Source organism: Poecilia mexicana, unplaced genomic scaffold (assembly GCF_051168715.1).
Source record: "Poecilia mexicana isolate PSO_F unplaced genomic scaffold, ASM5116871v1 scaffold_15, whole genome shotgun sequence".
Taxonomy (NCBI): Eukaryota; Metazoa; Chordata; class Actinopteri; order Cyprinodontiformes; family Poeciliidae; genus Poecilia; species Poecilia mexicana.
The window spans coordinates 25,169,776-25,458,133 of NW_028263384.1; the positions used below are offsets into that span (position 1 = coordinate 25,169,776).

The 288,358-nt window shown below is 39.1% G+C and overlaps 7 protein-coding genes across 12 annotated transcripts; 4 read left to right on the forward strand and 3 right to left on the reverse strand.

The window, feature by feature from the left end:
• Positions 1 to 2,658: 2,658 nt before the first annotated feature.
• On the reverse strand, positions 2,659 to 123,615 carry sipa1l2a (signal-induced proliferation-associated 1like 2, genome duplicate a). 2 transcript variants are annotated; one of them, XM_088013033.1, is made up of 22 exons: positions 123,442 to 123,615; positions 95,612 to 95,759; positions 79,368 to 81,104; positions 73,079 to 73,212; positions 71,155 to 71,343; positions 66,171 to 66,345; positions 65,284 to 65,387; positions 63,730 to 63,887; positions 62,136 to 62,712; positions 51,964 to 52,238; positions 45,319 to 45,573; positions 40,819 to 40,965; positions 39,638 to 39,741; positions 39,422 to 39,510; positions 37,210 to 37,583; positions 32,932 to 33,183; positions 22,415 to 22,553; positions 15,569 to 15,788; positions 12,387 to 12,518; positions 7,303 to 7,420; positions 5,884 to 5,962; positions 2,659 to 5,483 (listed from the first exon to the last, which is right to left on the reverse strand). In XM_088013033.1, the coding sequence occupies exons 3-22, from the start codon at positions 80,872 to 80,874 to the stop codon at positions 5,337 to 5,339; spliced, it is 5,175 nt and encodes a 1,724-aa protein (XP_087869159.1). In that variant the 5' UTR covers positions 80,875 to 81,104; positions 95,612 to 95,759; positions 123,442 to 123,615; the 3' UTR covers positions 2,659 to 5,336. The 2 variants fall into 2 exon arrangements, with proteins under 2 accessions (XP_087869159.1, XP_087869160.1); XM_088013034.1 differs by lacking the exon at positions 12,387 to 12,518.
• Positions 123,616 to 124,969: 1,354 nt separating this feature from the next.
• On the forward strand, positions 124,970 to 127,689 carry LOC106927024 (microtubule-associated protein 10). Its single transcript, XM_015002309.2, has one exon. The coding sequence runs from the start codon at positions 125,216 to 125,218 to the stop codon at positions 127,574 to 127,576; it is 2,361 nt and encodes a 786-aa protein (XP_014857795.2). The 5' UTR covers positions 124,970 to 125,215; the 3' UTR covers positions 127,577 to 127,689.
• Positions 127,690 to 128,458: 769 nt separating this feature from the next.
• Positions 128,459 to 133,876, forward strand: ntpcr (nucleoside-triphosphatase, cancer-related). The gene is made up of 5 exons (XM_015002312.2): positions 128,459 to 128,535; positions 130,032 to 130,194; positions 130,285 to 130,387; positions 131,706 to 131,915; positions 132,869 to 133,876. The coding sequence occupies exons 1-5, from the start codon at positions 128,502 to 128,504 to the stop codon at positions 132,953 to 132,955; spliced, it is 597 nt and encodes a 198-aa protein (XP_014857798.2). The 5' UTR covers positions 128,459 to 128,501; the 3' UTR covers positions 132,956 to 133,876.
• A 7,596-nt stretch (positions 133,877 to 141,472) lies between these two features.
• mymx (myomixer) lies at positions 141,473 to 182,987 on the reverse strand. Of its 5 annotated transcripts, XM_015002305.2 has the most exons (34): positions 182,472 to 182,987; positions 181,641 to 181,727; positions 179,720 to 179,857; positions 175,806 to 175,952; positions 174,746 to 174,937; positions 172,748 to 172,834; positions 172,446 to 172,564; positions 172,246 to 172,360; positions 170,975 to 171,052; positions 170,782 to 170,897; positions 169,193 to 169,355; positions 163,956 to 164,086; positions 163,761 to 163,857; positions 162,186 to 162,335; positions 161,887 to 162,036; positions 159,771 to 160,027; positions 158,110 to 158,245; positions 157,834 to 158,028; positions 156,923 to 157,075; positions 155,938 to 156,155; positions 155,495 to 155,678; positions 155,260 to 155,415; positions 152,941 to 153,264; positions 152,623 to 152,742; positions 147,248 to 149,104; positions 145,914 to 146,033; positions 145,758 to 145,832; positions 145,591 to 145,677; positions 145,427 to 145,518; positions 145,228 to 145,313; positions 144,438 to 144,501; positions 144,165 to 144,355; positions 143,761 to 143,919; positions 141,473 to 143,691 (listed from the first exon to the last, which is right to left on the reverse strand). In XM_015002305.2, exons 1-34 carry the CDS (start codon positions 182,985 to 182,987, stop codon positions 143,426 to 143,428), a joined length of 7,026 nt encoding a protein of 2,341 aa, XP_014857791.2. In that variant the 3' UTR covers positions 141,473 to 143,425. The 5 variants fall into 5 exon arrangements, with proteins under 5 accessions (XP_014857791.2, XP_087869164.1, XP_087869165.1 ...); XM_088013038.1 differs by lacking the exon at positions 152,623 to 152,742 and having other exon boundaries at positions 163,761 to 163,854; XM_088013039.1 differs by lacking the exon at positions 152,623 to 152,742 and having other exon boundaries at positions 144,168 to 144,355.
• Positions 182,988 to 183,079: 92 nt separating this feature from the next.
• On the reverse strand, positions 183,080 to 185,273 carry LOC148155372 (protein myomixer). The gene has a single exon (XM_088013041.1). The coding sequence runs from the start codon at positions 183,302 to 183,304 to the stop codon at positions 183,080 to 183,082; it is 225 nt and encodes a 74-aa protein (XP_087869167.1). The 5' UTR covers positions 183,305 to 185,273.
• Positions 185,274 to 200,041: 14,768 nt separating this feature from the next.
• On the forward strand, positions 200,042 to 232,331 carry klhdc3 (kelch domain containing 3). Its single transcript, XM_015002304.2, has 11 exons — positions 200,042 to 200,150; positions 201,766 to 202,008; positions 204,129 to 204,305; positions 204,504 to 204,619; positions 204,703 to 204,774; positions 206,128 to 206,341; positions 207,044 to 207,130; positions 209,237 to 209,345; positions 224,973 to 225,046; positions 226,694 to 226,772; positions 229,036 to 232,331. Exons 2-11 carry the CDS (start codon positions 201,855 to 201,857, stop codon positions 229,100 to 229,102), a joined length of 1,149 nt encoding a protein of 382 aa, XP_014857790.2. The 5' UTR covers positions 200,042 to 200,150; positions 201,766 to 201,854; the 3' UTR covers positions 229,103 to 232,331.
• A 4,598-nt stretch (positions 232,332 to 236,929) lies between these two features.
• npas4l (neuronal PAS domain protein 4 like) lies at positions 236,930 to 243,822 on the forward strand. The gene is made up of 8 exons (XM_015002313.2): positions 236,930 to 237,444; positions 239,106 to 239,269; positions 239,953 to 240,098; positions 240,182 to 240,281; positions 241,253 to 241,508; positions 241,882 to 241,991; positions 242,093 to 242,228; positions 242,312 to 243,822. The coding sequence occupies exons 1-8, from the start codon at positions 237,344 to 237,346 to the stop codon at positions 243,528 to 243,530; spliced, it is 2,232 nt and encodes a 743-aa protein (XP_014857799.2). The 5' UTR covers positions 236,930 to 237,343; the 3' UTR covers positions 243,531 to 243,822.
• Positions 243,823 to 288,358: the final 44,536 nt, after the last annotated feature.

The window sequence follows — 288,358 nt, forward strand, 5'->3', positions numbered from 1 at the left end:
CCTCCTTCCCTCTGCACGGTGCCAGCTGTGCTTAAGGCATTCTGAACCCATTCTGGGTAACATGATCCGGACCAGCGTGGAACTCACAGCAGGGGAGCATCTGCCGTGGGACTGAGGAAGCAGGACAACTGTGCTGCAGTCACAAGCTATTATGAGTGATGAGCCACAAATCTGTGTGGCTGCGGATGACCGTCACTCCTGAACGGAGGAGAAATGTCAGCGTTTATGCTTTTAACCGCTGACACAGGAAGAAATTAGAGACCAAATATGGTTTGCACAACCGGGAGCCCGAACCATCTGGCTGGTTCAGACCGTCAACCTAATGGGTTGGGTCTCCGAGTTACAGCTTGTCAGCATATTTTCCGAGGATAATGAAATTCCAGCTTGTCACTGCGTTATTGGATTGGACCGGTGCTTCTGTTGCCACAGCCGCTTGGTTCTCCCTCCAAGCCTCAGTTCATTTTTTTTTTTTTATGTTTGTCCAGATTTTCCTCATGTAGAAGACACTTGGCATTTCCATTTAGCTGCTCCGCACCCTCGACCCCTCCCTCCTTCATCTGAAGCAGGCAACACTTTCACTTTGCGCCAGTTTGGGTTCCCATCTGCCGTCCTGGCGCTGAGCACATATACGTGTAGATTAACCACCTCCTGACTGCGTGCTGCTCCGGGCCCAACACAGAGCCGGTTGGTGATGTGGAGAGGCTCGACAGGGAGGTCAGGCTGAAACCAGCGACTCCCTGGAGAGTCTGATCCGCTTTCAGACTTTCAAACAGGCACACATCTCCGCCAAACTCACAGGTAAAGCCATTAGCAGCGCAACACGTTGTCTATATCCCGCTAATGTCGAACAAAACCCTACAATTTTGCGACGTTGTTTTTATGAAATAAGAATAAGTTCGTTCACATGATAAGTCATTTAAAAAACGTCCTGCGCCATCAACCATCATTCTCCAACTACTTCCTGCCGTTTTCTTCTTCATGGTTTGCGCCACTGGAAACAGCCGCTTATTAATCACGACACCTGTGATGTGAAAAAAAATAAATGTTTTTCCAGGACAGATTTGCAAAATAAACCAATTTCGGTACAAAAAAACCCACCTCACCCTAACGCCAAAACCTTTTTTTTTTTTTTTTTTTACAATCAAAAAAATTTATTTTTTCGAAATTGGCGGTTTTCATTTAGAGAATTTATTTATTTTTTTTTAAATCAAATTGCGCAATTATATGGTGAATAGAAACGCAGCATTTGACACAAGAACAGTTCGGCCCATGACAAAGGTGTTCAAAGTGAGGCCTGGGGGCCATTTGTGGCCTTTGTCCTGATTCTCTATGGCCCCCAATTCAATTCAATAATGAGACAAAGATCATCCCCCAACAAAGGTGGTTAGCAGAGATGGTAATTAATGGATGTTTATTAAAATATAAGAAAAAAAAGAGGCACAACATGAAATATTTAGCCTTTAATAACCAGACTTTTTGTATTTTCTTTAATTTTATAGAAAAATCTGACCTCATGTATCCAGTGACTTTTACTCTAATGCAGACTTTAATACATCCAAATATTCATTTAAGTAATTTATCAGGCTGGACTGAATACAACAAATGTTTCCTGAGAAAGAGTGAACCAAACCCTGTTCTTGTGCTGAAAATAGACTCATTTGTTCTGTAATTTCTTTCCAAATGAGTCCCAAAGAATGTGCAAACCGGATGCCTTTATTTTAATGAGGCGAGGATGCAAAACTCCTTCTCAGGTTTTGAACTACACTTCACTTTTCTTCAAACAAAATTAAAATACTTCGTACTTAGTTTATTTTTTGTGGTGTTAGCTCTTTAAAAGAGTTAAAGGTTTTGGCCCAGTTCTTCTGACGTGATAAAAGGTTTGGACAACCCTGACCTATGACATAATGCAGCTGCAAACCTGAGAAACTTTTAATAGATTGAGTCGCACTTCAGCAGCTGAGCAGGAGGTTTAATGCAGGAAGTTGCAAACAAATTTAATTGTTTTTCTCTCCACATCTAGAAAGGCTTATGATTAATTATTTAGCAAGCCGCTGCAAACAGTGAAAGCAACATCTGTCATTTATTTAAAGCCCATCAACTCGGAGGGAATCAAGTCCCAAACACATTATGGTTTCATGTTTCAACTGGGAAGACTTAGCAGCACACCTGCTGTTTACTAAACAGGGGATGAAGAAAGTCTGACAGAAAACGATCTTTGTTCCACGCATCAAGAACAAGAAAAAGAAAAGTTCCCGTGCAAAAAAATAAAATTAGCTGTTTGTACATGCATCAGCGTCTTAAGCTTTCCTGCATGAATTTCCCTTCTGTGAGGCAAAAACATGAACTCAATAATTGCAGTCAGTGCCTCTAAATTCACCAAATATAACCACAGACCTATTGAAAACTCAAAGCTGTGCACTAAACTATCTGATCTATATGAACAGCTTCAGCTGATTAAACTTCATGCGATTCAATGAGCAGAGACGACCTTCTACAGATCGTTTTAAGCCTTAAAAACTTTTCACGTGAAAGTCTAAATAATAATCAACGTTTCCATCCATCGTCTAAACTCGCTTATCCTTGAGATCCTTAAGATATTTCTTACGCAACATTGCTTAATTTAGATTAGAAAAAAAGACACTGCAAACGGCAAAAATGTCTGATTTTTACAACTACATTTATTAAAAACAAAATAAAAAAAAAATAAAAATAAAAAAAAGAGGAAAACAAACAATCAAATGCGTCCGACATCCCACACCAGGGAGGAGACTGGTAATGAGGAGAGACATTTTTTTAAAAGCATACAAACCAGCGATCTGTTCATCTAGCAGCATCCAAATGTTGGAATTTCCAAAATTATTTATACAGTTAAATATATACTTATTAATTTGTTTTGTGGTTGTTGGTTTGATTTTTTTGTTGTATTTTTGCCCTGCAAAGCAACACACTTTACAACATACACAGCTTTATCTCTCCTTAGTGCAGAAAAAAAAAACAACAACAAATAAAGAAGCTTCATAAAATAAACAACTTTAGGTTAAATAAGCTTAAATAATAGTGTTAAATACAAGACACTTCTGTGGCAGTTATGTACAGAAATAAACACATTTGGCATTGTAAGTGTGGTTCACTGGCGTCCGCTCTAATACTCTAGAAACCACTGCATAAGAACTCATACTGCTACACTCACACACACTCTCACTCAAATGATTTTATCTCAGTGAGCCACAGACAAGGCATGTGTTTATAAAAGAGAGCTGACAGAGAAAAACAAAGAAAAAATCCATTTACAACCAGTTTTAGGCACAGTCTCTTCCAGCTTTATAAATACATGTCAAAAAAACATCTGCTTCTCGAAAGAAACTATCCACACTTGTGCTAACTTCCTTTAGAAAAGAAAATCCAAAACAACAAAATAAAACAAAAAAAAAAACAGTTTCGTAACTACCACTTTGTTATTGCTAGGACATCGTGACGGTGAATGGAAACTACTGACAAATATGTGCTGAGGGAGAAAGCACCTTCAAACATCAAAATTACTGCCATGTGAACCTACGTTACAACACAGAGGAGAAAGAAAGAAAGAAAACAAATAAAAAACAGGAAAGTTGATTGAAAACAAACACGTCAAACGTTCAGAACTTCTGTAGCTTTGGGAACGAGAGTTTCAGAGAAAATAAAAGGTCTCGGTTGAGCTACATTCATCCCCTCCCACCCGTCGACACACTGAACATTTCAAGCCCACCATATGTGGATTCCTCCTGGTGCAGGCAGACAGTATCACTTTATTTCGTCTGGTACATTCCTGTCCCCTCCGACTCTCGCCTCAAACCCTCTGCTCCCCCAACGTCCGTGAGGGCCGATGCAGCAGAAACAGCTGAGTGACAGTGTGCGCAGATTGATACAGGTGCCTCTCAGTACATTAGAAAAAAAAAAGAAAAGTAGTTCAGTAATTCAATTATGAAAAGTGAAACTCGTATTGTATAAATCTACCACACAGAGTGATCATTTCAAGCTCATATTTCTATTAATCTTGATCATTTTGACTTCACAGTTTCTGAGAAAATAATAGAAAACCATTTTTTTTAACATACTGACAGATACTGACTTCCCTTACAAGTTGTGTAAAGGCTTTTGCCAAAAAAGCTGGCAGTTCAAAGAGAGATGTAAACAAAAATACTAGCGGAAAGTTGAGTGGAAGGAAAAATGGTGGAAAAAGAGTTGCACCATCAGAGACAACTGAGGGAAGTATAAAACAAAGCCCATTGTAGGCTTCTGTGTCAAAGCATATTAATGGAAAGTTGAGTGAAAGGAAAAATTTTGTAATATCACAGAAACCAATCCACATGAAGTTTCCACAGTCTATACCTGTGTTTCCATTTAACTGCGCAAACTGGAGTTATGAAAATAAATGTACTTGATGGAAACATGCCATAAAAAGTTGAGGTGTTTTTTTGACTGTATTCAAATTAGTATATTTGGAAAAATATGTTTTCCACATGTGATCAACAACTGGGTGTTACCACTGGCAGAAAATACAAAGGAGACAACAGAAAGTGGTAGGAGGAGGATGGCGTTGCATGTTTTTTAATGACTTATGTTCACAAACTTATTCACATTTGATTTTAACTATATTTCTTACTTAACAGAAACACAGCAATTGCAAAATCATGTTTTTTTTTTACATTAGCACAATATTGACAGTTTTGTGCAAATTTGTTAGCTAGTAATTGTAGAAAGTACCGTAACTTTGTTTTTCATTTTCTGTAACCCATAAACATCAAAATTAAAAATTATGCTTGAAATACATCACCCTGTGTGTTTAAATTTATTCATATGAGTTGCGTGAATAAATTAGCTTTCACAACGTAGTAATGTATTGAGATTCACCCGTACAGTACAGCTGAGTATACAGTACAGTAGACTGACTTGATTTACGTAGGTAGGTTAAATGTTGACTACAGTAAATGAGCTTTACATTCCACTTCTGTAAGAAGATCCCAGGACTCAGCGGAGCTCCTTTCCCCTGGAATTACTTTTCTCAAGTCCTCTCCGGAGCAAAACACCACGAGGTTTCCCAAGAGAGACCGGTAACTTTAAAAAGAGGAGTAGAGAGGAGTTCCCCCAAACTATAGTCCAGATCTGGGTTTTCAGTCTCTCACACAGTGCAGCACAACATCCTAAGTGTGGGGCTTTTAATACTCCTCGTCGTTGTCGTTTTAACGTTTTCGTTGTGGATTTATCTGGGAATCTTACATGGGAGTTGAGTGGGTGCCCAGGAGGGATGAAGGCCTTCTTTTGCTCCGTCTTTCCTCTGTTTTTCCTCTCTGCGCCGCTCAGGGTTTCTTGTCGATGGTGTGAAAGAACCACTCTGTAAACTTCCTGAGCTGAGCCGCTGCCGTCTGGCTCTCCTCCTGCAGCCGCATGTTGTCCTGTCTCAGGTGCTGCACCTCCTCCTGCAGCATGGCCTTGTCCTCCTTCTCCTGAAAACACACACACACACCCAGAACAAGAGGCAAATTAGGCTAACACACACAAAGGAGCTGATAAAAGCCCTGCTATTAAAAGTACATCCGTCTTTCGTCGATGCGGCGTAAATGAGAAGCATTAAAGTAGCTAAGCAGCTTTTTCCTCCGCTCTGGTTGAAGTGTATTTCCTCAGCACTCTACTGGAAGTGGGGAAACACTGGGCTGGGACACAATAAGGAACGGAAACAGGATATCAAATTAAGTGGATGAGTATGTATTACGCAGACCTCAGGGCAGCCATTACTCCATGTCGGCCTGAGTGGCACAGACATGCACTAGCTGCTGGTGTTAAAAAAAATAAAAAATAAAGAAAAGCACAGAGGTGCCAGAGCTTAAGAACAGGAACATAACTCACCTTTCTGAGGTCCTGCTGCAGCTGCCTGAGGATGACCTCCAGCTGGTTGACTTTGCCAGTTAGCGTGGACGGGGAGCTGCTGTTGGTTTAAACAAACAAATTAACCCACACTGTTAAAAGACGCATTTTTCTTTAATTTTTAACAAGTTTAAAGTGCAAATATTGTATTTTAGTCAGAAAAACAAAAAATATTTTAAGAATATAATATACATAATCCCAATCTTGCTTTCTAATGATATAAAAGCTGATAAATCATTTTAAAACACTTCTTTCGTAGTGAAGAAGAACCTTCAGGAGCTCACCTCTAATAATCATAACCATCATTAGCATATATATGGACGTTGACAAAGGGTTTGTTACATAGAGTGTAAGCCCTCACTTTCCTCAAATATCCAGCTGAGCAGGAAAAGTGGGTGAACTTTGTGTCAGTTAAATAAGTTTCTCAGTTCGACTCACTTTTTGCCACAGTGTTATAAAAACACGAGCTTTGACACTACGAACTACCAGACTGTCAGTCAGTACATCTGCAAAAGCTGTTTGTAAGAGTAATGTTTTTACCAATGGAAAACTATTGCTCAAGCACGATTTTTACTTTTAATGAGCCCCGATAGTAAGTTTTTTTTTTTTTTTTTTACACTAAGTGTATTTTCTCAGCATCTGAGCCCTAAAAAGAAAAAATAATAATAATTCTTGAAACATATACCTCATGTGTAGCAGTTAATGGAAGTGACATTTTAAGACAAAACAACCCAAGAAAAAAAAAAATTTGTGGACAGACTTTCATTCACCACTCTGGTGAATTACATGCCGACTGGGCTTGCCATAGGGTGCCTTTAAATTCCTGAGTACGCTCCCTGATGTTTTAGGTCTTGAAGCTGCTGACTTTCTCCTCCAAACTGGACCAATCATCCATGTAAATCTTGGTGTTATGAGCTCACACTGGAGTTGGGAGAATCTGCAGTCACAACTTTCTACTTGGGTGGCCATTAAGTAATGCATTACTGCTGGAGTATAATTGTCGCTCTTCACCAACTTTTAGCTGCATGCTTGGGTGCCTTGCCCTCACTAGATTTCCTTTATTCTTTTCTAAGTACTTCTTGGGAAACTAACTATTGCAAATAAGCAGCTTAAAGACATCCGAAAAAGAAAATAAATAATGGAACGCTTTAATTAATCAAGATTGTATTTGGTTTGGAAATATGCTGAGCTGCGGATGATGCAACAGTAGATAAACGTGCTAAATGACAAAACTCCTTACAAAATGTTCTACGTTTTACTCTAGTTCTCTTTCTTTTCTCTGAAAGGCACACGGTGCTAACTCGGAGCTGTTAAGTGTTTTCAGCCAAAAATCCCTCTTTGCTTCTTCCAGGAGTTGTGTTTGCATGTTTGTGCGCTTGTTGTACTGAGAATGATGCCTACTCTGCTTCCAGCGCTGCTCCCTCCGCCTCCACCACCCGTCTGGTCAGCTCTCTGGAGATCTGCAGCGCCTCCACCCGCTGCATGTCTGTCATGGTGCAGAAAGACGCCACGCGCTGGTCTGGAAACAGAACAGGTGACCAGAACCGGTCAGATAATCCGGCTCTGACATCACAGCAGAAAACGTGAATCATTCGGCCAACATACAGCCAAAGCAGAACAACTTGAACTGAATGCATGCGTTTCTAACAGGATGAGTGAGTCATTCATGGTTTCAATGAATGGAGCTTATTTAAGCGTTGTTTCAAGCCACTTTACTAAAATCTACATCCAGATAATTCCAGCATTTCTAGTCACTCTCCTTGGGTTCTGCTTCAGTGGTTTCCACCCTGGAGTTTCCTCTGACAGCTGTTTGGCTCCCACTGTGAAACTGTAAGACACTAGTCATGCTTGTTTCACCATATCAGGCCTTTAAGCTTTGCCAAAGCCACATGGAAAACCCAAACTTGGCACGGCGTGCTCTGGGATTTCTCAGTTTTAACGCTTAATGCTGTTTTCTCTACAAACCAGTCCTTCTTCAGCCCTCGGTTTAAGACTAAAGATGGGGAAATCTGCATATTCATACCAGAAGTAAGCATTTTCATTAATTCATCCCCCAACTGAAAGATAATCCACTTTAAGACAGAAGTTGGATGAGGACAGAGTTGGTTTCTCTCACATGAAGCAGCAAAGACAGACCAGGCCCTAATTTCCATATGAATGATTTCCTTCCTCAGATTCCATGGCTGCATCAGAAAGATTAAAGTCTTCCCAGACAGCAGAGATACCGCCTGTCTTTTAGCGATGAGGCGATGTCCAGATTTAGTGAGCATCCTGATTAGATTGAAAAAGAAACCACACCACTGTGGACAGGAAAGATGCTGTAACTGTAAGCGATCCTGCTCATTTGTGGGGGATATCAAAATATTTGGAAATGATTGACCAAAGTTTATTTTATTAGGGTTTCAGGCCTGCAGCATCTCCACGTAAAAGCAAAAAACAGCAAAAAACTTGATTGTAACTGCTCCATTTTTGTCATTAATATTCAGTTTGAATAAAGCACAAAGCCTGAACCAGACACAAATCTAAGAGGGGTCCTTTGGAGATCAAGCTGAATACCTGCAATGCTCCTCAGATTAGACAAAATCTCTAAATCCACCAATGGGAGTTTTATTTCTTAAGGTTTAAGACATAAAATCGATTGATTGTCTGCAGCTGTGTTCAGCAGCATTATCTAGCTGAACACAGCAAAGGAAGCAGAGTTAAAGTATTTTTAAACATGACTAAAGGTGATTTATTATACCTCCTCGAACAGGGGAGTTTAGGTTTATATGCTAAAAAAACATGTTTATTAAATTTTTTGCATGAAATCATTCTTAGATAATGAAATTCTAGTCTGCTCAGTTCTAACTGTTTTGAGCTTCTTTCACAATGAGACGTTTTAGGGCGACTTGTCACTTTAAATCCAAATTAGCTGCTGCTGGCCACGCCCCATAACTCAATGTTTACACTCACACGTGAAAATGGCTGCAAACAGATGCCCATATACAGTCATACATCTTTGAAAAGCAGAAGTAGAGCCTCCTGCACAACCAACAAGAATGGAGCAAGTAGTTTCTGGATGGTGAATCAACAACAAAACACTTGTCTTTTCCAGCTGCCATTGTACAGCACATACAGCGGTAAAACCAGCTGACCAAATGTCCTGGAACTCAGATTCGGGGTTTGCTAGGTGACAGGTGTGGAAGTATAAAAATGTGCAAAATGTGAGTTTTGCATATTGCGTCCTCTTTAAGATACATGCAAAATAAAGCTTTACTGCTAGCTAGTTTATAATTTACAGCTCCATTAGAGTAAAATACTGTTGGATTAAATTTAAGTCCCTAATAAGAAAAATAATTCTGAGATTATAGAATCCCAGAATATTGTGGGAAGGTTGGCTAAAGCAATTTTCAAAGTATTTTGTACACATTCAGAGTCATGGCCTGACATTAATTTTGTAATGGACAAAGTCTGCTTAGCTTAGAGGCAAACATTTACATTGAAATAATATTTAAACATACTATGTATTTGCAGATTTTTGCAAATCTCACTGTAATTTGGCAACTTTTGGACAATTTCAGTATTTTAGTGGGTCAATATTGATAATACAGCTACACTGCATGTCCACGCTGTCCTCAGTGACAGTTTGAAATCGTATTTTTTTCTTTGCAGGAAAGCTATTTACAACCTTAATTAATATTATTACTAGAGCAGTCATTCATCAAGCGGCCGGTCATGTTTTTGAGTTAAAAAATGTTTAAAGTTGACAGGAAATTTGAAAATATCACTTGATAATTATGTGTCATTGAAAGATTGGAAGATGAAGACATGAAAAGGCTTAAAAAATCCAAACATTTAAAAAGACTTAAATAAATAAGCAATGCTTAGTCTGGTGGGGGCACATGTAAAGCCTGGTGGCCCACCAGGCTTATAATACCCTGTTATTAGATAATATTAATGTTAATGACAGATGACAGTGAAATAAAAATGCACCAGGAGGGAAGTGCACAGGGCATAGGAGGCTTGGAACCCGGTTATATCTGCTTGAAAATTTGGTATTTCATCAAATTTTTACAGGATGGTTTTTACTTCTCAGCTGTGAACAGTTTTCTTCACCTTGAAACAACAACATTTATTATGAGTGTCTTTCATCTTTATTGACCTCATTATCTCCTTGCTCTCATAGCGTAGCTGCTTAAATGTCCAAGAATGATGCTCCAGCTTGCATTGACTGGCGTGACAACAGCCTTACTGCTGTCAGTCAAGCTTTTCATCATCTCCGCCGAACCCTCCTCTCCCCCCTCTCTTCCCTCTCCCCCAGTAAGTGATGGACTTTATGCTTTGAAGCCGGAAACGAACCAAAGGCAAAACGCCGCACTGACAAATGAGTGAACACAAGCTATGCTGTCTGCTCACGGGTCGGGGTCAGGCAGAGTTCAAACAGAGAAAAAAAAAATCTTATGGTATGCTAGTGGAAGATGAAATGCACTGACATGACAGTAGAGCTTAAATTAAGCATAATAAAATATATAAACAGATGATGCTGCACATGATGTAGAAAAACTTATTAAAACTCATATGTGGATCAATCACACAGAGAAATATAATTCAAGCATTTATTACTGGTGGTTTTATGATTATAACAGCTAACTGAAACCAAAAAGAAATGTTTGGATTACTAAACATTACCTGCCTAAATATCTGGCTCAGGCTCCTTTTGCATGAATTACTGCGTTAGTGCAGAGTGGCATGGAGGCGATCAGCCTGTGGTTCTGTTTAAACTCTGGAAGCTTTCAGCTCATCTAAACTGCTAGATCTGGTGTTTCTCATCTTTTTGTTAATACTCCTAATACTCTGTATAGCTTTTTGGTCAGGCAAGTACTCTACCAATTCCTGCTGGTAAATTAGTGTCCTTGTAAAACTTGTCGGCAAATAAAAGGATGAGGCGCTCTAAAATGTTGCAGTAGACTTCTGTGCCGATTTTGGACTCGAGAAAACAAATTGGATCTGAAAAGAGAACTGGACAACTGAGCAGCATGCCAATTTTTCAAATTAGGCCAGGTAATTTATCACAGTTTTTTCTTCCACTTAACCTTCCATCAATATTTTTAAATAAAGAACTGAAAAACTATCTTATTTACCAATGACATTTTTTGCTCCTGACCCTATTTCTGAAGGATGTCAAGTAGTGGAGTTTCCATTACAAATGTGCGCAAAACTTTGTCGATACTCTGCTACTGCCGAAAAAACACAATTTGACAATCGCAGTGTTTCCTTTACATAAGAAACACAATTAAAAGCCTACATGATTAAGTTTATTGACTCGATAAGTCATTGAAAACATGCCACACCATCATCCTCCTCCTACCACTTCATCGTCTTTTCCACCAGCAGTGACAGCCATTGTTCATCCCATGACTTGTGAAATATACTAATTTTGTTAGAGTGAAACCCCCCCCACAAAAAACACAACTGGAGAAAAATGCTTCTTTTGAAATTGCAGTTTTTTCATTGTGAAAATTTGTTTTCTTAATTCCAATTTGAGGAATTTTATGGTCAATGTGAACTTATTAATGACCGTCTGTTAGCGTTCTTCTACATAACTGTGTAGGCCGTCACATGACCACAACATTACATTCATCACTTTTAATTGGTCTAATGTTGACTTATCTATGGTTTTTCATTAGATGTAAGCCATAATCATCAACAGAAGTGAAACACACGAAACATATTTCCTGCTATGTGCAAGTAATTGATATGCATGTTTCATTATTATTGAAAAAAGTTGACGTGTTATTTTAGGGGTGGACAATAAATCGGTACAATATACCGCGATAGACACATGATCAATATGAATAGATAATACAACTAACAGAGCATTCAGAACATGAATGGTCACACCACCAGGTTGACTGTATTTCAGATATTTGAAACAAAAAACTAGTCAATAATCATCAATGTCGACTGATATGATATACTCATATCGTGATATGGTTTTCAGCCATATCGTTCAATATTATATTCTAATTTGTGATCCAGCTAAGCAGATCTTAATTTATGTAAGGCATTTTTACCTACCTGTCGGTGTTATTGAACGAAAAGCTAAAGTAAAACCTTCATAGTAAAAAGAAATCAAAGTGTAAAAGTTTTTCCTGACTTCCTGGTTTTATGGTGCGGAAATTGGTTCCACCTCTGAGCGGTGACATGACGACTCATTTTTAGAGATAACTGTTCTTGATGGGAACCACAAAGAAGCGAAGAGCAAAGGTGCAAAAAGCAGAAGGATTCCCAAAAGTGACCTCCAGTAGCACTTAGGAGAAGGTAGTAGAGACAAAAAAAAAACACACAGCTCACAAATATCTAACGCATGCAAGCGAGCGAGCACTTGCAGCTTACAGACACACAAACACACACTGCGCAAAGCAGCCGGGGGGTCAGGGAGGTCGGGGCTGGAGGAAGAGGAAGGTTTTAGACAAGGTGCCAGCAGCTCTAGCCAAGCTGGTTACCTTCAAAGGCTCGTGCTGCATCGACCAGGTGAGACCAGTCCAGGCCCGAGGCAGTGTCTGGGAGGGGCATGAGGCCCGGGTCGCTGAACTTGGACCTATCCGCCAAGGAGCCGTCAGAGAACCAAAACTCACCTGCAGAGACAGGCAGGTATTGTGTTGAGTGTCTGAGCCCGGCCTGAGTTCAGGGCCAAGCATCGACAGGGGGGGGGGATGAGAGAGGGGCATCGGAGGGGAAAAGTTGGGAGCTTACGTTAACTATTTATCGCTGCTAAACAAAAAAAGAAAAAAAAAAGAAGGGATATTTATGTAACCCCTGGATACATCTGGAAAATCCTCAAAGGATGCAAACACTCACTCTTAAGAGGAACGTCTTGCATCAGCGTGAGAGGTTCAAGTCACATTAAACCAACTTCTCTGCAAATCACAAGAGAAGAGCCGTTTGAGGGGTGATAAATGACTTGTCTCAAAGAATATCTTCACGTTTCAGTCAACATCTCAGCTCCCTTCCATCTGCGTCTCAACCCTGAAAGACGCAAAATGCAACTAGCACACTCCCGCTCACCGGAGAGGCATTTAGAAAAGCTCGAGCAAGGAGTCAGCGAAGAGACAGAGAGCTTGAGGTGACATTCTCTTTTCAATTTACCAAGCTTCTCGGAGCTTGAGTGATTCACTGTTTACCAAATTGGGCCGTCTCTGCGAGGGGAAAAAAGAGAGAGCCTTCGTTCTCAACTATCCTTCAAAACAATCAGGAACCCATCAGGTTGACAGCCAGAACAGGCCGGAGAGAAAAACATCTTTCCAAAAGCCCATTTTCTACCTAATGGCGGCAGCAAGAGACAGGTGAGGAGCGGTATGGAAATGAGACCGGAGGGACAGAGAGGGAAGGCAGGGATGGGGATGATGAGCGAATGAAACATAATGTATGACAGAAACTGTGAAAACCCCGGGTGGAAAAACTGGCACATTCAAGTCAGAGATGTTAAAACTGGGACACATCATACCTGTCATTTACTTCCTTACATTCAGAGGATTCAGGGTTGAAAAGTCAGGAAAGTGTCTGCTTGAAGCAGAGGCAGAGCAGAGCGCGTGCGAGTGGCTTGCAGCCGCACCCATTTCCAATTAGTTTGCTATATGGAGGAGTGTTGCTGAAATGTGTTCAGTTGTGCTAATGATATCAGTCGGGCACAAGTGGCTCTTCAAGCAAGTAACTATATCCTGGCTCTTATCTGGTGCCAGAAGGAGGGAGAGATAATCATGGAGCAACATGATGAGAAAGTGTTATTAGCCTTCTGTCTCTCTGAGACGTTTCAGAGTTGTGTTTATATCAAAAACAGATTCTCTCTGGTGTTTGTTAATGCGCAGTTCATGTTACTCTAGGAGTTTAACCGTCATTCCCATGCAGAGCCTTGTAAAAGTATCCCTTACAGTTTATTCTGTTACAACCACAATTTTCAGTGTATGTGCATTTTTTAAAAATAAACTCAGAACATCAATTCTCAAGTCTTATCACAGATTTTCAATTAGATTTAGATATGGACTTTCACTGAACATAGAGTAATATAAACCCTGGCGTTGTAGATTTTGGATGTACGTTAAGAGCAATTTCAAGTGTAGGTTTTGTTCCAGAAATTCATTTACCTGGGTCTGTTTCCCCTTCAGCTTTTATCAGTTTCATTGTCCCCACAGCATGATACTACCATCACTATGTTTTGCAGTAGGGTTGCATTCAGGATGATGTGAAAATTGAACTTTGTGGCCATTAGGTCCACAACTGCATTTGGCAGATTACTTAATTAATTAGAAGAAAAGAAAAAAGTGTAATCTATTTATAATTTTTTTTTATGTCTTTAATGTCTATTTAAAGTGTCCTTTATTTTTATATTTCCAATTTAGGCTTCTATAAACAGCTTAGCTTTTATTCAGCAAAAATGTAATGTTTCTTGTGGTTTCTGGAATCTGACCAGAGCAAAATCTCATTATCTGAGAATGATTTTTTACAAAAACTTTGATGATCTCAAACCTTATTTTGTAAAAATTGTTATATTTTATCCTCTTGCAGTGCTTTGGAGTTATGTTTGTGTAAACTTCCTTTTAAATAAATCCTTAATTGATTGATTGCTAACTTTTAGCCACATAAGAGTTTTACATGCCAGGCATTTTGACGACAGGTTTGCATTGTTACCTACATGGCTTGTGGCAAACTTTAAAGACTTTCCTTCAACAATAGTTTTCTTCATGCCACTCTTCCATAAAGGAAAGAATGTCTAACAGCTTTAAGCGACCAGAGTTACCATGAAACCCTTAGCTGTTTTCAAACGCCTTTCAGTTTAGGCGGACGTTATGATGATGCAGTTCTTTTTTTATTTTTATTTTTACATGATGTATCGAACAGAGCTCTGTGAGATGTTCAAAGCTTGTTATATAAACTAAATTTGCTTTAAACTTCAAGGCAAATTTCTTCCTGTGATCCTACACTGTAAAAACACAAAATCTTACCAAGTATTTTGGGTCCAGTTTGTAGTGCAAGTATCTTACTACACTTGAATTAAGACAAAACTAACTCATGAGTAACTTTTTAGAAAGATATTAGAGCTTGTTTTACGCTAGTAATTCCTTAATGTTGATAAAAAAAATTCTATCTTGTTATTTTTATAACAAGAAATTGTTATAAGAAAGTGTTATAAGTGAAATAATATGCCAGTGGAACTAGTATTTTATCATCTATTAAGGTATTATTAACTTAAATAAAGCCCCTATATCTTACTAAAAAGCTACTTGTAAGTTAGTTTTGTTTTATTTCAAGTGTCGTCAGATGTTTTCATTAGAAACTCGACCAAAATACTTGGTAAGTCTTTGTGTTTTTGCAGTGCACGTCTTCATGATGGTGTTTGTTCACTAAAGCTTTCCAACAAAGCCTCTGCGGTCTTCACAGAACAGCTGGATTTATACAGAGATGAAATTACACACAGGTGGACTCCATTTACTAATTAAGACTTCAGAGGGTAGACAGTACAAATGAACGCCACATTCTGATTTTTTATCTGTTAAAACAGAGTAGAAAACCGTGCGTAGTGTTTCTGTACCGCATAAAACCCAGTAAATACTCTGAAGTTTGTGGTTGCAACGAGACAAAATGTGGAGATAGTGAAAAGGTGAACACTTTGCAGTGTGTTGGCACTCACTGCGCAGGTTGGCCGCTCCCTGGTTGTGGACCATGCGAGGAGGCAGCGTGCTGTGGTAAGGTGGTGTGGTGCTGAACAGGATGTCGTTGGGCATGGCTTGATCGAGCATGGAGCTGTGCGAGCTGGTGTAGGACGAAGCCTTCCTGTTGCTGCACACGCTCTCGTCCGACAGGGTCCGGTAGAGCGAGCGTCTCGGTGACAAACTGCCCGGTGCCAACACCTGCAGGAAAAGGAGAAGAAGTCATCTCTACGTAGTTGTAAAAAGAAAAAAAAACCTGCAAGTACTGGAAAATCCCCTCCTGTTGCATGCTCCGCTGACATCCTTTGACTTTCTTGGGCGCAACGGGTTTACAACAGAAGTCAGCTGGGCGGGTGAGGCAGTGACATCAGGGAGCTGTGTCAGGAATCAATTACAGCCTTTGCTCTCAGGAAAATGTGACTGATTGAGCACAGCTGGAGAGTGTCTGACAGAGTGGGAAACACAGGGGACAAGGCTGGTGGAGGTGGTGACAGAGGTCACTCCCCTGTGGCAACCACTGGTCACTGAGCTTAATGTGAGAAGCCACAGGCAGCAGAGAAGAAATCTCCAACAAGTCCAAAGAGTTTCGTTTTCATTTCGCAAAAGATCCAGCTCTTAAGCAAAGCCTAACTGCATCTAAATTCAAAGAGATGATCAGAAGAATGATGAAAAACTGAAACAAATAACTGTGATTAATCGATTATTGAAATAATCATCCACTATCTAATAATCAATTAATCATTAAGTGGAGAATACAGATTCAAACATGCAAATTACTGAAAGAACAACTCCTTCAGTGCAGTAATTAACCCAAAACATCACAAAGAATACATACATTTTCCTCTTAGGATGAAAAATCAAGTGACAGTTTTAGTTTCAATGGTTCAAATTGCTGTATTTAAGTAGAAAAAAAAATCTCTTGTTAAGCACCTTTTGCAGTTCAATTATTAATCGGTTATTCAAAAAATTGTCAACAGATTAGCTCACGCTGTCCTGTCGAGCAGAAACGTTTGAGCTTTTCACATGTTGAAGTTATTAGTATTTATTTAGCTGCAGATTTATCCTTTGGTACAAATGATCAGATGCACTAAACAAATGATGTCATTACATTTTAAGCAATAAGATATTGGTTTTATTAAATAAAACTTAATTATTTGTTTATTTGCATTTCCAATAATGTATAAAATAAGCGTAAGTAGTTAAATGAAAAATCTGCAGAAAGATCCAAAATTAGTTGTCTGAATAATCGACTAAAATAATCGTTAGTTGCAGCCCAAGGACGATACAAAAAAATATACCATATCTTAATACGTTTTAGGTAAATTTAGTTTTATTTTTGCTAACTGAACATATCTGAAAAGCTAAATCCATCACCAAGCAATTCATTCAAGAAACAAATGTTCAGCTGATGGACTTTAACATTTTAAGATATTTCAAATTGCAGCAGTGATATTTGTGCAACAGGTTGCAACTATTTATAATCAGAAGCAAAGCAAATTTTAAAGATAATTTCCTCAGTAATTCCCAAAAAACAAGGTTAATAAAATAATTTGAGGCCCATACTTGAGCTGAACTCAAGTTTTTTCCCTGTTGGTCTACTCTACTTCCTCCAAAATAGGTCAGTTTAAGAAGCCAGGAAACATGACATGCTCTGCACCCCTGAAGAGTAGGAGCTTCGAATGAAAAGCCTTTGCTCCTCGTTTTTTTGTTGTTTGTTTCAGTGATCACTTTTCCTGTTCTGGAATACCAGTTTAAAATTCTCACTGGTGTTTTCTTTTTCCAGTTCTATAACAGTTTATGCTGCATTTAGTCACGTGGGGTTCTCCAAATTTACTACAGTCTATTGATTCTTAAAGCGCATGTATACTTTTGACTCCATGTGTTGTATAATTGTGGACTTGTTCCTTCAGCTCTGCCCCTGTTTAACGCTTGATTCATGTCTGTCATGAATTAATATTTAATGCATCAGTCAAAAATGTGCCATGAAGAGGAAAAAAAACACATATACAAGTTACACCTGACTGAAAGTTGCAGAATCAGCCAAACTATATAAAAAAAGTATGAATTGTAGTTAGGAAAAATACTGTGGACATGCAGCATGTGAACCTACATGTAAGAAAGGGCTGTGTTTTTGTTTTTGACTAGTTTTTTGAAGAATGTCTTCAAATCTAGATAGGTGTACTAGTGAAGCAGGTACATAAAATTGATGATGAAGCATTAGACTTCCTGTGAGGTCTATGTTCTAGTGTGTTGAGCATCTGAGGTAATTTTAGAAACAGAAGTAACGAAAACAGTCACCACACAATCCACCTGTTAGCCAGTAAAGAAGCTTGATACCTGTTAGGTTGAACGCAGGCTGGTGGACAAACATTTCTGGCCAATCTCTCTTGCTTGATTCTGTCTTTTAGTGCTACACCTTACTAGATGTTTTGGTAACACTTTAGTTGATGGGGTGTGCATAAGACTGACATGACACTGTCATAAACATGGCATAAGATCTGCCATGAACATGAAAGAGTCTTTATGAATATTTATGACTGTTGTCACGAAATGTCATTTGATAAATGACACTTTTAATGCAAAGCTGCTTTAAAACTTGTATTAAAAGTCCATTAAAATTGTCAACTTTGCATTAAAAGTGTCATTATTTACTGAATGCCAGTGTTATGTACACCATATCAAATAAAGTGTTACCAATGTTTTTTGTGCCCTTCCACTGACTGATACCTTTGTAAAATTTGAAAGGTTGTTTGACAAAGTATTATCTTTGAGTGTTTTTCATTTCTTTTATATTTTTCCCTGAATCATATTGGTTGAACAAGATAAGAAAAGGTGGAAGAAAAATCTAAAATTCTTTTTCTAAAATCATTTTTGCTGTTATACAGAACCTTACCACACTCTAGATGAGAGAAACACTTTCTCTCATCTATCCTTAGTGTACATGATAGAAAATGCAAGTACTTCTATTATGCAGGTCATGCTCTCAAGGAGAATGAATTCAGATGAACTGAATTATGAAGTGGTAAAGCAGGCAAACAAATTGGCATAATGAACGTTCTGGATTGGCTAGTGTATCCTGAAGTTGTGTGGAGAAAAAGCCTCCGGGTTAGATGTGCATCATCCATCTCTAAATGTGTCAGAGTAAACACATAAGGAAGTGCTTTAGATCGGCCATTATAGCTTTCAGTATGGGGCTCTACATCATGGTCAATTAGACCACTGACCTTATTCTGCCATATTGATCTGTGCATCGTTGATTATTTGAGGGTGACTTTTGTTGCTGCTCAATGTACAGAATAAAATGAGTGCAATAAAAAGGTTAAAGGATGTGCTGTCAGGTCAACCAATGTATCCACAGGCAGCTAGGACCGAAACCCTTTGCAGTTAGTGGTTTGGTAATAAAACTGCCGGGTCATCCAGCATAAAAAATCTACAGCTACAGGCCAGAACATGCTGCTGCCAAGGTCAAAATGAAGATGTTAAAACTCTTCGTTGGTCGGGAAATTAGCACCATCGCAACTTACACAGGATACCACAGCAGGGAGAGTAGTGTCTCATTACTGCGGTCAGAGTTGTTACAGAGGATCTCCTGTTTAAACACACAAAACCACGACGACCAATCCCATCCATCACTGTCCCATTTGGTTTACATAAATACAGAAGGAGTGACATCAAAAGCAGCCACAAATGATACACGGAGCAGCTGCACAGATCGGTAAATATCTGCCTCTTTCTTCCCAGCTGTAACCCACAATGCGCTGCTATCTCCACAAGCCAACACCCAGCCATCTCCATTTCAAAGCGAGATCCCCCACAAGTCCCTCAGTGGGAATTTAACAAACATTCAGTCTGTCTTTAAAGCAGAGATATGCTTATGCCTCCTTCAGCCCAAACACGCTTTTCTCATATTCAAAGTTTACAAGATAAAACCCCGCAAGGTTATCACACATCGGAACAACTTTAAACTGGGTTCTTGCTTCTTTAAGAGGCAGAAAACAGCAGAATTAAGTCTTGAATAAATATGCAGATCAGATAATCATCAGTGAAATGCACTGCATGATTGCAACATGGAAAAGTCTTTAAAAGTGTACAGATACTCTTCTATTGAAAGATGGCAAAATCTGACAGATGATCAGTTATTAAAGGTGCATCTAAGTCCACTAAGATCGACTCGGGCAGCTTTGGGCTGTTAGATCTTCGCGTTTCTTTGTACAGCAGCACTCTTATCAGCGCTGCCAGCTCTGACACATCCACCGAGACTTTTTCCTGATTACCCTGACTTGCAGCTCACGGCAAACAAAGACAACAACCGGCGCTGGCCCCTTTTTGACGTGCCACTGGGGAGGATGTGTTTGGACAACCACCTATTCAGATGCTTTTCTTTTGTTTCCCTCCGAAGGTTCAAAAGAGGAATGTTATGGGAGACTAAGCCTGCGAATGGCCTTTCCTCTGCGTCAGCCACACAATGGGCTGTCTGTCTTACATGGCTGGCAAGGAAAGTCTCTGTGCACCTGCTTGTCCGTATGAAGACTGGCATGGGGCGACAGTCAGAGGGCAAGCTGAGCTTTGTTGCATCCGCTGCTTGGTCACCTAGAATATTAACTAGTATGCAGAGGTGAGTAGTAACTTGCTACATTTACTTAAAGAAAAATGCACTTCTTATTGAACTGTAGTTTATACTTTTTTGTGTTCTTTGGTCCACAAGTTCTTTTATATATATATATATATATATATATATATATATATATATACACATACATACATATATATTTACTGGTCTGATTGGTCCGTTTGATGACGTAATTTTTAAATATCAAATTTTTAGTTTACTCAGTACTTGTGTCGCCTTTTTCCCCCCAAATACTTTTTTTTTTTTATCTAGAGTAATTTCTCGGATGGATACTTTTTACTTTTATTTGAATAAAAATATGTTGAAGTAGTGCTACTTTTACTTGAGCACAATTTTTGGGTACCGTTCCCCCCTCTGGTAGCGTGACATGTTTAAACCTTGCTTTCAGCTTTGTCGTTTTCGTGATTTAACTCTTTCATGTACCCACCCTGCAGTGTGTCTTATTTGGGACCATATGCATGTCTGGCAGGAATGCTCGGCATCGGGCTCCCCATGATACTTCTCGCTCTTCAATTGTTTTTCCGTGCTCTGTGTTATCAGACTGGAGAGGGCGATTATAGTAACAAACCAGCTGGCTGAGTCCTCTGGGTCTCTGGCTGCTCTACTTCTTGGTTGTAAACAAAACATATTCAAATCAAGGTGTTTGTTTCTCTCGTTATTGAAACTGTGTTAAAACAGCTTGGTCCTTTTAGAAGTAAGCCAAAGGGATTCAAAACTGCAAACAAGTGCTGCGCACTGAACCGATTCATGTGAGGGACATGCCTGGCTGTGCCAGAGGACACTGCTGGCTGCCTTTGTATTAAAAATGACCGGCATCCAACAGAACCCATTTGGACGTCTCCAGGGTCTCATCCTGGTTGATAATGGACGAGTGTTGAGGCACTGGGGAACTGGGGATGCAATTAATTGTTCTGAGGAACATCAAACATCTCTCTGCAACTTCCTGTCCCTAATATCCCAACTGTGTAAACTCAGGCTCCTTTTGGAATTAGGTTAACATAACGCTGAGCGAGTCAGGGTTCACACAGGGGTCAGCAGGGCGGAGGTCCATCAGCTGTGGAGCAGATGTTTCTCCTACTGCGACGCCCTCATATCATCATCTACACTTATTATGATAAGACAATAGCTTTATAAAGAGGAGCAGAATATTAAATATCCTGTAATCAAAGTAAATCTGCAATAAACAGGTGATTCCCAATAAATTAGAAATCACTAAAAAGTTAATTTATTGCAGTTTTTCGTTCAAAACTTTTAGATAAATTCGCTACACAGTGATGGTGATACATTTCAAGTATGTTAAATTTGAAGGTCAGGAAAATCTAAAGTTGTGTTTCCCAGGAAAGTATGATATTACTTCACCCCATTAAAAATAGATTTTTTAAGAGAAATGGTGGCTTACTGAAAGTCATGTCCAGGCACTCTACAGTAGATTCACTCAATCGTTGGTCGGAGCTCCTTTTGCATCTTTTACTGCATCAATCCAAAGATAATTTCTGAAAGTTCTGAATTAAACGTAGTTTTTGGTGAAGTTATAATATCAAAATGTTCATAGAAACCAACTTTTAGACTTTTGAGATCAAAATTAAGACTTGAAAAGTACCACTCTGTGGATAATGAATCCATACAATATTTAAGGTTTTATTAACAGCTAAGGGAAACCAAAAAGTCAGTTTTTCTAATATATATGTATATATATTATATAAGAGCAAAAAAATGTGATGTTATGGCTTACACAATAATGGTGATGGCTAAAAGTACAAAAGAAACTGGCCGTTCACAGCAAGTTGTACCCAAGCATTTTGATGGAAAGTTAAGTGGAAGGAAAAACTGCAAGAAAAAAATTAGCAAGAGTAACAGAGACAATCCACCTTGAAAGAATTGTAAATGCAGAGATTCAAAGGAAAATACTGAACAATTCAACTGGGAGATTATTTCACTTATAATATGGAAAAAATGTCTCGTTATAAGTGAGCTTGACCTATTTTTTTAATCAATATCAAGCAATTATTTACTTAAAACAAGCTCCTGAAAAGGTAGTACACTTGAAATAAGACCAAACTAAGATATTTGCACTGGAAACTAGATCAAAAGTACTTGGTAAGATTTTGTGTTTTTGCAGTGCATTGATATTACAGTTTATTTAGTTGCACTTTTATGCATCAACAAGTCATTCTTTCATTCAGCTCAATGACCTCACCTTCCGGCTCCTGTCTTCTCCTGGAGGACTGTCTGGCAGCAACATCTTTCGAAATTCCTCTTTTGACAGCCTCTGCAGCGATTTTCCATCGTGCTCTGCAGGTTGGAGCCGGCACGCTGCCTCCTGCGCGTACAGTTGCCTGCAAATCATATCAAGAACAAAGAAGACCAGATTTCATAACCAGGGTTACCAGAACCACATCCTGCGAAGGAGGCCCCAGCTACTTTTGGAATACCGGCTGAACAAAGAAAAACGGGGTCCAAGTGAAGGATTAATCTTGGCATGCCAACATCAGGAGTCTCCATGCTAGTCAGTTACATATGGGGCAGCAGGGAGGGAGAGACGCCAGGGTGTGCGTGTGGGGGACGGGGGGTTATTTCCACTAACACCTCGTCCAACACCGGTGTGCCAAATCCATGAATAGAGAGACGAGTGCAGCCAAGCACTGTGAGGGGCAGGAACAGAAACAAGCATTTCGAACAGAGACCATCACAGACCAAAGGAGTGCTCAACACAACAACAACAACAACGACGACGACGAGGGAAGACATAAAAGCCGCTATGCAGGGATTGGAGACGGATTCTGAAGAGGTGACATGTTGTCCTGGAACTGGTTGTCAGCAGGTTTTTGTTTGAGGACGTCTAAATGATTCTGACTGCAGGGGTGTTGGGTGTTAAGAGAGGAGGGCACAGGGCACGGCGGATGTGACCAACCTGGCTGGTGAAGTGGTGTGGCGGTGTGAGCTCTGCTTTAAATGAGCAGCCTGTCCGCGACACTCTGAGTGCTGTTGGCAGGGTGTTACATGGCTGCGGGGATATCGGTTCAGACGGCTAGACGATAGGACAGGCCGGCGACGAAGAGACACTATTTCTGAGAGTTGCACTGCTTTATGCAGCTTGGTGTAGTGAATACTTCCATGTCACAAGGACTTTATGTGATAGTGAATTGTTAAATGATGTTGTTGCACAACACCCCCCCCCCTTCTCTCTCTCTACTTCCTCTTCTGAGAGGAGGGAGATGTTGCTCCCAGCTCTCCGTCTAACGGGTGAATTGAGTTTCCTAAATCTGCCGAGATTTACCCTACCCAGAACTGAAGTAAACTCTGTTTAAGCTGGGTGCGAGAAAGACTAGCCTGGTTTCTAACGACCTCCATCCAGATGTCCCACCCTTTTTCACTCTGTGAATTAGCCAGATTAAGTAGCCCGGAATCAGCTAGTTTCACAGAGCACACCTGTTAACGGTCGCTCTTTCTCTTATTACAACTTGCACTTGTTATTGAACCAGGTTGGTTTTAGTGACTCGGGCGAGTCCCAAGGGTGTTGTTTTAGTTTTGGCTAAAAGCAACCTATAAAACATTTTCCACCTTCTCCTCCCAGAATCAAACTTCATAGCTATTTTACAACCATCAAAGAACTTTAAGGTGACTCATTAACTGAATGTCCACAACATCTTTTAGATTTTCTTAATGCTAATTATTTTATTAGTAAGGCAATTTTGCAAGGGTCAGTACAGCTTAAATCAGTAGCAGAAATAATCAAATAAGTAAAATCAATAATCTAGCCTATCTTTCCCTAATGCTGACACTGTGAACTAAAAAAGAAAAACTTTGAGAGAGACGGACGGAGTTTGGCATTTTGAACCCCAGAACTGGCCTGATGATGAAAAAGGTGTTGCAGCAGCAGGAGGCTCCCAGTACAGGAAGAGTACTGAGTCAGAGCGGCAGATCTTGGGCCTCAGGGTGACTTCCTCATGCTCGTAGCGGCCCTCTCCTTCTTGTCTTGCAGCTCTGTAGCTCCTTTCTCCTCGTCTCACGATCTTTCTGGTCCTTCGAGATGTAGACGAGCTGGTCTCACGGAAGGAACACACCAGTTCTTCCTCTTTGCCTTTGTTCTTTATCTTTGTCTTTATCTTCATCTTTGCCTTGGTCTTTGTCTTTGGCTTTGTCTTTGGGGTCTCGAACCCAGCTGAGAAAAGTGCGATTTGAAGCCACATGTTGCGGGGCTAACGGGTTGGTCCCCATGTGCAGAACAGTCTTCGGTTCTGTGGCCCCGGCTCTTCTTCAGCTGCAGAGTTCTTTGTCCATCTCGATCTTGGCTCGAAGCTGCCTGAAGGATCCAACCAAAGACTCCTCTTTGCACTCACCTTATATAGGATATACCCACCCTTTTGGTGCATTTGCATTGGCTAGCTTTGTCTCATTGGCTGACTGCTTGGACCGATAATCTCATATTCATCACCATCTTTGGACATGACCTGATGTCTGTTCTAATGTCCCCGAGTTGCTCAACAGTCCTCTTGTGTCTAACCTTCTCTTAGGTAAGTTGAAGTTTAGCAATAAGGCGTTGGACACCTCCGCTCTCCCATCAGTTCCTCTTTCCACCTGACCCTTCACCTACCATCTACCTCTAACACAACATCAGTGACCTTTAGTTACAGTTACACATTTTACACCATTTCCAGTTCAATGTCAAAATCACATTCATACCCTTTTAGTTTCTCTGATTTAGCATTCACTTATAATATTATAATAACCATTACTTATTAGTTACTCTTATAATCATAATGTGAGTTCTTACAGACATTTCTGAAAAGAAACCAATAATAATTCATTATTCTAATCATTTGACACCATGTTACAGTTACTTGTTTCACCTTTAAGTACTTCCATAAGTGTAAGAGTAAGTGTTAAATATTCTTATAATCAAACCAACATCAACCAATATTAATTATTAGCTTAATTATAAGTTATCATTATTAATTCAAGTATTTTACTCTGGGTTTTATCCAATTACTCAAAATGTTTAGATTTTATTCTTTAAACCTTTAATGCCCAAAATGAGCAGTCTGAACTATTTTAATCATTGCAGGCTGGAAACTTCCTCTTTTTCCAGGAAACCTGCTTTTCCTGTTTCATAACTCTCCTTCTGTCAGACTATGATTTTTTTATGATTAAATAGAAAAAAGTAGAATTAAAGCAGGACACAATAACAACACACACAACCAGATTAATTTTATTACCGTCTGACTCTACTGTTGGGTCTTGATGTCACCTGTGTAATCAGTTTTAAAGATAACTTTATTTATTGTTATTATTAAACTAAAATCTCCAGCATGGGGAAGTGGGATGAGCTCGACTTTTCTCGACACCCCCTCCTCGAGGTCGGACCTTTCACATGCTGGGAACCCAACACCCTCCTTCAGGTCTGCGTCGTCATCCCCTGGAAAGAGAAGATGGTCCTCTGGGATGTGAAGATGCAGATCCTCAGTCGTCACAAAGGACTCAGCAGCTTGTGATGTGAAGATGCAGATCCTCAGTCGTCACAAAGGACTCAGCAGCTTGTGATGTGAAGATGCAGAGTCTCAAAACTCCACTGCTCTTTGACACCCCCTCCTTGGAGTTTTGATGCCTCCCAGGAAGTGATGAATGTCGAAGAGAACCCAGGTCGCTCTGATCCTCAGCTGGATGAACTGTCGATTCTTCAGGATGTGGCAATTCCTTATGGACAGGTTGATGAGTTGACGGACTGAGGCAGAAACTTCACAAAAAAAAAAAATCTGGAAGTTCAGCAGAACAACACAAAAAGCATAAGCAGCAGGATGCTTTATCCACAATCGTAATCCTTTTCCGTCGCTGGAGGTCATCAAGGGGTACTGGAGTTGTCGGAGGCATCAGAAGTTGTTCAGGTCCTGGGAGGAAACTGTTGACCCTTCCCCTTCCAGGTGTTCAATGCTTTGTTGCAGGATGATCTTTGTGGTTCTCTATGATGCCACTCCTTCCTCACGACTTCAGTCCCTTTTCCATTTTAATCCATCCGTTTGTGACAGGAGTTCTTCTTTAGCATAATCCAATTTCTTCAGGGCCCTCCCAGTCAAAGCCTTGAAGTTGTTCTTTGAATGGCAATCATCCTGTAATAGTGGAAAATCTAACACGTGATGGCATGTTGCTTGATTCTTGCAATGTTCTGGTTCGCTTTAGCTAAGAACTGGCTTGAGCACTGACCTTGTGGACCCCTTTCCTCATTAATAGTACTGTTTTGCAGTGCAGTACTTGCTTCACAAAATTCTTTCCATTGAATTTGAGCTTGATCACCATTGTTGCAGGCCGATCTTGAGCTTTAATCCAAACTTTCTGCCCTGTTTTCAATGACACTGCAAACCGCAACTTCCCCTTTCCCTCTCTGGGCCAAAAGGAGAAGCGCCTCCGCCCTCCTGCTTTCCGTGACGTGAACGGAGTTTCTCTGCAGGGGAAGACCTACTCTTCTACAGCTGTCACTGTTACATCATGTCCATCAGCACCAAGAGGTACTCCTGACCTCTCTTTTCTGTTATCCATGGGGTCTGCTACATCCATGCAGACTGAAGCCCTGGGTAATGTGCTCTTTGATGAACACCCTTCCAACCGTTGCCCTCGGCGACCTGCGTTGTATTTTCCACACACTTCACAGTCCCTCAGCACGCGTTGGACTTGTTTCAGTGGGATCCAAAGTTCATGCTCTTCCAGCTCCTTACGGGTGGGTCGTACGCCTGCATGTCCTAGGGCCCCATGCACGCTCCGCACGACCTCGTCCCCGTACTCTTCTGGGACCTCCCTTCCTCTGGGAGAACTGTCCCACTTCTCGATTCCAGCAAAGACAACCTTCCTTTGATTCACTCGAGTCCATGTCTCAAATCCCTCTCCATACAGAATCACTCTCACTGGGGCTGACTGGAACAGGGATCTAGACAGGGATCGATCTTCATCTTCTCTCCTGCTCTGCTTTTGACGTTTGCTGGAGTTTTGATCCTTCTTCTTCTTCTTTTCCTTCATCTATGATTGTCTTTGTCTTCGAGTCGCCTTTCCCCCAAAGCCTCTCTTTAGCCTTCAAGCAGGGATGGGTTTAGGCTATTGGCTACTGGCTTCTCGTCCGGATACTCGAGTCTATCCTCAGCAGAAGCTCTCCCTCACCTGCATGCCATACAGTTACTGCGAGGGTTGTGACTGACAGCCGGATCAGTCACCACTAACTCTATTCCTTAAGAGCTAGCCTCCAAGTGAGCTATTCAGATACTCGCCTCTCTGTTTTTACTGACTTGGTTAACGTAGGTCCTTCCTACTCAATTGAAATGGGCCCACCTCTTCTCAAGGGGCGGTGCCCCACGTTGGGCGCCACCTTGTTGTTGCACAACACCCCCCCCCCCTTCTCTCTCTCTACTTCCTCTTCTGAGAGGAGGGAGATGTTGCTCCCAGCTCTCCGTCTAACGGGTGAATTGAGTTTCCTAAATCTGCCGAGATTTACCCTACCCAGAACTGAAGTAAACTCTGTTTAAGCTGGGTGCGAGAAAGACTAGCCTGGTTTCTAACGACCTCCATCCAGATGTCCCACCCTTTTTCACTCTGTGAATTAGCCAGATTAAGTAGCCCGGAATCAGCTAGTTTCACAGAGCACACCTGTTAACGGTCGCTCTTTCTCTTATTACAACTTGCACTTGTTATTGAACCAGGTTGGTTTTAGTGACTCGGGCGAGTCCCAAGGGTGTTGTTTTAGTTTTGGCTAAAAGCAACCTATAAAACATTTTCCACCTTCTCCTCCCAGAATCAAACTTCATAGCTATTTTACAACCATCAAAGAACTTTAAGGTGACTCATTAACTGAATGTCCACAACATCTTTTAGATTTTCTTAATGCTAATTATTTTATTAGTAAGGCAATTTTGCAAGGGTCAGTACAGCTTAAATCAGTAGCAGAAATAATCAAATAAGTAAAATCAATAATCTAGCCTATCTTTCCCTAATGCTGACACTGTGAACTAAAAAAGAAAAACTTTGAGAGAGACGGACGGAGTTTGGCATTTTGAACCCCAGAACTGGCCTGATGATGAAAAAGGTGTTGCAGCAGCAGGAGGCTCCCAGTACAGGAAGAGTACTGAGTCAGAGCGGCAGATCTTGGGCCTCAGGGTGACTTCCTCATGCTCGTAGCGGCCCTCTCCTTCTTGTCTTGCAGCTCTGTAGCTCCTTTCTCCTCGTCTCACGATCTTTCTGGTCCTTCGAGATGTAGACGAGCTGGTCTCACGGAAGGAACACACCAGTTCTTCCTCTTTGCCTTTGTTCTTTATCTTTGTCTTTATCTTCATCTTTGCCTTGGTCTTTGTCTTTGGCTTTGTCTTTGGGGTCTCGAACCCAGCTGAGAAAAGTGCGATTTGAAGCCACATGTTGCGGGGCTAACGGGTTGGTCCCCATGTGCAGAACAGTCTTCGGTTCTGTGGCCCCGGCTCTTCTTCAGCTGCAGAGTTCTTTGTCCATCTCGATCTTGGCTCGAAGCTGCCTGAAGGATCCAACCAAAGACTCCTCTTTGCACTCACCTTATATAGGATATACCCACCCTTTTGGTGCATTTGCATTGGCTAGCTTTGTCTCATTGGCTGACTGCTTGGACCGATAATCTCATATTCATCACCATCTTTGGACATGACCTGATGTCTGTTCTAATGTCCCCGAGTTGCTCAACAGTCCTCTTGTGTCTAACCTTCTCTTAGGTAAGTTGAAGTTTAGCAATAAGGCGTTGGACACCTCCGCTCTCCCATCAGTTCCTCTTTCCACCTGACCCTTCACCTACCATCTACCTCTAACACAACATCAGTGACCTTTAGTTACAGTTACACATTTTACACCATTTCCAGTTCAATGTCAAAATCACATTCATACCCTTTTAGTTTCTCTGATTTAGCATTCACTTATAATATTATAATAACCATTACTTATTAGTTACTCTTATAATCATAATGTGAGTTCTTACAGACATTTCTGAAAAGAAACCAATAATAATTCATTATTCTAATCATTTGACACCATGTTACAGTTACTTGTTTCACCTTTAAGTACTTCCATAAGTGTAAGAGTAAGTGTTAAATATTCTTATAATCAAACCAACATCAACCAATATTAATTATTAGCTTAATTATAAGTTATCATTATTAATTCAAGTATTTTACTCTGGGTTTTATCCAATTACTCAAAATGTTTAGATTTTATTCTTTAAACCTTTAATGCCCAAAATGAGCAGTCTGAACTATTTTAATCATTGCAGGCTGGAAACTTCCTCTTTTTCCAGGAAACCTGCTTTTCCTGTTTCATAACTCTCCTTCTGTCAGACTATGATTTTTTTATGATTAAATAGAAAAAAGTAGAATTAAAGCAGGACACAATAACAACACACACAACCAGATTAATTTTATTACCGTCTGACTCTACTGTTGGGTCTTGATGTCACCTGTGTAATCAGTTTTAAAGATAACTTTATTTATTGTTATTATTAAACTAAAATCTCCAGCATGGGGAAGTGGGATGAGCTCGACTTTTCTCGACAATGAATACAAAAAGGCACAACTTTAAAGATTTTTTTTTTTTTATAAATGTGTTTGGTATGTATTCAGCCTCGCTATCATTTGTAGAACCAAATTATCATCCAATACCACACATCACTTTTGGGTGTGTTTTTATCAGCTCTACATGTCTAGAGTAAGGTTGGACAATAAGTCAATATCAACAAAGTAATACGTCTGACAGAATATTCAATACTTTCTCTGAACAGCTCTGCATTCTGGGGGATGTAGGCAGAGGAAAGGTTTTAGTTGCTCAACCTTTCACAGCCACCTAAACTAGGTTGGTGGCATTAACTCACTCACTTGCTCTCTGGTTACCTAGCAACTCACTCATTCTTTTGTTACCTAGCAACAACCTCTGGAGTAATGGCGCGTTCACACCAAAAGCACGCGTCCGACGCATCTAATACGATGCGCGTACACTTTGAATGCAGACGCTTGACATTTTGCTCTACACCTAGCGCTTGGCGCATCTGGTTTACAATCAAAATCTGTAGAGGCACGTCGAGGGTGCGTCAGATGTGTCTGCTGTAGCCATTGATTTACGTTGAACGCGTTGGATGCTCTTGCCGCTTCAAATGCTCAAAACGGTTCAAATCTCGCCGCGCTAGACACTCGAATCGCACCATCTTGCCTCATAACTGCTTAAAAATAAACAGTAACGCGTTGAGTGAAAACTGGGTAAAACAGGAAAGGTCACGCCATCTGTTTGGTAGTATTTCAAATATTTGAAACAAAAAAAAAAACAACTAATCAATAATTATCGATACTGACTGATATGAATCGCTTATATTGTATGTTTTTCAGCCATACAGTCCAGCTCTAGGTTGTAATGTGGAAAAAAATAAAAATGGAAAGCATTGCTATTAGCCTGATGCTAAAGCTCTCAGACATTCTGCCTACATTTTACTGAAATCTTATTCTATAGTCTGAAGTTCTAGGTAAACTGCAGTTACAGTAAGAGTGGGGTTGTGTGGAAGAAACTACAGAAATGTCACAGCTACAGATACACAGTTGGTTGCCCCTTGAATGTGTCACATGTTGACAGGACTGGCACTTGAGACCGGTCATGACATTCAAGTGGCGTGATGGTCTAGGACAAAGGGGGGTGAAGGGGGTTGTGATGGTGTGCAGGGGAGCAGGCTGGGTCAGATCAGGGCCACCGGGTTCGACTATAACCGTGTACCTGGAGCGCTCAGACAGCATTTTGAGAAGGAAGGCTAACAAGCTCTCCGCTCCTCTGAAACAAGAATCAGAAGCAGCCTGGGATTAGAAGCATTAAAACAGATCCTGCATTTCATACAGTGTTAGGTCAAATGGGAAAACTTCACAAAGAGGGGAAGAGAAACTTCATTACGTTAGAGCAATATCTGTGAGTAATATTAGGCCATTTATCATGAGACACTGTTATGTAAGAAGAAATAAAACGGCAGGAATATATAAACAAGCAGTGGGGAGGGTAAATGAATTACGGAGCTTTTTCATAAGTCGGCAGAAGACGGCTTCAGTGCACGCGATCAATCACACAGCAAATTTCACAGCCTCAATTGGATTACTCGGAAGCCGAAGCTGGGGGTTTCTTCGAGGGCAGATCTCACTTTCGCTCTTCCAAAACATGCCCAGAGCTGTCTCTAACACCCTCAAACGAGTACTTACATACATCTAACCCTCCCTGCAGCGGGCCATTTAATTATCAGGGAGATGCTGTCAGCCATCAATCCTTATACAACATCTAAAGAGAAAGGGGACTTTCTGAACTTTTCTAAGCGACTGCATACGTTTCTCTGGTTGCTGCTCTGTGGAGGGTGTGACAGATCGTCGCATGGCTCGCAGCAGAGTTGCTGATCTGTCAGAGACCCAGCAACGCAATCCACAGGGACCTGAGATCAGATGAGTGATCAATAACGACATGTGACATGTGTCAAGTGTATTATGTCAGCAGCTTCATTGAGCTTATTTATTTTGTGGCTGTCGGCTTCAATCAAGGCCAGTTTATAAGCTCTGAGTGGGAAAGACAATGCAGAGGGTCTGAAAGGAAACTGGTCCAACAGCAGGCTTCACACCTGGTGCTATCAGGCAGAAAAAATCACAGGCACTGAGCCTTAAATACCAAAGCTCACACCTTGTATTAAACATATCTTCATGGCACTTTAGCTCTGTCTTAAGGATCGTGCTGAAAAAAGTTCTTATTTTCAGCCAATGCACACATTTGTAAAAGAAATAGGCAAGGGCCAATATGAAAATGCCAATATTCTGTCATTAATAAGATTTTACACAAAAATATATACAATGAGCTGTTTGCTTTTATTTGTAACAGCTTTCCAAGCTGCTTTCCAGTTGCAGTTTTAAATCAGAATTACTTTTAATTCATGTAAGAGGGCTGAAATGATTTATCGTATTAATTGATCAGTGGAATAATTGTCAACTGATTTAGTAATCGACTAATTATTAACCGGAGTATAAAGACTCTAAGAAGACCAACTGCTGAAAGAACAACATTCTCAGAGCAGTAATTACGCCAGAACTGTACAAGAAATATATACATTTGTATTTAAGATGTAAAAAAACTTATTTATCTGTAAAACCCAGAACTCATCAAGAAGCCTCATTTTAGCTTCACCTGTTCAAATTCTGTTAAAAAAATCAAATAATAATCTCCTATAAAGCATCCTTCAATATCCAATTATTTATTGGTTATTGCAAAAAAAATGACTCAATTAATCTACAATGATCAAGTGTGTACACTTGATCATTGTAGATTAATTGTAGAACTGCTATGTTATTGCATTTTAGGTGATAAAACATTTAATGCATTGTTAATGTTATATAAAAACGCAGAAGTGATTAAAAGAAAAATTTGCAAAATGTGGCAATTTTTCTATCCGATTAATCATCCGAATAATCAATTACTAAAATAATCGATAGTTTGATTGGTTTCTGCATCTCTAATCAAACTGTGACTAAAGCTTTTAGGCTTTTAACTTGACAACGATGATATGAAACAGGGAAATTATTTAGCTCTGCATGATTAAAAAATGGTAAATTGTGAAAAATGGACTCAAACCACATAAGTAAGGTGCTTTTGTGACGTTGTCCTCATTTTTTGATGACCTCATTCGTGCACTCTCGAGACCTTTTCTGTCTCTCACACACTCACCCACACTCTGAAATGTTGGGAGGTCCCTCAGTGCAGTGGGCATCACCATCATCACCATCATCATCAGCTGTCTTCATGCTCTCTGGGAGCTTGCAGCTGGACTGTGTGCGTGCCTGTCCACAGGCCTCGGAGCTGGGCCCCGGCTCGGGCCCTGTGCTGCTCGTCTGGGGGATGGTGTACACCTTGGAGGAGTCAGCGGACATACAGTACCTGGCACCGCGGGCCAGTGGACTGCCAGAGTGGTGTGAGCCACTGATCAAACAGCAAAAATAAAGCATAACGTAACTCAAACATGACCAAAACAATGAATGAAATGAAATAACCAAATACAAAACAAAACATAAATAATGGTGATAATAATAACAAAAAAGAAGCATTAGCAATAAAAAAAAAACATGGATGCTTGCAACACAACCTGGCAGATGTATGGAAATTAGTCAAATGATTTATTGTCAGATAGAGCTGGACAATAAATCAATAACAATATATTAAATATATTTATTTACGTGCCTTTTAATGTCCTAAAAATGCTAGATAGGTTTGATGTATTATTAATATTATCAATGTAAATTCGTGATAGACGTGTATCAATAAGGTCGTTTGCAGTTCACGGGTGAGACAAATACATGTCATAAAAAAAAAAAAATCAGATTTCACAAAAAATAAGGGTGTTAAAGCCTGCAGTGTGAACGTAGCCTAACTCGCTCACTCTTTAGTTGCCTGACGCCGCAGCAAGTTAAGTTTTCTCCACCGTGCCTCATAACTGCTAAAAAATAAACAACGACGGTGTGGAGTGAAAACTTTGTAAAGATCAAGCCACAGGTTTGATAGTATTTCTGATATTTAAAACAAACAAACAAAAAAAAACTAACGAATAATTACTGATAGACTGATACGAAACGGTTAAATTGGAATAAGATTTTCCGCCATATTGTCCAGCCCTAACCTCACAATGGTTCATGAATGGTCAGCATTGCAGCCAGCTAGGATGACATAATCCCCTCCAAATAAAAGTACCTCCCCTTTAACCTACTTCATGAGACGACTCAGTTCCAGTCTGTCATGCTCGTATTCCTGCTGAACTTTGTCCTTTCAATATTTCATCAAATATCAAATGACAGACCGCATTTATGGTTCAGTGCATTCAACCACAAAGAGGCATTTCCTCCTCTTGCTCTCGGTGCTATGCAGAGGTTCCTCAGACATCTGCTGCTCTGACCCCTGCTGATTTATGGGTCTCCAAGCATAACGAGCAAAGCAACTCACACGCTTCCATGTATGTGGAAAACTGTTTCTAATCATGTTATTGGTGTGAATTCACCCTTGAAATTAAGATTGGTTGGTCAAAGTAATGACTTGTTTGCTGACAGAAATATTACCCCAGCGCCAGCTTTGTTCTGTTGTGACAAAATCTAATCATTGTAAGTAGGGTGGTCGAAACATTCCCCAACTCATAATGGCTTCATGTGCTTTGTGAATATGCTTTAAATCACAGCGATTTAAAAATAAGCATGCCGTCATTATCAGAGTCCCACATTCAGCTGGGGTTTTCCCTTTATTAATTTTCCATTTATGATGATGGCCGACAGTTAGGATTTCACGTCTCTTGGCTGCCAAGGACTTTCACTACGACTGCTCAAATAAAAGTCAGGCAATAATGAACTCCATAAAGATGTCAACCTCAAAGCTGTAAAGCTTTAAAATATGTCCAAGAAATGATGGTTTGCTTGCTTCTGTTTGCTGAGAATGCTGAACGCTCACCAAATGTGTGAAAACCAGAGATTTTCCAGCCTTTTTATGTCTGAGGGTCACTGAGGAATGCCTGCCCCTTTCGGCTGGATGTAATCATGGTCAAGCAACCACAAACGTTCATTTATTTTCTCTTAATTTAGCTTAAGTCTAAAACGTGCAGTGCTGTAAAACCAGTTTTGCTCCCTTTTTGATTTCCATTCTGTACACATTTTAATTTTAGATAAAGACATCCTGGGTAAGTAGAGAAAAAAATCAGATTTCCAGGTATAATTTTATTTACTTAAGGGAAAGAGCTATCTAACTAACGTATCTGTAGAAATATTCACACATCTTGTTAAATCATGAAACGATGTGATAACTCGTATTATTTCTGCACAGTTAAAAAAAATCTCCAAAAGTAATACACTAACATGATCCAAATGAAAGGAAGCCAATGACAAATTAATTCAATTCTATTTGAAAAAGGGTTAAAAAGCCATTTATAAAGTTTTGGGACTCCTGCAAAACCAGGTTGGGAGCCGTTATTAACAAATGGAGAAAACATTGAACAGTGGAGAATTTCACCAGGAGTCACCAAATTCACTTCAGGAGCCCGTCGACAGTTTATTAGGGACGTCACAAAAACATAAAGAACAACATCTATGGGTAAAGATGACTTCTATAGAAGAGCGCCAAGACCAAACCCACTGCCAGCAGATCAAAAAAGCTCATCTTCCATTTGAGGTAAAACTCCTTTCAATGATTCCAAAAACGTTTTTAGAATATTCTCTAAACTGACAGACAAATGTTGTTGTTTTTTTCAAAGGTGTGTCCTACTGTATCCGATATAAAGCTGAGAACATTTCATTAAAAAAAGATTCTTACCGACAGTAAAAAATGACAGTTAGGTTCTGCTTTTGGACTTGTAAAACTTGCCATAATTGTTAAAATCATAAATTTAGCTCTTTACTCAAAAATCCTAAAGAAGAACATCTGACGTTAAATTGAAGAGCAGATGGATTATACGGCAGGACAATAATTCAACCAAATTCATTGCAAGTTATCTTAAACACCAGTTGTCGCAGCCAAGGGTCGTAACTACTTTTTTGCAAAGGGCGAGGTTGGTTTGAAAACATTTTTTTCTGAATAAATTATATAAAACTGAATATTTTACAGTAGTTGTCAAGGCACAGTTTTTCCCTCTTTCCTTACTCCAACATTAAACCAACCCAGATGTGAAAACAGTCTGAGTTTAGATTGCTGGTTAAAACAATAGATCCTCTTTTATTCTTTGCAAAGCGTGAATGAAAACAACCCCTCCCCCATTTTCCTTCACAAGGACCGCAGTCTGTCGATGGGAACTGGGATCACACAAGACCCCCTGACCCCCCGCGCTGCTTCAGGCGGAGAGCAGCGACCACCGCCGGCTTCAGCACAGCTGGATAAGCCGGGTGGTAGCTCAGCAGACACTAAGCACCACCAGGTGAGGAGAAGGTCAATGAACAGACACAGACCATTAGTTGTGCATGTAATTTTGCGTGTGTCTGGCAGAACAGATCCAGTATCGGGCTCGATAGTTTGGCGGTCGTGGTGTTTGTCTGCGAGCGCCGATGTATTCCAGAACAGAGGATTTTGCTGTGAGCTATGTAGCATAACAAAGGGTGTGAATTTCCAGCACACGCAAATCAGTTCAGTGACCCGGCTCGGATTGAGCAAACACAGAGCAAAGTAATTACCAATAAAGATGAAAAAGTATCAAAGAGCAACCACTGACTCATGATCTGTCTGTTTTTATTATTATTTTTACAGAAGGTAGACATGGTGCTTCTGTGACTATTTAAGTAACTGTTTCAGTTTGCATCTCCTTCCAAAACAAAAAACACTCAGTGCTTCTGTACCTTGTTTCTGAACCTGGTGATGAAGGTACGTATATCTACTACAAAAACTGGGTGGGCTTCTTTACTAGGACAATACAGAGCCACATTTCTTTGCATTTCTTTACAAAGAAAGTAGAGTGTTTTCTACTATTAACTCAGAATATTCAGCTTTTCTTTTCTACAGAAAGTATTCTTGGTTTTTCTATTCTGTGATTACCTTTGACTCCGTCTTGGAAAGGGCCTTCAGCCGTTGCTGCTAAATAAACAGCACTAAGTAGAGTGGATTTTACTGTGATGCATTATTATTGGGCCAAACTGAACTGGATGCAGTTGGATATATATACTGTAGTAGTACTGTTCCTTGACATGAAGTGGACCTGTTCTGCAATATAAAAGTGAACTGAATCGAAATGATGCTGAAAATATTTGCCTTGATTATTCCAGTCGTATAGTGGAGGAAGTCCCCCTCTTCATTTGATGTTTTTCGAGGCTGGGCCAAGGCAAATAATCTTTTTTTTTTTTTTTAGTTTAGTTGACATTTTGTGAACTTCAAACGTTAAGGTGTTAAAAGCCATCAGTTTTTTGTTCCAATGCTTCCGCAAACCCAGAAAAACGTTGTTGTAAAGCCATCAGGAAGAAATTAAAGCGTTAACCTTCATCTGTATCGTACCTTGAATGAGACGAAATCTCGCTGAGGTCTCCAATGCTGCCCTCTGTCACGTGACTACCCATGATGGCTGAAGCGAAGCCTTGCTGCAAGTATAGTTTCCCATGATCCTCTTCTGTCATTTCGTCCTCGTGGTGCTCAGAGACCCAGGGGTGTCCCTGTTCCCCGACCCTGCCCTGCAGCAACACCCGGGCTCCGGGGGGCACGCAGGGATTCGTGTCTATGCCGCTGTCTGTGGAGGCGCCTTTGATGTAGGTGAGGCCCAGCATCTCCGGGTCCATCAGGTCTCCAGAACCAAAGTGCTTATCATCGCTGTTACTGGAGGCGTTGCTTGAAAGAGTGTTGCTACTAGAGTGGCTTGAGTTTTTATCGCCAGTCTGGTGGAGAGAGGGAAAGGGCGAGAGGGGTGAAGGGAAAAGAGAAATGAAACTGGGTCAGGTAATTGCAGATTGTTCTTATAGTTGCTTTAACGGACTCGCTGTGCCAGACGATGAGGGTTCGGAGTGATTCCACTCTGACTGATGTTATTACAAGAGACGAGCCTGTCAGACAGCAGGGTAGACTAGGTATATGCACAGGAAACATTTAAAAATAAGAGTGTTAATGTTTTTACAGCCCTCTTTCACACACACTGCGTCTCTATTTTATGTTCATGGTGTGATTTTAATCTAATTTGAAGGAAGTCTAACAGATAACCAAAGTAAAGACTGAGTAATATGTGATACTAGTAAATCTCAGACTGAGAAAATAAACTATAAAATTACATGAAATTGACCTGACACTCTTTATTTACTATGCTATGCTCAACATTGTTAAATCGTGGATGCAACTTAAATCACATTGAATCAAAAGCAGATGAGGGGGAAAAAAGAGCTCTGTGCCAAGAGGAAGGTTTGATTTTTTTCTTTTATGTAGAAAGCCTGGGTTAATGAAAACATAGCTTAAAGCACCAACTGACAGAAAGGAGCAATTAGTTGGATAAGGAAGAAGATGAGTTGATGTTGAGTCAAAAAACGGAGAAAGAAAAAAGAAAATATAGATAAAATAGACAGGAGAGACTAAGGCTAATAAAATATTAACAATTTTACTAAAATATGCCCTAGAAAAGTGTGAGATGGCCAGAAATGGTGATGGGATGAGGCACACGGTTGCTTGCTGATGAAGGATATGTGACAACTGGAAAGAGCGAGATAATAGCAGCACAGTTCAGCTCCTGGTGGCTGTAAAGTCCATTTCTAAATCAAACACACGAGGAGCAAAGCAGGTCTGAAACTGCTGCACAGCTTTTAAAAACATTGAGGTCGTCGTAATGCACAAAACACTCCGATCTGACCTGCGTCTTACATTTAACTGCTCTCTTTCAAAACATTTGAAAAGAAAAATACTCAACAGATCTTTTTAGTCATAGCAACCTCCTGAATCTTCAACATTTGCTCATCTTTATTGAAATGTAAACGTTAAGCTCTAAAGAATGTCTCTTCTTTGAAATATCTTGTTTTAAATTAATCCATTAGTCAACTTTAGGTGAGTTAAAGGTTTGAAACTCTAAAAATCTTAATCCGTATTCTCATTCAACAGATTTGTTTGCACTAAATGTCTACTTGCTTTGTGAAATTCTTGCCTCTCTGAGTAACTTTTTCTCAGAGATACTAATGCAAACTATTTTGCGTTAGTTTGGTTCCAGCAGGATCCAAAAGGTAAAATAAACGAAACATTGACGACCTAGATGGACGAACCAGCTGTTCCCTCTCGCCTCATGCTGTTTTAAACCGTTGTTTACAGTCAAAGTGGTTCAGAAACTTTGAATCCCTATTTTTCTTTCCCTTTAAATCTTTTTAAACAACCACTTGCAACATCAGGTTGCATGTTAAACTTCCAAATGCTGCAGGACAAATTTGTATAGTAGAATTAGAAATAAATTGTGTTCCAATTTCTTGCATTTTTTTTTGTTTTACTTAAATTGTTAAAAACATAACATCTCAATAAAAAACATAATCTTTAGTGACAGTCAACTAATGTTAATTGTGAAAAACATACATACGGTCCTTGCTTATTAGGGAGTTATTGAGACTGATGAAGAATGTAGATTGATATGTTTTTTTTGTTGTTGTTTTTTTTACCATTGAGTCCCAGAAACCTAACAATGTAGAGAATATGCTCAAATGTCATGCTGTCAGCTTGAGTCAACCTAAATGATTGCAGAGAAGAGATTCACCCTGGAAAGCTTGTTTGGCGAGTCCTTTCCTCCTTCCCTTTGCTTCAGAGGATTCAGGATCTTCGTGGAGGGTATGTGCCATTTGGCCTCTGTGGAGAACCATGAAAGACAATATTTAAAAGAAAATAACCCATAAATAATACAATCTCTACATTACTTTGCTTTTACTATACGGCATCTTTATATAGAATAAACTTGAATTTCGATTAGATTCACCTGCAGATCTGGTTCTTTCCAGGGTGGGCTCTCTCTCCCTGCGAATCTCTCCATCGGCTCCTTGGATGTCGCCCGCCCGCTCATGCAGTATAGGGGAGGGACACCTGAAAAAAGGCACAAAAAAAAAAAAGGCTCAAAATGATTTTCAATCTATTGTGTGAGCTTTGTTTCCTAGTCAAAGAAAGGCTTCAAAAGACCTACCGCGGATTTAAAGCAATTAGCTCAAGTTTCTTTAAGGTCAAATCACTTGAGCTTATAAAAGAATAAAGAAGCTGCCAGACAGCTCTGGCGAGAGGCCTGTTTTCATTCCGCTCAACATGCCAAGCTGTTCCTTGCTCTTGACAAAAGGGAAAGAAAAATCACATTTTTCAATGCAGGTCTTAATTATCGCTTCGAGGGCTAATCGGGGTTACAGGGGCCAGGGTGTCTCGTTATCTTCAACAAAGACGCTAACTGGAGATCAGTCGTCTGGTCTGGAGAAGCCTCAGCGGTCCTCAGCAGTTCAGAGAAAGTTTGAGGCTTTTAAAGGCAAAGAAGGGGGAGGGTGCAGCTCTAATGAAGGTCTAGAATCATTCATTCACAGATGTAGGTGTTGAATTTGAGTCAAGATGGACAAAAATATGCCGGCACTGTCTGCAGTCTCAGAGGCAATAATCCAGGCATCTATTCAAACTTATTAAATTGATAAGATTGGGCCAAGTAACGTTCTGCTTATAAATTTGTAATGAATAAGATAATTAATTTTAGAACATTTTGGTTTCAAAGGCTGTGTACGGAGAAGATTTTAAAGTAAGAATCATTAAAAATACTGAACTGAAATGCATATGAGACAGTGTTAATGTTTGAAATAAAAAAACAGAAGCTCCAAAAAGTTCCAAGAAATATGAAGAAATAAAAAAATCTCATGCATGATATTCATAAAACACCATCTGGTCTTCTGTGTTGCTAAGCCGTAGCAAGCACAGTATAACATTTCTGGTGGATTATTTCCTGTAAAAAACGTGTTACGACAAAAGCACACTGATGATTTGGTCATTTCATGCAGAAAAATTGCCAGGTCTTAGAAATAGTGCGAGCACTGATTGAAGCCGCATTCACAACAGCGAGAAAAAAGAAGATATAATCATAGAGAGACTATTTTATATCAAAAAGGAAAAGTAACTCATTTATGTTTCTTTTACCCATCATATCCGGGCTGCTGGGACCAGTTGCTGCTGCCGCATGGACCCGGATCGCTGGAGGAGGATTGGTTACTGGGTGAGCTGCGGTAGTGCTGGTCTCCCTTGTTGCATATAGTGACCTGGGGATTCTCCATGTCCTGCAAAGTCCTGTAAAAAACACTGGAGGTTAGTAAAAAAAACAACAACAAAAAATTTCTGTCTGACCGACATAAAAGATAAAAGCAAATCATTTCAGCACTAATCCACTCTCCTTGTACATTTATTTATTTTAAAAAACATGCAAAACCTGTCGGGACTGCACCTTGAAAAACATATTACCCAAACATTAGCATCACTATCACTTGGTGTCACAGCAGAAAATAGTTCCTTTGCATGTGAGCGCCTGGGATAATCTCCATAGAAAATGTTGGAGCTGTCAGTAAGAAAGAAGGCGTCTTGTTCTCCAAAGATAAACACAAAAGAGATTAGTTCTGCTCATAAGCCGCAGAAAGTAATCCAGATGGCGACTCTATGTATGCATGTAGCATGAGGAGATTCTGAATTTACACAAGCTGTAGATTCTTGCTAGAAACCTACACTTGAAGTTTGGTCATTTCTTTTATCGTCATTGTTTCTTCGAGTTATTTTTTTTTTCTATAACCATTTAAGTAGCTCGCTGCTAACTTTTGTTGAAGATTAAAAAATGCCCATCATTTCCCTTCAGCTTATAGTGCCATGCAAATGCATTCATAACCAATAAAGTTTATACTTTTTAACATGTTGGAGGATTTGATTCTCTATGCAGTGACACACACCGCTCTTCCTTCTCCCATCCTGCTGCATTCAAAATACCGTCACATCTCACATTCTCAGTGTCTCAAGAGAGCTAAACAGAAATTTTACTAAGAGGATTTTGTTATTAAGCGAATCCGCTTTATGGTCATCTTATGATTAAACATAAAACAAAAACAAACAACTGATTCTTTCTCTGCAGTGCAGTACTAAAAGACGTATGGACTGGTATTGGTTTGTGGCCCAGCGGTTGGGGATCTCTCAGGTACGGGCCATAAATTTACAGCTTACGTGTAAAAAAAACACTGTGTTGGAGAGCTAAAGCCATAAATACAAGGTCCCTATTGTGAAACTGCTGCAGGGATTATTTTCATCAACAGGGTGAATCCTGACAGAAAACACCAGGGTAGCGAGGTAAACATACTTCTAGAGGCACAACTTAATGGCTTATGGCCAACTATTTAGATATGTTAATTTTCAGTAGGTCATAAAATTCTTAGAATAATACTGATTCAATTTAGGACTGCAGAAAATCTCAAACATACAAGATTTTGGCTCTTGAAGACTGGATCCTTGGCTACCCTTATTTTAGGTCAAATGGAACGGCTTATTATGTAAAATCTCTCTGAGAATCTTTGCCAAAACTTGAAAATGAAAGTTCACAGAGGCTCCCTGATCAATCTGACTGGTCTTGAGCTATTTTTCATAAATGTGTCTGTGCAAAACTAGTAGAAACAAACCCCAAAGGACTTGCAGCTGTAATTGCATCGATAGGTATTTTTCTACACAAAGCATTGACTCCAATACAAAAGCAGGCCAAATTGATTTTTGCAGATTTGTAACTGCTAAAAGAAATATCACAAACAAAATATTCCTATAAAATGCATTGAGGTTTGTGGTTGTGAAGTCAAAAAACTTGACTGCAAGGCAAAGTACATATGTATAGTAAAAGTATGTTTTATTTAGACTTTAAGAATACTTTAGTTAGTACAAAGGATAACAAATTAGATCTTCGTTGTCATCTGCACGCTTTTCTTTAACATAAAAATAAGCCGTCACAAAAGAAATCCCTGCACACATCATCAAACGCATTAGTTTGATCGCAACATTTCCTCTCCTCCGCTGAGTCCTTGCACTTTAATTTGAAACAGCAGCATCTGCCTTCTTGTTCTCCTTTTCCTCCTCCCTAGAGATAAGATGTTCTGAGAAGGGGGATATCAAATGCAATATTCCTCTCTGTGGTGCAATATCGTCTGAAGGTGCTCTCTGGTTTTGTAACATAGACATATTTTATATAGCACAGACTCTTGAATCAAATTGATGTTAGGTTGGGATTATGCTGTATGGTGGCAGTTTTAAAGGTGATCTATTATGCTACCTTGAGCAAGTTAGTATCTCTATGGGCTGTAAAAAACATGTTCATTAAAATTTTTTTTTCACAAAATCATTCTTAGAAATTGAGATTTTAGTCTGGTCAACGTTTACGCTCACATGTGAAAATGGCTTCAAACAGATGCGCAATAATTCAGCTGTACATTTTTGAAAAGCAAAAGTCCTCTGGATGGTAACTCAACAACAAAATATTTGTCTTTTCCACCTGACCAAATATCTTGGAACTCAGCTTGGGTTACTAGGTGACGGGCGGAACTCTACTGGGGTTGCTAGGAAACAGGGTGGGCTTCACTGGGGTTGCTAGGCGAGAGTCAGTGCCTGTTGATTTGTGACGTTACATTCCAAAGGTTTTTGAAAAAGCTAATTTCCAGAAACCAAAACACATTAGATTATTTCCAAAAGCTGGGTGGATTTTTTTTTTTAAGCGGTTGGGCTTTTTTTCAGTAGCAGTAAAAACCGAAATGGAAGTACAAAAACATGCAAAACCAGAATTTGCAAAATACGTCCCCTTTATGCTGTAGATCCTTCCTTAAGAGAGACGGAGAGACTTCCTGCCAAGTTTCTGTCTTCAGTTATTGCTACCATTTAGAGAAATAAAAGTTACACATTTAAAGCCTTTTCTAATATGCTAGTACTTTCATTGCCATCTATTCCTAATGGTTTTAGTCATCTGCACAGCTTTGCCGCACTTAAAATGATTGAGAGTCATCTCTAACCATTACATCTTCTTCTTCTTCAATTAGTCAAACTATTAAAGGAAATGACAACATAATTTATGTTGATTTATGCCTATAGAATATGCTCCTGCATAATAACACCCTTTCGTTCTCTCCCTCGCCTCCTTTACAACCAACCACCCCCCTCTGGGGCGCTACACGTCTTGGTCCGGGGAAGAGCGCTGTCTTTGTTTCTGTAGTAATTGGATGAGATGAGCCGAGCCGTGTCAGTGTCCCTATCACCTCCTCCTCAGCAGGGTGCAAGGAAGAGGAAGGGAGAGCGGCGAAAAAGGGAGCGAGGGAGAATGGGAGTTCTCCCACTTCCAGAGAGCCTGATTAGACAGGGAAGGCGGCCATTATCCAAGTATAGTCAGAGCAGGCAACACCGGGGAGGAGAGGTGGGGGGGTCGGTGTGACACACTGGAAAGGTTATCATGACTGTAGGGGTTTCATTAGTCTGAACAAATCACTGCTTTACATGGCTCAATGGAGATGTCCAAAATAGGACAGGAACAAAGTCTGAGTGTGGCCTTATCATCTGAAGGGAGATGAAAGCAGGGCTGTGAATTCATTGGACTAAAATGCTCCGTTTGTATGTATGCAAATAAGTGAACACAATAACAGCTCCTCAAAGTGTCCCTGTGGCTCTTTTCTAAATGCGAAAAAAAAACAGAGTTCAAAGATTTGATCGCACAGAACCGCGGGTGGCGACGTTTGATCGTAGTTCTCATGAAAACCCCTGAGCAGAAATGTCTTAAAAGCTTTGTTTCCTCTCTTGATTTGTCTGACAAACTTGTAAGATAGTTTTCCAACCATCCTAACAGGATAATTAACCACATATCAGTTTCACTGCAGCTTAATAGTCATACTAACCGGGAAGAATGTTTTGGTACAGAAATGAACTATTTTGTTAAAAGGAGTACAACAGAAATAAAGGCACTGAGGAATTGTTTTTTTATGTTTTTAAGTGTTTTATGAGAGTGTAAGAGTGCTAAGGGACTAATAAAATCCCTCCATCCCTCCCTCCCTCCCTCCATCCAGTACTAAAGAGACAGTTGCAGTTCGACAAAATATACATTTTTGCAATAATTAAATATAAGTCTCCTTTAGCTTAAAGGCTGTTTGATGAGGCGGTCTTGCTGGGAACTGATTGTCAGCTGGCTGAAAGCAGAACTTTGCAGTTGTCCACTGCTGAGAATTAGTCAGTTGGACTAATTCAACTGATGGATTGAACTGAGACTAATTCTCCTGTCTCCTTAGAAACAGGAGAGTTCGCTAATGAAATAAAATAAAAGCAAACATCAGGAGTGGCCGAATCAAAAACCTGCGTTGGAAAATAACTGGTGGATCACAGGGGAGTCTCGCAGTAGGCAAAACAAAAACAGTTCAATACATTCAAGTGAAGATGTTTCAAAGGCAAACAGAGGATTTTACATGCAGTGCAGCTTTTCGCATTCTTCACTCACATAAAGCTGTGATCTGCTTTACGCTCAGACCTGAGGAATAGATGCGTTCACCATGTTTGGGTTGATCCTCATCTGGTTTGATATGAAAACCTCCTGAGTTATTTTTAGCTTGTCGTATTTAGAGCTCTGGTTGGGAGAACAACAGAAAGTTTTACCTGGAGCCATCTGGCAGCTTCCTATCGAAGGAAGTGCTTCGCGGGATGACGGCTTGGTGCTGCTGGAGGATCTGCTGACACTGCAGCCGGTCAGGACCCTGAGTGGGCGAGCCCCGGGACAGAGGCGCCCCAGCGGTGGCTGGCACCCGGTGCCAGGTGGTGTTTCTCCTGAAAGGCGTCTTGTACTCGCAGGGCTGGCCCTCGCTGTCCACCTTGTACTCCACCATTGGTATCCGGTAAAGTTCGGAACAGCCCCTGAAGGAAAGGAATCAAAAATATCACCAAGGTTAAAAGTCATCAACAAGTTGCACCAGAGGCTAAAGTAGGAAATAAAATCTTTAATCTTCTGAGTTTTTTTCCAAAATCACTGACTAGAGTAACATGAAACACACTTAATCTGGTAGACTCAGTTCGATTAGGGACCAAAATTGCAACATTTGTTACATTTTCATCTGGAGAAGTTCGCTTTCACACTGCACTGTGTCAAACGAACCAAATCCTTTGAAAAACCTGTTCACCTCCTCACCAGTGGGGGCGCTGTGCCAAGAACCACTGAAGGAAACAACACAAAAAAACTCTGAAAAAGACACAAGTGCAACTTCTTTCTTCACGACATGCAAACAAAAAGTCTCTTTTTGATCACATTTCTTCAAGAAAAGACACAAAAACGTTTAAATATTTAACATAAAGGCGATATTTAGATAGATTAATTCACACTTGCCAGTATAATCACAATACATGTCAAACAGAGGCAAACATGCACACAGGGTCCGTGTGGGCATATCCTAATCACAAAGAACTATAAAGAGGAATTTAATGGCAGCTTTCCTTGAGGCTTTGAGGAGGCGATTTGTCCCTCCATTTTTATTACCACTACTCTCACAATCCTGAGGATATCTCACAAGAGGAGGCCTGTGATGCCATTTCATGCAGCATTAATCTTCTGGCCTGGGCAGAGCCGTGGATGTGTGAAGTGAAGGTGGGTTTACTGGGTGGTGGGTTGAGGTTAAACAGCCTGGACGCTCTGCCAGCTCTCCATCAGTATCTCAAGTATGAGTCAGATGATTACACAGCCCTCGCCCCCTACTCACTCTATTTTCCAGGATGTACTGAAGGATGAAGAGCTCTGTATACTTTGCTGTGGTCATACATGTACAAACAGTGGTGCTTGAGGTGGACGCTCTGATTGAAAAGGCTGCAGCGGAGGGGGCGGGTAATCCCTCTCAGAGGGAACCTTTCATCAAGCTGCTAGACCGTGGGTGGCTGGGCTGTTTACAGCTGACCTCCCATTGGAGATACTGGACGCAAAAAAGGAAGATCAGCATCACTTTATGCTTGCTTTTGAATAAAAATTGAACAATTCATCTGTGTCCTACAGTTTTAGATATGTAGTAAATGCATACTACATTTTTGGCTGCAAAAACAGTCCCAACATATCAAGGCGGTGACTCTGTTAGATCGACCAAGGATATTAGCAGTATCCATGGACTATTTTGTGTATTTATTCCAAAAATAATTGAGTTTTCCCATTCCTTTCATTCTACAACCCGAGGTCCTCCGGTCAGTTTTAATTTCCGGATGCTAAATTGCCCAGACTGTTGGTCAATTGTTTTTAAACAGAGCTGCTAATCCCCTCATTACCTTGATTAACTGAGAGTGTGTGGTCATGCTTAGTAGCCACGCGCCATTACTCCCAGCTAAAGGCTAAGCCCTGGTAACAGCCTGCAAAAGTCTCAAACTCTGTCGCTTGCTGTGATTTCTGCACCAGAATATTTAAGCAGTAAAAGGATGAAATCCTCTGGAGAAATTTTTCATCAGCACCAGTGTGAGCTTAAAACCTTCAGTTGATCTGATGGTAGGAGAATGTGTTTGTTTTTAAATGTATAAGAGGAGTTTCTCTTTCTCTCTGTGTATAAATCAATTTGAAACTGCAGGAAATGAGTGTTTAGACAACTGCTAAAGAAAAGCTGAATGCTTGCAGAAGAGGAGGTGAAGAGGAAGTGGACAAAGTTGTGTTCAAATTAACAGCAGTGGGTTTAAGAAAGCCAATATAGACTCTATATACTCATAATAATCTATATTTCCATATAGATAGAAATATACTCAGGACATTTTCCAAAGCTAATTTATTATTAATCTATTAAAAGTGGGAGAAAAGTTGTTCAAAAACAGCCGCTGCTGTGTTTTTCTTTGCAGACTCAAACATGTACCGCAAAAACGGAAAAGTACTTGAAGATTGAGTTTTTCTGTGAATCGCGGAACTAATATCAAGTTGCATAAACACAGTTTCCAAGAACTGCTTCACATCTGTGCTACATTGAGTCCTCCCACTTCTGAAACCTGTGAATACATGTTGAAGCTATGGATGACAGGACTGCATCACACAATTCCTCCATATTTCATGTTGTTTTTTTGCCTCAGAAATAGCATGTTTGATGTCACTTCACAGGTTTATATTAGTTTAAACTGCAGGGTATTAAGCTGACTGCTGTTGATCGCCCTGGAACTTCGTCTTTTACAATTTCTTTACTCTTTGATCCATTTAAATGGCAGTTTTCCATTTTCTAAAATTCAATTTTCTAACCCTTTCCGTTTTTTATTTCCATGTTAAAGCATTTGAGATACAGCTTCATTATATGATTGGAAAACATATCACGATATAAGCAATTCACATCGGTCGATATCGATAATTGTTGATTAGGTTTTAGTTTTAAACATTGGAAATACTACCAAAATGGTGGCATCAACTTTCCTGTTTTATCCACAGTTTTCACTTCACACCATTGTTGTTTATTTTTAAGCACTTGTGAGGCAAAGTGGAGAAACATTAACTGCTCCAAGTTACTCAGCAAGTTGTTGCTAGGTAACCAAAGAGTGAGTGAGTTGCTAGGTAACCAAAGAGTGAGTGAGGTAGTTGATTTCACCAACGTAGCTCAGCTGGTCGTCAGAAATTGAGCAACTAAAATTTTTCCTTTGCCTACATACCCCAGAAGGCTGTGCAGTTCTGGATCATCAATTTATCATTGATACAGATCACCTTTCTATCACAATATGTATTATTATTGAGTTAGTGTTTAGTCCTAATTTGGTCATTTTAACCAACTAGCCTCATCACTTTATGCAAGATTTAATATGTTTTCCTATCTGAACTCAAATTTCTTCAACTTATTTATAACCTCTCACACAAAAAGTGATTTATCTTGTGATGTTTGAACACAGCTGCTTGAAGTTAAAGCTAAAGTCATGTTAAAAATTTAAAATATAACATCAGAAAGAAGCTGATGGGACAAATAGCTTCTTTAGCAGCTTCTGAATAGAATAGACCTGCAAAGTTCCTAAAAAAGCTTCTTTAAATAAAAAGTGTTAGCCCTGATTTTTATTTTTATCTTTGCGGTCAATCGATCTGTTTGGGGGGGGAAAAGCCGCTCTGGTGAAGGATATGAGAGGATTAAGCAGCAGCAATTAGTGACGCAGGTTTTTGGTTTAGCAGAGCTGCAGTCTTAAACTGGATGCTGGCATGGAAAGTGAGAAATCCAGCTTTACTTTGGTCCAGAGGGAAATCCGCTATGACAAGTCTGATGCCGCTTCAAAGTAAAGGTTGCAAATGAACATTTAAATGTCACAAATGAGACTCATTATCAGCAGGTTGAACACAGATGAAATTATGGTTCTGTGCCATTTTCCCAAAATAATCCTCAGAATCAAATTGCAAAATATTGAAACCCAGGTCAGGTTACTCAAAAAGCTTGCAGGCAAAGTCAAAATCCTGGTTATGCAACGACAGTCTGTCTGTTTCTATTTGTATGTCCTGTAATATCCCACTATATTGCATACTGAGCTGATTTTTTTGTTTATTGCATGGCCACATGCAATCACTGCCACGTTCTGTGCATCACATTCCTGTTTCTAAGACCTAATCTTCTCCATCTTTTTCCCATTAGTTTGATCCAAAGGATAACATGTTGAACTTGTTTAAAGCCTTTCAGAGTGACGATGGAAAAGCGTTTCATTTTGCTGAAAACCACATCCAGCTCTCAGTCTAAATCCATAGGATGCAAGGTACCGCTAATATCAGTGCCATATCTCCCGCATGTGAGGAGAAATGGAATAAAATACAGTTTAATAAAGAAGAAGACATCAAGAGCACATAATGCTAAACGAAAAAAAGAAGAAGAAATCCACTGTTAGCCGCTACATGTGCTAGTAAAAACATGATCCCCGTCATGGTGGCTCTGTGGAGCCAGGGGACTTTGTCTGGAGGTCCTGAGACTGGTCCATTGTTGCTCGACTGACCCCCCCATCTCTCTAGTCCCCGGGGACCGACTGAATTCCTTTCCTTTGAGATAAGAGGAGAAACTGGAGCACTTATTGTTGACGGCAACATTTTAGCAACTCAAAGACGCAGCAGCAGAAACAGCTGAGGACTCTCAAAGTTGTTTGCCTGACCTCTCACCTTCGTAGAGATTCTTAGGACTCTCCAGAATATTTGGATTCTCATGAAAAGACATTGGACATTTGGTTTATTACTGCCCAATTTGGTCGTGTTATATAAAGCAGATGTGTCTGCAATATGCACTTAAATATGTTAAAATAAACAACCTTTTATATATTTAGATTTCTTATTAAACAAAAGTTCAAATTCAAAAATACTTTAATGATCCAAAAGGGAAATTAAGTGTTGTAGAAAAAAAAACGACGTCTTGAACTCTGAACTCTGGCACGAATCTATATCGCGATATTTTGTGTTAACAATAAAAATCATGATAAAAAACTATTTATTAGTTATTTTTTAAGTAACGTCTTGAGTATGAATGCATAGCATAGTATTAATAGTGGCACAAACACAAATACTGTTCTTGAAAAACATTCCTATTTGAAATAGCCTTCAGGATGTGTGATTAAAATTTTTTTACATTTTCAACTTCACTGACACTTATTGAAGCCCTTGAGGAACACACAGTGAAATAATAATAAGCTTCTTAAACATCAATAGTTGAAATGTATTGAAAACGATAACTCGGCATTCATATCATGTTAAGAAATAATTTACAATAAATTATAGACGATACGATAAATGCCCCCGCTTAAAGGCACCAATATTGTGAAACGATATAGTGGACGTTTTACTGCATTAAATCTGTCACTATCGATTTCATGGAAAATCTTTACTTCAGATTTTTTATTCTTTAAATGTGAACAATATCAAGGCTTTTTATACATCACATCTGAACCAGATGTGTCAATCAATGTGACGGCTGCTGCAGCAATGCTGGAAGTTATACGTATATGCATTTCTAAAACAATTTCTTCTTCTTTTTTTTGACTCAAACCAAAACAAAACTGTTTTCCTGGCAGAGAAAAGATGTCAAGAGCACACTTCCCTCTGGAACCAGTGCTTCCAGTGAGCTGAACTGGCATTGTGGACACAGGGCCAGTTTTGGCTGATGTTTGTTTTGCCAGGTTTTCTCTTTCCCTGAACAGTGATTATGATTGTATCATCGTGTATCATTGCTGACTATAGTAAGAGGATTAGACGGCGGTTCTGCCAGAGAAGCTTTTTCGTCAGAGTCACAGACGAGACCACCATCTGGGGGAGCAAATATGTTACATCTTTGTTGCCAGGCGGGAACACAGAGTTGAAGACAAATAATAGGAAAGCCTTTGATGGCGCGCGCACACACGGATGTTTAACCTTATTCTGGATATTTTGCAGCATATATATGACCCAATCTAAGATTGCTCAGCCAGGATTCTTCCCTCGCATCACACAGTGTGAGACACAGTCAAATCATTCAGCTGCACTCTTCGTAGTGATGGGGGAACCAGCATTTTCTGCTGCACAAATCTGTCAGCCTGAAACAGACGCAAAACAAAGATGTCAAAAATGTGAGTGTGAAAGAGCGGCGGATGGCGGGTTTCACAGCTCGGTCTGTCCCTCACAGACAAAACACTCGGATGTGCTCTCAGAACAAGTGTTTTACACAGATTTACGTCTTCTCTCATCATAAATTTGATCGATTGTTTGAAATAGGCTTGTCTTTGTGAACGAGCAATAAAACCTCCCTAAGGGAGCGCGGAAAATCCTCACTTCCTAATTGCTCAAAAGAACATTATGCCAGGTTAAAGGGGGGAAAAAAAGCCATTTTCAAATGTGAGCTGTCAAACAATAGTGGTGAGATTTGAGCCATTAATCAAAAAGCTCATCTCATTATCATTAGTGAGAATCGCTGACTGGCCACGTTTGTGACTCTACAGCTGTGTCGGACGTTTCTCTCCAAAGAAAACAGGATAAAACGCCAAAAATGACGTTCTGTAAGCATTTCTTTATGCTAATTATCTTCTACATGAGAGCAAATGTCAAGTCGATTCTCCTCAGCAATATAAAAAGCAAGAGCATGACTCTTCTGTTACAGGGTTTTTACAAGGTTTTAAATGTCAAAGTTGTATTCTTTTTCAATTGTTAAAAGTCACAGCAGATATTTTAACATAAAACCTGTTTACAGTAGAAATTTAAATACCACTAACTATAAGGAGATGGAGTATGCAAAGGTATCCATACCCATTGTTTTATTTGTCTACACTGTACCAAGACAGAAAATAGCTTAACATCAATGCTTTGTACAATTAAGAAAAGCAAAAACGTACCTTCGAGGAGTACCGTCTTCATGCGGCTGGATTATAACCACTTTGACGGTGACGGATGTGCGCAGGAGGTCAATCATCTGCTCGTGAGTAAGAGTGGCGACGGCCACCTTGCAAATCTCCACCAGCCGGCTGCCCTGCCTCAACCCGGCCTTCCAGGCGAAGCCAAACGGCTCCACGTCGGCCACGATTCCCTCGAAATTGACGTGAAAGCCGAGCTGGCCGAGGCTATTCCTCCGCAACGTCATCTCTGTAGTCTCACAGCCTCTGGTGGCAATCTGGAATCAGAACCAAAGGCAAAACGTTTATCGTCTGCATAAAGGGAAAGTTGTTTTTATGACTGGGATAGGTTCGCTAAATCTTTATTCTGCATTTTCTCATATTACAAAAGTATTCTGTTGCCATTTTCCCTCCTGCTTCAGTATGAATCACATCCCTGCATCCTCTGTCTTTTATGAAATAGTCAGAGCAAGCGTCACTTTTCTGAAGAAAACCTCCTCTGTGACCAACGACTCTACAATTTCTATCCAGGAGTGATTAATCATGCTATAATAGTAGTTATTTAGTGAATAATTGTAAAAATATATAATTCTTTACCATGTCAAATAAACGAGTGCATTTACACATAAAACACGGCAACAAACTTCTGTCCAATCACACAACATTTTGCACAGAGCTCTGTCGAAACAGCTCCACCCGAGCCTGGTGTCAAGTTCAGCAGGCAGAACAAAATTACGCAAAATTTTTGCAGATTTCGACACTTACTCATTCTTCTTTGTAAAACTACTTAAACCAACTCCAAGCCTCCCAACAGATTCTCAACTGGATTTAGGTCTGGACTTTGACTAGGCTATTCTCACACATGACAATGCTTCAGTCTGAAAAGCTGGTTAGAGACGCCATGTTTCAGGTCTAATGGGTTTCATCTGACCAGAGCAACCTCTGGCACATTTTTAATGTGTTCCCTTGATAAGATTGCATCCCTAATTTGTCTTCTGTTTTCTTTGGTTTTGATGATTGTGTTTGTTTCTTCACAGCTACATCCACACTGAGGTTAAGTTATTCACAGACAGACTGTTTGCATTGATTTATGAAGACAATTGGCTGCAATGGATTTTAAACAGAGGTATCAGAGTAAATTAAATACAGGGAACTTTTTTCTCCCCGACTTTACAATTATGCACTTTTCGTCTCTCCACAAAATATGGTTACACTAATGGTTGCAACATGACAAAATGTGTAATAGTTCAAGGGATATAAATACTTTTGCAAGGTGGTTCATTTGACACATACAAAAGAGGAAACAACACTGAGCACCTGAAGCTGAGTAAAGAGTAAAACCCTTTTTAGCAGAACAAACAAGAATGCATGTTTGACAAATTCAAAACATCTTTAGATATAAAAGTAACTATTTCTGAGCTAACTAAAGAGCCTGAGAAGGAACAAAAACACACCTGATTCTGCCTGCAGAACCTACAATCGGTCTGTGGAATCTGCATGAATGAGAATCTAATTGGCCCCTAAGACACCGGCGTCTCCATAGAGTTGTGTTCGTGAGTCAGAGTTCGTGTCTATAAAGCGGCCTCTGGAGCACAACAGTCATACACAAACATGATCTGCATCAGCTGCCGGCTCATTTTGTTCATTTCCAGCATGAAGAAAACAAATTAAATACGCCACCTTCCCCCCCCCGTTGGCTTTTAGACTGCAGTCAGAGACATGACACTTTACCCATGAATTTTTGATGGACATTTTGAGCCTGTCCAATGCATGTCTTTAAGACATTAAAGCCTGGTCTTGTTTCCATCATACACTTTAATGTAAATTCAGCCTGTCTTTTTCCCCAGAGGTGGCTTGGCATCACTCTTTCATAAAACGCAGTCCAGGTTCAGGCAAAGTTCACGTGACCTACTTTCTGCTGCGTGACTATCCGTGTTAAAACTGAAACAAGAAAAGCAATTATGTATTGACTCATGATTGTGGCTATGCAGCTGTGCAGCTTTATGGTGGGACTGGACGTTATTGTTTTCTGACCGTTTCTTAGGGGTAAATAAAGAACCTGACTCTACAACCAAGAGCTGTAATCACCCATTAGATTAGTTTTGGTTCAGTTGTGGGTGACTGCCTCCATTTACTTTAGAGTGGCTGCTGTAACACATTAACACAGACTATGGATTGTTAACCCTCTACAGAGACTCCATACCATGTTGTATGAAAGAAGGCCCACGGCAAAAATGATGCACTATCATAGACTAATTGAGCACACAATCAGACTCAATCCTAAACTTTTTAGAAACATTAGGTTTACCTAGAAACAGGAATTAAACTCAGCAATTCTTTTATTGGTCTGATGTAACAAATGTCATGTTTTCATTAGTTGTAAGTGGAAAATCATCATATTTAGCAGAAAAATAAGCTTGAAAACACCAGTCTCTGTGTAATTAACCCATATATTTGTCGATTAGAGAATTAAACTACTGAAATAAATGTACTTTACAACAACATTCTCATATATTGAATGTGGCAGTAGCGATTCTGACAGCCGTCTTTCCATATCAAACCACATGCTGTCCTTTAATTAGAGACGACATGAAACTGTCAAAAAAAGGCAAACATTAAAAGTCTTAATTTGAGTGATGCTGGATCTAATCCACACCGAGAGAAATGACAAACACAGCTCTGACAGTGATGACACCATCTGTAAAAGTGAAGCAGAAGCGTATTTCATAGACACGACAAAACCTTGTTAATGGTGATCTTAAAAAAAAAAACTGAAACGCATCCATGAAGATGGGTCACGCGTTTCCCCGGGGAACATGTGAGCATTCATTTTAATCAGTAAGTGCGTATTAGAGCAGCAGCTTGTCGGGGCAGGTCTTAAGACGTCAGGGTTTGAACTGGCTGCTAAACCTACAAATGGTGCTGATTAATTCTGATTTGGTTCACAAATTGACAAAAGCCTCATCAAAAAAATGTGAGGATTTTTTTTTTTTTTTTTAATTCTGATCATGTTGCTTTTGTCTGTTATGCTGGAGCCTCCACGGTCATTGGGCCTTCTGGTAAAGATGTGCAAACAGACTTAAAATAAATGTAATTTGAGCAGATTTATGCAGTGGAGAAATAAATGATTTTAAAAAAGGTAGTTTACTTGACATTAAAACAACTCCTGTTTAGCAATAGAAAAGTATTTAGTCTTATCCTATGATATTTTGCAAGGAAAAGGATTTTCAATTATTCTTTTTTGCACAGACCATTTAGTTCGGACTAAGTTTTTGCTACGCGTTTTCCGCAGGATTTACATCTGTGTAAGAATAAGATCATCAAAGAAAGTTGATCATCACTCTGGTGAACTATTTTTGTAATGATTCGGCCATTTGTGTTTAAATGACATGTATTATACTCTGGATTTACTTATTACGATTTGTGTCACTGTTGTTCGTAGCCCCTCAAAATTAGACTGGGAATATCCTCGAAATAAATTTAAATATAAATAATTATGTTTAACATCATTATCCTGTTAAAACTCAGAATGGCTACCCATTCCCACTTCACTGGCCTCTAGATTTTTATTTAAGATGTTCTTTTTTCTTCTTTACTAAGAATTAAGTGTGACAAATCTGATCAGATCTGGGGTTGTATCTTGATATGGCTGCTGCAATAAAATCTGCACCACATGGATTTAGACAGCTGGCTCTCTTCAGCAGAGGATCATGGTGTCACATCCATCTTAGCAGTGACTGACACCGGCTGGATGTGCTTTAAACGTAACTGTGAAACTGTGCAGCAGCACATTTTATATGTATATGATTGTCAAAAGATCCTGCAGCTCCTGTGTTTCTTTAGAGATCTCTCTTCTGGGACAAGTGTTTTTTTTTCCATAAAAAATTATATTTTATAAATATAAATCATGTGAGTTGATATTTCTAAGATGTCATGCACTCTAACAAGGTTCTGAGAACCCTTGGAAGAAAAACAGGCCACAGCGTCATAAATCCTCCACCAATGAAGTGCTTTTCCACTTCTTCATGTCGTGTTTTTAGTCTCATCTGATCAAAGCACTCAGTTCCAGTTAAAGTCCCAGTAGACTTTAGCAAATTGCACATTTTTACCTTTGTAAAGGCAACAGTTTATTTAGTCTGTTGATTACAAGGGAGTACATTTAGTGGATTTAAAAGTTGGGTTACTGTGAGACTGACTTGTATCTCATCATATTTATTGTGCAAAGAAACAGGAAGTGTGTTTGATTCAGTTAAAATAGGATTAATAGTAAGGATAATATTTCATTATTTCACTTACACTTATTTTACAAACATTTTTGTTGGGCTACCAAAAAGTTGGCACAGGTTATTCTCTTTCAAATAAATAGAATATTTTTATACATACTTTTACAAGTGACTAAACCTAAAAAGGTTTAAAATGATCCATAATTGAAAATATATATATATATTTATTAATAATTAGGCCTGTCACAATAACAAATTTAGCTGAACAATAAATTTTCACAGTTATTATGGCAATAAATGATAACGTTGTTGTCCTGAGACAATTTTCAAGTAATATATTGATCAATGGATAATAATGTGAGCTTGTCCTCAGAAAGATCAATAAACTTTAATTTTGCAAAAACACATTGCACTGGAACTGGAAATATCCAAAATAAACATGACAACCAAAAACAACAAATAAAAACGTAAATAAAAATCTGTGCACAACCAAAACCAAAAATAAAAAAAAATAAACAAAATTACCCTTCAAATACTATTAATCATAAGAATGGAAATTATTGAGCTCATTTTAATTGATCATGGAATTAATTGATCATTTGCTTATTGAGAGGCTTAATAATTATTTCTAGTTAAATGTTTACAGGTTAATCATACAAAGTATAAAACAAATGGAGGGTGGTGTAGCGGTGGAAGGCATCCGGGTACGAATCCCAACCTTTGCTACATGTCTTTCCTCCTTCTCTTTCTGCCCATATCCTGTCTGCCAACAACGCCAAAAAAGGAAGAAAAACAACTTCTGCTATTTGTTATGCTACTATAATTAGCTCTCTATAAATGCATATAGCACAAAAAAAGAGACAAAACAAACAAACTGAGCAGCCCACGATGGAAAGGAAACAAGACAGAAGTAGAAATACATGCCTCCATGCCAAGAGGACTTGTCTAACAAAGGCCAAATAGGCGGCCACCCAGCTCAGGAGTCCCCTGGGGAGAAGGACTTCTCCACAAAGCTTTTAGTTGTGCTCCCACTCTGAGCTCCTCTGTAGGTTACAGTGGGCAATCTGTTCGCCCTGGTTCGCATTACATCACAAGTCCGGCAGCCTGTAAATCCTCAGAGTGAAACACAACTCGAGTCAACCGCTGGGACATTTACAGACACCTCTGGGACGACGTCTGCACGGTCAGCTCGGCTAGGCCTACTGCTCCAAATACTAATCCAGGGCTTCTCCTGCACAACTTTTTTTTTTCCACAGATACAGCAGGAAAGAGGAGAAGGGAGATTAACATAGTGGATGAGAAAGTGATCTCCTTTGGCTAATCATAAATGCTAATATATCCTGCTCTGTCCTTTCTTATGATGAGATGGGCTGACACTGAAAGGCATCTGTGTCCTTTCAAGATTAATTATGGAAAATACTTCTTCAGGTTCTGGAGGGATTTTCTCTCCTTTCTGACATGGTTAAGACATGCAAAATCTTATTCAACCAGATCTCATTTTTAAGCTCTGCTGAGCGTTTCAGCTTATCGCAGTATTTGTTCATAAAACACCTTTCTAACGTGCAGAAATCTCATGTAAAGTGCTGTGGAAAAAAAATATCGGATTTGCTTTTGCTATGGCTGTTTGTCACACATCTTAGCTCATCAAAAAGTTTTAATACAAGACAAAATTAACCAGAGAAAAATAAAAAATAATTTCTTTTTTTTTTCTACTGGAAAAAACAAAACAAAAAACAAACAAACATCCAAACCAACTTGGCGCTGTTTCTGCCTACCCTATTCACATTGTGAAAAAATGCGATATAATCAGAAAATCCCTGTTTCTCCAACTTTTTAAGGCTGAGGACTTCTTGCCCCGTTTAATAAACACTCGCGGATCATCTAATTTGAAATTTCCTCTGCAACAACACAACTTCTGCTTCATGCTATGTATCGTAATATTATTCAAAAACAAAAGTTTATCTTTAGCTCACCCTGAGAAACTTTCCACAGGTATCTTCAGTTTTTCTTTTTAGTGACCCATTAATCCATTATTATTTTTAAACACAATCCTTTGGTATGCTAGCTGTAGCGTCGCACTTTGAGTTGACGTCACGGCAAACAAACGGTTGTTTACATGCAGTATCTCGCGGACCACTAGGGGGCGCCCCAGAGACCAACAGTGGTCAAGGGACCACGGTTTGAGAAAGACTGGTTTAAATGGTACCGGTCAAACAACATGAAGCAGGCTACAACACATCATGAACTGATTTAAATACATTAAATAACAAATCGGACACAAACTAAACGGGTCAGAAGATGCTTCAAACGCTTTTGTACTCCAGAATGAGACATTTTCTACATCTTGCGGCAACCTCACCCATCTTTACAGAAGAGCATCATACCGACAGTCAAACTTGGTGGTATAGTGATGTCTTGGGACTTCTTCATTTCTGCTCTCCAACAGGAAAATCCTGAAGGAGAAGATCCAGCCAACAGTTCGTAACCTTGAGATTGTTTGGGTTTCACAACCAGACAGTAATCAAAAGCACTAGCAAGTCAACGTCTGAATAACTCTAAAGAAAAAACAACTAAATGAAGGTAAGTCTGATTTAATTGTTATAACAGTCCCTCCCAACCACGATCCTCAAGGCACTTGAATGATTTAGATATCTCCCTGCTTTAACACACCTTGCAGTTCAGCAAAGGCCTGTCAATAAGCCATTATTAAAATAGCTATTATTAAAATAAGGTTGGCCAGTGTTGGGAAACATTGCTCTATAACCCTAAATTCTGGTTGAATTAAAACAATTCTCCAAAGAGTGAACCAGAAATCCTCTGATGCGATGTAAAAAATTCATTCATAATAATAATCAAAAAGTCCAGCAATCAAGGAGCATTGGCAAATGTTTGCACGGCGTCATGTGCTTGCAGACTTGAAGTAACAGATGTCTGTACCAAAATCTCACAATGTCACACAGAGGAGGCCAGGGCTTTGCTTAAAAGAAGGGGAGAAGAGGACTTGGTGGGAAGTTCTTAAAGGGAGTGAAGCAGTATGAGGCCAAATGGCCTCTATTTTTAGTCTGTTAGAGCCAAAATTGAGTCTGTTTCCACTCCTCCCCCTGTAAAAACTGGGTTGGTGTCCTCTTTAAGCCGCCTCCTTCTGTACCTGCACCCACACGTCCTCCAGTTCAGCAGCGGCAGAAAACTGTTTCACTAGTAATCTTTCATTCAATTAAATGAGCCGCCAGTGACAGGAAGTGACAGCGGCAGCATTTTTATTTTTTTTGCTTGTAGATGAAAATGCAATGATATCTCCTAAAGGTTTACCTCTTATTAACTTGCGATGTAAACTATAAGCCTTTGTGGATTCAAAGTGACGAGCTAAAAAAAATAAAAATAAAGGTGTGAAATCTATAATCCTTTCTGGAGTTATGGAACCCCAAAGGTGACATGGGAAACTTTTTTCTTTTGCGTTTCCTCGCAATACCGATAAGCTGATCTATATTGAGTCTAGTCACAAATGTCAATTTAAAATTTCAAATATATACACATATAAAGAACCTCAGTGAAAAGGTGTTTATATTCTTAACTCTTTGGTGCAAAAAACTGAGATGGAGCTGGACATAAAAAAAACGGCCATTTATGAACCATTCAGACTCCCAACACAAAAAATACATAAAACTGTCAGATGACTTTATTACCCCATGAAAATAACTCAGAAATAGTCAAAATAGTTTAGATGTATGTTTTCTTTCTTTCCTTCTTGCAGAAAGTTTCTGTTTATATATTGGAAGTATGGATTTCTATCCCAATAGAAATCCAATCAGATATTTCACAAACGAGATATCAATACATGGAAAAACCTTATGAAAACCTAATATTATAGTAGAAAATATGGTGGACACCGAAAGAAAGACTTTCAGTATTCAGTTATGCCACATGAACTGATCAGTACATTATTGCGAGAGACCGCAAAAGAAAAAAAAAATCCCCCATGTCCCACAGGGGCCTCCGTACTGGAGTTCCTGTTTAAAAGCCACAAACACAAGCAGCAGCTTTCTCTCAGAGCGCTGACTGGAACCAAACCCTAAACAGGGGAAGCACGGTGTAATGTTGCAACACATATGGGACTTGACGGGAGAGATGTCAGGTTAAACATGCAGTAATACTGCTGACCTGATAAAGAAAACAAAGCAACAAGTCAGTCGGTCAGGCGAAAACGTTTTGTTTCACCACAAAGAGACCACAATTATTCCAGTGAAACCACTAAACGTTGAGTTAGTCATTTTTCCACGAGGAATGAGTGTAAAACTGAGATTTACAGGGTCTTTCTGATGACAGACTGCTCCCTTCATGCTGCGCAAGGAAACGGCTTCCCAGTCCTTTTATTTATTTGACATTTTGACTAAAACTACCACAGGAAACCTCCTTTCCATTGCTTAGAAAAATTGTTTTTTTAAACACTTAATCAAGCAGCACTTGCAGTCATCATCCTGTAACGGACCAACACCCTCCACAGATTTTACAGGCTGCTTGGAAATGAGAGAGTCTGAAACCTCACTCTCGGTGCCACCCAGCTGACGTCTGGCTGCTGGCCATCCAGCCAACCGCTGCAAGAACACCGAGAAGGAGAAGAGATTTCCATTTCTGAAAGCTAGCATGAATAAAAAATTCAAAAGCACTACAAATTAGTTGACCAGTTACTCAATTAGTTAATAAGTTCTTGCTGAGGTAAAGAGACTCAACGTTAGCTATTTTTGGTATGAATGAGATGGCAAGGAAACTATGTTTTCTCTAGAAGTGAGTCTGTTGTTTACCTAGAATGCTAAAACAGAGACCTAAGCTACACCAAGTGCTCATTCTTTTGGAGTTTTGGTAATTTCATTATTTCATATCTGAGTTTTTCCAGATATGAAAATGAAAACACCTACAATAAGTAAAAAATTATACCTTCTCTTCTATTCAAAAAGACAACAGAGCTAGCAGCAGAAGATAACAGGAAGGCTAAATGTATCTTTATATTCCTTTTGAGCTTTCTGTCTGTCTTTCATGGTACAGGCTGAATCTGGATCAGGCATCTGTTTTGCTTTAATCCCATAATGTTTCAGATCATCAAAGAAATGTAAATATCAAATAAAAACAACCTGATTAAATACAAAAGACAGTTTTTAAATTGATGACGTCATTATTTAAGGCAGGAAAGGCTAGCTAAAATGAAATGTAGACATGTTAAATCATAAGTTAACTGTAAATAATGCAATATTTTATTTATTTTCATGAGCCACAGCTAGAACTGATTATTACCTAACCTGCAGATTCAATAAATCACTTTTGCAGAACCTCTCTGACAACACGAAGTAGTCTAAAGCACATCTGAAGGAGAAACAGATTGTGATCTAAAGTGTAACATATCCCTTTGTTATTACAGTAATTTATTTAACTTTTAGAAAAGGGAACAGAAAGTAAGGAATAAAGTCCAGCTGTTTCCCATACTCAAATTTCTTTGCTATTCTTTACCTTCCTTAAGAAAAACCTAAAGGCAAATTGAATACTAACCCCTAAACGCTAGCATCGTTCCAATTATTTCCTTTTTAAGCGTTACTAAAATGTGGGCTGCACATTTGAACAATTAGTGCACAGTTTGGCACCCCCCTGCAAAGAACTGAATTGTTTTTACTGTAATTTGTTCATTATGTTGAAAGAAAAATGATGAAACCCACAATTATCCACAGTCAGAGACAATGCTAAGTAATTTACTCCTTTTATAAGAGGGTTGTGCAGTTCTAAAGCCGAATATTAATACTTGTGTTCACTGAAATGTTTGTATGGTGCGATTTCAGACTTACACAGAAGGCAGTGGATTAAAGTATGATGAAGAAGGTATTTTGCCACAAGATGATTCTAATCCCGCAGTGTTTACGACCTCTAAGATCACTCAGATTATTAGAGATGAGTTTTTAAGGGTATTACCTCGAGTCGCTGCACCATCTCTCTGATGTCCTCGCCGCAGTTGTCGTGGGCAGACAGCATGATGCACTCCCCGCGCTCATAGAAGATTTTAATACTCATAATCCCTGAGGTCCATCCAATGACATCGCGACATGAGCAGTTAAACACTACGTTTTTCGACTCCTCTTCAATGAGCACAATGAACTCGTTGGATATACCGAGCAAGCAGTCAATGTCCATCGACTGCCCAAAGTCCCGGGCGCAGACGCTCCAGGTGATGGCTCCCACACTGAACAGATGCGCCTCCTTTCTGGCTTTGACTTTTTCCTTCTTCTTTGCTCCGAGCGTAATGAAGCTGAATTTGACGGCTGAGTCTATAGTAGCTGTGCTGACAAAGTTCTCAGCTAAGTCCTTCAGGTACTCCTGTCGCGTACGAGTCGCCATGGCTCTGAACTTCTCCGACTTGTGAGCAGCGTTCTCGCCATTGATGACCTTGGCGAGCAGGAAGTCCCTGAAAACGGCCGACTTTGGGAAAGTTACGGACTTGGGAATGGGGGGTCCGAACGGAGGCACGTCTTTGGATCTGGATACGGCGACGCTGGAAAATAAGGCAGGAAAATGACTTATTATGCTTCCTTGAACAAATTGGAATAGTTCTAAGGTCTAAATAAAACATGTTCATTAAAGTTTTTGTACAAAATCATTCTGAGATAATGAGACGTTAGTCTGGTCAGTTCTGTCTATTTTGAGCTCATGTCACTTTAAATCCAAATAAGCTGAGCAAATGTGCTGGAACGCAACTTGGGTTGCTAGGTGACGGGCAGAACTCTGCTGGGGTTGCTAGGTAATGGGCTAGGCTTCGCTGGTGTTGCTAGGTAACGGGCTAGGCTTCGCTGGGGTTGCTAGTGAGGGACAGTGCCTGCAGTTTTGTGACATTACTGTACATTCCAAAACAACTCATCCAGACACTAAAAAAACATTAACTTATTGCCAAAAAAATATATTTTTATGTACTTTGGCTGTTTCTAGAAGCAGTAGAGACCTAAATAAAAGTACAAAAACATGCAAAAGGTTAATTTTGCCTAATAGGTTCCCTTTAAAAAGCAACACCCCTGAATGAACAGTAATTTGTGTTCTGAAATGATAAGTTCAAGATTTTACTTTTCCAATGAGCGAGAGAGAATAAATTTGCTCTGTTCTATGTTATTAGTGAAAGTCTTCTTTGCCTACAAACACGTTCGAAGCAGAGCTCCAAGTCGTAATTTAAAGGTGTCTCTGAAGATAACAACTGTATCATCACCGAACACATCAAAAGAGCCTTGTGATTTGTGGATATTACTACAAAGCCATGACAGAAACCACAGAAGGAGCACACTAAGCTATTATTATTACGCTTTCAAATTTAATGTCTTCATGCAATTTGGCAAGAATTCCTTTTCGCAAAGCCCTTTTTAAATAATAAAACCCATCTTCCTTAATTGTCAAGAGCATATGAGTTTGCTTCTTAATAGAGGGTTCAACTCTGCACAATTTCTCTCTTTCTTTTCCCTGCGTCCTTTCCTTGCCTAATAAAATAAAGTAGCTTGCAGGCAAAGTGCACGCTTGTTGCATTTACCTGTAGCAGACGTTATCAGTGCAGGGGCTGTGGACTCTGACGATGACAAACACATGTTGGAACTGGGAGCGGATGTTTTTGGGAGTGAAGGGAAGGGCCCCCGGTTCCTGGAATACTATGGTGACGATGTCGTTGCCAATGTGCCTCTTCCTTAATAACTGCGAAAAGTATTAAAAGAACACAATAAAAACAATTGTTATCATGATGAAAGAGGCCAACTTTATAGAAAAACATTCAAAGTTCAAGACAAAAATCAGAGTGAGGCGATGAAAAACGGTATTTCAAGATTGTGCAATTCAGTGATTAATTAGAAATAAAAATGTCATGACAGCATGTATTGATGGTCAACACAAACACTTAACCTCATTCTGTCTGGAATGTGATTGCCTGAGAGTGTCAGAAAGAGCCCGAAACAAGCAGGATTATAGGGTATAGAGGTGAAATGGGATAGAGTAGAGGATGCTGGACGATTACCCAAAGGGATTAAATTAAACTATCCAACTATGAATCCTTTGCACGTGACGTCATTCTCTTCGAAAGACGCCATGACGGACGTCAAAACAACTGATGCGCTCCTGTAAAGCCTGTCAAAATGCGCATGTGGAGGCCTAATATTGCTTTCATTTAGTTGGTTTCACTTTAAAAACATAGGATCATATGATGCTGCACAAACAGAAAAGGATACAAACCAAACTTGTCATTATATTTTACAACTTTTAAAGTTAGGAATGATACGGCGGCGATGGATAGCAGCCGTCAATCAGAATGACTGTCAGCCCTCAATGTAACCGCGGATTTGCAGCTGACACTTTTTACAAGGTAGGAAGATTAATGATCGTAATGATCGTATACTTTATAAGTAAGTATGATTAGAAACATATCAAATATTGCATCATGAAGAAGTCGCTCTGTTCAATACTACCATCTCTCACTTCCGACGTCCATCACGGTGCCTCATGATTAAATGACGTAGTTGCAAACAGTCAATACAATCCAAGGAAGGAAAACCTCTCTCTATCAATCACATGCCTAAGATGCACTTGACAGTCTGGTTTCCACCATATTACACTGCTTCTCTCCATCATTTTAACCTCCTTGAGTCCATTCAAAATGAATGCTTTTACATGGCTGTGTCTAGAGGCTTTATTAAGGGCTCAGAAGGCACTTCCATACATTAGCACAGACAACAACATACTGAAACACTGTCAATTATGCATTACTAGCCACCATTTGCCCATCAGCCACTACATTCACTTAATCCCACTTGTTCACAAAGAGAAAGAGGCTCGTCTACTACAGCGGCAGGTCCATCCCATGAGGAAGCTCTGATTAAAATCCAACTATGGGGCACCGTCTCCATGGCAATGTTCGTGTTTTCAGCTAATAGGTTATTACCATGGCAAAACGGCTCTCTAGGGACGGCTGGCAAAAGTCAGCACTGGAAGATCCTTGCAGAGAAGCTGCCCAGGGTCTTGTTAAAGCCATTATATGGCGATTCTCCACGCAAAAGAGCAAATGTTGTGATTAGTGGAGGTAATAAAGCACAAAGTTTACCTGCTGTCTATTGTTGGGTGTGTAGGGGAGCATGGTGGACACATGAAACATCAACTCGTAGTCCTTGTAGGTGGTGTACAGGGAATGCGTTCCCGTTGAGTCAGCTGCACACAAACAAATGAAGAACAAACAGGTTTTAAAAATGGAAATACCTTTTCTCTCTTTGGCTTTTTACCCAAAGTGAGCTAGCATCTGTCTCTCAATGTTGCACTCCTTCCTTGAATTTATGATGTTTTGTATAAGACTGACATGACACTGTCATAAATATGACATAAAATCTGTCATGACCATGAAGTAGTCTTCATGAATGGTTACGACTGTGTCATTCGTGTCAAGCAACTTTGCATTAAAAGTGTCATTGTTTACCGAATGACACTTCATGACAACAGTCATAAACATTCATGAAGACTCTTTCATCTTCATGACAGATGTAATGTCACATTTATGACAGTGTCATGTCAGTCTTATGCACACCCCATCAAATAAAGTTTTACCATATTTTCTTATTCTTCTTTGTTACTTTTGTACTGCACTTTGGTCAGCCGCTATGTTGAATATTAAGTGCTTTAGAAATAAAGTGATGTGGTATGGATTTATAATAGTTTTGGGGTTTTTCTTATAACAGTTTTATTTCATTGTGAGTTTCTTTTTCTTGACTTCAGTTAGTTTTTAGAGTGTGTTTCCTTTTTTCAGTTAGATTCAACGTAATTTTTATTAGTTATGTAGTTTGTTATAGTTTTTTAATTACTGTTTTTATTTATTTCAGTTAACAAAAATGCTTTTTCAATGTCAGTTAATAACCCTAGAATGGTTTCTGCTGCTACAAATCATTCATGCAGGTTTATACATTTGCACATTTTAAGTTTATGCAACAGGCTTTTTCCTACTCTTGTTGTCCAGCTGGGCTCTGTACTTCGTGAAGCCCTTGAGGCGAACCCGCTGGCCGAGCAGATCCAAGAACTCGTCCAGCGCCGGGCCAGCGCTCTCGTTGTTGTACATCTCCTCCTCCGTGCTCTGGCCCGCCTTGCAGTAAAGAACCCCCACCTTGTGCTGGAAGCTTAGCTGGAACACACACAAATACCTCAGAGTTACTATATCACTTCCTGTTGCTGAGATGTTGCACACTCAACAGAGGCGAGTCTCTCCTTTCCATCATGTTGCAGCTCAAGTTAAGGCCTTTACATCCCTTCGAGGGGAGAGATGAAATCCCCTCTCACGAAGCCGGGCTTTGAGCTCTCCGGAGCGTAAATTAAGCCGCGCTATTAGCTTCAACTTAAGTGCAGCTGTGGAGCGACGAGGGAATGAATTAGATACATTGGGCAGTGGACGTGGATTTATTACCGTAAACTTTGCCAACTTTAGCACATATCCTTATTTTTATTTAAGGATTGGTGCAAGCAGTCCAATATTTCCAGCCTGACCCCTCCAGCTAAATGCCAATCTGCAAGACCAAAAAGGTTTTCCTCACTGTGAAGGAAAATAAATGATCTATAGACTGAAACCAATTTGAAGCGTCCCTTTCCCCCCGTTACAGGTTATCAGTTCTTGGCGTGCTCCCCTCACGGTTGTCATGGTGACTCCTCTATCAGCAAGTCTGCTCCGTGCTGAAGCTCCCGCCGTGATGGGAAGCTATTATACCTTCAAGCTCAGTGGAAACTGCATGATGTGCAATGATGTGGTCTTCTATTTTTCATTTGGAATTATAAGGACTTACTTAACCTCCAGCACATCCTTACAGAATGGATGAAGGACTTTCACATCGGTGCCTGAAAAGTGGATTCAGGTCAGCTAAATTCAGCAACTCTCCAACAGATACAGCTGCCTCAAACTTTTTCATATTTTGTCTCATAAAAACAAATCAACTTTAAAGTGTTTTAGTTAAGTTTTAGGTGACATATCAACCAAAGTTGTGTGTACTTAGAAAACAAAAGAAAACTTCCTTTGCATTAATACAGCATAATGGAAGTTGGAAGAATGTTTTCAAGTGTGACATTTTTGCAATTAACTTTTTGTAAACTAAAAAGATCAATTTTGGCCTCATCTGACCACACCACTTTGTTGCACTTTTTTTTAACTAAATGTTTGCTGAAAGCAAATATTTGTCACCTTATAAGAAGAAAATGATCCAATCTACAAATTCTTAATTGAATTAAATGTTAAAAACATATTCTTTGCCATTAGAACAGGATTTTGTTTTTTTTCTTTCTATGAAAACACTTACTATATCTAACCAATTCTTTAAATCAGAAAAGGTGAGAGGATCGGGTTCTTTCTATTATAACATTTAAAGAGACATGCTTTGTTTTGTATCTAACAGTTTCTGTTGTTGACTTTAATTTTAATTGATAATTTTTTTGGTGAGCTAAATTTTTTAATTCATGAAATGCAGTCTGACTTAAGAGTATTCAAGTAAAAGTGGTTGAATATAAATACACGCGAAATTGTGATTTATAAAAAAAATCATTATTATTTTCTAATGATTCTCCACTTTACAATTTTGCAATACTTTTTGATGGATAATCACATTAAAAGCGCCATTAAACACACTTATGTTTGTTTTTGTAAGATGACAAAATGTGTAAAATATTTTAATGAATATTTCACATCTCTTTCTTGGAACAGATCAGCTCCTTAACAGGAAGTGAGGACATTTTAATCCAGGAACATTTCTGCAACATAACTGCAAAACCATCTTAACGGAGGTTTTAAAAGTCACAACACAAATACTGCATTCTTACTGAGTGGATGGAGAAATGAGGGCAACATTGTCCCTGGAGACAGTCATGAGGCACCTGAGGGATACAGCATTGGCCTGGCAGTGCATGCAACACTAATGTGACATCTGCTTCCACTGCAATCTACTTATGTTGCAAAAAGCATGGAATAATAGCTCCAAAAAACCTTCCCACCAGAAGCAAGCCAAGGGTGTGACCTTCAGGTTTGCCCTGTTCCTTGTAGAAGAAAGCTGTGCTACGCTACTAAACCGCACATCTAACCCCATGGCCACAAATATTTTTAAATATCTGCATTTATTTTGCAGCAACATCCTTCTTTTACAAAACATTTCCGTCGAGTCCCTTTTGATGGGAATCTGATTAGGATGGCGATAAAATCTTTGCTTTGTCTAAAAATAAATAAAATCATCCTCAAACCATGTTGTGACTGAGCAGACATGGCGTCATGCCTCAGTTTCAGTGATGCTTAATGTCTCGCATGTCACAACTGTCTTGAAAACGTACTTAATAAACGTTTAATAAACGTTTGGTACGTAAGCATTTTAATTTTGAGTCTAAATTCCTGAGAGGCTCTGAGAGTTTGACCATCAACTCTGAAGGCTTTTTTTTTTTTTGAAGGATTCATGGAAAGCTTATGCTCTTTTTCTAAAGGGTAAAGGACTGTCTGAAGGTTATCATTTGTTTTAGGATCCTAAGGGTTAGATGAAGAGTTTCTTTTTGTACTCTTAGAAGCACTTATCTATCAGATTCTTTAAAACCAAATCTTTGCATCTTTGTAAGATGAACCAGAGTTGAAGAGCAACGTCTTCGTCTGAGGACAGGATTGAATAATTGTGAGGGTTTTTTTTAGCTCAAGTAGTGTGAGTTGTTCCTGAACTACAGAATAAATTCAAAACACAGCCTGAGATGGACATGTTGATAGATGAAGGATCTGTTTACATTTTTTCAAACACTTATGGCTCCACGTCTGTCGATCTATGACTCATTTTCTGTTAAACAGGACAAACAGGACGACTGGTTTTCAGATTCCTTCAGCTGGAACGATACCAGAAAAGAAACCATCGCGGTCACCGATCTGAAAGGTTCAATTTCCACATATAACAATACAACTTAGTGCACTGCAACAACAACAACCCTAGCAGGTGGTAGATTGCTCTTTTGAACTGGAGCAACAAATCATATTTAAATTTAAATTATACGTAAGAGTTGAGCTGTGAGGGTTTCTGTTTTAAGCTGAGAGTCCAAGCGAAAAACAACATGAATAGGGAGTTTGTACACACACTTATTCATTCATTTACTTTCCTTTTTTCACTCATTCATGTATTTATTTTCCCTTCTTGTCTGTCTTATAATTATTTCTTAAATTGCATTGTTTATTCCAACATTCATTCATTGCACTCACTAATTTAGTTTGCACAATTAAGTAACTACATAAATGTTTTGGAAAATACGAGTGCTAAATATTTTGAATAGAAAATGTTAAATATATTTAAATACCTTAGAAATAAATGCAATTTGTGATCTCCGTTAATGAAAAGCTCATCTCAGATTAAACAGATTTATGCTTTTTCTAGGCCATCTGTGCATAATCAGTTCAGTCATTGGAGCATATAAGAAGAAATCTGAATCAGTTTTTTCTTAAGTCTTGGAAAAATTACAGCAGAGACTAAAAGCCAGGAGAGGATTCCTCTTGACCATGAAAGATATTGAGAACAGCTCTCTAACTCACTCAGCGAGGAAAAACATTAAACATACAGCTGTTTTGACCAACAAAACATAGCCTAGTATCACTTATGTAAAAAAAAAAAAACCACAAATTCAACTTTCCAGAAAAGGTGGAGTAAAATATTTTACTCTTTTGGTGCAATACTGACTTTTTTCTCATAAATAGATTAAAGTTGCAGAGGGGTCGACGTAATTAGAGGGACTCAAGACAAGATTATACATTTGAATCACAAAAAATATTACTGTCTAAATATAAAGTTTAGCTTCACTGGACTTTTTGGGTTGAAGTGTGTAAAAGATCAAGGTCATCTGGAAGAGCTTCAAACCCTAATTAACTTGCATTCTCCTCCTTTGAATATATTTCCTTATAACATCTCATCACCTTTTGCCCTTTCCTAATGGATTTGTCAGTTTCTCTATGATGTGTCTGCAGATTTCAAAGAAAAGCTGCTCATTTCCAATGACATTTAACAGGGTAATCATATGCAAAATCTGTAAATTCGACTGATATTCATTTGCTTTAGAAAGGACTCTCCACTGCTCTTGAATAAATGTGTAAAAAAAAAATATCTAAAGAAACAAAGGTGGGCTTGGTGGAGCTTTTCATGATGAGAGCCTTTCCCTTGTCAGTTAGAATGATGGGCACGCACTAATGAATGCAATTAGACTAATAAGCAGCAGATTTCCTGATAGTAAAACATGGCTAATGCTCCCACTCCCACTGCCGTCTTGTAGTTTCATTAGATGAGAAATTAAAGGCCTTGAGATCAGGCAATGAATCCGTCTGACACCTGTGACTGAAGAGAACCTTCAGCATTATTAGGAGTTCAAGGAGAAAGACTTCCAGATGACACCCTCCATCTTCTAAAATAAAAAGCACCACATTAACCTCTTTTTAATGAAAATAAGGTAATACAATTGAGACGTTTTCACTAGTCTTGCAGCTACAGTCGATCACAACAGGGGCGCCAAATACATCCTATTGATAATTGCAAAGATTGTCGGATTTCAATTAATTAAGCAAAACTGAAGTAGAAACACTTTGTTCGTATCACACGAGTCACATGATCAACAACTGGACGTTGCCAAAGCATGAAGAAAGAAGACGACAAGAAGTAGTTGGAGGATCATGTTTTCTTAACGACTTATTAAGTGAACAAGCTTATTCACGTGTAATTTTAACTGCATTTCTTATTTAATCAAAACACCACGACTGTGAAACAGTTTGGCAACGTTTCGTGCTCATTTGCAATGGAGAAGTAGCTACAGACACACCTACACTTTAAGCTAAAGTAAGACTTCCCGTTTGCTTTTCTAATGTTATTTCTACTTTTACTTGACTAAAATGTTTGGGCACTCTACCCATCTCTGATCTTAACCCCTGTCTGAAACATGACATGAGTCCACTCACCCCTTGCTCGTCCAGTTTGAGGAGTTGCTCTGGGACTTTGGGAGAGTTGAGGGCCAGCCTCAGACACTGGATGTTCAGCTCAGGGATGACGTATTCCAGCACTTCCTTAAGCGGCAGGCCGCGGGCCGTTCCATGCCTCGCCGTGGATGGAATGGCATCCTCCAGGATGGCTCCACGGAGGGTCGTCAACTGGCGGAAAAGATAAACAAACAAGATTTATTTGGTGAAATGCAGTATGTAACTTCTGGCTCTTCTGTTATATGTGCTGTGCCCTGTTATTCTGGCTGGTTGATCCGTTGTGATGCCTCCAAACTACATTAAGGACTCAAATTTTAAATAATTAACACAGACTAACCAGGCAATACACGTTGAGTGGTCTTCCACTATTAACCCCATTAGTAGAAAAAAACACACAGTCTGTAAACCCATGCTGTTGTTTGGAACATCAAAGACATATTTACACCCATAAATCCCATTTCTGTCCACACTGACTATGGACATTAGTGTCAGCAGTCAATGGCCATCTGACAGAGAGGCTTTCTGAAAAGCAGATTACTTAACAGACTTAGTGCGGCAGGGAGAGTGAGCGAGGCAGCGGTGCAGACAGTCAGAGAGGGCATTGGGGCTAAATGAGAGGAATTAACTCAAACAGACGCTCTAGTGGTTAGGAAGCTAAAACATTGTCTGGATGCAGCCTGCATGGCCACCATGACCCAGATACATTGCTTCATGGCCGCCTGGCTTCAAATCCAGAACGGTGCTGGATATCGGTGACATTTCCCTGCCTGACACATCTGTTGCACCTGAATAATTCAGTGAGTGAGACCAACCAGCATCAATCAAGGAAAGCTTTCGCTGCGCCAGGCTGTGCATCTCAGTTCTTGGATTAATCACATCGTGGGAGCATGTGTGTGCAAGCTCGGTCGTGTGTTAAAGACAGCAAGAAAGTGAATATGATCACCACCAAACCCAACTGACAGCTCTGGTGCCTGCATGACCGACCAGGACGGCTGGAGCAGATCGAGGAGCTCGGAGCAGATCTACTCTCACTGCATGACTGAGCCCTAAGCTGGCTGACCTTAACATGCCGAATGCAATGACTTATGAAATACACATGTTGTTGCAAGTAAAAAGTGGATTTTGCAGCATGTGCCTTCTGATTCCACTAAATTTGAACTTTCCAACAATCAAAAGTGAAACCAGAGTTTGATATGCAGACTTCTACCATGGTAGCATATCCTGAGATTTACATTGCACATCAGACATACACTGCATAAAATACAATTTTTGTCAATGTCTGAAAATTAAAGTGAACTTTTCTGCTTTAACCAGACATGGGTAGACTACCCAGAAATTTCACTTAACCCTATTAGACCTAAGTCTCTGCCTGGATATTTTTGCTTATTTTTATTGTACGTAGTTCTTTAAAAGTCCTGTGAGTAAATATATTTGCCCATTTGTCCATAACAACTGAAACTTTCAATGTCTAGCAAGTTATTTTTGCAATTTACTGTCTATTAAAAGAGACTAATTTCACTCCCTGCTGCGGCGGTAGTGAAATTACCGTAATAACCCAATAATGGCTGGAAAGAGCAAAGTCTCCCCTTTTGGAAACCGTTGGAATTTTTCAGATAACACAAAGTGTTGAGGAATTACAGTATTGCAAATTTGGCTGGATCATTGCCGCTATGTTTGAGTTAAGAGTACTTCAACATATTTTTACTGAAGTAAAAAGTAAAAAGTAGCTGTTTAATAAGGAAATAAATAAAATATGAGTAAAAATGTAATTGATAAAGAAGCTACTCAAGTACTTAGAAACTGATCTTTTAAGATATCCATCTTTTGTTATGCCTACCTTCTCTAACTCTTGCAAATACATTATTTCAGCCCTGCATCCACTGGTTCATTACAGGCTGATTTTTACCTGACTGGTTCTGAAGGTGATCCGGTAGTTGTACTGCATGCCTTCTTTCTCCTTCCCATCGTCCAGCCTCTCCCTGCGGACGCTCACCGCCACTGGTCCCAGATTCTCATCCACCCCGAAATAGTTCTGATGCTCTACAGACAAGATATAAAAACAATATTCAGATGTTAGGGGTCAAGTCAACTGCTTTAAAAAATAAGAAAATAAGTTTTTCATTATTATAAAAGGGTCGGTTACAGACATCAAGGTATAACAAGGTCTGAAAAAACTTTCAAAAATTTACCATCTGACACTATGACGAACAAATTAATGGAGTGCCACTCATTCTGAGTGAAATGTGGCAAACAGCTGACTGCAGACTCGACCACAGCAGATAGCCCAACTAACCAACTAATATCAGCTTTTTACACTTGCATTAATTTAAAAAGGTTACATTTATCACAATAAGAACTTCAAATTTGCCTCTTCATTTGGCAGTTGTATGTTTTGCTTAAAAACTTTGGATGCAAAATAAATAATAATCATGAAAATCACATGATTATCGCAGTAATAATCAATATTTCAGCAGCAGTTTTGTTTTGAATAAAAACAACTAGAAAAAAAAAAAGAATTAGTTTTTTTATTTTTATGCAGATACTGTAGAATTATATACTATACTATGAAAATTGTCTAGCAGCCCATGCCTCATTAGATACAATGGCCTTACTTACAAATCAGATTAATGCTTTCACACCAGCAAAGCATCATCCATCCATTTTCTACGCCTGCTTAATTCCTGCTGTGGACTGGAACCTATCTCCAGCGGTCAAAGGGTGAAATGCAGGGTAGACAGAGGTCAACAACTAAGCAATCACATACTCACACCTAAGGGCAATTTTAATGATCACTTAAGCTAGCATATGTGATTTTGAATAGCGGGATGAAGCCAGAGTGACCCTTATGAGGGGTCAGGCCATTTTGAACCCATTCGAATCCTTTTAAATCCATTTGCAACAGTGACAACAATGTGTAGAACCTGTTTCACATATCAGCAAACAGGGAGTCAAACAGCGCTTAGTGTGCAGTCTCTATATTTATTTAATCAGAAATGATTTGTGGACGTTTGTAGAACTGTCTTTCACTAAAATTATAGCTTAGCTGCAAGAAATTTGGGGCATGTTTACACCAGCTTTCCACATCTAGAGACTGAAATGTTCTCCCTTTTTTAATTTTGCAAATTAGTTCAGTCAGGTTGGGAGGAGAGCATCTGCAAATGTTCAAGTCTTACCACAAATTCACAATTGGACTTGGGTCTAGGTCATTGAAACACATGATTATGCTTTGATCTAAGCCATCCCATTGTATCTCTGGCTGCATTTTTAGAGACACTTTTCAATTAGATGCTCAAGCCATCGATTTCCCTGATTCCGCTACGTCCCACATCATGCCTCTACCTCTATTTTCAAAGTGACCATGTTGTATTCAAGTTAATCACTCCACAAAAAGTTCAGTTTTTGTCTCATCTGGCCAGAAAACCTTCTTCCATGTGTCTGCTGTCTCTACTGTAGAAGACACATCCTGTTGTCTTTCTATCAACATTTCACCAATTTTGCCTAATGCGAGATTTGTAGAGTGACCTGTAGTTCCTCCACAACTACCGTTGACATTTTGGCTCCTTCTCTGATTAATTATATTCTTGTAACTTTAGCTAGATGGCCATATGTTGGCAGTTTTCCTCACCAATTTTTGGTAAACAGATGGTACAACAAGGCCTTCAAAGCTCCAGGAATTGTTTTACAAGACTGCCTTACAAAACCAGTGTCTTTGGACCGGTCACATATGGTTCTCTGTGTATTTATTTCGGTGTTGTAATACACAGGTGGCAATGTCCAAATGTCTCTCAGTCTCAGTTAAAACCTCCTACACCAGGCTCCACCCTCCCACGACCCCAGACAAGATTAAGCAGGTATAGCTGATGGACGGGATTACTGGATGAACTCGCCAAGCAATTTGAATGAGTTGTTGATAAAAGGAGATTTGGATAAATTCTGAATTAACTACAGAGTCAGACGATTATGGGAGGGACAGTCATTAGTTCAATGACAGGTTATGTGAACAGCGAGGAGCTAGTCTGGAAGCAAATCTAACATATTTGGTGCACAATCTCTGAATAATAGATTAGATGACCCACTGATCCGTGGAAATCCATCCCAAAATACCAATGGATATTCTGGAAATTTCCCAGAAAATCTCCCAAAGACACAGACAGTTCACACAGAAATGAGTGAGTCTGATTGTCCTAAATCTGATGGAGTGCATCTTTATTTGTCTAAGCACAATAATAATATCCTCCCACAGTTCAAGATGACAATCAGCAAAGAAAAATTCTAATAATCTTATGTCCAAACTGCAAATGTGATCTACCAGATAAAGTAATCCAATGAAAGCTTTGCCAAGTTAATTTTTATTCTTACTCAAACAGACTTAGAGTGAAAATATTAATGCCAATGCAGCACTTTAATCATTTAGTCTTAAATTGAAACTGTTATAAAAAAAAAAAACACCGTCTCATGAGTAATTTAGAGTGTGCATAGTTTATCTTGCACTTTTGTACTGGACTTTCCACATTTATTGCTAATAAATGGTAAATATAGCTGGGTTTTGTTTTTTATTTTTTGTAAAGTGTAAAAAAAAAAGTCTGATTAAATTTACCAAATTGGGTTTTATTATCTATGCTTGTGTGTTTTGTTTGATTTTACCTTTTCAATTTGCTCTATGTCTTTATATGGATTTCATATCAATGTTCCTAAACAAAATAAATCCTTTAAATTACACTTAAAAAAAAAACACAATACATTTATTTCATTTGTAAAACTTAAAAAAATAACACCACAATCACTGGGTGGTTCTTAAAACAGCTGTTTTATTACTTTATCTGTAACTTAATGTAATTCCTGTAGTTTAGCCATGAGGATCCAAAAGTGAACAACTCATCTTCCATCTTATATTAAGTCTTGATCTAAGAGGGTCTTGGCTAAAAAAGTAATAAAACCAGCATTTCTCATACTTACTGAGTTGGACAAAAACGTACATAAAACTTACATAAAAATTAAATATAACTAAAAATATGTATTAAATTTCACTTTATTTGATAGAGATTTCGATTTTTGTCTTTTAGATGATGGAATAAGAAAAAATATCTGGACTTGTAAACTTGTTTTTTATCCTCTCCTGGATAGATTCATATAAAATTCCAGACTTTCGAGATGAAGAATGTGTAAGAGTCTATTTTAGACATTTCTACCAGGTGAACCAACACCTCTGTATCTCTGTGCGTATGTTTGTGTGTGTAGACTGTGGACAGGAGTGGAGCTTTGTGAGCTTTTGCAGGGTCTTGAGCAAACACTCTCTAATCCGGCCTAAAGCTGAGGAGATGGACCTGGATTCAGCAGACCACAAACAGAGACGTCAGCAGGGGCCTGTACCGCTGACATTCGCATGGAGAGTTCAGCCACACAGGTTTTGAATTCATGCCATGGAGTGTGTGTTGTCTGTGTGCCGCCAACATGAAAAGAAGCTACATGAATTATACATTTATTGCATGAAACCAGGCTGTCTGGTGAATGTGTGGCATGTGAGCGACAGAGGGCCAAGGGGAAATACTACAAGAGGCATAAGGTCAACGTTTAGAAGGCAACTAGACATCCAATAGCAACTGCAGGGTGAATGAGAGCCCAACATCCATTTTTCAATCAATTCCTTTAACATGTCCCTGGTGCTCGTCGCATGCTCCACATCATTTGCAAAATAGATTACTTGACAATCATGTCAATTGGGATTTATTTTGGCTTCATCTCCTGTCCTGCTGACCCAAAAGGTGCACAGATCCCATAAATAAAAACCTACTTCTAATCCTGTTTTTATGTTAGGCTTACACTCGCTTTACTGAAAACCCTGACAAACCACATGCAACGTGACCCTGGCTGCATCCAGCAAAGGTTAACCTGCTGGTCTGAAAACACATACTGCCCATTAGGAAATCCTGGGGTGAAACATCACAGTTCGCCAGGGTAAGATAAGCTGTAGTCACTCAATAGGGTCAATGTTCAGTCCAGGTTGATAAAAGCCTGAGATGTAAAGCTGACACATGGTCAGGTTTATGTGAGTGCGCATTTGCTGTGAAGTGCAGGTGATGACAAGCTTGTCTATCCAATAAAACACCTCACAAAGGAAGGGTAAGGGCTAAATTCACATTCTATGCAAAAGGCATCTTCTGAAAAAGCTGCATTATAATATTTACAGTGCCTTGCAAAAGTTTTCCTAACCTTTTATTCACTTTTTGTCGCAAACTTTCATTTATCTTAGAGAGATTTTGGACAAGGTAATCCAAAGTAGCGAATTGGAACAGTTTGCACATCCATTATGACAGAATAACTATTAATTCTCACTTCAACCTAAACCACAATTTGATAATTTTTATAAATATTTGCTGAATATTCGTATTACCAAAAGAATCTGCTTTAAAATTTTTATTATAAATAGAGATATGAGAAAACGTATAATGCCAAGATTAAATTTGTGTCGTTGCTGCTGCGGCCCTCCAACACATTTCAGATTTTTCACATGTGAAAAAATTAATTGCCCATCCCTGGTCTAATATGACGAGTGAACCTTATGTTTGCCGCGTTTCCAACATGGGTTGCTGTTAACTGCTTTCCTATGGCTTTCTTCTTGCAAATCCTCCATAGGGGTGAGATTTGTAGCGTGTCGGTTTATCACATAAATCCTAATAAAATACAATGTAGTTTACAGCTGTAACATGACAAAGTGTGGAAAAGTTCAAGGGCTAGGAATGTTTTTGCAAGCGACTGCAAAACAGACAGTAAAGCAGAGAAGTCTCTGTTGGTATTTAAGCAGCTAAAGCTCCACCTGTTATTGGACAAGCAATAAGTGAAACAACATCTCCCTGTGGATACGTGGGATCAAAGGTAGCTCCAGTCACGCCACACAGAGCATCTTTATGAAGAAGCTCAGACATACAAGTGTAAAAGGTGAAGCAGCTGTTTTCTGACGGGCTTAAGAATGGTAATTCAATCAGCTCTGGGCCGCAAGAACAAGCGGTGAGAAAAACAGACATGTATAATGCAGTGATGGGTCTAGGTCACATGGTATTTCCAGTGTCAGCCAAATAGGTGTTTTGATGAGGATCACCAAGACCTTAGCATAGTTCTGCTGACCCTGGAGCTTCATATGAGAGTCCCCACTCCCCAGTGGTCCCTATGGGAAACAGCTGCAACACACCCTCATTCACCTCAGTCTTCTCACATGACTGATCAGAGTCTCTTTGCAGGGAGTGGGCTGAAATCTCAAGGAAGATTTGGATGTTTCTCTGTAAAAGCACACGATCGACCCAGACACAAGCCGGCTATTGTTCTGGATGTTATTTCATCTGGCCCTACAGGAAGATATCTGACCTTATGAATGTAGGCAGATGTAGCTGCACTTGTACTATTCAAGGGAGGGCAAAGGGCCTAAGAGGCTCTGCATGGGCAGAACTGGTGGAATCAGTTCTCATTGTTGAAGATGCGTGACAAAAATTGTGTCATCTTGTTCTCAGCCTCGTGTCGTCCGCCCCTTCATGTCACAACCCCTGTGGCAAACCTTTAGCCTCCTCTCTATGTGAACTTATTGTGTGATTGGTCTGAGTTTCATGGGTGTGTTTATGTATGCAGGTAACAGCTCTACACAACTTCCATGAGTCGCTGCTCTGACTATCTATGCAAAGTAGGAAGGATCGTTGGGTAGCACAGGTAGGCAGAACAGCAGTTTTCCAGTCAGAAAGCAGATTTTGAGGCCGTGAGGAAGTAAGTACTGAAATACGAAACTCCCCCTGCTCAATTCTAGTCTGATGTTGTGGGAGAACAGCTCACCGATGTTTTTTCTCTCAGTAACGTGAAAAATAAAATGAGATTTTCTGGTCCGTCAATTATTATTTCCTCCTGCTCTGAACTTGTGAGCTCGTAATAGTTGTTCCTCTGCCATGATCACTGTGTTTACTGTACAGCTGTAAACTACACACGACAAAACACAATGACATATACTGCCAGGGGAGCTTGACTCGGTGTGTCTTGTGGACCTTGAAAGGTTTGTGAGAAAACAAAAATCAGAAAACCATGTGACCGCACGCTGTCAGTTTGACCTTGTCCCGGCCTCCCTGGACTCTTTAGTCATTGAACAGTTATCACAACAATCACACAAAATCAGTGTAAATCACCCTTGTCAACAGATGTTTATCAGTACTAACACTTACCTCTTCCATAGAAGAACTTGTGGTAGTAGTATGCTCCAAGATCAATGTGTTCAATAATGTAGCGTTTGACCTTCTCCCTGTGGATCGGCTGGTTTTCTCTTGGCACCTCCAGTACAGAGACGCCAGCATTGGTACAGTGGGAACTGAGAGAGGACTCAAACGAGCAACTCTCCGACATGCCACTGTAATTGGCACTGTTGGCTCTGGAGAGGGAGATCTTCCTCTCCCCCTCACCCCCGATCTCGTTACGAAAGTGCGGACAGCTCAGCACCAAGTTGTTGCTCTTTCCATCCCCCTCATCCACGTCCAAGTTCTCCTTGGGGTTCAGATCCTCTCTGCTCCCAAGCGGAGATTCGAACATGGGTTGATTTCCACTGCTGCAACCTGCTGCTCCAGCGTCTCCAGGCACAGCAACTATGCCACCTCCCAGCAGTCCACCTGCTGCGGCCCCAACACCAGCTGAGGCAGCTGAAGCTCCAGTGGTAGTGTTTTTTCTCTGGCTCAGGTATGCCCGGCTTGCCACGGCTTCGCTGATGTTGAAAAGCACACTCTGGACGTCATAGTGGGCGAAGCATTTCTGAAAGCTCAGGGGTCGCCGGTCGTCCTCTAAAGAGAGTCTCAAGGCATCGCTTTCACTTTTAATGGTCCTCAGTCTCCTGAACAGAGAAGTTTCTGTTGATTCTGATTTAAGACGCCTCATAAAGGACTTTTCCCGTTCCCGGCTGTAGAGGAGAGAACTGTCTATGTAATCATAGCCTGGAATGTGGACTATCTCTCCCCGGGCAATCTGTGCGGCTGTCTGTAAGCTTGGGGAGAAAGAGGCATCACAGCGCAACAACTCTGGGAATCCCAGCGGCGGTATGCTCCGGTGATCCAGGTTGTCGACTCTGTAGCCTCTGAGCATGGTGAAGAAGCCGTCCCCACCGAGGCCCTGGCGGTCAATGGAGGACGTGCTTCCGTATTCACGGTGCAGAGAGGCTCCGGTGTTGGGATTGACAGCGTTCTGGTCCATTATATCCTCAGAGTCAATGTCGCTAATGGTGACATCACTGTTGCTCCGCTGACGGATCGGGTGGAGACCCTTTAAGGGGGAGTGGCAGAGAAGGTCGCTGAGTGTGTATTTGTCAGTGTAGTCCACCTCCACACACACCGCCTCGCCTTGCTCCAGTAAATCCACAGCAAGATCCTGCTGTCCGTTCTGGAAAACCGGAATGACACTCTGGTAATTGGGTGAAGGCCGTACATCCCAACCATCTTTCCGCGGCGGCCATTCTGTCACCCTAGCCCTGACGCCCATTTTGGGCATGGCAGGATTACCGTTTGTTTTCCCTGCACCGTCGGGTTTCACCTGCATGCTGGAGGCCGGTGGTCCCATGCTGCCATTCAAGGCCTTGAGTTTCCTGCTGAATAACTCCTCTGACTGCATGGCTTTGGAGTATTCTTCAGGGTCTCCCAGAATTCCCACAAGGGTTGGTTTGTTATCTGTCCCAGGGCTCAAAATACTCATATCCTGCTCGCAGATTCTTTGAAGAACAAACTTTCAGGAAGCGTCTTCATCATGTCATGTGGCTGGGGGGGGATCTCCTTTCCTCAGTCAAAGAGAGAGCCGTCATCATAACTCACACAGGGCGGGTGGCATCACTATTGACACTTCAGGATGACAAGGACACTCAAGAACGGCAGAGTCTCTTCTTACAGGATACCACCAATACAGAAAGGCAGTCGGAGGAGTCGGATCTGCAGAAAAGACAAAAATAAAAGAGAAAACTGAGTCGGATCTGCAGAAAAGACAAAAACAAAAGAGAAAACTGAGCACACAGCAAGCGTAAATTGTTAATTTTAAACACAAAAGCATTTCTTCCCCGTCATAATTAAGGTACATTCAGCTGAGCTGCATAAATGATTTTGCAGCTGATCTAAATCAAAGCAAACCTTTATAATGGGGTAAAATTGAGGCAGTATTAGTTTATGAGCTATATAGTCTGAATTGCAAAAACCTGCTAATTAGTGTGATGGGAGGAGAGGGTGCTATTATAGGTTTACAACTAGATATACATTGTTTTTGCTGTGTGCAGCCAGTTCTGAGCAGATGGCAGATAAGCAAATCACAGTAACAAGAGGCAGATGTTCACTCAAATGTTTGCATGCCAATATCTGATCCTACCTCTCGCACCATCACAAACCCACAAGATTGTAAAGAAATGGTTTTGTTATAATTTATTGTTTCACAGGATGGTTGCTGTGGGTTTTAAAATGTAAAGAAAAGCAGTAACTGATCACACTTTGTCACACTCAGCAGCCGTAACATCAGAAGACAATATTTGCTCAACACTGTGTGGTCAGACATGCTGGGAAACTGAGGACACCAGCAGACAAAAGCCTAATCAGCAGTTTTACTTATTAACCAGAACATCTGAGGGTGAAGAAAAGGGAAGTAAACATTGGTTATCTTGTCCTTGAAAAACAGCCTTTATTTCTTCTTGGGGATTTCCAAATATTAGGTCCTCTTTCTATAACTTATGTGGATATATAATGACCATATTCAATGTAATGCAGCTCTGGAAAAAAATAAGAGACGACTTAAAATGATCAGTTTCTCTGATTTAACTTTTTATAGGTATTGAGTAAAATGACATGTCTCCGAAATTCCAAGCAAAAATTGTGTTTATTTGCAGAAAATGAGAAATGGTCAAAATAACAAAAAAGATCTCAAATAATCTAAACAACACAAGATCATATTCATTTAGAAACAACTAATATTTTAACTCAGAAATCAATATTAGGTGGAATAACCATGAGGTTTTCAATGGGGTGGTCTCTTCATTTTCTACAGAGATGGAAATACAAAATGCACATATTTCCTTCAGTCTGTGAGAAATAGATATTTTAGTCAGAAATGTGGCAAAAAACACCACATTACATCACTTTTATTTCAACCAATTCCCCACTTAGAATACTTTTAAACGTTTAGTAACAAACAGCCTGGTTAAATTTAACTCCCAATTATTGTTGATAGTCTATTGTTTGTAAATCTACGGGAGATGCAAGCACAAACTCAGCCAGAGTCTTATGGACCCGTCTATTTTCATGTAGACAACTTGAATAGTTAAAGATAAACGATAAACAGCTTAAAGTAAAAAGAAGAATTTACATCTCAAATTTACAAGGAGGTTAAAACACCAATGATTCCTGCCTGTCTGTATGCTGTGATCTGCTTAATTCACTGTGCACAGATGTCTTCCCAAACACCTGTCCATATGGGAGACGAGCAGCTGAAGTGCTAGTCAAAGGAACGAGAAAAACTTTGTTTGTAGTTTATTTTAGATGGATAGAATGTAAGTGAGTCTAAAGCATCAAAAGAGCAAAATTCATGAAACAGAACTTTAATCTGTGAGTTTTATCCACACATTTAATAAGAAGCACACTGAAATATGCTTTGAGCCAATGTCCTGTCAAAACACAAAAATAATGCTAAGATTAGTCAAGCATATAAAAGAGAGTACGCATGCTAACATTTCCCAAGAACTTCAAAAGCACTATCATATGAAGCAGAACGTTTCTGCAAGTTTTGTCCACATATTGTTAAAAGGAACCGTACCAAAACATGTTGAATTATTTAATTATTCAACATAAGACGATAAAGATGCTAATATTAGCTTAGCATTCCAGCAAATAAAAACAGTCTCCAGTAGCGAGATGTGAGTTTATCAAAATCTGCAGCTGTATATGATGAGTTAGATATAAAAACAGAAGTTAAAGCAACATTACAGAAGCTTTTATGACCTTGCTAACCCCATGTGGGAGAAGCATAATATTATAGATGTACTGCAGGAAAAACATAACTGGCTACTGGTAGATTAATCAACTTTCCATGCTACTCCACGTGTTTTACTTTGGGTCTATTAGGATTATATGAGTGAGATTCATCTTTGGGTTCCTCTCTTCAAACACTTGTGTTTGAATTAAAGATCATGCTGCAGCAGATCTGGCTAATGAGTCTTCAGCTCTGACCTAAATGCTTTTTTCCTTGTTCTTTGGTGCTCATGGTGTGTACCGCATTAATGTGAAAACTGCTCTGAGTTATCCAGTCATCCTTCCGCATCACAGAAAACATGGTTCCAAATGATCAGTAAAGATAATAAGCTAAGCTGAAACTTCTCTCTTCCTAAAGTTCAGCTGTAAACACAGCAGATGAGTGTCGCTTCATGCCCTAGTCTTCATCTTTTATCCACGAGGTCTTTTAGTGTGAAAGCTGCAGGTCTCATGTAATTGTTTACATTTGTCTACAATGTTTACCATCACAAAGGAGCATAGCCTATTTTGAGAAAGGGAAAATGGTTCACAATGAGATTAGTTGCAAGTCAAACGAGGCAACATACACACTGGAGGAAGCATTTTAATTATAAAGTAAAGCACTCACTGCTGCCTGCATGGATGAAATACAGGTTAATGCATGCATGCATGACCCAAATATGAAAGGGAAATATAGTAATTTCTCATGTAGACTCAGTGCTAAATCATTAACAGCCTTTCTTCTCCTTCATCAGGAGGCTGTTTATGAACTCGGTTTCAATAACCAGCAATAAAATGCGACTTAATGCTGCGTCTCATTTATGGGTTAGAAAGGACAGCGCGTTACAATCTTGTGCAATGTGAATGCATAATGCAACGATATGCCAAATAATGAATAATGTAACATGTGACCCACTGCAACATAATGAGCATTACAAAAGTGGAATATCAACACAGATCAGATCTGGATTTGAAAGGGTCAAATGGGCAAACATGAGTTTAAAGTGTTTGTTTTTGTTTCTTTTAAATAATGAAACAGAAAATATTTAAGTATCTGAATCTACTCCCATCAGTTTGATGTTATATTTAAAATTAAAGCTTAGACTCTTGGTTAGAATTAATATATAATGGAAGAAATAAGAAAACGGGGAGTTATGATCCAAAAATATAAGTTATCCACAATGCTTTGCAAAAGTATTCCTACCCTTTTCACTTTTTCCCCGTTTTGTCACAATTAAAACATAACTAAGTTTAAATTTTATTCCTACACACTTTGCATCACACAAAAAAGTTCACCTTTGGTCTGTTATTATTACTAGAAAATCTCATTCTGCGTGTTTTAGTGAGAATATGGAAACTGGAAACAGGATTTCTTATGGCTTTTTCCAAAAAATAGTTTCAAAAGTGAATAATTCAGAGTACATAGCTGATAGTTTTCATGTGGATAGTTAAAGTCTGCAGCACCTCCAGAGAATTAATTTAGTTTGTTTATTTACTTAGTTGTGCCATTCTCTGTACCAATTTTGAAAAACTGGTTAAAAGTGCTCTGTGTGAGGTATTTTAAGGTTTGGGATTTTTTTTTATAAATAACATTTTTCTTCTTGTATGCTGCATAATCCTTGATCTTCATGATGCCATTAATCCAATAATGTTCTCCACAAATTGCCAAGGACTTGGTATTTAAATAGGAGCTATTTTACATACAGGTGACTCAATTTACTAATTAAGTGACTTCCTATGGAAATTGGTTGCACTATTAGGTTTTATTTATAGGTATGAAAGTAAAGGGGTATGATTATAATATGCAAAAAACTACAAGAAAATCACATATTTCATTTGAAGTTCACAATTTTGCTTTACTTTGTTGCATCGATACATTAATGTGTTAAAAGGTTAAGGCAAAAAAAACATAAGATTTTTATTTTCTAAGACGTTTATCAAAGTAATACTTTTCCTTGAAGTTGCGACAAGGAGCAGAAGTGACTCCAGCCAAACTCTAAATGTCACATGTTGACCAAAAGCTGCCTCTTCACACTCACAATTAGGGCAGGTAACAGAAAAATGTGGCACCAGTGCATGAAGCGGGATCAGAGTTGACACTCTAGCAGAGACGTTTCTTTACTTCTGGCTGTGAACAGGAAGAACAAAGACATTGACATAATGCAATCTGATTGCAAGGCAACAAAACAGCATGTCTGACCTTTCGCTGCTGCCACACAAAGAGCCAGTGAAAAAGATACCTGAACAAATACCTTAAGTTATCTGGGATAAACAGCATTGTGCTGCTGTTAAATGCTCAGCACAAAAACAGAGCAGTCTGAGTGAATTTTCTTAAACTCTTGTTTATAGAAGACTAACAAACAGCAGACCAGACTATTTATGTACACATAGTCCAGCATGTCTGTGTTTCTGTAGCTAAATGGGGTCAAATAGGGCAAATTGGCCCTTATTTCATGTCAGAGACGGGACAGGATAAGCCAGGGAACATGGTGGTCTGTGTTTCCTTTGCCTTTCCTCTATTAGCTACTTTCCCCCACCAAAATGATTGATGCTCGCAGTTATAACACGTCTCACTCTGCATCCCGCCCACAGTTCCCACGACCAATGGAGAGCACTACAAGCTACTTGGTCAGCAGATTTCTGCTGGAGTGTGACCTGAAGGCTGTTTTCTGTCCTTTCTTTTGTTGCCGTCTGCACAGGAGAGGCAACAGATGGAGGGTGGGAGGTCTGCTTTTCCAGCAGCCCTCTGCTAACTGGAGTAATGCACTGCTATTAGGCCTGTTTTAGGCACAGGGCCTGGTGTACAAGGGGACTGGATGGAGATAGGGAGAGACATGGAGGCCTAATTACAGTAATGAACTCATTTTCTGTCTCTGATGTTGGATAGTCTGTCTTTCATCTTGGTTCATCCAGATGAGCCGCCCTGCAGTTCAGCCAGGTCTTAAAATAATCCCCTGACATTGTGGCCTGATTAAAGGCTCCATAGATATTAATACACTGTCAGAAAAGTGGGTACATTCAGTCCACCACCCTAAGATTAATGCTCTTCTGTCGCTAGAAGCAGACTTCAACTGAGCAGGATGTAAACCGATTGTCGCTACAGATGTTCTGATCAGGAGTTTTTCTCAGATACCAACACTGATCCAGTCAGATCTACAATCAAAGAAATATACAGTATATAGTTTGAAAATTCGGTAACTTTCAAAACAAAGGTGGTTAAATCAGTTTTACTCACCCATCAGTGACGTTCCAGACGAAGTAATATGCGTTTTTCTTAACAGCGACTGATATTTTGTCTCAAAATAGTAATTTCTTGAAAAGAAAATGGTCTACACTACAGCTAGCATGTTTGCTTTCTGTTTTGATATGAGTTACTGATGATTCAGTCAATATATTTATGGCTGATAGTCTCGTCTGAACAAAACTTACAGGAAATGTTGATCTCCTGCTTGATCTCCTACTTCATAAGCACGAAGAGGCAAAACTTGCCAAAAGTAAGTTTTCTGGATATTACTACAGATCTAGGATTTGTTGAAACTTCAGACTGCCATTTCAAAACATACTAGAAGAATCTGAAAAATGTAAAAGTAAGAAAAGAAAAGAAAACCGCCAAAAAAAAGAAGTACAAGACCGTCCATATTTATACATGAAAGATTTTATCTGACTTATCAGGGTTTTGTTTGTACCTAACTAAAGAAAATCCAAAGTACAAGCTGGTTTTTGATTCAAAAACGAAACAGATCTCAGTTTTTGACTGATGTTTGACTGGTTCATGTAAGAGTCATTTGATACCTCCGCTCTGTCCCCTGTTCAACTCAAAAATATATTTGTCAATTTCTTTATCTGTCGCAGCTGGACTCCAGCTGACATGAAGACACCACGAGTCGAAATGGACAGAAATGTCCAGAGGGACCCTACTGATGTATCTGAAGCCCAGCATTTTTCAAATGTTAATGAACCACCGAGTGGAGCTGATATTGTACAGTTTTTAGTAAATTGGATGGTTCATGTACAAAGGTGACCAAAACAACATGTCTGCACAAAATATCAAAATTTGCATAGATGTCACAGGAGGATTTTACTTGCATGATCCTGACTGCATCGCTTCAAACACTTAAATTACATTATTTTAAAACCAAACTCCTCTAAAATGTAAAACGTTTCACTTCATCCTGTCAAATGCACATAACATCAAAGATAAATATGGTTTTTTTTTTTGGAGCTGAGAGGGCTGTCGTGCCACTCTGAGCCCGGAGGTGAAAACAAGCCTGTGATTAAGGTCAATTACATTTAATGAAGCCTTGTGTAATTGAGTCATAAAAATGGTCCTCTGTTTGCTGCAGACAGGAAGTCATCGCCGGCCTCGTCCCTGAAATGACGAGCTAAAACCGTCACCATCTTCCCCACCTCTGCAGCCGAGTCAGATACAGGCCAGGATGATTACTGAAGATTTCCGGCTCATGCTCGTCATCATAAACTGATTCAGGCAGCGTTGCCACGTGGAGCAAATTTACAGCTTTCTTCCCAGAATGTGCATTAGCCCGTTTGTCTCTGTTCCAGTTACCTGCCTGCCGCCGTCTTCTGCGGAGACGTTGCATCCCGTCAGACGTTTGGATGTGTCACATTGTGTTCATCGTTAACGGCCAGGAAGGAAAAGAATCCGAGTGGAAAGAAAACAAACCTGAAGGCAAGCTTTTTACGCCTTGCTGCCCATTATTTGATTCCTCAATAAACTCACAATAAAAACAATGAATCACTCGCGATGTCACTCCCTACTCAAACATGATCAAGTCCACCCTCCAAGTACATGATTTAAAACCGAGCAGGAGCTCTGCTTTCAATCCTTCATAGAATAGCATCTGTTTTTAAAGTTGCAGTGGAAACTGGATATGTGTGTGTGTGTGTGTGTGTGTGCGTGAGTGTGTGTGTGTGTTTGTGTGTTCATCACACTTGCAGTAAGAGAAAGACGGAGGGTCACGTCTGTAACTAGATGCAGCCATTTTCTAGTTTGATGAAAAAACACTTGTGTTTCTGCTTCGGTGGAGCAATTCTTCAGCCTAACTGGGTTACTGCGAAGTAGAATGCGAGGTTAAGAGGAGAGTAGAAAGTGGTGGGGCAGGAAGAAAAGAGTTGGGTGGGAGTTTTGCCAAATCTCGCTCAAAGCGTTTTCTTCAGTTTAACCGCAGATGCAATTAATTGGGCGATGTTAGCTTTAAGAGTTCATTACTGGGGCCTGGGAAACCAGGCATGCCTTCTTCCCCAAGTGCCTCCATAACCAGAGAACACTTCAGAAGGGGTATTAAGACTTTCTAAGTGTGTATCTGCACCACCGCTCGCACTCGCTGATGCTATGAAAGTTTAAATCAAAACGCACCATTCAGCCTCTCACTCTTTTATCTGCAGCTCCAACAATTCAGCGTCGCAACGGGGAAGAGTCTCCCAATTAGCGCTGATGCCAAAGCCTCTCCATTGATGACAACCCCCTATCCCGTCTTCCTGCTCACAGCAATGCCTCAGTGCATCCGAGCCGGTAAGAGCCCAGTCCTCTAACTCCACCCTTTCTTAGAGCTCCAAAAGGAACACCCACGTGGGAAAGCATTGCCTGCAGGGAGTAATGCTGAGATTTTAATGACCAGTGTGAAAGCAGGGTCACGCCCTCAGTAGGAGGTACGGAAACCAATGAAATTAGTTGCACTCAGCTCCCTCTGATATGTGGAAACAAGCAAAATACACCCAAGCTCATCTGAAAATTTCCTAAAGGATTCCAAGTGTTTATTTAGGTTAATCAGGATTGCATGAGTTACAGAATTTAAGCAATTCAGCAACATCATCCATTAGTTAGGACGTAGAGATGTGTCTGTCACGAAGGCCAGCAATAATGGAAAGACAGGAAACCCTTGCTGGTAAATCTGCACAGTACATGTGTCTGTTTTGTAGACTGAGAGGATATTTGCAGTATATTTGATTTGTGATGCTCAAGAAAATCCTGATTTAACCCGAGATGCAGAGACGTCTCTTTCTTAGAGCAGCATATCGTCAATCACCATAGAAACACAAGGCAGATAGACAATGGTGTGACAGGAGGAAAAGCAAATGTTTGCTTTTAAGATGTGTCAAAAATAAATGCATCACATTCTTATTGTTGCAGAAACTGACGCTCATTTCACTGCAATATTTAAACTGCTATTGATTTCAACTCCCCCCAAAAAATACTTTTGAAGAGTTTAACACAAAACACAAACCGACTTACATTTGGGTCTACATCCTAAACACATAATGTTTAGGATGTAGACTACCAAGTTTTACCAGCAGTAATTGCTCAGAACAAGACTTTGCAGACATTTTTACAATTTTTTGTCTGCATACCGTGAAAATAAAAAGCCCAAAGCAGGGATTAACTTGTCTGTTACGGACCTGTTGGATTGCCTGTGAAGACACAAAATGTTTTCCTTTTGAATGCATAATGTGCCCAAGTCTCTTCATTTTTAATTACTCATCTGCCATCCTGTCTTATGCATCGCACCAACATTCCCCAGTCAAAAATCATCAAGCTATCTCTGCAACTATAACTAATTTTGCAGGGCAATAAATTGTCCCAGTAATTATTGCGAAAAAATATAACATTGTTCTTTTGATTTTAAAGTAATGGGATAAAAATACGAGTTTGTCTACACTAGAATTGAAACATGACAACCAAAAACAATAAATAAAAACCTACACACAACAGAAACCATAAATAAAAGGGATTATAAAGCCTGAAAACAAAATTGACAGTCAGAAAATATTAAACATCAGAATGGAAGTTTTTATGAAATCAACTGATTAAGTGGTTATTGCAACAGACTTAACCACAATCCACCTTATTGAGCACAACCATAATCAAGGCATTCCAGGGTTTCTCCTAGTGTATTTTAAGCCTGGTGACCCGCCAGGCTTAAAATATCTGGTCTTTTTAGCCTAGTTGTTTGCATTATTAGACAAATTTTTAAGACTTTATAGTTGGTTTTCAGGTATTAATCTTCCAATCTTTTAATAACACATAATTATCAAGTGATATTTTTAAATTTCCTGTGAACTTTAAACATTTTTTAACTCAAAAAGACAACAGACCGCTGGATGAATGACTGCTGTACCGCCCAACTGCCAGGCTTAGCAAGTTTTCTGGGGGAAACCCTGCAGTCGTTTAAAATATCTACCCTGAACTCCAGAAAAATCTTGAGAAACACAGAAAGCTGTGTACAGTACACATGCTTCCACGGTGAGCAACAATTAAAGGCTTTTTGTTTACATCTCAGCGCACACAGACTGGACTGGACATAACCCGACGACAGCAGAACAATCAGCTGAGGAGATAAAAAAGGAGGTCAGCCAGCAATGAGTAAACATAAACCATCACTGTCCCTTCATTCCCTGGGTACCGTGCCGCATACTGGACTGTGGGAAATGCCTACACGGATGCCCTCTCTGCGCCTCAGGTGCAGAAAACAGACGAGCAAAAAACCATTTGAAAAAAAGGAGACTGTGTCTTTAAGATTCTTACCACCGACGGCTGCTTCTTAATCGGTTTCACCTCCACATACAAGACAAGAAATCTTTAAAAAGGATGTTAGTACAAAGCTTCTGCTTCCCACAAACTGCAGACAAAGTGTGAGAAGTTTTCTGACCAAGTGTCTCGGCAGTAATCCGACGTCACTGCCCTCCAACGGTCGACTCTCCCCACCTAATCTGTCAACATCAATTCACTCGCACGTAAAATTAAACACGAGTTCTGTTTGCTTTGCTGTGGACTTTGGGGTTTGGACTGGTGGTTATTTGTAGCTGTGGTCTTTCATCCTGTTTTTCTACATCAGCCCCCCCTCGAGTCTGCTCTGCGTTGCGCTGTCTGTGGCTCCATCTGGAATGTGGCGGCTCCACAGCTGAGGCTAACGCTCAGGGGTCATCCCATGTATGGACTGCACTTTACGTAGTTGAGAAAACAGTAAGTGTTCACCCGACACAAAGTGCAAAATCGTAAATTGTTTTTATTTCCTGCCCACATTCAAATGTCTTAATATCTACCAGATGCTGCTGCAGACAGAAAAGGAGCAGATTCCAGCACAAAAAGGTTTTTTTAAATTATGGGATTTAAATGAAAAAGAGAGCAGAAGGAACAGCCTTTCACATCACGGAGCTTGGTGTTTTTGTCATGAGACAAATAAGGCACAAAGGTTTTCAATTGATGATTTCATCGGAAAGCAGAAACTTTCCGACAACACAAAGTCGAAGTGGAAGACTTCAAAAATCAACATCATGTGTCAATTTAAAGAAACGGATATCTACCACCGAACGGAAAACATGGAACAATGGTGGCTGGCTTTCCAAAATTACTGCAAAACCTCATTGATGTCTCATTTATGAGGTCACAAAATTACCTAGAAACAACATTTAAACCACTGTAGGCCTCAGCTGAAGTCTGTTTTTCTGATACAATAATAAGAAAGAGGCTGTGTGAAAACTGAGATTCCCAAAGCAAACATCACTGCAGACCAGCAAGAACACAAAGACCCATCTGACATTTACAATGTTGAGGAATTTTGGGACTGATGAGGCAAATGTGCTCATCTGGTTTTAATCTTAAGACGGATTTTCAGAAGAAGACCTCGTTTTAATAGTCAAACATGATGGTAGTGTGATGGTGGGTGGCTGCTATATTTCTCCAGTTTGACTTTTTGTAATTTATGGAACCGTCTGTAGGAGAAAATCCAAACGTTTGGAGGTCTGTGTCCCTAAGCCACCCATCGATTCATGCACCGGACACTTGCATAAGCATTAGTTCAGCAATCTGGTGTGAAAACCCTCAAGCTGCAATTGTTATCTGGAGGTCTTCTAATTAAAAAAAAAAAATCTATAAACAGCTTTGTTAGCACTGGACACTGCTCTCAGCCATTTTGAAACTATGAAACAACTAGAACTAGGTGCACAAATGAAAGGGTCGGGTGTTTCTTTAAAGGGAGTTTTCTGTAAATTCAACTTTTTCTTTTTTAGCTTTATATTGTGTCATAATGTTATTTTCTATTCCCTCCCATCTGTTGATCTCATCTTACAAACTATTTCTATTCCTTTTAACTCATTTGTACATCGTTGCATGTCAGGAGTTGTTTTGGGTTATGAAATATAACCCAGTTTTTAGTATTTTAAAGGCATTAAGCGATTTTTAGCTCAAAATTAAAACGTGCCAAATAAATTGGTTTCCGTGTTGTTAAGTTCAAGTGTCAGATAGTGGTTTAGGATGACCTTTATGTGCAGAGATCAAACATAATTACTACCAAGTGGGAACTGAACTCCAGTCAAATAATGACATGAATAACCTGTGAATCTGGGCGAGGCCTTAAAAATGTTGGTCCACAAAACAAAGAGCTGCTCTTGTTGAGCTACATTGAAGCTCATTTCATGCGGTACAGGCGTTTTAATGCTGGCGGTGCACATGAACAGAGCTCCTCTGGGTTGAACTGAGACTGGGAGTCTCTTCCTGGTTGCACTGCCAACTGGCTGTGAGCCCAGCGCCTGCCAGGCAGCACACTGCCATTGTCCTTTAGATGTTTCTGGGTGATCTGAGAATTAAAATAGACGGGACAACTGATCCCCTTTTCATTTTTTACATACTGACAAAGAACAAGAACTTTGATTAATGTTAGGTGCACAAAGCAGCTAATTGGCAGATTAAAGTGGTGTTGAAATCCTGCCGTGGACTTGAATAGTCACAAAGGGTGTCTATTCTGATAGAATATTATTGAAAAGTGACTGGGAGGGCTACATGGTTATGTAAACCTGACTCGCCTGAAGCTCAAAACGCATTAGAAAAAGCTCTCATATCTTGCTAAAAAGTTACTTTTAAGTTAGTTTTGCCTTATTTCAATCATAATAAGATATTTGCTCTAGAAACTAAACAAAGATACTTGGTAAAACTTGATGTGTTTGCAGTCATGACCATTATAGTCTGCTGACATCAATATTTTAGTCAACATTATGATTTCTTCTTAATTTTATTTCACTTTTCTAACAGAGGTTACAAAATAAACAGCAGATAGAGTGACTCCCTCTCATCTGCTAAAGTTGAGTTGGAGAGCCTGTTTTCCTCAGAATAGTTTATTCATTGTGCTACATCTATTTAACTTCTGCTGTTTAAATCAAATTTAGCTGAGTAATCAATGCTACCATTAGTCAAAATCCACCATTAGGTTCATTTATTTGAAACAAACAAGCTATAAACCACAATAAAGCAAATGTAATTTATTGTTTATTAGATGGTGGTGTTTTTTAAAAAACATTAAATGTACACAACCACAAAATTTAGTTGTGGCTTTTAAGTGAACATTCATATTGTGCTGAGTAATATATCGCTTTACTGTGGTTTCAAAGCAGTGTTAGCATGATGGGTGGAGCTCCTTTAAACATCTTGTTATTCTTTTGTTTCCTTCTCACACCCAGCAAACATTTCAACCATTTGTTCTTCCTAAAAGTGATTAAGTGTAAGTGAAACTGTTATTTTATGCTCTGAAAAGCTACAAAAAACAATAATCACTAACATTTTGCTGTTGTAGGACTCTCAGTAAACATATTTTAAACTGTAGAAACAGTGCAGCAGACAATAAAATAAAAAACCTAATTTTTAAGTTGAATAGAAATCATGCTAAAATATGAAATTTTAAGCTAAAGCATTCAGAAATTGTTTTTCCTTTGAAGAAGCCTTTGTCTCATTATATGTAACATTATAAGCGTTATTATTCGTAAACAATAAGTGGGCCATTTTAATAATTTTTTACCATATGTGTGATAATACTTTATTTTACACTTTAAAGGTGCAGTATATTACTTTGGAAAAAATAAAATAAAATTGTTTCACATATTTTTAAAACCTCGTTGTTTAATGTGCTAACGGCGGAGAAACAACTTACCATTAAAGAAAAACCATTCACATACCGTCATTTACGGCTACGCTAACTAGCCTGAGCTTTCAACAACAGGCTGTGCTAGCTGCAGCGTAGCAGAAAGCATGAGGGGAAAAAATGAGCAGCGCCACAAAGATGGTGACTGACAGCGCTGAGACCAGCCTTCCAACTCTGATTGGTTGTTTCTAGAGAAAAAACAGGGGAGCTTGATTTTTTTCAAATTATCTGTCTCTTTCTAAGCTGCCACGACAAAGTGAGAGTTTCAACAAAAATGGAAGAGAATATTTTTTTAATAAAAGTTATAATAGACCTTTAAAGAAAAAAAAGTGCAAAGATTTCTTATAAAAAATAACCTGAAATACAATTAGGAGGGAGGGAAATTAATCATTTAGATTAACAGATTCATTGACAAAAATAAAAGTGGCTTTAAGGTTATGCATCAAGTCAAACCCTAGAAGTTTTAAAGGTCTCCTGAATGTTCCCAACAGAAGGAGGCCACGTTTGGTCCTGCCTGCTCCAGCAGAGTCCCACAAACAGAGAGCGCTGTGCAGTGGCCCTTCTCCAAAAGGGACCATCTGTCTCTCCCTGAAATGGGCCCAGCCACAGCGGACCTCCCTGCGACGGTGGGGCAGATCAGGACGTGCCGGGTTGATGTGGCCCAGCAGGTCCCCAGAATAAAACAGCACCTCTTTCCATCAGCGCACATCCCTCCCTCTGTCACTTCCCACAGCTTCCTGCTGCTTTGCAGGCTACTTCCAAACCGCCGGCTGCCTGCTGGCGGATCACGCTTTCTCAGGGAAACGGGAGAGAAATGTGGTGAGAAGAGCTCTCTTGTCCCGCAAAGGGGAAGCTGCTAAGAGACTTGTGAGGTGTTCAGATCGAACACTCTGGGAAGCTCCGTGTTTCTGCATGTCAGCTGAGGTCAGTCAGAGTCCACGCCGCTACATTATCAGTGAGAAACAGTGCACCAAAAGAGGGAAGTCGGGAAGCTGTGTGACACTGCTAAAAGTTGAGAATAAACACACTGATGCAAACACATTCACACAAACATCATCTGGGGAGCAGCATTAATACTTTCTGACCTCAGCATGCACTAGTGTCACCGGACCATCTCTCACTTCTCCTTTCCCTCTTAAAGTTTGTTTTCCACGCTCAGTGTGATGTTGCTGACAGAAGTCTGGCATTTGTGAGATAATTTAGACTTCTGGGCAGCAGCTGCAAGCCCTGCTGCTGACACAGAAGAAGCTTTACTCAACCAGCGGATGCAAAGAAATGATAACTACAGGGAAGGGCAGACCAGACGCAGATTAATCACCGGTTTATTCACCTCACAAGATCTACGTCCAACAGAGATATGCTCATAAATTACTCAACTGATACATTTCCCAGTGAAGATATTACTAAAATATGACTAAAACAAAACTCCTCTATCTTTTTATAAACCTTATTTAGCACAAGCATGTAACAAACAAGACATTAATATGCAAACAAAGTGCATTTCAAATCAAGAGCAAACATGCTTACCTCATCTGGGGAGCCTCGGTTCTATCAAAGCCATAAAATCTCAAAGCAAAGGGCAAAATGTCCTGTGAGACACCGTGGTAATGAAGCTACTGCAGAGATGCTGTTCAAGTGCATTAAATCCATCAGCCACTTGTTGAGCACGAGCCTCCTGAAAACACAAAGGGAACAGGATTCAAAGTGCTGGACAGCAAAAATCTGCTTTTGCAGGTCCTTTAAGGAACTGCTAGTTTGCAAGCAGATGAAGAAAACTAAAGAGAGTGCAAAATATAGGTGTGATGATCAGGGAGTAAGTTTTGTGAAATGCATACAGCTGCCTCTAATGCACAGCTCCCTTCCCCCTGTGACAAACCTACCACCAACAGCTGAATAAGCCTGCATCATTTGCATTTGTAAGGGAAAGTAGGTGGCTGTGCAGGAGGGGAAGGAGGGAATGCTGAGTGTTGGTGTTTGGGGGGAAGGAGGGCAGACCGTGACATTCAAAGCTTGAAGGCTGTGACAGGAAGGACAAGAAAAAAAAATGGAGGGAAGCAATAGGCATTGTTTCCAGGAAAAGATCCCCTAGGTCAAGCTTGTGACCTTCCATGTTACATGCAATGACTGACATTTGAAGCTGCAGAAGGAAGAGGAATCTACTGATAGACTGCATGCATGTGTGACAAACAGAGCTAGAAACCCACTTTCCAACTTAAACACACCGAGACGAAGAAAGACTTGGCTGCAGAGAGCAATAACCTTGCTTTAAAACTGATAATCCCTGCATTCACACTCCATATCTTTTACCTTCAGCATAAACAGCAGGAAGGTTTAGGAGATGTATCTAGTGATGTATCAAGGAAAAAACATCAAGGTGCAAACTATGAAGTTTCAGAGATGAAATAACTCAAATTAAATACAATGAGTCTCAGGCTTGATTATTGTCTGAATAATAACACAATTCAATTGACTGATTCAATTCACCTCTTCCCCATTTCAACCCACCATTTCGTTCCTTCCTACTTTTTCATTATTGAAGTATTGTAGCTTCTTATGATGATAAATGGTGATTAAAAAGAAAGCTGAAATACTATATGGCTGCATATGATCAAAAACATGATACATTGCACTGTCTTTAACTTGGACAATACCAATTTTCTTGTCTGAAAAGTTGATTAATTTAGCGAGAAAGTCGTTCAGTTACCAACAATGGGGTGACTATTGTTAACCGCGCTCATGCAAATTTGGCCTGGTGGGAGGATCTGTCTGTCAGTCTCGCTCCCAGCAGAGCAAAAGAGGACAGTGGCTTATTTTCAGACCTTTCCAGAAGTAGATAAGATCGGCGGATAAGATCTGCTTCTCATGTAAATATCGGTCAATCTCGGATCTCCCAAAATTAAGGAAATGAAGGAAATCAGGGCTGATTTATCGGTGCACCTCTACAAATAACTCCTGCTCTTGACAACAGATTCTGACAAGAATAAAAAGACAGACTTCAAATTTGTAATTATTCAAGTGGATTTGACCAAAAGTGGGGAAAAGAAATGGCAAAAGGACATAATGAACATTAACAGATTGCATGATGCACTGTTTGCAGCAGCATGTGTCTTTGCAAGGCTAATCTTAATGAAAATTCTGAATTGGACTTTTATAGTACTTGTAAAATCTAAAAATCAGATTCATGCACATTAAGAATTGAATCACAACACTTTAAAAAAAATCAATTTAGTTCTTTAAGTGCTCCTCCCTAAAAATTGACAACACAGTTTATTCCTCTGATGCATTTTTTAAAGTAGAAATGCAAACATAAAATATGCCACATGAATCAGCTCCTGTGTTTCTAAATTCCAGCGCTTTAGAATGACAGCCAACTATGGAATAAAATTAGCGCCGCAGCTCTGAAAGGACGGCCTTTTTGGTGCCATGATTAACATAATTACTACCAGCAATCCATCAAGTGAGAGTTGAGCTCAAGCCACAGCACTGATAGCCCAAGTCAAATAATCAAACGACAGAGCAGGGCTTTGTCTGAAAATGCAGAATCTGGGTCTGATTAAACATACCAGACTGATAACAGAACCGCTGAATAAGATATTGCCTCATATGTTAGAGATGCACAAAGAAATCTGCTGGTGACCAACTTGGTTTCTGCTTGGCTGGACCTTACCAGCCAACACCCCCGTCAGAAGCTCAAGAATCCAATTTGTTTCTGATCAATAAACGCATCATATCTACATGCTAACAGGTTATGCAAATAGCAATACATTTTGGTGTGAAACCTGTCGTCAGATGGTTGAAACTGAAGAACAAAAGGTGTAAGACACTAATTAAATAGAAACTATTTTCTGCAAATGAATGTCTGCTCATTCAGGCTGCTGCAACAGAGAGGTGGACTTTGACAGGTGCAAGCAATTTCATATATGGAAAGTAACAAAGAGGGGAACTGACCAGGAGCAGACTTAAAGGCTTAACACATTACAGAAAAGTTGCTCTGTTTTACGTTTTTGAGCTTCTAAACTTCTCCCGTGTTGTGAAAAATGCTGGATTTTGGAATATAGCTGTCCCTTTGGAAATCTCAGGAATTTACAGAGACTGCAGTTAATAGTTTGTGATGCTAACAAGGCTAACAATGCTAATAATAATATTATAACAGCTTTAAAAATCCACTCCTTAATCATTTTGACTTTGCTTATATGCGCAAAAAATGTTTGTAAGTCCCGGTTAAAGCAACCCTTCTCAGAGAAGTCACCTCTTCTCCTAACATACATATAGAAGGAAATAAAAATATATAGAATTTTGCTAATTATAGAGCTAAAATTTGTGTCAAAGACTTTCAGAAGCTGAAGTTTGTAAATGTCTGGTTGGCACATCTCCAAGCACATCCTCTTATTAAAAAAACCACAGCAGACAGCTTTTAGCACAAAGTGTCAGTCAACAGTTTGACAGTTCTGACTGTGTTGATTTATGATCCAAATCTGTGACATGTAGGCATGCAGGAAACTTGTTAGGCTTGTTTGAACAAGTTGCAGCTAACTACAAACGAGTCAAAAAAACACCCTGCTTGAATGTTTTGCTCAACTTCCCCGTCAGTCCTCCTTAAATGCTATATTAATAGCTTTTCTGTGCATTGCTTAATGACTTGATTATATATTTCCTCTCTTGCTTAATTGAGTTTGAGGCAGCGTAATTAGAAAAACATAAAAACAGTGTCATTCTAGCCACTTCCTGATGACTGCTTTGCTCTGTCTGTTTCAGGTCGGAGGCAGGAAGGTGTTAATAGCAGGAAATGACAGACTTTAATCAAGCTCAGTGAATAGCAGCAAGCACAGCTCTTTGCGGCACAGTCGGCTTTGATCCAGCCTCTGCAGGCAGGTTCTCGGCTTTGATTTGAGTTGCAGGGAAGGAAAGGGTTTTATTTGAAGAGTGGGAAGCCCCAGGAGGTAACACTTAAGAGTTCTCTGTCGCTGCATCCCTGCAAACAGACGGACTATTCATCAGCCTACACATATGTGCAGCGAAGGCCTGTGGAGAAGAGCTCGTTTCACACGGACGACCAGTTTTGCTGGGTAATTTACATACCGAAGGTAGTCATTACACAAACGGATCCACATGCAAAGCAACACACGTTTGCAAGAAAAACATATCTTAATTCTGGTAACTGGAGAAACAGATTTTATCGATCTAAATAAACAGAATCGCTGCCAGGGATTCATCTAATCATAATTAAACCTCTCTGGGAATAAAAGAAAGGAATATTTTGATACTGAAGTAGAAATTCGACAAGAAGAAACTTCAGCTAAGTTCATTAATTGAGATTATTTGCTGTTGACATTTGGAAACAAGAAAGAAGATCTCAGTTGAGATAGAATATTTGGACAAAAAAATGATAAATAATGGTGAGATTTACAAAGAAACTTGTGGATTGTAATTAATGAGAAACTAAAAAATCTGATATAGCTTCCCCATTTCCAAGCCTACAAACTAACAGGTTGAAGTCCAAATTGTAAAAGAAAAGCAAAGTTTGGACAAAAGCCGCAAAACTCTGATTAGTGGCTCTGTACAGTGTGTCACTCTGCAGTCTCTCTGTTAATCAAACAACCCTCAGGCTGACTGTCACTCTGCACCCACTCCGAAAAGACAAGTAAACCCAGTGTGGCAGTGTGGAAACTATTGAACCTTCCTGCATGATTACAGCAACCAGTTAAAACAGCATAATGTGGGAAGCAACAAAGGCATGGCGCCTGATTGCTTCCACCAGGGGAACATGTAATAATGCAGAAAGGACACAGGGCACCGGCATCGCCTCGGATTGTGCTCTTTTTTCTGGAGGGTGTGACGATAGGCAGGCCTGTGATACATTTGCTGTCTGATATTTTTAGTCCTGCTGATAACAGCGTGCTTTGGTAGTACAAGTTATGCTGAGTGGAACAGGAGCAGGCATTAAGGGAAATGGCCTTCCCCTCCTGCAGAGAGGAAAACAGGAATAACAGCTGGGTGACAACAGGAGTCTCCGAACATCTCCCCTCCTCTCAGTTTGCCCTGAATCTGTTGTCTAAATCTGTCAGAGAGCCGGATAGCTACGCTGCCTCTTCTATCCATCACTTCCACTTCATCTTTCCGACAGAGGAGGAGAGTAAACGAGAAGGGGTTAATGGGCACATGAGTTGGGGGGGGCTGGAGAAGGAGAGTAAACAGCGGCTTCATTCGCATCTCTCTCTGTTGTTGCTAGGCAACTTTTTTCTGCATATGACAGCCCTGAGTGACAGCAGACCTCCCTTCTGAACAAAGATGGAAAGTTGAGGGAGGGAGGGAGAGCAGATATGTGCGGTGATCGGGCGAATTCAGAGAGATGCACATTGTTGCTCCTGGCAGTTCAAGGCAATCTAAGCATAATAAAGGAATGGGAAACGGACAAAATCAGCAGCCATGAAGATAAGATGTATATCAGAGAGATTTTAGCTCCCAAAGAAAAAGATAAATCAGACACACAAGCTTACATTTTGTTCGCTTCGAAATCACTTGATACTTTTGCCCTTTGGGCCTCTAAATGATTCACATGAAAGGAAGTGGTGAATATTCCTGGTTGACCTAGTCATAAGGCACCGACATAGCACCCAGTTAGAATAAATACTGCATTATTTCATTGCATCACAAGTCTGGAAGATAAAAAAAAACCACAGCAACTTATATTCTAAGAAGAGAACCAAGACACGTTTCAACTCCTTTTGGGGACGTCCACGGAAAAGAAAATATAAATCCTCCAAAGGATCCTCGCTTGGCTTCTGGGTCCAAAAAATTATAACAGGAGGTGCAGAAACATCCTGATCGGATGGTTAAAACGCCACAGCTGACTCTATTCGATGTGGAGAAGAAGCAGCTGGACACAAAGCTGTCCCTGGTGATGGAGCTCCTTTCACCATCTTTGGAAGTGAGCCCAGGTGTATGAAGTTCATTCCATCAGATTATATCAGAGACCTTCTTCTTTCCATAATGATCCACATTTCATGACAGAACCCAAGACCTTGGCTTTTTGCTCAACTCTTCCTTCCACACAACAGACCAGAGCTTTGCTCGTTCTAATCCAGACAAGTCAGGCTGTCAATAGAGCTGATACTCCATCCCACCATGACACGTGAACAAGACAAGAAACCTTAGCTGTTTCACATGAGGAAGAGATTGATCTCAGAAAAAGAAAACCTTCTTCTGCTTAACCATTTTAGACTAAAGTTTCAAATCGCCGCCTGGATATTTTTGCTTATGTTAACTGTATGCAATTCTTTAAATGTGCTGTGAGTAAATATATTTGCCCATTTATCCATAACAACTTTAATTTTCAATATCTAGCAAGTTATTCTCGCAATTTACTGTCTATTAAAAGAGTGCTTCATTAGATTAATTTCACTTCCTGCTACAGCAGGGGTGAAATTACCGTAATAACCCGATATTGGCTGGAAAGTGAAACCTCTCCCCTTTCAGAAACAGTTTAAATTTTTCAAATAGCATAAAGTATCCCGGAATTACGGTACTGCAAATTTGGCAGGATCATCGCCGATCCGTTCGGTCTGGAAGCGTTAAGGACCATGGTCTGAAACATACTCTGACCCAGTGCGTTATGATGGTAACAGCTTGAAAATGCTGACATAACCACAACTTCTGCATAAAGAAACAACAAAACCCAAAGATTCCCAAACCAGACATGCTTCTTTCCACGACTACACCTTAAGAGGCCATTCACTGACATCACAAGCAGAGTTGGGGACAACGTCCAACCCACAATGTGACCAGGCAAGGATACGGGAATTCAAATATAGATTGTACAAGGACCAGATAGCCCTTACAAAACAATCCAAACTCCTGCATCAAAATCCACAAAAAGGCTTGGAGAACCCAGCTGTAAGCTTGTCCTGATTCATAAACCAAAAGTGGACCAAGCATTAAAGCCACACTGCTCCTCTTGAAGCTGAGGTTTGACAACCATTCAGAACTGGGTTTTCAGTATTAGAGGCATATTCTTGGCAATTTTAAAAAAAAAAGTTTTTTACCATTTTGCTAAAGTTTTTCTGAGTAAAATTTCCAAGACAATTCTCAACAATTTCTATCCACAAACTCAACTAAAAAGGCTATCATGACCAAGTTCTTGTGTCATCGATGCATCAATTGCATTATTTTTTGGGAAATTGCAGGCACTATAAATAGAATATGATTAATTACAGACCTGAGCGTTATGGGAAGATTAGGAGTGTGCTGGAAGCCATTTATTTCAAAGACTCTCTACTTAAGTTTGCAGAGGAAGCATCAACAGGAAAGTTGACCCTGGTAACTATATGGTTAATAAGCAAATGGGCACAGTTGCAAGCATTTTCTGTGGACAGAATAGAGCAGCAGATGTGTGCACCACAGTTGGCAAGAGAAATTGAAGCAAAACAAGCAATTTAACTAGATTTAAATCTCTTCATGCATTGACCCTGTTGGCACGCCGCTGGTATTTGCTACAAATACAAGATTAAAACATGTAAGATAAGCCAAAAATAAAAACAAAAAAATACAACAGGAAGATTATTTTTTTGAGGGGTATCCAGGGCCATCTGGAATCTCTGTTCCAGAAGAGCAGAGTTGTTCTGTAATTAATAAACTTCTTCAAAGGGACGGTTTATTAAGTGAGAGCTGGTCTCTCTCTCCACAGGCAGCATATCAAGACCCTAGAAAAGAAGGGTCTGATGGCATTCCTGAGAACTAGGCGGCTGTGGTTAGCAAAGCAGCTGGCATCTGTTTTACGGAGTCACTTTCAAAGCTTTTTCCCTAAAAGTGGCATCAGAAACATCTGTTTCTAGGCCAGCCACCCACATGCGAGATAGCCACATGCTTGCAGGAAGGCCCGCAGATGCAGGCAACAACAGTCATGCAAATGTACATGTAAAAAGCCCAGACAGCCACAAAGTGACAGTTAAGTCAACATTACACCAAGAGTCACACGGGGGAGGCAGGAGGGAAAAAGCTAACATAAATACATAAAGGACGCTGTAGAAAAAGGTAAAAACAGCGGAAAAGTCTAAATGAGAAGCAAAAGTTTTCGTGCCTCTTCACAATTTGTCAAGACAAAACAAACCATCGCTGTTTATTGGGAGTTTATTAGATAAACCTTCACACAAGGAAGGTTTTCATGGCTTTCATTTTTCTAAACAAGTGTGGTGTGCATTTCTCTACACATTTTAGAACAACCATTCATTGCAGTTTCAGCTGCAAGTTGTGTGAGGTACGTTTCCCATTCTTCTAAGACAAACTTATTCCAAGTGGATGGAGAGAGTCTGAACATTCATTTTCAAGTCTTATCTTGACTTTTACTGGGCCATCCTACCAAATGAAAATGCTTTGACCCACTGTAAATCAAAGCATGACTGCACAGTGGCGCAGTTGGTAGCACTGTTGCCTTGCAACAAGAAGGCCCTGGGTTTGATTCCCGGACCGGGGTCTTTCTGCGTGGAGTTTGCATGTGTGGTTTCTCTCTGGGTACTCTGGCTTCCTCCCACAGTCCAAAAACATGACTGTTAGGTTAATTGGTCTCGCCAAATTTTCCATAGGTTTTAGTGCATGGTTGTTTGTCCTGTCTGTCTGGTGACCGCTCACCCAAAACGTTTGCTGGAGATAGGCACCAGCACCCCTCCTGACCCCAATGGGCTCTTTGCACCTGAGCTTCCGCGTTCGGGGTAAAGCGGCTCGATTGTTTCCGATCCAATACAAATATCATTTACACTAGGTGCTTGCAGGGCTTGGCCAAGGTTTGTACATCGATCCGAAGCCCCAACAAGTCAGCTGGAGAAAGGTTTTAAGATGTTCGCCTCGTTATACATTCACTGACACGAAGGTGAGTTTTACTTAAACTTTGTGGCTAACATTAACGTTAGCTTATGCTAGTAGGCAATATTCTCGGACATTGTTCCTGTAAAATGTGCTATTTAAGTATCTAAACATTCTAACGGACAATGTATTTATCATATTTTCAAGTATATTATGTGTGTTTATTGTCGTTAGTGTCACAGACTAACGGGGAGGTTACGGTTCGGGCTTTTTACTTCCGAAGCCTGACGAAGCTCAACAAGCCTCATAGCTTAACAGTAGCGCAGCTCTGGTGTCAGAGATCTGGTTCAGCTGTTCAGGTTCAAAGTTGCTGCTTTTAGAAAAATATGACCATGTTGCTTCATGTCTCCGTGTTATTTCGTTTTATTACCTTTGCATGTTTCTTGTGAAGAGCTCAGATAGGACGGTGTTTACAGCAGTATGTACAGGCGGATCAGTTGCTCGGCTGTCTGGCTCTGGTCTGCTCTCTGGTTCCCATAAACTCTTTCAGGCTGAATACAGAAGTGATTCCATGGAAATAACTCAGGGAGGCTCCTTTATTTACCATCCGTATCCCCGGTAGTTTTAGGCTGATCCGGAGTGAAGTGAAGGCTGCAAACTTTGCTGTGCGGCGTTAGCTGGTAGCGACAGATATTTACAAGCCATCTTCTTAATTCAGGATCGCTTGGAAATTAATGAAAACTTAAAAGCCCATTATATTAGGAAGACAACAATGTTAATAGTATTGTTTTTTTGCATCTGAAATACGACTTAGTCTTTTCTACCAGTCATGGTAACTCAAAGCGGAAAAAAGTGAGCCGCATTAGCTCCTGGAGATGTGACGTCAACGCCTTAGGTGCAAAGAGCCCATAGGGACAAGTGTGTACAGAAAATGGATTCAAGGATCTGACATATCTGCTCGTTGTCCTGTTGGATCATAAACTTACATCAAGGCTGCAAAGCTTCTAGCAGGTTATTTTTCCAGGATTGCTCTCCTTACTTGCAGCGTTAGTTTAAGTGGATGCAAATCTCTTGTTTTCAGTTGTGCCATACTCTTGCCATTACATTCAAATTAGTTGTTATAACATAAATACATTTGCAAGTAGTTATTGTAAGAGTGTATTTCCTTGCGTTGTTGAGGAAGGTGCAGAAGAATAAATGTAAACTCCATTCTGTTCAGAGTAGTCCTGTTAGTGGAGGTAATGTCCAATAAGTAGGAGCAGCGCAGCTATATTGAGGCTGCTGTGCACAGGGTGTATTAGATGCACTCTGGCTCGGAGCATTGTAAAACACTGAGCATCATTAAGGGGAGTGTGCTTGAGCACTGTCCACAGCCCTGCAGAGGGGACATGTAGTGCACAGAGTGCAGAGAGGAAGGCACTGGCAAATGGAGTTATTTTCCATTCCCTCAGCCCATTTATGGAAACATTTTGTGAGTAAGTTTCGGTTCTCACGGAGCAGGAAAAGATCCAGGGAACGCTAGAGTAAAAGTGAGATAAATAAAGATGTGGAGTGAAAGACAGAAAGGAGAAGGGATTGTAGAAATGCTGCTTTTAGCTTTTTCTCCTTTGGAAAAGACCGTGCTCTGTGTGTGTCCTTCTTTGTGCGGCTCTCCCCTCTGGCAAAGGCCACAAAAGCTTCCATTTATCTCTCCTGAGCATCTAGCCTTATTGAGGAAAGACCCTGAAAGGCGGCAGCCATCACATGCGCCTGGGTGACATGGCTTTTCCCTTGTTAACACTTCAGTCTTGCACCCATGGTGCATCTGACTGAACCTCCACCAGAGTGAGGGATTACTCCCCCAGACAAGCTTGGAAAAAAGGAGAAGCAGTACATCTGTTCTATATATTTGCATTTCTTTGGTCAGGATCACAATGCACCACTTGACTCGAAGGAAAGAGAGCATTTTCAGTCAGGCATAAAAAACCCACCCCATCAATGAGGTCTTTTTTACACCCTTGGGTTTCTTCAGGATGCCACAAAGAGCAGCTTGCACAAAACACAATCTGTCAACTCGCAGGCAGACGGGGACACTTTTTCCCTACAATTCTCACTCATCAGTTTCTATTTACTCTGTGTTATCGGCAGTAGAAAGGACCAAGTGCAACTTTAGGCCATTGCAATGTGTGCTATTCAGCAAACTGCTTCTCTAATTGCAGAGGGAGAGGAATTTCTTACATCTCTAGCATTGAGGCACAACAGCTGCAGCTGGCATGGCATGTGGTGGGTGTGTTCAGGGGAGGCGGGCAGCTAAACGGGTGTGAAACACCAACCTCCTGCTGAGAACCACAGAGGCACGCACACCTTTGCAAAATCATGCTTTTGTGCTTTTCCTTGTATAATTTCATTGTGGTAATAACATACCAGAGCATCAGTGGGAGTCTTGAGCTCTAAAGTTTGACTCCCACTTTGCTGTCACTTGTCAGCACATCCTTGATCTCTCTAATTTAGAGTGCAGACAGCTGCCAAAAGAGAAGAAGAAACATACTCCAACACATGCACACACAAATTTCATTCAGCTAATTAATGGGTCATCATCACAGATGTATTCGAAAGACGAAATGCTGTCAGACTACAAAGACAGTGCATATAGGAGCAACATATATTCATATTGTAGCATTTGCTCTTTTTCTGCTATACCGTTCCCCTTTCCTGAATGCTAAATGGAAGAAAATGTCCAGGGAGACAGGCAAAGACGAATCAATTTCTCCCTCCAGGAGCCCAGTGCACTGATCCGCCATGACGTGTAGGTCTCCTCTGACCTTTAAAACCCATCAGGACCACTGATCTGATGAGGTGCTCTTTTGAAAAAGAGAAGGATGGACAAATGGATTGTGGCTGAACAGCAAAACGTCTCACTCTAACAACTGTACAGTACGGTTCCAATTCAAGACGCTGACGCTTTTCCTTCGCTGGTGAAAGCACTTGCAAGCCTTTGGTCATTAATATTTATGTGATCCAAAATGGCACACAAAGCGGAGCAGTTAGCTTCTTTAATGCACTGTGGCCCCAATTGAGCATAGATCAGGCGCAAGATAAGAAACGGGCGCAAGAAGGTGTCCGTCTTTTATCACAGCGTAAACCAGGATTTACAGCAGAGTCCCAGATACGCTCAGATTTCCTTATTACTCACTTCCTTATGTCTGGTCTGCAGCTTGCTCTGAAGAATGTCACAAAGATGGAAACTTTTGGTGAAAGTATGGCCAGTACCTGGCAGCTGTTTAACCTGCACCAACCACACACCCACTGATCGTCATATTAGTACCAGATATGACCTTGTTTTGTCTGCTTTGATTCTCCACAGAAGAGGTTCAACAAGGTTTCTGAAACATTCCTCAGGGTTTTTGGTCCATATTTACATTACAGAATTTAACAGATAATGATGCAAGTCCCCAACCCAACTCATCCAAGATGCTCAACTGGATTGAGATCTGTTTACTGTGTAGGTCAGTAGATCTCATCTTGTAGAGACTTGGTCACCAACAATACATAAGTAGGTTGTGAAGGTTACATGTTACAAAATAAATATAGAAGACAACAGAAATAAGTAAAATAAATTATGAAGTCTCAAAACAAAATTATCTTTCTAAAAAGGGATAGCTGAGAACAAAACACCAAACTGAAGACTTTTATCAGTCAGGTTTTGGTAAAAAGAGAGAAAAAAGAGAAAAACAATAAATCAAGCAAATGAAAATTACTGAGTTTCTTTTAATTTAACATATGATTAATTGATTTATTGTTGATTGTGAGAGGTCAACAGTTAATAAAGCTACTGTCGCTTTTCTTTAATCCCAAACAAGACATTTTCCTTTGATACCAGGATTCAACAAGTCATTTCTGTCCACATAACGACCACTCACTTGACATTTTTGCAGACATCATAGATCATAACTAAAATACTCAAATCACCCAATGTTTAAGTTCCTAAATGCATCAAGTTGCTGCCGTTTGAATGGACAGAGAGAGTTACTAAACATGTCTGGTGAGTGTACGTGAAAAAAATAATGCTTTCTTTTTTGTTTACTTCATATCCAATTTATAAAGCGCTTTAAAACCAGCCACAGCTGAAACAAAGGGCTGAACATCAGAGATAAACAAGATAAAAGAAAACATGAAAATAAAGTGGCACAACTAAGATGAACGATTCATTAGAAGCTCCTCTATCAATATGTCCGTATCAACACAAGCTTCCTTAAAGTGTCTGGTTTATTATTACTGTACTACTTTTGATTAGCAATGAGATGGATGAATTCCAGTCATTACTGCCATCCCTGAAAAACCACACAGAGTTCACCTATTCAATATTCAATCAATAATAAACCCAGTCTATTATGAGGCACCAGGGACAAAAAAGCATGGCTGCATCATATCCATTTTCAGCCTCTTTTCCAAGAAATATCACAGAGATTTTTGTTGTATACACTCAACAATCAGACCAGCTACAAACTGGCAGCAGGAAATGTAAGATTTTTCATCACCGAATCCTAGACCCACACATCTTTTCTTGGATAATTAGGCTTAATGACAGGAAATAATTAAATGACCCCAGAAAATGGCAAATGTCACCAACTGAGACATTGGATCATGGGCGACTTGATGGCCACTAGGGCTGTAGGGATACAATAATCTCACGATACGATACGATACACAATATTCTGCCCACGATACAATATATATTGCAATATTCGGCAAACGATACAATTCACTACACTTTTGCGATTTTCTGAAAGATTTTAGAGGGACAGAGTGATTTTGGTGACATTTTGTGACTGTTATAGAGTTGGATTGAATTAATTTAACTGAAAACTGATTAAAAGCACCAACTTCACAATACCTGGCTCTGGTTGGACATTGACACAGACTTAAAAGTCGACAGCTGGACAAAGTGAATCAAAGAAGTGGTGAGAAACCATGTTTCTTTTAATTGAAACAGTACACACTGTAGCTTACATGCATTTGTAAAGTAAATAAAGTGCATCAAGTACCCTGCTCTGAATAGTTGGTGACAGTTGGATGTTACGATACTTGCGGATGAATATCAATTTTTTCTAGGAAAGAAAATATCGATATATATCGGAAAATCGATATTATTACGCAGCTCTAATGGCCACATGTGTAGCTAAAGGGTAACCCCATGCAAAATGGAGACTGAAGCATGACAGGCCTAAAAACTTTAAACTTTTGCTTCAAGTTTTCCTCTACCATGTTGCCACCCAAAGTTACTTTTCCATTAAGAAAATATAAATATACATTTACATTGCGTGGTGAAAGTCGGAAACTATCTTTGCTTTTGACTCAATACTAAAGTAAAGATTGATCAACAAAATTGATGCTGGCAAAAAAGAAAAGAAAGAAAAAAAATTTTTTATCCAACAGTGACAATTTGCTTTTTATATCTGGCAAGTTGTTGGTCATTTTCCTCCATGCCATTTTTTTCTTTCCATTTTGACATTTGCAGATTAGGAAAAAAAATATACTAATTACGTAGCCTAAGGGGTTACAACGTAATATTTGATTAGGTGTTATATTTTCACGCTTTGCATATTGTGAACATATTTGACCATTTGGATGAACTTTAACTGATCTTAACTCTTGCAGTTTTAACTGAGTACTTTAAGAAAATAAGTGGCACCATTTATTAGCAACAGCATTATGTTTTATGTTTTAGTTCTTCATTTAAAAATAAATGTATGTACAGATTAAAGTTCAGGGACTGATATACAGGTAGTGGATTTACACAGATAAGTATGTATGCAGTAATAATCTGTTTATCTGATGTTTACACAGTTCGGCTAAAAAAAATACAGTGAACTGGGGAAGAAATACAGTTAAATATATTTACATTTGTCAACATGCTGAAAGCTTACATTAACCTTTGACCCTTTGTGTTTGCATGTTTACTCTAAACTTTTAAATCAGATGAGAACAGTGTAATTATACAGCTGCTGCAGCACCTGGCAGTCTGTCCTGCTGCTGTGTGTTGGGTTTTGGCCTGGACCCTTGCAGCTCGGTGCTGCTGAACTGTATATGGCCTCACAGTCCTGTTTACATTTCAAAGAGCTTCCAAGGCTTCCAGTAAACACGGCCTGGGGTAGGTGAGCAGTGAATGGATGCAGTGTAGCTGCTGGGCATTGTAAGATTCAGATACACAATGATCTCTTGTTGGGAAAGTGAACATAGTGTCTGGGACTCTGTTTGACTTATTCTGTTATGTAATCTCCTTTTCTCTTGCTGCTTCGTCTTTTAAGGCAACAAACTCACTTACAGGCTGGCATTCAGCTCTTCCCCTCCAGCTCTGGATCCCACATCATCTCACCCCCTGTGGCTAACTTCCAAACAACCGCAGCAGCTTTGAAAACACTTTATCCTGAGGGGAGGAGGGGAGCGGTCGACCTCTTCCACATTGACGGACTCTCCGATTACGGAAGTAGGAGGAAAAAAGAAACCCAAAATCAGGCCACAGCCACTCCAGATCATTATCCTCCGTCAACAGCATTTACAAACGACGTAGAATGATGTTGTAAAATAAGGTATAGTGAAATTGAAAGCTACTCTGGCTTTGAGTTAGTTCTGCTTGGCTGGCGCTCCTTAAACATATCATACGGTTGCAGCAGCCGTAAGTATAAGAAAAAGGCCAGAGCGACTGGCAGCCATGCATAGTTCTGCTCCTTTCTGCTTTACCAAGCCCCTCTACTTTGCGTAAAAGGGTTTCCCCATACACAGTGAATGCAGCATCTCAGGCTTGTCTAAAATATTCACAGACTACTGTGTCTCTGCAACAAGAAAAAGCCACAGGCATCATTCCACGCAGACATTTTTGTGCCGCACTGAGTGGTTAAAACCCTACACAGCGAAGCCCTGAGTTAGTCATATGTATGATTCCAACGTCCTTTGTAAACTGAAACAAGAGGTGGAATATTTGATCAATGATCATAGCCAACACAAACTGGCCCTGACCTAAAGGTTGATGACAGAAACTCTGGAAGGAGATGCAAAAGCTCCAGTTGGTCAGAGCTGCCAACAGCTCATGACAGAAATAGTGTGACATGTTTTAATGGACCACTGCATTCGGCTCCATCATTTACTCTAACAAAGCTGAACTCATTGAGTCCCTTTGTTTGTTTTGCAGCTTTGTGTCTCTGCCAGCTCCAATGTCATCACAGTGTTAATATAAAACAAGGGCAGTTTAAACCACTCGTACAGCTAGAGGTTTGCTAAATTACCTGCTGTTATTCTCATCCAATTACTGCTGGAGGTCAGAAATACACAAAAACTGCTTCAGACGCAACCGACGAAGGACTGAAGACGGAAAAAAGCTGGATGAGTTTCCTTCAATCTGTCAGAATGGCTGTGTTTGGCAATTTTTCAGTCTTTGATAAGGATAAAAATAGCTTTTGATGAAGTATTGAAGTAATACATGTGTTGTTATAGAGGAAAAGCTGCATGACCAAGAATCAAAGCAGAGGGTAATAAAAAATATATCATTAAATATAAATTAGACATGATATTTAGGTGTTAGCATTTGTTTAAATAATTTATGAAACTACTAAAAATCAACATGTTTAAAAATGTTTTCATCTATAGTTACAAAATTAAAATACAAAGTTATGAATTAATAATATGTTAGTAGGGCTGTACAACTGAACAGGCATGTTTAACTGTGAAAAAAAGAGTTTGGTCTCATTTGTTATGAGCTGTGATAGTCACAGATGTGAAAAATTGTATACATTTTTATATATTTTTTGTGTTCCATTATCAGTGTTTATCTTTGCATAACATTTGAATAAATATTTTTTCAGCTACTTAAGGATTCAATTCCCTGTTCTCTGAGTCAAATTCAAGTTGTTCAAACCATCAAATATTTTGATGCGATTTCATCGCCAGACCAAAAAAAAAAATTTTTTTTTATTTTTTTATTTATAGGTATGAAATGAACAGAAAAGTATAAAAAACTGAAACCAACTGGTTGGGCTAAAAGGCTGACGACAAGGTGTTAAAATTCAAAGCAGTAATGGAAGAAATGGAGACTACACCACTACTCCAATTGGTTACCAAGGAAACTGAACACAGGCAATTTGTTTAGAAATTGCCAACCAAGGATTTTTTAAATCAACTCCCACTGCAGCTTGGATGACATGACATACGACAGGTGATTCTTCTAACATCTAATTATTTGGAGGCAAAAATAAAACCAAAATTAAAGTTTAACCGATTTCACAATACTACTATATTACCCACTCAGGTAAAAAGAAATTTAATATCCATGAAATTGTCAATTATTTAGCATTTCATTGGCAACGTCCTAGTACATTTTTTATTTCTAAATACATCTAAAATGAAACAAATTACAAAAAAAAATAAATAATTGGGTAGACAGTATAATATGTCATACAACAATAAAGCTGTTTCACTAGAAAAGCATCATAATTAACCTGCAGTTGGTTAAAAATACCAAGCAATTAATCAAATGTGAATATTACATTGCACCACATTACTTTGAACTCCACAGGAAAACCCCCAACAAAAACAAAGAAAGCAACCAGTTATAGCGAGTGAGATTCCCAGGACAACTAAACTAATTATCATTTGATTTATGGACCAAAGTGAACACAACTGAGAATAGCTCACCATAGACAATGACAGACTACAGGCCATAGCGACACTTTCTCATTTGTCTCATGTCAGTGAGCTGGCAACATGAAAGGAACCAACAAAGAAAAACAGACACTCTCTCACAATTGATAAATGTCTGTTTGGGAGAAAGTTCCTTCCTGCGAAAAAGGCTGAAACCGAGAAACCTTTCAGATTTCACAGTGGGAACAAAGCAAAAACATGACCACTTACAAAAAACAAATGGAAAAAAAATCACATGAAGCTTCACAGTATAATATACTTCTCATTTTAGTTTGACGTCTACAGAGGAAATTCTGACACTTGCATCCAATTTAACCTTAGTTGTTTTTGAAAACTGGGTTATCTCAAAGAGAAACCCAACAGTTTAACCCCTCAATGTTCACTAATCCAAATTTCAGCTCAACAGCATTATGGTGAGGTTAAGTGAAGGATACGGGCCCAGAAGGTGATGCTTCAGTGACTCACCAACCACATTAAAGAGCTGCATCTGTCACGGCTCTGCTCCATTTGAGTTGTTAATTACAATTATCCCCCATTTGGACCCAAGTTGGTGTACTTTCAAACTCTGAGGAAACTCATCCCATGGATATTTGGTTCAATCTGACAGCTAGTGGGCGATGATTCCTGGTTTTTATACAACTTTTGACTTTAACTCATCAGGCTAATAGGGTATGACTGTACTTTCTATTTTAAAAGTGCTTCGAAAGGTAGTAAGGACTAAGACTGGGTTAAAAATGGGGAACCATCCAATCTACCAACCTGTGAATATAATGTGTGTCCCTGAGTCCATTTAGCTTTTATGGACCGTTCACACCAAAGGCGTTACGCCCAAGCATGTGCACTTGACATTTTGCTCCACACCAAACATGTTTCAAACATCAGGCAAATCTACTTTGCATTCAAAGTCTATGTGGAGGCGCATCAAGGGTCCGTCGTGTATCTAGAGTGGCACGATTTGAAGCACTTGACGCACCTCCACATAGACTTTGAACATGAACCAGACGTGCAAAGCGCTAAGTGTAGAGCAAAATGTCCAGTGTCTGCATTCAAAGTGCACATGCGTCAAACTTGAAGTGTCAGGTGCGTTTTAGTGTGAACGCACCTTATGTGGCGACGCATCAGATGCGTCAAAATTGCTATAGCCATTGTTTTCCGTTGCTGGCTTATTTGTTGGCTGTGTCAGACGCTCAAAATGTTCCAAACGCTTCAAATCACGCTGTGCTAGATGAGCGAAACGTGCTGTGATGGGCCCTCGACGAACCTCGACACAGACTTTGAATGTAAACCAGCACGAAACGCGTTTGGTGTTTCGTGCGTCTGGCACCATTAGAGTGATTGCCTTTTCCTATGTTGACTGGACATTTCCCCGTTCCATTGCACCTAAAATGGAAACTGTTATTGTAAATGTAAGTACATACTGTAGATTAAAAAGATCTTGATGTAGCACATGCATATCCAGTTATTCAATAACCAATTAACTATTGAACAGAGTACTCCATTACTCAAATATTTAACAGCTGCAGACTGTTAAATGCATAGCAATGAATCATGGAGTTCTTTTATTTTCTGATAGGCTTAAAATCATTTGATCTACAAAAGAACCTCTAGAACATTTTAAGTATTTTTGGGTAAGGGAGGTTTAGAGAAATAACTCAATAAAAACCTCATAAAAGACTAAAAGGAACAGCAAATACAGTGACAGAGTAAAAGTAAGTGGCTAAAAGGAACTGCAGGATTATTGGGCAATTGTTTGGATGAAAATTTTAAAAGCAGAGTGGAATGATTGAGCTTTTGCAGATGAATCAAATCACTTTCAGACGAAACCTGAAAGGAAAAACGACCAAAAGAGGGACATACCACGAGAGTTCAGGAGATTAATTAAAGTGCTGGAATATGAACTTCATTGGTGTTAAGTAGTATTAACTAGAGCTGTAGTCACAATATGGAGAAACTTACTGGACCAGGTGAAGCCATTGTGGCTTCACCTGGTCCTTGACAAGAATTGTGGTTTTATTTTAAATTATGATATATCCTCAGCAAGAAAAAAAAAGAAAAAAGAAAAAAAGATCAAGGCTGACCAAAGTTTTTAAGGAAAAAGGGGGTTTTACTGATCCCTAACCAGGTGGTCATAATGCTGTAGGTGTTTTAGCCATAATGGCATGCAGTCCATCATCAGTCTGTTTATCAACAGGCTCTTTCTTTCTCGCTACAGTAGGAAGAAGGTATGCACATCGGCACTAAATCAAATCCCTACTTATCTCCCATTGGAGGCCGGCCACGGCCTACAGAGGTCAGTCATGCCAACGGCGTGGGTCTGCTGAGAGGAGCACAGACCGTGTTAACCCCATGGGTCACCGCTGGTCCTTGGACTCAGTGGCCACGGGGTTAATGACTGACCAGCTCTTATTCCCTTCATTGTGCTGCACTGACAGACATGTAGACAAAACACGTGGGGTGGGTCAGCAACTTTCGGAGGCCTTTTCTCCAGCATTCCAGATACAGACACTAATGAGTTCCTGGGGGAACCCAGGGTGCAGACATAATTCATCTTTGAGAGAGACGTTTTCCAATATGCCTGACTAGCAGATACCCATAATGTATGAGCATAATGTCTTTTTGGAGGGGTATTGTTACATTATTACAATGAGTGATCCTTCCCAGCTCACTACTTTACTGGAAGCATTTGTAATGTTTTGCTCTGATAGATTAAACTATAAATAATACAAATTTGGTATTTACAACAGTGAATGAAAATTAGCAAAACTCAACAGATGTTCATTCTTAAATTTACCAGTATTTATAATAATCATTTGTGAACCACAAAGACTTGGGGTTGTGTCTGAAGATCACAGTGGCAATAACTTTCTTTTCTGGAAAAAAAAAAGGTAGAAGATACAGTAGTAAATATGGGTTAACTTTCTATACATCACAGGAATACAGTGAGGATCATGTGTAGGTCTAAAGGTCAGTCATATGGAGCTTAGCCCAGAAAACTGGTGTCGAGTCAATAGGTCATTATCAACAGGCGGGTTTAAACTGGCTTAAGCTGCGTATCATGATGCTTTCATGACACAAAACACAATCATAATGCCCACTGCATGCTCTCAAGTGTAAAATACAACAGGAGGGCTGAAAGCTTTAACCCAAAATATATCCACATAGTTTCCAAGTCTTTTCAGGTTTTATTTTCTCACTTAGTGATTTACAGAAGGCTCTAAAAAGTGGGCAAATCTCTGCTAAAAGCTCAGGTTTTGGTGACATAAAGTATGTCACTTGTATAGCAGTTTATTTGATCCAGAGGGCTCCAAAGCAATTTACACTACATTCAGGCATTCAGCCATTCATATGCTGATGGTAAGATGCTGAGAAATTCTACTCTCTACTCACAAACGCATATTTCCAGGATATATATAAAAAAAACAAAATAACATTGTTGCAACATTGTGTACACCCTTCAATTAAAAGTCTGGTGAAGCTGAATTTTAGGTATTGTTACACCACCAATAACTACTTGTCTGGAGAGACCAAGCATTGCTAAAGTCTCTCTAGGCAGTCTACGTGCAGCAGAAGATCACTAGAAATAATGGTATAAAAGATAAAAGGTGTTAACCAGGATGAGGTACATGTTTCTGTCAAAGTTGTAGAAACAGCTAAAATCTACTTGCAGAACTAGAACAGCAAACAGATGCTGAAAAGACATCCCCAAACACCATGTAAAGCACCAGAAGCGCTATGTTTTTTAAATTCATCGTCCATCTGTTCCTGCTCCACTCGATCTCCTCGAACACATCTATAACAAACACGCAGCTTCTGAACACAAATTACTAAGCAAGCAATGAGGCACAGCAGAGCAGCACACATATTCTCAAGAAACACACCGCAGGCTGTAAGACCTCATTGGTACCAGAGATAAAGGAATCATTTGGCTCCTTTTTTTGTTTTGATTCGCTGAGGTGAACAGCGACATATGCAACCCTTGAGCAGAAATACATGCTGAATAATCTTCAGATATCCAGCAAAATCTAATATGAGATCACCATAAGCTTTTGGTAGTTTACTTTGCATTTTTCAGTGAGTCACATGGAGGATATTAAAACACACCATCAACATTGTTGAGGTGAATAGTTTTGGCATTTCATCATCATTAATAAACTCCTCATCCTACACATATCTCTTGTGAGCGCTCCCCAAGACATCAATCTTTAAATCATCTAAATGACTTCATCTTTGCTTTCCCTAACAGGGATGGATGGGCTTAAATCCTTCTATAAATCCAGACAGCAATCAAAACAAAGGCTGATAAAATGACCAGAAGAAAAACTGTCTGTCCAAACAGCAGCAGGCAGCATGTGACCTCCCCCCGTCCCCTGTCCGCTGGTTGGTTGGTTTTGATGCAACAGGATTTGGTTGGAGGAGGTCGAAGAAGGGGGTGGTCTATTGTGGCTGTCTGCTCACCAGACACTCACAGCCAGTCAGCTGGCACACACCAGACCAGGTTCGCCTGATCCTCGTCACATGCATGGGATGTGGGATCTGTCAGAAATTCGCCTGCCACATGCTTTGGCAGGCTTCCCTGGTTTATAATGACATTTAAAAAAAAAAAAAGAAACACCCCTGTGGTTCGAACCCTAGACCTTTAACGGCTTTTTTTCCGATTTAGCCCAACATCATGACTAGTCATCCCAGCAGCCGGAAAGCACCGTGAGAAAACACACAAACAGGAGGGAAGCCAGAACAATAAAATCGGCCACAAGCTTAAGTAATCTGTGTATGGTAGTAACACATTTCCCAACCACCTCTTTCTCCCAAACCAAAGATAGAAGCTGTAACTCTAGCAGGGCGTCTCCAAGGCCACAAACCAGGAGACACCCTAAGCAGCTCAGCAATGATAACAACTGGATATGGCCTGCAGGCTTGTCCCGGGAAGCCGATTCTCGTCCAAACTTGACAGGTGGCTTATTGTTTAGCTGAGAACACACTGTGCACATTATTTATTTCTGAAGACATATCTGTCTGCCTCAATCACCCATTGTCTAGTTCGTGATGCAGAAGGTGTTAATAGAAATAGATGAAAACATATTTCTTCTTCAAAGCCCCCTGTGCACCTTGCTAATGGCACAATGCAGAAAATCTCTATTGAGGCGAAGACTGAAAGACCTAACCATGTCACTGCCATTATCGAGGCTGCTGAGTATGTCTCTCTCTAGCTGCTGCCAGCTACAGAGATGGGTTTCCTGAAACTGCATTTTTTATTCCACAATGCACAAACTCTTGTCTTTATTATTTTATCTCTCTTGAACCAATTCCATAGTGGATACTACTAGTAAAGAGGCATATCAGGAAGCACTTTGGCTTCTCTTATATAGGATTTCATGAGACTGGATCACACACTGATGTGGATTATTCTTCTTTGCACAGTCTCTGGCCCTTTCTCCTCCCTAATGGACTCTTTACTTAGGATCACATACAGATTTTCTATAGGATTAATGTCTGGGGATGACTGAAACGGGTATCAAAGTGAATTATTTAGTGTCTTATGAATCATTTCTATGTTTATATGACCATATGTGTCTGTTCCTTTTGCTGCTGAAAGACCTAATAATTACTCATTTTGGTGCATTCAAACCAAACGTGTTACATTTGTCAAAAACGCGTTTGACGCTTCAAGTTCAACGCATGTACACTTTGAATAAAGATGCTTGGCATTTTGCTCTACGCCTAGCGTTTCGCACATCTAGTTTACATTCAAAGTCTATGTGGTGGCGCATCGAGGGCGCGTCAGACGCGTCCGTTGGACTCATTGGAAGCTCTTGACGCGTCAACCGCTCAAAACGGTTCAAATCACGCCGCACTACATACTCAAAACGCGCCTCAGCGGCCCTCGACGTGCCTCCACATAGACTTTGAATGTAAACCAGATGTGAAAATGTGTTTGGTGCAAACGCACCATATGCGGCCCAACAGATTTTTATTTAAAATCTTGTATTTCAAAAGTTTATGCATTCTAGCCATCGGAGTCACATAGCATCATAGATCCACCACTGTATTTAAAAGCATTTTTTCCATTTACTCACCCCATGTGGAGCGTTCGTCTAAGTCTCTTCAAACAAAAGCATGATTGCAGATAAAGACCCAGCAGAATTCAGAAAGCTACACTACAAATCGGTTTTCATGTAGGTCCATGGTAATCTTTGCTGCAGTTCTATGAGCTTGCTTTAGAAAATGCAACAATTCCTCCCAAATGAAAATTCACACCCAAGCTACTTCTGCTGATACTGTTCACCTAAAAACAAGAGTATGGAGAGTTTATTTGTTTAAGAGTATGTTGTTTTTTAAATCTTCCATTCGTCTATCCTTGCAGGTTTGTCTGGAAGACAAACCTTTATGCTCACACTCATACCTAAAGACAATTTAGAGAGACCAATTAACCAAACAGTGATGCTTTTAATTAAGCTGTGGGAGAACGCCGGAGTACCTGGAGAGATCCCACACTTACAGTCAGAGAGCATCCAAGCTCCATGGAGAAACACACCAGACTGGCATCAATGTTACCACTGAGCAGCTCCTACTGTTTTTCTGATTCCTCATATGTACGTTTATACTGAGCAACTGTAACAACATCATTTCCCTCAGGGACTCATAAAAGGTTCTGATTCTTGAAATGAAATGAAATGAAATTTATTCGAACATGATACAAATATAAAAATAAAATAGTGCACAGTAACAAGAAGTGCATAAGAAAGAAGAGAAAATACAGATTTTTTTGTTTCAGTTAACATATCATGCTCAAAATGGGGTAGGAAGAAGTGAGAACTTATAAACTCCTACCCCCTAAACACTTGAAACTTTAGAGTCCTACTGTCATTAAAAAAATCAAAATCAAAGTGGCAGTCAGAAGTAACAGTTACTAATATTTACCTATACATTTTCCCATTTTATGCTGGTTTGTCTTTCTAAACCCTTACACCAAGTTATCTGCAATACACACCTTATTGCTTTCTGTCACCCATATGTGTATCTATTGAAAATTACCTCTTTGTACTTTCTTTTGAATTGTGTTAAACTATTGCTTTGTTTTAAATCTTCATGTAACTTGTTCCATAACTTTACACCTGTAATTGAAATACAGAAGCTTTTTCTTGTTGTTCTGAAATTGCGGATCTTGAAGTTTGAGTGACCCCTTAAGTTATACCCCCCTTCTCTTTCAGAAAACGTGCTCTGTATGTGCTCAGGTAACAACTTTTTAGATACTTTGAACATAAACTGAGCCATTTTAAATTCTACAAGCTCGTCAAATTTGAGAATTCTGGATTTTATGAAGAGTGGGTTTGTATGCTCATAATAACCGACATTATGGATGATTCTAATGGCTCGTTTCTGTAGGACGGTTACCGGATGTAAAGAGCTCTTGTAATTAACTCCCCACACTTCACAGCAATATGATAGATATGGTAAAATCAGAGAGTTATATAGAATATGAAGTGATTTAGCATTCAATACATGCAAGGGCGTAGGTTCGGTCTAAGTTTTGGTGGGGACCTTGGTGGGGACCTTGACCCCCCCACCCCCGCCCCCACCGGCAGCACAGTGAAATGCCCAAGAGCACCGAACATTTTTGAGAAGGGGGGGGGGGGGAAACCACATTGGCTTAATAACCCCCTCCCCCCAACCATATCATACATCTTGTGTATACAACCAGATACAGTCATACTCAGCAGATCAGTTCAAGAACACTTTACTTTTTCCTTTACAAAATTCAGCAAACGTTACAAGTAAGATCAAAAGAAATATCCTCTGGATACAGCAAACACAATTGCAGATAAGAAGAAATCAATAATAACTCCAGGGCTCCTCACCTGGAGCCCTGAAGCTCCAGCCACCTCTCCATCGTTCTGCTCTGCCCCTTGCTCTGCTGTCTGAGCATCCTATGTGAAAAAAATATTACATAATTAACAGACCTATTCTACCTCACATTCAGTGCTGACCTTACTAAACACCGGACTTTACAACAAATGCGTTGCGTGATAGATATCTAACTTATGGGTCCACTCACTGTACTTACAGCCGACGTAGCGAAATAACTTCTGTCTGTCCTTTTCTTTTTTGGTGGCGACATGGTCTCGGAGACTCAGAAGGAGACGCGTGTGCCCAGCTAGCCGCCGCCTTTTGCAGCTAATCAAAGAACGTCCGACGATTCAACTGACTCCCCCTCCCCCCCCCCCGACAGCACCGTTCCGACACGGTCTCGGAGGCTCATAATAAATGTCAAACTAAGGAGCTTCCGTTCCGCGCACCGCCTGTTGCTGCTAATCAAAGATCGTAGATCCACGTTCTTTGAGCCAATATGGCAAAAATTGGTCGGGACTTTTTCATATCCCGTGAATATTGGTCGGGACATGTCCCTACCGTCCCTACCCAAACCTACGCCCATGAATACATGTCTAGCTCTAGCCAATATGGATATACTTCTACTGAGTTTACTCTGTAAATGTTTAATATGAGGTTTCCAACTAATTTTGTCATCTATTATTAGACCGAGGAACTTATTAGCAAAAACCCTTTGTAGAGTTACGTCCTCTATTTGAACTTGGATTTCAGTATTTTTATAACAGTTCCCAAAGACCATGATTTTCGTCTTGTCCAAATTTAGGGATAATTTGTTATGGTCAAACCATATCTTTAACTTACTAATCTCTGAAGTGACTGTTGAGAGAAGATGCTCTAAATTGTCGCCAGAGGCTAGAATATTTGTGTCATCAGCGAATAAGATAAATTTTAATACATTGGACACTTTACTGATATCATTTATATAAAGATTAAATAAAATTGGTCCCAATACTGATCCTTGTGGTACTCCACAGACAGTCTCCTGCCAATCAGATTCCACATCTCCCAATTTCACAAATTGTTTCCGGCTCTTTAAATAACTCCTCATCCAGTCAGAAACTACTCCCCTAATTCCATAGCGTTCTAATTTTTTAAGTAAGATTTCATGATTTATTGTATCAAAAGCTTTCTTTAGATCTATAAATATCCCTACTGCCAGTTTCTTACTATCTGTTGCGTTGGTTATTTCTTCTATTAAGTCAGTTACAGCCAGCGATGTTGACCGGTTTGCTCTGAATCCATATTGACTGCTAATAAGTAGCGAATGTTTTTCTATGAATTGTTCCAGTCTTTTCTTAAAGAGTTTTTCCAGGATTTTAGAAAATTGTGGGAGAAGAGAGACAGGCCTGTAGTTAGTGAAGAGGTGTTTGTTGCCAGTTTTATACATTGGTTTGACCTTAGCTATTTTCATTTTGTTGGGAAATGATCCTGTTTGAAATGATAAATTGCAAATATAAGTTAGTGGTTGAGGGATTGTATCAGTGGCTGATACAAACCCTCCTATTCTGATATCCCCTTCAGTGCAGTTGACAAAACACAGGCATCTAAATCCCAGTTTTAAAAAAAACAAAACAAAACAAAGGCTCAAGTACAGTGATTTAAATCAATGTGCATGTGGGTAAAGTTTCATCCACAGTAACAGCAGATTTCCTCACACCTCACTACAGATGTACTTACAGCCATTTGGGTTAACAGTCATTTGAAATATTGCCTCCATGAGAAGCAAACTTGTGGTAGCTGGAGTTCAGCCAGTCCATTTCTAGAGTCAGAGGAAAAGAAATGTTGAACGCTATTACAGGCTACAGAGAGGCTTTAGCGATATTAAAACACTCCTGTGCCTATACTTAACTCAGCACAGCCCCACAGAAAACTAATCTTTCCCAGACATTAAACCCTGTGAAAAATATTGCTCTCACATTGATCTGAGCTCTCCAGGAGAACGGGAGAGAACTCTGCTAAATCTGTGCGAGAAAAGGGGGAAATAAATCAAAGGAGTGGAAATTAAGCAAAGAAATCTTAGATTAAAACTGACTGCTTTCCTCCAGCTGGAGATGGGGCCTCTTTATTTCCCCTTTTATTGGGAATTTTTTTTGTTAGTGTAAAGGCTAAACTTCCTGCAGGAAAACAGCAAAGGATATGGAGCTGGAAGACAAACAATATTTGACTTAATCTCCCAAAGGGGAACACCGTGCAGCGAGTCTGAGTTGAATGGGTTCCAGAAGGAGCCAGCTGTAAAGCGAGATTGTATATGAATTGTACATGCAGACTGTCGGTTTTTATTTGTGGATAATCCAAACAAACGTGACGTTAGGGGAAAGTCTTCTTTGTCTGAACATACAGGCAAGAAATAGATAAATACATGCAATATCCACCTAGGACAAAAGCAATGCAACTACATAATCATTTTTAACAAATATATAACAAAAACAAAATTCAGAGCAAAATTAAACCCGACCTGTGTGAATAGAGATGTGGAGTTGGCTTTTTTAGAACAAAACCAGGTGAAGAATGACGGCTTTGTCGCCCCCTACCGCTTTCATGGGAGAAATACACCAAATAAATTCATTCAAAAAAATGCTCAGGCGCGCGCAAGCACGCACACGCGCACGCTTCTGGCTCCATCAACAAATGTCAACATTTAATATAATACAATCAAGGAATAATATTTTAATAATTTGTTCTGGCCCTGCGTATCCTTCCATGTGTCTTAATAAACAACCAAACAGAGATCAAGTTTGACTGACCTATAATAAGCCGTGCTCACAAATATGCAGGTTATAGATAGACGACAGTTTAAACATGGTGTCCCTTTGTTATTTTTGATTTTGTCTATAACACTACAACAGCTTCAGCGTCTCAGCGCAACTTTATCCTTTGTGTCCACCGTTACACCAGTTCCGCTGCACTCTCTTACCATTTCGCTCCTTACTTTCACCTACAGAGTCCACTTTCCCCCACTTTACTGGTGGGTTCAGAGCTAGAAAATGACATTCAGAGCTTACCTTATAGTGTGGCCAGCGTCCTATCTCCGTTTTTAACCCGGGTTAGTTATCCTAGAGGTGGGAGAAACCAGCAGGGGCAGCCGGAGCCGCTCCAACATCTCCCACTTTCAGTCCCTGCCTCCAGACTGAAGTAACACGGACCATAGCGATATCCATCCACTCCAGCACCTATCTCTGCGATGACAACACGCAACGAGGGGGGAAGACTCCGCCCACACCCACGCCGGGAAAAACTCTTCCAGAGGTCCTCTGTGTTATTATTCTACACATATGTAGACTGATATTGATGGGGACTAATGCCACAGTTGAGACTAAATGCAAACAATGAGGCCGTCATGTAAACAGAGTAATGTTGTCTTGATGTCTGGTTTTGTGTAAGCTCCACAGTGGCACCATCTGGTGAAGTGAAGGAAAGTTGCTCCAACAAACTAAACTGAATAATAGAAATCCTCATATTGCTGTTTTTGATTTGATGCGAGGACTATGTAGAAAAATGGCAAATTATTTCAAAATGCTGCACAGTGCTGTAATATTCTATATATTATTGAAAAGTTTATTTAGTTTAGTAACTCATCTCTCAGTGAACCACATTACAGATTAATTACAAAGAGACTGATGTCCTCAAGCTTTTATTTTTGTCAATTATCATGATTTTCCTGCATATAGCTATTGAAAATATGACTTTTAAGATTTGAATAATACATCAGGCCAATAAAAAAACAATAAAACTAGAGAAGTGTGGAAATGAAAAGTAAGCTTAATACCTCCAAAAAGATTGTTTTGATTCAGTTCAAGAAGACATCTGGTTTATTCAGCTTTAGTGAATATCCTCAACTTTACTCGAATAATTTCCCAGACATTCATTCCTTTCATCCTTTAATTTGCCGAGATTTTACAAAGATCAAAATCATTTCATAGCAGAAAAGTATCAGTCAGCAGAAGAATACCAAAAAATGTACAGTATTATCCATACAGCAGTTGTCAATAACTGGAGAAAATATGGAATCTCAGGGACAAAATCTGTCTGGACGAGGTTGAAAAACAGACAATATCTTCCAAAGGAAACATCCAGGCCTCTCAAAAATCTCAAATTTTTGTGGAGGAAGTGTTACAGTCTGAAATAGTTCTGACATTTAAACAACTGTGTTTGCACCAAAATAATAATATGCTCACAGTAAAACATGGGGGACTTCTGTGAAGCACTGTCAGTTTTGCCAGAAAGTACAAGATGAAGAGGAAATTCTTTTTTCACACATCAAGTCCAGTAAGAGATGTGGACAGATGTCCTGATAGGCCTGGTGAACATTTATATAGTAGAGTGGACAATATATTAAGTCATGATGTGAAGTACTGATGTCATCTTATCAAAGAAGACTGAAAGCTGAAGATCAATCAAAAGGAGGTTTGAAAAGGCTTTAGTTTAAGGATGTGAACATCAGATTGGACCTTGTTTAAAAACAACAAAAACATACGACCTTTTGTTTTGTTGAATTCTTATTACTTTGTTTTTTAAAGTTTTACTTAAAAACAATAAAAAAAATACTCTTAAGTAAATCTTCACTCAAAAACTGTCGCATAAAGCAATATATTTAAAGAAAATAAATGATAAACTTTATTCATTCTTTACTACATTTCCCAGATATCTGTGTCTCGTGATGACGTCATGTTTCTTCGACCGTTCTTGGTTTCCATGGAGCCGCCGGAAGCGCTAGCGGATTAGCGCCTAGTTTGTTTGGTTAGCAACTTGTTATTGCTGTAAAACACGCAGTTTTTTATGATGTCGTTGGACAATCCTGAGACTCTGTTTTCATTGGAGCTGTTAGTGGATTATATCCGACTCGAGAAACACTGCAAAGTCCCCTACAGAATAGCTCTCGGTGTGCGGTTACTGGATTTTCCAACGCTGCTAATTTATCAGCACCGATCCAAGAGTGCTGACTCTAACCAGCCTGCGCGAAAGCAGCCGGGCGGACAGCGTGAGTTCGCCTTTAACAGAGGCAAGTGTTGTTTCTTCAAAATGAACCTGGACTCTCTGCACGTCCATCTGTCTGCCACCCCTCTATACGCCATGGTGCTGGATGTAAGTGAGGAGAGCAGCCCCAGATTGGTTGGCTCCTCTCTGATATCTCTGGCTGAAGCCATGGACAGAATCAAGCTGCTTTCCAGTCCCTCTGCTCACACAGGGAAGGGAGTCGTTGCTGTATGCAGCCTTTCTGGGGAGAAGATCGGAGCAATATCCCTGAGTTATAAGCTTCTGTGTCTGGGAGCAAGTTTACTGCCACACATCACAGAGGGGAGGGGGTTTGAACGCACAAGTACCCCAGGAGGTCAGCACCAAGAACATTTCAAGGAGAAAATGAAATCAGGGAGCATGTGTTCTCCCACAGGGAACAAGTCAGAGTTTAGCATCCATAGTAACGATGCAGGAGATTCAAAGATCCTACTAGATGATTATAAGGAAGATGATTGTGCTGAAGGTCAAACTAACAACACTATTGAGGAGGATTTAGCTTCATTCTGCCCCCCTCATCTTTACTATTGTAATACCGCCCAAGCAAAAAGTGGGAATGAAAATCAGGATTACAGATTACTCAATCTAGATACTGAAGTTTTTACGTTTGAAGATTCTATCTGTGGGGATGAGGAGCATAAAAAGAGAGTTGAAGGTTCAGTTTCCAAAGCGGTACACCAGAAAATGTCTCGTGCTACAAAAACACCAAGCCACCAAGAGACAAGTGACAACACAAATATCCTCAGGGAAGCCTTACAGCAGCTCCCACTTTTAAATGCTCTTGTTGCTGAACTGTCACAGTTAACGGTTCATCCCAGTCCTGATCAAATTACCAGGCCGGTTACAGGCGATCACAGAAACTCACCACGAACTCAGTCCCCGTACAAAACTACAAATCTCTCTGGCATTAATTTAAACCCTTTACCTCCTCCGAGAAACTGCTCTACACCCATAGTTTACCCTGTGAAGAGGACAGACAACCAAATAGAGACCTTAAAATCCAGGAAAACTCAAAGGAAGAAGCTCACGTATGGAACAACTAAAACATTCAACTTAAGGCTAAAGCAAATTTCTCCTCTCAAAGTGAACAATCGTGAGTGCATGGAGTTAAGGAAGAGTGGAACACAGTCAAGGACGGCAAAAGAAAAGGAAAAGTCAAACCCTAAAACTATAAAGTCCAAAAAAAGAGGACATTTATATCGGCGCTCTAACGTAGATGAAAACATCGAGACAGTGATGCAGAGTCTCACTGTTGACTCTGCACTAGGAGAAACAGTCACTCTGAAAGCAAAAACTCAGCAGGGTGCCCAAGATGGTCGTGCACAAGGAGATTCAGAAGATTTTCATCCACTGAAAGAGCTGAAATGCATTCCCAGCCCCAATCCCAGTGTGCACAGTGACAGCGCTCCTCTGAGCAAAGACAAGAACAAGCATCACAGCAAGCTGGATCAATCAGATTCTCAGTCTGACTGGGACAAGTTCAGACTTTCAGTCCCTGATCTCATAGAGAGGCAAAGCAGCAGGAGCAACAGTCCAGAGTCTTCCTTTTCAGAGTGCAGTAATAACAAAAATGACGCAAACTATGCAGATGACTTTGACAGTCTTGAATCCAGTGATGAATCCTCAAGAGCCAACACTCCAAAGTCTCCTGATAGTCCTGATTCCTGCATTTCTAATCCAAGATCTGAAGGTTTCCAGAAAAGACCCGATCTCCACCCTGTACCGGTCAAAGCCCTGAAATCCCCTCACCACGTTCTGATGGGCACACACATCATCCAACCTCGCACCCGCTCATCGGCTCTCAGTTTTTCCTCTGACTCCGACAGTTGCGATGTGGAGAGGCCCTCTTCCTCACAAACTGTCTGCTCCAGAAACCAAGCGAATGCAAGTGACAAAATGGAGCAAAGCTCTTGTGCTGAAAGTGTTTCAGTATCAAGAAGTGAAAAGAAAAATTCACCCAGGGACCGTGGCCATGTTGGAGGATTTTCAGCACAATCCACATCCTCTTTTGAAGCTCAAGAAGTGGAGGAACTGGAGGACGAGGTTGGATCACTGGATTTCAGAAAAGAGTACCAACATATCTCTGAACTTGTAGCCAGCAAACTCCCAGGATACACAATGTAAAAAAGCATGTAGACACCCACATGGTGACCAAAAGTATACAGTTTCCCCTTAAAGAGGAAAATATGTTGTATTATGTTTCACACATTTTGAATAAAGATCAGCTTTTGTGACCATTTTCTGCTTTCTTTGTTTATAGGTTACAGCAGAATGACCAAATGCGAAATGGTATTTTTGTAAACAAAGATGAAAAATCCCTTTGATGTATTTCATATTAATGTGTCTTATATTCTCCTTATGGATTTTAACAGCAGACAAGAGTAACACTTCTGTTTGGTTTTGCTATTTATCATATCTCAGTAGTTAATTTATTAACTAATGAATTATTTAATTAAATATTGATCTATTTTTATAGTAAGATACTGCTTACTTGTGTGTTAGTCACAATAACTAAACAGCAGAAGTGGGTTTTAAGTAATTATATAGTAATACTATGAAGTATAGCTACTCTCGAGTGAAATAATGTGAAAACATTGTCACTGGAAGTACTTCATCTTTTTCTAACATATAAAAAAATACTGTAAGTATTAATTTCTTAAGTTTTGTTCAACAAAAAATGTCTAAAAAAGTATTTCTTCCGCCTAAATGTTATTTTGTTAATAACAAACACACACACACATATCTATATATCACACAATTACTTTATTATTTAATTATTTGTGTAGTACATTTCCTAATCTGGGACTTGAGTCTGAATTTCGTACCACAGACAAGCTAAATCATGACACCATTTTTGACACATCTGCTTTCATATTTTTAAATATGAAAGCAGATGTTATGGTCAGCTCCTGGAGAACTTAAGTTTGCCGTTTCACACTTGTATTATTATTAGGCGCTGTCAAGTTGAACCCGCAGTGCGCATGCGTGAACTTTGTGTGTACGGAAGTGCGTCTGTAGCAGCTGCACTGTGCATGGTGAAACCTCTGCTATGTTCAAACACGTTTTTCTGACCGGACCGCCAGGTAAATAAAAACACCGAGTGTGTCCGTAAGTCATCATGAATCAGAAAGTTATTCTAACTCCACAGCCCGACGTAGTTACTCTAAATAATGCTCCTAAATGTTGTTAATTAGCTCGTTTTAGCTGTTAAGTTCTTAGACAGTCTGAATGAATTCGAATATTATTGAAATGTATGCTTATTTTAGCAACTCCATCAATACATTACACACAGACTGATGTATTATATTTCTGTTAATTTTGATCGTTTTTGATCGTACATTCTAACTATTTGAAGTTAGAATACATTTAGATTAATAGAAAAAACAGTTTTACTACAGAAATTTGCGGCAACGTAATGAAATGTATGTTTAAAGGTTATTTCCAAAAGGTACTTTTAATCTGACAAACGAGCCTCATTTGAACACAAATTCAAATTTATTGTATTATTACTCGTTAATACTGTGGTCCCTCAATGTAAGTAATTCAGTACATTTTAAAGCTACCATTTTTAGTTGCAAACACACTTATTTCCTAATAACTAATTAGGTGACTTTTTGAGGTAATGAGCTGCACTGGATTTTGTTTAGGGTTGTCAGAGTAAAAGGGACTGAATAGTATGATGGCCAAACAAAACAAAACTCAGAAAATTTGAGATTAATCTCAGAAATATTTTTGGAAAAATGTTTGGAAATTTCTTAGTCTGAAAAGTAAAAAAAAAATTCTCAGAAATTGTCTATGTTTTCTAGAAAATGTTTTCTGGAAGAACTTTTGAGTTTTTTCTAGAAAACATTTATATAGACATTTTCTGAGATTAATCTCAAATGATCTAAATTTATTCTAGCATTTGTTTTACTTTCCAAAATTGGAAATTAAATTTTTTTTCTAGAAGATTTCTGAGATTAATCTCAACACTAATTAGATTTTTTGCTGAAACGTCCTCCTCCATTTTTATGTACAGTGACACTTATAGGCCATCATGAAATACTAATACATGCCACATTTTATAAACATGTTACATACAGCTCTGGAAAAAATTAAGAGTCCACTTAAAATGATCAGTTTCTCTGATTTTACTTTTTATTGGCATATATTTGAGTAAAATGAACATTGTTCTTTTATTCTATGAACTACTTACAACATGACTCCAAAATTCCAAGTTAAAATTTTGTATTGTATATGGTCAAAATAACAAAAAAAGATGCTGTGCTGTAATACCTCAAATAGGAAACAAGTTCATGTTAATTTAGAAACAATTCTAATGTTTTAACTCAGGAAGAGTTCAGAAATCAATATTTGGTGAAAAAACCAGGAGGTTTTCAGTGCAGAGGGCTCTTAGTTTTTTTCCAGAGCTGTATTTTAGCTGTGTTTTTGCAATTTAGCACTACTGTGTGTGCTGGCACTTAAATTCTTGATAATATATAAAAATATAGAAAAATTCAAGGCATTATATGGTCACAAACATCTTGTAGAATCATGTTATTACTATGTTTTTATACCAGGTTTATTGTTTTACCCACAGGTGTGGGAAAAACCACTCTGGTCCAAAAAGCCTGTGAAGCTTTAGTGTCATCCGGAGTGGGAGTGGAAGGATTTTACACAGAAGAGGTCAGGGAGGGAGGCAGAAGGGTCGGCTTTGATGTCGTCACACTTGCAGGAGAGAGGGGCCACCTGTCCAGAATCAGGTGGAGGTTTTACCCACAGTGCCTGTATCAAGCTACCTGCCTTTTTCATCCCATAGTTTTGACTCGCCCAGGCCTCATTTTGTCTTGCAGAGAAGGAGCCGGCACATCTCATGGCAGACGGGAGTACATGGTGGGACAGTATGTGGTTGATTTGCCTTCATTTGAAAGCCTGGCCCTTCCCCTCTTCAGACATGTAAGACTGCAGCACATGGCCTGTAAACTCATCTTTTAAATGAGACCCTCCTCCTCCCCACTTCTAAATCATCAAACCTTTGATTTCCCTCACAATTGATGGAATAATTGGAAGCTTGCAAGCGTGTAAATTCCACAGTGACATTTTTAGTGTTGCTGGTGCCGTCTGGCTGTCACTGACCGTGATTAATCCCGCATGTAAAGTGAGCCTGGAGTGACGCCTACACATGTAAAGAGAAGGTGTCTGTGGCATGGCGTCACACGGTTCACTTTCATCTCGCTTTGTACTCGATGTGCAATCACTGCCGCTCATTGGGACTCCCAAACATTGTCAAAGTCACGTAAACATGCTGTAGGTATCAATTTTTATAGGTAAATTAAGATCTAAAGTTGATTTTAGTGGCGATATAATTACCTTCCACTTTCATATTGATAACGCTTGAGCCTTTCAATATTTTTTGTGCTGTAGCCACTAACTTAAATTTTCTTTGTTTGGATTTGATGCAATAAAACGCAAAGTAATGGCATAATGTTTGATTGGTAGGAAAATTATATGTTTTTTTTAATAAATAGAAATCTGAAAATTCTGGTGTGCATATTTTCTGAGTAAATTTAAGAGTTTTCTGATTAGTAAGTTCATTACACTCATTTGTAATTTAATTAAGTATAAATTCAGCTGTTTTGTGAAGACATCTTAGGATTTTTGGAGAACATTCAAGAACAAATTAAAACAAACAGAGCGCTCAAGTCAGTGGTAAGTTGCAGAGAAGCTAAAAGTTAAAGGTGCGGTTGAATACAAATGTGTGCCAGACTTTGCAGGTTTTTACTATTTGTAATCACAATTTTGAAGTTTTTTTTTGTCTGCTACATAAAATTTCGATAAAACTTATTGAAGTTTCAGGTTGTAAAATTTGAAAATGTTCAAAGGATTCCAACAGTTTTGGAAGGCACTTCAAAATTTTCAGTTGCTCACTTAGTTAATTCTCAGGGTAAAATAACTGATGCCAACTGTGATTAATAATTCACTTAGAAAATTACATTTCTTGTGTTCCTGCTCTGCTTTTAACATTTTTAGTCCTAAAGTTTTGAGGGATCCCAGCTGTTGCCTCGTCTATTTTGTGATTTAACTGTAAATCATTTCAGTCGTTACAATTCAGATATTCTTGGATTTTATGACGTCTGGTTTGCAAGATTTTTCAAACAAAACAAGTGGATAATTGACTGCAGAAACATCATAAGTCACCAAATTTATTATGACAAGTATTAAGATCATGTTTTTGCACTCTGTGAATTTTCATTTCCTGGTCTCGTGTCTGCAGACGGGGGCAGCAGACGGGGACAGCAGGACGGTGTTCATCATCGACGAAATCGGCAAAATGGAGCTTTTTAGTCAGGCCTTCATCAGAGCGGTGAGGCAGACTTTAGACGGCTCATCTTGCACAATCCTGGGCACCATCCCCGTCCCCAAAGGTAAACCACTTGGTCTGGTGGAGGAGGTCCGGAGCAGGAGGGACGTCAAGGTCTTTACTGTAAGTAAAAATATCACTTCATTGCCTCACTGGTTTAAAAACATAAATAAAGGAGCTATTTGGGTCAGTGTCTGAATTGTTAATTCCCCTAATAGCAACAGGACAGTGTTTACACTGTATCCCCTCAGTGTTAGGAGGGCAGGAGGGTCGACTCTGCATTATCTCTCTCAGCCACAGCCGGATTAAATCTAGACCATGCGTGACTGATTCAACAACAAAGGGGTGTCTCAAATGTCAAAATAATTTCTAACGGGGGACTCAGTTACAGACATTGTCATGCAAAGTATTCACTGTACTGTGGCAGACATTGTGTTGGATCAAATCAGGTTATGAGACAGTAAAGAGATTTATACTGGACAGTAGTTGATAGAACAGTGTCTAATGGTGACATTTTGACCTCTTCAACTTTGTCTCATTGTTTTGTTAAACCATAAACTTTAATGATCTTACTTCATGTTTATGTCTTTTTTTTGTCCAAATAAAAATCTTATCAATCAGATTTAATGGAAAATACATTTTCAAGTCATTGTACATATTCTCAGTTGGATTTCGGTCTGGGCCGAAGAACGGCATCCCCTCAGCATGATGCTTTCACCACCATGTTTCCCTGGGAATGGTGAAACAGGAAAATGTTGCAGCCTCTAACCGGTTTTCCTCCAGGATTGTTCTGCATTTAGGTCCATTTACTGTTCCCTACTTCTGTGTCCCTGCTGAAGGAAAGCATCCCCTTGGTTTTTTGGTTTTCAAATTGAAGATTTTTATTTGTAGAAAATGTTAAAAGCTTTCTCTCATTTCCTACCACATTGCTGGCTGCTTTGTGCTTGACAAACTCTAGGCAGAATGTTGTCTCATTTCCTTGATGGACATTTGTATGGTGTTTTTTTCTCCTTTTGCTCAGACTAACTCTGTTTGTCATATTAATAGTTTTTTCCACTCTCGTTTGTTTTGTCTAGGTGTCGAAGGAGAACAGAAACGCTCTTCTGCAGGATATTTTATCAACCCTACAAGAGTGTTTAAAACACAGCAGCCAGAACCAGTGAAAGGACGTCTTCCTGCAGTTTGTGCTGACATCAGTTTCCTCGTGTGTCTGTGCATATACGTTCACACAAGCCGACTGTTAAGTAAGTCCGTTGGTGTTGTGACCTACTGTACTCTTCAGCAAGATAAGAGGGTGGAAGAGTTGTTGTGCCACATACATGTGTTTAATGTAAAGAATCATTTATTTTGTTTCTCTTCACCAAATGGATTTCATGCTCAATAATTGATTGTGAGATGGAACACGACTGGGAATGTATTCAGTTAGTTTTCTGTTTGTTCCTTCTATTCCCAACTTTTCCATGATCACAGCCGATGTTTTCTTTCAGTAAAGGAGCACACAAAGCGGTGACCCTGGTGATTCTATTAATTCTTCCCGACAGAAGCTCTGCCTTGTGTTGAGCTTTTGCTCACGGAGTATCAATCAATATTTAATTGTGCAACGATGCGCACTCTATTCACCCGCCATCACTAACGAATAGAAGCAAATATGCAGCACCTTGCAACAGTATTGATACTTGCACCACATTTCTACTTTTTCTCACATTATCAAATTTAGATCTACTGGACAGAATCAGAATCATCCCAGTATCAATGTGCGCTAAATCACATTCACAAAAGACTGGTTGCGTAAAATATTTGGAAAAATATTCTATGATGCATTAAAATCTTGCAAACTAGTGATATTTTAGTTTTGTTGAATTGTTTTCAACTCCCATTACTAATGCATTATTATTCTAACTATTTGATATCACACAACCGTGTTGGGCATTTATGTTTTAGACTAGCACAAGGTAGAGACTTAAAAGTGCTAGTTTTCTGTTTTTTTGCCATTAAAAATCTGAAAAGTGTGGTGTGTATTTGTAGTCCAGCCAGACCAGTTTTCCTGTACCTGAAAAAATAAAATAAAAAACATACCACCACCATGTTTCAGTGTGGAGATTTTGTGTTCAGAGTGATGTGTAGTATTTTAGGTTAGGATATTATATTATAATCTAATCCTGCACTGGATTTCATTTGGTGACATCAGTAAAAAGGGGATGATTTTGAAACAGAAATGTATTTTTTCTCTATTTCACATCTTTTGTTAGTCTATCATTTAAGCTCCACTAAAAACAAACTACGAATAATGACAAAATTTTGAAAAGTGTAAGTGGTGTAAATACTTTTGCGGTGAGCTGAAAACATACACTTCTCTCAACAATCAGGTTCTCTCTAGTATAAAATTATATACACAGTTTTTGCTCCTGCGAAGGTTTTCATCCTGATCATAAAACTCGATTGTTGTTTTCACATTCTTTGCTTACAAGTAAATAAGCTTAACTGCGGTTGTAGGGATTTTGTGTTGCCCACCACCCCCTGGAAATGTGTTTCCATGTTCCATCAGATTACACCGCAGGATAAGTGGTAACAGTGAATTAAGGGTTTATTTCTTGTTTTATAAAGGATTTGTAGCAGAACTAAGTGGAGGGTTTAAAACCACAGAGGAGAATTTGTTGTCAAACCTGCAGAAAAGGTTGCCTCTTAGTGACCCGTAATGTGTTGATCGTATCGACTCACTGCGTGTGGAGCGCCGATTCTGCGAGAGCTCCAAGCCTGACAGCTGTGCTGAAGCTTTAAATAGACAACACCCTCTGGCAAACATGTTTGTTTTATTTATTTATTTATTTATTGCAGCATTGAAATACCTCCAGGTCATTTCAAAGTGGTGGAAAAAAAAAAAAAAGGAAGGAGCTTTTTTTTTTTTTGGGCTTGTTTTGCAGTGTGTAACTGATGTGACCTGTCAGGCTGGCTGCAGAAAGAGCTGCCAGCCGCGATCTGCGTCAGACGGGCTGCTGCGCAAGCATCTGCTGCTACGTGGCCTCGCACGACCAGCGCACAACTGGATCAGCTGCCACCAGTAGACTCTAAAGTTACATTTTTATTATTTGCTAACTAATGTGGAAGAACAACATCACAATTTAAAGCTAATCATCCTGAAGTAGCCGAACAGGAGAGCTGGCTCTGTGGATGGTAACCGCCGGCTCCCTGCAGCAGAGCACCAGATGGGTTGCATAACGCTGACAAAGACCTTGCCAGATCTACCAAATGGAGGATGTACACACATATGGATGCATCTGACGCTTTATGATGCAATTAGCATCCATACAGTCCATGTTGTCACTATACGTGCATATGATTTACTCGTCATCCCCAGGATGTGACACTTGATGTGCACCGAGCTCATCTGCAGCACCTGAACACCATCTGTTTAGCCGTTGAGGAATAAGAGAAATTGTTGCTGAATATAAAACATATCCAGAAATACAAAGCGTGAATTATAGATCTTATACTAGAAACTAATTTTGGAATCATTCAACAACAAAAAAGCTTACAAAGCCTCTCTCAGGTTCTCCAACAGGGACGTTTCTGTTTTAATTTGGTCGAATGTTTTGGATCATGATCCATGTTTAAAATGTTCCTGTATCTCAAATATTTTCACAATATTCTGCACTCTAATGAGATTTCTGAGGATGTTGGAAGAGAAACAGGCCCACAGCATCATGCATCCTCTACTATGCTCTAGTAAATATTATGAGGTGCTTTTCCACAGATCCACTTTTTGCTTTAGGCCAAACCTACTTGGAGCATTTATTTCTGAAAAGTTGAAAATGGTTTGATTTAAAGTTCCTGTGTTGTCCATGACTGGACATGTTCATGTGACGATTGGACAGGGAAAGATGTTTTCATGGCATGTTTCTCAAACATCCAGTTGGAATGTAGATCGTATATAATGGGTGTTATGGCAGATCGGTAATGCGAAGGTGCAGTTGTTTGGTTTGGAAATGTTTTTATGCTTACCTTACCATCCATATTTGGTGCCAAAACAAACGTGAGTCCTCATCCAGCCTTGATTCTCACAATATTCGCTGTTTTAAACATTAATTATTGGTCTGAATGTAGAAATGGACAGGTTTGGGCAAGTAGCTACCCATTTCCCTGTAACCATTTCCTGATTTAGGAAGATCAACACACATCTGCCTTGCTTAAATTGCATGTTCTCTTGTCTTTCACATTTTGAAGAGTGACCAGGAGGAATCACTTGTGATCAGTCATCATAATCACATGTTTAGTGAAGTCCAGAATCATTCATTCCCTGGCAGGTTTAAGTTTAAAGTGATCTTTTAATTTTACCTTTTTTTCTTTTTTTTTTTTTTTTTTGATAAAACATAATTTTTTACTCCCTTCTGTTTGTCTTATTTATCATAATTTCCTGTCTGAAACAAACTTCTGAGTAAAATGAAAATAAATCTAGATCTATATAAGCTGGGTGAAACAATTTAGCATTTAACTGTACAAATAAATATATTTTATTTTTCAGGATTTTCAGATAGCATCAGTGAGTGTACTAAAAATTAATGTTTGTTATTGTGGCATTCCCCAGCTAAACGGTAAATAAATTAACTAAAGTTTAATATTTGATGTTTCAGAAATATTTCCATGTGATGCAGAAAAACAACTGCATGTGATTACACTGCATCTAAATAAGAAAAATGTTTATTTTATCGTTACAAGCATTAAGTTTTTGCTTTCTGCAGCTGTAAAAAACTGCTTACTGTGAAGGAACTTGAAAATGTCAATGTGTCCTAAGCAAGAGTAGTTGATGTAGTCCATGGTAACTGATAAAGTCATGCAGACAATTGGTTAACTTCATATTCATATAAGTTAATCAATGGCCACATCACAACACAGATGTGTGCATTTATTCTGAATTTCTGGGCCAGATGTCTGAGCAGGACCCTGAATCCTTTATCCCTCCATCTCATGGAGGGTTCAAAAATGCAAGAAGCTTACCAACAATTCAGGACAAAAGGGATTTGGCTGTTTGGTGGGAGGGTGAGGTTTTGATGGGGGAGAGGGTGCTTAGATGTGGTGAGATCTCTCCAGTTATTGCTCTTTGTGGTACCAGCCCAGGAGGCACACTGACAGCTGCAGACAGGAAGGAGGGGGCGAGGGATGATGTATGGTCCGGGAAGCCCTCAGCTAAAAGGCCAAACACAGCTGATAAAAATCTGACATATTGTTACACAACAGCCTGCACAAGCCTTCCTAAAGCAGCACATAAAATTGACTTTATCCTGTGGAGAACATACGACATACACGGAGATGTGGAGGCAAAATAAACTACTTATCTTTTGTGATGCCAAATAATCTCGGTGCAGAAACCTGTGCATGGTGAGTTTCCGGAAATCAAGGTCATGTCAGAGTGTCAAGCTGGTTTCTGCATTCCCACAATTTCTGCCAGGCCCTCAGAGCAGCTGTGCATATGACAGCCAGGCACTGCGGGCACAGATTGAGTCTTAATTTAACTTATTGTTAAAAAAAAAAAAAAAAAAAAAAACTAACAAAACAATTTCTGTTGGACTTTATTTATTAGTTTGCTGATCAATTGTTGGGACTGTTTTGGGGTGGCTACAACATAAAATTTCTAGAATAGCTTCATGTTCCTCCCATGTCTGTGCCAGGAAACCATGAAATTTTCTTTAAAAACCTCTAACAATAATAATATGAGAGTGATAATATATTCAGAATTAACTTATATGACCATAACTCCATCCAGGACTTTATAGGTCCAGGGTCAGGGAAAATGGAGCTAACATCTCCACAGACCACACACATCCTGGACACAAAATGTGTTTTCTGTTAGTATGGGGCTACAGCAAACAAAACTGACAACTAAATTAAAATTAAAAGCTAAAACCAAAACCTCATAGTCTCAGAGCTTTACAAGACCCAGTTTGTAGGGAAAAATGATGCTTTAATAGTGATCAAGAACATGAACAGAATCCAGGCAGCACAGGTGAGCAATGAGACAAGGAAACACAGACACTGGTGGCACTGGGAGTTACACCAAACCAATGACATGAATGAAGGATCTGACAGGGAGCAGGGAACACAGGTGAGGTTAAATACACAGGAAGTAATCAGGGAACACGAGACACAGCTGGGATTAATCAAGGGCAAGACACACAGGGACTAAATTAGCCAAAACACTACACAGGAACCTAAATCCTCACACAAAGTCAAATTCTTTGTTTTTGCACATAAACGCAGCAATTAAAGCTGATTCTGAATCTGATTCTGATAAGCAGAGGTGGGCAGAGTACCCAACATTTATACTCAAGTGATATCATACTTCAGTATATTCAAAGTAAAAAGTAATAATTAAAAAAAAAAAACAAAAAAAAAACCAACTCCATTCTAAAGTATATAATTTCTGTTATATACTTGGTTTGTTACATGCATCTTCACATCTGTACACCATGACATGTAGATACTTACCGCAATGTATATATCCATATTGCAGATTGTAAATTAATGTTAAAAAAAGTAAGACATTTAAATCCAAGTGTCCGAATGCCTCTCACAGTGAGGCACTTCTTATTCAGAGTTATTAAATATGTGCACATATTAACAGGTGGATAGATAAAGTGAAATGGGATTCCAGGGCTGTGGAAATGAGGCCATTTGATCCACCATTTTACCTCCTGCTCAGCACAGACAGTTCTTAAACTCACTCTTACCGTTACGTCCCTTTCATGGCCTCCCATAAGGCTGCTTGCGGCCTGCAGCTTTGGGTTTCAAAGCCTGCTAAACGACAGAACTGACCTTCTTGAAGCCTGCAAGTTGAAGGCTTCAGAGATTTTCAATAAAACATAAATTTATTCTCTTTTATACAGTTAATTGTACTGTTTCACTCTGTATTTCAGCGAAGTTACTCAAGTAAGGAACAACTACGTTTCCGTCCCTGTGGGGATGTGTCATGTGTTGAGAGTCATGCATCCCTCCAAAGACAGTAGCACCATTTTCTATCAACAGTCGGGAAGGGTGAGGGCCTGAGGACATCTTTCTCCTGTTACACTGTCCTGGTGGCTCCTTCTGATCTCCTGATCTCTTTGAAAGACACTGCCGACCCCTGTGAGCCACTTAGGTCTAAGACACTTCACCCCACCTTTGGGAGGACATGTCAGGTGGTCAGTCTTTAAGAGATTGGACAGGGGAAAAAAGGCAGCAAAATGTCATGCAGTCATTTTTAGCAGTTGTCGAGTCCAGCGCATGTTTTGCTCTACATAACCCCCCACACTTAAAGGAAAAGCCTCCAGAGTGTGCTGACATGCAAGCATAGTGAGCTGTTTGCTGTGTCTGCAGGGGAGGGCTACAACCCCCCGCAGCTGCGACGGGAGCAGTAGGAGCTGTCAGCGAATCGCATAGAGGTCAGGGGGTGGAGAGGACACGAAGATCTGGGACACGGCGATCAATCGATTGGCTGGTGCTGCGTCCCTCTGGGCCCTTCCACGATACGGCTGTCGCTGCAAACATGACGGAGAGGGAAAAGCACACAGAAATGTCTTCAGTATGGCAGTCAGTGCATTCCAAAGGAATAGATGCCATATGTGAAGGCAGTGACTAATTGTATCAGTCACTTCCTGAATGTGAATGTGGATCATTGTACGCCCCTCACTCTACTGCACATGTGCCTTGTGTTTCATGTAGGGATATACAACTTTAATTGAAAAATACACCATCATCCCCTGCTTATGCATACTGTAGCGTACGGCTAAGCCTGGCTTCCACCAGTGTTTTGAAAAACTTGCATCATATAGACGCTGTTGATATGTAATTACATAAATTCATTGTGAATATATGTGGCAATGAAACCAATAATAACATAATTCGATCTTACTCTGGGCTACGCAGACATGCTGTTTGCTCTGATGGTTCAGTAACTTTAGCAAAAACAGCGACTGACATTATTTTGATTAATTCAGCCAGTAATTACTTGTCCAGTTAGTCCTTGAAACTGAAAGTTAAGTTATGAGTCCCTGTTTGATTCATTCTAATAACAATTGAGTACTAAGAAGCACTTATTCAACATTGAACATTCATTGTCAAAATGGTCAATTTATCCTTTAACTTTCAGCTCTGGAAAAAATGAAGAGCCTTCTGCTCTGAACCCCAATGAAAATCTCCTGGTTGTTCCACCAAATATTGATTTCTGAACTTTTCCTGAGTTATAACATTAGCATTGTTGTTTCTAAATTAATATGAACTTGTTTTCTTCGCATTATTTGAGATCTGAAAGCACTGCATCTTTTTTGTTATTGTGACCATTTCTCATTTTCTGCAAATAAATATGAAAGACATGTTGTCAGTAGTTCATAGAATAAAAGAGCAATGTTCATTTTACTCAACCATAGACCTATTAAGAGTAAAATCAGAGAAACTGATCATTTTAAGTAATCTCTTATGTTTTTTTGAAGTGGTATATTACAAAAACTAAATAAATAAGAGTGATATCTCAGTAAATATGCTCTATTCAGAACAGGAGCCCAAAAAGGACTTCAACAGGACTTCATTTCTTCATGTTAAAACCAACATGAACCATTTTCAAAGCACATGGTAGCGCATACATGGTAACATAGAAAACAGTGTGAAGACAACAAAGTAGCATTTATTGCTTTTTGGCTTAATTTTCTTCATCATTAGATTATTCCTTTTTTCCCCCCAAATACCAGAAAAACATGAAAGAAATTAACTGGAAAAATTGATCAGTTCTGACGGTGTGTTTTGCACATTTTAACTCTGGGATGCTGCATGACCTCACGCCGACAGGCAGTACCATGCAAGCCATCCAAGCCTTCAGTAGATCTGTGATTGAGCTACTTTGCAGAAGTATGTGATAAGTGTTTCCAGGTGCACTTCTTAAACCCTCCCTCAGGTCTGCAGGCTTACAAAGAATCATGTCATGCTTCTAATCCTCCTCATATAATATTCCAACATTTCTGCTGCTGTCAGAATCAGCACAACCACCAAAACACGGAAACTGCTTTCTCTGACAGTTTAGCTTCATTGCCCCAAAGCTGACCTCTCCGCTACGTTAAATCTTTTCACTTTCGTTGCAGATAAGTGACAAATATGGCTACATGTTCTGAAATTAAAGTAAAATATTTATGGCATTTGAGCTTTTACAGCGTTCTAACACTCTTTTAATTGTAGCTACACTTTAGCTGCTCTGAATTTTTGGATGTCAACAACAAACAGCACTGCTCACCAAACCAGTAAACAGCTTACGCCAGTTTCTTTCTAGTTTTTTTTTTTTTTCAAAGTAAACATCGAAACTTTTGAGATGCCCAAATTAGTCATTTTTCTTCTCTACTGTAACTAATCCAAAGGAGACACTGAATATTTTGCAATGCTAAGCAGCATTAGTTTGCAAAGGCTTTATGAGTTGAATTCATTATGCAACCATGTCCACAGAGAGTGTCTGGTTCCTCAGCTTTAAATGAAGCAGCGATTATTTATGTTTAAATCACATCTCTGAATGGGGTCATGTTTTAATACGCAAAAAGATGGCTTGTGATGTGGAAATGTTCTTAGCTTTGCCGACCTTTAATCTCTCGTTTCATCTTACGGCTTTTCTTCTCAAAGTAGTCCAGACAGACATGACAAAAAAAAAAAAAAAGAAATTTTTGTACCACAAGTGTGTCAAAAATTAATCTTTAATCACAGCAAAAGCAAAACCTTGTTTTGAGTTTTATTAAGTATTTAGTCTTTGCCTCAGAAGGTGGAAAAAAGTAGTTAAATCACACAAGATCAAACAGTATCAAACTGTGAATTCATAATTAAGGAGCAGATAAAATGCAACGTAACTGAAGGCACTGAGAGCTTAACGTATTAATATTTAGGTTAACATAAAGGGGAACAGATAACCCAAAGCACAACAGGGAGAAAATGAAAAGAAATGTACAAGAGTGATGATCAAAAACAATCAAAACAGTTCCAGAAGTTTACATACAACCATCATAAATGTGAAAGTCAATTTCAACCTTTAAGATATAAACAACAAATTGATGCAGAAGTTTAATTTATTGAATATTTTCTCTGATCCACACAAGATCAAAACTATACATCTGGTTGAATTCAAAGCTTTTTTTGAAAATATAAAGAGGCTTTGGATATTCATGTCATGTATCCATGTCTATGTCACCCAAACTGTCAATCTCTGATTTTTTTTTTATAATGTTCAAGAACAAACACAGGAAAATTGAATAAACAGTAAAAAATGTTTGCAGGATGGAGATCGCCATTTTAGTTGAACCATCTCAAAAAGTTAAAATTTGAGTCTTAAGTCAATTTTCGATTCTTTAAGATGACTCCAAACAGGCTTCAGTGTGGTCGATGTGCCTTGTGTTTCAATAAGTTTTGGTTGGTTACATGATTGTATTTCTGTTTGTAAAGCACTTTGAAATACCTTGTTGCTGAAATGTGCTAGACAAATAAAATTTGATTGATTGATCCTTTTTTTCAGAGACCATTTTTTTTAATATTATAAAGAAAATGCAGCTTTGGAAGCTAAAATACGTTGGAGCAAAGCTCCGTCACATGCTACCTGTTGGTGTTTGAAAGACAGCCAATCAACGAGTGCCGTTCATTTTCCTTGGTGCTGATTGGCTATACCTCGAAGAGCGGAAGTAAGATAGACCATGGATGCTAGCTTCTGCAGTCATTCAAAAACAGTTTCCACAGATCATAATAAGCCATATAAAGGTACATTTGTGTTTCAACTATTAAAATAGGCATTTAAGAGCGTTTTTAGAGCGAGTATCAAGTGTTTGCAACTTTTAGCCTTTTGCCGGCAGTCCCTAACTCCCACGAACATCAGGGTTTCGAGGACGTCTGTGGTTTCTCCGCAACTTGGTGAGCGACATTTATTAGCATATTAGTGAGGGTGTATGTTTAATTTGGACAATGCAGTGGCTCAGAAATCAGCTCAAATTGCACTCTGAAATCCATTAAAGACCTAAAATAATGGCATTCATGCCCATAATGACATTCGAATATTGCTAATGGTGTATGTATGTATTTTGGAGCTTGAAATGAATGAATTTGGTGACATTTTCTTTAATTTTCTATCCAGTAGGCAGCAGTACCGTTGGCAGTCCAGTAAACCCACTGCATGATGCTACCACCATACTATACCATACTTGATAATTTACTTTTTGTTGATTACACAAAAAATACAGAAAATGTTTAATCTTGTTAATCCAACACTTGTTTTCTGAAATTACTGAAGTTGAAAGCTGTATTATCCTTCCATCTTGATATAAATCCTTCATTGTCCTGAATTAATGACATTCATATCAGTGATGACTGTATGTACACTTCTGAGTTGAACTGTAAGTACACAGTGCACACTTTGCAGCGTGTTAGCAGTTGTGTTTTTATCCGACTTCAAAAGAGACGGATAAAAAAAGAGACTCATAAAACAGGTTATTTATAATGACTTTTAAGGCTTTGTAGTGATTTATCACAAACGCATCAAAAACATAACTAGGATAAGTGTTTTGCTCATAAATATGGTCAGTAGTAGTGTGTTTTTATTTAACTGTGCACTGCACGTTAGAAACTATCTGTAAAAACCAGCATGTATACGCTCAGGGCTCTTTTTTCCCAAAGAACTTTTTAAAGACAGATTTGTTGCGAGGTCGCGGGAGGCTCGAGTAGCTTTTCAGAGCAGAGTCCTTAAACACGTCTGGCTGCCATGAAGGTGAGGGCAGCACTGGAGGCTCCAGACCTCTGCTTATCGATGAGCTGTCTGCCGAACTGCCCCCGACCACCAGAGTCACACAGTAGTTGGATCCTTTTTCCACCCCTTCTCCTCCAGGAGAGTGTTGCATGGGTTTAATCTTCTGGTAGGTTGCTGAAAAATAACCAATATTCAGACTGAATGTGATAATGATAAAATTCAGGCTAATCGAAGCAATCTAACCTGACGTAAAAGAGTGGGAGCGGTGCTTGCTGCTGAGCCAGTTCTGGCTGCTGGTTGCAGGGGAGTGAGTGGAGGAAGGAGAAGTGTTGTCTACAGAAAGTCTGTGAGTCACTGTCTGCGTTAAGCTGCATTCATCACCATCATCATCATCATCATCATCTGTGGGGGTCAAATGAGAGCAGAAAAGCTGAGTAAGAAGAGATTTACATTTACTGTAAAAACAAACCCCTTAGCAATCATGTGACACTACAGCTATTCAATGTGGAGTGCTTCAGCTCCACCTAGTGGCACCTGCTATACCTACAACATCCAGCATATTTATTTGGCTGGGGGTGAGTTCAGACACATGCAGTTCATGAATGTTATGCAGATGTCTCTTTTGGTAAACAGTTCTCCACTCTTACCACAGCAGCCTGGATCCAAGGATGAGGTCTTGGACTTCTCGTCCGCTCTTTGGCTCTGGAGCATGTGACTCTGCTCTCTGGTGAGAACTACAATTTCTTTGGTTTGATCGCTGCTCTGCTGTTTCAACCTTGGGAATGTGTGGGTGACTTTGTGCTGGGAATGGCAGAGAGTGCTGGTTTGATCCTGGCATCTAAAGCATAAGAGCGGGTAACAGTCAACATGCTGCACAGAATGTTGGCATTTTATACAAATTGTTTTGAACATTATCTTACAAAGAGATGGGAAAGGCTTGATCACCAGGAACATTTGTTGGTGAAGACATGAGCTCACTTTGACCTTTGACAGAAGAAAAGGTCACATCAGTTATTCACTATAAACACAACTATTAACTTAAAAAACAGAATGTAGTACAACCCACATAGGATTTTTTTTTTAGATTTTGTCATGCTCCAACCACAATTTGGGTGGATTATATTGAGATTTTATGTCACAGATTAACACTAATAATCCATAATTGTGTAAGTGGAAGGAAAACAATAAATTAATTTCAAAACAACCTGTGAACAAAAGTGTGGTGGGCATTTGTATTCCAGAAAGAAAACTTGAGAGGGTGCAAAGGGTTTATGGTAGTGGCAGCAGGATAACGACCCTAAACATACAGCCAGAGCTTTACATCAAAGCATATTTATGTGCTAGAATGGTCTAGTCAAAGTCCAGATCTAAATACTTTGGAGAAACTGTGGTAAAACTTAAAAGCTAATGTTCACAGATGCCTTCTGTCAAATATTACTGAGTTTGAGCTGTTCTACAAAGAAGAACTGACAAAGATTTCAGTTTCAAGATGTGCAAAAATTGTAGAAACATACCCAAAAAAAACAAGTGTTTACTAAAGTGACAGCAACAAAATCGAATAAAATAAAATGTGGGATCATCTTCTTTCCACTTTATTTGGTATTTTGTGTTGATCTATTACGTAAAATCACAATAAAATACATTAATGTGTGTGATCATGATGCGAAAAATATAAAAATATGCTTTTCAAAGCCTCAGTATTATATTTACCTGTGCTTGCTTGTATTTTCATGATCCACTTCTTCATCAAGAAGCGGGAGGTGGTATTAAACAAGTATTCAGACCCGTCACGGAGCCTGAAGACCAGAAATGATGGCGGTAAAGAAAAACTTGCAGCGCATACGTCTCACTATTTGCCTTTAAATCGGTGTAATTTGCAATAACAACTTGGCTGTTTGCCCAGGATTACCGTAGTCGGAAGCAGTTGGTTTTTTTGGTGTAGTCTGGGGCAGCCGAGCACTCAGCTCCCATGAGGTTCAGCGGTAGACCGCATGCAGAGCTCTGAAGCACAAACTCATTATTAGTCACCACATGCCAACTGCTTTACAGATATCATATCTGCTTTCTGCTTACGCGCAGTGTATCCTTTCTGTCCTGGAAGAAGCACAAGGTGTGTCTATATAGGACAGCGTGGTAGGAGTTCCAGCCTCTGGAGGCAGCCTGTGAAAATAAGATAAGACCACATGCTGCTGACTCTGGGCTTTACATCTGCTGACTATGTAGGCCTAAACATTTCTTACTTTCTTTCCTCCCAGCTGCAGCTTGTGCTTCCTCTCCAGAGTTCCCTCCATAGACTGATGCTCCGGTTTTCCACTCTACATGGGTTTGAATTAAAAACCACATTCATGCAAAAAGATAAACAACAAACAATATTTCTGCTCAGGTTTCAGTCTTACTAGGATGAAACAGCGCCCTCCTGTGGCTACTCGTTCTTGAGGCTTTGCTACGTCTTTAAGATTTTTCTGGCAGGCTTCGTTCAAACCCATATTGACTGAAAGGAGACTCATAGACTGGTTCTGTAAAAAAAAAAAAATAATACACAGTCAGAACATTACTTAGGTTTGCTAAAGTTAAGAGACAGACTGGCACAGTACAGATGTGTAAATATATATATATATATATACACTGCTCAAAAAAATAAAGGGAACACTCAAATAACACATCCTAGATCTGAATGAATGAAATATTCTTATTGAATACTTTGTTCTGTACAAAGTTGAATGTGCTGACAACAAAATCACACAAAAATCATCAATGGAAATCAAATTTATTAACCAATGGAGGCCTGGATTTGGAGCCACACACAAAATTAAAGTGAAATGTTCCCTTTATTTTTTTGAGCTATATATATATACATATATATATATATATCTTTCATTGCAGTAATAAAATCTCCAGAGCCAAATCAACCTTTTCTCATGAACTAAATCTCATTTAAAAAACTGCAGAGAATCCAGGATGATCCAAATATTGTGCAGAATAATAGTCAAACATCTCTAGATACGCTGACCTTGTGAAATGTTATAGAAGATTAAGTTTTAAAACAACCGAAACATTCAAAACACTGATTTTCTTTAAATCAAAACTTAAAACACACCTGTTTAGAGTTGCCTTTGATTAATAAAAATTGGAATATTGATCAATATATTTAATGTATATTTTGATGGCAGCATTTGACAAAATGTAATGTTTATTGCTTGCTTCATAATTGGTTACTATATTAACCAGTTGTGGTTAATATAGTAACCACAGGTTAGACATAACTTGTTAGGTTAACTTGTTAAAATGTGCTACACAAATAAACATCAACAGTAGACATATAAATAACTGTTTAAAATAATTATTGATTAATTCTGAATTATTTTCCCCTCTGAATAAATTGACTCAAAGTAAAGGTTGAATTTTTCTAAATACTTCTGTGTGAGATTATTTTCAATAAAAGGTTATTTTATTTTAGGGCTTTTATAGGCACTCTAACTACAAGTTGAGAGCAAAGATAATACATTAATTATTTAGGAACCACTGTTGGAGTATTTATTGGTACTTTATTGAGTGACATGACCCAACATCAATGGCTTTAACTCATTTCTTGGGAATCTGTTAACATTTTCATTGAGGAAAATTAGACTTCAACATAAGCTGTTTTTAACCTCCGAGAACAAATTTGCTTCTAAAATAACTTTACAGCGTCGGAATGGTGTCTTAACCATACTTTAAGAAGCAAACTTACCTGTGAGTACGTGGCTAGCTCCTCTCCTTCCTTCATCTCCTTCTGTTCTACCTCTTCCTCCTCTCTGTATTGGTAAACGTATCTCGGATTGTCGCCGATATCTGGAAGCTTCACCGGATCAGACGCCGTCTCGTTCAGCATCACTGCAGTCTTGCTGGCAGGTTCCCTGTTGGGAAACGCCGCCCAGGACCTCCGGTCCGCTGTGGCCAGAGGAGGGAGGTGATCTTTGGAGCTCTGCCATTTCTCATAACCCAGACAGCTCTGGATGTGGGGGGGGAGTTTGAACTCGGCTATGAGGAGGTTTGGTTCTGAGGCGGTGACCAGGTTTCTGTAGAGAACAGGTGGCTCTGTGACAGGAGGGGAGCTGGAAAGTGGATCTCCGGTTTGGTTCGGCTGGTACATAATGTCTGAGCAGATGCTCTGCCTGTAGTTGGTATTCTGTTTCCAGATGTCCTCCAGTTCTTCTTCTTCCTCCTCAAACTGCTGGTGGTCGACATGAACCGGCTCTGTGTTAATATTCACGGATTCTGGGGATGAACTTGAGAACGCGGCATAGTTTTCTCTTGTAGTTGGGTCTATACCTCCCACCTCAAGGGAAATAAGTTTCCCCACCACTCCTTTAGGCCGGGGCTGATCCGGACAGGGAGCATCAGTGCAAAGCTTGAAACTGCTGGAGGTGGAGATGCCAGAATCTACAGAGTCCTGTCGAACGCTGACGCTCATCGTTGACTTCAGATTCACTCGTACAAGAGAAGCTTGGTTTGATTTGAGCCGAGCACTGTTTTCATGCTCACACTGGGATTTTGTGCATTTATGGAACTGGTGTCCATTCAAGTCCCGGATGAGCGTATGGACACTGAGACACTCGTGTTTATGCGGGACTGAGCAGCAGTTATGGACTTGGTTCATGTAAATAGGCGGCTTTGAAGGCGGACTGATTTCATTTGTTGTAGATTTAGTATCTGACGAGATTTCGTCCTTCTCTGATCCGGCACAAGGTTCTTCCAGGGAAGATGGTTGTAAACTCACCTCCTCATCAGGCAGATCTTTTGCTGCAACTATTAACTCCTGTGTTTCAGAAGAGCTAATTTCACTTCCTGTGATGGCTGCCAGGACGTGGGTCTGTCTGAAAGAGCTCAGAACTGTTTTTCTTTGAGAAAGAGGGTCAGAATATGTTGCATCTGCTTTTTTAGACTCTGGAGGGGCAATAGTGATGATTTCCTGAATGCTGGGGATGAGGGTCATGTCTTTTGGCAGATCGAAGCTCAACACTGAGCCCAAAGAGAGGACTCTGCAGTGGCTTCTCCCAGGAGCCTCTGATGGGGAAGTCGTTGGTCCGGATGATACAGCGTACGGAGTGATGCTGTTTTCTCCTGAACACTCTGAATCGATGTCTTTCAGAAGAGGGTTTTTCATGTAAGCCCCAGTGCCTGCAACATTTCTGTTCTTCTGTAAGCTCTTTTTCCTCTGACCTTCCTTCAGCGGCCATGTTTGAGTGTTATACGTGACCGTCTCAGAGTCATACCGCTGCATCCCACTGGTTTGCTCATCCACGTCCAATATTCTCTGTATTGTGTGTCTGCGCTCGTCTCGCTGCCTTTTCCTCTTCTTGCTCATCCGTTTGAGGCTGCAGAAGATGGAGCTGCTGCCGCTTCCCGTCGTGGGGCGGAAGCCGACGTTGGTTGTTTGTGGGTCAGTCACAGGAGAAGATTGTGAAGAGCAGGAAGAGGAAGCGGACGGCCATAAAGTAGGGGAGTCTGAGGCTGCAGAACGGCTCTTTAGGCGGGGAAGGGTGATACTCTCGTACACCGGGGCCACAGCCAGGGTGTTGTCCTTAACATGCAGGTAAGTACTTACCTGTGAAAAGACAGAACAAGATTAAATGCATGACAATGAGCGGATATTTACTGAATGTGTCCTTGCTATGTCTTGTAAAAGAAAAGAACTCTTTTTAGTAAAAAGAAAAAACTGAAAAATGTCATGCTTTTATATTCAGACCCATTACCTTTAGATACCCCTCAATAAAATCTAGTGCAGTTATGTGACGACCAAATGTCACATAACTAGTAATGCATCTCTGCAGAAATTAAGCCCACAGCAGTTGGTTAGAGAACATTAGTGAACATATAACCATAAAAACAGCATGATAACCAAAGAAAGAGATGGGGATAAAGTTGTGGAGACATTTTACACACGGTTAGATTATGACACACTGTCTATTTAAAACAGTCCAGAAAGTAGAACATTACTTAGAGAAGCAGCTAAGAGGCCCATGGTAACATTCAACGCTCACTGTCAATAGCTGCATTTCCATTGGTCATATAATTATGCAGTTTGAGATTTTAAAAATAGATTTGCTTAATGGAAACACAGAGATTAAAAAAAAGAACTCTTATTTTTCGATAAACGTTTTGGCACTACGATGATGTGTTTTTGTTCTTTGGCTGTAACAAAATTGATTTATTTCACAAAACTGCAATGGAAACTCTTTGCTTCACGTGAGTCACATAATGAACAGCTGGATGTTGCCACTGAGACAAACCACAAAGAAGAAGACAACAGGAAGTAGTTGGAGGATGATTGTGTGCCATATTTTTTCAGTGACTTCAATTGCATTTCTTTTTTAATGGAAACACCACAATTGCAAAATTGTGTTTTTTTTAGGACATCAGAGTATTGACATAGTTTTGCGCACATTTGTAATGTAAACACAGCTATCTTTACAACTGTTGATCAAAGTGTTTCACATCTCACTAACATCTATAAACACGCAAATGGAATAAAGCTGTAATAAAATAAATAACAGACATTTAAATGATTTTATGGTTTACACAATGCAGACATGTGGAGGTAAAGTATTTCTTATTCCTGGGGACCATAGTGAATATTCAGTCATCTCTATGTTTCAACTTTGATTATTGAGGAGAATCTGGCTGGTTGATTGGACTAGACCATTTAAAACCAAATCTGCAGAAAGGAGGACACTTCTATCCTGGGCTCATTTTTGAAGAAGATGCTCCGGTCAGATGAGATCAAAGTGTAACATTGGCTGGAAGAAAACATGTTAGAGGCTGCAAAAAATAGTCTGAGATGCAGATTCATTTTCTAGCAGGATAAACACCCTGAGATCAAAGCACAGAACACATTCAAATTCAAAATCTGAATTACATCAAAAATCTGTGGCAAGATGGAAACAGTTTTCCACAGATGCTCTACATTCACAACTCTCTTTTATCACATAATATCCCAATAAAATACACAGAAGTTTGTGAGTGTAAAGATACAAAATGTAAGAGTAACTTTGCAAGGCTCTGTGTGGTTGACAAAACTTTGAGCGGCTCAAGCTTGATGTTCAGTGAAATAAAATATTTTGGAGAAACACTCATCAAAGAAAACTCTGGATTAACAAATATTTATGAAGCATACAAAAATGTATAAAAAGCACATGACAGAACATGAGTCCAACAGCAGACTCAGGATTTAATCAAAATCATATGTGTCTGCATATGTCGTCATACGCAGCTGTAATGCCCTGACCTTTCAACTCTGTGACTAATCTCTTGTAGCTGCATAAGCTCCAGACTATAAATCATGTAGTGCAGTCTGGGGCCTTTCTGAAAGGTTCAGCACCAGTTCTCTTGTCTCATGACGGCAGCTCCACCGGCATGTGGGACACACTCCTACTGGGAGCCATTTTGGAGCTGAGGATGAGGTCACTCGTTTCACACAATCACGGCAGAGCCGGGCGAGAGTCAGACCTGAGCAGGTTTACATCAGGCTCATCAAAGGCAAGAGAGAGTTTCTGTCAACAGTCGCAGCAGGGAGGAAACTGTGTGCGCTTTTCTTACTCATCGCTCACATCGTTTCTGTCATCACCACTTTTCAGCTTTTTATATCTAGCCTCATTTTACAAGTAAAAATCCCCCCAAAAACTTTTAATGACGAGAAAAAAAAAAGTTTGGTTATCTGCTGGGATTTCACCCATTGATTTGAGTTTCTAAGAGACGAGCTGAAAATACAACACAGGGAAACTTTACTACTTTTTTTTTCCAGATTAGGTTAGCTAACACCTGAATGAACTTGTCCGGCCTGCTAACAAACAGTTAATTTGATTCAGGTGTGTTGAAAAAAATGGAGGCACCCAAAGGTAGCAGGAAAGTAGCTCTGAGAGATTGGACTTTTGAAGCCCTTCATTAGGTCTAGGACAGTTAAACACAAAGTTGATAGAAATTAATTTAATTACAAAGCCCTAAAATATAGTTTTAGCTACAAGATGAGATGCTAGCTTGATTCAAATTAGCGGAAATGTGTTAATGAAAGTTAATTTCTGTGTGAATTAGAAGAGCTGAATGTTGGCTTCATCAGGGAGTCACATTTCTTTAATCAAGTAGAATAATGTCCAAGCCAGTAATGTAGGCAGCAAAAAAGGCTGATATGTTTGAGATGTTTCTGCTTCAACACACCTTTATCAGCAGCAATTTTGTCAAAGATAAAACCAGAAATAAAGGATGGGAGTAAAACATCCTCCAGCAGCAAATTTGCTTGAAAATAGAGTTCAGAATTTTTGTAAGTTTCAGCAATTTAAGGCTTTTTAAGGCCTACATAAGACCACTGGGATTTAAACGTCAGACCTACACAAGTTTGTTAAATCTGCACGTATTTAAGATCAACTAATGCCTAAATTTTATTTAAAACTCAGCAGAACCCTTGGAGGAGCAGCTTGCTGGTGAATGTTTTTGTCCAGCATGATTGAGCACCAGGTCACAAGGCAAATGGGATAAATAAATGTCCTAGAGATCAGATCATTGACTTTTTCAATCCTTTGAGATGCTGTGATCAATCTTCAGGAAGATTGTGAGGGAAAGAAAAGCTCTAATGAACCAAGAATGCATCGCACTCAAGCAGGATTTGGACCAGAAGCTGCGGGAAAGAGAAACAGGAGGAACGGCAGGAATATTCAAAAAGAAACGTCAACACTGGAATTATAGATGCTTTGCTTAATCTTGCTCTATTTCTCAATAAAAGCCTGCAAAACATATATGTTTATTATTCAAATACAGCATAAAGAGGAAAAATATAAAGACTCAAAACAGACTTTCATTTTCAAACAATGAATAAAGTTTACTTATTCAGGGTCTAAACATTTGCTGCACTTATTTATTTTAAAATCGATTAATTTTTTATTATTAATCTTGTCTTCGGTTTTATATTTGCCTTGCAGAGGAGCCAAAACCACTGGGTTGTTGAACATTTTGTATCTTCTAGCAGGTTAGGAAAAAAAGCATGCTACCCTCAGGAAACAGCTGCACACTGCATGCAGTCTCGGCACACTTGGAGACGGTGCATGCAATCCCAGTTCACACTGCGCAAATTACCTCATCTGCACTCTGCCGATAAATCTTTTTCTTTCGCTTTAAACTACCGAAAGTATTTTCCAAAATCCCCTGGCAACGCCTCCAAAACTTTTTACAGGCAGAAGACTGAGGCACAGCGGGCTGAGGGAGAGAACGAGGGGAAAATAGAAAGTTGTGAATGCCAAAAGAGAAAGGAATGACCTGCAGTACAGAGAGGGAGATCCCATGCAGTGTTGTTGTAGAAAAGTGATCATCGAAGCCTGACAGCATCAAAACGTTCCTCTTTTCTTTGAACAGATCATGTATGTTGGGTGATGTTTTGTGTCGAGTGCTCCTCACCCTGTGAATGGGCTCGGAGGTCTCCTTCAACATCTCATCTGTCCCAGCAGGGAGGTCGAGCACCTGCACTTGGCTGTCCTCAGTGTTCCCAAAGCTAAGAATGAGGTTTAGAGCGCCTCCAACAGGTGGGCTGCTGCTCTCCTTCACCAATGTAATGTTTGCTTTGGGAGAATCGCCTCGTGGGCCGATCCTGTTCATGATTTCATACCCATCTTCCGACATTTTCCCTTCGCTCTCTTCGTTACGTTCAGCTGCATTTGTCGTGTCCTCAGAGGCCCTGATGGCATGTGATTGTTGGAAGATTTCGGGGTCAGCAACCAAACTCTGTATGGGAAGACAAAGACGAGGGAAATTTTTACGCTGGTGCAAGAGAACCCAGTTTTAGATCTTACAAAGAATTCCAGACTAAGTTTCCAGATTTCTCCATCATTTATGTTAAAACAAATAAAAAAGTTCCCTATGAATCCAGATATTTCTACAATAAACAGCAACAATAAGAAAGAATATGGATAAACAAATATGACGTTTGAGATGTGAACTTGGAATGTCCTTCATGGGTTTCTAGGTTGCCATGTGAAGTGTTGACCTTTTTGATGCATCACATCTCAGACTGGTACTTGTTTAGTCTTGTTCTTTGCGTAATATTTGGTGGCATGATGATTCAAAATAGGTCAAAGTTGGTCAGAGAGTCACTTCAGCCAGTAATACTGTTCTTAATCAGTTGATTTTAAAGTGCTGGCTGTCTCCAGTAAGGCAGACATGACATGTGAAAGGGGGCAACATTGCAGATCTTCATCAGGGTTCATTGCCATCAAAGTGTAAATGTGCTTGGTGAAGAGGAAGAGGCCCGACAATTTCAACTGCTTGTAGATGACATACAGGAGTGAAAAAAGTCATGAACACGCTTTTAATATAAATTGCAGAAGATGACAAAGTTTATATTCTGCATTCTGTCAGCTAACATAACCAAAATAGAGCAGCAGAAAAACCACGTTTAAAATAGCCAGTTCCAGAACCAATTCTTCTCACTGTGTTATTTTACCAGGGTTCTGTATGATTGGAAAAAAAAACAAGGTACAATTTAACATTGAATATAAACTGCTAAAAATTTGTGATAAAATGCAAACAGGTGCAATCAGTCAATCCAAATGAGCAATGACTACGATAAATATAAGTCAATTTCACTTTTTTTATTGGCCACATGTCCTAGTAGAGCAGTGAAGCTTTAAGTAATTAACTTCTCTTAATCAAATATAAATGCTCAATTGCCCATATAGTTGCATTCATTGAAAGAGCATTGGGAGTTAGCAATGTTTGCAAGTTCTTGTGCTCAGAAACTGAGGTTTGGCAGCAGAGAAGCTAGCAAGCTAGCTAGCTACGTTAGCATTTATCCTCCATGTTGTGGCTTCATGCTCTATGCTTCAGGTCTTTGTATGTTTTCAATGGACACCAAAATAAACTTTGATGGCGTACCAAAGATTACAGGCATGTTCTTATTGAAGAGTCACCAGACTAGCTGAGTGAGCTAACTGGATGGGGATGTTCACAATGCAGTGTGCTCTGAAACAGAGATTTAACAGAGCAGCTAGCAAGCTAGCTAGTTAGCAACTCTTGCATTTAGAAAAGTGCTATAACACAGGTTTTGTTTTTCAAACAATACTCGACTAAACTTTTTGTCCAATTTCCTTTGTTTTGTGGTTAAACTATTACATGGAAGATCACCTTAATTTCAGCCTGGGTAAAGCTTAATCACACAAACATGACATGCAAACTGGTCATGTTTGACATATTTTCAAGTGAAATTTCAAGTTTTGTTTTACATTTTAAGTTGTTTGAGATGAAAAACAAACAAAATGTTGTGAAATTTTCTCAGCTTGCATATTTTGTCTGCTAGTCTTTCACCAAAATTAAGATAACAAAATTTTCTAACTTAGCATTTTTTCCCCAACACTTCAAATATTTTTTTACTTTTATCTAACTGCAGGACAAATAGCTTAATTGCAGATCTACTGTATTCAGGGGATCTCAAACTCCAGTCTGAGGACAACTTTTAGATGCGCCTCTCCTTCAGCACATATGAATCTGATAATTGGATCATTAGGAAGACTCTGCAGAGCCTGACTGCATGCTGAGGTAATTCAGGCATTTGATGGAAGTGTGCTGGACCCGTTTGAAAGCTGGAGACAATCAGCCTACAAGGGCTGGGGCTTGACATCCCCCTATTCATGGCCTTATTGAGCCTGTTTGGGTTTTGTCATAAAAATGGAGGAGGTACTTTTGCTTTTATTTGGACAAACTCCCACCTAGCTGCTAATTTACCTCTTTAAATGAGTTCCACATTGTTGCCTCGGAGTAAATGTTATCATGTGAGGGTTCCTCTCTGTTCTGTTTGTGAAGCCACTGTTGTTTCTGAGCTCTCCAGTGCACTGAGATCCACCCAAGCATGCTCCTCAGTTCCTCCATGCGTTCCTTCACCTGCAACACATTTCCAACTTAGAATCATCATCCACCTCATGCAGACTGTAGTGATTTGGTAGAGTCTATATCTGCTCACCATCTGTGTGAGATGGTGTTCTTTGTTTAAAAGAGTCTTTGCTTTGGCTGCCAGCTCGTCAAACTCGTTAAACTTTAGCTCGATTTGGATGTCCAGCTCTGCCGCCAGTGGCCGCTGTCCTTCTCTCCTGAGGTGCAGGGCAGTGTCTGAGAAAATGCGTGACCTAGTGTCTTCGGTCCATGAGCTGTTCAGAGGGATGCGTAAGAAGAGGAGGTGGTGTTAGGAGACTTGGAACAGTAAGAAACATGAGAATAAGCAGACTCTCCCTGATAGGAAACACATTCGTTGGCCTGTCACACCCAGGAAACCTGCTTTATCCCTAAATTCCCTGCTCCCCCTGAGGCAAGAGCTTGACAGAGAGAACATTCTGTTCTTAAGCAAATGTTCCCAAAAAAATGGATTACAAATTGTAGCAAAGACGGGGATGTTGACATCCTGCTTACATCATGGCGAGGTAGCTCCTGAAGAAGCCCTGGAGCTCCACAAACTCCTGCAGACGAGATCTGTTGTCCATCACGCTCTTCCCCAGTTTGCTCCAGGCCTGCAGTGTAGACTGGGTCTTCACCTCGAATGTGTATGCTTTCTCCGGACACAGCTCCTTCAGACGCAAAGCCTGGTTCTCCATCTTCTTTACATCCTCCTTCATGATTTCATAGTCACTCTGCAGAAAATCACAGAGAGGTTCTATCATCTCTCATCAATCCTCCAATCATTCAAACAACCTGGACTGATTGTTCCTCTGACTATGACCTCTTCGTCATAGCTCCATGCATATTATTCTACTTGAGGCCCATATGTAAACCATATGGGCCTCCACGTTATAGGTTGCCGTCTTGACCACATTTTTACTCCATTTTTTGACAACGCTGTAATTAATAGTGTTCAGGGCTCTCTGGGAGCAACGCTTCATGAAGTTTCTCAGCTACAGCAAGCTTCACCAACGCTGAGTTCCTGCATGCCTGTCTGCTGATGCAACAGTTATTTCTGTTTGGGAGATTAGGTCATTTCTGCTCTTCAATCAAATCAAGTCCTGACAGCTGAATGCATGTGTGTTTGTTTTGCGCGTTTGATAAACACAACGTTGGCCAACAAATGAGTCACGCAAAACTCTACCATCCCCGTCTGAAACTCTGCTTACCCGACCAGATTTACACCCCAAAACATACACACACACAACACACTTTTAGAGTTAACAGAACAATGACTCACTGGAGAACAAACATATAAATGTAGTGTTTTTATTAAATCTTTGCACGCTCCGTGTGTACGTGTGTGGCTGATAGGCAAAACTAAACATAGCACAAAGTGGTGCAAACAGGGCACAGTTTTGCTGTAGAGAAGAAAGCAAAGCTGATTTTTTCCAAAAATAATTCTGAGTTGTGTAATCAGTGATGAGTCATTTCTCTTTTCTGCATCTTCCTTTCTTACCTCCAGGTGGCCCAGTCTGTCCCGGAGTGGCCCGAAGCCGCAGCGGTCTGGCTCGCACTGCACGGCCATGTCCGTCTCCTTCTCCAGGATCTCCAGGCTCAGCTCCTTGCTGCTGCACAAACACTCCTCCACGCACACCGCAAGGCTGGCATGCTGGAGAGGCAAGAGGTCCTCATGAGATGGGACTGTCAGTAAGGCAGTGAACTTTAATGTGTTTTACAACCGGAGCCACGAAACGTAGCACATTTGTTCACACGCCAACCACAAACTTTGGTCTTTTCATTTATTGGGATTTTATTTGCTAACTCAGCAACAAAGTAGTGCATTATGCTGAAGGAGAAGGAAAATGATGCATAGTTTTCAAAATGTTATACCAAGACATTAAAAGATCTATGGTGTAGATTATTCTTTTTATGGAGGTAACTTTTGCTGAAAGTTTGTTTTTTAGCATCTCTTAATTTTTCTATATTGGACAGAATAGAGAGGGTCTGAGGAAAGTAGTTTTCTAACATATCTGATTGGGTTTTGGGTGAAACTGAGCATTTAAATTACTCTAATTTGTGCGTTTCTATAACATAAAATCCTATATGCAAATTTTATAGTTTGCTAGTTTAACAAGACTGTAAAAGTTTAAATGGTATGAACACAAATACCTATAAAATTATGTCATGGCTTCTCCGTGAACATGACAGTTTTATACATGTGCCAAAAATAAAACAAATCCAACCAAAAGTCCTTATTTTAGGGCAGAGCGCTTAAAACAGCGGTTCTATTACAGATCATAGAATCTGAAAATGATTAAACGCCTATTAAGCTGTAACATTTGGATCTAATCAACATTATTTAAACCTCTTAAAGCATAAACGTTAAATGTAGCTCCTCAGTTTAAGCACCACTCCTCCTCGTCTAACCTTGCTGAGCAGTTCCCGGATGGCGTGATCGTGGCTTTGTGATCGACCTCTTTCCCTCACAGTGTCGTTCAGCATCTCCACGGCCTCCCGCAGCTCTTCCACAGGGTCGCCCATAGTTTCTATCTGATTGTCTCCAACACCGCTGCTTTGGAGCCCAAGTAACGTAGGGACTGAGGAAATGTCACTACGTAGAGGCTGTTAGACGCATGAAAAATGGAGATGTTTCATAACGTGAATATTACTCAAGATAACGTGATAATGTTCGACGTGTAATACCTGATTGAGATTGTATTGTCCTCCGATGAGCTCCTGGCTCTCGTCCAGCTCCAAATGCTCCAGAAACTCAGTCAGCATGCGTGTGTCCTGCAGCTTTGAGCTCTGTAGGGTCAGGGCACTGAGCACACAGTGATACCTGTGCAACACAAATCGCACCAACATGGTTTCACCAACAAGATGCTCCTACACGCTCATCCACGCTCAGAAGAACCACATAAAAGACACAGAGGTCAGCTCACAAGATGATTGTTTCAAGGCTCCAGCGCTGCTTATTTTATCAATATATCATGTGAGCATATCCAGTACCTTACAGCACAAAGCTTGCATGTGCTATGATGAAGGGATTTGCTTTTTCTAGAATAAATTAGCCTTAAATCTCTTTTTTTTTTCTTTTAGCATTAAATAATGACATCAGCCCAGGTGTTCCACAGCTGCTTAGTGTCTCTGCAGAATGCTTCACACTTTTCTTTTATTGCAGCAGCTTAGCCTTGCATAGCTGTAAAGCACAGAATAACACTTATACTATAATTATTGTAGGACAGTTTGACACTGTTGCTCTTAAGGTTATTACTAAAACTTTCTTTTCTATGTTTTCTTTCAGTTAACATCTTCCTCACTGCCATGGCGAGAAAATAAACCTTGGATGATGCCCAGTTTTTTTTTTCTTCTTCTTGTAGCCATTTGCTCATTTTTAAGAATTGATACACATTTGGCTTATTCAATGAGGGGCATGTTCTCTTGTTTTTATCATTTTTAACAGAGACCTCTGTATCACATTCTAAAATAAAAGTTACTAGATAGCTTGATCAATTAAAAAAATATATAAATTTAAAAAATGGTTCAGCTGCTTTTGTTTTGCAATGATTGTAGGGCCTTTCTAAATATTTTAGAGCAAGATTATCCCACTGCAATTAAAAAATAATAATTTGTTTTAAGGCTTTTGCACAGCTGGATGAGAGGTGCAGATAAGAATAATCCTGTATCTGCACCGTTGGTCTCCTGGGCTAAACAGGCGGTAATCTCTGCCCGATCCAACACTCCCACCCTGGAAACACCTAAACTGAGACATTTCCATGCTTTCATTTTCTTTGCTCAGGCTGGTGCACTTTTTTCCAGAGTCTGACCTTCTGTTTATAGACACAGGTACTTCCAGAAAGCCTGTCAACATCGTTAGGTTATACTGTGAACCTCAATGACAGGCTGTCCTTCAAACTACTGCCAAAGCGTAAGGCAACCCGTCACAAACTAAGTGGTTGACTCATAAGAACAAGCTGAAGTTATGGAGCAGGTCTTCCAACATGCTACTTGATACACAGTTAATGAGAACATGGAGAATTTTTTTTTTGTTTTTTGTTTTGCCAATCTGGATAAAGTTTCAGGTTATGAGATCTGTGGGTAGGTATATTTTCTTTTTTGGTCTATAGGGCAACATTATTTGTCTTGCGTTTAAACTGGGGAGTTTTATGAGTAAATCCTTCCATGTTGAATTACAAACATGGCAAACCCCAACCTGTGATGTCTTGGAAACACTGACATGCTGTATTTTCTGTGACTGGCAGAAACTGCCAGTATCATTCATCCCTGATGGGTTCAAATCCATAACATGAATCTTCCATGATGACAAACGCCGGGCAGCTCACCTCGACCCCTGTAAAACTTACTTTCTCTCCAACTCCTCCATGCGCACTGCCAATCCCCGTGTGTGGGGGTGACTGTGGCCGTGAAGGCGGTCCACCTCCTGCCTCAGAGCGCTGAGCTCCACGCCACGAGCTGCCACCTCTTTCTCCAGCAGGCAGCTTTCCCGCTCGGCCCGGCTCATGGTTTCAGGGTCGCCGGCGATGGCGGACGCCTTCATGGAAAGCTCCACGGACTCCAGCCAGGCCTCCAGGCTGCCGAGGGCTTGGAGCACTTTCACAACCTTAGCCGAACAGAAGCAGAGGAAATGTTGAAAATGTGTGCAGAATAGCATTTGTCAAGATGGAGAGGCTTTCTTTCTTAAACATTTAAGAGATTTAGGTCAGAGTTGAAAGAAGAAGATCGCAACAGCATCAGTAATTATATGTTTTATAATAGCAGGCTTCTTATTTGAAGCAAAGCTCTAAATTAGATTTAACCCATAATCAAATTAAAGTATTTATATCTCTCTAACTATATTCCATTTTATTATGTTTCAGCCACAAACCTCAGTGTACATTATTGGGATTTTATGACAACACAAAGTACTGAATAATTGTGAAGAGATACAGAAAATATCATGGTTATAAAAAATGTACAAATGAAAATGTGAAAAGTATGCCATGCGTTTGTTTCAGTCCCCTTTAATTTCCTGCCCTTAAATAAAATCACAAATTACCGAGTAAAAAAGTCCATTAGTGTGCAATTAAACCATATCCAGGCAGCTGTCTTGTGAAAGCCGCAGAGGTTTAGTGAACAAACAGAACCATGAAAACCAGAGCTGCAAAAACTCAAAATCTTACCAAGTATTTTCTATTTTCTAGTGCAAACATCTTAGGATGTCTGAAATAAAGCAAAGCTAACTTACATGTAACCTTTCATTAAATATAGAAAAAATAAACAGAGCTTAATAGAAGGCAATACTTGAAGAAAACCTGCTAGAAGCTCTAACAGACTAAAGACTGGGGCCCAGAAACGTGTGACGCAACCCAGAAATACAATGGAAAGAATCAGAATGAAGCGTGTGTTCAAAATGGTCCAGTCAAAGTTCAGACTTAGATCCAATGGGGAATCCCTGTTTAAAGATGGTCTCCATTCAGCTCAAGGTATTTTGCAGAGAAGAACTGTTAAAAATTTCAGACAAGATTTGCATTATTGATAAATGCCACAAAGTGTTGGCTCAAGAGAATGGGGGCTGGATAGAGATGTATGCCACACTTTTCAGGTTTATTTTCTAAGTAAGTCGGAAACCTGTGTTTCAATTTATATACTTGTGCTGAATCCTATGAAAACATGCAAATTTGTGGTTGGAACCTCACAAAACCTGAAAAAAGTTCAAGCAGTAACTATAATTTTTCAGTGTACTTTATAAACGGTTGTAAATAGGAATGCGAGCAATTAATTGAATTCCGACTAATGGTTGATAAATGTTTATTAAAATAAAATTAGTTCCAATTGATTTGTTAATAATGTGTGCTTTGACCTTGCTTTATTGTTGCACTCTGGCTGCCATCCAGCAGAGGGCGCCGCTAATCATACTTAAACAGAGTCAGTTGAAGCAGGGATAAAGATGGCGGCCATACCAGAACGAGAAAGAGAAACGGTCCAAAAAAGAATCCGGTTAGGATGCAAAATGCTCTTTATGCGGTTCTGTTATAACATAAAAACACCCGACAAGCTCCTTGGGTTAGCAATATAACTTATAGCGTCATTTCAGCCGACCTGCATTATTCTTTTCAACTTTTATTTTTTTATTCAGCAGCCTAAAAGGTTCCTGTTTTGTTCTATTTCATAAATATGTCTCAGTTTAATAAATGTGAGAAACTATCAGTTGAAACAAAATAATGTTAAAATTTAAAAGAAGGTAAAAAAAAAGTTCGCTCATCAATTAATTTAGTTGACTGATGATCTGTATAAATTTTAGACTAGCTCATTAATCTTGGGTCACAACTTGGATCCCTAGTTGTTATCATACCTCTCTGAATCAGCACCAAACGGTGGTAGAACCGATCCAGAATAATCTGTCCTGACGGTAAATCTTCCTAGAACAGTATGACCTCAGAGAACAATCTGTTCAAGAATTATTTAAAAAATGAATCTCACTCTGAAGCCCAGCTTCTCCGAGGCCTGCAGAAACACAGCATTCCTCTGGTGCCTCCTCCTCAGTTCTTCCCACAGGACTTCCAGCTGGCTGAGGAACTCCTCAATCCTCGCGCTGCCTGGGTGCTGTGCACGGACCAGCCCGTGACCCTCCTGAGGAAGGCGTTTTCAACACATGAGTGCAGGTGATAACTCAGAAACCTTCTCACACCAGATGTCAGAACGTCGACTAAAGATCTGCAAAGATTCTGCACGTTGCCATTCAGCAGCGGCTGCTCAGGCGTTAAAATGCCTCCGTTTACCCTTTTGACCACCTCTATCCTGGCTCTGTTGTTGAGGATTTCTTGTTCGAGGGCCTGTTGACACCTTCTGGCGGCCTCCAGACCCTCGGAGCTCGCTATCAAACACACCTGTGTTGCCACGGAAACGTTGTCTTTCAGCCAGGACAAAGTCTGAGGAGGAAAGCAGAGAGAAGAGGGTTGGATGGTGTCAAAAAAAAAGACACGCACAACCTGTAACTTGGCTACCAAAAACAGAAAACAGTTACTATGATGGGTTTTTTTTTTTTTGTCTTTTTCACTTTTATACCACTCTGGCTTAAAAACATGACTCTAATTTGCCCTTAGGTGTGAGTTGTGTGGCTCTGATGGACTAGCGACCTTTCCACAGTGTACCTTGTCTCTTGCCCAGTGACGGCTGGAAATAGTCATCAGCAAGGACAAATATATAGACGACTGGATGACTGTCCTGCAAACATTACAGAGAAATAAAGCTTCCTACTGATAGGTTTAGTGCTGGAAATGACTAACATGGAGCTCTGCATTGGCTACTTCAATCACGAGACACTGGGGATTGGCTTTCTTTATTGTTTGTGTTTGAAAAGTATTGCCTCTTACGTTTCTTTGTCTTTATTGTCATCTGATTCTGGCAATTTAGATTTATTCCTAAAAGGAAGTTTTTTTACTTCTTGTTTTCTTCTTCCTGTGAATTTTAGCTTGTTTTGTATCCGTGTACGTCTTTCCCTTGGTTTGTCACTCCTCTGTGTCTTGCTCAGTTCTCTTTGTGTTTGCAGTTCTCTTTTCTTTTTCTTGTTTTGCTGATCTGAATCCCCCTGTTATTCTCCACTGCATGTCCCTCTCTCCCTGTGTTTCAACTTTGTCATTAAGAAATCTGAACACTTTTATGACCGTCTCGCTCTACATTTGGGTTTTTACAAACCAGATTATGACATGTATTAGAATTTATTTTAACGTGCTTTTACTGTATTAAAAGTATCAATGACTTTAATCCAATCTATTTATCTGGTCTGTTTCAGATATTCTGAGAAAGGCCATCTGTAGGTTCTTAAAAGTATGATTTATAGTGAGGAGTCATTCTTTTAGTACAACCTTCTTATTTAAAGTTGTCTTATTTTCTTATGATCATCTTGGTGTCTTAAAAGTTTAATCTTGTTTTCAGCATTATTTTGATTTCATAGTAAATTAATTATCTTTCTAGCATTATTTATTTGGCTTATGGTGAAAAGTTGGTGTTTCTTTGCTGCTTATGTTTGTCTCTGGTGTTTCTTAGTTCTACATTTTTTGTGACATTTCATTCTAGCTGTCCGATAATCATGTTTCGCTGTAACTGGTTGTCAACCAATCAATTTGAATATATTTCACATTTCCAGTGAGCAAAATAAATATTAGCTGTGGCAAGAATCTAAGATTAGAGCACTTTCTAAATCAACAGTCTCATTTTATGCATGCATGACAACTAATCAAAAAACTGTGCAATCAGCTCTGATGCGTAGAAGCAGTAATTATATAGTGTTGGGATTTGTATGAAGGCAGTTGCAGAAATACATTTTTAGCTGCATCTGAGAGAAATCTGATCACCTTGTCTGCAGACAAAGTGAACTTCTGGAGCTGCAGGTGAAGCTGTGGGTGGCCCCGGTGGCCGGAGGGAAGCCTGGGCTCCTCTCTCGGCTTTCTGCTGCAAAGAAAACACAGATGTGTGACTCCACTTATGGTTAACTTCACATAAAGACATTTCCTTGTGTCATCAAGAGAGAAGTCAAGCACAACAGTCACCTTAGTTCATGTCTGCTGACGGCTTCGTTTACGCCGAGTGAGTCATTTCCCTCTGGTGAAGAGCTGTGGTTCACTGATTGTTGCTCGTCTTGCTGGCTGCTCCGAGTTTGACTGTGGTCGTCAACGATACTCTGTGGACAAAAGAGTCAAACTTTCTGTTACCAGAAAATCTCAAAGAGCAAAACCTGATTAAAAAAATTCATGAAACAAAAATAATTTACATCTCTGCCAGTCTGGAAAGTTTTATAAAACCATTTCCAGGGCTTTGGGCCCAAAGGGAGAGTCATTATCCTCTTAGGTAGGAATCATAGAACAATGACGAAGCTTTTCCTATTGCGTAAGGAACACGACTCATTTATCTAAAACATCCTGATGACCCTCGACTTTTACGATGACGTTCTGTGGACTGATGAGACAAAAGTGAAACTTTTTGGAAAGTGTTTGTCCAGTTACATCTAGTATAAGACTAAATATATTTTAGAAGAACATTTAAGTGCCAGAGCAATAAAAACTGCTCTCTACAACAAATTCCTGAGGGAGAATGTTTGGGCAAACACACTTGAGAAGTCCATCTCTGAATGTTTAAAAAAAGTTTTGAAGTGACATAGTCAAAGTCTGGTTCCAAAAGTCTAGATGCTGATGCCCCAAAATCCTCCAGTCTAGCTGAATTAACACAATTCTGCAAACAAGAATGGGTCAAATTTTCTCCACTGAGATGCAAAAACTTACTTCCAGTTAAAACAAACACATCCATATAGTTGTTGACCAGTTGTTTGGATAGATATTCCCCTTTCATTAATTAGGTCACAACATGTAAACAACATTTTGTGTTTACTGGGGTTATTTTTATCTGAACATTTTACCTGGAACATTAAGAGTGATTAAAACATAAAAAACAAAGGGGGAAATTACTTTTCCACGGCTGCTAGCAGGAATATTATATTCTCTTTCAGTTTCAAAGAAGTGTTTCTGATTGCTAAAGTAAATTTCATAACGTTGCTGAAGGCTGTGCAGGAAAACAAATCTCTCAAACAGTACATTAAGAAATAATTGTTGCTCTATTGATCTTTATTAGCTTCCCTCTCTATCCTCTGCAGGGCTCCCCTGTTTGCCATTTTTGAATGAAATTATATTATGAATGAAACCAAATTAGCAAACATGCGCTGTGATGATGTAAAAGAGACACTGCAGATGAAACAGATCGTGTTCATCTTGTGAAACACGCAGCTGTGTTTATTCAGCATTAAGCGATTTCCATAACCGGTCACTGTTACAGCTGTGCAGCCGAGTTTTGAACAAGGTCAGTGCCGTGGTTACCGCCTCTACATGCAGGAAGACATCACCAGCCACTGAACCACTTTTACAGCCATCTCTGTGTGCTTAGGTTGACCAGGGATCTCCACTGGACTTTTTAATGAGACCTCCATGTTTCTCTAGTTCAGAGCGGACTTATTGTTGGAGCAGAAGAAAACCTAAAACTGACAATCTAAAATTTTTTACTAAGTGCTCTGGGAGCAATTTTGACTTATACAAACATGCTTCTTTTCACTTCTAGTCAGTTCTGTTGAAACAAGCTGTTGTGGCAGGATGTGGTTTATTACTTTGGAGCTAATTCCTAATTTTGAACCAAGAACCTTATTTCTGTGAGTGACGGCAATAAGAACCAATCCATCGAACTGCCTCTTATTGTCTTTTAAATTATTTGCACATTCACCATTGGCTATCTTTTTTAAATATATATTTTTTATGGCTAATATTGATTACTGATGGATATACATAAAGTAAAATGCACTTCTAATTCTAGAATGATTTTTATTTGATTGGGAGGTTTGGGCCTGAGCGTATTTTTAAATTCTTGCATGAACCATATGGTTTTAAATTAACTAAATTATTTTAAAATGCATTGCAGATTTTTATTTTTCACATGAGCTCCAATGTTATCAAATAAAATAGACAAATCATTTCACAGTAATTTTATTGGCCACATCACCTTTCCTCGATTTCAAGATGCAAATGACTTATTGTATGAGACCTAAACTGTAACTATTTTGATCTAAATATCCTTTTCAGAATATATTGATCATTTAATCTCATAAAACCAAACAAATTGAGACTTAAATTCATGATTTGTTCCTGTCTAATGCACCTTCAGTGAACATAGTTGGTCGCCATCATTGCCTTTTTTTACAATCTGTTCTAAAAACAACCATATCAAAAAACAATTAATGACTTTGTCTTATTATTTATTTGTTATATTTTTTGTCATGTTCACAGATTTATATTAGTAAACTGTCTTTGGCTTGTAATTTAAATCTTTTTTATATACATATATATATATATATATATATATTTGAAGGCAAGGGTTTTGAGTAATGTGAAATTTAAAAAATATTTTTTCAATCAATCAAAGCTAACTATGCTGTAATGTATAAATATGAAATTGTATTAAATATTCAATTATAATATATATATATATATATATATATATTACAATTGAATATTGTATATTGTATATATTCAATTGTATATATATATATATATATATATATATCACTACAGGATGTAATCAGGCCATTTATTTGCAGAGAACTAAGAAATTATTCCATTTATTTGATATTAACTATCAGTTTCTCAAAGCAACATGGTTGCTTCTCTCTTTCCTTGTTCGTAGTGGCTTTTGCTCAAAAACAAGTGATTATATCATTGTGGTATTAATACTGATATGCAACAGTAAACCTAATCATGTCTCATTATAGCTCACCATTTCCTCTCTCTGTAAGGTTTCTTATCTGTATTCTGCTGATCCTTTCCACCTCAGAGTGTCTAACCGTCCTGCGCTCCGAGGTGATGTCAGCCAAGAACTATCATTTTGCGCCGAGCCCATCTGGTCTGCAGCCGCAGCATCTGGCCGCAATTAGTCGGAGAAACAGACGATAGCCATGTTTACCTCCAGAAACAAGAGGCCGTAACTACCGCTAACACAAAGACAAAGATGTATGGACTACTGAGTGAGGCATGTTCTCATAGGTACAGAGACGATAAGACTGGGGCAGTTTACCATTCATCTTTCAAGAGAGACCAATCTATGTGAAAAACATCACGGATATTTGGGCTGAACCGTGAGAGAAAGTCATGCGATGACAATGTCAGTCATGATAAATCCACATTTCCCTCCGTCCTCTTTATCTCTGTCACCTTTGGCATCTTAAAATCCACCATCTGTGTGAGGTGTGGGCATCTGTAGCGCCATCCAGCAGGCTGCATCTTTTGTTGGCACTTGAAGTGTGAATTCCTCACACTTGGATTATAAACAACCAAGAAATATCACATTCCAAGCAGTTCCTCTGAGATACTGATGACTGCACACACTGATACTAGGCTAACAATAAATTGTAACGTCATACAGAATACCTGAAAAGTAGGGATGGGTGATATGGACTTAAAGTTGTGTCCCAATATTTTATGATACTATCGTGATATAGATAAAAGTGATAAGAGGAAATATTTATTTCTTATTTTTTATGTGACTGAACAGCTGTGACTGAATGGTGCAGCAATTAGCCTCACAAACACAAAAGATACCCATTTATAATATGCTTCTTTAAGACTCCAGTCACATAAAGAAGTCTGGTTTGTGTTACTTAAATGCACACTGTAGCTAGATTTAATAATATTTAAAAATTTACTGGTACTTATAGATAAGAAGATATAGAAAAATAGCGAAAATAACAATCCTAAAAATACAGACAGTTTAAAGGATTTTCAAATATTTATTGGAATTTATCATGACATATCAAAATCTAATAAGAAATGTATCTCGATAAATGATAAACGATACGATAAATGCCCAACCCTACTAAAAAGCATAAATAGGGATGGATGGACAAGAAAAGACAGAGAAACAGATAGAATTATGGGTAGATGTATCCAATTTAAAAAATGTGATGGAGAATAGAGTCTGTAAACAAATATCTTTCCATACTTATCCAGATCTGTACAATACTCACATAACCCCAACACACATTTCATATTTTTCCTGTCTGCACAGTGGAACCCTGCTAGGAACATGTTTCATGGATGATAAATAAAATAAAATCATACAATTCAAAAACTTCTTCACCTGCACCTGTTTACAGTGATGGCGTTGGATTTTGACAACACAGGGCTTTATTAAGAATGTTTTTTTACAATCTCTTCCATAAATAGGAACACAGATAATGCATCCCAGCAGATCCCATCTCCCAGTTAAGGGAAGACTGGAGCCGGACCAGTCGGACCAGTACATGCCCAAACTGAAATCAACAATTCTTCCACCGTCTACTAGATATTTTCTCTCATGACAAAATGAAACGAACATCTGCCAAACTTTAGAAGCGCGCTTCTGGTTAGCTTTGTCCAAAGGGTCTCTTTCCTTTTCTTCTAAGTAGCTCAAATCGCGAACGTAAAAGACTAAAAATACACATAATTACTGGTTTTTGACATACCACATCGTTTTCCGATGCTTATTTTTTCAAAAGAAGCCAAGAGTATTTCCTTGTAGGTTTATGAGCAGCTCTTGGGTTACTGTAGGAGCATGCACATGTTCAATAAAGCTTTGAGAAACCTCATGCTCAAAAAGCAACCCAGCAGTGAATCCCAGACATTTTATTCATATGGCATAAATAAATGACTGTATTTATGACATAATGGATATACAGTCAAATTTAAATAGGATTTGGAGCTCAATAGAAAGACCTATTTACCCTGGCACTCTGTTTGACTGTACAGAACTTTATATTTTCAGTGGAAACTTAAAGAAATCCTGTGCCAGGATAAACAACATCCTAAAAGCTCTTCCTATGACTTTCACAGGGCAGCAGCATCAGAGACAACCCCAGACTTGGATTTTATTTGTCAGATTAAGGATAAGGCTAGCAGAAACCAAGTAAAATTATATGGTGCTCTCCAACATGCAGGAGTTTCAGAGCCAGAAGAGGAATCTGTTCTGACTGTATGTGACGAAGGGATGGCTCTAAACTGGAACATCACAAGGTGCTTTTAAGTGCAATTAAGCTGCTGGAAGGGATGGAAAACCAGCAGCGTGTTTGTTGCCAAAACCAGAAGTCGCAGCCTGGCTCATTTGTCGGACTTTATTTTGGAAAAACCTTGACTAAGCTGTAAATCCGGCATTTTCCAAACAAAAAGACAAAGTGAGTCATTTACTGCAGCCACAGATCTTATCTCCCGCCACTACTCACTCTGCTGCCTTTCAGACGGTTCTGCTCCTCCTTCACCTCTTTTCCCATGATCCCATGTGTCTCAGATCCCATGATGCATTGGGCTTCTCGCGCTGGAGTCAGGAGGTCAGCGTCTTCCCTGGTGAAAGTGGAGCCGGAGAGGGAGTCTGTCGTCCTGTCGCTCCTGCAGGCGGAGCAGGAGGTTACTTTGGCGCTGACAGCTGGACCTCAGAGACCAGCGCTGAACTCCAGTTAAGGCTCTGAGGTTTTCTACCACTGTTTGTTTTATTCCACTTAAATAGTTAAAACTAGAGCTGATAGAACAGCTGAAATGATGTAGAGTTGGGAGCAAAAGATAGGCTACTCTCATGGGAGGCTGGGTCTGAGAAATGTTTGGATGTCAGGAATCTGGACACGTCTGCTTTTTTACATAAGAAGTAACTTGTTATTTTCCTTTCCTTCACTTTGTTTCTTTTACACTCATTTGCTCCTTTTCTTCACATTTGTCACATTTTATTTCCTTTGTTCACATTCCTTTGGATTGGTTCCCTTTCTTGTCAGTAGCTGTTTCCATTGGCCATACAATTGAGCAATTTGACGTTTTAAAAATAAATTCGCTTAATGGAAATACGACAGTTTCGACAGTAAAAGGTTTTGGCACAAGGTGGATTTTTTTGGAAGTATCGACATTGGTTTATTTTGCAAAAACTGTTTTTCACATCACATGAGTCACATGATCAACAACTTGATGTTGCCACTGGCACAAACCACAAAGAAGACGACGACAGGAAGTAGTTGGAAGATCGTGTTTTTAAAGGCTTATTGCATGAACAAATTTATTCACGTGTGATTTGAATTGTGTTTCTTGAAACATTGCAATTGCAAACTTGTGGGGGGGGGGGTATATTAGCGGAATAACATTAAAGTTTTGTGCACATTTGCAATGAAGGCTCAGCTAGTTGCTTCTGTTTTTCACTTTAGTTTCCTTTTATTTCTTTTGATTTTGCTTTTTTCTTTTCCTTCTCTTCACTTGCACGTCCTTTCCCTCCATAAGCAATCCCAATCAATCACTGTGTCCATTTTGTCAATGTAACGTTTTTTGTTCCAGAATAAAATAACACTTCTTGCAATGTTTCCTTCTGCTATAAACAACAGATTCATTTATCTAACGCTAAGACAAACTGCTACTACTTCTAAAGAATATTAGCTTATTGTACATGCAGCGCCACTGTAACAAAATCCAGCTGACATTGCTGAAAAACAAAACAAAGAGAGTCATTATTACTTGTTGGAGATTTTTTTTTTTTTCTGATAGCGTAAAACTCCCAGTGATGTAACAGTCTGGATACAAACTGTACGCTATTAAACAAACAAATAATGACTCCATAAAGTTACAAAATATTCTTGTTAATGTTTTTTTTTCATCTCAGATTCAGCAAATTGACCGACTGAGATGATGTCACTGTTTTAATGGTGAGAACAAAGCAAATCAGTGCAGCAGAGTTGACGTAATGCGTCTTTCACGTAGATCCATCTTCCAGATCATTACAGACGTTTGCAGCTTTTCACCCCAACGTGTAGAACACACTTCATCCTCACCGGTGACGTACCTTAGATCCCTCTGGAGGAGCGCCCAGCAGTCTTTCACTTCGGCCTGCTTCTTTGTGACGCCGGCAGCCAGGCCGGGGTGCAGTTTGGGCAGCTGAGACACGCTCACATCCAGCATCTACCGAACACAGGCCTGCAGTTAGGCGGAGACGGCTTCTGGAGCAGCATGCAGGATGGGAAAAACTCTGTTCTTACCATGATTTGACCGGCAATGTCGCGGATTTCTCTGTCGCCAAAGGTGTCCAGGTCTTTGGATGCAGGCATGCTTCTCCGCTGTTGGGAAAATATGTCACAGTTATCATCATTGGATTATTACTTTTTTACTTATCTTGTATTTTGCTTTTAAACTTGTTGCATTTATTGATGGCATTATTTCTGCTTTGTCTTATATTTCTTGTTTATTGACCTCATATTTCCAGAACTTTGTATGATTTCAGAATAATGTGACACATTGACGGTTGGTGTGAAAAATACACATTGCAGTATTTATATCATGTAGAAAGACTAAACTCATAAGTTTATTTCTTGTTGGAAATGGAAACTCGGAGTTTCTAGGTGGTTTTTCCGGGTTGCAAAAATTAATCAATCAGGTTTTATTTGCATAGTGCCTTTTCAAAGTGCTTTACATCATAAAAATGCTAAAATAGAAAGTCATAAAACACACAGTCAACAACATGACATTTTACCATTATTACACATCAGATTATTGATTAATGATTCATGACTACGTTTCAAAAGCAACTTTAAACCGCTGGGTTTGTAGTCAGATATAAAGGAACTCAATGTTTCAACTGTTTTCTGGAGGTTTGTTTCAGATCTGTGGTGCATAGAAGCTGAATGCTGCTTCTCTATGTTTGGTTCTGGTTCTGGGGATGCAGAGCTAGAAGACCCGAGAGGTCTGGAAGGTTGATACAACAACAGCAGATCTTTAATGTATTGTGGTGCTAAGACGTTCAGTGGTTTATAAACTAACAGTATTTTAAGTGTATTCTCTGAGCTACAGGGAGCCAGTGCAGGGACTTTAGAACTCGTGTTATGTGCTCTATCTTCCTGGTTTTAGTCAGAACGACAGCAGCAGCGTTCTGGACCAGCTGCAGCTGTCTGATTTTTGTAGGCAGACCTGCGAAGGCATTATAGCAGTAATCGATGCGACTACAGATAAACGCATGTATGAGTTTCTCTAGATCTCGTTGAGACTTTAGTCCTCTAATCTAAAATATTCCCATTACATGTGTGCAATGCGCGCAGGCGTGTATATAAGCAAGATAATTTCCTTTGTTAGTTAGAAGTTCGATAAACTGCTCTAGTACTTCTCCTCGATCAAGTAAAAATCCTTGAAACGAACATTTGTATCTGCCTCTGTTTTGATTCTGCCTTAATGCCAATTTTTGAAACATCTACAGAGAGTTAATAAGAAGCTCTCAGAACATAATTATGATTTAGTATTGGGCTTTCTGTCACTTTACCATGTTGTTTATAGCATCCAGAGTATTATCAGCCTGCTGGTAAAAAGACGATATCTCCAGTGCGACCTGAAGGTTCTCGTGGTAGTTTTTCAGGTACGACTGGACCTTCAGCCACCTGCATGAAGAACATTACGCCTTGTGGTTTCAGCCTGGAGATGTTACATGAAGCATTTACGTTTCGCGTAAAGCACAGAGCATACATTTTATTGACGTGTTTCTTCCTGATGGTGATGTTTTTGCCATCTGCCTTCCCCAGTTTCTCCAGCTTCAGGGCCAAGTTGTTGATCTCCTCATGCAGGTTTCTGTGGAGCTGCTCATCCTGTTGCAAAAAGAGCAGAGACTTTAGTTTCCCTTCCTGAATGTCCTGAAAGTCTGTTTACAATCAGAGAGGGGACACTGATAAATAAGGCTGTTACCATCTGGGAATGCATTGTTTAACTGGTACAAAGCTTTTGTCAGTGTAAGTTATGCATTGTTTTAAATCCATTTTTACAAGGCTGACCTGTTTGAGATCAAGAATTCTCCTGGTGAGCTGCATTTTGTCAACATTTTCCCCCAGGACACTCACCAGAGACTGCTCCTCTTCCTTCTGTCACACAGAAAGTTACTGTTTATAGAAGTGGTTTTTGCAAGAAACCCAACAATCATTTATTTTCAGACGCACAGTGGCAAAAAAAAAAAAAAAAAAAACATTACTTATGCAACAAGGAAGATATAAAACAGAGTTCTGGTCAGAGCTTCGCATTCGGTCATCCCACAGGCATGGATGTTACATTAGCTTCAAGGAAGGGGCTCCAAAGTGCAGCGTGGAGTTCATTAGAGGCCACTGGAGGGATTTTGTTCAAATTTGAAACCACAGTTCTTTGCAAACGGACACTTTTTCAAAAATATTTTAAGGCGGTACTTTTACTGACGCATTAAGATCTTCTTAGTTGTTTTCTCTTTAAGCTTCATAAAACCAAAAATATACCAGGTCTTTACACAGAAACAGACTTGAGCACTAAATATATCAAATGTTTTCAAAGAAAGAGACACCGACACCTTCTTGCCCAAGACAATGGAGAACAGACCCTTTTGATTGAGTAAATGTGAGAAGCGGTTTTTATAATCAGACTATTGTTTAGTTTTATTAAAATGTTCATTGTTGAGCAGGCAAAGATGGGACATATTTTAAACTCTCTCCCCCCAAAATTTATTTTATTTTTGTGGTTCATCTGTATTTTCAACTTGAAAATTTGGTGAAATGTTGTTGATCTCTAAAAAGAACATGTGGGCTCAAAATCACTGAGGTTGAATTATTACTTTTTCTTGAAAAATAATAGTTCAAATGCATCAATAAAGGCATCAAATGCATCCCAACTAAGCTGGATATTGCATTCAAAATGAATATGAAATACTTTAATCCTGAATGATGAAGTGGGGAATGAATGTTTTATAGATTTCACAATTAATCTCCTTCATTACAATCCCACAGATTCATCATCCATTCCTCTCTCCCTTGTGCCTGACGCAGTCAGGAACAGAGCGATAAACACTGACCTAGAATTTACTCCATGGTTTGTTTTTTGTAATGACAGGCAGATGTTTTAAACGGTGAGTATGCATGTTCAAAAAATAAAAGAGAAAGAAGGAAATGTCTTCAGGATGGCGAGTATATTTCCTGTATAAGGAAGAGCCACTTGAGTACTAATTATCTTGACAACTGTTGATCAGGTTGTCTAACTATGGAGTGAAAACAGTCTCAAAATATCTCTCTGTGTGTGTGTGTGTGTGTGTGTGTGTGTGTGTGTGTGTGTGTGTGTGTGTGTGTAATACTAGATTTGTAATCCGTGGTGTAAGCATCTCTGTGAGTTGTATCTGTGAAACATGATTTGTAAACTGGAAAAACTAAATTTGTAACTCCAGGGACTTGTAAATATGTGGTCAAATGCATGTGACACGAATATGAAGAAATTACGAATACAAAATAAAAGTACACACACACACAATTACAATTTCTACAATCGTTAAATTTCTACACACACATTTTTTAACTTCAGCCTCACAAATCTGATAATATTGAATTCAAACCTTCTCTTACACCTACAAATGTTAAATAAGTACGCACAAGTCGCCTGATGCACACAGACACCTGGTTACGAGTCCATGAGGATTTTTGAGACTCGTTTCACGCTTACAAACCGCCTCGGATTCGTGCGTAAATGTGGCATTTAAATGCTGGTGGAAAGCTGGGTCATCTGATTTTTCCTCGGAGTCTATAGTGTTTTTGTTTTCATCCTCTGAACGTTTGTCACTGTGCTTGTCACCGTAAAAATTTTCTTTTTACGGTTTACAAATTATGTTTCACAGATACAACAGTCCAAAGTTACACACAAAGATGCTTACACGGATTACAAATCCAGTGTTACACATGCACAGGTATTTTGAGACTATTTTCTCTCCATATGAATAAATGAATAAATAAATTAATATTTTAGTTTTAGAAAACATGGCTGCTTACCTTCTCTTTAATCCAAGCTTCCAGTTTGTCCACCTTCCTGTCGAATTCCTGCAGGCTCCTGGCTCCACCCAGAGCGTGGGTCTGATTTGCGGCCGTCTGCTTCAGGGTTTGCCACTGTTCCCTGAGCTGACTGAGCTGCTTCTTCACCAGGTCGGACGTTGGGTTCAGCTTGCAGATCAGCTGTTCACCCAGCTTTAGAGAAATAAGACTCGGTTCATTTGAGCTGGAGGCAGCTGGACAAATAACACGGTTAACTCTACCAGTTGTTCTACCAGTTGTCTGGATTTGTTGGTTAAGGAAGAATTATTACGACAATTCAAACTTTCCAAACATCATTTTGATCTAGAATAGTAAAGGTGGATATGTATACAAAGTGTCTTGAAAAACTATTTCAATGTTTTCACAGCTTTAAAACAAAAACGTTTCTCCTGCAATTACACTAAATCTTCAAAGATTCATCCCAACTAGCTCTACAAATCTGGATAAATGTTTCCCTGTTAATCTGGATTATGTCAGAAAGCAAAAATATTCAAGTCCAACTACGGATTGTGAGTTAAATTTATGGCACTTTCAAATCTGGTTATACTTTAATATAAACCATCCAGTTGTAGATCTGGCTGTATATCTGAACTGGATAAAGCATAAATAAATTCAAAGATTTGAAATAATTTAACATTTAAATCTGAGATTTAATTAGAAAGCTTAATTTATGAACTTCAAAGAATAATAATTACAGTTTGATACAATCTGGTGCTTTAACTGACTTCTGATGGCAACTGCTTTTATTTAACCCTGCCAGAGTAAAAAGGACTGAATACAGAGGCAAGCTGTGTTTCTCAGGTTTTTATGTGTAACAAATAACTTTCCTTAATCTTATTAACTGTGCTACTTTGTGTCTGTCTATGAGATAAAGTCCTTATAAAATACAATGAAGTTTGTGAACGTAATGTGACAAAATGTAATCATTAATTTATGCCATCTTAATATATTTAATCAGATCACCATCACATACATCTACATATTTGAAATTTAAATCATGAGTGCGCAGCGGGTTTGTGACCTGGTTGAGCTGAATCAGGGTGTTCTCGAAGTCTTTCAGGTCTCTGTGAAGCGTCTGCGAGGCTTCCTCCCAGTCATGCAGGGGCCGATGCTGAACGTTACATCCGTCTTTCAGGTCCTGGAGTTTGCTTTTCATCCACGCTTCTGCCTGCATCACCAAAAAAGACACAAACTGTTTCAGATGTTCATTACAGCTCGTGTAGTCGCTCATTTATCATCACACCGGGATTCAATTTTACGTTTCTTTTTTATCATTGTATCCCATTATTAAGTGACTGTGGTATATTTTTACTCTACCCTACAGTGTTATGACGGTTTGGGAACATGAAAAACAGCCTCGTGTTCTCCAATGTCATGCTATGTGGAGCGGAGGTTTGTCTTGGCTGGAGCTCGGACTCGGTTGCATAAGGCTTTGTCTTGAAAAGCTGCCTTTTCCATCAGCACTTCGCATGAAGTAAGAAGGCCGCCAAACAAGGTGGCCAAAATGTGAAATGTCTGAAGGAGTGCATTTGTTTTCTTAAAGAGAACATGGCATGGAAGTCAATGAGCCACATACGTCTGAAACAGACACAAAAAAAGTCCAATAAATCGGGTTAGATTCTTGCTCCTGTCAGAATGATCCCACATGAGGGATAACAGCGATAAAATCAGAAGAACCTCATATACTGCAGAGTGTCAAATAAAGGTTCAAGCCACAACTAAGTCATAACAACGTCACATCAAAACATTTTATGGAGAAGGGTAAAAAAAAGAAAAAGAAAAAAAAAAGAGAGAACTTTAACCCGACTTCTAAATCTATAAAATACATCGAGGGTGAACACACGATTGAGCCACTTTTGGGTCGTGCTTAAAGAGTGATGTTACTCTTCCCCAGAGAAAGGGGGTCATTAACTTTCCGAAGCGCTCCAACCCCCAGGCTGCAGACATATTGCTGGGTTAAGAAGAGGGAAAGCAGCCTCACACAACAGGCTTGCCCATATCTGCTCACAATGGCTCCCATGGCATTATAATGACCTCATGCAGGAAGTCTATGATTCGTTTGTTTCTTCCTGTCCACTCACCACAACAATGGTCTGTTTATCAAAATGTGCAATTAGGGTTTGTTCTAGTCACAAGAAATGGAAACAAAAATGTCAACTTTAAATAATCACCACTGAAATAAATCCTCCTGAAAAGCCTTTAATCAGAATGAAAACTTTGGAAAATGGTTACATGACTCCACATGTTTTGTTCTCTGTTTGTGAAATGTTTCCTGGTTTCTAATATGATATAATGCAATATTGCACCACTAGATGGCTAAAAAATAATGTCAACAGTTCAAAAGAAAAAGCTCTGGATAGAAATGAGAAAACTCGTGGGATTTGATAATTGTTCTTATGCAAACTACAAGTCATAACACAAGCCAATAAAAATCTATTTCTCTCTGCTTTACGTGTTGAAATACAAAAAGAAGGTTCTCAATAGCATTATTTGTGAAACTACTAAGGAGATAATAGATTTACACAAAAACTTTCATCACTTAATATGTACACAGCACAACAGCCCTGTCTGGCTGATTCAGAAGCTTAAATTTTTCCTGTTAAAATTCCTATAAAAGGAATGATTCTTATTCTATTTCAAACTTTGAATCTGGAAAATCCTATTTTGTCATGAAGACTGATGAGGCCATTTTGGCTCGATCCACCATTTCATATTTTTGTAGTTTGTGGTTGTTTTTTTTCCAAAACTTTTCAGGTACAATGAGAAGTATGCCACTGGAAATTTCGTAGGAACTGTGTATTGATTCACACACATTTTTACTTTAAACTAAATGTGTTGAAATAAACTTTTCTGGTGTCGTATTTTACATTAGATTTAAGCATTTTTTTTTATCATTATTTATCTCCAAACCTCCTGAAATACTTTGTTGAAGCTGAGGGAGATGAAATGGCATGCAATAGTTGATTTTACTGATATGAAGTGATTTGCTCAAAGAGTATCAAATGGAGGTTAACATTAAAACGAAATAGGGCCAAACGGTTTAGTATTAATGGATTCACCAATTCACAAGTTTTCTTGTGGAAGTTATTTGAGGAAAACCTAGTTATGGATAGTAAATCAAAAATATTCTACGGAAAATGCAGCTTGCAGCTGAAATACCTCACCATGCATAAAAGTTAATTTGATGTTTGAATTATTAATATAGGAAACTATGTGCATTTTTAGAGGACATCTGAAGTATTTGCACATTTTATTAACCAAACTCTCTTTCAAAACCAATGTAACTATTGTTTGTTTTTTTTCAGACATAATTTACTCCGTCTCTCGAGTCTTCAGCTTAAATTTTAAACTTGGTGAAAATACAGTCAGGACAAAGCAAGACAGATGAGGAATAGTCCATAAAACTGTTTCAGTGTTCTGGTCCATGTGGATCAATGTTTCTTTCTGCAGATTGAGCTCATGTCTGACGATTGCATCACACCTGAGATGAACGAGTGTAAGTTGATTTACTAATTGTTGTGCAACATATTCCTTGGTCAAAGCTGCCACTCATATAAAGAATATATGGTTTCATCATTTTTCATGTTGGGTTGCATTACATTAAATCAAAAACGCACTTTGAGCTGTATAGCTTCAAACTGTGAACATGCTCTTTCACATTTTTGAATGCATAGACTGGAGAGAAATGCCAGCAGCCACAAACAATTACTAAATCCCTATAGTCCTCAACTCAGGTGTGACGTCATTCCCAGATCTGAGCTCCACCTTCAGAGATAATCTCTATAGCTCCATGTTTTAATAACTCTTTGGAAAGTGCTTAATTTTCAAGGGCTGGTTTTAGAAAATAAACTGTTGGAGATCTTTGTTTGGCAAGGTATCGTTGTTGCAGTGGACAGAAAAAAAAATCCCCTTTCAACAAGTTAAATCTTCACCCCTTAAAATCGTCTATCACTATGTTTCACCTCTCAAAAAGGAACACAGCTTGGCTTGAAATAAAGTGGGAGATTAAGTTTTTTTCTCCACTTTTTCTATCATAAAACAGTAAATGGTGAAAGGCGAGATGTTTTGCAGAGCAGCTGCAGAAAAAGAAACGTCTCTCCATTAGGCGACCTGCTTTTCCCTTGTAGCATGAACCATTAGGGGCCTTTAAACGTCTCTGAATGGAAATCTCACTTCCGCTTTCAGAGCAGCAGAGCACTAAAACATTTTCAAAAACAATAGCACTCAAAAACACCAATTATCAAAAATATTTTAGAGAGCTATACTTTTTTTTTTTTTTTTTTTTTACTAAGACTGTTAAATTTAACAATGTGAAGCTACTTTCAGCACAGCCACATGTCCCATGTTTGTTTCAGCGGACACATCCGAAATGAAATTCCTGTTTTCGGGAGTTTACTGCGTATCGCTTGTTCGACAGAGATTTTGATGACAAACGCGACTGCATGGACAAAATGTCGCTCTGTTAAACTCCATGAAAACGTCTGCGTGTGCTCCGGAGGGGACGCTGCGATGAGATAACACAACCAGTTGCGCTGCTTGGCTGAGTTTCTCTCAGCCATAGGCGTGAAGAGACGGAGCCAAACAATGATCTCATCCCTAAATAATTGGTTGTGGCGGCTTCCCCTCCCCTCTCCCTCCCCCTGCTGAACACAGCTCACACAGTTCTTGAGACAAAATAAGAACCAGGACATAGTTTGTTCCCACTGGAGGGTCACGCAGAAGGCAGCTTCCTTTCTGATTTCATCTCAGCAGCATTACTTCATGTTTCGGAGATGAATTTACTGCGCTTTCTATCCATCAAAGGAGATTAAAAGTCCTGATAAGCTACTAAAAAGGGTTTCATTCATGAACTTCATTTCATGTATAGGCGCCTCTTACACAGCTTTACAGTGCAGAATAAACATTCACATTGTGTGTTTGCTTTGCCTGTTTTACCTGCAGTGCTTCTTTGTTGAAGAGAAAGTTTCGTTGAGTGAAGCATTCACCGTGGGATTTAGCAGCTGCCAGCGCTTCGTCCTGCTGATGACTTTCTCTCCTCTCAAGCTCTTTTTTCTGCAGCTCAGGTGCTGAAATCTGTGTGACCACAAAATGCACAGAAGAAGGTAAAAACCAGGGCAAGTAAATACCGCTGTTTCTCTAGTTTTAATACCTGTGTCTAATTACATCTGTAAATTTTTATTTGCTGTAATTATACCTTCTGAAGTAAAGCACGCACGCATTAGACCTCCAGGCCAGCAGGGGGCAACCAATAGTGAACTCTGAGAGACAATTTAACCGTTCAGAAATGGCTCATTTAAATTTGCCTCTTCTATATTTCCTTACAGTTTTAATTGTTTTATTCCTGACTTTCTGCGTAGGACATGGTGTACCATGCATTGTTTGTTAATTGATAAAAACGCTTAAATACAAGGAAAAGTAAGAACATGGTTTAAGCTTATTAATACGAAAGGGGTTGGTTACAGGCAGGAAATGACAGCAAAATTTAATTAGATGTACAAATTGATAGACCAACAAATTAACCTAGAGCCACCTCTGAGCTTGTGTTGGTGTTTTATTGTCAAACTTTATCAAGAAGCAGCAACTTTTAATTTTTTCCGGTTTAAAAAAACGTATTTAAAGGAATTTTAAATCAGTCAATAAGTTTCCTTTTTAAAAGAAATTTATGATCTTAAACGAGTTGATGACTGTACAATTTGTAACTCATAAAAAGTTTTCCCAACGCTGTTACTCTGACGACCTAATTTGGACATTTGCTCCCAAACATTATCCCTGCCCAGGAATCTTTTTCCAAGGGTTTTAAAAGTGCACAGATGGGAATGGCACGCCAACCAAGTTTTTTTTTTTTTTTTATTACATATTTGCAGTCCAGTTAATAAGGTTTGAGTGCCCCCAGTAGCACAGTCTAAGTCATCCATAGTTCACAGTAAACTAAGCTGACCAACGCTAAGAATCCCCTCTGCGCTCAGATCAAACTCTATTTAGGATCCATTTGGTCCTGAAGATATCACAGCATGTGTTGGGTTGTTCCCAAGTTCCCACCTAACAAAGCCCTACTGTCAGCACCATCCAAAGTGAAATGAGCGCGGCTGGCACAGTTACAGTAACGGAGGGGCGTTCCTCCTCTCCCCTCAGGAAACATCTGGGCACGAGAAGGAAGCAGGAACCAACAGATCCGGGTCAGTTTCATGTAAAGTATTCACCTCTGAAGGTGAATATACCAAAAATATTTTTGCTACAAGCAATTTCTCTGTTGTTTACAACATGTGGGTGGAGGAAAAACAAGCCAGTTTTGTTGAGAGAAAACAAAATGATGTGTCAGATTAGAGAGAAATGAAGCCAGAGCTGAGGAGGCATGTTATTTTAACACCTCAGTGAGGTTTTTCTTTTGTTAACATCTTCCCTGACTTCATGTTTTCCAGTAAGCCCTGCCTCTTCCAGATCTGCTGAGCTCTTCATACTTTACATGCACTTTAACGCCACTTCGATGGGCCAAATTCTTTGCAAACATTTCTTTTATAAATGTTAATGGATATTAAACTACAACTTGATCAGAGATGAAATGTTTATATTTCATCTCCATGAGATTTAATTTAGTAACATATTTCAGGTTAGCAAAAGCACTAAAAGTCCATGGCCATTTTTTTTATGTCTTTTTATTGGTGGGTGAGTCTTTGTCGTATTTTATTTATTTATTTTACTTAGAAAAATCTGCTAAAAATGTAACTTTCCTTTGGTACAAATAATCACTTGGGAGCCCAGAATTTATTTGTTGTTACAACTTTTCACTCAGCTAACAGAAATTAGCGCTTTTCTAACATGTGTTCGCTTAAAAATAGCCGTCAAGTTAGGATCTTACCTCGACTGATTTCTCTCCATTTAGTTTTTCCCAAGTTTGTTCCTGCACAGGCAGAAATTCATCACTTCCGTCTTTGCTGAGTAAAACCTAAAAGATTTAAATAAACAATAAGATGTTTCAGTAGATAATAAAACACAAACTGTGTTACACTCATGTTGCATAAGTGTTTTATACGAGAGTAAATAAAACTACAGACTATAAAACTGTCTGTAGTTTTATATTGTTAGTTGGTCAGTTTGTTACTTTCTTACTTAGTGGTTCATAATAGTAATAATAATGATAATAATAATTTGCATTTATTTAATTTTTATTATTGCTATTAATTTAATAATAATTATTATTATTATCATCAGCATTATTCTTATTATAGTTATATTATTATTATTGTGTTAATTTAGCAAACAATTATTTAATTAAGATTAATTGTAGCCCACAATTTTTAGCATTTTTCCTATTCATTTTAATAAATTGCCATTTTTCACTGTTGTGTTGTACTGAAATTTTTTTTATTTTTGACATAATCCAATATTTATTAAAAAAATAATAATCCCTCATCATTATCACCATAATCAGCAGCATTATTTATTTATTTGTTAATATTTTAAGAAATTAAGTCCTAAACATTTTTGTTTGTTTTATTTTGGATAAATATCCATTCTGCTTTTACAAAATAGAATAGATGCATAATACATTCTCTGATTTTTATTTTTGCTTTTGCCCTAAATTAAATTAACTGAACTTAAATTAATTTAAATTTTGTGCTTACAACTAAAAATATACTTTTTGAATATATAAAATATCAATAAAAACAAGTGATAATGTATTTTGTACCTTAAATTGAGAGTTGGGTTTATTTTTGCAGCTAACCTCCACGATTTTTGGCAGATGTTGATCTGGAGTGCTGCTGCTGCTGCTGCTGTTGCTGTTGCTGCTGATGTTGTTGTTGTTGTTGTTGTTTCCAGACGTGGAGCATGTGACCGGTCCCAGCGCTGTCTTGGAGTCTGATTGGTCTTTGCTCCCAGAGATGGTGATCTTCTTGATGGATCTGGAGACGGCAGAAGGAGAGGCGATGTTCTGGTTGAGGTGGTCCTCCGCTGCCACGTGCTCCGGCTGGATTTTGACGGGGGCCGTCTGGTCGACGGTCGGTAAAACGAGACGGGAGCCATGTGCACAGACCTGGGATGTGCTGAGGTAGAGCGAGTTCAGGTTGCGCTGTAAAACGCAATTATCCAGAGCCTCACTGGGCAGATAACTCTGTGGAAACTCCTGGCATTTAGTTACAGAAGGAACAGAGAGCCTGGTTCCAATGGTGAAGGGCTGCACCTTCCTTACAATACTCTCAGACATCCTGGTAAAAAAATATATATATATAGAAAACTCACTTATGTCCCCTAAACAACTGTCCAGTCTCTTGCTCAGAAAGTGAAGAGTGAGTGAGATCAGTTCTCCACCTTCTTGTGCATGTTGAGAATGCACAGGACGCAGCCCAGGACGGCTTCCTTTGACTCCTGGGATCGAACGCGGTCCCAGATGTGCCTCAACGCCGTGCCAAGGTGGGCAGCGCCGGTTGAGAGGCTTCTCCTGAGGAACTGAGCCAGAGAGCCTGCCAGTCTGCTGCTGAGGAGCCTGATGACCAGGGAGCGCAGCAAGATGAACACTGGCATGCTGCCTGAGCGTGCTGCGCTGAAGTATTGGGAGGGAACAAAAAGAGAAAAAGGGAAGCTCGGAAAAGGAGGGGGAGAGAGAAGGGCTTGTTAGGAGAACGGATGAAGTCACCACTTCGTCACTCTGCCTGTCCTTCTCTCTCTCTTTCTCTCTCCGTCAGGAGTGACAGATCAGGGAGCTGTAAAGCCTGGCTGTCAAAACTTCCCTCTGAACCCGAGCAGAAAAGCTGCTCCGATAAGCGGCAGAGAGCAATGGAGTCAAGGGCTGTTACCTCTGTTAGACCTCTTCAGTCTCCGCTTATCCTCCATGAGGTAATGTCCTCGACCGAATCACCCGCACTCACTCCCACGCTGCCTCTCCCTTACCTCCTCTTTGATGAGCAAGCTTTGCCCCAAGGTGTTGTGCTGCTTGTACGCAAGAAAAGACACCAAAGAGGAGGACGAGCTTCAGAGGCTCATGGCAGCTCAGTCAGTCTATTAGTGACGGACTCAACCCCAGGCTCCACTCCTTCCACCCCCATCAGAAAGGAGCAGTTGTCTCACAGGTCACAGCTGAACGGAGCAGAGCAGCTTTGGCACCACAAGTGTGGAGTGTTTTCTGCTGGAGCAGCCGAGCAGATGATGAAACCCGCCACTCCTTTACGGTCGCTGGGGTTTCGGAGAGCAAATGTTGGGCTGACTGATTGAAATAACAGAGGTGGTTTGCTCCTGACAGTATCAGGGGGGCTGAGGGGGATTAAGAGGGCAAACAGCAGAGAAAATATTTGCAGGGAGCAGAGGGGGAAATCTGCCTCTTCCCTTAAAAGGAGCTCTCACTCTTCACACCGCTGCCCTCTGACTTGACCTCTGCACCTGCCTTGAAGACTCTCGCAGCAGTACAAGCAGCTATTGTATTCCCTTTTTCCAACAACACTTGACTTGCAATTCCTTGAAAAAAGTCATAATACCTTAAACTTCATTGGGATTTTGTGGTCATAGACCAACGCAAAGTGGTGTTAAAGGGGAAGTATTATGTATTTTCCAGGCATATAGTGGCATTTTATAGCATAATAAAGTAATGATGTTACCATTGACATACATAAAAATGCTGTATATATTAAATATGACACAGCGTACAACAAATAGATTCTCCTAAGCCTTGGATCTCTGCTCCTCCTTTGATTAATGCTCTCCTCGTCATTCTCTTTATATTTCCAGATGATGGATGAACAGTGCTCTGTGCTCAAAGATTGAGATATTGTTTTACAACCCAAATCTCCACAACTTTATCCCTGATGTGTTTGTTTCGAGATTTTGGCTTCTGAAAAACTCTCGAGGCCTTATTTACAGATAACAAGGCAAGTGTTTGTAATCGATTCCATTTAAGGGGCATCAGAGTAAAGGGGGGTCGATTCCAAATCATGAATCATTTTCTTTCTTCCTTGTCTTGGTGTATCACGTCAAATCATATTAAAATACATGAAGGTTTATGGTTGTAACCAAAAGCCCGATGTGAATACTGTTTTGAGTCTCTGTTAATGTAGTGAAATCATAGAATATCGAAACATTCATTCCCCCCTTTTTTTTTTTTTCCTGATCTCCTCTGTGTTCACGTGGTGTTTATTTAGGAAGCACATCCAGCCAGCAGTGAGACAGCACTTTCTCAGCAGGACTCCATTCGACAGTCACAGTCATCATGGTTAACAACGCTTCTAAATGAGCTCTGGTTTCATGATGAAGTCATCTAAAGAAGAGTTTTATGTGCTGCAGCTTGAAATCAGAGAAACACTCTGCACACCCTGGGAAGTTACTCACAGAGAATGGGTGGAGTTCATGAGGTTTGGCGAACTTCAAAATGGCATTTTCCTTCGTTGGTAGGCAAGCGACTCTTTGCGAAAGCAGTTTATGTGTTTAGTGGTTACGCAGTGTGCGACTACCTCGATTTCGGTGAAATGCTAATTGCGTACACTGTTAAATTAACTCTTCCTGCCTTGACCACGCAACATTTGCTGTGCATGGAAAATAAGAATTAAGCGTCTGCCTCAGAAGCGCAAAGTGTTTTAATGGTGTAAGCTAGCTTTGTTTTGCAGACTTAGAAGTTTCACTTTGTGCAAACTGCTTCAGTTTCATTTTGAGGTTGTTTTACTTCTAAAAGAACATCAGTGAAAGTTGCAGCAACATGGAGATGAGTTTAGGGTAAGCCTATGGCCAGTCTAAATGTACATTATAATAATGTTTCCACATCCATATTGTGATGGTACAAATCTGCATGTCCATGCCCTCACCAGCTGTTTGGCATCCGAAGCCAACACACGACCCCAGAGCGGCTCACGTATTTTTAATAGTGTAGTCTTACTACATCAATATTCTCAAAGAAATTAGTTAAGTTGTGTCAGAAACCTGACGCATTAAATGGTTTGTACCTCCTGAACAAAGCAGACTCAGAGCTGGCTGGAGAAACAACGTTTTCCTCTTCTGGTCAATCATCTGGTCACTTTTGCAACCCCATCTGGGATTAGTGGAAAAGCAGTGCAGGGAGAGTTTGATCTTAACATAATTTGTTAAATTAGTATCATAAGTAGTGGACATATATATATATATATATATATATATATATATATATATATATATATATGTATATGTATGTATATATATATATATATGTATATGTATGTATGTTGTCTTTCTGACATTTCTCTCACATTTTTGCTGAATGAATATTGAGAAACATTTATTCTTTTAAAATAGCATTTATTTAACTTTAAAACCGAATTGAGAGTTTTTTGTTACTTTGAAACAAAATTTCAATAATCTTACTAAAATAAAATTAATAAAGATTAAGAGTTTTTTTTATTCTAAAATAGTAGCAGGTAAGATAATTAACAATTCTTCAAATATTTATGATTAAATAAAATGATTTAAACAAAAAATGAAAAGAGCTTAGTTTCGAATGTAATGATGAGAAAAAAAAATATCGCTGATACTTGATCGACTGATACTAAACCTCAGATATCAGTATCGGTATCAGACGTGAAAATAGTGGATCAGTACATCACTTGAGCGCCCAGAGAGATCAACTGCAGCTCCATTTCTGGAGTTAGTTTGAAAAATGGTAATGGTAATAAAATTAAATTACCTTGATTTTGTTTTCTTATTTGCTATGTAAACATTTTAAAAGGATGCAAATTTGTTTCTTCAGAGTGACTGTGTGATTAGATTTGAACCAGGTGTTCCCTCTCTGCCAGCTCAGTTGGATTACGCTACTGTAACACCTTCCTTATGCTGTTTACCCTGCAGTCCTCCTCCTCTTCCTCCACACACTGACGCTGCTTTCCCCACATCCACAGCCCAACATTTAAACCTCAGCCTGGATCTGTCTGCACGTCAAACACGCTCACCTTAGAGGACAGGATGTCAAAGCCAGCAGATACCATAGCCTCCCAAGATGATAATGAAACCCCGATGCTCCCTCACCACAAACCCCAGTCAGTGATTGCTTTGTTAGATACCCTCCTCTTTTTGGAGAGAGTAAATACGACTTGGAAGACTTTTTGGAAGGGTGATGTCACCGAGGCTACCCGCATAAAAGGAGGATGATAGCTGTGGTGGAGGAGAGAATATGCATGGCAGAAACAGGGGGGTCTGTACTTTTCCACTCCCTTTATGTCATCACAAAGGCATGATCGGCCCCTTGGTCAAGTTTCAGTACAGATAAGGTTGGGATTTAGCTTCGGATCACTATCAGTACAGAAAAAAATAATCCTCTGCGTATTTTAGGAGAGAATCCTAAAATACAGCGGTGCATGCCATGTCAGGCCCACACTGAATCCATCGTTAAACACACAAAAAACAAACGATCAGCATTATTTTTAACTTGTTAGAAGCCTAAGGTCAAAGACAACATGAGGTAATGCATCTGCTGTTTGAGCTACAAAGCAGAGAAAGCAGGTTTAAACCTGCCTGTGCTTTATTCCAGTATGAGGAGAAAACAATGCGCATTAGAGGACATTGTTCTCTCCATAAAGTCTCTCCTGCAAGGAAATATGTGTTGCTAAGAACAGTATTGCAAAATGTTTTAAACCTTTTCACATCGCAATCGCAAACTTAAATGTGCAGCTCTGGAAAATAATAAGAGACCACTTTAAATGATCAGTTTGTCAGATTTTAATCTTTATAGGTCTGAGTTTGAGTTGAATGAACATCGTTCTTTTATTCTATGAACTACCGACAATCTACAGCAAAAATGTTGTATTTATTTGCAGAAAATGACAAAAAGGACACAGTGCTTCAAATAATGAAAAATAGGTTCATATTCATTTAGAAACAACATTACTAATGTTTTAACTCAGGAAGAGTTAAGAAGTCAATATTTGGTGGAATAACCAAGAGGTTTTCAATGGGGTTCAGTGCAGTGGGCTCTTTATTTTGTTGAGATTTTAGCTGATAGTCTAACTCAGAGTAGTGTATGATTATGAAATATGAGGAAAACAACATGATTTTTACAAATAAAATCTGAAAAGTGTGGTAAGCAATTATCAGACTGTCTGTGTATGTATTTTTTTTTTTTTTTGCAGGACCTCCTTTACCTCCAACTGCAAATCTGTTGGGATAAGTCTCTACTGACTGAAATTTCTATGCAGAATAACTACTAGATGTAGTATGTCAAGGTTTCACATTGAAGATGGTGTGTTCAGGGTAATTTGCAGCGTTTGTGTCTGGTCTTCATAAAGTTGTTCTCTAATGTTCTCTAACAAAGGCCTTCATGGAACAGCTGGATTTATACAGAGATAAAATTACACACAGGTGAACTCTAATTACTCATTAGGTGACTTCTGAAAGCAGGTGGTTGCAATAGATTTTATTTAGGGTTGTTGGAGGAAAGGAGGATTAATACAAATGCTCATCACAGTTTTCAGATTTTTATTTAAAAAATGTGAAAGATTACGATATTAACTTGATGTGGCTCATACATTTCCTTCTGTTTAATATGTGAAAACCACATTTTCAGAATAGCTCGTCTCAGATAGGCTGCCTAAGTAAATAATTAAAGAATTTGAAATGATTTGAGTGTAATTAAAGCTGTCCAACATCTGCATTTTATGGACAAGTAATATAAACGCATTACGAAAGACCACCTCTCAGCATTTAATCACACAATGTCCACATTGTGCAAATCCTCTTCTCGGTGAAAGCTGTCAGATGAAGTTCCAAACACTCCAGTCGCTGATGTAATTCAGAGATGATTTGAAACTTACCTGAGGCCATTTATGACCTAATGAGACTGCATGCCTGTCATCTGATGCTCACAAACACCTGCAGCACTTTATCCTGGGAGTTCTGCTCCACACATTTGCTTCGAACAGGTCCGCCCTCATCGCCGACTTGAAACACCCACTCAAGTTCAACGGTTGGATGACATCATGTGCAATAAAAGGCCATTTTCACCGCTTATTGTTTAAGTCAGTGCCAGGTTTTTAGTACAAAATAAGAGGACTGCACAACTTAGAAATGAGGCGTGACTAATATTTTTTGTTGCTCCTAAGCTGGTTTAATTTTGCTGTACTTATATCCTAAATATGTTCCGAAATAGGTCTCATTTATTGGTCCCCTTTGGCAAAAGTTGTATTAAAAGGTAACAGTAGTCTTTATCCATAACGCCATGATCTCAGGCCGAATCTTGCTGCATTCCTCCATAATGTTTGCTCTATTTATCCTCCGACTTTGGCAGCTGTATCGAATAATGATTAAAAAGACTGGCTGGAGCCTGTGTTAGTAAGTATGTAAAACCATCAAGGCAGAAGTCAGACATCGTTTTAAAACAAGAAAGTCTTTGTCCTGCTAAGGCCTTCAGAAATAGGCTTCTTGTTTTATTGTAAAATTGCCGTGACATTAGAAAAATGTGTCGGCCAGTGGAGGTAGTGGGAGTTTTGGAGAAGCTAAACAGTGCCACTCAGAATTACTGGTAAAGATGTGTGAAAGTCTTGGATTTACTTGATTTAGTTTTATGATTTGGACCGTAATTCAATTGAAAGACCCAACATTTGCTCTATTAACATTCACCAAGTTTTTATTTAAAATCTCCTGATGTGTACTCCAACTCTTCTGTCGTGATGTTTTATTTTATTTACTTATTACTCTTATTTTATCATATTTTTGTATTATTTTTCTACTTCTCTTTTTATTTACTTATTCTATTGTGTTATCATTTTTGTACTGTTTTTAAAAGTGTTATGTAGACATTGACATTTAAATGAGTTAATTTTTAAATACACTAACTTGATTCCCAAGGCCTTTTGGAAGAGAACCAAGCCCGCAGCATCACAGACCCTCCACCATGCTTAACAGTGGGCATAAGGCCTCTGTTTTCTGTTTTGTTTTGTCAGCCATTGCCAATTTTTCAGTTTTTCCAATTTCTTGAGCATCTTCTGGTGCATCCATTCAGCAGATTAACATCCTTATAGCTGCGTCTGCACAGATTAATTGCTGCCACAGTAGATTAAATTATTTCTTGACCATGCATGAAATGATCAAGAAAACACTCCTGAACACTCCAGGTATGTTTTCGATAAGTGAATAACATTAAAACATGATATAAAGCTTAAAAATAGTTCCTCTTTAAACTGAGACTGAACTGCATCTTATTATAAATGCTTCACATTTATAATGAGAGAGATAACCAACAAAAGATTTGGATTTATGGACATTTTTGTTCTCTAAAAGGAAATGGAAAACTGAAATGTTTGTTTCTGTTTAGCCATGCTCCAGGGTTTTCTGTCTAGTTAGTCATCAAGCCACACCTTTATCTCCCACTCATCAAATTCAAAACAGTCATTTCCTGAGTTCAGTGGTTTCATTGCATATAAATACAAAACATTCTCTTTCATTTCAACAGCGTTGTGTGTTTTTCACAGGAATTACTGAAAATATAAATTTTAAAGTATAGACACTTCTCTTTTTGCCTCTAAAATGTGAGGTGCTTAGGGCAACTGTGAGTCATACACGGTTTTATTGTAGTTTTCTGTGTAATTTGAACTACCCCCAGGTGGCTGTCAGACTGAATAATTAGATGAAGCTACTCCATTATGTGACATCATATTTTCAAAGGACAGGAAACAATTTTCCCACATCAAAAGCTGAACATTTAAAAAAAAAAAAAAAAAACTTTTCTAAAATATCCAGCACTTTAAAAAGGAAGCTTAATGTTTTATCGCTGATGTCATTGTAGCAGCAAGTGCCTTCACAGCTTTAATGGAAAACAGTTTATCCTGAAGAAAAATTTATTAATAATATACAAGAACTTTAATCATGCGCTGCCGCCCCTGTGCTTGACTTCTAAAACAGGTGAGGCTGACCAAATGTGCAGTTTCACTAAACACACTCAGTGTAGAGAAAATGAGTCAAAAAGAGGAATAAACCTTCGTATTTATTTCTAAACATTTACATGTTCAGACTGCCAATGGATTAGCTCTGTAATCAGGGTGCATGTCAAAACTTAACACGAAAAACAGGAGAAAAATCAGACTGCTGTGGGCAGATGGAAAAATATGGACAAGCCAAAGTAAAGTGAGTCATTTTAAACACCGCTATTGTGCTTTAATCTTTATCGTCGGGGTAATACTTTTCTGTTATTTTCTAATAGAAAGTGAGTACAAAAATACCAACACATGACTTGGAAAACCTTTCACAGATGTTTCCCAACCATCCTAAAAACTACTCAGTTTACCGATTTTATCTTAAAAAGAAGACATCACCATGTTTCACCTCAAAGAATCTGGATTCAATACGGGACTGGCAAATCAGAACCCTGCTGCTCAGACATACTAGGTGGCCTGAAGGCCTGAACGCAGAAAGCTGGACCTACCTGAAAGTTCTGCGGTATTGCTCGCTTGCTCATGTCACCCCCTGTTAGTGGAATGAATGAGCTCATTGCTGACACAACTGTGAGCTTTGCATGGCATATTGGTGATAAAAATCAGCTAACAGAATCACACTGCGTGGTATATTTCTACAAATAAATATGTCATTGAAATTTTCTAATGTATATATATATACACACACAATGACACACGCTGAATGTCTTTTTTTTTAACATAATTCATATATTTTTTACTCTTATAGAGAGATGCCTGTTCAAACATGAAGCATGTCAAAAAACAGGGTCATATTCAAGTAACTTCTGATGGTGTTCATGATAACATTTGTGCATTTCAGCTAAATAGCGATGCCTGCCAGATCCAAGGATCACAGCTGGGGTTGCCTTCTCTGTGGGTTATGTTTCACTGAGCAGCATCAGTTGTTAGAAAGACCAAATGCATGAGAGGTATGGTGGGCGGAGTGGGTCACAAAGTACAAAAATAGACAGCAAGCCGAGTAATTAAAGTGATTCAGATGAAAATATGTGTTGTTGCCAGTTGTCCATCTCTGCTGTACTGTAAAACATTTGAAGGTGGGAAATGAAAGTCAATCTGCAACAAGAAAATTGCTTTGGTTTTAACTCAGAAATTACATTTCTCAAAGTTTATTTAATAACAAGAGACAAGTTGTCTAAGTATTGTTTTTTAAGTTCATTAATCTTGAGTTGTGAGTTTTAACTTAATGCTGCAATTCAAATTAAATTTATTTCTCAATATGCAAGAAAAAAACTGCCCTGACCTAGTTAAAGAGCCACATTTCTGTTATTTTACTCACAATATTAAGATAAAATAATTATTTTAGTTTAGAATAATTTAAATTCTTATTTCAAATTGCATGAACAAACTTTCTGATCTGATAATGGATTTTATTAAACATCCCAATGAATTCAGCTCAAAAACATTTAGTGTGAACAGGACATTAAAATAAACATTTGCCTTAATAAAACACAAGAGTCAGATCCATCTTAGGATACAAAAACATGCCTCTAAGCATTCTGGGAAATAGTTCCCACTCCACTCTTTGTCTTATTTCTGTTTTTTTAAAAACTCATTTATTCAACTCGTGGAGGTTTGACAAAATTAATAAAACGTTAACAACTTACTGCTCTAAGTTTATCTTTCACAAACTCACATTTAGGTTTAAAGTCTAAAACTAGCTGAATTTATTTGACTTAAAGAATAGAAGACACTAGACACAACTAAAGGTGGCTTAAATGTCTTACAGTGTGTGATGGGTCTTTAGGACTGCAAGCTAGCAAAAAAAAAATCAAGTCAAGCAAGATATTAGAAGCTTAAAATCAGGCTTTTTTTGCAATCGCTTTACAGAAAGCGATTGCAATTTTCTAGAGTTAAGTTTTCTTTTCTACATTTGGTCAAAACTCAAACAGCAAGAAAATGCTTGACTGTATTTTAGCAAACATCTACAAAATTGCCAGCTTTGCAACAGTCAACATTAACCAAGTCACTAATCTGAAGCCATTTATAACCTCAAGTAATTCTTTATGGATTCAAGTTTCATTGCATGTTACCTAGACTTCTAACAAGAAGTTGGGAAATAAAGAACAAAGCTCTCAGAATAGTTTTAATCAACTCCACCAAAGCTAAATGCAACCAAAGGGTTTATGCTTGCTTAGCACCCAGAATGAAAATTATAGTTATTTAAATTCTTCATCTATTTAGGATTGTATATTTTGTCCGATGACCTGCTTTCTTGCTTTGCCTTTTGACATTTCTTTCAAGTACATTTTGGTGCTTAATGGACACCGTAATTGAAAACAGACCCTATCCAATAAAAGCTGTTGCAAAGTAATAATTTTACTCCTAATTCTGAGCAATTCAAATGAACCATAAGCGAGAAAATAACCCCAGGCACATACCAATAGTCTTCTTTTAAAATTCGCATAGAGAAGTTCTGTTCATTTAATAACCCCCAAATTAAAGGAAAACGCATGATTCAGTCATCTGGCCACAGAGTTAGATCATGCTCTATGACATCATCTTGGACTGCCTAATCCAGCTAAAGCGGAAGTCAATCCAAATCCGGGGAAAATCTCTGTATTCTGCAGCAGAGCTCTGCAGAATAGCAGAGGATGCTTGCTTTTTGAGTAAAATCTACAGAAATGTAAAACACAGTCCTCTTTTCAATAAGGTTTTCTCTGTAGGATCCAAGAAGGCATATAGAAATAATGGGACAAACAAACCATAACTTATTGGTTTTCCTAGTCAAAAGTCAAGAATCACTTCTTACCCATTCCTATAATGTACCATTTTATTTTCCATGCTGTTGGTTTTACTGTTCACAATAACAGGACACTTACGGGTTTTATGCACAGTGGTAAAGAAAAAGGGCAACCAAATGAGCCATTTCCAAACCAAGGCTGTGTTTTTCTCGGCCGCAAAACATTGCAAAGCTCTTCCATCACTGGACCTGCCCAAGAATGCCCAACGACAGTTGGTTTCAGCAGCTGTTTAAGTCTTGTAAAGCTATGCAGCAGTTGGGAAACCCCTGTTCTCTTTGTCAAAGCTGACACTGCATGTGCCAGCTATAAAGTTAACAAAACACATCAACAAACTAATGTGTCAAAGGGCGGCTCAGCAGGGCGATGACGCAATATGTGCAAATGCTGACAGGTGAGACAGCAGGAGTAACTTTTGAGGTGTAGGTCAAAAAGTATAAACTTTCACTAAAGATGACCAGAGAAAGTGATTAGAAACTCCAAAGATATTAACGAAAAAACCCTCAAAATTATTGAATCGGAGAGTGAACGTTTTCCGTATCTACTTTTCCCCCAATGGTTTTCTGGAGATCACAATATGACTGGTGTGTGTGTGGTAAATCTGATTCCATCCTTCAAATGCAGGCCCTTGTGTCAGCATGGAGTCAGGTTAGACACACACATCAATCATCTTGTAATCTTGAGAAAACAAAATTCTCAACATTAACTCATTATCTTGAGAAAACCATAATAAAATACTAGATCCTGAAAATGTCTGCTCTCAGCTTCCATACAAAATAGTTGTTAAAATAGAATAAAATTAAAACTGCAAATTATTCAATTTTGATTTTTCCAGAGGTCTTTTGCAAGAAAAACAAATTACAAACATAATTTGAATAATAAAGGTACAGTTAAGATGAGCACTCACTTTATTGAGTATTTGTTGTTAGAACCAGGTTCTACCTCATTTTGCCTTCAGAACTGCTTTGATTTACTGGCTTTGAATTGAGATTAGGTGACTGTGAAGGCCATCATTGTCATCTTCCAGAAACCAGACTGAAGTGACTGTAGAGGTGGTACATCACACTGGCGGAAGCAGTCATCAGTAGATGGATATGCTGTGATTATAAAGAAAAGGACCTGGTCAGCAACAACACTCCAGGACAGCATTTCCCAGCTGCCCTGCATGTTTTAGGTGTTTCCCTGCTTCAGCAAACCTGATTCAATCAATGGCTGCTTAACAGACGTTTAGCTGAACTGCAATCATCTGAATCACGTGGCAAAGCAGGGAGACATCTTAAACATGCAGTGTGCCTTGAGGACCAGGGTTGGGGGTTGGGGAACACTGCTCTGTGGTGGTATGTAAACAATGTTCAGTTGGTACCAACAGGCCTGCCAAGAAAACACCCCTTGTCAACATACCACCACCAGCAGCGTACGCCGTTGATACGGGGCAGGATGAAGCCATGCTTTCATGTTGTTACCTCCAGGTTTTGACCACACCATTTGATTGTGACAGCTGAAATGAAGACTCATTAAACAAACTGTTGTACAACTTTGGTGGTCCTCTGTGAATTGTAGCATTAGTTGCTTCTTTGCTGACAGAGTGGCACCTGGTGTGGCTTTCTGCTGCTGTTGCCCATCTACATGTTATGCATTCACATATGGTGTTCCTTACTTTGATTATGAGTGAATATTCAAGCTAGTGTTGCAGAGCTGTCATTTCAATCCACTCTGGCCTCATTTGACCACTGACATCTCCAACGATGCATTTTCACCACACCTCAAATCCATCTATCTATCTATAACTGTAAATTGAGCAGCTTTTCAGATTGGACAACCGGAGGGAGCCATAAGACCATACCGTAATCATTTAATCCTCACAACTTGGCATCTACAAATTTCGATGGGTAGGCTTAATTACGACTCTGGCTTATGAAAAAATATTCTTGGTTTGATTCACCATACATTACATTCCATCTGTCTGACCCATCAGGGCCCCAAGCAGCAGCTCCAGGCAGCTGTTGTTTGGTCAGCTAAAGGCACAATCTCGCCATTGTGCACGACCTGCAGCTGGCATGAGTCTGGAATCCTGACAAACAATGAATCAATCAAAGTTCCTGCTTAATATACCAGACGTGGGCAGTGGCACAGACAGATCTATAACAGCTGTAATGCAGATAGATCCCTGGTGACATAGTCCATTTTTTTTTAGAGGTTTATAGTTTCATGCCAGGCTGAATATTCATAATCAAGCTGACTCCACTAAACCCAACTCTATATGTCAAAGAGTCTGGATAGGCACGTCATATTTAGCAGACTGAGAGTTTGTAGTAAAATTTACAAGATATGGCTTCGCGTGTTGAAAAACCTCAAATTCTGACAGTTTCCTTTTCATCTGTGTCCAATACATTTGAAATAAGCCTCACAAAAAAAAGGGAAAAAAATGCCTTAACCTTTATGGTTTTCATTCTTGTAACATTATTATCTTAAAGGCAACATGTGCAAAATCCAGAAGTTTGATAAAGTAAACATCAAAACATTTTCTAAAATATTTCCAACATGATAACTTAAATGTATAATAAGTTAGTGGTTAAATATATAAAGAGGTGTGGCAACAGTATCAGTATTTTTGCAATGCACAGAGATCTTCTGCATGGTTTTATTATGTTTCCATAATACGCTCCCAGTAATCTGCCAACTCTCAGATTATTAAATATTCCGTCATCAGCTCCTGTTACGACATCCTTTGGTTACATTATCGCAACGATTCAAAATGGGATACTTCCATGTATCATCAATGTGTTCAGTTTTCTGACAGCCTGCTAACTTCAGCATACCCACACTGCCCTCTGCTGCTAGAGCTGTGTTACCATTCATCTGGAATATCCATAAATGAGGACAATGTAGGTTTTATCTACCTACATCTGAATAAATCAGGATATTATTGAGAAGTTCATTTATTTTAGTAATTTTATTTAACAAAGGAAACCATGTGCATTTGTTTCTGTTAATTTCGATGAGTATGAGTTAGAGCTAATACGACACAAAAATCAGCTTTCAAGAAAACCACATTATTACATAAGACAATTACATTTTGATTTTCTACCCAGAAAAATTATATCATGGCTTATATAAGCATGGGGAAGTTTGTTTAGGCCAACAGTGAGTCACTGAGACCCCTCAGAAGATTCTTGCTAAAAACACCATGTATTCAAAGAGTGTTGAATGCAAGAATATTAATTAAAAGCTAAGTGGAAGGAAAACAGGGGTTCATACACCAGGGATAACCAAAGGCAAAAGAGGACTGAGAAGGAAAAAACATTTCAGAATAATCTCCATGGACTGGGAAGAAAACAAACTGGGTTGCTTTTCAGTGGCACATTAGCACCTACCCACATTGCCAAAAGTCCCAGTGCTTGGTTTATTGACCATGATATCACTGTGTTTGATTGACCAGCAAAATTACTAGCCCTAAACCACCAAAGAAAATCTGTGGAGTGTCACCAAGAGGAAGTTAAGGGACATCAGAGCCAACAATACAGACAAACGGAAGGCAGCTAACAGAGCAACTTGCTAACGGAGGCCCTATAGTAGAGCATACAGCATAAAGCATACATGCTTTTCTTTTTCATTATTTTGAGCTTTTGAGGAGATGCATAGTCGTTTTTCACAGCTATGCAAGAGATATGAAAAGGAAGCTCATTTGTTATCATTTATTTATTACCTTTTTTATATAAGAACTCCTGTCCTAAACGTCCTGCAGCAATTATTTCCATGACAAAGGTCCCTCCTATGCTAAGCACCTCCAACATGTGATTTGGACAGGACATGAATTTTATGGCTGACTTCCTTTCCTAGAATTTCTTGTTCTACTGGTTGGCCTTCTTACTAAACCTCTCTTTCACAACATTAACTTCCTTTCTATTCAGCAAAGCTTGCAAAACTCAACTGAGAAGACTCAAACAGTAGCTACATGACTCTGAATCAAAATGGGAACTATTATTTTTCCAGTAATCAATGTTTATTTCCTCTTATAAAATAATTACAGTAATTTTGTTAGTCCATGAAGACATGTTTTATTTTGTATCACTAAACTGCTCACAGTAACTGCATTAAATTACACTTTCAGATATATTGATATTTACTGATAATTTCATATTGAACAGTAGAGAAAATAGCAAAACTAACATCATTAATTGGAATTTGTTGTGACACAATGAAAAAATTATCATGACATGAAATTTATCACGACAAATGATGGAAAATGCAATAAATACCCACCTTGCAACCACTATAGACACAGCAAAGAGAAGATGACAGCTGTTGAAACAATGGATGGAAGAAAAGTAAAATCAGCAGCAGTCGTATTCGATCTTTGCTCATTTTGTGAGGATGATGATGGGAAAGCTGAAGGCTCAGCCCACAGCTATTTGTCACAGAATAAATGGTATCATGAGGAAAGAACATAATGTGGAACTACTGAAGCAATATCTCAGTTTGCCAGTGATCCTAAATATACCACATAATTAGTTGCAAAGTGGCTTGAGGAGAAAGTAGTAAATATTTTGGAGGGCCCATAAAGTTCTGATCTCCGTCCCACTGAACATTTCTGAGGGTGAGCGAATAGGGCAGCCAACAAATGTGACTCAGTTACCACTCAAATCATTTAGGATTTAACTGGTATTTATGGTTTTTTCCGTTCTTAAAAAAAGCTAAGGCTGATTTAGTGTTTAAAGTTTAGTTTGACTGAAAGCCAGGCTGTGAAAAAATAGGTTAAATTGAGTTTAAAATTTGACATTTAAAGTCTAAAATGAATATAAATGCAGATATTTGTTTATCATTTGCTGTGTTTAAAATATATTTGACTGATTTACCTATTTTATTAACTTGGAAATCTGTGGTTTTACTTTGCATGTCCTTCATTCTGATACTGATTTAAAGTAACTCAGTGATTCTTGAGAATAGGGACAAAATGGGTTTTAATTTTCCCATATTTTTTTAAAATTATTTCTCAACCTTATGTATGCAAATATGACAAATAATGTTTAGAAAATATGAAGATGCTAAGGTACAGGCTCCCAGTTGCGAATTAAAAAAAAAAAATTACATTTTTAATCGACCTGACCCAAAACTTTGTCATCACCATCTGACAAAAATAAATCTAAAATGATTTTTAAAATACCCCATTAGTGATATTTTTACTCAATTTACAGACAAATGCTTCTCAAGAAATAAAATAAATATTATTTAAAACAAAAAACAAGAAAAAGTCCATCTGATGGAGTTGACAGTGCATGACGGAGTTGACACAGAACTGAAGGTGGTGACAAACTAGTGAGTAAAATGAAAAACTTGGTACATGTGAAGTAATGCAATTCATGTAAAATACATTAAAATGAATTAGTTGCACAATTAAGTGAGATTTGACAACAATTTCACTGAAAGAGTCAGAAAAACTCTGACGGAGTTGACATCTGACGGAGTTGACGAAATGCCAAACTACCTCAATTTATATGATGTTATTCTGAAGGAGGCCATATTGTATAGCTCGTCAGGTCCATGAAATCTTTACATTATACCAAAATTAAGCTTTTATTTCGCAAAATTTCATCAAAGTTTTGTAAATTGTCAGTTATGGAGTTGACACATCATGATTGTGACAAACAACTTAGGAATAAAACAGAAGAAAAAACTAAAGAATAACTTAAGCTAACCAGAGCTAACTAGCCCTCCTAGCAAAGGAAGAGAAAAGACAACGTCATGGGGTCCTCAGAAGTTCTGGTGCCCCCCAATAATGCCTGATTTTTTTTTACATTCTTTTCATTTCTGACGGTGTTGACAAAAACTAAGGACAAATTTCAACGGAGTTGGAAAATATCTAAAAATTATTTTTAATTCAATTTATCGATACTTTTATAATTATTTATATGACTACTTATACTTAATTGTCATAATATATAATTTTAGTATTTCTTTAATTGTTTTAAACTATAAGAATGTATTGAGTTCTGCTCCTGGACAAGGGCTTTTACAGGCATCATCCACCGACTACAATGTTTAAAATAAAAAAATATTCAGCAAAAAAAAGAAAATATACATTGTTGTGCTCACATGACCCAGGTTAGTTTAGTTAGACATTTGAAAAAAATATATTTTGTGTATATTTTATTCAAATTTCATGCTTTATCCATAGGACCTGTTTTGTCCCTATTCTCAAGAGTCACTGAACTATGTTTTTGGCAGAAACATAAGTTCAGCTAGTCAAGCTGCTTAAAACTTTCCCATAGGCCTAAGTAATGTCAGGAATTTGTAGAAAAACATGTGGACTTGACAGACATCCACATGTCGTCGTGACATTATTTCACTTACATGCATGTGGTGTCAAACTCCAGTCCTCAAGGGCCGCTGTCCTGCAGGTTTCAGATGTGCCACAAGCATAAAACGCTGGAATGAAATGGCTTAATTACCTCCTCCTTATGCAGATAAGTTCTCCAGAACCTTGCTAAAGGTTGCAGGACAGCGGTCCTTGAAGACTGGCGTTTGACACCAGTGAGAGAGGATTGTGGCTGAGAAATTTGAAAACATGGCTTCCTCAACATGCAAAGCTCCACACCTCCGACAGATGGCGCTAACAGTCACCCGCTTCCACTTTCATGACATCACGGTGAGGGCTCTTCTTACTGGATGGTTCTGCCTGTATAAACACCAGTTAACGACAAGCTCCTCAACCCAAAGGTAGATAAACTCCATACCTGTTTCACCTTCTCTCAAATAAGCCATTTGTGACCTTTGCAAGTGCAAGAAATAAAGGCAGTCGCTGTTGGTTGTTTTTGTGCATTAGTGGTCGCTAGCTAACAGCTAAGTCAGGCAGTTAGCTTCAGTTGATTAGCTTTAGCTTAGCTTTTCAACAGCTGGGTATCAAACTGCTGCTTTCTGAGGCTATTAAAAAGCTACGGTGGGGACGTTGTGAACGTGGGCATATTAAAAAAAGAGTTGAACTTGGCGTTTAGCCGCTGTTTTTTTTATTTTTTATTTTTTATCTTCAATAGCTTGTGTTAATCATTAACTGATAACGTTAGCCAGCCTCGGTAGCTGTTGTGTGAGTCGTTATCTTTGCTTTATCTGAAAGACCTCACTGTAACTGGATCTAGGTTAATCGTTGGAGTGTTGTTTAGTACACCTGATCAAGCGTGATGAATTCAGTGGTATGACTTGCATTTATTACTCATTGAGACTGGTTTGGCAGCTGTCAGTGCCATTGCAACTCATCCGATATCAGTGTTTTCCAGATCAGTAGGTCAGGGTGTTGAAAGCTGCCCGACTATTGTCAAAGTCGGTGTTGGGCACACGAGATAATATGCACGTAGTACAATCGAGATGTTATTTGTTTCTTTGTGATATATTCAGATCAGTCTACGGGGAACAGCCGCTTTCAGCTTTACATAAGTTGTCATCTTGACTCATGTTGTCCCGAACATACGTGGCAGTTTGTTGACTATGGCTTGTTACAAAACAGTGATGGAGTGATAAACGAAGCAATGAGTTAAACTGACACTGATTTCCTCCTAAACTCGGGATTGACTCTTGTTACACCTCAAAAGTTATGTGGGATCAAAATAGACATCTATGTTTAATAATCATCTGGGGATTTTATTTTTAAGAGCAGACAAAAGGTTGAAGGTCAGTGAGTAACTGGGGCATAGAGACATAATAAATAACCAGGAAGTACAGCGTCTACTTGTGTATCAGATGGCACAGTTTCTTATTGGGAATCATGCTAACATTTAATATTATTATAAATGGTTCTTCATTTCTCACGACATTTTCTGCTCCTCACACACAAAATTAGCAATTGAAAATATTTTCAGGTAACTGTTGTTCTTTGTAAATTTTAGGCATGAAACTAAATCTTGCATTTCATGGGTGGATAACCATGCAAAGCCAACTACTTACACAACCAGTTCACAGTTTACAAATGCAATTAATTGCTTGATAATAGCTATAAGCAGTATTTGAACTCTATTTGAACAGCTACTGCTTATTTCATGCACATCTGTGGAAATACAACTTATTTATTGATAAGGTACTCCACTTAAAGCTTGAGTTTATGAATTTATGACATACTGGAAAGTGTATTTGGGACCAGTGGGAGGTCCCTGAGAGGGGGAGTGAACAGAAAGAATGAGGACTGGTAGGTGTAGGTCTAATCACCTCTTAAAATACTCTCCCAGCTTAGAAACAGGGGCTTGTGAGGCTGTCAGCAACTTCAGAGCTCGGTTACACTTTGGGCTTTCCTTTGTTGTATCTTGCAGACAGAGTAACTGTGAAGATCTCGCTGTTTTGGTTACAGGAATCAATGGTATGGACTTGTCGGGGTCCAAGCAGGTAACAAAGTGATGGTCTAAAGACTCGCAGTCACAAGAGGTGCTTGCGCCTGGAATGTTGCGCTGGTCGGTGCATCTAGAAGGAGGGCCACGGAGAGTCAACCATGCTGCTGTGGCGGTGGGGCACAAGGTCTACTCCTTTGGGGGCTACTGCTCCGGGGAGGACTACGAGACGCTGCGTCAGATCGATGTGCATGTCTTCAACTCAGGTGGGCGGTGAATGTGGTTTTTGTTTATCTGAAATTATTTCAATTTTGTTTTAAATTTAAGTGTGTGGAACTGTATTTTGTTGTAGGTGGTAAGTGTGGCTGTTTTAGAGGCTCAGTTGTTTAACTTTTTGTAAATTAAAGAAAATAAGTATAGTTTTAATATCTTAAACACTTGCCCAAGCATGGGAATCTTAGAATGATGTCATAATGTCAGGAGATAAAAACTTTCGTCATAAATGTATAAAGTAATGTAGGAATTATTGCGGCTGCTGTCTGGGAATTGGTTGGGTTGAGGCTCTCAAGGCAAAATGATCTTGAATAAAAATGCGGTAGTTTTATAGTGTCACAGGGTTTCTACAAAAATTCTTTTTGCAAAATCATGTGATATAAAAACGGTTCTTTAAAATCAAAAGCGTCAGTAATTCATGTCGCTTTAAAATAAACAAACCAACTGATTATTATAAATATAAAAATGTTAAATATTACATTGATGAGCATAGATAAAATATGAAACACCACCTGCAGGATTTAGTAATTTGTTTTCTATGGCTCCAATTCACTGCAAATGTTACCTTTGCCACTTTGCAAGACAAACAGATCAAATTAATATATAGAAATGTATAATCAAGACACTTCAATTATAAACTGATGCAGATCCAGTTGCATAAGTAGTATACTGCACAGTAGATTCAAATCAACTTTATTATGTCACCTGGTAAAACAGTGGAAAGGAACAACACCCTTTTAATTGAAAGAAACCTCCAGATTTGTAAGGGCAATCATCTTCTGTAACCAACCGGAGCTCTATGTGTGGTTACTTACACAAAATATAATACATTTTTTAGCTGTTTATAGAATAAAACAGCTGGGTTATTTCTCATCCTATCTGCTCTGGTAGCCATTCATGCTGCATGCAGTATCTTTTTCATGACCCTCATTGACCTTGTGGGTGAAAAGTGTAGTTGCACATTACTGTTCTCCATATAAACTCCAGTCACTCCAGTCACAGCCTCGTAGTAAACGGGCTTTAAACCACAGGAGAGGTCTGACAGAAACCTCCCCTTATGATTAAGCTCCACCACTTTAACTGTAGCTAACAGTTAGACTCCAGGATTTCCATTGTGGTTAGTTTACTTGGTCCCGTCAGATGTTTTTCAGTTGCTAACTCACAAACACAGCTGTTATCTTGAAAGTTGTCACCCCGACTCATATAAAGCTGGTTCCGTTGCTTCCTCCTGACCCATATACCATTGGTTTTTCCTCCGTGAGGTCAGCCAGCTGCTTTAACAGTTGCTCAAGTAGCGTGATCTTACCTGCCGTTGGAATATCCTAAAAAGTTTATCTAGAACTAGATCTGAAGCTGATTGTAAATAACGCACCATAAATATTGATTATTACCGTTTGGCCTCTCTGTCCTCCTTTTCATTGCAGCAGTTGTTTATAGCCTTTGTTTTTTTCTTCTAAGATACAGTTAAATTTGGATTGTCAGTCTGAATCACCCTGGTTTGTATTTTTCAGGTATTATATTTCTTTTCACTTCTGTATCATTTTTTAAATATCTATTTTATGATGAGGAAATCGCCTAATGATTAGGGCTGTCCAAAGTGCGACTCAGTGGCTGTTTGTGGCCGTTGGAATAATTTTGTGTCCTGCCTGCAGTTCAGAAGTGGTAGAAATGATGTTGCCCTCTGGAAATGAACACTTTTTGTAAACATTTCCATGGCAGATTTATTATACTTGGTTAAACAAGGCAAAGTTTTTTTGCTGGTGGAAATGAAGACATTAAAAAACTATAAAAACATTTTATAGACCAACAAAATGAAAAAAATAAATAAAAATAGGTTTGAAAAGTTTAAAAAAACATAAAAATTGAGGCAAACGTTATACTAATGTTTGTGTTCCAGTGGACACTAGTTTAATTTATTGTTAAAAGTCTTGAATTGGAGAGAAAAAGCTCATTTTGGCTCCTGAGAACTTTCAACTTGGGAATTTTGGTCCTTGGTCCAAAAGGTTTGGACACGTCTGATCATTTAATCTGTACTGACCAGTTATATAGTGAATGGTAATAAGTCTTGTTCTCTTAATTTAAGAAGCTGTTGTCGGCTACTTGTGTATCGCAGTGTCTCTGCGCTGGATGAAGTTGCCCCCAGTGAGGATGGGGGGACACGAACGGGCTCGTGAAGTACCGTACATGCGTTACGGCCACACAGCTGTGCTGCTGGATGATACGATCTACCTCTGGGGCGGGCGTAACGACACAGAAGGGGCCTGCAACGTGCTGTACGCCTTTGATGTCAGTAAGTAGACCCTCGTCTCACTCGTGCTGTCGAGCGGCTGTGTTTCCTCTCAGGTGCGCACGTTTGATGTCAAGGATCTCTCAGACAAAACCGTTTGTCAAGTTGGAAAGCTGTGACACCTGCATGTGTGTCTAGTGGTTTTATGATGTTGCACATGATTTAAATGTCAGCAGTTTCTAACCAGTTTGCGCTTCTTAGATACCCATAGGTGGTCCACGCCCAAGATTTCAGGGGCAGTTCCTGGGGCGAGGGATGGCCACTCAGCCTGTGTGCTAAGAAAGGCCATGTACATATTTGGAGGATACGAGCAGCTGGTGAGTGTGTGTCAGTCTTTACTTTTTACCTACGTTTTACAGAAATATAAATATGTAAAGTTATTTTCCTCTTGGTGTTTCAGGCTGATTGCTTTTCTAATGACATTCACCGGCTGGATACCACCACCATGGTTTGGTCGCTAATTAATGCCAGAGTAAGTCCAAATCATCAACTGGTCTTTATTTTTAAAGCGGATAGAATGTTTTTTTTTTTGTTTGTTTGTTTGTTTGTTTGTTTGTTTTTTTACCACGCAGTAGACAATGTTTTCATATTATTTTCTAGCTGAGATAATGTTGATATCAAGAGAGAATTACTGTCATTGTGAAATAAATGCTTTTCTCCTAAGCCTCACATTCTTTTTACAATTAAAGGTTTTTCTTTTTCTGAGCCATATTATTATGAATTCTCAAAAGGCTTTTATTGTCTTCCTGTCTTTGTATAACAACTGATGAAAAGAGAAAATAAACAAACATCTGCACATTCTGGAAATGCAGACATGTGAAAGGCTTTAGCATGGCTCCAGGCCAGCTGAATGTGCAGGGAGCAAAGACTTTTCTTTGTTTTCCAAAGCGCTATTCATTAACAACAGAGCCAGTTTTGCTTTTGCATGTTTATTCTTTCGCAACAACAGGGAGCTGTATTATACTAATAAACTCTGTCCCTGTTACGACACAGTGATGTCTGAAAAGAGGTTTAGATTTAGGTTTTCATCTTGCAGTTGATAAGTAGTTCCACTAGATGGTGCTGTTGTCCTTTTTTGTCAGTGTGAGAATGGGTTTGTGAACTGCATTTGAACTCAAGTTTTTAAGTGCATAAAATTGTAGATTTAAAATAATATTGCCCAATAAAGAACACCTCAGGTTTTTAATTTTTACTGTTAAGTATAAGGCTGCCTCTAACAACTGTGTATATTTTGTCGTTCCACAAACATCAAAGCAATTGTAGTTTTTTTATTTTTTTCACAGCCAATCTTGGCATTTATTTTATGTCTTATAAATAAAACATGAAACACATAAAAAGGTTATATTTACTCCTCGTTGGTGCCAGTCTAGCAGCAGCAGTGTTTGTGATGCCTCTTGATGAGTCTCCTACGTCACTCTTGAGGAATTTAAGACCAATATTTGCAGATCTGTCTGACTTCACCAGCATGTTCACCTCCGAATGGCTTACAAAAACCAAAATAATGTTATTTTAAGAGACGTCTGAAAAGTGAAGCAACTGGTCCCCTGTTTTTTTAAAAGTTGGGATCAAACTAATTTTTCCATTCCTCTATTTTTTTGACCTGAAAATAAAATTTATGAGAAATAAAAGGTGAATTTTAGTCGCATTCTGCATGTTCATTAAATATGTGAAGTAGCAGTGGCTGATATGAATAGAGCTGTCAAAAAAAAATTACTTCTTGAGACAAATACTTTTTCAATACCCCCAATAAATATAAAAAGTCTGGATAATGTGTTCAGCACCTTCATCACCCAGGTTTGTTTTTTTTGTTTTTTTTTTCCCCAAGGGCACACCGGCACGATGGAGAGACTTCCACTCAGCCACCATCATTGGGACAAAAATGTTTGTGTTTGGAGGGAGGGCAGACCGCTTTGGCCCCTTCCACTCCAACAACGAGATCTACTGCAACAAGATCAAAGTGTTCGACACAGAGACCAACTGCTGGCTGAGCACCCCGACCACACAGCTGTCGCCAGAGGGACGCAGGAGTCATTCAGCCTGTAAGACATAAACACGCACAAATAACTCGTGTTGAATCTGTTTTTGGATTTTACTTGTCCAATATCAAGAGTATAATTTTTATTCTATTCACAGATTTATGTGATGAAAGTATAAAAAGAACTAGCATACAGCTCTGGTCAGAAGCTTGCATACAATCATGTTGCGGATATATGTCGTATTAATTTTTGGTCTTTTAATAACCTATTTGAACTATATTTTCCAGGGTGGGATTATTGGTTAAACAACTTTTAAAATAACCAAGATTTGGTGTACAAAGTTGTTTTTTCTGGATTTTCTCATTCAACCAGAGTCAAACATTGACATACAGACTCAAATATATACATACACCACCACAAATACGTGGAAACCAACAAATAAAAATGAACTTGTCTAACTTTGATAAGAATAGTGACCAAATACTCAACCAGAGTTTTTCCCAAAATTGGTGGAGGGGAAATTATTCGTTTTAGCCTGAATGTTCGATGTCATGCCTGTGAGAATTTGAGAAAAATCCACAATAAATTGAAAAACTTCTTGAATTGGAAATCCAATGAAGTCGTTTCCTGTTTACGAAAAAAAGACGCAAATAAATCACATTCATGTCCATGATGGTTCATTTCTAACCAGCCTTTCATATGTTGCCATATTCTTTGAACTGTTTATCTTTGTGACGAGTCACAAAACTGTTAATTTGTGTTCAGTCTGCTACAACGGAGAGCTCTACATATTTGGAGGCTACAATGCCCGCCTGGACCGGCACTTCAACGACCTTTGGAAGTTTAATCCAGGTGATTTGTTTCCGTCTTAAATCTATCTGGGCAAAGGTGTCGCGTTATCGTCTGCTGCTGATCTGTCTTTCCAGGAAGCTTTTCTTCCTTCATGTGTCACTGCTGCTGATGTCTAGCGGAAATGCAGCCATTGCTGCGCTTATTTGCACTGTCCTACTTTTTGTCTTTTATCTGCAGACAATCATTCCCTCCCTTATTACATCATTGCCAGTTTCACAATGTTGTCTGGCTGCCCCCTTTTCATTGTGCATAGTGTTACCCAGATGCCATATATGTTGGGCCAGAAGCACTCAGATGAAAACCTGACAATAACTCAGTCTGTAGAGCTCTGACAAATGTCAACTCTCAGCTCACTTTAATTGCTCTCACTTGGGGAATGAAATGTGCCGTTGTTGCAACAAAAACGTTGCTGTTATAGCTAAAGCAACACACCTGTGGTTTTCTGATTCTGTCAGTTACTTTTCTATATCATGTTAGAATCCGACATGATTGTCTTCACATTTTGTGTGTTGGTGTAAATTGTTGGTATTTTTTTTGTGATTTAACCGACGCAAAGTAGAGCATAGTGACTTGCAAGAAAAAGTTACAGGATTTTAAAATTATTTTTCTGAAAAAAATAAAATAAAATCTTAAAAGTGTGGTGTGCATTTCACCTTTTGCTATTCAGTTAATAGTTGGTTAATCAAAAAAATAGTCACCAGATTAGCCTTTTCTGGTTCTGTTTTCAGCCCTTTCGAATAGTTGATGCTGGAATTAGTTCTTCAGAAGTAGATGCAGATGCATCCTTTGCTTTGCTATAATCAAGCTTTCACTAAAAGAATGCTTTGTTATCGCATTTTAGGGAATAAAATGTTTATTATGTTTAAAAAAAGGGAACTGAATTATTTGTTTATTTGCATCCTTTAATGTATTTAGAATATAGGGTAATCTGCAGAATATGAATGTTTTTTTTTTAATTCAATTAATTGTCAGAATATTTGATTGAATAATCAATTACAGAAAAGATCTTCAGTTGCTTCCCTGTTTTGGATTTGCAAAATTAAATGAGTTGTCAATTATTATGTGTAAAGTGAATTTTATATATCTTATTTTCACAATTCGAACACTGCTTAAAACTTCTTTATTCCTCACTTGTCTGCTTTGTTTCTTTGTCTTAAATTACACATATTCACACTTAATGTTTATTAAGTGACTTCTTAGGGGAATTGGTTTCACTTGATTTAATTTAGGAGTGTCAGAGTAAAGGGGGCTGAATTAAATTTCACAAATGGCCATTTTCAGACTTTTATCAGAATAAAAACCATGAATAGTTAATACTTTAAAGTGATTTGAACAGAATGAAGCGGACCTATTTATCCAAACTATTTGCTGTCCACTAGATGGCAGCACCTCGATTACAATCATAATGCTCCCAAGTTTGAATGGCAGGTTGCTATAGAGATGTGGTGATGATTGAGGATGAGACTGTGAGGCTGCACTTAAGCCTTTTATGGAGCAAACAAGGAAGCCTCAACGTCATCATCATCATTCTGATTCAGAGCGACAGAAAGGAGCTGAAATGTGAAGGTTGTCTTTTATGGGTGATGGAAATTCTGTCTCGGTTTTCCATCCAGCCATTACGTTTCTGTGAATAAAAGCAAGACATCAGCACAAGATCTTAAAACTTTAATTCGTTTCCCAGCAGTGTTTTTTTTTTATCTATACAAAAACAAGACATCAAGAAGAAAATATGTAGCTCTCTCAGACAGAAACTGCACTATATTACTTACATAAATGAGACAACTCTTCTCACTGCACATTGTTCACTTTAAGATTAGACATTGTTTTCTCTTTTTAATTGCTGTTCGACTGTGAGCATTGTTTTAATGAAGGAAGCTCATGAACTGCAAGAGCAGTAAAGAAATCACTATTGGATCATGTAAGCAGAAGTGATGGAGAATTTCTATGACGTAGCTCTCACACATCATCATTTAATGTGCCCAAGATTACTTTTTATTTTTACTGTGTTTAATCTAAATGAGTCTGACTGAATTATTAAGTCTTCTTCTTTTATATTGTTGTGGCTCACTTGATTTTTTTTTTTCTTCTTGAATTTCCACACAACAGAACAATTCTTGTGGAAGAAGGTAGAGCCGAAGGGGAAAGGCCCGTGTCCACGGAGGCGGCAGTGCTGCTGTATGGTCGGAGATCGAATCGTCCTCTTTGGAGGAACAAGGTAAGAAAATATTCCTACTCGTGTATCATTTTATAAGCCAACCAGTGTTTTCTTCCTAAACCGTTAATTATCCATGCATTAAAAAAATAATGACACTTTTAGGCTTTATTTTATTTTATTTTTTACATATATTTGTAAATGTATTTATTTATTTTAGAAAGTATTGATGGAAATGCATGTAACAGCTTTTACAAAGACGAGCAATTATGGAAAAAATTACAACCACAGGTGGCCCCAATGATTAGTGTTGAGGTTTGTGGATATAATACAAACTTTCTACAGTAGGTATTCTTTGGACAATTGTGTGACAAATTATTGTACATATTAAGCTAAAATGTTTAATCAAACTACAATGAGAAACAACGTTATACCTTGCAGTAAATCTTTGTGATCTTATTTACAGTAACAACTTTGTATTACTGTCAGTTTATTGGCATCAATTCACAACAATATTTTTTCTTGAGGCTCTTTACAAAGAAAGCTAAAATTTCTGAAAAAATCTAATCAAATCAGTCAAATCATGTAGTCGAATTGTATTATATTTATACATTAAATACAACAGTTATATTTATTATATAATGCCAACTGGTAATCGTGTCTACCCTTAATTAAAGTGTAGCATACCATGCATAGACACATATGAGATATTTGATGACTGTCAAACAGTTATCTTTGCTCGTCTTGCCTAAAAAATGGGAAAAACCTGAAAAGGGGCTTTTAGAAAACCCACTGAAGACTTTTGAAGGTTTCAAAGGTTACTTCTTTAAACGTAAAATCAAGATGATTTAATTCCGATAATTACTGAATCGCTCTGTCTTTGGTAGTCCAACAAGAAGACTGAGGGTGTTTACACACCTGAATGATGTTGAAACAAACTCTGGTTCTTCCAGGAAATAATTTAAAAGCAGTTTAGTGTTTTGAATTTGTATTAAATTTTCAGTTGACTAAAGACATAAATACATAGAATCCTTCTTGAACATAAAAAACAAGTGTTGTTCTGACTTTTTTTTTATTAACAAAGCAAGCAGAGACTAAGAAGAACTGTTTCTTTTGAACAACAAAGTGGAGGGTCTGCCGCCTGTAGACAGCAGGCTGATTATTCCCCTTGGAGCTTGTAAGACAGTAGTGATAGCTGGTTAGGTGCCGCTGGGCTGGCGACCGACTTGTGATAGGCCAGTAGCCAGCAGATTAATGAGGCAGCTTACGGCGTTGGCGTGGTCTAAAGTTGTCTGAGTCCTGGGCTAGTGTTATCAACAATGCTACTGTTATCAGGCAGACCCCACAGGGACAACCTGACAACGGTTGAGAGAGCCGTGGATAAGGTCTTCTGAGCTCCACTCCGTCTACCGGCATCTACAGGAGTCTGAAAACGGGTCCAAAGGCTGGAATTCTTTCAGAGCTTTATAATTTACCACATACAGTGACTTCCAGAGTGTTTGGAGTCCTTGAATGTCTTCAGTTTTCTCATGTTACGACCGAAAACTTCAGATTTGATGTGGTAGACCAACGCAGTGGAAGGAAAGGGATGCACAGTTATTTTTTTTCTTTTCACAGTTAAGCTTTTGAAAATATGGAGTGTATTTGTTTTCAGTCCCACATTCAAGAGGCCTATGGTAACTCTGGATGAGCTGCCTAAACCCGTAGCTCAGTTGGTTCTGAATCTGGTCGGAGTTACCAACCCCTGGTTTGGATCAAAGTATGTTCATGTGTTGGAATGGCCAAGTTAAAGTTTGAACTGAAATCCTGTCGGAAATCTGTGGAAAGAAATGACAATAGTTGTTCACAGACTCACTCTCAGTCAGATCTGACTGATTTAGAGCTACTTTTCAAAGAAGTGACAAATCTGGAGGAAACCCACACCGTTACGGGGGCCAGCTTTCAAACTCCATGCAGAAAAAAGCCAGGACACAGGACCTTGTTGCTACTTTTGATATTTATATTAAAAAATAAAACGGGTCACTTTCTTCACACTTAATATTTTTGCAGTAGTTTGTGAGATGTCACATAAAGTTAATAGAGTTGTGTGATTTTAACGTAATGCGTGAAAAGAACCTGAATATTTTTGCGCTGTAATGTTGAGCAACACATTTGTCTTATTCTTTAATTTTAGCAGGCTGATGTTACATCTTGGAAAATGTGAATAATAAATTCTTTGCTGAACAATAAAAACAACCAACTTGTAGTTTTAGTTTTTGGCATGGTTCTAAGATGGAAAGCTACATAAAATAAGAGTGAAAAAAAATAATTAGAAGCCCCTCGATGGTTTTGGATTTCCTCTGGGATTAGTCTGAGTTTTAGGAGTCATGATTTCCTGTCGAGAGCAGATAGAGACGAGTCTGGAGAGGGGAGTGTGTTTGAGTTGATGAAGTGTGAAGAGGAAGAAATCAAACATTGCAGAATATCTCCAACATCCTGTTTAAAATCCCAAGCAATTTAAGACTCTTGGTTAACATATGCAGACCTTCACCCCTGGTATTCCTGTAAAAAAATCTTTTGTTTTGTCTGCAGTATTTCTAATACGCAGGATTTTGTTGCTAAGCAGATGTTCTGTGGGTTTTTAATGCTGCCAAGATGTAGTTTTCAGTTACTGTACAAATGATTGCTTTATCCTAATAGCCCATAAGAAAACTTACCACACCGGTTCTTTTACCTAGAATTGCACATTTGTTTGTGTGAGCACACTTAAGCCTCTTACACACAGGAAGTCCCATAAGCACATGCACAGACTAGACACACAAACAAACCCTAACAGCTTCTTATCGAACTCATTTGCCTGCTTTACTTCGAAAGTTGTTCTATTACGCTTCATTCGTTTTTTTAATTCCTGGGATGATTTGCATCAATAGCAGGTGGTTTTTCACCACAGACCACTTACTTAGAGAAAATATTGGCTTTGTAATCACCCATTTCCACTCTGTCTTGTTTATTTTTGTAGAAGAGCAGTTAGATGGGGTAAAAAGTTACTGGGTGTTTGTTTCAGCAAGCTTGACAAATGCTCACATGGGCAATCATGAATTATCTTCCGGACACTTTGCTTGTGTTTTTTCTTGGCCTCCTCATTTTGCTGGGTCGTCTAAGGAAATTGTGTTGAAATTTATTGTCTACATTTTGTTTTCCTGCTTGGTCGTCCTTTCAGACTGATCCAAAACAGAACCCCTTCTGTTGATATTTGTTTTGCTTCAAGGAATTTGGTCAGAAGAAATTTATTGCTTTAGTTTTAGACACTAGAGTTAATTAATACAACACTGCCATTGCTTTCAGCATGATATAAAGTGCTATATTCATTTATTAAAAATAAAGGAAACATAAGGTAAAGCTGTAAAATTATAGAGCAGTTTTATACATATTAATTTGCTAAATCTTTATTAAGCCTATTTTTTTCCTTTGTTCATTTCTAGTTAAACAGAACAATTGCTAATTTTTTGTGAGAGAATTTTTGACTTTTTCTAAAGTAACTGAGCAAACATTGTTTGTGTGTCAGTGACAGGCTGGGCATTAGTAGCAGCCCTTTGTGTGCCACTTTCGTCAATCTAAACAGGCTTGCTGAGCTGCAGAAAGGCGCGAAATTTTGCCCCGTCTCTGATTTATGACCTATGGGAGCGTTCTTCTCACCGGGTGCAATTTGATATGCCCTCAATGCCTCCGTTTCACTCATTTACCGGGACCTGCTCACTGCCCCACGAAGGACGACCCCACGCATGACCAACTCCACCTGCACTGACCTTCAACTAAGCACACACACCGTGCAGATCTAAAACCCGAGAGTTTGTGTTTTATTTTTCACCTTAAAAGGATCCGAGCTGCATACGAAAGCAGTGCCACATAGATTATGGATCTCCTGCTGCAGCTATGGTGTCATTGTTGGCGTTCATCATGTTGTGTTTAATTGCTTACGATAATCCCAGTTTGGGCTAAATCAGGAAGCAGTTTAAGCGTAGGAACAGGGCATCCTATGAGGGACAGGATGCGAACAAGGACATGACAGATTGGCATGCTGGGAGCAGACAGTTCAGAATGTGTGAAGGGGAATTTGCCACAGATCCGTGAACAACCTGACTATTGGAACATTTATTTTTTTAGAAGAAAAGATTTTTTGCAGAGCTGTAAAAACTGTAATGATTGTGCTAAAATGTTACCTTGTGATTGAAGGCTTTTTCCAAATGTCTGTATCTAAGTGATCTCAGTTGTGAGTGAAATGAAACCTTTCTAGTCCTCCAGTGCCTCTATGGGGAAAGCGGATAACGGTGTTCGTTAAATGGATTCTAAATACGTTTCACTGCTGGCAGTAGAGACCAGTAATTTTACTTCCATCAAAGCCTGAATGGTCTTTAGTGATAAAGACCATAAAGACTCTTTGAGACTTTAGAGAATAAGGGACCGGTTTAGTCTTCAAGTTTTTCTTTTAGCATGCTAAATATTTTTTATGGTGCCAGTAGGTACTCAAGTACTAAAATATAGCAAGATTATATCAGCTTGATTTTTTTTTTCTTTTCTGTCACCTGCATGAGACTGTTTTGTTTGCAGTTTTTTTCCCTTCTGACCTGTAAAGAAAATTTTCATGGCTCCAGATATATTTTTGTTGCTTGCTTGGATTCATTCAGGCAGATGGAAGCAGCTATTGGTAATCGGACCTGACGTAGCAAACGTGTTGCTCACACAACTGATCACAGTAATGAGAAGCTCTTTGTGCATTCATAGGTTAAACAAGGCCAATGCAAATCCTGAAAGGCATAACCACAGGTTTTTCTTTTTGTGTAAAGTTTATATATGCCCAGTTCACAACAAATGTAATCTTAAGACAGCTTATAAAATGGAGATCCAGTTTTCTGTCAAAAGCTCCAAACTCGGTTCAAACCAGCCCACTTCTTTCCAGTAAATTCCTACTGGAATAATCCAGCACTGGAACCGGCCCACTTCTACTTCTACTATTTGTATGGATTAGTTTGTAATCCATACAAATTACCATTTGTATGGATTACAAATAGTAATTTGTAATCCATACAAATTGAATTTTAGTACAACATAATTTAATTATGTTATATATTTCCAGTTGGTACAACATTCTCTATGTAAGCTAACCTAGCTGATTCCTCTAGTTTATTGATTTTGAGTAAGCAGAAGGAACCATTTAGTTTAAAAAGAAAGAAATGTAAAATACGACTAGGCTAAATTGTTTTTTCCAAATAAGAATTACTGGCTTAGGTCTGCTTACTTTAGTACACTCAGTTAATCACAGATATAATGAAAACTGTGAATCTACCAATAAAGGAGACACAGCCAAACAGAGAAACTAGGATACTTGCTATGGAACGAATATCTGAGAGGTCAATACTACACTGTTAGTTGCAGCTAAGAACAGTAGACCATAAAAGAATGCTTTTTATAAGACTTTATGTTCAATCCAGATAAATTATGCAAAGAAGCTCAGTTCGGATATTAGATCAAAAGCATTTTGTGGTTAAACAAATCAGAGTCTCATATGATGACAGTAGCAGTTGATGCTGCGTTATAATACCTTTCTTTCATTGTAATATTAAGCTCCTGCTTACTGTCCAAATAGCAGTAATGATGAATCTGATTTAATCTAACAGTTCTCTTCTGCTGCCTTTCATTTAGCTCTAATTTGTTCAGTAAAATCTGTTCAGAAATTTGTTCAGCGTTTTAGTGAAATCTGCAGATTTTTGGCCTATTTTTGCATACAGCCAGTCTGACAGCTCAATTCCATCACTCTCTCTCTCTTCTGATGCCTCTTTTTATTTTAGCTGTTTTTTTTTCTTCATCTACTCACATGACACAGTGACTCACAGCTCCCCTCATCACCTTACGTCAGCAGGGTGCACGTACACACCCACATGCTTGCTTTGCTGTGCCAGTCTTACTACATTTCTTCCATTTAGCATTAGGCAGTCACTAACTGACATCAAAAGCGTGCTGACGACACTTCTAACTTTAGACTCTTCAATTATAAATGATCTTTTTTTGATGATTCTTTCTCATCTCAAGTCAATCTGCTAGTCTATTTCAATTAATATCATTTCTGTTTTCATTGCATGTACACAGTGCTTTCCAAAAGTATTCACACCCTTTTAAACATGCAACAAACTCGAGGTTTGCGGGCCAAATCCGGCCCACCTTTGCTTACATTTTATTTTATCAGTCAAATTAAATCAGTTTTTATTTGGATAGTGCCAAATTGCCTGAGTGTGAAAAGATTCTCAGTGTTTTATTTTAAGAAGCATCCATTTAACACAAAGCTAATTCATTGACAATGAAATGGAAAAACTGATTCATTGTGGCTTGTGGCCTTCATGTCTATGATGAAGAGCATAGACAGAAATGTTTTGGTCTGTTGATAGTAATTTTCTCAACCTAAAATGTTCCTGGAGTTCTAATTAGATTTTATGTGATAGACCAACACAAAGCAGATTATTGTGAAGTGTTATAAAAATTATAGATAGTTTTCCAATTCTTGATACGTGAATTAAGTTTCTTTTTTTAGAAAATAAGTCTGAAAAATAAGGCATGGATTTCTTTTCAGTCCCTTTCCTCCTTTACTCCCCCAAATAAAATCCTAAAAATGTCAATTGAAAATGAAGATGCGGTTTTCCAATGTCTCACATTTAAGTTTTGCCACTTTCATGTTTCAAGATGAAACATGGTGAATGCTGCTGGGAAGATGGTGAGATTTGATGGAATTATGGATTCAGCCAATTGCAATGCAGTCCTAGATAAAAAGAAAGAACTGATAGAGGCTGTAAAGGGCTGCAGTCCAAATAAAGACCTAAATCTCATTAAGACTTTAAAATTGAGGGTCACTCTTTCTCTCAGTTCATTCTGGCTAAGCTAAAGCTACTTTTGGAAAGTAAAATGGAGGTAGATCTGTAAATCAACTACAGAGATACCCCAAATGATTTGCAGCTGTTATTGCAAAATGAATCTGTTAACCACTACAGTTATGCACTATTTTGTAACAGAATGTCACATAAAATCCCAGTAAAAAATAACATGAATAGATACGTTTATTTTGTTGTGCTTCTGTACAATGACAATTAAAGCTTTCTGATTATGGTTGCAAGAAAGAATTTGCGAGTGTGTGTTCACTCTCAACGCTGAGCATGTGAGAGACCACACTGCTGGTAATCTCACTGGTAGCCAAAACAAAACCACCCACTTTAATCCACAAAAATCTCTCCATGATATTTAATCTCAGGAGAATTTAACGGGTCATTACAAAACTGAAAGTTGTGGAGGCTGGAATGTCCTGCAGAGTGCAGCCGTTTTGTTGAGCAGTTCATGAAGGTCAGGAATCTGGAGCTTTGAGATCTCCTGTTGGGACATATTGTGGTTTATCCAAGGGCAGCTGTTACTCCGTGAGGTGTGGCTTGTTATTGCTAAATGAGGCAGAGAACTTTACAAGTAAGACGTTGCTGTGGAAATTCTAAATTTTATTGATTTTTTTTGTAGACTAAAAGTAATAACTACGTTTCCTTGATTCCACCAAAACATGCCTGTCAACACACCATCAATTTCTAACTGCCATCTTGTGGCTTTAGTGTCAAAGGGTAAGCTCCAGAAGTTTCCTTTTATTAATTGTCTTTGTGCGCGTGCCTGTGTGTGTTAGTATGCCCCAGATAAAACCTGTCAAACAGTGAAGGCGACCCCCGCAGGATGTGGGGCATCCCGCGCGTGGCGGGACAAGACCCTGGGGCGGCGCAGCAAACACTGTGATTTACTCTTCAAAGACAAGCTCATGATAGTATTTCATCTGCATCGTAACCCTCCTTAACCCACTGGCTGGCTGTGTATATTAGGGTGTCATCGGGCTGGGTGTTAGGCTGCAGCTCAAATAAACAGCCTGAAAAGGTGAATCTTTGTGACGCTGTCATAAATCGATTTGTTTAAAAAAAAAAAACAAAAACAGTTTGTTTCTGAATAACTGCTAACTCAACAACAAACTAAACATTTTGTTGAAATAACTGTGCATCAGAAACAGAGCGTTGCATGTTTGCCTTATTAAAAGAAAGAAATCCAATTTACAACAGCAAGACTCTTTCTCCAAAAACGCTTATTGTACAGTTAAGCCTGTTGCAGTAAGCAACTAATTAGTTAATTGAATGATTAATTAAAATGAGCTCAATCATTTCCATTCTGATGACTAGAATTTTTGTAGAGCAATTTTGTTTAGACATCAAAATCCATTTTATTTATAGTTTTGGTAGTGCATGTTTTTTTATAATGTTTGTTGTTTTTGGTTTTATTTTGAATATTTAAAATATTTTCCAGTTCTAATGCTAAGTGTTCTTTACAAATGCTATCAACACAACATTATCATTTATTACAATAATTTCAAGGGCAATTTATCTTCCAGAAAAATTTGTTATCATGTCATGTCTAGCAAAATATGTTATATCCAACTTTTACTGCTTCAGGTTAATCCTTCCTTATTGCTAACAATATTATTTCCCCCTCTGAGTTAGAAACAATAAATAGTAGTCTTATTTTTATGCAGCTTAAAATACCTCTACTCCCATTTCTTCAAGTTTTAGGTGTGTTGCTTTTTTCGTATATCTTAATACAGCGGCTGTTAAACAATGAAGAGTTGTTTTTCTGAGAACATATCTGTCTCTTCACAGGCAAATCTTTTTTTCCTCCTTCATTCATCTTGCTCAACACAGAGCTCGTAGTCTGCAATGCAGAGTCATCTGAGTGAAGCTGCATGAATGAAAGGAGACACTTTTCGTAAACAAGAAGATTTTATGAACAGTTGTAAAGCATAAACTTAAGATGGATGAGACGTACCGTTCTAATCGACAGGGACACTTTGGCAGGCCAAATTTAAATTTCTTGAGAAATTTCCTAGTATTAATAATAATAATACCACTACTAATAAGTTAATAATAATAATAATGATAATAATAATATTAACATTAGCATAAACATTAGCAGTAGCTACTGCCCACATAGCAGTAAGTAGCCTTTTCCCTAAAATAAGCTTTTTAGCTATCATTTCATTTGTTAGCCATATTTAGCACACTGAATGGAGAACATCAATGTAAGACAAGATGCTAGTGATACTCCACATGCCATCAGTAGCATTTAGGCTAACATTAGCATTTTGGCAGATTTTAGCTTATACGCTAATTGTAACATACTGAATGGAGTAAGTCCATGTTACTCAACGTGCTTGTGACCATAGACATCATATACGTAGACGCCTCATGGAGCGCTGAGTCGTACGTAACAGCGTGCGCCATCTTCTATGTGGCAGCAGAGCGATCGGAGCTCCTTAAGTCCTGTGCAGTGTGGACTTCTTTCAACCGTTTTACAAAACAAACTGGATTCATTGCCATTACCTTTCACAGGTAAGGATGAAAGATCAGAATTACTTGACTTTGTAGCCAGAAATTTGCTTCTAAACAACCGAAAAATATTTTCTATGTGGCTTAATTGGCCCGAAGTAGCAACTGGTTGTTAGCGTAGCAGCTAATGTTTTCATACTGTTTCCTAATGAGAGAGAGCTGATGAAAAACCGCTGTTAGAGGAGAAGTTCATTAAAGATCCGGGGATTTTGTGAGGAAAGATCAGTCAGGATCAGAGCTGGAGCTGCTGTTCTTCAGTCTGTTTCACAGCTCAGCTTCACCATGTCGGTATTTAGCTGTAAAGATGCTACGAGTCAGAGCCCAACATGCTGAAAATGTCTTTTTCTGATTGTGGAGGAAATATATGTATTTTCTATTTTACTTTTGGATAATTTCTCTTTTATCCTTGGCTTTAGCCTGTGAACTAGGACGTGTCAGTAGTCACTGGAGTTCTCCCAGTGTGACCAGTCACAGACAGTGTCACAGTCTGTGACCAGTCTGTGACACTGGTCACAGACTGAAGCCTGTGGCCAGTGTTCCCAGTATAATAAATAATTTTATTATTTCACTTTTGGTGTATTTTTAAATATCTCACTCTGAAGTATTAGTGTATTTATACAGCTTATGTAATGAAATCAGAATAATTTACTCTGTTATAATTATTTTCACTCTTTGCTGTCAATAGCAGAGTTGACATACTGTAATAAATATTTTTTCTGGAAAAAAGTAAGAAAAATACATAGTTTAATGTTTGACAACGACTGATTTATAAATCAAAAGTCATTTCTCAATAATGTATAAAAATAAATACAAGAAAATAATTGTTCTTGTCTTGAAACGTTAAATGTACATTCAATTATGGGATTATGTAAATATGTTCTGTAATTAAACACTGTAAAAGTGCATCTGCTAATCAATGTCAATATAAAAATTATCAGAATAATTTATATCAAACAAAAACATTGTGCTCTTTATTCAGAAATGCCCCAAAACAATTAAATAATCACATCAAACGTTAGAAACTCTGTCTTTAGTCATTTCTTTGATTGCCAAAAATATTAATGTGTGTGAGAAAATGTGTCAATGACAGCTATTAACTTAAAATACTTTGTAGAACAGCACTTTGTGAAGTTCGGTCAATTTACCTGTATTAGCTTACTGGCACATATTCCACGTTCCAACCAACGGGCACACTTTGACAGGCCCCTTTTAAATTTCTTCATAAATTTTCTAGTGTTACCATTGTTATTTGTAGCAGTGAGTACCACCAGTTGTGTTTCAGCATCACCAGTAAACCCAGCTGCCTTCGTCCACAGTGGCTGAAACTGGAGATAAGTGCTTGTTTGGGGCCGGCATCCCCTTTGTCTAATCTAAAGTCAGGCGTCTCTCCCTGCAGGACTGATGTAGTTTGTGTCTCAATCTCTGCATGGGGTTTAGGTCTCGACAGCAACAGCTCCTAATCCACTGTCCAGCCACGACCCGGGAGGGGGCACTGATAGCCCTGGAAGACATGGGGTCTCAGTGATTAATCTATCAATCTGTGATAACTTACAATGTTGGATTCAATTAGGAAAATTTAAATCCCAGATCATTCCTATCTCTGGCTGGAGTCAATACAGATGTTAAGAAATCCTTTACCTGCTTATAGATGCTATCATTTCAAAAATGTGTATGAAAACTTATGCTTTATTAGTCCTATTTGAAGGTTAGGAGCCTCTTTTGTTGATGCATATTTATAGTCATGTGGTTATCCAAATGGCCCCCTGTGTCCTGGTTGATGGACTAGAAGAAAAGAAACATTTTACTTCCTTTTGAGAAAGAAACATGGCAGACCTGGCTTTTCATGAACGTACACACCAATGAAAATGTCAAAGGGAGTGAATTATTTTCAGACCACAACCTTTTTCAGCACTTTAATGCATTAACAAAACTACCGTAGAGGTTGTGAAATAATTTGAAGGCCCATCTGGCTGTCCTGATAAGATGCTTTGCAGGAAGTTGTTGTGTGTGATGAGTTCCTGTGGGTTAAGGGGGTTCAGAAAAAGAAGAGTTCAGTGGGAAGGAGAGAAAGGAAAAGGATGCAGATCATATCAGCCCAAGAATGAGGATATGGCCAATGAAGACGGTAAAAACATTGTTAGAAAAGGACAGGTTCCACATCTGAAGAACACAGAGAAAATCTCAGTTTTACCACTTTGTCTGCCTTTTTACAGTTTCTGAAAGTCATTTTTAATTCTACTGATTGCTCCTTTTCCTTCCAAGACTCTTGTTTCCTCGTCTGTTTTAGGTTTCTGGACGCTAGCTCAGCTCTGTCTTCTGCAGTTTCAAGGCCTTGGCTTAGAAGGTAATTAGGTGGAGTAGGCAGTGCAAGGGCTGGCAATTAGGTGATTAGACGCCCTCACTGAGTGTTGTTTGAAATAGCAACCGGTGTTGTTTTAGTGGGGGGAGCAGCATCACTCAGGCATCATTCAGACTGGGAACCACTGCCACTGCAGGGGGAGGAGCACTTTCACACACACACTGATACTTTGCTGATCAAGTAACAAAGTGGCCCGTCAAACACCAGGATGCCACATAAAGTCGTACGCTGTGACTTTCCCACTTCTTAAAACCGCCAGTCCATCGTTCGTCCGCCATCACCCCCTCGCTCTTTCTCCTGCCTTTACGGTTCAGTTCATTCTCTTCCTTTTTGTGGCGACCAATAAAGTATTAACATCTCCTGATGCTCTGCTAAATTTCACACTCAGGCCGACAATATCCACAAGCAAGCGAGAAACTTTTATCTAGGAGGATGCAATCTTCAGCTTTCTTGTTAACACTATTACTGCTGTTCAAACATCGTCTTATCTGCTCCGCTTCACATGTCAGCATCTTCAACCTGAACCGTCTCTTCTGAGTGAGTCTGCACAGTAGTTCACAGCTACTGAGCTGTGCTTTTCAGACACATATGTTAGTTGTCTGGGCTATTTATTGAATTGCAGGTACTATTGCGATATCAATGTGTGCAATATCTCAGTTGCCAAAGAGCTTTGATGCAATGCTTGGAAGCCCAGGACAGTGTCTTGGAAAGGTTTTCACACCGCTTACATTTTTCTGCATGGTTTCATGTTACAATGAATAACTTGAATGCATTTTGTTTGAGTTTTATAAGAAAAAAAAATACATTCTTCAATAAATATGCATTATGATATGGAGTTTTCACATAAACACGGTTAAAAACTAACTGTCCAACCACTGAACACACATTTTAAAACAAACACCACTGAGAGGAAAACTCTCACAATATTCATCTGTAAAAAAAAAAAAAAATAAAATAATAAAAAAAAATTAAGCCATTGAACATTGTCAACTTTTCCCCCTGGAACATTGTTCTTCTCATTTCTCCTAACATAAATGGAAAATGTCTCTTGTCCTGTCAAGAAATTCAACAATCTTCACTCAGTTGCTTCTTTTTTGTATAACCTGCATCATATGTAAAAGCCACTTGAAACCAGAGATCTCCACATTTAAAAAAAACAAAAAAAAAAACTTATTTCAACAAAATAAACAAAAAATAATATCTTTCCATTTAGCCACCTTATGAAACTTCCTAATTTATATCTCTTTCAAGTACTTATCCACTAAAGTTACCTAATTAACTGTGTATTATTGTAATCTCAATATAAATCCAGCTGTTCTCTAAAAGCCTCAGAGGTTTGTTGGAGAACGAGTGAACACAGCAGAAAAGTCAGGAAGAACTTTGTGGAGAAGTTTAAAGCAGGGCTAAGTTATTTAATAATATTCCACAGTTTGAACATTTTACTGTTCAGTCCATCAGGAGATATGGCACTACAGCATCTGGTCAGATGTTAACAAAATGAACTTTTTGACCTCCATCAGAAAGAAAATTGACGTTGCACCATCCGCATGGTGAAATGTGGTGATGGCAACTTTTCTGCAGAAGATGTAATGTAGTTCATCAGTGTAGTTGGAAAGATCGATGGAGTGAAATACAAAACAGTTCTGAAAGAAAACCAGTTAGAGGCTGCTAAAGACTTGATTCTGGGACAGAGGTTCACCTCGCAAGACGACGACCGTAAACGAACAGCCAGAGCTGCAGTGGTTCAGATCAAAGCAGGTTCATTTGTTAAAATGTTCCTGTTAAATTTGATGTTTGCAAACATAAATCTGACTGAGGTTGTACTGTTTTTCATAAAAGAAAAGGGTTAAATTTTCGACTCTAGATTTGCAAAGTTGGTGACGGCATAACCCTGAAGACTATCGGCTGCAATTACAGCAAGTAATGATTCTACAAGAATTAGGCGACTAAATCTGAATGATTGCCACACTTTCAAGCTTTTAATTTCTAAAATAAAACCTTGTGAAAGCCATTAATGCTTCTTAGGCAGCATAGCCAGCTTCTTCCTGCTGTCCAGATGCATGGTAGGTTAATTGGTCTCTCTAATTTGCCTTTAGGTGTGTGAGTTTCTGTGGTGGCCTGACGACCTGTCCAGGGTGAATCCACCACTGTTTTACCTGAAAACAGCCACTCAAAGCAAAAAAAAAAAATCTAGTTTGTTTTTTATGTTGCGATCATCATGAAAGTTTTGTTCATCACTGCTCATTATTAATACCTTATATTGTTGTCCTTGCACCTTTCTAATTTATTGCTGGCTGATTTTTGCATTAAGCTCACTAGTAAAAGCATATTTAAAGACCTGAGTAATGTTTCGACTCGGGGTGCTCTTCTAAGGTGAAGAGGCCGAGTCACCTCCTGAGGGCAGGGGGCTGTAATGACTTCCCCATCTGGACCCCTGGGACGACAGTGCTCGTGCTCAGCACCTCTCCTGGCCGCCCTAAGTCCGCCGCCTTGTTTGTTTAGGGAAGATTAGCAACGTAAAACCCTTACAACATCCTGAACACGCAGCGAGAGGGAGATGTGATGGAGAAGAGAATAGAGATTGATGGGTAAAAAGATAGAGGGGAGGGTGTGCTGCGGGAGACGGATTGTTTTTAAAAGAAATGAAAGAAAACAGAATATTTACAATAATTTTAAATGGTACTATATATCTAGATTGTTTCTTCATTTCTTTTCTATTGACTTGAAAAATAAAAGTATTCATACTCCTTAAAAATTACTACATCTCATGTCAATGGGTTTTATTGAGATTGTTTTATTTTTATCATTTTCACAAATAAAAATGCTGACATGTTAGTGTATTTACATTCAACCCCTTGAGTCAGTACTTTGTAGAACCGTCTTTCTCAGTGATTTTACCTGCAGATCTTAGGGAAACTGCTGCAAAGTAGCTCATGCCCATTCAAACTGGATTTGGCGCTTCAATGAGCATCAGTTTATAAAAACCTTTCCAAAACATTTTCAACTGCCTCAAATTTCTGGACATTACTTAGCGCATGAATATGCTTTAATCTAAAACCAAAAGGTTCAGCAAAAGCTTTTGCAAGGCGCCGTAAAGTTTCTGTAGCAACTGATCTTGGCTGTGTAGATCAGTGTAATATACATTTATGGTCTCCTAAATGCTTGGAGATGGCACAGGTCTGGCTGAATGTCTCCTTTGGGTTGTGTGAAAGTGTCAAGAGAAATTTAATCATCTTATGTAGACAGGTCTGTGTGCATTGTTATTGTGTCTGTAAAACAGTTATAGGGACGCATAAGGCTCTGCCTTTAGAAAATAAATCACTCCTAAAAGATTAACTTCCTTTGGCTCCAGGGTATTTATTACAGTAACGTTTTGTTTTATGAAGCATCGTTCTACTTGGTCAGGTTTTTCATTATTATTAATTGTTTAGAATAATGCCTGGATAGTTAGTATTTGGCATAGCTTTCTTTCTTAGACTGTGGTGGTTCAGGTGGGTCACAGGTGTGTGTGTGCATGCGTGCGTGCTTAGCTGTGGCAGGAAACAGATGTGCAGTGATATCATCGACTGCACAGGTCTGGGAGTCTATCAGCTCTGGCCAGCCTGCCGTCTCGGTGCAGTGCTCCACTTCCTGTGGGCTTAAATCATGAACGTCCATGATAAGGAGAGCAATGCGCCCGGTCCTGCTTATTGGCAAAAATCTGAGAGTCCCTGATTAAAAAGTTCAGGATTAAACAACAGAATGAAGACAGCAGATGAGATACTGCTGGTTTCGAGTCCTATAAATGACTCCATTAGAGAGTCTGGAGTGAAAAACATCCTGGGAAGCCGTTTGGATCCCGATCAGGAGAGCAGGAAGTGTGAGGGCTCACCCTAACCTAACTCTGATTGTTTTTGTTCTCTTTGACAGCCCCTGCCCAGAGCAAGGAATGGGGGATGAATTTAACCTCATGGATCATTCAGATTTGTACATCTTAGACTTCAGTGAGTATTCCTTCTGTTGTTCTCCTGCTTCTTGTTTTAAAAGAAGTTAAAAATGTTGTTAAAAATGTGTCTTTTCTATCCTTAAAACTATCAAACACGTTCAGGTAGTTGTAAACTTTGTTAATGATGGTTCATTCAGAAGCTGAAAAGGAGAGATACTGATACCTCTTTTCTTTTAAAGTTTGTTTTTGTTAAAACCACAGATGTTCAGGAACTGTTACATACAATCACTATGAAATGTGATGGAGAAGAGAAGACAACACAAACTCTAAAACACAAATTAACAGTTCAAACTCACTAGGATCATAAAGGTCACATTCATTTTGCACTTTTTAATTATTTATTTGAAACGTTTAATTGGTAAGCGATTATATTCCATACAACTTTACTAAAATTTGAAAACAGGGAACTGAATAGACAAGTTTGAATTAACTGTAGATTTTCTCATCTTGACACTGACGCTAGTTTTGAAAGTGTCACCTTGAATCCTGGCTTTTTCAAGGCTCCAACTTCAACACTGTCAAGAAAGCTCTGGGTTCTGTTTAAAAACCAACAATTTTAAATTAATTCTACCAAGAAAAGTGATCGAAAATCCACCCAGGATCATAAAAAAGGCTCGTCATTAGGCTGCAACTAATATTTATTTTAGTAATCGATTAATCTATCAGATATTCTGAAAATGTTTCTATTTTTCTTCAGTTTTGGATTGACTACTGCTCAGTACACCTTTTCTTTAGTCCATATACTCCAGTTGACGATTAATCGATTACTAAATTAGTTGCAGATTATTTTTGATAATTGATTCATCACAATTAATGCGACTTATTGTTTCAGCTCTTCTTGTGATATCTTCAAAAATTGTGTGGCTTGGGTTCATTTTGATTAATGAGCAAATTCTATTAAAGTTGTTCATTATATGATCATTCCACCGTGAATAAAAAACTAAAAATATTTTGAAAATCATTGCCCAAGAGAAGTGTATGTAAACTTTTAACCCGTGGATAAACAATTTTTAGCTAAGGAGTTGTAAAAGTCCCATTTTTTGACCATGCCAAAAAAAAAAACAAAAAAAACTATTACACCTTGTAACAACTTGTCTGGCGTGTCTTCACTGCACTGCTTCACTCCTCACCGGCCTTTCACTGTGGGCGCTTCCGCCTCACAGACACCCAAGTATAGTCATGCATCCTGCCTGCTTGGGACGGGCCTGCAGAGCTTTCTGGTCACAGTTTGGCTTCGTGTGGGTGGGCTTGCACAGGGACCGGCTGTACCCGGTGGCATCCCCTGTGCCATACGCGTCCCAGCGCCAGTCACGTGTGTCCTCCTCACACTGCTCATCGGTGAGCATATGGCCAAACAGCCATGACGGCGGCACTAAGAGGAAGTTTGTAGGTAAATTTAGAACGCAGGTTTGTAACAAGATGAGTTGACGCTTGCGTCACTACCCTCGTATGTAAATGTCGTTGTTTTGTTTCTGACTGTGGCCTGCTTTGCGACCACTTCAGGAGGATTTTACACCATAGAGAAGAACCCTATGGATCTTAGTTGTATTGCAGTGTCAGATTGAATTCCCACAGCTGAGATGTATATTTGTAGCATCAATATAATTAGATGATCTGACTCACTTCACTTTCTGTTTTTTTGCAGGCCCCAATTTGAAGACATTATGCAAAATAGCTGTTATTCAGTACAGTCTGGAGCAGTCAGGACTCCCACATGATATCAGGTCAGAGATGCATCCTCCTCTCATTAATGCTGTTTTGTCACAGAACCCACACATTTTAGGTCCTGTTTGTATTATGCTTGTCACTCTCAGTAATGAGGTTATTTATCAAAAAGGCAAATTATAACTCATTATCCTTCATTCAGCTTGTGGCGTACTAATGTACATTTTACACATAATTATACCTCAGCTAATAGCAGAAAAGTTTGTTTTATAAAAGAATCAAATGATCATGAAGAAACGTTAACGCAGACTGTGACGTATTTCGTCTGAGCCTTGTGCCCGTTTACATCACACGGACGCCGCCTCATTGTCCGGCAGAATAAAAGTGGAAACTGGTAAACTGACTCAGGCATAAATGTGTTATTAGATTTTAATATTTCGGCAGTGAAATAAGTTATAGCTTGGGAATAAAGGTCTGAAATGACTGAGATTTTCACAAAATGAAAACCTTCAGTAAAAATACTAGTTTTATCATATCAATTTATTTACAACAAAATAAAAATAAAAAAAAACAGTGCAACAATATAGTTAAAAGAGAAAGTAATTATTCTTTTTTATTTTATTCCTTTTTTGTATTTTATTTTTTTTGGTGAGCATTGAGAAATTACACTTTGCAGAAGGAAAAACAGTTTTGACTGTTTGTTTTTCTTTCCCAGTTCATATTTGTATTTTCAATCTCCTCTGACAGAATCGTTTTAACAGATTAGAGGGAAAAATAAAAACACCATAAAAGTTCACAGAACAAGATGCTATTAGACAACAAAATCTGAGCTCATTGGTGAAACGAAGTCCACCCAGTTTGTCCAGAAAATCAAATCTGATGGAAAAAGTCAATCTTTCCATCATTTCTAACCAACCTTTCCTCCATCTTCAGCCATTTTCTATCACTTTCTACAAACATCAACTTCTTGAAATTGATTTGCACGAAAAGACGTAATGAATAACTTGCACTTTTTGAAGCAAGTGTGTCTAAAACTTCGGCCTCCTGCTAAGAGATTTTTTTTCTCTCTTTTTTTTGCAACCTGATACTAATTGCTCCTCTTAACCTCTCATTTCTCTTGCATCATCTCTGCCACCTTGCACGCTCCCAGCCTTGGTGTTTGCATTTGTGTTTCTAACCCTTCGAGGGGTTTCCAGCTGGGGTCACAAGACTTTGGTTAACTCCCTTTTGCCTCTCGGTGGCGTCCCCAGCTCCTCTCTTAAATACACGTGCTCACAACAGAAAAACGAACAAAGCAGTCGAGAGGGAGTGAGTGTGAAACCAGAGCCAGTGATAACAATCTGCAGCTCAACCTCTGACCTGTCATCAGGTCACCGCTGGACCCTGTTTGCAGCTCCCGCAACTCACGCTCACATTACGGTCCGTCTTTTCCACAGCCTGCCTCTTTATTCAGACAAGTTAGAGGAGGTGATGGGGACGGCGCACAGCAGGGGGTCTGCCACTTTCTCTGTGTTCCAGAATAAATGTATATATAAATATATATATCTTTTTTTTGTTGGTTATTGTTGTTCAAATTTAATATATAGAAGTGTAGTAAAAGATGATAAAGTATGAAAAGTATCAGTTTTGGAGTAAAAACCCTTCCATTCACCCCTTCATCCCTCCGTTCTCCTTTTAATCACGAACTTATTACAATTTATAATTAGTCTCTCTCTTCCTTTATCCATCCATTTATCATTTATTCCTTTGTCTCTCTTCCCTTGTCCATTTTTTCCTTTAAAGTCTAGCTTGGCCTATTGTGATAACAACTTTTACTGGACAATAAATTGTCCCAGAAGTCATTGCGATAAACGACAACATTGTTGCTTATAATGGTTAGATAAGACCAAAACACCAGATTGAAGATTCTGATCATCCAGTTTTTGGTAGAAAGAGAAAAACCATAAATCATGCAAATGAAAATTATTGAACGCATTTTAATTTATAATGCGATTAATTAATTTATTGTTTAAAGTAATAAGGGCTACGTTTAGCCACTATAAATTGTCTAAATTCTGTAAATAAAGAAATGATGTGTGAGGTTTGAGTGCCTTTCTTCTTTTGTCTGGAATTTCAAAATACATTTGAAACCTAAATAAGTTAAATAAAATGTAAATTCTCTGGTAGAAATTCAAAACAATTATATGAGTTTTGCACAGAATATTATGATTATCATAAATATAAACATTTTAAACATGCTACAGTTACTCAGATTCAGCAAGAAAGAACATTTTTCTAAAGATTTTGACACATTTTTTCCCCCCTTCCTTTTGTTAAAATCAGATGGGAACTGGCAGCCATGACGACCAACAGCAACATCAGCAGACCCATCTTCTCCTCGCATGGTTGATGCAGCTGCAGACGAAACAGAACCAGGACTCTGTTTCAGAAAAGCTGAACTTTTTTTATTTTTAAATCATCCTGGTCAACTGAACTCCGAGGACTGCTTTGGATTTATCTTCCACATTCTTCAAATGAAAACTCATCACTGACCAAACTGTCCTGGCATAAGACTTCAGCAGACAGAAGGGCCTTGCCCTGCCTAAGGATGTATTTTAATCCTCGACACTCGTTGTTGTGGGCGATGACGCTTGTTCAGATTTTCCTCTTCTTTCTAGCCTCTCTAGGAACCCAATCAGCCTATGATAATCATAGACATGCAACTTCTAATCTTAAGCACAGGAATCGACGAGAATTTCAGCCAAAGGCTCTTGAGTGTGAGCGACCACTGAAGATGTCAAGACACAAACCTTCAGCTGCAGATCTGAAGAGACTGGTTCACATCCAGTAAAGGACAGAGAGTATTCAGGACTGCAATCCAGGAGTGTTTTGTTTGCAGAAAGTCTAAGTGGTTTACTAGTTTCACCACGACATGAAAGCCTCCCTGCTGCTCCGAAATGGCTCCCAAATGATTTACAAGACAGCTAGAGAAAGCTGTAAAATAATCAAGGGCATCTACCTCCCTCTAAAGTATTTGCCATTGGGTCTTTGACACCTCCTGCACATTTGACACCTGCTAGTCTCCAGAAAAAAAATAAAGAAATGTTGCAAAGAAGTGTGACCAACCTGCCGCGTAACTCCTCTGACTTCAGAGGATTTCAATATCAAATGCAGAAAAGATCATTTATCTCACAGATACACTTTCTGTGTGTGATTTGGAGAGATTATCTCATGAATGCATTTTGTTTGTAGACAATCCTTCAACTTTCAAACCGGTTCATTTATCAAGCAGATCAAAATCAACGGAAATGTTTGTGTGCGCAGCGTGAAGAAAGCATTTTGTTCATTTAAAAAAAAAAAAAAAAAAGGCTGTGGCAACAAAGTCTAATTTAATTCAGATTTTGTTGACACGTCCCAAAAGTAAGACCAAAACAAACTGTGTAACATCGTCTCTCATCGCTTCCCTGCCTCGCTGTGGCCCGTTTGTTCCTGCTGATTGTTGTTTCTCCAGCGTGACGTTTTTAGCCCTCAGCAGCGAGTACGTGGAGACAGGGCAGGGCAGGGCGCGGTCTAAGCATCATACTGATAAATTTCGTTTTAGCTTTTGAGCTTTGTGATCAGCAGATCCAGGAAGTCGCATCTTCCCTTCAAATCTGAAAATGATGAATCGTTCTGGTCAGAATCTGGAGGAGTTATTCTCTTTTTCTCATGTTTTCAAATCAGATTTCAACTTAATCTAAAACCTGAAGTTGTCGTTTCAGTCCACTCTGCGTCCTCTGCCCTTCCTTTGGGACCAAGTCTATCTTACCTTCCAGTATTGACATCAGTTTCCTCCTGCAGTGGCAGCTACATCTCTTGGTGCCCTAAAAAAACAAGTGTGTTTTTTACTGCAGCAGATTGATCTCTCACTGAAACATTTTATTAGATCCTTTGTTAAATTTGAGTGCATTTAGTCAGCAGGAATAAAAAAAACAAAAAAAAAAAAACGTCATGTTTTCAGAAATAATTGTTTTTAACAAAATCACTAGTGGCACAATTATTGGAACCCAAAAATAACATCAGAAAACACTTTATATTTTTTAGGTTAATCTGGTTTTCTAAGACTTTCTAAATGGTAATCCTTAACTTTTTGTTCAGCTTGTTTCCTTTAGCCTCTGGCCTCCTGGCTGGGCGAGGCTCAGATTCTCGTACCAATATGCACAGATATAAAAATCTAAAAGAGATTATTTGTGTTTCCAGAAAAAGATCCTTTTCCATCCTACCATCACAAACATGAACAGGGGCTTTGAAAAAGCAAGCTTATCTGCAATAAAAGCTCCATTTATGTTTGGCATTAAGAGATTAATTTATGTTGAAAATCACCTTTTGTTAATTGTGAATTTATGCGTTTCCTCCAAATGCTCTAAGAGCCTCATCAGAGTTCATGGCATCAGAAGATTTACATAAAAACAATCTTGTGGACTCTGCCAGGAAGTAAAATCTGTGAATAATGATTCAAAATAAGTGGGGAAATTATTTACAAGACACAAAATCAACCTCTTTCACTGACCTTATAGAAAAGTGATGTGAAAAAGAGGACTCATCTGCTCTGACTATATATAAACATTATAATAGAAGACAAAGTAAATGTTGATAAAAAATAAACTGACCACAGGGTTGCCAATGTGTGTGCCACTTGTAATTTAGTTAACAATTCAGTTTCAGATTAAGCTCCTGTGATGAAGGATTTATTTATATTAAAGCTCACACGTTAAATTTAGCTCCCAGTGTCATTTGACGGATGCAGGGAAACTTTTCAAGGCTCTGAATCCCGAACATCAGGATTTAACACCATTTTAAATGTTTACACAACAGAAGCAGAGTAAAACAGTCTGTAACTGCAGCTTAGTCACCAGGTTTCTGCACTATCGCCAAATGTGGCACGTCTGGCCTTACAGAGATGAGAAACTGCTCTTTTGCCAAGGTAGACTGGAGAGTTTTTAATGTTAACCTACACAAACCAGTTCAGACTTTTCTTTACAGACCAGCAGTGCCAATGCGACCCAGCAAGTCTGACACTCTTTGAACTACACACATGTACACTTAACAGATTTCCTTAGAGGATAAGACAAAGGATAATGCAGTGAAATCACATTTAAGCCTTTTTTTTTTTCACATACTGAAAAATAACAAAACGCAAAACAGAGATTTAATTTTTGTCTAAATATAGTGTGAAAGTAATTTAAATTTGAGCGTTTGCTGCTTTTGAAAATTCTGAATGATCATAATTGTCCTTTAAAAGAGAAGTAAATGCTAAATAATTACGGAGGCAAAAGAAAATAAAAATATAAATCCCTCGTATAATGCTCAGAAACATGCTGGGGTTTCACTCGCAGTGCAGGAAATGCAGTTTCTAATTCTCCTCTCATGGTTTTTGTTAAACCTGACAGCTCTTTGTTCAACGCTTCAACACGAGCTGGAAAAATGAACAAAGTATGATGGGGTGTGTTTCGGTTCCTTTTACAACTATATAGGCTCTTTATTCTGTTTTTATTTTTCACAATGTTTTAAAAGGGGATTCCTTGTGTGGTGAGGGCTGGCAGGACTTCCTGTGCAATATGCTTTATATGTGTATAAATAATAAATTGAAAACACTTTAAGTACTTTGTTTTTGGTATTAATTTGTCAAATTGTGTGGGTTTTACCATGACAGACACACACAGACTCATACTTATGAGCAATCTAAGGAGACATGCATGAAGAGGAAGATGCAAACTCCATGCTGGGATTTGAACTCAGACAACATTGCTGCAAACCTCCATCGTTTTGTCCAAGAGAACATTTCCCCTCAAGTAAAAATGTCTTTAGGACTAGTAGTAAGAGGGAAATAAATTACACAAATTGTTGAACATGAAGCAGTTTAGAGCTATCATCTGCACCGTGCTCCTTGCGTTTTCTCCATCGTCTTGTCGTGACAGAACCCCAGCTGCTCAGACCTTAAAGAAAATGAAATGGCAATTTAACTGCAAATGTAGATGTTGCTAAATCTTGCGTGAATTTCATCTGTGGCGTTTTTGAATCTGCTGTTTAGTTAGAAGCAGATCTGTTGGATCCACTGTGAAGACTTTTTGCTCTTCAGACCTTTTCCTTGCACAGCTTCTGCTCCCTGCTGGGACGCAGCGACGCCCAGCCCAGCCGGCCTGTCTGATGGCCCTCTCCGTCTACTGATGTGGGTGTTTGAGGTAATCATGGTGACACAGATCCCTCCTCCCCCTAACTGCTCATTAATGATGGGCGAGCGGCTGCTTGGGTGGAGGCCTCACCGTGTCTAACCCTGAACCCTGAATCCAGCGGTGGCCTGGCAGTCTGATCCTGTCTGTCACCAGCCATGTGCTATAAAGCCGGCGTTATCTGCGGCGTTAAGTGCAAGCCACAGACGGAGGGTCAGCTTAAAGTGAGGCAGCCGAGACACCGTGTCCCGCCTGGTCCCATCGCGCACAGGAAGCCGGGCCGCACTGGGTCCCCCTCGTCTGGCCCTGGAGCCCAAAAACGCAGGCGCTAATGTGGGGAGACACTCAGCCAAATTACTCTCTAATTTCCCCCCAGGACTGAAATGATCCCACTGGCACTTGAGAATCAGGCTGGGGATTTGTTCTGAGTGATTTGTTTTGTCTTGTCCACACATATCACTGTCCAGTCCCTTCACTCAAGTTCTAGTTCTCTGCGTTTGGCACCGAGGAGGGTCACTAAAACAAGAAGGCACCGAGGGAGAAGCCAGTTGTAGCAATTTAACCCAAAAAGTCAGCTAGAAACTGTTTGTACGAGTCAGAAAAGAAGCGTTCCCTGCAGATGTCGTTCTCACAAATATAACTCTTTGAGGATGAGCGACAGTTTTCATAAAAGGCCAAGTTTCTGCTGTGCTTTTTGTCATGTTGTGCGATATCCGTAATCTATTCATCTGCTAAAGGATCTGATTTAGAGCGAGCTGCTGGGCTGCTCAGCCTCAGTGCGTCATGATTACAGACCTGTAGCTTAATTCTCCTCCAGCAGGGGTTTAATTGGGTGACTAATACAAACACAAATGAAGTTTTTGGAAAACAAGCTCCCAAAGCTCGCTGCCTCCGAAAAGAAAAAACACCTTGATAAACGAAGAAGTGATGCAGTGAACAGTTGTTTTATGTAGGATTTGAACTATGATGACTCCGAAGTTTAAACGTAAAACTATTCTGGTTGTTTTTGTCCCATTTCAGTTCAATTCATAAATAATTTATTGATCCCAAAGGGAAATTAAATATTGTTGTGACTCATTTAATTAAAAAGTTGTTGTATGGATACTTGAAATCAAACAAAAACAAAAACAGATTTAAAAACAAAAACATCCAAAGCAATCTTTTCCAACATAAAGTTTTTGTGCAACCCTTGGTGGCAACAACTGACAATCAGAAGAAGTTTTTTTTTCTTTCTTACATCTCCACTGTTGAACTTTGACCCTCTTTTTTGCAGAGTTGTAGAAATGTATTAACAGTCAGGGGTCATCCTGCATAAACAACCAGTTTAATGTCAGTCAGCAACATTTCAATCAGATTTAAACGTGGGCTTTAATTAGGCCACCCCTGAATTTTTATTATGGTGTTTTTTTTAGCTTTCAGTGATGGATTTGTTTCGGATCATTGTTGTGATCCAGAACCCTTAAGCTTCAGGTCTCAAACTGATGGACAAACATTCATTACACTTCAGGATTTTCTGCCAGAGATTTTTTTTTTTTTTACTTTTACAGTCTTCTAAAAACAACTAAAGACACCCAGGTCTACTTCTTTAATATTTTTGAAACATTATCTTGTAATATAAACTAGTTTGCAGCATTTTTATTGCAAATTTTGCAATAAGATGCAAAATTGTGTTTGCGTTTGCGGTATGAAACCTTCGATTTACAGTCTTTTAAAAAAAAAAAATTGCGTTACAAAATGTGCAGACCTTATTTTAAAGAAGTCAACTTTTAAAAGAACTATTTTTAACCAACACACAACAATTCCTCATTTATCTTATTTTGAGAGTAAATATACAATCTGACCTCTGACTGTGTTGGAAGTATATTTAACTTTTTCCAGACTGAATTAGTGTCTGAAATCTTTGAGCGTTTCTCTTTCAGAACCTGTTTCAAGACTCTCAAACTGTAGTTGTTCCATTAACTCGGTTTTGCGACATTAACCAGTTTTAATTTGGAGTTACTGGAAAAAAGTGTGACACCCAGTACTACCAACCAGTGGTAAGCATCAGCTTCTTTCCCCACCGCATGATATGACCACGATAAAGACACACATCAACTGACGGGTTGATAATGAAGACCTGCCAATGCAATTATTTGTTAATGTGATTATTGACATGTATTACTGACACCAGTGTTTGGAGTAATTGCAGCTAAGCGATGGGCTTTTAAAACAAGCACCGACAGAAAAATAACAGATACGGCAAAAGAGACACTAATACAGCAAGATGTGCACAATAAAACAAATCTAAATGTTTTAGATTTAGATTTGTTATCACAGTTGCTCACAATCTGTGCTTCCAAAGACCCGAGCCTCTTCATCCCATTATTCCTTTGTGTAGTTGGAAAAAAAAAGACATTAAAAAAAACCAAACAAACAACAATTTCAGGAGTATCCTGGTTTCTGCTCTCTAATAACATTATGTTGAGACTCATCCCAATGCAGACTACACATTTTAACTCATTCACATGTCTAATCATGCTTTCCATGTTTGAAATTAATTAATTTTAATTAAAAACCTGTCTCTGAAGTTCTTGTTGCTGGGTTAAGATACAGCAGACATTCAGAGACTTGGTGCTTCAATCATTAACGATTACAAATATACTCCTGAAACTGCTGTCTTTTTTTAAAATGTCTTTTTTTCCCCCAAACTTTTTGTATTTTTTCTTTTTTTTTTGTGCCAACAGAAGATCCCCACAGCTTCCTGCAGGAAAACATCTCTCTCCAGTCCCCGTTTTGCTCCCGGATGAATGCAGCTCTTGTTTTCCAGCAGCAAACAAGATGCTGTAAAGCTGAGAAAGCCTGACCTTTTCTGTCCCATGCTGTACGGTCAGAAGCATTAATAAATCATGTTGCCTGTAAAGAGTTGCAGCAGCTTACATCAGGGGTGATTCTTGTAAGAATTGAGGCCCTGAGTGCGCTCCAACACACAATAATAATAACTTTTTATCACGTAACCTTAACTATCTAAAAGTCATGATTACATTAACTTAGAAAATGGCAAAATTATTAAACTACTGGAACTATAAAATGTTATTCGGCTTCATTTGTCGGCAGCTTAATTTTCAGTATTTACTTTGCACAACAAATTTATTTCCTCTAGAGCTGATATGCAACATAATTTACAGGGGGGGGGGGGGGGAGATTGTTGCAATGACTTTCTAAAATACTAATAACTTTAACTATTTGTTTATTATGTTTGATTGCTCCTGTCACCCCCTGAAACTATCCCACCCTGGGCAGTGAGCCATGTTGACCAAATAAAAATCAGCCACTGCTTTGTGGATTCTTAACAATATAGTTTAACAACAATATTGGTTATATCATTTTGATTTTCTTTGATGCGTTTTTATTTAACTCATTCTTGTCTCATTTAACACTAAGAATCTTAAAAAGAAAGTATTATGGAAGAGTTTTAGACGACTTGCAAAATGCAGAAACCTTTAGAGTCGATCATGTTGCAAGTTTCTTTCTCTTTTTTCGCTATTTTAAGGAATCTTGTGAAGCATAGCTATCCTATAGCAGTTACAGAGTGAACTGAGTAATTATTCTATATTTTCACAGTGCAGATTATCCTTCTGAATGTCTTAAATGATTAGACTAATACTTATTGCATACAATGTTTTCTGAAAAATGTGACAAATTCAAACTGTTGTGTGTACTGGACCCTGCTGCAAGCTTCACATATAACCAAAGAATCCCTAAAATCACAACTGTGCTTACATAAGCAAACTTACTGGTTATTTGAAGCAAAGTAAATCTCCTCAATTCAAAGTCTTAGTCAACAAAACGTGTGCAGACGCTAGACTCTTTAATTGCATCTCCTTCATCAAAAGTGTGTAAAATTGAGTCATTCATGCAGGTTCTGAGTGGGAAATCACTTCCAGCCCGAATTATCCAGGGTCTGGTTGAGTGTTTGGACCTAAATAAAGCTTAGAGGACAGAGAAAAGTCTTCATAGATTAACATTTAAAACTATCAGGGGCCGCTGATTGTTTGGAGATCTTAAGCACTTTAAAAATCAAACAGTTTATTTTTTTTTTGTCTTATTTCATAATGACGCTTCACATCCCTGCTGAACCGACTCCCACGTCCAGACCGGCGGGTTATTATTAGGAGTCGTTAAACTAAATATAACTGGCTTCGGTCGGCTGTCATCGCGTCACAACAAGTGAGATTATCCCGCGGAGTTTTCTCTGAGAGGTGTCGGGTTTGGTTTGAGGGGGGCTATAAAAGGAGGGGCGGCAGCAAGTGGCTGGCACTCATCACCCAGAGACCGCGGAGGCTTGAGATGCGAAGAGGCTCAAACAGCTGTCTGCCTTCAACCGCATGAAAAGTTAAGGCTTTCCTTTCCAAGGAAGAGGAAACATCTTGGATGCGCTGCACTCTCAGGTCTTAATCGCCACAATGGCTCTTTGGTGCGACGCCTGCAAAAGTCCCGTCAGCTCTCCGTGCACATCCCACCATCCGCCCGGAGACCAGCGCCGCTCCGCCTGCAGGAGGTTCAGGTCAGTTCTTCTTCTCTGATCGGTGCTCAAGCGGGGGTGCGTGTGCCTCTGGTGGTACAGGTTACATTACAGGTTAATTGAATGTTGTGGTTGTTGATTCTTTCTTAGCTTACTGGAACTGAATCATTTAACCAAACGGTGGCTTTTATCACATATTTTTGTGTTACAATCACAAATATAGTTATATTTCAACTTCATCCCCTCAGTATGTTGTATTGCTCGTTCAGCTCTCTTCTTCCACCCGTTTGCTGCGTCTCCCTGCACGTTTTGTGGCAATATGAGCAGGATTTCTTCTGTTTTTCTTCCAACAGCAGCTTTCTTCTTGCCACTCCTACAAAAAGATTTATGAAGCAAACAAGTAGTAGTTGTCAACAGATTTTTTTCCACCTGAGCTGTGGGTCTCTGTTGCACCTCCAGAGTTACCATGGGCCTTCTCTGATTAATGTGTTTACTTGTCAGTCGGTATTTTAACCTAACAATGCTCCAAGTGTCAACTGTGTTAAATTGTGTTTTATTTAGTGGTATCAAAGAAAAGGGGGTTGATTATACGCAGGCCACACTTTTCAATTTTGTTTTGTTTTTTTAAAAAACGCTTTTGAAAACTACATAATACATTTTATGCTAAATAATTAATAAATTCATTTTGTTGTTTCTTCGTACCAAATCTCAATAAAGAACAATTAAAGTAGTCACTTAATCAAAACTGGCAGTTTTTATTGAGTGGTTTGTAAAAACCCAACTTCAATCCAATTACTTCTTGTCGTCTAGCAACTGAGTAATTATTCTCTCTTTTTTTTGACCGATGTCTAGCAATTCTGTGACTTTTCCTCATATTGAAAATTGTCTCTTTATAATCAGATGCCGTCCTGTTTGTGAGCCAGGTGCATTTAATTCTTATTTTGGTTTGAAGGGTTTCTGCACAGTCTGAGCTGGTTTCTGGTAAATGAAAGAAAGAAAAAAAAAAGAAGTGAAATAATTGGAGCAACTTAAATTTTCATTTGCACACCTTCCCACTTTTCCTGTATGTTTGCTGGTTGGGATTAATGCATTTTATTGTTATGACATTTTATGGGCTGTTGAGACACAAGGTGGAGAAAAATGTGCTTCAGCCTCAGTGATGCTCTCAAAACTCATCCAATAATTTATCCCCCCTTTTTTTTTAATTCCTGAGCCCTATTTATAAACACGTCTTGACTGAATTTAATATTAATATCTGATCATGCTTGGATACAGAGTGATCTCACTCTCCTTTTGTGGCACTTTCTGTGTGGTGTGACGTGGGGTGCTCCCGCTCCAAGGACACCCACTTTATAAGGCAATGAAGGGAGAATGAGGAGCCCGGCCGCCCCTCCTTTCCTGTGTGCGTGACGCCCACGCCTGGAGCCCCGGCAGCTATAAAAACTCAAGGCTCTGTGAGGATGGACCCAAACAGACTCTGATCATGCAGACTAAGTGCATGGAGAGCCCTCATCGCTCTACTCAGCCTCTCCTGTCAGCCGTTTCCATAGGAACTCTTCATATTCAAAGTGGGCTTTAGCTCAGACGAGGCCAAATCTGTGTTTTGTTTTGAAGTGAACAGAATGAAACCAGATTAGCTTTTTTGAGAATTTTGTAGAGTTTTAGGTCACAGCTCTCACACCAGCAATCATGGTCTCCCACAGGTCCACCAAAGGAGCCTCCAAAGCCCGGAGAGACCACATCAACCATGAAATCAGGAATATGCGCTCTCTGCTCCCCATCAGCCAGGAGGACCAGGAGCGCCTGTCGTACCTTCACTCCATGGCCGCCATCTGCACCTACATCCGCAAATCTGTCCTCTTCCAGGGTGAGTTCTGCAAACTTATCGTAAGTTAAATTTACTCTTTACTTGGGTAACTGGGGGGCAGGGGGGCATTGCTTTTATGCGTATTTCTACTACGCTGTACTTTTTGCTTTTTCTTGAGTGAGTATATTGAGTGTTGATACTCTATGTGAATGAGTAACTTCACTGAATGAAAAACAAGCTTGTTTTAACAACAACAAAAATCACCAGACACACAACTGCAGTTTTTGATAAAGTTTAATAACTTTTTAATGAAAAATTAATTTGTAAAAAGGTATATTTTGCTGGATGTTATTTTGTAATTCTGTTATTTTATATTTATTATTTTCATTTATTTTGGCCTTACCAAAAAATTCCACATGTCTAACATTTTGGTCCATCTGATGATGTAATTTTTTAAATATTAAATTATTGATTTATTTATTTATTTTTAAATCAGTTTCTCAGTACTTTAGCAACCAAATAAGTTTTCACTTTTTACTTTTACTTGATTCAAAATGATGTAGTGCTACTCTTACTGCATATTTTTTTCAACACCGAATTTAGATGCATTCTGCATTACAGAGAGGATTATGAAGCTCAGTTTAAAAGTGTCATATGAACAACATCAAGAACATGGCAGCTGTGACAATCTGCAGAGACAGAGGCGGTGAAACAAAGGCTGAACTCGTCCTTTCAACCTGCAGGGCTCCCGGCTGGGGAACGGTCCCGGAGCGCTCTGCAGTACGAGGCCTTCCTGGACGCTCTGCACGGATTCATCCTCGTCACCACGGCTCAAGGCAGACTGGTTTACGTGTCGGAAAATGTGGCTGAATACCTCGGTCTGTCCATGGTGAGCGTTGAAGCCTCACGTTTAGTCGTTTTGCTTCTTAATAGACTTTGATCTGTTAATGTAACCCTGTGTTGCTTTTCCAGGTAGATGTTCTACAAGGAGACACAATCTATGACTTAGTGGAACGATCTGATGTGGATGTTATTCGCTCCAACCTCGACACGGAAAGCAGCTTATTTTCAGGTAAGAATAAATTCCTTTATTTATAGTTTTAAGCTTAAAAGTAAACCAAATTCTTCAGCAATCAGACTGTACTGTCCACATTTATTGGGAATCCCGATGAAGACGAATACAGTATTGTATCGCAGCAATTCTAAAAGAAGGACCACACGTTTATTTTACACAAATAAAATATGCAATTAAAAGAAAATAAAAATATTTTAAACCAACTCAGCAGTTGGGAAATAATAGGTGTTGTTAAATAATCTGCAGTCAGTTTAAAGTAATCTGGATTTGGTTGCACATTTTGAAATAAAGCTGGTCTTAGATACTCCAGATGCACAACAGAAATGATAAAAATCTTACCAGAGAAGTGTTTTGTATGATTGTATGTGGAAAAATATTCCATTTAGAAGTAAAAGACGTGTAGCTGTAGAGCCAGAAGACCCAAAAATGACCAATTTCAGTTTATAACTTCACCAGATTTTCTTATTTGACAAGATTTCAAATAAAACTCCAATAAGTTTTCCAGGGAATTTGGAAGAGAGACAGGCACACAGCATCCCACCTGGAGCGTTTTTCTGCTTAATCTCAAGTCTCCTCTGATGGAAACAAAGTTCCAGATTAAATCTCAGTACAGAGATTTGTTGAGCAGAAAATGCTTTTTTTTTCTTTCTGCCTGGCATGTAGGTAGTGTTTAATTTTTGTTATGGAGACCTGAAGATTGCACTCTGTGCTGCAGTGAGCATTGGAGATTTTCTTCACCTTTCCTGCAACCCCAAAAAGATAAATGCCAGTTCTGGTTCTGCCTTGTGGCTAATATGGGCCTCTGTTTAATGTCTTATTTATAAGCAACAGAAACTCATAGATTATTAATTGGACGTTCCCAGAAACTCCGGTCAACCTAAAGAAGTAAAGTGTGGGTGTTTTTGTTGTGGTTGTAAAGTTTCAGCATCCATGAAGACTAAATTTCCATTTTGCTTTATCTTTCTCAGAGAGGAGCTTCGTGTGTTGCATGCTGGCCTCCAAGGCCTTTAAGCTCCAGTTTGGAAGCTGCTGCTCCATGCTGATCAGAGGAAACTTCCGGTTCTTCCCTCAGCCCTCGTCTGCAGCCGCCCCCACCATCCAGCCTTTGTTTGTGGCCCTCTGCACCCCAACGGTGAATCGCCTGACCGGCGCCGACTCTCACTTCTGCCACAGCTTCAGCAGCACTCACAGGCTGGACATGGGCTTCACTCAGCTCTCAGACAGGTGAACCCAAACCCCACAGCTTAGGCTACGTTCACACAGGAAGTCTTTATGCGTTATTCTGATTGTTTTGCTGAAATATAATTTTTCTCACATGGTCAGGGAGCTAAGTAAACCCGACCGCAGTCAGATTATACAAATGGTTTCCGTCTCCTAACGTTGAGGTCACGCAGCATTGCATTGTTTACAGAGGTATACATGCAGTTGTTTATGGATCGATTTTTATAGATCCATAAACTGCAGTGAAAAAGCCATTTGTAGTTCATTTTTGGGGAAAACAGTGGATTTATATCACATTTTCCTGTTGTGTTTTCATATCCTTAGGCCAGGATCGCTGTCTGTGGTTTCTGATTGTTATTTATTTTTATTTTCTTAGTGTTTTATACTATTTGGGGTATTCAAGGGAGGAAATGATCAACCGATCATGGTACAGCCTCTTGCATCCTGAAGATCTGCCACTGGCTGCAACTTCTCATAAAAGTTTAAGTAAGTATTTTTTTATATTTTTAAAGCTAGTGGCCAGGTTTTTATTGGTGAATAACTTGTTTCTATCCTTTATAATAAGCATAATTGCCTTTTTTCTCCAGTGCAGGCAGAAGAGGGCTTCCAGGTGGAGATGATCCTGAGGCTCCAGAGCACAGATCTGTCATGGACCTGGATCTATATCCGAGCTAACAAGGACCCAGAGTGCCAGAGCATCAGCTGCACTAACTACATCATCAGGTGTGATGAGGCTCTCAGGCAACCCCGACCTGACAGCGTTTCACTTTTAAAAGTCTCTTAACACATCTTTTTTAATCTCACAGCGAAACCGAGGCCAAGTTTTTGCAGAAGAAAATCAGCAGTGCCGCCTTCAAGCCGCCGTCTGTGCCAAATTACCTCTACTTTGCTCCGGAGGTGCCTCAGAGTCGGAGCGTCAGCGCTAAATGTTTTAAAAGGCGGAGGATGTGTGGCAGCCAGAGTGAGGAGCTTGGAACCAGAACAAGAAGGGAATCTGAGGAAGACATTTACTGTGCGTTTTGCCCGTCCTCCCAGGGTAACGGCTCTCCTGTTTCCCTGGGTGAGAGCCCCGCCCTGTTCACCCCTCCCTACAGCCCGGCCTCATCCAGCTCCACTCTGCAGCCGGAGGAGCTGAGCTCTGACCTCCTGATGGATGTTCATGCATGTGAAGATCAGCTGCCAACCTCTCCTGACGCCTCTCCCTCTTACTACTCCTACCAGGACACGAGACTCGCCTGTCACCATTCACCTGCTGACTCTTTACTCACAGCCGCTGACCAAGTCTTTGAACACAGAGACTTTGACCTGTTCACCGGCAGCTCCCCGCACTCCTCCTCGTCCTCATCTTCATCTCCAAACTATGATTTCCAGGCTTGTCCGGCTGACGCTCGATTGGTTCCAGACTGTTTCTTTGTGTCAGAAAGATGCGAGAGCCAAGGGGAGAGCGCGTCCCTGCATCCGGACGACTTCAACCTTCTGGACGATCCACAAGGGGGCAGTCTGGTTCAGCTTCATCAGGTGCCCCAACAAGAACTTCTCATGCATTCCAGCATTCTGACTCCCACCCAGTCTCCGGTAGAGGCAGAGACGAACCTCTATGACGAGAGGGAGCAGGCGGCCATCAGCATCCTGGCCCAGCAGATCTCCTCTCTTGCCAGCAGCTTCAACCTACACCGCGGCCTGAATCCTCTACAAAACACGGCGCTGGCAGCCAACGCTGACTGGCTCCAAGGCTCCCCTCTTCCTTCAGCCCCTCTCCCAAAGCAGGAGCAGGTCTATGATGACTGTACGCTGGACAGCATCCTCAAAGACCTGAACGTGGTCTCGAGGACAAGTAGTCCGTCCAGTCCTGACGTTGTTTCCTGCAGCTACCAGCAGGGCCTCGTTTCAGGGGAGCCGGTCAGCACAGGCAGCTTCACCTTATATCCCTTCAATGTGCAGCTGGGAAACCAAGGCAGAAACACTGGGTTGCATCAACTCAACCACTACATGCAGAGGAGCCTCCAGCAAGGTAAACTTTCCTAAAGCATACAATATTGTTGCTGTGAAGAAAAATATTTACCCCCTTACAGATTCCCATTTTGTCAATTCAAATGGATTTTTCAAATTACCGTTTTGAGGTGACGATTTAAATTATGTATCCAAAACAACCTGACCGTACATGGAAATATTGCTGCCTCTTAAACCAAAAAAGAAATGACTGTGGAGAAATTTTTAATCTCTCTGTATTGAGAATTGGTAGCTGTGTTTCAATTACAAATGTGGGCAAAACTTTGTCAATATTCCACTAATGTCAAAAAAGAAAAAAAAAACACAATTGTGCAACTGCTGTGTTACCATTAAATAAGAAACACATTTAAAATCAAGCATGAATAAGTTTGTTCACACGATAAGTCATTAAAAAACATTTTTTTTTAATGCAAATAAATTGTTTCCACTGAACTCATTAAAGTTCAGTGGAACTTTCTAGAAAATTATTATTCTAGAAATAATTTTGACTGACAACAATTCCTGGTTCACCACTATTCCATGTTTTCTTCATTTTCGGCTCTTGTAAAGCCTTATAAAAATTTCTGTAATATTTTCCACTCCAGGCCTGCATTATATTGTCAATTAAATTACTTCTTGTCCAGAAGTGAAACTGAACCAAAACAATGCTTTTTAACATAAAGTCTCTCTGATTTAGATTTTATCATAATAAACAAAATTATCATGTGATGTTTACCAATGTCTGATATTAAAATTCAGATGATATGAAACATCTAGGTGCGACAAAAAAGCAAAAAATAGATCTGTAAGAGGGTAAATATCAGCTATGTATATACAGAACTAATTTCCACTCTCTGTACCGTTTGTCTCCCTGCAGATGGACTTGCTGAGGAGAACTTGTACTAAAATAAGTCTGTGACTTACCGTGCTAACACCCGTATGACATATTGTCAGGGCAACCCTCCTACGACGGACTCAAAAAGAGTGAAAAATGGACGTCAGCGCTTAGATGCTGTTTGCTTTACCAAAATAAACCGAGATAAATTGTCCTGTTCTGTCAGCTCTGTCGTAACTCCTCCAAGCACTGCTGCCGGATGTGTTTATGTTTTGCTGATGTCTTTTATTCTTAGAAAAAAGTAAAGGTACTTTAATAATACTTCTGACAGGAGTTACACACTGAAATCGAGGTATATTTTTCATTTAATACTAAGTGACCACAGTTTACTATTGAGCACTTTATCAAAGTCACCGACCGAAGAATTTCATAACAGAGGAGATAGAAACTGGTACCTTGATTTAACCAGGATAAGCTTTAACACATTAATCATCCCTTTCAGTGAAGAACCAGCTATTGCTACTTTCCAGGTGCCTTAAAACTGGTCATAAAGATGTAGTTTGTTAGACCGATGTTTGTTTTTTTGATGCAAAAGTGACTTAATGTTTTCATGCTGTCAGGGATGCAGGTAAACCAGCAGCAGCAGGACAGATTTAATGATTGTAAATACAGCTTCTACCTCAGTGGAAAAGCTCGACACATTCCAAGTTTGTATTTATTCTGTTTTACCGTCTTCTATTTATCGACAGTTTAATGCTTATTCTGTGTATATTTCTTTTTTTCTCCCATGGTACTGGATCCCTGTACGTTTTTCTGTTCAGAGATGGAAATAAATCACATGGAAAACACATTGATAGTTTTTCTCTCTATTGTTTTCATGAAATTTAATCAATTATTCTTGTAAACATGATGAAATACTTCAACACAACAGTGCTAATCCAATAGGAATTTTAGCAAGAGTAAAACCAATATGTTATTCTCACAAAAAAAGCTTCAGTTGGTGGAGCTTTTGTGGCTAAGAAATCCCAACTTACACACAATTAACAAGAAAACAATAAAAGTGTTCACTGCGAGTTATGTAAAAATGTTCATCCTGCTTTAATCCTTCCTTTGGTCTCTGCTGATTCCTGTGGGAGCAGCACATGTTGCCTCTCCAGCTGCTAAAATCGACTTCTTTTGGGGGCAAAATGAATGTATGTAGACAACAACATCGGTAGCCTACAGGCTACTTGTTAAGCTTTAAGGTGATGTATTGATATAAGCTAGTCATTCTTTAACTAACATTACCTGCATCCAACAGCTTTAACTCAACTCAGTGAGTCGGTTAGTTTGGGGGGGGGATATTGTGAAAAGTTCTTTGCGTTCTTTGGCAGCTGGTTTACCAGCAGCAAACCAGGTACGTTACACAGGTGTGATTCTAACACATCTGTGTAGCTCTGCTCAGCAGCAGCAGGTCTCCTTCACTGCCGCACAGGTGTAAACCCAGCGCGAGTCGTAGCGCTCATGTTGCGTTTAAAGGCGGCTCGGAAAAACAGGTTACGACATGTTAACAACGAATTAAACAGTTTTAACTGCTGCTAAAAGTGACAGAGGACACAGATATGGGAAGTACAGAAGCCTCTACTGTATCAAATTGACAGAGGAATAACAGAGAGTTGACCATTCTAAGGTAAAAACCGAGCATTCATGTTTTTTTTTTCAACCATCCCCCCCTCCTCCACCACCTCTGGGTTACTGAAAGAACAATTTCAGCGTTAACTGATGACCCAACTTCAATAATTTTCAGAAACAAGTATTGAGTGCACAAGCTTGAATTTATAGTGGATTTTCTCAACTCCATGCAGGCTCAAATATACACACACGATACACTCAGAATAATATTTGAATGAATGTCTCTTAGGAAGCTGCATCTCAACCAAACTATTTTTCCACTAGCAAGTTTCTGGCAATTGTGGCTGGACATTTTGACCGATGATTTTAGCAGACTTGGCAGCAGTAAATGTTTATTTTGATTGGATGGGTCAGGGTCATGCTAAGGTTTAATGCTAATAATGAAGTGGCTGATATGAAGTTTGAATATTAATTCTTATACTCATTGACGTTGCATAATGAGGCTATACTACTACCAGCAAAACGGGATCACAAAATGATGCTACTGTCAACATGCATAATAGTTTGTACTTTATTCTTGGGTTACAAAACCACAACCTGATGCCTCCAAACGTTTTTGTTCACTGTCACAAAGTAGCTCCATCTTTGTTTTTTCTGACCATAAATTAAGGAAATGAATGAGAGAATTAAGGAGACAATATTTAGATAACGGAATTATTTTTTCTCACTTTTCTTCTTCCATAATTATCCAGTCCCAGAAAAGTCTAATTCTACTCTACTTTTAGACTGTGAGGAAACCCAGAATGCTTCCTCTGGATAGTCAGGATCAGATTGGTATGGCTCCTCTGCCTCGGATAGATTTTTACATCTTCTAGCTGGTCACATAAATTGTTCACAGAGGGATCAATCCAAGGTTGACCACATCTGGAAAAAATCAATGCATGCATGGATGAATATTTAGATTAGTGACCCGACTGAACGCTGAGGCGAGTGATAGATTGCTGCAGGCTCCAATGAGATGCAGCACCACAGGAACACCTGGTTCATATGCATGAATGAAGAGCAAAAAGCCTCGTAGCATGAGACGTGCTGAAGGTCAAAGCACCCACCAGATGGCGCTATAGCTCCAACTGGCTCTAGGTCAGACACTACGTGACAATAACATAATTCAAACGAGGCTGAAATGAAGCGCATTCTGTGTGTGTGTGTGTGTGAGTGTGTGTGTGTGTATGTGTGTGTGTGGGTGTGTGTGTGTGTGTGTGTGTGTGTGTGGGGGTGTGTGTGTGTGTGTGTGTGTGTGTGTGTCCATTCATAGGAAGGAGTCCAGATGCCTATAGTTATCCATGGAGACCTAATTAGAAGTGATGTCTCTTGAAGGGTACAATGGCATATAAAGTTCCTAACAAGTTCCCACATCTGCTGTGCTTCGGTCTTCCTGCTTCTGTCAGCGTTACCTGCAACAATAATGATTTCCCACAGGCACAGTTTCACTGAGGTTGTGCCCACACCAAGCGAAAAAAAAAAAAAAGTCACCTTTTTTGCTGAACTGACCCTCAATTCAGCCTTCCTTAACAGAGTTAAGGCTGTCTTTACATTACTGTAATTACACTGCATATCAGAAACTGCAGGCTGACATGGATTAATGGATCACTCAGTCACATATGAGGCCCTCTTATCTCGCTTATGTTAACGTGGGCTGATGTGAGATTGTGGTAACAACCCAGCACCTCACAAGAGAGGAGACGCATGAGAAAATGAAAAGCGTTTGGGTGCTGCTGTGATTCATATCTGGGATCTGAGAGTGGTGTTGAGGTTGCACAGCTGACAAAAGAGAAACAGAGGAAAAGCTGTCATCTGCCCTACTTCAGTAGCTCCTAAAACGCTTTCTGAGGTGGATGACTGGAGGGCGGATGCTGAGGGGAAAAGTGCATCAGCGCAACTCAGACTGAAAAGCTCACAAGTGAGATTCTTTCCAGGGTTTAAGCAACTTTTAGTAGACTAAATTTATGACTTTCTAGGATTGATTTGGAAAAAAGGATTGCAATATTTACATAAAAAATTAAAACGGAGTTTTTTATTCAGTAATTCAATCCACAATGCAAAAATGCAAAATCTTACCAAATATTTTTCCTTAGTTTCTAGTGCAAATATTTTTACACATTTAAAATAAGACAAAACTGACTTCCATATAAAATTTCAGCAAGATATAGGAACTTGTTTTAAGTCAATAATTATTTTATATTGACAATAAAATACTGGTGCCATCAGCAGATTATTTCACTTATAACAAGGTATTTCACACATGTTATAAGTTAAATAATCTGCCAATGGAAATAGGATTTTCCCATTAATATTAAATAATTATTAGCTTAAAACAAACTCCCATGTCTTGCTGAAATGTTACTTACAGGTTAGTTTTGTCTTATTTTAAATGTTTTGTGATGTTTTCACTAGAAACTAAGCCAAAAATAGTAAGATTTAGTGTTTTTGCTGTTCAACCTGTGCTCCGTTAGCGTTACACATGGTGACATGCTACACGTCTTTGTATCTGTGAATATCACTACGGCTTCCAGATAATCAAGAATCTTTATGTGCATTGTACTGTGCAGTATACACACTCTTTACTTAGCCGGCACTCCTTTGAATGAATAGCTGCATCAGATAAGCATAGCCGAGGTATAAAGGAAGCTCAGGTTTCTATAATATCAGCCTGGTGTCTTTCATCTTTCTCTTTCTCCAGATACTCTCTGCGGGGTTTAGGCCAGGTGGCTAATCATGCACAGTGATAACACTGTCATTGAACAAGGTATGGATAGTTTTGGCAGTGTGAGAAGGTGCCAAGTGTTGCAGGTAAATGAAATCAGCATCTCTGATCCTTTTTCCCCACTGCTGGTTTCTAGTTCAGGAATGGCTTAACACAACGAATGTGACAGTCCTGAATACTTCTGTATGGGAAGACTTACGAAGCACTGTCTGTAGCTGCAGTCCAGGTCCGGTTAATGGTTTTTAGGCCCAGGATTAGGGCCTAAAACTGGACTAACTAAATTTAAGGTTGTTTAGGACCCTGCAGGAACCCTGTTTTCTTCCTTTCTTGCCTCTACAAGCAGCACGTTTTTCATATCTCGCCCTCACCAGCGACCTCCTTACAAATGATTACCTCATTTACTCGCAAAGAAGAAAAAAAACGGAGTCTCCAAATTGAAACTGCTTGATTTCATACAACAGAGCCTCAGGTAGCGCCGCCACAGCTTCGTTTATTTAGCGCCTTTATGCTTTCATTGTTGCCGCAGCCTGGCATGAGGTCTCCTCTGAAAGCTTATCTTAGGGTGTGCATTTATTTTCAGATAGATGAATGCGTGGATGAAACCCATCCAGCTAAGGATGTGATTTGTCTCCTGTGCTCTGGGATTGTTTGGCAGATGGAAACTGCTTCACAGTCTGATAGCAGTCAAGGTCACAGGAAGGGTGACCCCGAGCAGCGTTTGCATGTTAACCCTAACCTTGCGTCTGATTCCTCGTGTTGTATGAGAGAATCCTCCCCAGTGAGTGAGCTGCTTTCTCCCGGTCTCTGCATGAAAACTGCTATCGCTCTGCTTGTGTCACGTTTCCATGTGCACGGCATCGCTGTTGCTCCAGTTTTCAAGGGAGACACATCACCTTATGGTGGTGGTTCAGTCAGCACGCTCTGACACTGTAATTGGGTTAAACAAAAAGCCCCCAAAATAGACTGCAGCCTGCTCCTCCAGTTGCTTTGCCTGAAAGCACAGCTCTGATTCAGCACTGGATCCAAGACACAAGCCTGAACACATCCAGATGATATTCACGAGAGAAAGGCCAGCCATCCAGGGAGGAGAAAACAAATGGCAGCCTTTCAGAGCAGCCTTCTTGCATATGAATGTTTGATTTATTTTGATGCCGTTCTCTCGTTGGGAGTACTTACGGCAAAGCACCTGTCCTCCCAGGAGATGTAAGCATCCCCACAGTGGAAAGACTTCATAAACATGTTATCTTTTGTTAGGAGAAATTATTGCGCGCCGAGTCAAGAATGGATGCCAAGATGTTGTATTGTGCATTACAACAATCCCAAGCAGGGTTTCATGGGTTTACGCTTAACTTCTTTGTTGTGCAGAACCAACAGTCCTGGGTTTTAGCGAGAGAACATCTCCGAGTGTATTGTTTGTTTACTTCCACACACTCGCCCTCCAGCATTCAAAGAATTAGTGCTCATGGTTGTGTGTTGTTCTCTGCAGGATCCAGTTAGATTTCCCAGACTCTCGCTGATGTGGGTATTTAAAGGAAGTCCTGAAAATGGAGGCAGCTGCTGGTTGTTCTTTACGTATGCGCCATGCATACATACCAAGCACGTATATGGGGCACGCATCATTAACATGTTTATCGCTCCGATTCTGCAAAACCCTGAGGGTCAACACAAGTAAACAAGAAGGAGTGTTTCTAATGCAGTGCTCAGGGGATTGGAAATGTATTCAGAAAGTTGATTAATTATGTGAGATGTAATTAAGACCTTAAAATAGGTAAATTAATTCATCAATTATTGGAATAAAAGAAAAAAATGATTTTCCAAAGGAAAGCAAGCGAGGCATACAATAAAATTAGCATCAATAAGTACTTTTAAAAAGTTTCGGAGCAGTAAACTTGTCAAAAATTTAACGTCATATCATATCATAGGGTGTTTATTAAAATATCCAAATCTAATTTTCAGAGAGAATCAAAGATTCAAAACAATTCTTGAAGGGCATTAGGAGTCAACCCGACTGACTGGCAGAAATATAAAATTATGTTGTTGTTTCTATGGAAGCACTGAAGGATTTCTTTTAATAAAGAAACAGTTTAATAAGAATGGCTTTAGCTCCCCTGTCACTCATCACATGCCAAAAGGCTTTATTTATATCATGTTTGTCTTGAATTTTATATCAAATTTGAAAGATTCACGCCTTCTTTTGTTTCTTCATTCATCTTGTCAGACTTTTTTTTGTACATCTTTCACCTCATAGTTACAGTTAGGTAAAGAAAACGTCACTGGCACGGTCCACGGTTGTCCCCCTGATTACTGTACATGCTTCCCCCATATTAACATTTCTGAATAACATCAAACACAGCTGACAAAGTGCAGTGACAGTTAACGCAGCAGGAGATGAACTCTCTCTACTACAGAGACTTCTCCCTCTCTGAGACACTTCGGATCGAACACGAGAGAAACCTTGGTTAGCGCTGACGTCAAGACAAAGCTCTCGTGGCCTCACAGCGCTGCAAAATAAACCCGACTCGGCGGGGGTCACTGCGTGGGTGAAGCGAGACGCTGAGATGAAACCAAACAAAGACATGGCGCGTCCACGCTTTCCAGTTTTTTCACTCTCAACCTTTGAGGGAACATGAAAAACTTCTCTCAGCCACCACTGAGCTCATCTTTCTGCCATTTTTTGAGTGTTTTTACGGAGAATGGCAAACCCATGCTGGGTATCGGTGCTTGACAAGCTAAGGAATCTTTTGTGAATATATACAAAGCTTTCTGTTGTACAGTACGATTCATTGATGCAAGATTATTTCATTCTCTTGCTGAAGCTATAAGTGTCCCTGCTTTCAATAACTTTGAAGAACATTGCCATGGAAACAGTGCAGTGCACAGGTTGTCAAAGGTAAAGCTAAAAGGAGAGCACCTCAGAGAATAATATCATAGATTACCCAGGGTGTTATGAGCAGGATAAGGTTTCATTAAACCAACTAATGTGGAACAGTGATGTGCTTCTGGGTGTGGGAATTACATATTTCTTCACATGATGATGAAATCTGAATAAAATCAGCAAAGAAACTTAGAGAAAAAGTTGATTTGTTCCTCCTTTTGAGTAGCCAAGGCCACCTCTTAATTTTTTTCAGCGCAGCTTTGAATAATCTCCATTAAAATGTGCATTAAAGAATCCAGCAACAACTGCTTGGTAAACGCTTCAAGAAGGGTGCAATTTGCTAAGAAGGTTTGACCAAACATTTGTTGAGGTAAATTTGCACATTTGAGCATCTGAATATGACAGAAAACCCACAATAAATTAAAAATAATTCTAATTCTTGCTTTTAAAGTTATACGTTTTATAATCTCCAGGGTTTCCTCCAGTGCATTATAAGCCTGGCGGGCCGCCAGGCTTCACTTGCCCCCCCTTCTAGGCTCAGTGTTTGTCTTAAATAGGGTTTTTATCCATAAATAGCAGTGACAATAAAGACATATTGAGCTGAGGCATTGAACAGGGCATGAGGATATGCTCCAAATTTTTGTAACTTTTAAAATTTTTTAACACAAAAGCTTAGTGGGCTGCTGGTGCTGCACTGTCATTCTTACCACCAGCCTTACCAAGTTTTCTGGGGGAAACCCTGTAATCTCTCTGTGCTGGAAAAAGCCAAATTAAATGGACATTCATGCCTATGGTGACTACTTTAAATCCAGACAGCGACTGTACGTCTGTTCCTCTGAATGGAGCAGACTCTTGGGTGACAACTGGCCGCTGATTTAATCTGTAATGTCCATCTTCTTGTCAGATTAATGTGCTGGCTCTGATCCTGATGACCTGTGGACTTATGGTAACCCAGCCAACAGGCTCGGGTTATGTACACCCCTCACTATGCCCCATACCTGCTGGAACTACTCAGCTTTCCGAGGGAAAAAAATAATAATAATTCGATTGATAATGTCTGGGCTGGCGGCCAAATGGAAAATAAATGTCATAGAAAGTAAAAACGAACATAGATTTGCTACGGTGCTCATATTTTATTGTCCAAACCCACAGCACACACATTCAAACGTACAGTTCTCTGTGTCTCCAACTCACACACGCCAAACGATTTTGTGCTCTCACAAATAAAAATCGATAATGATTTCCCACAGCTAATCAAACACAATCTCTTTGGATTTTGGACACGAAAGCAGTTGATTCAAATTGAACAAACCATTTTAAGCGTTAAAGCAGTCACTTTGCCTTCCCAGCAAGCTCAGCTTTATTCTGTATGTGAGCTCCTGGAGGGAAACTCGAACTGCTCAAGAAGTCAGAAAATCAGAGCCTTGAAAAAGGTCCTCCTGCGCTGTCCTGACTTTGTAACAGAGCTTGCCTCCCTGCTCTCTTTCATGTGATCTGATCTCTGGTTTGGGATGCTCCTCTGGGGAGTTAGCACGACAAGCGTTCAGGCTTTGACATGAGCGTGATTTCCAGTAAAGTCATCGGTGGATGTGAGATTTATGTGTGTTACCTGGGGGAGATGCCTCCCATCACATTTAATTTGCATTCATTCGATTTCCTCTCTGGCGGCGACTCACTAACGAGGCACTCGCAGAACAGGAGAGCGCGCCGAATACAGTTACACTATTGTTTGGTCCTTCATTGCAATCATGTACACAGCTCCTCAGCAGAATCTTAATTAAGCAGAAGAAGTTGTGATTGGTCAGTTGCTCAGCCTCCTCTGACTTATAATCCAGATACACACACACACCCCTGACCTCATATGTTTAAGCCTCAATCAAAGGTGCTGTGGTATTCTGTTACCTCCTTACAGTTCAGCACAAATTAGAGGTATTAAACAGCAATCAGAGTGCAAAACACATAAATCCACTTCAACTGCGGTAAATGATTGTCTGCCACCCAAAACTAATTTTTATTGTGTTGCAGTGCTTCTACAATTATCATGCAGATTATTATACTGGCCGTGTCAAATGGCGTTATCATTATTTCTATGCAAATGTTCACACTTCAAAACTAGAGGGCTTATTTTTACACAATAATACTTTCACTTGCAACTCTTGCCAGTCTGGAACACAAACTAAAGTGCCTTTTAAACTTACTGGTACCCCTGAAAAAGCGTTAAAACAATTTCCTCTTTCACCGCAGTAGCATATCCGTCTGTCCGTCCATCCATCCATTCATTTCAGGGGCAGTAGCCTAAGAAGAGATGCTCAGACTTCCCTCTTTCTACTTTGTCCAGATCCTTCACGGGAATCCTAAGATGTTCTCAAGCCAGGCGAGAAACATCGTCCCTCCAGCGTGACCTTGGTGTTCCTCTGGGTTTCACCTTGCCACTAGAGGTAGATACCAGCCCCAGTGCGACCCTGCAATGGTAAGAAGGGGTCTGGATAAACTGAATTAAACCGAACCCCAACAAACTCTTCAACATCAAAAACATCAGAATAAATTTAACTGCTGTTTATGTCAAATATACCAGGACAAATGTCACAGCCTGGCTCCCAAATTTCCCTTTGGATCGCCTCCATCTGTTTAGGCCTTTCATTCAGGACGCTTATTCAGGAAAAATAGGAAATTTCTTGCTTCTTACCACATGAAATAACAGTGTTATTAATAAAAATGTTCTTTCCCTCTAATCCTCCTATGTAAGAGAACATAAACCTAGGTTGTTGGAGCTGTATACACAAAGCAAGTATGTTTAGAAAAAGCTCTTTAAAGTTTTGGTCACAAAAACTTTAAATTTTGGCAGCAGTAAACCCTTTGACGGAGATCAAACAAAATCCGATACAAAGACAAAATGACTGCAAATAAAAATGAATGTGTCTCCGTCCCTTCAGCATCGTTCTTCGCAACACTGCTTCTCTTCAGAGGGGAGAAATAGCTCTTTAATTAGATTCATTTTGAACAACAACACAAATGGAAAGATTTTAAAAACCCCTCAGAGGACACAAAACATTGGCATCTATGACGATCAGGTGATCAAAACAAATGAAATGTACGTTTTATTTAGTTATTATCAAATGTGTTTTCAGAAGCTTACAGCTGCGATTTAAAAGCTTTAAGCAGGCTTTATGTTGTTGATCACATCTCTAGCATCATGTTCAGTTAACACACACATACTCACACACACACACCCTTCTTTCACCTGCATATCTAATTTCAAATGGGGTGCAACCTTAATTTAGACTTCACATCATGAATCTAAACTGGCCTGGGATCCCCTGTGGCGTGTGGCCTTTCAGTCACAGCGCCATTACTGGAAGAGTGTTGATGTGACTGACAGCTTTAGTGGGTGGTAAATATGTGTGTGTGTGTGTTGCTACCCAGAGAGCCGACAGCACTCTGGGTTTTCTTCTCTCCTATCGATCAGAGGCAGTTAGACCATGTCTGTCCACGGGAAAGGTCACAGGCTTTTTCCACATTCCCAGAGTCCCTGTGGACTATGAGGGGTAGCAGGCAACATGCACAAAAGCCTGGTCACAACAAGCTGGATGTTCAACTACAGTACTTTAGTTGCCACTTTGGGGCCTGAGAGGAAAGATTTTGAACAGTCTCACACAACTTCAACAACTTTTAAAAGTAGCTCCTCTGAGGAGCTAATGCATTTCCCTGAAAAAGTGTTTGTACTGCTTGAACTTTTCACCTTTTTGTTGTGTTTCAACCACAAACCTTAATTGACTTTATACGGCCTTTATATTGCAGACCGACACAAACTAGTTTATGATGATCGTCACTATTTCGCCAAGCCTTATGTTGTTACAGTGACCTGGCCTACACACCTCTGCTGTCTACTGATTGATTCCACCTCTGCCACTGACTATATCTACTCCTTTCCTGCATCAGTTGTCATCTTCTCTCACAGCCTTTGAACGATCATGTCTGACATCCTGATTGTACCAGAACTGTTTGTTTTTTCTCCTGACCATCACCTTTGCCTACTCTCTGAATGTTTCTTGGTGGGTTGAGTGTTCGAACCGCAGCGTCTTCTATTTCAGTTGTGTCCTTGGGCAAGATATTTCACTTGCCTTGCCAACTGGTGGTGGTCAGAGGACCCAGTGGCTTTGGTACATGGCAGCCTCGCTTCTGTCAGACTGTCCCAGGGCAGCTGTGGCTACAATGTAGTAGTTAGTTTGTTGTTTTGAATGTTTAATACACATATGTAATAGAGTTACTATTATACTGAGTATATGTCAATTTTATTTCATTGAGCCATCTTTATTTGCTGTTTTATTAATTTTACCTGTGGGAATTACCTTTCTGCACTCTGAATAAAATGTTTTATGTGACTACATTGGTAGTTTTTGACTTTGTGCAAGTCAAAATTTCAGTTTTAGTTTTATCTGAACAGCACTTCTTTAACCATGCTTTCTCTCTCTCTTTGACCACCCTGTTTGTTGAAATGGGCAGCCAAATCTTGGTAGCTCTGTAGTTGCATTACACACTTTTCATTTTTAGATGATGGATTAAGCAAAGGTCTGTGCAATGTTAAAACCTTTGGATATTGATGTATAATCTAGCTCTGCTTTAAACTTCTCATCTTTATCCCTGACATGTCGGCTCTGTTTCTTGGTCTCCATGATGCTGTTTGTTCATAATTGTTCTCTAACAAATGAAGCCAGACAGACTCTATTTGGAAGTTGTTTGTGCTGACTTTTATCCTAAAGGGAACTAAAAAGAAATGCAAAACATCAACATATCAATTTTCTTCCACTTTCTTTCACATTCATCCAAATAGTTGAATACCATTTGAAGTTTGTGGTTGTAACAGAACAAAATGTGAAAAAGCTCAAGGGGTACGAAAACTTTTGGGAAGGACAGTGGGTTTCATTTTTACTCACGCTCTTATCTAAAGCTGGCTGTCCCCTCCACTTAGCTGCAAGAATCAAGTATTAATTACAGTTAATCAAACGTTGCAGATTATGGTGGGTGAAAAAAAAATGGGTGAGTGCACACTGGGTGCATTTAAAATCCTGAGCAACCCCACTTTCTGCTGAGGTTGAAATTTTGAAGTATTAGTAAGTTATTAATATTCCCTAATAGGAAAATCCTGCTCCTGAAATGCAAACGAGGTGAGAGGGGTGACAATGAGAGCTCTGCTCAGCCGCTTATGGGATAATAATGATGTGCTCAGTGATGCAAAGGGTAGAACAGCCTTCGTGCCCTTAAAAATCAGCCTTACATGAAGTTGTAGAGAGTGCGTCCAGAGTTTGTTTAAAATTTCACTATGAAATCACATGTCATGGGTCATAAACATTTGAATTTTATTAGAAATCCACTGAGAGATCTGTGGCTTTACTGAGATGTTCCACTGATGGTGATCAATGTTGGTCCATAAGCAGTAAAGTCGTCTTTGTTTATTCTTTCCATTTATTCTCACTGGGATGATTCAAAAATTGGTGAAAGCATGCAGCGTCATGTGGGGGAAGCCACTTATTCACTCAGTAAATTGTTGTTTTAGTTGAATTTATTAAATAATTCATGCCAAAAAAAATTATACAAAGTGTGAAAGTCTAATTCAGTTTTTCACAGTTAGTGACAACGGGTCGAGACCACAACACAAGCGCTCTCAGCTTGCAGCTCACTTTCATGCTCGATAAGATAAGAACTACCTCCCGTGCTTTCTTTTGTCAAACTAGAACAAACTGCTGCTGGAGAAGCTGATTGAAACAGCCAATAGCTGTGATTATGGACTGGCAGTTGTTGCTGCAATAATGGGAGTAATTGTGGTTGTGCGGTTGTTGTTGGATTTACTACAATGGCACACCAGAGTGAGTGAACAACAGCAACACAAAGGTAATGTATCTGTGCAGGTAATTTAAAAATGTTAATTAGAGCTGCTGAAGGCACAATAGATATAAAACATTGGTCCTATTCAAAGCAAAACTAGAGAATTTAATGACGCAGTAAAGCTACATATAGCATTTTGTATTTCCAAACAAATACAGCCATAGTGCATGTATTACCAAGATGCACTGTTGTAGATTTAACAAGACGCCAAGCAGCTGCAGCTGTGCTGATGACCAGCAGACATACTCCGTATGAACATGGTGCTCGTTTAATAAAGTCGACAGAAACTTTTCCACAGTGGAAATGTAACGGTACACTCTACAGCATGGTATCACTGGTAGCATAGAACGGATATGGGTCATTATCTTATGTGTGCAAAGTCATGTGTCGAGGTTAGCATTATCACACTTTTTCACTTTTAAAACAAAATATTACATTTTAACTCTGTAATAGATAAATACATATATATATGTGTATCTAGAAAAACCCTATACATTTATTGACACACTCATAAAAATAGGTAAATGTGAAAAAATATATTTTTTTAAGTATGCTTGACTGTTTCAATTTAAGTAGTGCTGAGCAACTCATAATTCACTACATCCCGTTTCCCTTACGAATAAATATGACATATTACAGAGACCAGCTTCTAATAGGCACTTTTAAAATGGGAGAAATAAGAGAATATGCCATCTAATAACTGTGGTACACATGACTTTTTCTGTAAAAAAAAAAAGATTTCTTGATACTGGATTTTCTAATCTTCTCACAATAAAGGCTGAATTTTCCCCAAATTGAGATTATTCCCCTGCTTAAAAATTTGCTTTAGATTTTTGTTTTAAAATCTTTATCAGTGGGTACCAATAAAAAGTGTAGGGCATGAAGTATAGCATATGTTACATCAGTCCTGACACTCGGGACCTGTAACAGATCGTGGGGGCTCGTCCGGGATCAGCATGCCGCACATCCATGGGCTAAAAAACAAAATACTGTGGTGGCATTTTTAGGTGCACCACACATATAATTACAATAAAGTAAAAAAGTACCAATTTGAGTCTTAGCATTTCCAAAGTTTTGAACTTGTGTTTGCTTCTTTTCCTTAATGCACGTGTCAAACTCAAGGCCCTCCATGTCATTTTATGTGGCCCGCCCCAGCATTTTATAGGCCGATAATTGATTAAAATAGGTTTTAATCAATTATCTTCTTTTCCCCTCAACTTTACCTGAGGGAGGGCTTACTGTCTCAGTCTCTAAAAACCAGCTCAGCTCAGTAAAAGATCAATGCATCTCCCAAAAGCATGAAGTTAAAGTTGAAAGATGCTCAGTGTGGTTCCACTTAAGAAAAAAGTTCATAATGCTCAGCAGACAAATATTCTGCAGAAGTAAAACCTTTAAAAAATAAATTAAAAAAAAAATCAAAGATAGAGTTTATAGGCTAAAGTTAGCTTCTAGAATAGGATAAAGACTATAAAAAAACATTTACCAGGTTCTAATTGTGTGGTTATTTTCTCATGAAATTAATCACGGATAATCTAAACCACATCTGTCAAACTCAAGGCCCGCGGGCCAGATTTGGCCCGCCATGTCATTTTATGTGGCCCGCCCCAGCATTTTATAGGCCGATAATTGACTTAAAATAGGTTTTGAGCACAAATTGACTACAAACTACATCTCCCATAATGCATTCCGATTGTTACCAGCCAAAAATAGCGGATTTTCGCCACTAGAGAGCAGCAGAGTCACCTCAAGCTGCTTATTGATTTTCCCAGCGAATAAAACTGAGACATCGACAAGCTAACATCAAAACGTCCAAGAAAAGAAAAAACGATTTACAAGTAAGACTGTGAATGAAGATGTGTGTGAGTTGGTGTCAGGGCGGCAGGTCGCGCTAGACTTTTTTTGTTATCCGTTATCTTGACCGACAACATAAAATATATCGGTCATGTACTATTTTTATCCTTGAAATTACAATCATATTAACATCGGCTATTTAGTCGCATTGTATGCGGTTTAGTTAATATTCACCGTGAATCCAGGTCCCATTACAGATTAAGCAGATAAATGTATCAACATTTTTCTCGTAGTGACAAAAACCACTGACTGTGGCCCCAATAACTTTTAATAAATTAAATTAAGCGACTTCACTTAAATTAGCATCACTTCACCCGCTGGGGTCTGAACGCACTTCCTCCTGGAGTGTTTTACCCTGAGCGGTCCGGTGTGCGCTTTTACCAGGATTTGTTTTTTTTTTTTTTTTTGCGTGGCTTCGCTTCTCTGAAACGGACAGATGTTACGTCTGCAGCTCCTCCAGAGCGCCGCTCTCCTGGGTAACTTGCACCCAGAAGGCTCCATTTGTTAAATCCGCTGGATGAGTTACTCCCAGCGGTTTTTAAGTCTTCGCAGTCCGCAGTGATTGAGCAGCGGACTGCGCACGTTACAGTCTAATTAACTTGTCATTTATTTCCTCAAGATAAACTGCCGGCTCCTCAAATGGATTAACACAACGTTGCATTCTCTTTAGTTTTCTCTGGTCTGTAATGGAGACTTTAATTTAATGCGTCATTTCAACCAAAGGTTTGTAATGTGCTTAAAAAATAAAAATTGATTGTATTTTTTTAGCCATGACTCTGTAGAACCATTTTGAACTGTTGATTTTATTTTTGAGATGTTGATTTTATGTAACCATTTTTTTATTTTGAAGTGTTGATTTTATTTTTGAACCCTTATTAATTGTAAAGTGTTGATTGTATTTTTGAACCCTTATTTATTTTGAAGTGTTGATTGTCTGAAAGACCTTAGACATGAATTGCCCCATACGGGGATTGAACCGATGACCTCAGCATTACCAGCACGGTGCTTTAACCTGCTGAGCTAACTCACCTACCTTACAAACTGTTGGGTTTCCATGGATTGAAGAACTTACATGATCTTACCACTGAAAATTTGATAAAGGTGCTTATATTCTAATGTTTTTCAAAACAACATACATAATATTTTATTTTCCAGAGATTTTGTATTTAGAAGTGTTGATTGTATTTTTGAACCATTATTTATTTTTGAAGTGTTGATTGTATTTCACAGATATTTTTTATTTTAATGTGTTAATTTTATTTTTGAACCATTTTTATTTGTAAGTATTGGTTTTATTTTATAGCCATTTAATCAAGTTTCTGTAGAACCATTTGTCTCTGCTAATGACATCTTTAATAAAATTTTTTGATCCCAGGCTTAGTTTATGGACTGTAATGTGAAATTGGACACAAGTATAAGTCAGACAGTTTGTTCACCAAGTTACTGTGCTCTCTGATAGGATCTGTGGTATAAGTATTTGACATTGTTCCATGCCCATTGTTGACGTTAATCTCTAACACAATTTGGATCATCTACCAGGACCACTGCAAAGAGCATGAGTCTCTGTAGTGTAGTGGTTATCATGTTTGCTTCACACGCAAAAGGTCTCTGGTTTGAAACCAGACAGAAACAGATTTTGCATGTTCTATTCATCACAGGTGTTTACTAAAGGTCAACAAGGGTTCTGTGGTGTCATGGTCTGTACTCTGAATCCAGGCATCTGAGTGCAAGCCTGAGTTGAAATTTTCATGCACTGCATCTAACATCATCAACTTTGGAACCTCAAACTGAATCAAAACAGAGAAGTTCAGTTCCTGTAGTGTAGTGGTTATCACATTTGCTTCACACACAAAAGGTCTCTGGTTTGAAACCAGACAGAAACAGATTTTGCATGTTCTATTCATCACAGGTGTTTACTAAAGGTCAACAAGGGTTCTGTGGTGTCATGGTCTGTACTCTGAATCCAGGCATCTGAGTGCAAGCCTGAGTTGAAATTTTCATGCACTGCATCTAACATCATCAACTTTGGAACCTCAAACTGAATCAAAACAGAGAAGTTCAGTTCCTGTAGTGTAGTGGTTATCACATTTGCTTCACACACAAAAGGTCTCTGGTTTGAAACCAGACAGAAACAGATTTTGCATGTTCTATTCATCACAGGTATTTACTAAAGGTCAACAAGGGTTCTGTGGTGTCATGGTCTGTACTCTGAATCCAGGCATCTGAGTGCAAGCCTCAGTTGAAATTTTCATGCGCTGCATCTCATCAACTTTGGAACCTCAAACTGAAACAAAGCAGAGAAGTTCAGTTCCTGTAGTGTAATGGTTATCATGTTTGCTTTACATGCTAAAGGTCTCTGGTTCAAAACCAGACAGAAACAGATTTTGTAGGTTATGCATCTTTTGGGGTGCAGTGAGACAACAAGAGCCTTCCTCTTTCATGATGGTACATTTGCCAATCGACTTCAATATAGGTTTCTTTGAAATCAAAGCTACTTTACTTCAATTACCAATTGGCAGTTCAATGGTGTAATGCTCATGTGTCAAACTCAAGGCCTGGGGGCCACATGTGGACCCCCAGTATTTTATAGGCCATGGAAACTCAAATGCAATATTTAAAACTTCAATACATAAAATCAGTTATTTAACAATATGAGGTGGTGCTTAATTTATTTTTAACATTGTATTTTTATACATTTATGCTAGGGGTGCCCAAGTCTAGTTTTCCAGAGCTCCCATCTGCAACTTTAGATGCATTCCTTCTCTAACACACCTGGACCATTGACTCATTATAAGCCTCTACAGAACTGAATGAGGGAAGTCAACCTTTTGTCTGGGGTGTGTTTTAGTAGGTATGCACTCCTGATTTGTACCGTCAATGTGGCCCATTGAGGGTGGCCAATATGCTGAAGTGGCCCTCAGTGAAATTGAGTTTGACAACCCTGCCTTAATGCATGTCATTTTCTTGATGTGAATAGAGCAGTATAATTGTGGTAATTTGCTCTAAATAGATAAATATTTTATTGAGATTAATTGTATATGTACTTTGACTTATGACAAATGTGAAAAAACTGTTGTTGCTTGAACCAAATTAGATTATTTCCATAGAACAACCACAACCCACAATTTCCTAAATCAGTTAGTAAAGCACTTTCAGCTTTAGTGGACCAAATTAGTTGATCAATTTTCTCATTTTTAGAGAAATAAATTGCATTACTGGAAAAAACTGAACAAGGCGTTCCTAAAAAAAAAAACAAAAAAACATACAAATCTAGACGTGCAAGGGGACACAATACAAGATTGGCAAGATGTGTGGTATTAATTAGCTGACATGCTCCACTCTGGACGCTGCTGTGTTTTTGTAGCGTACCATTGTGCTCACTATGCATCAGCTGGTCACATTACAAAACCTCCTGGAAATGTCATTAGAATCAGTGACCTTTTAAACAGCAAGCAGCACATTCAAACATTATTTTAAGGGCCTCAGATCTCATTTCCAGAGTATTCAATATGGGCATTCGCTGCAGACAAATGTTACACCGTTTTAACCTTCTTGTGTAGAATATGGAGGATTTAGAAGATTAAAAGCACTTTGCATTCATATTCAGTCATTACAACCACTCAATAACCCACAATGATCATGCTGATTTATGTCTTTCCACGTTTTTTTGTGAGCACTTCATGCTCTGAAAACCAAAGGTTGCTATTTCATTAACGATTTCTGCATTTCTAATTTCAAAGACATGTGAGCCACTTCTTTCTTATCCTATAGTTATAGGATAGCTAAGTGAGTATGCAGCCTTCAGAGCTGCAAATGAGACATCCTAGAAACTTTAACTGTGGTAATTAAAAAAAAAGAAAGACAAGCAGTCTTGAATTTACCTCGTACCTTGGCGTTGCTCAGGTCTGTGTTGCTGCCAAAGAGTTTGAGTGCCACAAACTCAGAACAATCCCAACCATGTGTGCATAAACAGTAGATGGAGCTATTTGGGAATCTCGGAAAAAAACATTTGTTTGCATCCAATTGAACATCTGTATGAATCAGTTGGGTGCATATCAACATTGGGAGTTATTATACCTTCCTGTCAGGCAGTGAAGGATCAAAATTGTTTGCATTATCTGTTTGCTGTCAATAGATATAATTAAGGGGTTGCATAATTTGCAAGATCAAATTGAAATCTTCTAGTCCAAAAAATTTTTTCCTAATGTATGTGGATGGAGCTTAAGTGATTTTCAGAAATTACCATATAGATGTGTGGAGAAGTGTGCAGCGATGACACGCAGAAAAGCTTGTAATGCTCAGATCTCGTGCTATAACTTTGTGTTTTGCACTGAAGAGTCAGATTTTGAGGCCAAGTTATGCCCACATTCTAGTTTGAATAATTACGCTTTTGACGCATTTTAAGTCACCAATGTAATAAAAATATAATAATCAAATTTCAAAGTGAAATTCAAATCTATTGGATGAGTTTTTACAATCAGGTTTTGACATGGGTTGAAGTTGATGAGGTCATTCAAAGTTGGATTTAACTTGGACTCAATTTATAACAAGTTTGTGTTACACAGTGAGAAGTCAAAGTTTGAAGTGTGATCACACCCGCATCCTTTGATGGATATGCTTGTTGATCATCCATACCTCAAAAGAATACTTTAATCCACAAATAGACGACTTCTTGTTGCCAGTTTTCATACATCATACTGAACTCAGATAGCAAACATGGTGTAATTTTAAATACTTTTGAAGGTACCCTTAACATACAGAAATTTTTACAGCACATGACGTGTAAAATTTTGAGTTTTGGGGAATGGTCAATATTCCAGAAAGGCTTTATCAGTAAAATATTTTATTAAACTCAGATACTTACAAAGTATTATCAACAAACTGAAAATCAGGATAATGATTAAAGAAATCTCTAAAACTTTGTATTTAAGAAGTATGAAGAAGTAGAGTAAGAAGTAGAGTTTGAGTTCAGCTCTGCATGTTAGCAAACAAGAAGAATTGGTTCTGATCAAGGAGAGCATTATGAGTCCAGCTAGACACTCTACCAGAAAAAAAAAATCTCTTAAGAAAATTGGCATAATAATTTTGTCAGTAGAGGCTGCTGAATGTTGCAGGGAAAGAGGAATCTTCATATTTTTTCCCAGTGTATTTCTCTTCTCCCCAACTTTTGCCAGAACAGGCAACTATCTTAAGCGAATCTGAAGTGAAGAGACTGTTAACGGTTCCAGTGGAGTAAGCCCAGCTCTGTGATTAATTTGCATGGGATAAGCCAACACTCTCAGAGTCCTCACCCTCAGAGAAACCTCAGCCAGAATGACATTGAACTGTCTGTTCACTTCCTGCCTCACTACTGCCTCCGGGAATATTTCTATTTCAAAACATGAGCATTAATAAGACCCACTGAAAAAAGAAAAAAAAAACCTACAGAATGACACTAATTGGTAGCTAATCAGGTCACATCTATACTTATAAGATGTGCAGGAATAAAAGCTGTTAGAGCATGACACGTCTCCAGAGTCTCCAATTTGTTCATATTAAAATGTGGAAATATATACATTTTTTAAAAAAGATACTGACGAGCCCTAATCTTTTTACCACCAGCCACACATTTTTAGGGTCTCTCTCTCTCTCTCTCTCTCTTTTTTTTTTTAACAGAATAGCTTTGATCCAGACAGAAAAAGGAAAATCCAAACAAGTCCTTGGACATCCATCCTCTTATCCATCCATCAAGCCATGTGTAAGTGCTTAAGTAAAAGGCAAGTGTAAAAAAGCTCAGGCGCAGCATGTCTGTATCTGGTGAGTCAGAAGGCCAGATGACACTTCAGTATCTATTTCCTGTAGTTTGAGCCAAATTGTTGGTGCAGTTTGTCTCCATGTCTAAAATGTTTACACAGGCACCAGAGATGAAGCTGATCCATTTGCCATCTGACGAAAGATTGATGCCACTCTTGAATTTAATATCGGACTTGGGCAACCAGTCCATCCAATGATCCAGTTGCCCTTGTCCTGTGTTGTTGCAGGACATAATTTATATTACTGCAGATTGAAATGGTAAATGTTCTAAATTGTAAATAAATCAGTGTTTCATTTCAATAGATGTGTGGTTAAATTAGCCAAATTAGGTGATAAACCTACAGGTGGAGCTTGTTGCAGAAGTCCAGTCTGCTGCCCAGCAGAGGTATATTGGTGGATAAAGAGAAAAAGAACATGAGGAGAGACAACAGGAATGTTAACCGAATGACAGAAGTTGTTGTATTTTATTCTTTTTAGCTTTCAGTTTCTATCAGTCTTGGATCATGTCAGACTTGACAACTTAAGCAGGCTGTTAGACGACTTGGACACAAAGTAGGAAACACTGATGCTGCATTTGTCTTAGAAGTCGGAGCTCCAATGTCAGAATGATATGATGGCCAAGCTGAGCACGTTCTTGTTGCAAGTTGGAAATCTAGTCAGGTTTGCTAATAGTTGTGTTAATTCCTATTAGCAGTACAAACCAATAACAACATATTCTCCCTCACTTTGGATTTAAACACTAAAGGGAAATGTTTATAAAAAGGTTGTAGAGAGCTCTGTTTCCAACTTCCAATTGGTAACTTGAAAAAAATACAACTTCTATTTGCCTATAGATTACACCATTACAATCTAGAAAAAGTATGCAATACTTAGGGTGTTAATTGCTAAAAGATAAAAAGTTGACTCATGAAATGTAAAAAATTCACAGTTTTAAGTTTTTGACAAACAAGTTCCTGCTTTATTGAGCAGTTTTTCATCATCTTTTCCCCCAACCTCTCATGTAAACACAAAGCAGTAGCTCTAGGAATGATGAGTTCCTGATGGAAAAGACCTGGAAAAGTATGTGTTGACAGCGGTCCTCCGATCAGAAGGGGGTGCTGCGTGCTGTAAATCGTATGCTTTGGTGCAAATGAGTGGTAGATAGAGATCTGTAGTTAATACGAGATAAGTTACCTGAGTGCCTCCGTGTATTTCTGTGCTTCGCCCCTGGAGGAAATACCTCCCCTGTGCTTTCCAAGACTTAAACAGTATATTTTTAACCCAGAGTCAGATCCAGAAGCATAAGAAGTGGAGCCTCCTGCCAATCCATGAAGGATGCAGCATGTTATCGGTAAGTTCACAAACGCTTGTCTTTTCAGCAGTAAAACCAGCTGACCAAACGTGCTCAGCTCCACTTGGGTTGCTAGGTTTAGGGCTGGGGTATTGCCAGAAAACGGAATAAGTGTTTTCTTTTTTTTTTTTAAGTACTTGGATGGACATGTAGCAGTTGCTGGGAGTGAACTTTCTATTATTTCCCCCAGGGTGCTTAGCGGCATGCTTTTGTATCCCCTGTAACGCTGTGACTTTGATGGAAGTGTGTCCCTGCCTCTGCTATTAAAGCTTTGGTTTAAACCAGCACCATTCAATTCCTGTGCTGTGTGCACCAGCACATCCAGTAATGCAGATAATTACATTACCTCATTGGCATGCTATCAGCTGCTGCAGAAACCTGGTCCTATTTATTTAAATCAGGTGTGTTGGGACAGAGAAACAATAAAATATTCAGGAACATAGGCTCTGAGGATCAGAGGTTGGGGAGCACTTGCTAATATGGTCAGAGCAGATTGGACAAATTACACTTGCTCATATCTGTTGTACTTTGTAGCCAAATTAATGTGCAAGTTTTGGATGATTTGTCAGTGAAAACAAGTGGATTTTATTAATTTAAAATCAGTTAAAGCCCATGTTAGAGATGTTTTTATTTGTACTTAATATTACTGCAGTTAAGCATTTTTTATATTTAATTGCTAAATTAAATTTGAGCTTTATGTGTTCTCTTAACTCTGTCCAATAGAGTAAAATTTCCTTAGAATTCCCTAACGCAATGCAGTTCTGCAGGTTGTGGGTAGCTTTAGTTGTGCCTCATGATAAAACAGCTGCAAAGCAACCACCACTGTATGAGTCATTAGTTTGATTTCACAGTTCTCCTGGATCTAAGGGAGTTTTTCTGCAGTGCGCACTGTGTCTCCTTAGCAGCTTGGAGCTGCACAACTGACTGAGTTTGAGAGTTTGTATATTGCATTTGAAAATGGTAAGCCTTCCTATGGCATAGCTTTAAGTTAACTTCTGCAGTCGATGATATAGGTTAAGCCTGAGATGAGAGAAACTCAGAAGAAAAATGTTGGAAAGTCTTGACTTAGCCAAAAGACAACGGTTTAGATCAGGGTTGTCAAACTCAATTTCACCGAGGGCCACTTCAGCATATTGGCCACCCTCAACGGGCCACATTGACGGTACAAATCAGGAGTGCATACCTGCTAAAACACACCCCAGACAGAAGGTTGACTTCCCTCATTCAGTTCTGTAGAGGCTTATAATGAGTCAATGGTCCAGGTGTGTTAGAGAAGGAATGCATCTAAAGCTGCAGATGGGAGCTCTGGAAAACTAGACTTGGGCACCCCTAGCATAAATGTATAAAAATACAATGTTAAAAATAAATTAAGCACCACCTCATATTGTTAAATAACTGATTTTATGTATTGAAGTTTTAAATATTGCATTTGAGTTTCCATGGCCTATAAAATACTGGGGGTCCACATGTGGCCCCCAGGCCTTGAGTTTGACACATGAGCATTACACCATTGAACTGCCAATTGGTAATTGAAGTAAAGTAGCTTTGATTTCAAAGAAACCTACATTGAAGTCGATTGGCAAATGTACCACCATGAAAGAGGAAGGCTCTTGTTGTCTCACTGCACCCCAAAAGATGCATAACCTACAAAATCTGTTTCTGTCTGGTTTTGAACCAGAGACCTTTAGCATGTAAAGCAAACACGATAACCACTACACTACAGGAACTGAACTTCTCTGCTTTGTTTCAGTTTGAGGTTCCAAAGATGATGATGTTAGATGCAACGCATGGAAATTTCAGCTGAGGCTTGCACTCAGATGCCTGGATTCAGAGTACAGACCATGACACCACAGAACCCTTGTTGACCTTTAGTAAATACCTGTGATGAATAGAACATGCAAAATCTGTTTCTGTCTGGTTTTGAACCAGAGACCTTTTGTGTGTGAAGCAAATGTGATAACACTACACTAAAGGAACTGAACTTCTCTGTTTTGTTTCAGTTTGAGGTTCATGTAAGTTCTTCTTAAATCCATGGAAACTCAACAGTTTGTAAGGTAGGTGAGTTAGCTCAGGAGGTTAGAGCACAGTGCTGGTAATGCTGAGGTCATTGGTTCAATCCCCGTATGGGGGCAATTCATGTCTAAGGTCTTTCAGACAATCAACACTTCAAAATATCTGGAAAATAAAATATTATGTATGTTGTTTTGAAAAACATTAGAATATAAGCACCTTTATCAAATTTTCATTGTGGTAAAATCATGTAAGTTCTTCTTAAATCCATGGAAACTCAACAGTTTGTAAGGTAGGTGAGTTAGCTCAGCAGGTTAGAGCACAGTGCTGGTAATGCTGAGGTCATCGGTTCAATCCCCATATGGGGCAATTCATGTCTAAGGTCTTTCAGACAATCAACACTTCAAAATAAATAAGGGTTCAAAAATACAATCAACACTTTACAATAAATAAGGGTTCAAAAATAAAATCAACACTTCAAAATAAAAAATGGTTCAAAAATAAAATCAACACTTCAAAATAAAAAAATGGTTCAAAAATAAAATCAACACTTCAAAATAAAAAATGGTTAAATAAAATTAAAAATGGTTCAAAAATAAAATCAACAGTTCAAAATGGTTCTACAGAGTCTTGGCTAAAAAAATAAAATGAGTTTTTATTTTTTAAGCGCATTACAAACCTTTGGTTGAAATGACGCGTTAAATTCAAGTCTCCATTACAGACCAGAGAAAACTAAAGAGAATGCAACGTTGTGTTAATCCATTTGAGGAGCCAGCAGTTTATCTTGAGGAAATAAATGATGATGCAAAAGTTAATTAGACTGTAACATGCGCTCTCCGCTGCTCAACCACAGTGGATTTAACAAATGGAGCCTTCTGGGTGCAAGTTACTCTGGAGGAGCTGCAGACGTAACATCTGTCCTTTTCGGAGAAGCGAAACCACGCAAAAAAAAAGAAAAAAAAATCCTGGCAAAAGCTCACACCGCACCGCACAGGGTAAAACACTCACAGAGTTCAGTTGATCTGTTTGGATCAGACAGATCCAACTGACTGATGAATTAGCGCAGATTTTTCTGCAGATGGGAACCAGCGGGTGAAGTGATGCTAATTTAAGTGAAGTCGCTTAATTTAATTTATTAAAAGTTATTGGGGCCACCGTCAGTGGTTTTTGTCACTACAAGAAAAATGTAGATACATTTATCTGCTTAATCTGTAATGGGATCTGGATTCACGGTGAATATTAACTAAACCGCATAAATGCTACTAAATAGCCGATGTTAATATGATTGTAATTTCACGGATAAAAATAGTACATGACCGATTTTTTTTTTTTATGTTGTCGGTCAAGATAACGGATAACAAAAAAAGTCTAGCGCGACCTGCCGCCCTGACACCAACTCACACACATCTTCATTCACAGTCTTACTTGTAAATCGTTTTTTCTTTTCTTGGACGTTTTGATGTTAGCTTGTCGATGTCTCAGTTTTATTCGCTGGGAAAATCAATAAGCAGCTTGAGGTCACTCTGCTGCTCTCTAGTGGCGAGAAGCCGTAATGTTTGGCTGGTAACAATCAGAATGCATTATGGGAGATGTAGTTTGTAGTCAATTTGTGCTCAAAACCTATTTTAAGTCAATTATCGGCCTATAAAATGCTGGGGCGGGCCACATAAAATGACATGGCGGGCCACATGTGGCCTGCGGGCCTTGAGTTTGACACATGTGGTTTAGATTATCCGTGATTAATTTCATGAGAAAATAACCACACAATTAGAACCTGGTAAATGTGTTTAGTCTTTATCCTATTCTTGAAGCTAACTTTAGCCTATAAACTCTATCTTTGATTTTTTTAAATTTATTTTTTAAAGGTTTTACTTCTGCAGAATATTTGTCTGCTGAGCATTATGAACTTTTTTCTTAAGTGGAACCACACTGAGCATCTTTCAACTTTAACTTCATGCTTTTGGGAGATGCATTGATCTTTTACTGAGCTGAGCTGGTTTTTTAGAGACTGAGACAGTAAGCCCTCCCTCAGGTAAAGTTGAGGGGAAAAAAAGACGCCTCACTCACTCTATATCTTCACTTGGTTGAACTAAATACTTAGTTTTGCTTACAGGTTCTCAATGTTTTTGTTTAATCCTCCAAGCTCAGCACAAGTTAGCAAAGATAACCACATGTCAAGAAATGTTAAATATATATTAAGTCCTAAGGTTTATAGAAGGTAGTGCCTTCAGAAGTCACAGTTTTTAGCTTCTCTTATGTATTTATTTTAATTAAGATAATACAAGGTTTTCAAGTCTGAAAACTATTGTGTACATTTGTTTTCGGTACCTCAGAGTCAATATAACTGCAATGTTTTTACAGCATTTCTAACAATCATTTACATTTGACTAGCCTACGGCATTATATGGATATTTTTTGTTAAAGTTATCTTCTCATACATTTTTGCTGTGTCCCCTACATAACTTTGGCACAGTTGTGGCTTTACTTTTGTTGTTCTTCCACAAAAAAGTGATAAGAACTTGTGAACAATGACGTTGATTTTCTGCGCTGTTTTACAATTGTAGACGATCTGTAGTTTTAGCAATGGCTACGGAGGCAGTGAACGAAGCCGCTCCGTCCACCTCGTTCAGACTGGTCTGTCTTCCTTTGTGGTGGAGAATAGTTGTTTACAGCACAGGCAATTTCCGATAAGCGTCTTAGCGTTGAACTAGTATATTGTACGTCATGGACAAATGTTAGGAATTGGGTAAAATTTAAAACCCCAACAGGGTCCACGCCTCCAGGAACCAATCATTTGTCAATAGTTGAGAGCCCAGACCTTCTGTACGAAGCAAGGACAAGTGGCTGGTTTTTACTAAGTTACATAATTTTGAAATAACTACATTTCTTCCCATTAATTTTTATTAATGGGAAGAAATTTAGTTAGATACATAGGCCTGAGGTAGGATGGCTGTCTGTCTCTTGTGCGTTAAGAGCAAGACGTATGTTTAGAGTGTGAATAAAAGAAGTGACACTCCTGATAATGTGAGTTTTCATTTTGACGCCAGCTTAAGGCATGATGAATGAAAATTGCACTATTATTAAAGCACAGCTCTGACTTTTTTTGTGTCCATATCTTTTATCTTCCTCCAGAATCTCCTCATCTGGCACAAACCTCCTGAGGGGTTTCTCTCCACTGCAAACATGATTCTTAACTTAGCATCACTGGATGCCCAGAATTACTTTCACCCGGGCAGCTCTCAGCTGCACGATTTGAAAGGAAACCGGGACTTTTTAAGATCAGTCAGTGGCTTTTCGCAGCATGGCACTTCTCCTTCACTAAATTTGGCAACAGTAGATAAAGTGATAATGATGGTTCACCCTTGTGTTAACAGCTCTCTTCACCCATGGATCAATTGATGGATCGGCTTGTAATTTCCCTTCATAGCACGAGAAAGAGGGTGTGAAGCAGAGAGGTGCGCATTCTAATTTGCTCTGACCGGCTCCCTACGGTGCCTCAGACAATGCTGATGTGTCTCTAATTGATTTCTATGGGATCTTCCAGCAAGCTGCAAGAGCAGGAAAGGAAATGCATGTTGAGTGTTACACATCTGCAGGTTTCCACCGTTAAGGGCCATGATGATAAAGGATTATGTTTAATTTGTCCTCTACTCCCCTTCACATCCAATCAAGCATACTAATAAAGTAAAAGTCTGAGAAAATGTTAACAATGATTGCATCCATTCACATCAGCTCAGGAAAATGGTGTGAAAATGGAGCGTTAGTGGATGTGGAAATGAGAACCAGATGACCTTAAGGTTTGCATGTCCTGTGTTAAGACAGGCCAAGTGGTTGCACAACTAAACTATCAACTTATTTTGATGGTAAAATCAAGTTAAGTTTGGACTGACTCATAGAAGTTTGTTACTTTGTTAAATTTCTTCATGTTGAGCCACTGGTACAGTGGTGCAGAGGTGCAGTTTGCAGTACTGCTGGCTTGGAGCAAGTAAGTCTTGGTGTTCAAATCCCAGCCTGAGGTCTTCCTGTATGGAGTGTGCATGTTCTTCCATTGCATGCGTGGACATTAACATTTCCTCTTGCAATCCAACAATTTCACTGTTAGGTTAATTGATTATCTCAAACTGCCATTTTAAGTGTATTATTTTGCCTTAATAAAATAATACACTTGGTAGATTTGTAGACTTCCTGATGATGGGATGGAGATGAAAATGCACAGGGTGAACCAGAAAGTACTGACCTGGCCTGATAGAGGGCAGTATTGAGCTCCACGGGACCAGGGGAGCAACTACATATTATTCAGGTGGATGCAAAAACATAAATAGGTGCCCCCCCTAAAGGAAGGTACGTAAGGGTGAAGGAGCGTAGAAAACATACAGTCGCTCTACCCCTCCCACCCCCCCGAGACGAAGACACGTGAAAGGTAAAACTTGCTACATTTACATTTACATGTGCGCGAGGTGAAGGAGCGTAAGGGCGCGGTGAAGTGTATGCGAAGGCATCATCGGCGCGCCGCACCCTCCAGACGGGGTTTTGACGTCCTCTCTGGTGCAGCGCCCCTATGCGTTGCATGTGCTGCATACCCACTTTTTGCGCCACTGCACAGGACCAATGGGCAACAGTTGTATGTCGCTGCATGCTCTTCTTCTACTTGTTGAAGGTCAGAAACATGTAGTTGAAATAGAAACCACTCTAGGCAAGAAGGAGGATATGTGAATGGACTTTAAAAAAAATCAGCCTATAAGTAAACCAATAAGTTTGAAAAAATGGCATGAGTTTTTGTTATTGTTTTTCTTGCCGTCATATTCTTGAACAGAGTGAAACAGATTAAAGTATAAATAATTTTTGTAAAACAACTAAATGTTCCAGTTAATGTCAAATTTGAAATATAAATTGTACATCTGACTCCAGTGGAATCTGTGCCTCACCAGTCATGAATCTCGCAGCACATCACTGCAGAGATGAACATATCCCAACAGACTAGCGTCTAAATCTCAGCCTAAAAAGTACCAGCTCAGAGGGCCTGAATACAAATGTGCACTACACTTTTTAGATCATTCGTTTTTTATCATCTCTACCCTTCTACTTCAAAATTCTGCTCTACATTGTGCTGATCTATCACGCAAATCCCACAACGATGCATTAAAGTTGGTGCTTTGTTACACACTAAAAGCGTAAAAAGCATAAATTTTCACATTATTCAGATATCCCAAATCAATAAGATTGAACTAACAAACCTTTTGGATGTGACAGCCACATTAACACAAACCAGGGCTGGTGTCCTGGGGAAAAATTAAAACGCTGAACTCTTCACCCAACCTTTAACTCGGCTCCAACATTTATCAAACATTCATAGCTGCAAACCTATTTGCATAAGACCCACAATCAATTCCAAACTTCGAGTGAGGTTTACCAACTCGGGGGGGACATCAATAACTTTAAGATTCAGCCCAGATTTCTCATGCATGAGGCCACCCGCGTCCTGCAGCGGATGGATATTCCAGGGATCATAGCTGATGATGTCTTCCCTCAGGCTGGCTCTTATTCAGGCTTTTCCAATTCCATGTTCATGTTCAGATGTACAATCTCTCTACGCACAATGCATAGTATCAGTCTGTAGATATGTATTGAGCCGCGTGCCAAGAGGTTCATTAACTATAGCAACTGATTGACAACTTAATAATAAGTGTGTTTAAAATTAGATCAGTCTAATTAAATAAAATGCATTGATTTGACCAATCAAATTTTTAACATCTTAAGAGTAAATAGTCTTTGTCAAGGAGCCTAGAGACCATTTGATACTCTGCTAGAACACAGAAATTTGTTTCTCCCAAATCTGCAACAACAAAATGACCTGAATGTGTTCTTGCAGCTGCTTCAAGATGTTTATTCAGAACCTGAAGTAGGTGCTCAGCAGTAGACGGGTGTTATGAAGACTTCTTGAGATTTTTGCACTTTAGTTTTTGTTAGATGTGAAATATCCTTGCTGTTTTAGCCTCAAGTAAAAGGACTAATTTCTATGTCTTGGTGGAGTTAAAGTAGGATTCCACTCTGGATATAGACACTAAAAGAAATGAGTAAATGACACATTTAAAGACACAGTCAAAATCAAACCACTTAAGGTGATTCTGAAGGATATTGACTCAGATTATGTACAGCTGATTAAGGATTTAACTCTCAAAAGTCTTCATGCATAATTCAGATTGTCTACGTGCCTGTTGTAAATTTAGGGGAAGTTTGGGAAACAAAGAGTTCGACGGGGAAAGGTCTTGCTAAAACAGTGTGAGATAAATTAATGAGACTTTACTCTTAGCATTAGTTCTTATGTCCTCTCTCAGTGAAACAGACTATTTTCATGCAGCATGAATCCTCGGTTCAGTGAACAGGGAATTTCTGCTCAATATTTGCTGGACCTGACCTCGAGGTAGCTCTCCAGGAATGTACTACTCGATAGTTTCATTCTGGCCCAGGTGTTGGAGGTTCAGCGGTTCCTCTCTTTAATAAGAAACAAACTGTAAGCAGCTTCAATTACAGTTTGGCTAAAACCAGTTGGTCACAACTTTGTGGTTCTGTGTCAGCTGGTCAATCCATCTCTGCTATCCATCTTTCTTCTTCTCCATCTGTTTTTCATCAGTGCACAGAAATGTCAGAGTGATGGTTTTGTACTTTTTCACCTAGAAAGCCAAGAGGGAAAGTAAACTCTGCGCTTTTCACAATTTCTTGTTTACCTTTGACAAAGAACACCAAAATCAAGATAAATAAGACTATTACTACCATTAGGAACCAATGTTTAACTCAATGTGTGAGAATGGCATTAACACAGTTTAATTGTCATAAACGGAGCATTTGGACAATCTAAAAAAAAAACAATTAGTGGAAGTAAGTATTGGTATTCTCTTTAGTCTGATTTAAAGTCATGCTAAAAGGTCATTTTATGTAATCTTAGGCAGAATAATGAATTGTGTGCGTCAGTGAATTCACAAGTATGTTCAAGGTCAGCTTTAGAGCTGCGTGGACATTTTCCCACAAGTTCTTTTTATAAATATTTATAATGGAGGATTTTATGAATTAGTCCCTTAATTAAACAGTATTATTATTCCTCTCAGTTAATCATCTGAAAAACAACATGCGTATATTCTCTTGGTGTTTTGATTGTCCTGCCATTTTCATTATGATCAGCTATAAACCCTTCAAGATGTCATACTTCAGCAGAACCGTATAACAGAGAGCTAGACACAAGGAGAGGCTGATTGTTTATAGGGTCACTGCTTGTGACCATTACGCTTTACTGCAGCCTAAATCAAAACTACAACTGAGGTGAAGCTGTGTTGCTGAAATAAGAGAACATGGAGGGATGCTGCAGAGGTAACAACACAAGTTACCAAGTCCCTGCACTCTTCACAACAAAATGGAGATTACACAACACACATTTACACACTATCATGTACAGTGAGATGGGAGCAGACAGAAATTAAGGGTACATGACAAATTTAATATAGAAAAGAACAAAAAACCAAACTCACAACAACGTACGATGAGAGCAGGAAAATAAAATGTGAAAATCAGCATTGAACAATGAAAACCAGGAAGTTTAAATACAGAGGGAGTGTGATCAATGACATGGGAATCAGGAGAGTCTAATCAGTGAAATGTTGAGGAGAAGGAGGTGAACTAGAAACAAATGGTTGTAAAAGTCAAAATGAAAAAAACCTAACACTGTTAGAGGAGAACAAATCAAAATACACATAGAAAAGAATAAAGAATATAACCAAATAACTTAACACAAGGACTGAATACAGCAAGATTTTATTGACAAAAATAACCAACACAGAAATAATCAGGGAGCAACCACACACAAAAAACTGAAACCCAAACAACCCTGAGTTATGACAGAGACATGAAGCCATGTAACTTAAAGCATAATAAAAACATTAAAGGCTAAACTTGTTCTGTTTTAGGTCCATTAGATTAGCAAAATGATTTCAGTTCACTAGAGTGGGGATTATGACCTACATTTTTCCAAACTAGCTCAAGAACAGGATTTATCATCTAGCCTCTGCAGCCACCTGTGCCAAATGTTAAAATTAACATTTGAAGATGACAAACTTTCATTTTACCACTTCAATTATCTTCTACGTGATAGGGCAAGTTAGTTTTATAAACCCGTTAATACTACAAGAAACTTAAGTGTGGCAAAAAAAAAAAAAAATCCCACTGTGATTGGGGTCAGGCAGGATATAAAACAAGCAAGGCAGCAGTCAGATAATCCTTTCCTTAAATTATGTTACTGTAATTTAACAGCCCAGCTTATTCCCTCAGCAGAGTGCAGACTAGAAGTGAAAACAATTATCAGTAAATTAGCATAAAATTTATCCTAATGAACTCTTGTAATTTTTTTTCAGAGGCACTATGAACAGGGGGCCAGTTTTAAATTAACAAATATTACCATGAAACCTCGACATCTACATACTTAGATTAATGTCATTGTTTTTAAAACAAATGTACCAAGTTGTTATCTTCAAATGACCGTTTTTTAAAATTAAATATGTGCTGTTTTACATAAATCTTCACAGACCAAATAAGTGGTAAAATTAAAATCCTAACATTTACAGACGTGGACAAAATTGCTGGTATCCCTCCGTTAATAAACAAAAAGCCCACAATGACTGAAATAACTTGAAACTGATAAGTAATAATGAATACAAATTTGCTGAAAATTAACCAATGAAAATCAAACATTGGTTTTGAATTGTGGTTCAACAGAATATTTATATATTTATTTATTTATTTATTTTCCTTTTCTGATTTTTCTGGTACTCTCCCTGAACTCCATGACCTGCTCGTCTCAGGATTTTCCTCATAAATTAATAATTATTCATTATTAATGAAACTCAGTTACTTGGATCCTTCATAAACTAGGACAGCACATGACTCTACTGTCTCTTCCTCTTTCTTCTGCTAAGGTGGTTTTCTGTTGCTTGGAAAATTAAAATGTCCAGAGGGTTTTTGAAACTCAGAAACGCTAATGATTTATTTAGCTCCCAAATTCTTCCCCCTCAAAAACAGGATTTTAAACTCGAGAAAAAGACTGAGGAAACTTTTGGCAAAGGTTAACACCTTTAATGAGCTTAGATATTATTTTTAACGTTCTCCTTTAGAAATCTTTTCCCAAAAACCCAGTTGAAGTATTAGACTAATAATTTTATCTTGTTGCTTATGTTTTTACACAAAGTTTTGAACAGATTTTTGATTAATCACGATACAGAGTGTGACTTCTTCTTCTTCTAAAGAGTTTACACAAACCTTAATTTCTAAATACATGTTCTGTATTTAGAAACAAACCCCTAAAGTTATTTACTTTACTTAGCTGATATTAAAGAAGAAAGACAGAAGTTGGAGAGTCCCAACAGAAATGCGAGGTACGAGTAATTGGATGGATGCTTCCTGCCGAAAGCAGTGTTGCATTTCAAAAAATTTATCCTTTCATGAGTGAAAAACATTATGATATCGAGGCAACATCTCAAGACATCAGTAACAAGATGAAGCCCTGGGTTTACCAATAACCATAAGCCATAACCATCAGATTAGAAGGGAATTCTACCAAAATCTATGGTAATACATGTAGCGTATTTGTTTAAGACAAAAGAAATTCTAAAAATTAAATTCTTTCATTATTCTGGCATTTGACAAATAAAACCCTAACTTGCCCAAAACAGAATATGTTATTCTGTGTCACTATCCTGGGGTGTTTGGGTGTTGGTTTTCATTTGCATTTGTGCATCACCACAGTCTACAGGCGCCAACTCTTAACGAAAACCCTTTGACGTTTTAATCAAACTTTAAAAGAGCCTGTCTTTCCAGTTCAGTTTGTAATTGGTGGCGATGTCTTAGCTGGTTGTTCAGAGTAACTTCCCACGGTAAGCTCCAAACCTAGACTGTGTCACCAGCCAGAGCGACACCACAAGCAATGGAGTTCCTGGATATTTATGAATCTCTCTACTATTTATTTGTTCTGTTATGACTAGTCCAAGTCTCATGTGGATTTCATTTATCACATTTTACAGGGTTTGTTTTGTACGGCTCCTTTGAAATGGACCGACAGCGTGTCTGTGCTAAAGAAGAGGTGGTTGAGACGCGGGAGCAGAGAGGGATTTAGATGAAAGAGACTGGGAGCAGCGTTCACCTTTGCAGCACGACACATATTTCCAGCTCATGTCATCTATTAATTTCATGCTGCCTGTTTGAGAAGCTCTATAAATATGCAGAACAGCCAGATGATAAATTTTTATCCAAGCAACTGCAAGCAAGAAGAACTATCAAGTCACCCTGGGATGAAGACAAATCCTGATGGCTTTTCTAATTGTGCTCAGGAGAACAGCTGGGACTCACCGCCAGCATTTTAGGCCCCCGCCAGAGGGAAAGCGGCTCCTGGCTTAACGGCGTTGGTGTGATTGCAGGTGACATGGACTAACGGGAGAACAGCACGGGCGCACTCATCCATCCATTTATATGTAGGCAATGTTTAAGGTGTTCAATCTCTTAACGCCCCCTGCATAATGTGCCTCTAGTGCTTGAGAATATCGCAGGAAAGCACTCCAATAAACATGCAGCAATCAGTTTAAGAAGTTTCCCATTTCTCGAGGAGCGCAGTGACCTTAACATGACATTTTTCCTTCAGAAGGAGAGGGAATCTTACAACGCTGCAGCTTTTTGAGGGGATGAATGAATTTTCTTGACTTTGATTTAATTTTCTTTGACCCAGAACAGGCTGTTTTATTCATGAGCTTTTTTTTCCCCTCTCACAAACAAAGAAGTGTATTACCTTTTTTTTCCTGTGCATGTGAAAAATTGTTCTTAAGGCAGTGTATTAGATTTCTTTGGTCGTTTATGCATGAATTAATTAACAGAGACGCAGAAAATCCTCCTCAGGCACCACCTTTTTTTTTTTATCTAGTCAGCTTAAAGCTCATTGGTGTAACGTTTATTCTGTAGAAGCCACAAATGAGATGCGGAAATATCAAGAATGGAGTGCCCAGCACATTTATTGGCACCTCTGGTACAGGTGTGCCAAACTTTTTTTTTTTTTTTAATGGACCGTTGTTGAGGAGATTTTGGGACATTTTTGTTTTGATTTTTCCTATAAAGTTGGTCAGTTAAGTCCATCAGATGTTTATTTATATTGTCTTTATATTTTTTTAAAAAGGTCTTACATGGCTTCCACACCTTTAGAATAAAAAGAGGGCCACAGCATCACAAAACCTCCACCGTGCCAGTCAGTGGGTGTGAGGTACTTTTTCAAACATTTTTCTTTTGATACCAAACCAACCTGCAATGTTTTGTCTTTAAACAAGATAATCCTAGTCTCATCATTTACTCTGATATGACATGATATGGGCAACTTTAGGCATCTCTTGTGGTCCTATTTTAGACTTAAAAGATCAAAACACCTACAAACGGTACTCCCTCCTTTCCCTGGGGGTTGGAGGGAGACCTCAACTATGTGAACCCAGTTTTGAGAATATATATTTGTTCTCTTGTGAGCTGAATGTGTCGTTACATCTTTATTGTTCACTGATCTCCTGCAACACAGCATGGTGCCTAAAAGGCAGTGACCTCTGCTTTGATTTGACCTTTCCTACTCCTCACAGAACTTACAAAGCTGCAGATTGCACAAACGCTGCATGCCATCCTTGTGAAAAGTGCATGAGAGCTCAAACTAATAAGCCAAAACAGTATGACTCTCTTCTTAATAGATTATTTATTTGCCACTAAAATGGCTCCGATCAGTCCTAAACTTTCCTGAAGTCTCCTGGGCTTTGCTGACTTCTGAACTTCAGAGTCTTGTTGATTGTGAGGCAGACTATCAGTGGATCCCACAGATGTCATCAGACCCAATCAGGGTGATGGTTTGGGAGAGTTTGGAGGTCAGGTGAAAACCTGTAGTTTGGTTTGCCCACTGCTGTTCTGCAGAGTGGACCTGCTCTACAGTGAATGTGCTAAATGAAAATATGGTAGATTTGGACATGCTTTATATAAAACAATGCTCTCTGTTAATATAACTGTTTAATTCTTAGAGTTCTACTGAATGCATTCAACGGAAACTTCAAAGTCATTTTAATATTACCTTTTGCATCTGCAACATTTTTGAAGCATCCCAATGAATTTGAAAAAAAGCACAAAAAATATTTGCAAGTGTCAGCTTTTGCTTGCTGAAAGACAAAGAACAAGACCTAACCCAGAAAACTTTTCTGCCTATTAGGAATAAGCCGCCACACTTTCGTTTTCCACTCCCACCAGCTCTCATGCAAAAGAAAAGCATAACAGCAAGGCAACAATGAGAACAGCTATTAAAAATTGAAACCATGAAGATTTAATACAAAAAACAAAATGAAGAAAACAAATCAGGTGTTTTTAAACACTGACATAAAAAGTGACAGTGAACAAACTAATATAAACTTTTGTAACGACTACGAATGAATTTATATATAGGCAGCACACTTTATTACAAGAACAAACTGTGCTCTAGACATACTGAGAGAATGAATATTAGAACATGAAAAATATGAGGATTTAGTTTAAAGAGCAGAAATCATGTTGATGTAATGTGCAAATGAAGGTCTTTTGATTTTTACCTCATTTACTTCCCCCATGTCTGGTTCTGCTCTAATTGCTCATCACTACATGCTCCGGCTCCTGTTTGGAGGAGATGCTGGTCTGAATCCAGCAACAACCTCCGACTGTTGAATAAAAAACCTGTATGTTTCAGAGCAGAGTCTGTACTGACAGCTTTATGGATTTTAATGGTAATCGTAAACAAAGACAGCTCTGCATATTAAGCTGACGCAGACAACAGTGAGATTGCATCGCATGTGAATTATTACCGCAAATTTTTTGCTGTCATTTTACATTCCCACGGTTACAGCGCCGATGATAAAGGCTGCAGTGGAGATTGTGTGGGTAAACTGCCTCGTCAATGTCGTGTCATTTCTTGTTTTAGCATTCGCTGCGTTGGTTTGCTTATATGACAGAACGTTTATTACGATACGGGGTTCTGTCGAGTCATAATTTTCTTTTCTTCTGGACCATAAATAACTGTTTATTTTAAAGCTATTCTGCTCCAGGTTGTTTTAAACAAACCACTTTATCTTAAACGTACATCATAGAAAAGAAAAATCTTACATGGATGTCAGATTTGTTTCAGTGTTATTATCCGTTTTTGTACATTTATTTTACTTTAACATCTCAGTGTATTTTATTGGTATTTTAGATGTTCATTTAAGACAAAGTAGAACATAATTTTCAAAGGAAAAGGATAAAAACTGTTCAATTTTTTTTTCTTGCGTATAAAAATCTGATGGATGGTTTCCATTCGTTCCCAGCCCACTTTACTCTGACAAAGCTAAATTATCCAGTCCAATAAATCCAATACATTCAACTGCCTTCAAATGTCACCTTGTTAGTAAATGTGTGTAATTTACTGTATAAATACAGCTGTACTGTGAAGGCAAGAGAACATTAGTTAACAAAAAAAGCACCCTAAAGACCAAATAACGGAGCCGACAGGTGAGAGATGAAACTGTGGGAGATTGGTTCTAAAATAACACAAGGTTTTAACATAGAGTGTGAAACTAGAAGCACCAAAGAAGCTCTGGGTAACTGGAGAAGCTGTAGCGACGCAAGGCTTGCACTGAGGAATCTGTTGACAGAACAGCTATTAGCTGTGCACTCCACAAATGGAAGAGTGGCAAGAAGAAAGCCATCATTGTATGAAAACGGTAAGCAATTCCATTCGCAGTTTGTCCTAAAGCAAGACAGAAGAAGAAGCAGCTATCAGACCAAGCTGAACCTTTGAGACTATGTGAGAATGTGTGACGAAAAACCCTTACACATTGCTCTACACTGTTGATGCACAGAGCTGAAAGAAAGATGGTTGGAAATAAATGAAGTGCAATCCTAGTAGGAAAGGTTTTGGAGTTGCTAAACGGTTGGTGGGTGAACAACCCAAAACAAACATCCAGAGCATACCCGTGGGTTAGAACAGCCTAGTCTGACCAGAACTTGGAGCAAAACTTAAAATTGATGGTCAGAGACCCAATGTGAGCTTCAACATTTATTATTCACAGGTACAGGGGGCTAAATAACAATGTTCGAGTTAGATCTCTTTCATTTTCTGGTTCAAAATAACCCCAATCACCAAATAGTATACTATTTCATGCTCCTGCAGCTCAGTCCTCCTACAACAGCTCATCTTCTGTTAAAAAGACTCATCTCATCTCATAATGTGAAAATGACTCCATAAAAATAACGTTTTTTCTAAACAGAACCATTTCAAATTAAATTGAGCTGTCCAACTCTCAGCAGGTTTCCAGTTTTGTTCATTTCACCTTAAAAAGTAATCATTTTCCTCATTTATTTTTTTGGATGATCAAAGTCCCAGTACTAAGTTTTCAGATTTATTTGTACATCACCTCCAATTAGACCTTCAGAAGAAAGGTATGAAGAGAAAAGCAGAAGAAGAGTGCACTGAGATATAAACTCTTGTGTAAATTTGATCAAGTTATTTTCTTTAATGGAATGAGCTGCAAAAAGATGACTTTATTAACATGCAGTTAATCTTACTTTTAATTATGTCATTTTCATGCAAACTTACCGCAGTAATTAACTCTGTGTCCCATATTTCAATTACACTTGTATAATTTTTAAACGGTACAGAGAAGGTGACAGAGAAAGTCAGACTGCATGGTCTCTCCTCACAGCTGCAACCTGTTCTCAATCAGCCACCTGTCACTTGTCAGTAATCGAGCTCCTCATTTCCTGTCACACTTTGCTGTGTTCTGCCATCTTCTTCTATGTCCTGCCCTTTACCTCCAATTGCCTCATGGTTCTCTGCTTTTGCTTGCCTACCAGCACCCAGTCCTGTATCCCTACCTTTTAATTTTTAGTGTCTTCATTTATTTCTGTGGCTCCATCTATACCTGCCTCTGGGGTCAAATATACCTAATAGAGGTGAGTTGCAGGTCACACTTTTTTTTAGAGATAGCAGAACTCTATATTTCACAAAATGTCATTTTTTAAATCTCTGTTTAGATCAACATAAATCACATTTTTAGATATTCCACTGTAACGACGGCCGTTTTCCATAAGCCTAGGCATTTTCCAAGTGAAATTGGACACGCTTCTTTTTAAAAACCGGACAGTTGTCGACAGAAAGCGTTGTATAAGAGAACAAAAACAGACTAAATTTAATGGCTAAATAAAAACAAGTGTACACAAACACAAGTACTTTTTGTATTATAGCTGAGATAGATCTGCAAAACTTGTGTGAAATTGTTTTGTTTGAATGGACTAGAATGAGCAGGATCACTCATGAGGAAAAAAATGTTCCACAGAAGTTCAAGGTGCCTCAGCAGTGAAGTTATGTTGGCATTTTTCTGTCTTTTTTCCCCCCAGTGTTACTCAAAGCTGACAAATATAAAAGAACACAACTGGCACATGGATAGCTGTGACCGTTGCTTATTTGGTTCCAGATATACTGCACAACTGCTTATTGCAGCAACAACAAAAAAGAACCTCCTTCATATTATTTCAGCCCTAACAATCCAATAGTCAGGGTTGCTCTCAGAAGACGACTGTGTTTAATGAGCTGAAGGAGCATATGTTCCATCTATACTCACGAGACATCAGCTGAAATTAGTCTGAGAAGACGTGGAACTTGGCAACAGGTTGCTTCTATGTGCTAATGAGTCAATGTAATTAATTTCCCAGAGAAAAGGATTGATAAGTATTATCTGTGCCCCTCTTCCCACTGATTGGTATTCTAGCACGTCTCTGAATGAAGTGGAGATGAAACGCATGATCTGGTTGGCGCTGAGCCCAAGGATTTTAACACCTCAGATGAAACAAACTAGCAGGGAGCAACGTACAAATCCATTGTATGCTTTTCTTTTTGTATTACGGATTCAGTTGATTTATTGATGCACAATAGAACAGGCTGAATCCTTCCTTTCAGTCTGCATCTCAGCAGATCAGAATATCATCAAAAATTCATTCACTTCATTATTTCGATTCAGAAGGTGAAAATCGTAAAGTATTGACATAGAGTAAGATATTTTAAGCTTTTGGTTTTTAGCATAATTATAGCTGAAAGCTAATGAAAATCTGGAATTCAGTTTCCAGAAAATATGAATATTGCGTCAGATGCAGAAACATACTGCTGAAATGTATCACAGTGTGCGTACAGTATTTTCTCTCAATATTTTGTTGGGCCTCTTGAATTACTGCAGACGAGATCAGTCTGACTCTTCTAACAAGCTAAAGAATCCCAGGTTGGTTTTATTGTAGCCTTCAGCCTGTTTGCATTGTTGGTTCTGTTGTCTCTCATCCTCACAATACTCCATGGATTCTGTACTGGGTTCAGGTCAGGTGTGTTTGCTAGTCTACCAATCATAGTGACACCATGATACTTTAGGCAATTTGAAATAACAACAGTAGATGACATGGTTTCCCAAATTTTCAAAACTTCTCAGTGGATCTCAAGCAAAAGTAATTCTGTACTATTTGTTCCTCCTTCAGGCTCTGGAACATTGACCTCCTAATAAAAAATGTAAACTTTTCTGATATGCACTTTTCTTAAGTTACCGAATGTAGTAACCAAACTTGATTTTTGATCATTTAAAGAATATCTTTACAATAACTTTTGTTCCTGTTGAAAAACAGTGTTTTCAGTCAGAGGCTTCTTCAAATTTGCTGTCCTCTGGCCTGTGTTGGAGAATTATCCTTTCTCCCTTAGGTTCTTAATACATGAGGTTGAAGAAGAGTCAGTTGAAATCATGAATTCCATTTATTAATACCAAAATACAGCTGATCCATTGTTCATGCTATCCTTATAAGCTAATGGAACAAAATAGCATCTGACAACATTTCCCAGTTCTCTTTCTTGGTCTCTATCTAAGCTACGCCCTAAAGAGGGCGTTCCCTAACGTGTCATTTCCTCTAACCTTAGCTTTGAAGGCGTCCCTTAATGTCTCATTTCCTTTAACCTTAGCTTTGTGCGCGTGTGCTCTATGTGTGTTCGTGTGTGTATACGAGAATGCAAATGGCTAAAAGAGAGAGGAAAACACAGAATTATTTATTCTCAACAGTTGTTACAGGAGATACTTCCTGCCCACTGCCATCTACAATAAGTTTGAAGAATCTTGAATTATTATAACAATATTTATTTTCCCTCTGTGATCCTTGAAGTATTTTTGAATTTGAATTAATCATAGGGTAATGCCTAAATAAGACAAGAGTTACTAATTCTAATATATTCTGATGGGTCTGAGAATAATGTAGTCAGATCTAGCCGGGATTTCTGAATCCTCAGTGGGGTTTTTTTTAAGCCACTGTCTTTCAGTGGTTTTTAAATAAAAAAATCATTGTCTTGTCCTGGCTGGATCCAGATCTGCTAAATCCAACCAGACAGAGTAGCATAGTTTTATCTGCAGCCTGTCTTTGGGTTGGCTAATTAACAGAGAACACATGGTGCTTTTTTTCCTCTCCCTTCGTTTTGTGTTGTCTCGATACAAACCCTTATCTTGGCACAGTTTGTTTATTTTCATTGATCTAATCCTAAGAGAAAGCAGAAAAGTGTCTGCTCTCAGGATTGAACACTCCGACATAATCATTTTTACCATTTTGAGCACCACAATGAAAAACCAAACATAAGCCTGAGAATGAAAAACTCTTCAGTCTGATCAGATGAATGAGTTTTAATCTTGCACATGCAGCTGCGTCTATTTAGGAATCCCACAACGTTATTGCGGCTTGGTAAATAGCAGCACCTGTTGAATTGTTCTATCATTTTGGCATTATTTTTTAAATGAGAAAAACATATTCTTGTATAGCTGCAGGTAAAATGATGCAATAAGATGCATGTCCCTCAAGACTAACTGTTCAGGTTTGTGGTTTTCGTGTTTGCTAAGAGGAGTAGTAAAACCGCCATGTCTTCCTGCTAAATATTACGTATTGCTTGTGGGACTCACTGCAAGTAAAAGCTCAGATGAAGCAAATGTTATTCCTGTTGGCTCAGACAGATTAACGTGAATGTCTGAACCACAAAGCTCCATAAAAAAGATACATGAAAGAGGGCCAGATGTGTCTCACTTAGAAGTCACTCCTGTGGCCTTTTAGCATTATTGTCTGCAAGGCAGGAGACCTTCTGTGTCTAATGCAATAAGCATGCATCTCCCTCCTGGAGATTAGACCTCTTTAATGTCATCCAGCCCAGATTAGCTGACTCTCCAGGAATCGGTCTGCAGTATAGCTTCACCTTATAGAAAGGACCAGTTGAAACTTCAGCCGTATACCTGAAACTGAATCCAGAGCTAACTTTATGTGCTCAGCTCTCACAGTTACTTTAGTGGTGTTATGGTGAAAGTTGGTTATTTTTTGTGTTTTCACTATTTCCTTGCTGTTTTTCTTCTTCACTAGTTCTTGTCATATTCTGTTAAAGGATGTGGGTATCATGTAAAATATTTTTTTGTTAAGCTTTATATCTTGTTTTAATGATATTATTTTATTAAAATCATTTCTGGAGTGTTGCTTTGATTCTTCCATGCATGTTGTTTGAGATATCGTGGACTCACTGACGATTTCCCTGCCTCACAGACCTCCCCTTCCCTATGACTCTCCCACTCAGCTCCTTCAGACTAGTGGCAGCAACAATTAGCAAAGTACCTGGTGGAACAGAGCACCACAGTTCACGTTCATGCTAACTACTTTTCAGTGCATCTCTTCTAAAACGGTTGTAGACGACACAATGGAGGGGCATTGTTGTGATGATGTGCTGAAGGCATAAAGTATACGCAACATTTTTATTACAACTGAAGGTAACAGGTACTTGACTGTGCTATAAAATTGCACTATGTGTGATTCTTGGTTCATATCCTGTGTAAATTATTCACCTCCTCTCACCTCGTCCATTTTCTCCCCTCCACAGCTGTTCCCAATCACCTAAATCCCTCACCTGCATCTTATGTCTTTCTCCACTCATCCCTCAGTATTTAAGCTTACTGACCCTTTGCTAGTTCCTCTCATTATCGTTCCTGTTTACCTGCCATTTCCCCCTTTATAACAGCCTTGTAAGTCCTTTCCCTCTATTATTAAACACTCTCCACTTAACCTTCTGCTTGTGGTTCAGGGGACAAGGCGGATGGTGACAGAAGTTGTATTAGATGTCTTGGATAGATAGATTGCTATCTCTATTGTGTGTGCCCGCTTGTCCTTGCAGAGTTGCAGAGGCTGGTGCCTATCTCTATTAGTTAACCTAGCAGTCATGTTTTTTTTGACAGTGGGAGGAAACGGGAATAACATCCAAACTCCTTTGAACCAAGGACCGGCAAGAGTGCTCCGACCTAAAAATAAAATGCAACCACTAAAAATGTAGCCATCATATTTTTAACTTAAAAAGAAAGTTAACTTAAAAAAAGTTAACTTTTTTTTTTTTTATAGCTTTTTCGTCCTGAAATCTTAAGATTTGAGTTTTGTAGCCAACCAAAAGTGGTAGGGTTAGGCATACTGACATTGAAGGCCTCTTTTCCCCGATTACATATTGACAGCTTGGAAATAAATAATAATAATAATAATAATAATAAATCAACTTGTGTTGAAACACAATGCATGTTGCTAACACATACAGCACACACCACTTCTTGCTGTGCTGCACTTTTAGACTTCTCTTTCACAATGAGTTTGTTGTTAAAAATGAGTGACTTCATCCATCATTTATATGCAGTCTGTGTGAGCCCTGCTGTGGGAGTGGAGTGAATATGATATTCAAATAGACAGCTGAAGCTCCAGCATGGTCTTTATTTTGGCATATTTTTGCTGGCTCCACTTGCCTTTAACTTCTTGGCAGCAAGAGGAAGTGTGGGTT

Excerpts from the sequence above, each read along its gene's own strand:
- sipa1l2a (XM_088013033.1), bottom strand. The coding sequence starts at position 80,874 with ATGAGTATTTTGAGCCCTGGGACAGATAACAAACCAACCCTTGTGGGA. Across the intron at positions 52,239-62,135 it reads AGATGGTGCAGCGACTCGAG|ATTGCCACCAGAGGCTGTGA; the intron begins GTAATACCCTTA and ends TTCTGATTCCAG. Across the intron at positions 33,184-37,209 it reads GAGATTTCGTCTCATTCAAG|TGGCTCACACCACTCTGGCA; the intron begins GTACGATACAGA and ends CTGTTTGATCAG.
- LOC106927024 (XM_015002309.2), top strand. The coding sequence starts at position 125,216 with ATGATGTCGTTGGACAATCCTGAGACTCTGTTTTCATTGGAGCTGTTA.
- ntpcr (XM_015002312.2), top strand. The coding sequence starts at position 128,502 with ATGTTCAAACACGTTTTTCTGACCGGACCGCCAG. Across the intron at positions 130,195-130,284 it reads GGCCACCTGTCCAGAATCAG|AGAAGGAGCCGGCACATCTC; the intron begins GTGGAGGTTTTA and ends TTTGTCTTGCAG. Across the intron at positions 131,916-132,868 it reads GGGACGTCAAGGTCTTTACT|GTGTCGAAGGAGAACAGAAA; the intron begins GTAAGTAAAAAT and ends TGTTTTGTCTAG.
- mymx (XM_015002305.2), bottom strand. The coding sequence starts at position 182,987 with ATGTCTGAGAGTATTGTAAGGAAGGTGCAGCCCTTCACCATTGGAACC. Across the intron at positions 175,953-179,719 it reads TCAACAAAGAAGCACTGCAG|GCAGAAGCGTGGATGAAAAG; the intron begins GTAAAACAGGCA and ends TTGGTGATGCAG. Across the intron at positions 172,835-174,745 it reads AAGCTTGGATTAAAGAGAAG|AAGGAAGAGGAGCAGTCTCT; the intron begins GTAAGCAGCCAT and ends TCTGTGTGACAG.
- LOC148155372 (XM_088013041.1), bottom strand. The coding sequence starts at position 183,304 with ATGCCAGTGTTCATCTTGCTGCGCTCCCTGGTCATCAGGCTCCTCAGC.
- klhdc3 (XM_015002304.2), top strand. The coding sequence starts at position 201,855 with ATGTTGCGCTGGTCGGTGCATCTAGAAGGAGGGCCACGGAGAGTCAAC. Across the intron at positions 204,306-204,503 it reads GCTGTACGCCTTTGATGTCA|ATACCCATAGGTGGTCCACG; the intron begins GTAAGTAGACCC and ends TGCGCTTCTTAG. Across the intron at positions 204,620-204,702 it reads TTGGAGGATACGAGCAGCTG|GCTGATTGCTTTTCTAATGA; the intron begins GTGAGTGTGTGT and ends TTGGTGTTTCAG.
- npas4l (XM_015002313.2), top strand. The coding sequence starts at position 237,344 with ATGGCTCTTTGGTGCGACGCCTGCAAAAGTCCCGTCAGCTCTCCGTGC. Across the intron at positions 239,270-239,952 it reads CAAATCTGTCCTCTTCCAGG|GGCTCCCGGCTGGGGAACGG; the intron begins GTGAGTTCTGCA and ends TTCAACCTGCAG. Across the intron at positions 240,099-240,181 it reads AATACCTCGGTCTGTCCATG|GTAGATGTTCTACAAGGAGA; the intron begins GTGAGCGTTGAA and ends TTGCTTTTCCAG.